Source organism: Siphateles boraxobius, unplaced genomic scaffold (genome assembly GCF_051911475.1).
Source record: "Siphateles boraxobius isolate OS27281-9 unplaced genomic scaffold, OSU_SipBor_1 7, whole genome shotgun sequence".
Taxonomy (NCBI): Eukaryota; Metazoa; Chordata; class Actinopteri; order Cypriniformes; family Leuciscidae; genus Siphateles; species Siphateles boraxobius.
This window is the reverse complement of record NW_027509197.1, coordinates 24305807-24594164: the sequence shown is the minus strand read 5'-3', so window position 1 is coordinate 24594164 and position 288358 is coordinate 24305807. Positions and strand designations below refer to the sequence as shown.

General features: G+C 38.9%; 5 protein-coding genes and 3 long non-coding RNA genes across 21 annotated transcripts; 4 read left to right on the top strand and 4 right to left on the bottom strand.

Annotated features, from left to right (window-relative positions):
* Positions 1–17442: 17442 nt before the first annotated feature.
* On the top strand, positions 17443–21046 carry gpr183a (G protein-coupled receptor 183a). The gene is made up of 2 exons (XM_077216815.1): positions 17443–17595; positions 18498–21046. Exon 2 carries the CDS (start codon positions 18515–18517, stop codon positions 19613–19615), a length of 1101 nt encoding a protein of 366 aa, XP_077072930.1. The 5' UTR covers positions 17443–17595; positions 18498–18514; the 3' UTR covers positions 19616–21046.
* Positions 21047–25079: 4033 nt separating this feature from the next.
* Positions 25080–29514, top strand: gpr18 (G protein-coupled receptor 18). Its single transcript, XM_077216817.1, has 2 exons — positions 25080–25365; positions 28069–29514. The coding sequence occupies exon 2, from the start codon at positions 28079–28081 to the stop codon at positions 29066–29068; it is 990 nt and encodes a 329-aa protein (XP_077072932.1). The 5' UTR covers positions 25080–25365; positions 28069–28078; the 3' UTR covers positions 29069–29514.
* A 28000-nt stretch (positions 29515–57514) lies between these two features.
* dachd (dachshund d) lies at positions 57515–174795 on the bottom strand. 10 transcript variants are annotated; one of them, XM_077215603.1, is made up of 13 exons: positions 174236–174795; positions 111565–111680; positions 103553–103585; positions 102666–102827; positions 88060–88232; positions 87614–87749; positions 86273–86407; positions 83769–83921; positions 68114–68259; positions 66145–66292; positions 63479–63622; positions 62170–62238; positions 57515–58386 (listed from the first exon to the last, which is right to left on the bottom strand). In XM_077215603.1, the coding sequence occupies exons 1-13, from the start codon at positions 174793–174795 to the stop codon at positions 58346–58348; spliced, it is 2016 nt and encodes a 671-aa protein (XP_077071718.1). In that variant the 3' UTR covers positions 57515–58345. The 10 variants fall into 10 exon arrangements, with proteins under 10 accessions (XP_077071718.1, XP_077071719.1, XP_077071721.1 ...); XM_077215604.1 differs by having other exon boundaries at positions 57515–58383; XM_077215606.1 differs by lacking the exon at positions 83769–83921.
* A 156-nt stretch (positions 174796–174951) lies between these two features.
* Positions 174952–181384, top strand: LOC143723339 (uncharacterized). 2 transcript variants are annotated; one of them, XR_013197086.1, is made up of 4 exons: positions 174952–175271; positions 179684–179811; positions 180552–180722; positions 181153–181384. It is a non-coding gene; the product is annotated as an uncharacterized LOC143723339 (long non-coding RNA). The 2 variants fall into 2 exon arrangements; XR_013197085.1 differs by lacking the exon at positions 174952–175271 and having other exon boundaries at positions 179212–179811.
* Positions 180229–186203, bottom strand: LOC143723341 (uncharacterized). Its single transcript, XR_013197089.1, has 2 exons — positions 186094–186203; positions 180229–180769 (listed from the first exon to the last, which is right to left on the bottom strand). It is a non-coding gene; the product is annotated as an uncharacterized LOC143723341 (long non-coding RNA).
* A 12066-nt stretch (positions 186204–198269) lies between these two features.
* LOC143723340 (uncharacterized) lies at positions 198270–208506 on the bottom strand. Its single transcript, XR_013197088.1, has 3 exons — positions 208021–208506; positions 206780–206871; positions 198270–198387 (listed from the first exon to the last, which is right to left on the bottom strand). It is a non-coding gene; the product is annotated as an uncharacterized LOC143723340 (long non-coding RNA).
* Positions 208507–213862: 5356 nt separating this feature from the next.
* Positions 213863–220335, top strand: klf5b (Kruppel like factor 5b). Of its 3 annotated transcripts, none has more exons than XM_077216309.1 (4): positions 213863–215398; positions 215625–216428; positions 216997–217056; positions 217653–220335. In XM_077216309.1, the coding sequence occupies exons 2-4, from the start codon at positions 215633–215635 to the stop codon at positions 217829–217831; spliced, it is 1035 nt and encodes a 344-aa protein (XP_077072424.1). In that variant the 5' UTR covers positions 213863–215398; positions 215625–215632; the 3' UTR covers positions 217832–220335. The 3 variants fall into 3 exon arrangements, with proteins under 3 accessions (XP_077072424.1, XP_077072423.1, XP_077072425.1); XM_077216308.1 differs by having other exon boundaries at positions 214287–214559; XM_077216310.1 differs by having other exon boundaries at positions 215273–215405; positions 215633–216428.
* Positions 220336–222522: 2187 nt separating this feature from the next.
* On the bottom strand, positions 222523–283974 carry klf12b (Kruppel like factor 12b). Of its 2 annotated transcripts, XM_077216306.1 has the most exons (7): positions 283786–283974; positions 262912–262994; positions 256540–257041; positions 248743–248878; positions 233030–233187; positions 230955–232876; positions 222523–225606 (listed from the first exon to the last, which is right to left on the bottom strand). In XM_077216306.1, the coding sequence occupies exons 2-6, from the start codon at positions 262975–262977 to the stop codon at positions 232695–232697; spliced, it is 1044 nt and encodes a 347-aa protein (XP_077072421.1). In that variant the 5' UTR covers positions 262978–262994; positions 283786–283974; the 3' UTR covers positions 222523–225606; positions 230955–232694. The 2 variants fall into 2 exon arrangements, with proteins under 2 accessions (XP_077072421.1, XP_077072422.1); XM_077216307.1 differs by lacking the exons at positions 222523–225606; positions 230955–232876; positions 233030–233187 and adding an exon at positions 236810–237236.
* Between the last annotated feature and the right edge of the window lie 4384 nt (positions 283975–288358).

Below are 288358 nucleotides of genomic sequence, written 5' to 3'. Positions count from 1 at the left end.
ATAAATAATGCCTTTGTGGAGCATTTGTAAAGAAAATTCCGGCGGCCAAGACCGCGCACTGCAAGAGTAACTTTAACATCAAAGCGGCAAAACCTGTGCAATGAAGCCTGCGACTGTCCTTGTAATTCGCTTAAACCCCGAACTTTATGAGAGCTTATTTTTCGGAAGGTTCGAGCGGTGTCGTGTGTGTGTGTGTGAGAGAGAGTGAGAGAGTGAGAGAGAGAGAGAGAGAGAGAGAGAGAGAGAGAGAGAGATTAGAAGCAAGCAGAATACGTTATTTCTAAAGCACGCGCAGCGTCATCTGTGTTTAAAAACTAAGCTCAGACTCGATTCTGAAATTCTCTGAATCGATCCAGAATTGTTGGAGAGAGAATAAATAACACTATCACATACATAAAAAATAAACTGTTCTTTCCTGTATGCCAGGCCTCAAGTTGATGCTTGGTCTGCAGAGTGCTTTTCTCTCGCGTGTCACGTGACCAGTGTAATCGCAGCTTTTGCGGTTACAAAATCGCATTTCATCATATCGCGATATTATCGCAAATGCAATTAATCGTTCAGCCCTAACGGACACACACACAGGACATGTACAGGGTTCCTGCACACTTTTTAAAGTCAAATTTAAGGCTTTTTAAGACCTTTTTAAGACTTGAAGAAATCAAAATTAAGACCGTACATTAGGGGTGTGCAATATTGACAAAAATATATCTCGATATTTTAAACGTTTTGTTGATAATAATTAGATGATATTTTACTGTTTGTGTTTTTGTGCTGGTGCAATGGCTGGTTTAGGCCTGTTGTTGACAGCAGACTCACGAAGATATTCATATTTTTCATATTCTATGCAGTGGTCAGTTCACAGCAGTGACAGAAATGATTAATTAACGTGCAATATTTGCCACCTTAAATTGATTTCCAGGGGCATTTTCACCTATATATGGACATTTTTTCTAAACTTATTTAGAGTTCTGCATCACCTTTTCTGTCAAATACTAACATTCAAATTATTCAAATTAAATTATACAGTAATTATACTTATTTATACAATAATACTTAATTACACAATAATTATACAGTACCACCGTTACCAGTCAAATTAAATCATTCAATCAAAATCCATCTTTGCAGTTCAGAGGAGACACAGAAGCAGCATCAGAAGAGGCATTAATATTTACACTCCATTTACAATTGCATAAATAAAGCTATGAGATAGTTTTAAAAAAAAATCCATATTCAATATTTAAATATGAAATGATTTCTAATTTTAACGTTTTAATTAAAGGGTACTTTAAATATGAAACTAAAACCGCCAGTAGGCGGCAGCAAGTCACTGTCTTAATACCGTAAGCGAGATGAGGAGTCATTCATTCATTCAACCGATTTGTTCAAACGGCTGATTCATTCGGGAAAGAAACAAGTGATTGTTCATTGAATCGTTAAAATGACTCGTTTAAAACGTGGATTTCAGTCAAGAAATCATCGGTGTCTGTTGTATTGAGACTCTGCTACGGTTTCATTTTGAAATTCTCGTCAGCGAAATAAAGGGAAAACAAATAATATTGTCAATATGCTGTCTAAAAAGTAACTCACAATGTTAATTTATTTTTAATTTAACTATTGTATAACAAAATATCACACTTGTGCACGGGAAAACGGCACTCTTACTGATGTGATATTCTAATATAAGAACATAATATAAATATAAGACAAAAACTAATTTGGGGACATAGGCCTACCTATAACTGCACTGACACATCACGCAGTGAAAGCACGAGAGACAAATGCGATGTCAGCTCACAGTGCCTCGTACATCGTTAAAACAATGATTACAATATCATAATAGACAATACACATTGCACACCCCTACGCACAAAGAATGAACTTACTACTGAACTGACATTTGCCAACTTTCTTCTTCTCTCCTCTCTCGCGTGCAGGAGACAGACGTTATTCTGCCGGCCGCGAATGTGATGCGAATTGTCACGTGAACAAGCAAATCCACAAAGATAGAATAATAAAAAATAATACTACGCTAATTAGATAGTTTTAATTTGGAAAACATTTAGATATGTCTAAGTCGAAGTGTCATCTAAAATTTAAGACCTTTCATAAGTAAAAATAAGACTTTATAAGACTTTTTATGGCCTTAAATTTTAAAAATCTAATTTAAGACTTTTTAAGACTTTTTAAGGATCCGCGGGAACCCTGATGTAAGATCCAATAGCAATTTATTGGGGTAATCATAATCCAAGTCAGGCAAAAGGTCAAAATCCAACAAAGGCAGTCCAGAAAACACGAAACAGTACAGGCATGGAAACATGGAAGTGCACGGACATCAAACAAGGACTCCATGACAAACACTGACACAGACAGGGTATAAAACAAAGAACTAACAATGAAATAACAGGTAACAGCTGGGTACAATGATGACGGGGAACAGCTGAGTGCAATGAACAGTGATTGGTACAGACAAGGATTGTGGGGGATGCAGTTCCAGAGTGAACGGTGACAGTATGGGGAAGAGACCTCTAGTGGACACCCGAGGAACACAAACCAGACACTGTGACATTCAAGCCCTGAAAGTCATGACCATTTTCACAATCACAATATAAATTGTGTAAGGATAATTAAACATTTATCCAAACAGAACTAAACTATAGGCTATGTCCAATTAATGAAACTAAATAATTCTGCAGGCATCCTGATTTACAAAACAAAAGAAGAAGAAAAAAAGAAAAAGACTATTAGAGACTAAATATAATAGGACAACTCGGCTTTCAGCTGATATTGCAATTAGTTGTAATAATTATTTAAATTCATTGTAAGTTTTCTGCTACTATTTTATATTTCAGTATAATTCCTGCAGAAATGCACAGAGTTTGCCATCATTCTGATTTGAATGTGCTTTTACTGTATCAGTTTTGAAAGCATTGTGTTAGCATTCGAAAATGTGCATCTGTTCATATCGGATCTAGCCTGGCTGCAGTAACCTAAATGTTACAACAAAACATCCTCTATTTTATTATTATTATAATTATCATCATTATTATTATTATTATTATGCTGATTTAGCCTGATCTAGGCTAATTTATTTTGATAATATTAATATTTCACGAAATAAAACAAACTAATTAGGCTATAATCTTCGGATGACAGTGCAAAACCCTGAATCATCAATTAGCTAAATTTTCACATTCATTAGATTTCAATTTCGTATATATTAACATAACAGATCCATTTATGAATGGATTTTGATGTGGCTGCATTGTTTCCGATTCGTGTGATTCAGACATAGAGTTATTAAGTCCAAAAGTCAAACTGTATTGAAAAAATATATTAATTTTACCAATTCACAACATGTTTTTATCTACCGACATTCAATCTTCTGATTCAATCCATATTTGTTGGCATTTAGACTTTCAAAAACAAAATTTTCACTGTGCTTTGCTTTCTCATGCTTGCTAGACAAAAAGCGAGGTAGGTCTTAGAACCTTCAGCGACGATCTTCTAAATTGTTTTAAAAGGGGAAGGTAATAATATAGCATAAAATAAACTAAGCCTAAACAACGACACTACTTAGAATGAGTTAATTTTTTCAGGACAACGGATAGCCTAATTACTGCGTAAAAACACAATGCTTGCGTAAATTGCGTGTTAACGCGTAAAATATTGTACATTAGCACCAATAACGTGTAATTACCTGTTAAAACAACAGTTTCACACGTTTTGGCCTTCCATAGATGTTTGCGTACGTGCAGACCAGTATACCATAACGACATCCTTCATGAATAAACATGACTTCTGATGTTTGTATACGTATACCAATCAGAGACATACATACCATTGCGTCACATATGCAAATATAGTCACAAATACAGCAATTTCATTGGCTACTATGCTTTTTGCCGCGTTAACGCGAACAAACAGTGCGTGTTGACCTGGTCAAATTTCACACGTTTCGTTTAAAGACTTTTGACCCCGTTCCATAGTGTAATACGTCTTATAGCGTCCAGAGGTGATCTTATCTGTGATGACGGACATTCAAATAAAGTGTAGGAATCATGAGTCAAAGAGTCAAACCTTTCTTAAGCCAGACAGCTACATGATGTGTAATTTGGAACATTTTCTGTATACAAAATGTATCTTGTACAAAATGTATCTGTATTTTTTTTAAAGAACTGTGATTTTCTGTTGAAACATTACACTGTAAGACCAAACAACTTTGATAAATAAAATGGGTTGCATATTACTCAAAAAAATAAAAAAAGTTAATTCGCCTTTAATTTTCTGTGTAATTTGAACGAAAGTGAAATTTTAAGTATACAGCACTCAAATGCTTTTTGAGGACGTGCTCCTCCTTCTTCAACTCCTCCTTCAACGGTTGCAAGTTCGCGAAGACACGCCATGTTTTTGGTGCTCGCCTGACTTGCCTCGGATGAAAATAAGTTTGCTACGCGCGAAAAACTCGCTCGTGTTTTATGAAAGAGAGGGTATATGAGATATTTCTCGATTGGTAATTTGAATTCGATCGGTGTTGTATGTGAGGAAACTGCTTTCTGAACCGGCTGCTGGTGACAAGATTTTCTTCATTGTGCCCACCATTATATTCCTCTTCTCTTTGGGCACGCTAATCTGGTAAGTTCCCCGTTTTATTTTCTGCAAATAGTTTTAGTGTTATGTATTTTAGTTAATGTAGTTAATGTATTTTATGCATTTGCAAGGCGAATAAAGATTTGAGTAATTTTATCCTTAAGGCTATGTTATGGATTTCTTGTTCAAGCAACTTAACTTGGAGATGTGCTCGAATATTCGATCTGTAATTATCATTCGAAAAAAAAATACTATACTATTGATGTTCATTGATTCGAGTAAATGTTTTGACATTTGGGTATAAAGTGTTTTAATTCTACAATATATTGTGTACAAACGTCTGAGTGCTGCCCTCTTCAGGTTGAATGGTGGCTACTGCAGTTGAATTTTCGGATGTGAAACAATACAAACACGATAATGCTGACTCCTGCATGTAGCCTACGTTCTGTACGATAAATGCACAGTCTGCTTTATTATTTTTTTCATTCTAGCTGCTTGAGCTTAAATGCCTTTGATCTTTATATTTTTTGTTTCCACATATTACACATATTGTATATATATATATATATATATATATATATATATATATAGGTGTTGTGTATATTGCCTAATGTAAGCTTATTCAGAAATATGGTGACAAAAACTTAAAAAATAATGCCTCTTTCGTTAAACGACATTTAAATAAACTAATACTGGATTATTCGATTTTTATGAACCTGAATATTCGAATACAATGTTTTTGAAAAATGCCCATCCCTTAACTGGTAGTTATTTTTTAAAATATATCAAAGTGTGACTTTTTGCACCGGTTGTGCACACATTAACAAGTTTTCGGGCAACAAATTTTAATGACCTCGAAATGGCGGGCTGTGACTCATATTTAATTGGCACGTATGCTTAGACATAAAGTAGTGGTTTTCATAGATGTTTGACAATAATTTGATGCAATTTGTTCCACGTGTTGTACATGTTTGTATGGGCATGCATTTAAAAAATGTATTAAACTAGTTTGCTCAAGCCATACCAGTAAAGCTTGTGTTATTTAGCAGAGACATTTATTTGCTTGCTTAAAACCTGCCCAACACAGAAAACTTTATGCATTTTTACATTTTCAAAATTCAAAGTTCAGTATATTTATTAAACCACTTCCCTCATGGGGACTGCTGGCTGGTGTGTGTGAGTGTGTGTGTGTGTGTGTGTGTGTGTGTGTGTGTGTGTGTGTGTGTGTGTGAGGGTGTGTGTGACACACACACAAGTCAAGTCAAGTCATCCTCATTTATATAGCGCTTTTAACAATGTAGATTGTTTCAAAGCAGCTTTACAGAGATAAACATATAATTTAAGGTAACAGAGATTGGTTTGGTTTTATAGTGGTTCTTTAAAAAAAAAAATTCCAGCTAAAGTTAGTTTTGATTGATTCACTTCCGTCTAAATGATCATTTGTTATTAAATTAGGGGCAGCTAAGACGACACCATTCTCCCTAAACAGACTTTAAACGCGAACCTGTGATAGGCGCTGATGGCGTTTACATGCGCATTAAGAATTCATTCTATAGTTATGTGCGTTTGAATATGCGCAGGTTTGTAATTCCTTACAAACCATACCTAAACAAACTACTTTGTCTTGTCTATAAATTTTGATGCAGAATTTTATTTTATCTTATCACTTTGGGTAGGTACGCGAACCGAAAAATTCCACAACGCTTTATCTGTAGAGTGGTATTGGGATCCTCCATAGGGAGAGGCTAGTTGGCACTTCAGCACTGCATTGTCATCGGGTCCAGGCGAAAGTCCTTCGTCAGATCTGGATACGGCCTGGATCCGGCAGGCTGTGGGAAAACCTCGGGATAAACAAAGACACTAAAATTAGCGTATATGCCATTCTTCTTATGATGTAACGAATACATCAGGATTTAAGGGAAGTTTTCCCAGTTCCGGCTGACCTAATCTAAGCAGCCTAATATTGAATTATAGAAGTCTATAGAGTGTTATGTGAATGCAAGGTCAAAGAGATGTGTTTTTAGTCTAGCTTTGAACTGACAGACTGTGTCTGCTTCCCGGACAATGTTAGGAAGATTGTTCCAAAGTTTTGGTGCTAAATAGGAAAAGGATCTACCGCCAGCTGTTGATTTAGATATTCTAGGTATTATCAACTGGCCGGAGTTTTGAGATCGCAATAGACGTGCAGGAACTATAATGCGTTAAGAGCTCGCTCAAGTACTGGGGAGCTAAACCATTTAGTGCTTTGTAAGTAATCAGCAATATTTTAAAATTTATACGATGTTTAATAGGGAGCCAATGCAGTGTTGACAGAACCGGGCTAATATGGTCGTACTTCCTGGTTCTGGTTAGAACTCTAGCGGCTGCATTTTGAACTAGCTGTAGTTTGTTTATTAAGCGTGCAGGGCAACCACCCAGTAGAGCATTACAAAAATCTAGCCTTGATGTCATGAACGCATGAACTAGTTGTTCCGCATTTCTCAATGAGAGCATATGACGTAATTTAGATATATTTTTAAGATGGAAAAATGCGGTTTTACAGACACTAGACACGTGACTTACAAATGAAAGATTGGTATCAAAGAGCACACCCAGGTTCCTAACTGACGATAAAGACTTAACAGAGCAGCCATCAAGTGTTAGACGGTATTCTAGGTTATTATGTGTGGAAGTTTTTTGTCCAATAATTAGAATCTCTGTTTTTTCAGAATTTAGTAGCAGGAAATTACTAGTCATCCAATTTTTGATATCAACTATGCATTCCGATAATTTTGTGAATTGGTGAGTTTCGTTAGGTTTGGAAAAAATATAGAGCTGAGTATCATCAGCATAACAGTGAAAGCTAATTCCATGATTCCTAATGATATCTCCTAAAGGTAGCATGTACAGAGTGAACAGAAGCGGTCCTAGCACTGAGCCTTGTGGTACGCCATACTGAACTTGTGATCGATAAGACATCTCTTCATTTACTGCTACAAACTGATAGCGGTCTGATAAATATGATTTAAACCATGCTAATGCAATTCCACTAATGCCACCATAGTTTTTTAGTCTATTTAAGAGAATGTTGTGGTCAATGGTGTCAAATGCAGCACTAAGATCAAGTAACACTAATAGAGAGATACAACCACGATCGGATGATAAGAGCAAATCATTTGTGACTCTAATGAGAGCTGTCTCAGTGCTATGGTGCGGTCTAAATCCTGACTGGAAATCCTCGCAGATACCATTTCTTTCAAGAAAGGAACACAGTTGTGAGGATACTGCCTTTTCTAGTATCTTTGACAGAAAAGGTAGATTTGAGATCGGCCTGTAATTGACTAATTCTGTAGGATCGAGTTGCATTTTTTTAACAAGCGTTTAATCATAGCCAGCTTAAAGGTTTTTGGTACGTATCCTAGAGACAAAGACGAATTAATGATGTTAAGAAGAGGATCTATGACTTCTGGAAGCATCTCTTTCAGTAGTTTAGTCGGTATAGGGTCTAACATACATGTTGTCGATTTAGATGAATTAACAAGTTTGCAAAATTCTTCCTCTCCTATGGCAACAAATTAATCAAATTTTACCTCAGGGAGACTATAATGCACTCCCTGATGTGATGCTGTAGAAGACGGTTGCATAGTTATAATTTTGTCCCTAATATTATCAATCTTATAAGTGAAGAAGTTCTTAAAGTCATTACTGCTGTGTTTCTTGGAAACTTCAGGGCTTGAAGCTTTCTTTTTCGTTAATGTAGCAACTTTTTCAAATAAATACCTTGGATTATGTTTATTTTCTTTTAATAGGGTTGAAAAATAAGCAGATCTAGCAGCTTTTAAAGCCTCTCTGTAAGCAATCGAGCTGTCCTTCCATGAAATCCGAAATACCTCTAGTTTTGTTTTCTTCCAGTTGCGCTCCATTTTTCTGGCTGCTCTCTCAAGGGCCCGGGTGTGCTCGTTGTACCACGGCGTTGGACTATTTTCTTTAATCTTCTTTAAGCGGAACGGAACAACTGTTTCTAAAGTGCTGGAAAGGAGAGAGTTAAAAGTTTCTGTTGCAATATCAAGTTCTTCTAATCTATCTGGGATGCTGAGACGATGAAACTGATTAGGAAGATTATTGATAAAGCAATCTTTAGTGGCAGAAGTGATAGGTCTAACATACTTGTAACACGGAGTTGGCTTTGCAGCCTTGGCTAAATGTAATTTACATGAGACTAGATCATGATCTGAGATGTCGTCGCTCTGCTGCAGAATTTCAACAGCATCAACATTGATTCCATGTGATAATATTAGATCTAGAGTATGATTACGACAATGAGTAGGTCCTGACACGTGTTGTCTAACTCCAATAGAGTTAAGAATGTCTTTAAATGCCAATCCCATTGCACCTTACACACACACACACACACACACACACACACACACACACGTCTGGTTCGCTATCTTTATGTGGACTCTCCATAGGCATAATGGTTTTTATACTGTACAAACTGTATATTCTGTCCCCTTACACTAATCCTGCCCCTAAACCTGCCCAACACAGAAAACTTTATGCATTTTTACATTTTCAAATTTCAAAGTTCAGTATGTTTATTAAACCATTTCCCTCGTGGGGACTGCTGGCTGGTCCACACAATGTAGGTGATCTCAGGTTTTATCCTTGTGGGGGCATTTGGTCCCCCGAATGTAATATAAACAAAGGCACACACACACACACACACACACACACACACACACACACACACACACACACACACACACACACACACACACACTTTCTTCCAACTTCCCTTCTCCATCACAACATCTATGTTGCCTAGTAACGAACACAATCTGGCCAAGATACGTGCTGTCTCACTGCCAATGCGTGAGACTTGAGAACCCTGCATATATTTTTCCTAGTATTTTGGCAAATATTACAACCAAACTTCTCAATCTCTCTCTTTCTAAACCATGGTGATTTGTACGGAGGCTTCGTGGATTTGCACTTGAGCCTAAACAGACAGTGGGCGTGCTAAAAGTGAAGCAGCTGGCAGTTGAGTTTGGTATGTTTATGTCCAATTATTAATTTTAATACACTTTCAATGCATACTAAAATGTGAATTCATATTATTTAGTGCACAACACAAATTGAAAATGAAAAAAAGAAATCAATAACGTGCGTTGAAGTGCAAACTTTGTGCTGCTATCTTTGATAAAAGGAGTTAATGAAGACGGCCTTTGCCCTGAGACGCAAAGAGGTCATCACTGATAACTTAACCTTTTGGTGAGATCCTGGAACGCTGGCCTGCCTTTAAAATGTAGTCACAGTTAAAAAATATTTTTCTTAGTTTTCTTGAAAATGTTTTATATTAAAAGGAATAGTTGACCCAGAACTGAACATTTGCAGTTAATTTACTCTCTCTCTCGGGCCATGCAAGATGTACTGTAGGTGACATTCTTTCTTTAGTTGAACACCAAAGATGATTTTTAGCTGAGCTCATGGTCCTTGGCGATTCATAAAATGCAGGTCAATGGGTGCCACCACTTTGCGAGTCAAAAACAAAAACAAGCAACACAATTTACCTGTGAGACAGAAATCTTGAGCTTCAGACTCTTGTTTTTCTGGTAGTAATGTTATAATCTGTTGTCTATATCTGCTTTTTGACTCACAAAGTGGTGGCACCCGTTGACTTACATTTTATAAATCACCAAGGACCACAGGTTCAGCTAAAAAAATATTTTTAGTGTTCTACTAAAGAAAGAGAGTAACCTACTACATATTGGATGGCCGAAGGGTGAGTAAACTGACGGCAACTTTATTTTTTTTTCAGTGTCAGGTTTTCACTTTATTTTTTCTACAGGATCACAAATGTACACTGTGTACGTATACCTTGGCTTAATCAATTATTAATGTGTGCAGATCTGACAAAATTGACAAACGTCAACCTGAAGAACCACTTTTATGCCGTGTTGGACCAGCATGCTCCCCGTCTTCAGAGCTTGTTCAGAAAGAAAGCTGCTTGCACAGGGAAAGTGGTCTGAAGTACTGAGTCAGCTCTTCAGGATATATGACCTCCAGGTCAGTTGGTTACAATTCTTGATGCCTGATACATTTTAAAATACTTTTAAAATAATTTACCTCAAAACTCACTTTCATGTTTGAATGCCTTCTGAAATTATCATTCTTTCTAAATGTGATGTAAATATGTCCTGTAACTACAAAATAAAAAGAAACAGCCTCGACTGAATAAGTGTGTCCTCTTTCTTTTGTGAAATAGACCTAATAGTAAACCACTTTATTTCTGTGAATAATGTGCAATTTTGACAAATTAATTCATTCTGATCAATGTATAACTCTTTAATGTAAACCTGTGGTAAAACATCGATGCTTGGGTTTTAAATATTCAAGGAAACAACAAAAATGCCAGCAAACGGTCGCTTTTATCAGGTTTGTTTTGCGATCACGCTGTTTGCAGTGATTTCTTTCAGATTAGTTTTCTGATAAAACTTCCATTTGTTGGTGAAAAGATGGGTTAGTGTGACGTTGTTCCAGAGAGGCGTGTCACAGGCGTGTTTTAGTGAAGCGCTGCAGAGCTTCTGGCCCCACAGTGGAAATGCAGAAGAGTTTGGGCCGGGAGGCTTTTAGCTTGGCACGGCCCATTTAAAGCCCTGGCTCGCACTGGCCCGACAGTGGAATCGCGGCTACTGTCTGTTTAGGCTAAAGTGCAAATCCACGAAGCCTCCGTACAAATCACCATGATAAACAGTCTTTTTATCATTAACTTATTTAATATTCAATAGGCCTACACACGAAGTTCAAAACAAGAAGGGTATAGCCTTATGGAAAAAAGAAAACATGCTAATATCGCAGTTGCTGTGGTTACTTGCATTCCTCTGCGGTTGGCTTGTCAGTAGCGTGGTACTTTAATATATAATAATATTTTATAGATCTTTTATTGAAACTGTTTTGACTTTTGCTATGATCTGTTGATTTTATTGATTAAATGTTAAAAGTAGATCCCAGCTTCATAGAATTACTCATTTAGGGTCAAAAATTACATGCTCTGTACAGATAGGTTTGTCTACTCTGTGTGAGAGGAATGTTCTTATGAAGTCTTTGACTATCCTGGATGATACATCTCACATCTTGTTTTCAGAATTTGAACTGCTCCCCTCAGGTAGGCGATATAGAGTGCCCAAATGAAGGACAGTTAAAGCTTCTAGATCTTTTGTTTCAAATGCAGTTATGAGTGTAAATACTTATCTGAAGCAAATATAAAGGTATCGTGTACTTATAATAGTAGCTAGAAGTATTGTAAATGATCAGGGTTTGTGATGTGATGTTTGTGATGCTTTATTTGTGATGTATTAAATTGTAGGTTGGGAGGTTTTTGACGCTGCTTAAATTGCCCTGCAAAGGGACAAATAAAGATTTTACTACTACTACTACTACTACAATCTTGCAGTTATCCTTACAGTCTGCCCGGAGAAGATTGTGGTTTTACTTGAGGGTAACATGGTTATACCGTAGATTTTCTCACATTGGCTGATGCACTTGTCATGTTTTTTTAACTCATAACACCTTGGAGTTGGCCAACTCATTTGATTTTATTCAGAAAGTCTTGATGGGTCTGGAGGATGGGACGCTAAGGCCCAGAGTGTTGAGTCTTAAAAATTAGCTTTTGGCAGTGGAGGCTGTTCATTGGTTGTCCCAATTGTAGCTTGTTTACTTCAAAGTTTACTTTTCAGTTCCATGGTATTACGACTTTTCTTTTTTGGTTTTCTTTCAGTGTTTGAACAAAGCTTACAATGGTACTCCTTATTTGAAATTTCATTTAAAATTACACTCCTGTCACTTTTAGTGCACACCATAGAGCAAGGAAATTAGTTTTTTGAAAACAGCTTACAGATGTGTTTTAAAGTATGATAGTTCAACGTACAGTACGACAATGCAGTACATTGCAGTTTACGCTGTAGTAATCATATCTTTGATTTCTGTATACTAATAATGTTATTATGTGCAGTGTAGTAAATCATTGAGAAAACATTTCTCAAGGGCCTTGCACTATTTTGGAGAATTTACATTTGACAAACAATTTATTGTTGATGTTTTGTGGTTACTTAATAAAAGAGTAACTTGAACTTAAATAGTCTTGTATTAACCTGTTTTTTTGTTTTGTTTTCAGAATGTGCATAATTAGCAATTTAGTTTGTAGTGAAGATAATGGGTAGACGCTCAGTCTAGGTGCTAGTTATGGGTTTATCACCAGGTTCACTCAGAACACCACTTAAGGCCAAATATTCCAGAGTATGAAATGAAGAGCTGAGAGATACTTCTTATTCTGCTTTTTTCTTCCTCATTCTTGTGTGAGTGAGTTTGAGGGTGAGTGTAATTCTGAGTGTGGTTTCTATAAAGAGAGAAACAAAATAAGTTACAAATGAATAGAGGAAACATATACACTCATTCCTCCTTAAGCACTAATATACATTACCAAACATAAAATAAACAATAGTCAGAATATGACTAACTTTTATTGTGAAAACCCCGGACCGAATAGGCTACTATGTTCCTCCGAGCTAGCAAAGACTTGATAGAGAAGCCTCGATAGCGGTCCAGACAACAATATTTAACACCACTTCTTATTTTATTCAACCACAAAGTACTGAACAATCCTAACAACAAGTAGTAAAGTTTAAACACATCTAAATATAGAGTTATATTAACTTATCCGGTTTTACGGTGTACTCGAATGCACTATAACTTAAAATCATTCATCATCTCATTGTAGAAATTTGATTGAACTTACAACAAAATGTGTCTTGGTTCTTCACTCATCTATTTTAGTGATAACTAAGTTTTCCCAACTAAGAACATGAGGTTATTTGAGTTAGCTCCAAAATGTGTAACTACTAAAATATTTTGTTGCAAACTTTTTACAGTTTTTGAAATATATTTTTTACAGAAAACAAAGACAAAAGTGAGTAAACACAAAAAAAAAAAACATCACGTCAGTGAAAAACACATCCGTCTAAAGAATTATCTGTGGTCCAACACACACTGTGCCTCTTGATGCAAGGCTATGAGGCAAGGATTTAAATTTCAAAAACACATACACACAAAATGTCAACATGCAAATCATTTATTTCCTTAAGCTGTTCAGCACGGTTTGAAATGTATTTCCTCTTTCTAACAATTCTCGAGTCCTTGACACTCTACCTCATGCGTTCACTGACCAACAAGAAAAAAAAGTCAACCTCAACTGCCAATCAGTTAACCTTTGTCACAGATATCCTGTAAGCAGACAATTTGCATCACATTTCAATATAACAAGAAATCATTGTCTGTATTATCTTTTAGAAGAATCTCACTATGAGGTGACTGTCTTTTAAAATTGAACCGATTCTGTGTCAATAAGTCTGGGCAAAACCAAAAGTGCATTGCTGACACTCAAAACATTGAGCTCTCTTTTGCTATGAGTCAAAACTGAAACTTGTTAGTGTGCTTAAGATATCAAACAAATTCAGCTGTCATTTTGCCAATCTCAGTGGTGTTTGTGGCCCAAATGATATTGTCATGACAAAAATGCAGCAAGGAGTTTATTATAAAATATTTGTATTGGCATTTTGTTTTTTTACATGACTCTAACAGGAACAAATCTGTCTCCATGATTTTAAAAGCATCGGCTCTGAGTTAAATAGTCAAGCAGACACATGTGTTTGACTCATCAAGTCACACACTGTCCTGTTCTTCTTTTCAGACACAGACTCAGATGCTGGCTCATGAAACACTAAGAAATGTATGTACACAGTGTTTTATCCAAAGTGTCTTACAGCACACTTTTGATATATTCAATCTTTAAGCAGTAATATAAAGCGAAGAGTCATGCTCAAGCGGTTCATGGACCAACCCTTGATGGGTTCAAAACTACAACCTTCCAAACTAAACAAAGCTAAAATAATAAAATATGCCAATAAAACATAGTCATAGTGTAAGTTCAACAGTTGAAGAGAGTTCTGGAGCCCTCAGCGGGTGTGAAAACCACCCTGAAAACATCATCGGGAAATAGTTAACAGCTATATATGCAGTGCCCTTGACGTGAGAAGTTATTGCTTACACATTTGAAAAAATGTGTTTTTGAGTTGTCACTTAGGGTGTGCAGAAGCGGCAGGTGCCACAGTGCTTTTGGAACAGGGGTCAACCTGTAGACAGCAGAAACGGAAGCCATTTATTTTAGGTTTCCTGTTAAGCACTGTCACAGATTTGACTATAAAACAAACATCTCACCTTAAATATATTCGTGGAAGAACTGAATTTGACCATTTTTTATCCGTTGTAATTGGACATTAAAGAAATCTCCAAAGTTAGAACCCAAACTTTAAAGATAGAGTGCAGTGATATTTGCAGTGCACACATATTTCAGAGACTTTTTGTGCAAATATATAAAATAGGACTCTGCTCATTGAGGATCGGAGTTGTTTTGTAAACGTTCTGTCTAACCAACCACAAATCTACGCAAGTAGAAGGGGACGTCACAGGAATACATTAGTCATGACTTTATATACTTTAGCTGTGCAGTCCATGTGCAAAACAGAGATAACACATTTTGATAGCACATTTAAAATGTGTTTATCAGAAAAAAAAGAAAGATTTCTCAAAAGCCACATCCTCTCAAAAGTTAGGATGGTAGCTTTGGTGACAGCAGCGACCAGTAGCCGGAAATGAAAAACACCTTTTCAATGTCTGTTTGATAAAAGTAAGCTCTGAAAGTATTTTAAACACTGTTAATTTAAAAATAATTATTTAAAAAATTTTTGTGGATGTCTTTTTCCTTTGTCATCGATGTCATATGTATTACTGAGAATATAAATCCTCAACATTAAGGAAAATACAAGACATTTAGAAAAATCAAGTCATAAACAGTTTCATTTGATATTAGAAGTTGTGTAGAACAAAATCATGGAATGCAACCTGTATTCTCAAACTTTACATCAAACGGTACTACTTGTCTCATCCAGCTACTGTAGTTAAGTACAACCACAAAGCAGGTATTAGTGTTCTTTGATTCATCAAAATTTTGTTTTAAGTGGTTGTAACGAATCCCTACAGGTGTATATAGGATGTTTCAAACTAGGGAAGTCTTTCAAAAGTTTGCAGATGTAAATTTCAACTTCTAACAATAGAACGAAGAACTGTGCACTTTCACAACTGCTGTCACACCCAATAACGCTGCAAACCGCATTATAAAATATCACATATCACAATAACACATTTTATTTAAACAAATGAAAAATGTAACATCCCAATTCACATATAAAACTATATACTAAATGAAGCCGGATTCTTTCCTGCTCATAAATACATGAATATGAATATGTTTTTTAAAAATAACAATAATATATATTCTCTATATATAACAATAATATATTCTATTATCATTCTCTTTCTTTTCTACTGATGTTGTCACAATTTAAGTAACCAAATGAAATTATTAAAGCAACCCTTAAAGGGGTCATAACGGTACATGCACTTTTACAAGTTGATTGTACTGAAATGTGTGTTGCAGTACCTGTTCACAACCATCATATAATGATAAAAATCCATCCAGTGTTTTTGTTTGAATCTCCTTATATGTTTTCCCCTGTCTCAAAGTGAGCCGTTGGATCTTGTGACGTCACTAGATCGGACGCCCCTCCCACAATTGATAATTGAAAGCAGCGTTTCTATGGTTTCAACACAGACCCGCCCTGAGCGAGCTGTCATCGTAGTCCGCCATTGTTGATACACTGGAGCAGAATGCCGTCTAAGTGATTATGGTGTTCTGTTCTTGGCTGTAGTAAGGAACACATCAGTCATTTTAATGTTCCTAAATTCGAACCGCTGAAGACGAAGTGGCTGAGTTTTATTTTTGAAGGGAATATTCCCAACGATCAATGTAAATGCTTTTATGTTTGCGCTAATCATTTCCCACCAGACTGCTTTATAAACGAGGGTCAGTGTAAATCTGGTTTTGCTAAGAAGCTGGTCCTGAAAAAAGAATCGGTACCAACTATTCGTGTTCCTGCAGCACATACAGAAGAAGTGAGTGTAACGTTTTATTAACCTTTAATATTAATGTTTGCAAATCGCTTGCACACTTGATGAATGCGGCGAATGTTTACACTCAGGGTAAAGTTTTTCAGCATCAATCTGTCAACGAACTAACATTTACATCAGTAAACACATAGCGTCTGTATCTCACTAATCTACTCTGTCAGTACAAACAAGAATAGATCAAAGTGACATTACGTTAACCAACCATTCAGTAACGTCATGTTCGAGCCTTAATTGTCGAACTTCTTCGGGGCCGTCATCTTGTTCCGGGTCCGATTTCGGTTCAAATTGGTATGGTTGCACAGATGTGTACTCTGAGACTCCCGCTGCCTTTCTTGTTCCAAAATATACCCTCAACTGTTGTCAAGGCAACACTCCATGTGTGTTGTCAAAACGCCTAAAAGAAAAGAGGGGCGGATTGAGCTAAGCTCATTATCATTTAAAGGCATATGTGCACTGAAACGGCGTGCTGTAAACAGAGCTGTTTTTCACCAGGTAAAGTGAGTGTTTTCTTACAATACTATTGATAATTTTTGATAAAAGTATATTACACAGTTTTCATTTTGACCCTAAGGATTCATATTAACTTGTACGAAAATGGCATTATATGACCCATTTAATAAGGGTTATTAAGTCCTGATGAGTTTCATTTTTCTGAAACCACAGTGGAACACGTGTAGGATGGCAATTAACATGTGACAGTGAGAGGTCCTCACTCAAATGAGAAATACTGAGAAAAAGAAAAATGGGCAGATCTTGATCAGCAATACAGGAAATTGTCAGTCGTCATGGTTACAAAAGCAGGCTGGAAACAGTATTTCATCGCTCAGTTGTGGTGTGCTAGAAAACGTGGTTAATGCCAGACCAGGAGGTGCTACGTTTGACACTGCCATGATCAGATCACTTGACAAAACAGAAGCACAAAAACTGGAGCAAAATAAAGTGTTTGTAAGTACATATGCTTTTATAATAATCTTTTTTTATTATAAAATACTTCAAATAATAATCTTTTTTTAAGTATTCAGACTTTATTTATATGTATATTTGTACATATATTCAGCTTGCATAATACAAGTAAAACTATGAATGCGAATTCAAATGGAAATATCAATTCCAGTTTGCTGTTACGCTTTAGAGCATGTGAGTACTGAGTGTACTGGCACATGGATGAAAAGATCCTACTTCTGACTTATTAACATACTGCAAATCATGATTAAATATATGAATAGCATGGTTACCACTAAACTGAAGAAAAAAATATGAATTATTGTAGCATGCTAAAACAGTACGTTCTTTTTTTTTTAAGCAAACTTGGATTTACTATTGAAATTTACTATATAAAAACTTTCTGAAAGAAGTTATTGGCTTTGCAGAAGTACACTAGCCATTACACAATCACCATTAACCCATCACAGAGAATTGTATTCCTGAGTTGTTTTTCTTGCAGTCAAGGTCTTTGTGAGGGTAATTCAGGCAGTTGTAGGACTGACAGGAAACACCTTTTGCTGCTCCAATGGAGCATGGTGCTCGTCTGGACCCCTATTCTAAGCATTTGTGCTGATGATTGACATAGAACTTCCTTGCCGTTCACAGCGGTTTCACAAACTTCCGTACATGCACGTTACAATGATTTGACTTGTTCATAAAAACATCCTTGTAATGATTTTTGGGGCAAGCAAGTGCTTTAAAACCGCAGGTGGCTTGTGGCGTTTCCTTTGCCATGTATGCCCGTTGCAAAAAAGAATGCAAAATTTTTAGACTTCCTTAGTGAAACAACACCATGAAACCTGATACAAGCATTGATTGTGGTCTCTCAGTTTTGTAGTAATGTATCTGTTTTCCCTTCTCAGATTTCATAATTGACCCCATGGAGATGGTAGCAGCTACAAACTCAACTCGCAATGACTCTGACATCTGTACCAACCTTTACGACCATCGTGGTTGGGCACAGTATTTCCTGCCTGCAATGTATTCTCTGATTTGCATTTTGGGACTGCTGGGCAACGTGTTGGCTTTGCATGTCATTTGGCCTAATTTAAAAAAAATCAACTCCACAACTTTGTATTCAGCCAACCTGGTGGTTTCAGACATCTTGTTTTCATGCGCTCTGCCCTTGCGTGTGGTTTACTATGCTATGGGATTTCACTGGCCAATGGGGGAGGGTTTATGTAAAGCCGTGGCTCTGCTGTTCTACATCAACATGTACGCTGGTGTCAATTTCATGACTTGTTTAAGCGTGGACCGTTTCATTGCAGTTGTGCTGCCCCTGCGCTTCTCCCGCTTCCGGAAGGTTGAGAAGGTGCAGTACATTTGTGTGGCCGTATGGGTCGTGGTGTTGATGCAGACACTGCCTTTGCTGTCAATGCCCATGACGAACAAAGAGCAAAGTGGTCACATAACATGTATGGAGTATCCCAACTTTGAGAAAATCAACAACCTGCCTGTCATGCTCATCGGTGCCGTGTTGCTCGGCTTCGGCATTCCTGTCATCACCATCCTGGTTTGCTATTCGGCACTGTGCTCCAAGCTCCGCATCCTGGCCAAATCTAATAAACTGACAGAGAGGTCGGGTCGCAGTCGTAAAGTCATCGGCGTGATTTGCTCCGTCATTCTTGTGTTCGTGGTGTGCTACAGTCCATACCACATCGACCTCCTGCAGTACATGATCAGAAAGCTGCGGTACAAGCCAGACTGCTCAGAACTGCACGACTTTCAGATCTCCCTCCACATCACTGTATGTCTGATGAATCTCAATTCATGCCTCGACCCCTTCATCTACTTCTTTGCCTGCAAAGGATACAAGAAGAAGGTACTCAGGCTGCTCAGAAAACAAGCCAGCATTTCCTTCTCGAGCGTGGCCAGGACCTCCCCCGAAGGCTCCTCCAAAGACGTGTTTGGGAATGACAAAATCCACATGAGCTTAAGAAGCAGCCAGAAAGAGAGGAGCAGTGTGCTATTGAGTGACTAATGGCAGCAATGTTTTTGAACTATAAACAAGAAGAAGAAATGCAGTTGAGTGACTGAATGAGACTTAACTGTTTAAGTCTCATACATTTCTTACCTCTGGGTTATTTTTGGTTCTCAGTCAGTAGATACTATTTTGTGTTGCTGTGTAAATATTATTGCACATTTGTCTTAGTTCATGATAGAACTTGTTCTGGAATTTTTCATTTGATCTTTTCAGTAATAATGAAAATAGATGAAATGACAAACACACCTGCAGTGAAATGATGAGCTACAGCACTCATAAAATACCAAGAAACAGTAAACCAGGTGACTCAATTCTGTGATTCCAAAGAATGAGATTCCAGTCAGAAAAAGATTCAGAATCAATCACTGATTCACTCAGTGATATTCCATCATTACAATCAGTCACTCTTTTTCACCAAAGTCTCATCCTTTAAAGGTATGTGATGGTTTTGTAGTTTTACCTGAGTTTAAAGAGAATATCACTAGCAAGAAGTATTATAGTGTAGGCAGTCTAAGACAGTACATAGAAGTGAACAATCCCCCGCCTAAAAAGCATGAGTGAACTATCTTATTACAAAGAGTCACTCGTGTACCTCAATGGTTCCTAACTTCCTAGCATTAGTGCCTCAGGACCATAAACTTGACAATCAAACTGACAATAAAGTGTGACATTATCCATTTAAATAGTACACATAGGTTGTCAACCTCTACCAACTAAACACATGAACTTGTCTATTTTGATTTAGGTGTGAGCGATATTCTGGTATGTATGAGTGACCGGTAGAAATTTGTCAACCGGTAGAGATTTCGCAATCATCTCGCAATGACGTTTCTGTGCTGCATGGTCACGACAGCTCATCGTTTGCATGCATTTTTAAGCATTGCAGTTTAAAAACAAGTGATTTTAAACCATTGAAGCGCAATTAGCAGCGAACGTAAACAGTTCAGAAAGAAAAAGCACGAGTATAATGGATCCGTGCAGTCGGTCTTAAAGTGACAGCATCCAAATTTACCTGCTGTCATTATTAAATACAAACAACCAAAAAGAGAAAATATTTCACTGCTCTTAACTGAATCACTTTTGTACCTGTAATAAGAATAAATGTATATTTAATTTACATAGTAAAAACTATGCATTTTTTAAATACATTTTATTATGACACATTTTATGTAGCCTAGTATTTCCTTTTATTAGTGCTTGAAGGTTTTCATATATGTCTTTTTCATTTATCACCGTTTACTTTTCTTCAGTAAGCTTGAGAGTTTTTTTTAGGCTGGTATTAGTTTTTTTTTAATGATATTGTAAATGTTGATAATAATTAATATTTCAATGGTATCAATATTTTTGATATCATAACCTTATTTAAAGCAAAAATAACTATATTGTGATGTGTATTGTTAGTGTGAAATAAAATTACTCATTGTAAGATATAAGAATTTTATTTTTATGTTACTTAATTTTGACCAAAACTGTAATTATTTGCAGACAAGCACCGTGCAGTATCTCTGTGGTCCACAAGGGGGAGGTTCCGGTAACCTCTCAACAGGACCTTGGGTTTTAGGCAGCTGGGAAACCAGACGGTTCACAGCTAAACTACTTTAACCACATAGGACCAGCAAACCAGCCTTTTTAGCAGGGCAAAATGTTTTTACTCATGTAGCCAACAGCTCAACAAGAACAACAAAAAATACAAATAAAATAATAATAATAATAGTAAAGAAAAAGAGCACAAAAAATCTGCCCATCTTTTGAAATGTATTGTAACAAATAATAATCCTGAAGATAAAGATGACCATAAAATTCACACAGAATGGTTCAATATTTTCTTGACCATGATCTTACAGCCATGTCAAATTTGAATTCAGTGGAATTACAACAAAGAGCCATAAGAGGGAGACATAAAGCAAAAAAGTTCATGAATAGCAAAACATGTCACTTCTTCCTCTTTACACAGGGAACTATATTGACATTTACATTGATACCAATGAAAACAAATGGTAATATTGCTTAAAGACACGGGGAGATTAATTTGCTTGCTGTACTAAATTGAATTAAAATTAATTAAAATTTTCACACTTTATAAAGGCACTAAAATGTACAATTGCAGTAAATGTTTACTGCAGACTTATTGTGATTGGTTAGTTGACCAATGGTTAGATTCTGGATTGAATAAAAATAATTGGTCTGAAAACTGGCCAAACAGTTCATATTCAGAAAGGATGTGAAAGACTGAATTAGTGACACCACAGACAAAAACAGGAAAAAGTTTGAAGACCAATATATGGTGTCTTGACAAAGACCCCAGAGAAGCAGAACATGCAGATGCGGGGGGAATTGTGGTTAGCTAAACTTTGCAAAAATGGACGGAAGCTGCTGTGTTGCTTCAAACCTCTTTGAACTGATCCTTTTTATAGGAAAGAGGACACAGTTTGTAAGCTTGATTTAAAAAAACTTTTATATGAAGGCCTAGAGGTTCACTGTCAGGAAAGGGGTAAAAGTCTGTCAATAATTGCATCTCAAATGCAAATAACTCATTGGCTGATAAAAGTACTTGTTTGGGGTATTATTTGGTGCATGATTAGAAGCTTAAGGTTAGCTAAAATAAGTTTATCCACAATTCCACATCATATTAAACCTTCATAGAATATCATGGTAATGTCATATTTCTTTTTTAACCTTAAAGTATGATGTGAAATTGTCAAATAGATTTATTATTATTATTATTATTTTAGGGATCACAAAAGACACATCACATTCAAGTTATATTCAATGCAGTTTCCAGATGAACTATGTTTTATATTATGTCATCTACTATTAGGTCCTGACCTGTTTAATAATTTCTGTGTTTATATTACCTGTTTCAGGGGTTTGACAATATCTCGTTCCAATTAGGCCTACCAAAAAACTATTTTAAAACGTGATACTTCTTGTCTCGCAATATTTCACCAGATTTGTAATTTAAATCATTCAAAACCCTACGCCAACACAGCGGAATATACATTAATTTTGTTTCGAAATATGCAACTTGTTGTTCATCGTGATTTCAAAATAAAAGTTTAAACCCTTGCTCTGAGTTTGCATGTTTTGATGTCCACATGTTCTTGTTCAAGAAATTCTACACAGGCTGAGAAGTGGCCAAATCTTAAGATTAAGTGGCCATTAGAATTACATGTTATTTGGCCAATGTTAAACAAGGATTTGATCATGCTGTGAAGTGCAACACTAACAACAATCACCAGGCCTTTGTCGCCCTCTGCAGGCATTTGTTATAATACATAATGTAGGCTATACAGTATAAGTTGATTATGTTTCTGTTACATTACATTATGTATTTTAACAGTGTTGTTCAATAAGACCATATGATTACTTGCTTTTGAAACAATTATTATTGCCTCATTGTTATTATATAGCTATGTATTTTAAGTTATTTTAAAGGCTATTGTTCACTCTATTTTTAGTAATTAATCGTCAAAAGAATCAACCGACTACTCCAAAGTGTCAGTGACAGCACTCGATTAGTTAACAAATTTCAAAATGCACATGCATTGTTTTGCATTTGGTGACTTTCAGTCAAATAAAAGACTGTCCTTACCCAGTCATATATTTGTCATTGAAGGGTTCTTAAAAACAGTCGCCTCGTTCTCCTGAACCCAATATTCTACATATCATCTCGTCTAGTAAGCAAAGTGTATCGTTACACCCCTACTGTATCTTAATTACGTACATACCAACTTATGCAAAAAATGGCCATACTATGTATTACATATTTATGACAGCTCAGATCAGAGTGTTTCAGTCCAAGACCATGTTTGGACAAGCATCTGGACTTAGACTGGACAATGTTCTGTTGCTGGCCTTGACTCAGTCTCAATCTTCTCAGGGGTAAGGCCTTGACCTAAACACTGCTGTCTCTATTTCAAATAGCCATACAAGTCTACAAAATGAGATTAAGTCATTATACAGTTGTCACTTCTCTAGGGCTATAATATTCACTTCTCTAGAATCTACAGTATAATACCCGGTATGACATTGGCATATGAAATCATTAAGACTAAATATAAAACCGTTTTCTCACTCATATATTCTGGAGAAAAAGTTTTTAGCTTATAAGGCCTGTTGGGAGTCTAATTTGCATTGACCAGATTTGATACATTCAAGTGTACTGCCCAAGGTTAAAGTGATACAAGAAACTGGTAATCGTTCTTTCATAACCTACCATTTTTGGATTCAAATATTAAAATGTTTACAATTACTTTAATTGCATCCTGAAATGAAGGTCAACCTATACAAAAGCTTTCTAATTCCATGTTGCTTACACTCGTCTATTATATCCAATACATTCCTTCATGATGCTAATAATCATACAGATCTGAGCACAGGCTATAACAGTCACAAAAAAAAATTATTATTGCTATAGTGCTTAGTAGGACTTGTAGGTCTTCCTTCCCTTTTTTTTGTAATATGGAGGAACCGAAAAAATCAACTATGTGCACTCAGACGTTCCTCATTACACAGGCCTTAAGTTCATTTCTCTAATCTTGCACAACAATCTTCACAAGAAATCCCAAGATTTCAACTATATGTTAACACAGATTGTTTGTGTGACAGTAATCCCCATATGGACAAGTTAAAACTAGTGACTTCCTGATGTGGGCGATTGTTGAACAGAAGAAATGTCAGACAGCGTTTTAAAGGGTGAATGAATCAGCCAATGTACAGTGTAGGTGTCACATTGGTGCGAATATTAGAGTTAACAGTCACAATGGAGAACATGGCTCCACTTGTTATGATGGAAAATATGAATGTACCACACCACACAGATTACAAGTGTTTTAGTGTTGATGTTTTTGACATGAAGACATGAAGATGAAGAACACTTCATTTGTGTGTTCTGTTTTGTTTTTGTCACAGAACAACAACAGCAGTTATTAAAGTTAAATAATTAAATAGTTCACCGACATAAAAAAAAGTTGACGTGTTCCTTAGAAGAAAGAAAGAAAGTTATGTGGGTTTGAAACTACATGAATGTGAGCAAATGATGAGAAGAAATTATTTTCTGCCTTCAAAATGCAGACCAACAATGGCAGCCATAATAATAATTTTTCTTTATGAAAAACTCTTCACACACAATACCAAAGCTGTTTTAGATAATTATGCGTGAAAAATGTGGCAGTCAACAATCATATTTGTTTTCAGGTAACCAGTTGACCTCAGCAAAAGTAACTGAGTCTAAAAGGGATCTCTTTAGTCAGGTCTAGAGCATGTTCTGTTCGTTCTGTGACTTTTAAGATGAGGTTCTGTCTCAAGCTTACATAAAGATCTCATTTCCTGTTTACACACCAACAACCTCAGCATCCTGTGTTTAATTAAAACTCTTCAACACCAGATGCCTTCTGTTGCCACCTGCTGTGTGCTGCTCCCAAGAGAGCTAATGCTGTGTGACAAACCCTATTTTCCCAATCAATAACCAGCACCCAAACCTGTCACATCTTTAAAGTACATCTCCACTGCTCTCAAACGGCATATGATATACAATTTGCTTTTGAGATGTATACTGCACCAACACACGCATTACAGGAAGTGAAGGGGCTTCACAGAAACCAAAAGAAAAATTCTAATCTAAATAAAGACATTGGCTTCATTACTTCCTCTATCTTAGATCGAAGCTCAGCAGCGATGGTACATTACAGTCATCACCCGTAACAGCCCTCAGAACAGTTACGATGCCAACAACATGGATCTCTGAGGTAGGTACCTTTGAAAGCTTTACTTTGTTATCTTTTAGAACAACAACAACAACAAAAAACGATCGGTTTTAAAAACCAGCCAATCATATCAGAAGACAATGATGTAGGTCAAATGTGTTTTTTTTAATACAAAGTTAATCTAATAACTAGACTGTTTATCAACAGTATGTGTAGCATTATATCTACTAATTTAAGGTAGAGGATGACTTGATGAAAGATGTACATTGATAATGCACAGATTTTTGAGAATTGTAGTAAAAGTAGCATTCTTCCTATTTCCTTCAACTGATGCACTAGTATATTGATTAATATTCAACATTTTGTAATTACTTTTTTGTATCATAAGTCATATTTCTTTTCTCTTTTTAAGACTTTTTGATGAATTGATTTTTTTTAACTCAAATTCAAATGAAGAAAAAGTGATAGTCTTGTCTTATAGGATAGTTCATCCAAAAATATTTTTTTTATATTTGTACATGTATATTGTTTTCTGTTTCTATTATACTGTTACTATATTAAAGGGACAATGTGTAGTTTTTTAGGTATTTATTATCTAAAATCAATATTTTTATTCATAAATATGTCCTCAATGGTGTACAAATACCATGCCAATTATCTGACTTATCCTCGTAAACGAAGAATTTATTATCTTTATATACATGTGACCGTAGGTGGCTTCCATGTAGTTCCGCCATCTTGAAAAACTATAATAGCTGACAGGGTCAAAAAGTACAAGGCCAACGCATTTCCACAACGCGTTTTCGTTCAGAGCCAGCGTCACATAACTGAAAGCAGCAGAAACGGAGGAGCAGAGCAGTGAGAGTCGCTTGTCACGGCCCCGGCAAGTTTAAAAGGCTGCATTGCACTGTTATTATTCATACTGTAACATTTGTTTGTTCGTTGTGTCAAGTTGCAGTTTGTTTGAAATAACAAACCTGTTCACCCGAAGGAAAACTCGAAGACATCCCTTCACTAGAAGACATCCTGTCATAGCTTTTTGGTACATAACAGCTACCATAGATGCAACACGCACTTGAAAAAGCAAGGCGCTGGAAAGCACATTTCGTTTGAATGCAAAATACAATTTCACCGCTAGATGAGAGAAATTCCTACACAATGTCCCTTTAAATAAAAATGTGGAATAAAAAATTAATTAGAGTAAAAAAGAGAGAATTTAAAATAATATGTAAAGACACGTAAGAAATAAAGTCGCAATTGCAAGATATTTGGTCACAAGTACAAGAAACAGAATACTATAGAATTACTAGATATAAAGCTTAAATTGTGCGATGTACAGTAAAGTTGCAATAGACCTTAGTCAGGGTAGACGCAATTTTGAATTTAGATGAAAACTATGCTGGGAGGGAAGAAACTTTCAAAATTGTTTTATGATTTTTTTTTTCTGTTTAAAAGATTTTTAGTCAGCTGAACAATCAGTATGTTATCAAAGTGCCCTTATAATGCTATTTTAAAGGCTCCTAATTTTGTTCTGTCGGAAGCTACATGCTCATTACCATAACTGAAGCTCTGTCTGGAGGCTTCCTACAGCTCAGCGATTGAACTGTAAAGATGGCGTCAGTTTTACCATATCAATCTGAGCGCGAGTCCGATGATGAAACATTAGAAGAATTAGTTATTCAACCCAAACCTCCATTGCAAGGACAACTCGAGCAGGACGTTTCTCAGTGTGATACTCTACTCAGTTTGAGGTACATTATGAGATGTTTGTTTCAACTGTAATTCTTTACCATCAGCATTAACAAGAGTATGTCCATCAACAAACTCAAGTGTATATTTCTAATTTATTGCGGTGCACATGCAGGAACTCTTAACTGTATCAATAACGGTGCATATGTTTGCCCAACACTAAGGTGAATGACTGATGTAACAAATGTTTGTAAAACAAATCTTGGTCCATCCTTTATCTTTACTCAGAGTTGTAAGAATGACAGACAATCTGCATTAATAGACACAGTTATTAATAGACACAGTCTAATAGTGGCCCACAGTTGCTTAGCAGAAGTATTTCAGTAAGACAGTAAGCTGGTTAGCCAGAAAATTACACAATATAAAACACAAAACTAAGTATTTTGAACACCAGGTGGAACACATCAATAATTATTCATACTTACAGGTTGTGATTCTGAGGAACAAGTTGGACCAAATAAACTGGGTACTGACCCATCTTTCTAGAGCAAGTGTTTTGCGAATCCCACGTTGAACTCAAGTTGTTGTAAGATAGTCAAGTTGTTCGCGGGTGGACAGCGTGCAACATAGGTACAACATTACGCAAATGTATCGTCTAGTGACGTAGAACCGCAAAGCAGTATGATTCGAATAAAAAAACGCCTCGTATTGGCGGATCAGAGTCAATTCTTTCTTTTGGGAGACAATAACTTTATTGATCGTGCACGTACGACCTTACAACTTTGCATAACATTTACATTCACAAACAGCTATATTACACACTGCATGAAAGGGAATATTCAAAAACCATAATAGGGGCACTTTAAACATCACTGCAATCCATTGAACCCACTGTACGTCTATCCATCACAGCCTTGTTTTAATTTTTGCCAAAAGGTAAGGTAAGGTCTAAGGTCTATTACCTTGTTTTTAAAATTCTAAAATAGGCTTCTAAAGTTACAAAACATGTAAAAAAAACCTGTTTTTAATTGGTTTCTTTTTTTATGGGCAAATCAGGCAAACCATCATGGATCATAACACATCTTTGCCCGTCATCATGGAGGGTCACGTCCCACAAGTGTACCGGCTGGCTAGCCTAGTGTTTTACGGCATTATCTTCACCATAGGCATAGTGGTCAATCTGACAGCTCTCTGGGTCTTTGCCTTGACCACTAAAAGACGGAACTCCATCACCGTATACATGATCAATGTTGCTTTAGTGGACTTGGTATTTATCTTACTGCTGCCCTTTCGAATTGTCTACTACAGTCAAGACTACTGGCCCTTTGGGGACGTGTTCTGCAGGATTAACGCAGCACTAACAGTGCTCTATCCCTGCCTAGCCTTGTGGCTCTTCGCTCTCATCAGCACAGATCGCTATGTGGCCATAGTGCAGCCGCGACACACCAGAGAACTCAAAAGTGTTCGCAAAGCCTTGCTGTCCTGTGCAGGAGTCTGGATCATGACCCTAGGCAGCACGGCTCCGCTCGTCTTCCTGGAAGAGGACCCGGACCGTATCTCAAACTATACCACTTGCATCAAGATGCACGACATCATCTACTTGCGCCGTGACAATCCCGTCCACTTTGCACGTATCATCTTCTTCTTCCTGGTGCCAGTGTGCATCATGTTGGGCTGTTACATGATCATCGTAGAAAACCTCATCCACGGCCGGACGTCCAAACTGAAGCCCAAAATCAAGCAAAAGTCCATCAGGATCATCATCACACTGATCGTTCAGGTGCTTGTGTGCTTTATGCCTTTCCACATCTGCTTTGTTTCCATGCTGCTGGCCAGCGGTGGGCAGGGTTACAACACCTGGGGGGCCTTCACCACATTCCTGATGAATGCGAGTACAGTGCTGGACATCATACTCTTTTACATTGTGTCGAAGCAGTTTCAGGACCGTGTGATCAGCGTGATCTTGTACAGAAACTACCTGAGGAGCGTTCGCAGGAAGAGCCGTCACACCAACAGTATTCGCTCAATCAGCAACCTGACCAGTGCCATGATCTGAACAATAACACAGCTGACAAAAACAATGTAAACATGTCGATGTTTGTAACTAAATTACAGAACAAGATTTAAATTGCAGAACAAGATGAACGATTATCAATTAATGAGTCAAACTCAGTTATGTTTTCCAAACAGAAACAAATCATACTGAAAAGTGAAATTGCTCACAGTAACAGTAACTTCTTGTCTGCAGTTAACTCACATGAGACTAATCACATGTGCACAAGTGACTTCATTGGTAGTCCCTGCAATGTATCACTGCTCATTTGCATGAAGTTAAACTTTTTTTTAGTTTTGCTGCCGGATATGCATCACCACCCATTGCTAATTCACCTGTGCTGCAGCAAGTTTTACTGTATGTGTGAACAAGGAGACAAACTGTTTCGAGCTGTTGTGTTTAATGCTCCAAGTGTGTCTGTTATTTTAAAAACGAGTTTTATATAAAAATTGGGAATGTTGTTGCATAATCATGGCAAGGTGTTTGAAACAGTTTCCTTTGTAAAACTTTCTTTGCAGTCTCAGCACAATCTGTGCAAAACATGTTAGTCTCTTGCAAAGCATGCTTTTTTATATGATCTTCAGAAACAGTGAATGTCTTTGATGAGGTTAGTTCAAAAAGAGTGCGTACTAGGATATTTGGTTCTTTCAAAAGTGTAAAACGTGATACTACCTTTCAGTGTGGGGTTTCAAGTTTCACGTTAAATTTCTCAAAAAGGGAAAAGCTAATTAAATTACATAGCAGCACTTTATTTTTAAGAATGTAGTTAATTAATAAATAACAATTAAGTACCAATTAATCAAATATATGTGATTAAAATACTAATTTAAAATATTCTGCACCATTTTTTATCAAAAGCTGATCACAATGAAACCAAACTGAAATAGGCCTTTGGTACAGCACAACATTAAACTTGACATGTTGATTCCCAACCACGTTCAATACTACACATTTTGCATGTCTCCTTAACTCATCAGCTCGTTGGAAGAGATTTTAAGACTTGAAATGGGAGTCATACAAAGGAGACGTGCAAAATGTTCAGTGTTGGGTGTACTCCATTAAACGTGGTTGACCACTGCTGTATAAGGCACCAGCAGGTGGCACTACTGACCAGGGCACATTAATGCTATAGCATCACAGTGCTTAGTCTCAATATCACCATCAGGTGGTGTCATGTAATGTAAACAAATTACTTGAAAGTGGCATTATATCTACTCAAAGTTTTGGATTGTGATGTTTTCAAATAAGATTATCTCTTTTGTGTTCTTTAACTTTCCTTAAAATATGTGACTGGTAGACTGATTTATTATTCGAGAAGCTGATAAATCCTGTGGTGACATGCTATATTCCTTCTAAAACTGTTTCTTTTCTCATTCTGTTGTAATTATTATTAATGTTTGGAGCTTTTGTGGCATATTAATTGAGAGCCTGTATTGAATATTTGCAATTTTAAAGTGCATGTCTCACTGCAGGACCATTTATAATAAAAAAGTGAAGCCCACCCCCACCCCTACTGACCACTTGTGACTAATCATGGAGCTTATACATTCATATCAATTTTAAAGTCAACTCTGGACCTGTTATGCATCATATACCAATATACCTAATGGATACACTGTACTTCACTTGATTAAGCATAATTTAAAAAATTTGATGCATGTTAATTTTGTACTGTCTACTGTTAAAGCAGAGCCGGCCCAAGCCTTTTGGCGGCCCTAAGCATAATTTGATTTGGGGGCCCCCTCCCACTACGCAAAGTCACCTGTGCTTGACGATTATTGACACAAATGTCACGCAATAATGATACATTATAAATGAATACAGTGAGGTTATGTATTAATACAAAATAAATACTAAATAAAAAATAGATGCCTACTTAAATACTAAGTTTTAAAAAAAAAAAAAATTTAAATTACTCTTTTACTAACTCTTTGAAACTTCTTAAAACAAACTGTCTCAAAACGTATAAAATAAATTATTTGCAAAAAATAATGACAAAACTGAGAAATCAGAAACATTATAAGAACAAGGGTTCAACAATGACAATTATTGTTGAAAACTGTAAAAAAATATTATTATTATTTAAATAATATTATAACACGAATTGTCTATGCACTCGCGAGGTGTCTAGATTATGCGCATGATTTAAACGCTGGCAGACACAGCAGCAGTTGTTGGCAGGTATATTGATCATGAAATCAGAATTTTGTTGTTTTGAATTATTCATTCATTCATATTCATTCATTCATTTATGTCACTTGTTTAAGTCATAAAAAAAAAAATTTAAACTCGATTGGGGGGCCCCCTGGTGGCCAGGGATCTGAGATGGTAACTTTGGGGTGGGACCTGTTTGGATGAAAATTGCAATGGAACTGCGGTACATATGTTTTTGAAACTTGTTTATAAAGCTCTTAAATCTATATAAATCTCTTACATCCAAAAACTACATCTATAGTTGCCCCAAAAAAGTATTTAGACACTGTAAGCAACAATTAAATAGTAGTACAACTTCCATTTCAAACATACTTTGATATGATGAACTGCGTGGTTATTCTATCTAGGACATGTGTGAACTTGAGGGGAACTAACTTTATACATCCACTAAAAAATGCCTTTGAGACCAGTTTGTTAAAAACAACTGAAAAAGTGAAGTTCATTCTGAGGATAGCTCTAGCATCCTTTGTTTGCAGATGCCAGCTGGATTTATATTTTTAATGTGACTTATATGTCCAAATACTTATTGGGGACACTGTATATATACAATCAGCAAAACGATTGTTTCAGTACCTGTCATGGACAGACTGATTTGCCCAAAATAACCGTATCACACTACTGTAAGTTGTTGTGCACTGCAAACACAAACACCTGATACACATCAAGTTAATGGAGACAGACACTCTCTGAGCAACTGCAGTCTTCTGTCCGGCCCATATGATGAATTATCTGGAAGCTTTCTCAGTAATTTAGAATCTTCATAACAAGTGCTTTTTCCATAGGAAAAATTAATGGAAACAAGATTGTCTTTCATTTGAGTTGATTTAGCCGCCTCGGCAGCCAGATGTCTCTCTCTGGGAATAAAACAGTCGGTGCTTAAACAAAGCCCAGCAAAAAACTACCTTTTTTCTGCCGCTCGTGTTACAAACAAATCAGCCAGCGCACAATGGCCATCTGTTTGTTATTTGATATGTGTGAATACATGTTGTAATGACTTTGTTTGTGAATCAGTCAGTGCACTGGAACACACGAGAGCTCTCCAAGTGGCGGAGTGTTTGGAGCTAATCATATAATTGGACACAATAGTCAATGACAAATGGAGTTGCATGGAGCCAGCCAGCTGGGAAGTGAATATGTAATCATTGTAAAATCATATCATTTTGCATATTTGAAGACAGCTTAATAGAGTTTGCTTGTCAGCACACTATCAAGTGATGATCAGAGTGGGCCCGCAGTATGTGTTTTTGGTGGGATATTGCTCTGCAGCGTCTCCGGTGACTTCAATGGAGTTGGTAGGGTGTTGTTTTATGCCTCAGCTGTTGCAGTTTTATATTGTGATATGGGAATTATAATGGGATTCTACTGTTTGTGAGCATTTATACCAGAGCCAACTTCACAAATCATATAAAAAACATGAGTAGAACCGTGTCTGACTGGAGACCACTCAAGGGCAATGGTATTCATGTGAATGGCTGTACAGTAAACATGTCTTAGGACATGTGTATGAACTCTAGACGTGTACAAGAGAACTCCACATTAAAAAAATATCACAGTGCTCTTAAAGAATTAAAAATAGATTTTTCATCAGACATATTGGATTTGTTTAATGATGGAAGTACTACTGTTTGACTACAACACTTTGCGACTTGAGTACTAACAGGTCTCAAAAACTATAAAATACTCAAGTAATTTGGGAGTTTGCAGGTGGTGGGGTGGGTCAGGGAGTGTCTGTCCTGGTGATAATGAAAATATTTTAAATTAAAACACTTTTATGAAAATTAATGTTGACAAAAAATATGACAGGAAAATGTGTATCAAAGTATGAAAATATGACTAGAAAAATAACAGATAATCAATAATGCATCAATGTTTTCGAAAAAGAAATATCTAAAAGGAATAGCTGCATGAGGTGAAGCTGAAGAGTAAATGAACACCAGTAAAACTGAACCCCATTTTATTTGACCAATCTTATATGAGATTAATCAGATATCCTAGATACACAACATAACCGTAACATTACAACTTGTATCTGCACAAAAGAACTCGAACTAAGTTACGTGCTAGCCAGAAAGTGTTACTACCGTTGTGGAAGCACTCTTCCCGTAACAACGCGCTGAAACTAAGCAATTAAGGCACACAAAAAAATCACAACGTTTTATAGTGTTGTCATTATAATATACATCTTGCGCTTCACTGTATTATCATCTATCTTTATCAAGTGATTGCAGACATCCTTGTGTGTTTTCGAAGCCATGACGCGAAAGGATTTTAAATCAAACATAGGCCTAGTGGCCTACTGGTGAAAAAAAGATGATGATTAAAATAACACTGCTGGATTATTCTGAATGCAAGCTTGCAGTTGATTGTAATGATTGGAGAAGACAAGCATAAGTCACCAGAGAAATCATTTTACCAGAAGGTCCAGTTATGACATTTTGAAATGTCGTTTAAAAAAAGAAATATATGCATGTATGAATCGTTAACAATAGGATCAATAAAATGTATTCAGAAAATACCTTTTCCTTTCATGCTGACTTTAAAGACTATACAATTGACACTCAATTGATAGCCTAGATACTCTGTGTGACTATAGGGTTTGAAATGAACTTTTTTTTAACCTTTTTACTGGCCAGCAACTTCTACTATCCAAAATAAAAATATAAGAACCAGATAATCAAAGTCACAGCTTTGATTTAAATATAGTAGTTATTGTTAAAAATTTAAATGACTGATTTTGAATCACTAAATTGCTTTCAGATTTACAACAGTCAGTCATTGTTTGTGGTCACCATTAAAATAAAACAAAGGCATTCCAAACAGTTAATTCTAATTACTCTATGGGCAAATGTTCCTTAAAAAAATTAACAAAGTGTGTGGCATCAATGACTTAGTTTGACTCATGCTCATACTCAGAAGACTGTGTTGGGTTTTAAATACATGGCGTTGAATGGCGCTTCTCTCAGTGTGTGACCCTCTTCATGCTTTGCTTTGCTTATATTGGAGGCTTCTCCCTTAAGCGACATTAGGACATCATTTAGTCATAACCCACTAAACGGGCTAGTGAGTAGTTATGCATTACCCATCATGGTTGATTCTCACCTGCATTCAAACCCTGACTATACAGCTGTATAGCAGGTTTCACCATTATTCAACTGAATGTACAGTTAAGTCTTAATTTCAGAAAAAAAATGTGTAATGTGTATCTCCATAAGTATGTATGCAATGTTACTCAAAAGTGCCTTGCTATATCATAAACAAACAAACTTTGTTTCCACCCCTTGGGGGGGAAAGACTTCAGCCCCATTGTCCTCCTAATTTCCAAAACAATCATAACTTTAGGTACAGCATCGACAAATAAAGATTTGACATTGCAGATTACTCTTATAAGAACTTATGCAGAGTCATCTCATTTACATTTTTCACCATGTGGTCAAGCTTTTTAGAATCTGGTATGAAAATTCCAGGCATCCCCAAACATACCCCCCCCCCCCCCCCACATCTACCCGAAACTTGCCAAGAGTGGCATGTTGGCCTAATGAATTGATGTGGATAATGGGGTTTGAAAACGATTGAATGGTGCCCTTCATTATCTCTACAGCCACAAAAATCTCAGAAAACGCCTCATGAGGTTCCCAGCAGTGCCTGTATTTACCCTCACTGGCTTATGCATTAAGATCTTGTCTGGTCAGAAGTCGGGAGAAAGACCTTGCGCTCTTTAATCTATATCATAAGGTGTGATATCCCTGAAAGAATGCGCTCAATGCAAAGAAAAGTCTCATTGACCCGTCAGTTAGTGGAGGAGAGGTGAGGAAAACATATGGCTTTGATTACAGCAGCGGCTATTTTAGCGGACAAGTCTGTTGCTGATTCACACAGAAAGAATAGCAGCACCATTAGAGGGCATAAATAATGTACAGTCCTTTTTCTACACTACTCAGCTAAGTGCCTTGAAACCTTGGTCTCCACTTGTCAGGTTTTTCAATAGATTAGGACAAGATTTATTTTAAGTCTGTAAAGTAGCATGTTCCTGACAGCGTTCAGCGGGGATCGAGCGTTGCACGCAAAAGCACATCGCCCTGGTTTAATTGTAGCATTGTGGAGCAGACAGGTCTCATGTCGGATTGGTTAAATATTTAATTCGGTCTCACTTAAACTTCCCCATTATCCATCGTATCACACTAGCAGAACTTGCAAGGCGGAATTACAACAGGGATAAGAGACATGAAAGTTGTAATTCCAAACATAGCCCTTGCTAGAGCTTACAAAGAGAGATTTGTGTTAAGAAACAGATCAGAGACTTCACCCTGTCTTTTTCTGTCCGTCTCTCTCACTCGCTGAATTCGTCTTTTTCCCACCCACTTCTCGCTATCCATTCCCTCTTTCTTCCTCGCTCAATCCATCCCCCTCTGTCTTTGTTATCCGACTGAAGTTACAACTGAGAAAACAATTAAATCCAATTTAAAATTCAACTACATGTCTGTGTCATGCCTCATTATGGGAAGGTTTTTGGTATTCAAAATAATTGAAACCTGACGCGTTAAGTGCGCGGGCAGACTCCCACTGCAGGGCCTAGGGAGCCGCAAACAGAAGAATGATTGTGAGGGAGAGAGAGGAGAGAAAAGGAGACCACTTCAGTGTGACAGCGCAGGGCAGCCTCGTGTAGGGATCTGACAGCGGGGAGGGTTCTTGTGTGTGCGTGTCACGTAGCGGCCTCCGAGAGCTCAATTACAAGATTGATACTCAGAGAGGAAACTTCATTTTGCTTTACAGATGTCGACACCGCCAGAGAAAAGCGAGGTTTTTGTTTAACATAAGACGGGTTTGTGCAATGAGAATAAGCCCATGTGAAACTAGAGATCTTCTATTTCTCTTTCATATCAGATTTAAGTTTTTTTTTAGGTTTTAGTCTCACAAAGCCAGACTTTCGACTAATAGCGTAAAGTCTAGACTTCACTGCAGCTTATTCTGGCCAGACTGTCTGACTGACATTTAAAGGTGAACTATGTTTTTTATCTTAAAATAGATTTGCTAAACCAGTTCATTGACTACTATTAGTATGCCCCCAAAATTGTGAACATTGAGCCCCCCCAGACACCATCAAAACATTACCATTCCAGCTCTACCTATAGCAAGAGTTTGGCATTCAGCTTTGGTTACAGAAGTGCAAGCCACGTCAAAAGCGAGTTGTGATGCTACACTCCACAATGGGCGATTCAATAACAGGATCAGCATGCACCCATTCAGAAAGACAAATGTACCAGTTTATATTGTTCACTTTGATGTGTCCATTGAAGAGAGTCACAAAGTGTTAGCCTACAGTTGTTTACTCATGAAACACAGCAAACAGCTAAAAAAATATTCCTAATATGTTGGACCCTTTATTGGAAGTAGTCTACTTTTACCTGTTGGAATTGACATTTTTTACAAGCACCTGTAAGAGCAAAAGAGTTGTTTGCAAGGTTGTTTGAGTATATGCTTTTTGTAACTGGGCTAGGTGCCACTAGTTTCGCAGAAACTACACGTTTCACCTTTAAAATGACTAGCCACAGCTTGTTTTGTTTTTAGGTGGCGATTAGGGGCGGCATTACCTGTATTAGATGATACAACAATAATAGACTGAAACAGAACAAAATAATTAAAATAGTGGCACAACAGCCACTGGGAATGTACAGTGTAAAATAAGGGAAAACGTGCACAGACTTTAAGATCATGGAAATGTCTGATAAAGTATTTTGATTAAAAGACATTAATATGATCACCGAGTCACATATTATTAAGTTTTGACTATTAAGTCACAAGACACAAAACTCACAATTTCGCCAAAAAATAAATAATTGATATTCAAAAAAACAAACAAACCAATAAGCAAAACTCTTTATCTGTGAAAAAGCAAATCTGAAAACACCTGCATCACTTTTACAAAACCCACATGATTTTGTTGCATGACATCTAACAAATAATAACTTAGCTTTACATTAACCATAAGCTGTCATATGCAACTTTAATATTATTGAATACAGCACCGTAAAAAAGAACAAAATTGTTGCCATTTACGTTAGAGCTGCGTTCACAGCTCAGTTATCACAGACAATTATGAGTTTGCCACTGGTAATGACATCACTCATTCACTTATGTGCATATAGCTCCTAATTTCAATATTTTCAACTCTGCATGAAGGCCACATAAGGTCTACTGAAGTCCCGTTCTGATTGTGTTCAAAGAAAAAGAAATGTTCAAAGGAAAGCAGTGCCAGACTGCATTTGCATTTGAGCATCGGCCAACACTTGATGAAGTTCTGAAAACATCTCTGTTTCGTTTCAAAAGACCAAAGGGCCTTCTCTATATTTTCATCTTAATTTGATTACAAGCCATCCTGTCTCTGTGAATGATCTGTTTTGCCTCAAGAGGATCTTTTAATCACTTTTCTCTCGTAGTGTTGTTCCTCTAAACATGCCGCAACTGTCTTGGACCATTCCCAACCACACTTGATCGAGTGGTAAAAAGACATTTGGGAGAAACTCTGTGCGTGTATGTGTACGTGTCTGAGGCTGGCATGTACGTCGTCAAAAGAACTGACAATAGTTTACAGTGTCTCTATAGAAATGCTCACCGCCTGCCTGGTGGCGGAGATGCTTTTGTCTCCTGTCCTCCATTAAGAGAGCCATAAAGGTAGTGAGAACAGATGGCTGCTGGCCTGCTCTGTCCTGCATCTCCCCGCAACTGCCACCGATCCTTTGCGTCCATTAATCTCCTAGTCCGTATTCCTGCGACACAACTATATTAAACAACTCAAGAGAGAGAAAAAGAAAAAGAAATGGGGGAGAGAGCCAAACAAGCCAACGCAGCTGTCAGGAAGCCTAGAGTGAACCATCAGTCCACAAAAACCTCTCTAAACGCTTCTGTAAAACAGTGCGAAGAAAATCATTCCGCCTTGAACCTGACCCTATAAAAGTGGTATCCATGGCCAGAGAAACAATAAATGCTCATTAAAAGGCAGCTGCCAGTGCTGTTGAAGACTTCACAGGCCTGGCTGGAAAACACAAGCACATCTGATTCCAATTGTAATTGAAGAAGACAACTGTTTCCGCCCGGGCTGAAGCTGGGGAAATTTACAGTGCTGATGGCAGGGCTTGTTAGAGGCTGGACTACACAGTAGCTGAGGCCTGTTAAACACACAAGTTTGGCCAGTGTAGCTCAGTCTTTTTTTTTTTTTTTTTTTTTTTTACTGCACCATTAAGTTGAGATTGATTCGTTTTTACAGACAGGAGGTTTTAAGATTTCAAGTCCAAGAACAAATAGTCCAATGCAACATATTCTCTATCATATTTTACATTTGTGCATTTGGCAGATGCTCTTATCTAAAAGGACACGTGCCAGAAACAAACTCCACACAAGTAAATGAACGCTACACATGATTTAGAGGGTTGTGACATTGTTCAGGCATTGTCTGCATTTTCTTCTACAGTCATAATCTTATGAGTTTTATGTTCCCTCAGTTATTTTCTTTTCTCCTTTACTATGTATGATTCAAGCCAGAGATTTAGTCTGTAGTAGGTTCTATTGGCTAGCCTGTAAAATGTAAATGTGAACCATTTAACATGGATATGAAATATATAAATAATATGCATCAAATGATTATACAAACAAAAAAATTCATTACACTGCCACTAGGAGTCAAAGTGCAGCAATTGTATTCAGTAGCCACAGTGAAAATCAGACTTGAGACATTGCTGCTCTTTTCTAGTGAAAGTGCACTTTTACCTGTTAATATAATCAAGTCCACATTAAAAACTTTATCATTCTGGCTCATGAATATAAAATGCTAGACAATGTTTACCCAGTAGTTCTAAATGATTTGTCAAAAAGCAGGAGCTAGCCGTTTTGCTTGAGATCTTAGTCCTAAAGTTATTTTAGGTGGCTGGCACTGACCGCACTGAAATTGGGTGTGAACTTAAACATTTATAAAAGTGGAGAAATCGTTGCTATTCTAAAACTATAGAGAATTATAGCAAGAAAAAAAAACACATTTAATGCAAGCAAACAGTAACTACATATTATATTTTATTATAGACAAAGGGTATGTGGGCTACAAATGTGGGACTGGCTTGCCCCACCAACACCTACCCCACCGCACTCAAGGTTTCAACACCCCTAATCTCTGTTACATTGCTGCTCAGTGCATCGCTTCTGATCAAATCAGTTAGACTATTTAAATGTGCACAAGGTTACAGCTACCTTACAAGAAAAATAAACCCAATCGTACTCGGCCAGAAAAAAGAAACCACAGGCACCAGTCCAGTGCTTTGCAGTGTGAGGGAGGTGGCCACTCTTGATGGGCTTTCTCTCCATCAGCATGCTGAGCTAAAAATCTGTTGTCTGCGGCAGTGGCGTGCAAAACACATTAATGCGTTCTAGGCCACCGTGACTTTAGGAGGGACAAATATTTCAGAACGCAGCTCTATTTGGCCCCCTCTGCAGCATGTCCAGAACAGTCAGTGGCTAAATTGAAAAATCAATTCCAATTTAAATGATTGGAATAAAGAACTCCTGGAGTCAGAGATAAAAAGACTGTCTTCTCCTAGATCCCCTTTAATTGGAAAGTCATTTCTTCAGGGTATTCTAATGGTTCAGAAAGAAGATTGCAAAGCAAAGTTGATGAGCTGGAGGAGGGTTAATAGCTTCTGTATGCGTTTCTGTGTGTCTGAATGGCTGTATGTTCAGAGGGTTTACATGTTGTCCTCATGCACCCAAGGCTTCCTTTTGACAAGTGGACAAAATGAAGAAAAATCCCTGGATCAAGACACATGATAGTGGATTCGCTCTCGTCACACAGGTGCTGTTCACAGAGCGCCAACATGCAAATGTCATTGGAACAAAATTTTCATTTGCTTTCGGTAGATCAAATAAACATGCCCCTTGAAATGATTTTAACATTAATAATATGACATTTGGTAATTATAGCTATCTAATCCGTCTAATCTATAGATAAATGTTCTTCAATTTTCACAACTCCCCTAAATATACTTTTCCACCCCATATTTCTATTTTTAAAATGCTGAACAAATTACATTCATTTACATTTATGATTTTTTAAATACTTAAACATGAGCCTACAATATTAGCATGAAGTTTGAAAATGGTAAAAGATATAAGCCGTTTCTCAATGTCAAGGATACTTCCTTGGCAGGATTGATCCTTCCAAGTCATTTCCTTCAGTGGCTAGGCGAGGCTCCACTTTAGCATTAGGAGAACATGTAAATGGAACAGGCTAGCAAGTGCACGTCATTGCGTCATTACGTCAGTGAAAAGGTCAGCTTTTGGCGCTGCAAAAATTCATAAAGTTGTGATGTAGGCTATAGTTACACTACCGTTCCAAAGTTTGGGGTCAGTACGATTTTAAATGCTTTTAAAATAATTCTCTTCTGCTAACCATGTTAAATTACTTTGCACAACTTAATTAGTTATTTATAAAAAAAAATGCCGGTGACGGCAACCAAGTTAACAATTGTTAAATGACAGGTCCGGTTCAGTTAGCCATCAATAACATAATTTTTATATATTTGTATAATTTGTAATATCAATACGGTAGTAATTTGTGCTGGAATTTAAACGTTAAACTTTACTTATATGTACTACGGTTATAACAAATGTATGGTAACGTAAATATACTTACATTTAAAAGCATATTGCCCCGTTATTGCTCCGACTCCGCAAATGTCTGACATTTTTTAATTTTTGAACAAGATAGCAAAGCTGGTGCATAGGATTGTAGGTGATTTGAGAGCGCGAAGGCTACACATATGCATCCTTTCCTGTGTATGGGAAATTTTCCGAACGAAGGACTCAGTCCTTGGTTGAAATTCTGAGGATCCTCGACATTGGAACAGTCCTTCGACGTATTTCGATGACGTAGTATCCTCTAAATAACGGCTTCCGAGGATCCTTCCTTGACACTGAGAAACACCTATAGTCTACTAAAAAGTGCTAAAGTTCTAATTTGTGTTTGCAAATTTGCAAAACAGAAAACATTTTAATTCCACACCAATGGCTATTACAAAATCCCATAAACAAAGGCCTAATTTCAAAGTGATACAGATTTGCTGGATTGAGGTAAAAAATTAAATTGCTCTTTTATGTAGCCTACTCACGCTTACTGCCTGTATTGACGTTTCAACAGTTGAAGGATGAGAAGATGGTGACTGCAACCGTCAAGTTAAAAAAAATCGCTGCATTATTATCCATAGCTCATTTTGTTTGTTAATCCATGTCTTCCAAAGTCAGTTAACGCGCTCCAAACATAAGGAGAAGGCGGCAGAGAACAAGAAACTACAAACACACTCCTCATTGTGTCCTCAGACTGTCGTCAACACGAAAGTGGACAAGATTGAACCGGATTGAACAGTAGGAAATAAGCCATTCACTGAGAAGACTTGGCTGTGTCCAAAATCATATACTCTTGAGGTACTTATTTTGAATAAAGAATTACTTCACGGCCGCTAAAAAAATTATGTTCTGTATCATGAATGTGTGTGAATTTAATCCGGTAGCCTACTACATTCCATGTTGTCATTATCACGTGACCTACCAGTAACTTGTGTTGCTTCACTGCCATTCACAAATCCTTTCCCGTGGCCTCGTTTGCACACTTCAGAATCTAGTTGGAAGAAGTAGGTCCTTCGGGTACTTTTTTGCCTACTCAATTATGAGTACTGTGAATTCGAAATACTTTGTCACATACTGTTTTTCACCTACTATGTCCACCTTATTAAGTAGGGATACCAAAGTGCAGTAAACTGTAAAACTGCTACAAATCAGCGTGTTTATAATTAAAGGGTTAGTTCACCCAAAAAGGAAAATTCTGTCAGTAGCTAATTACTCACCCGTTGTTCCACGACTTTTTTTCATCTTCAGAACACAAATTAAGATATTTTTGATTAAATCTGAGAGCTGCCTCACTCCTCCATGGGCTTCTATGTAATAGAAACTTACCGGCCCAAAATGTTTAAAATAGTCCAAGTGACTACAGTGGCTCAATCATAAGTTTATCAAGCAACAAGAATACTTTTTGTGCGCAAAAAACAAACAAAAATAACAACTTTATTCAACTATTAATTTCTTCTGTGTGGGCCTCCGAGTGAGTTCACGTAGTGTAACAGCGCAGCGCTTCTGGGTTGTATGTCAGAATGTAGGCTCACTATTGGCCAGCATCACACGCATCACACACATGACCAGCGTGGGCCAATACAACCCAGAAGCGCTGCGCTGTTACACTATATGTGAACTAGAGGTCAGCACGGGCTTTAAACTGAAGCCCAAACCCGGCCCACACCCGAAATCATGTAACCCAACCCGACCATTACGGTTATATTTTAACCCGACCCGAACCCGAGATCCTTTTCTCACAGAAAAAACTTTTTTTTGCAATAAGCTGTATTTTATGATCGCTTGCAACGTTAATTAAACATATACATGTACAAACACCATTTCACCAAGGCACAGCGCCCCACTTAGCAGTCAGCACACAAGTAAAAAAGAGAAAAAGCACGAACTTTCTAATTACGAAACTTTGATGTGGTTGAACAGGTGAAACATTCCTCTGGATCTCAAATATTAAAATTCAAAACAAAGTTTGCGCAGTTGCACAACTATTTACATAAATATATCCTTCTCAGTACGAGTTATGAAGGAGGAGAACAGCATCGACAGTTTATGGTTTCAGCACGTCCTCCTCTGATTGCGGTGTTGTAACTGAAATTTTGCACGCGGGCGCACATGCGCAAAACAGTTTTGTAAAATGATATTTGATAAAATCAAAATGATTCATATATCATTTTACAAAATGGTTTTGCGCATGTGCTCCCGTGCGCACTATTTCGGTCACAACACAGCAATCAGAGGAGGACGGTGGCGCTGAAACTGCGCACATACTTTCTCTCTTGCATGCTCATATTTGCAAGCACACGGCATTGAAACTATATGTATAGCCTATATAATTTTTCTTAGTTACAAACCCGAACCGAACCCGAGGCTATTAATTAAACATTAACCCGAACCCGACCCGAAACCCGTGAGTTTTTCGGGACCTGTCGGGCTCGGGTCGGGTAGCAGACCTCTAACATGAACTCATTCCGAGGCCCACACAGAAGAAAATGAATAGTTGAATTAAGTCGTTATTTTTTATTTTTTTTTGCGCACAAAAAGTATTCTCGTCGCTTGATAAACTTGGTTTATGGTTGAGCCACTGTAGTCACTTGGACTATTTTAACGATGTCTTTACTAACTTTCTGGGTTGGCAAGTTTCAATTAAATAGAAGCCTATGGAGGAGTGAGACAGCTCTCAGATTTAATCAAAAATAACTTAATTTGTGTTCAGAAGATGAACGAAAGTCTTATGGGGTTGGAACAACATGTGGGTAAGTAATTACTGACAGAATTTACCCTTTAAGACAATACATTAAAATAATATGGTAAGAAATAGGCCTAGCACGTTGCAATATCAAGCAGCATAACAAGTTGTTTTGTACAGCTAAAAATAACTGGAAACGAATGACACCGAAAACTAGACACATTCAAATTACAAATGGCATCGTCCGCTCTTGCTTGAAAAATAAGGTGGATAGTAGGATGCGATTCCGGATGCAGCTCTTGTTTCTTGAGTTAACTACTGAGTATACTTCGCACTCTTTGTTAAACCCAACCTTAGCAATGTGACCAATCCTACCTTTGCGACGGTTGCCGTTGGTAGTTTTCTCAAACAAGCTTATGCTCTTTTATTGATTAGCCTATAAAAGATAGGCTATAAAGTAGAAAATATATTTTTATTATATAAAAAGTCTGTGGAGGATTTGTGTCATTCATAACCTCCTGTTCATGTTTCCCCCCCCCACACAATGCTCTGTAATGCTTGCAAAAGTAACCAAGGGTGGAGTTTAGAAAAGGGCCAATTGGAAGTTGAATGTGCATATTCATAACCATTAAGAAAATAAAACATCCAGTTTATTATCCATATCTGACATCGGGCTTCAACTGTTCATTGGTTGTATCATTGTGCAATCTGTTACAGCTTGCGTTCAGTATCAGTTGGTAGAGCACAAAGTGCTAACATGAGCAGTTGTTATTAAAGAAGAAATAATGGTCATTGAAGCAGGGCTCTATAAAGTAGATTACAGAGGTAGACAGGATATTTACAGATACTGCAGAGGTCAAGAGATTGTCTATGTCTGTGCTGGAGAGTTATGTGTTGGTTGGTTGGTTGTGTGGGGGGAGGGGGTTCACAGAGGAAAAACACACAAGAACTCTGGTTGGTTTCATTTCCTGGGAAGAAAGGAAAAGTTAAAAGGTGGCCCCCGAACAAATGAAACTCAATTTCACGGCACATTATCCTTCCCTGTTCTCTTCTCCTGGCTTTCTTTTTCATTAAGACCACAGACGGGCATAAATTAATAATTACTGCCCGAATGTCTAAATGCAGGCCGCTCTCCTGTAGCCTTTCATTTTCCACTGTGGCCTTGCATGTTCATGCTTGCAAAATGTTAATTTAGATAATGTGGCCTGCCCCTTGTCAGATAATTCTGTTTGGTGGTTCCACTAATACATAATGGTCTTTCTGATTAGATGACATTAAGTCTATCTTGTGTTCAATCAAGCCTGTGCGATTTCCTTCCTCGCTGACTCAAAGATGAGCAGATGAAGAACAGTCACATGGCTGGTAAGTCTTTGATACCTTTTTACTTTTTGAACTGTGCTGAATGTCAAATGAGGGTGAGTAATTATGTCTGACCACCAAAATCTCTGACAAAACCCCCCCAGAATTATACATTTTAGTATGCGTCTGAAATAGGCATTATGCTGCATCCCAGACGTGCGAGGGAAATGATTGTTTAAAATAAAATAAAAGAATCAACAAACCTAGAGCTTATAACTTGTTTTCAGATAAAAGTGGGCAGCATGTTCAAATGCTATTAGCACTATCTTTTTTTATTACCTGAATGAAATAAAAATGATTCATGCTAGTTAGTGTATTAGTTTGTTCATTAATGCAACTTGCACATTAGGCTTCCTTTTGTCACGGTTGAGGAATTCATTGACGCTCCCTTGCGCTGTGTGTGTGTGTATTTGTGAATGAATGTATGTGTGTGTGGGCGTGGTCGCTGATTATCCTCCGGGGTTATCAGCGACAGGTGTTGTGCATTACCACTGTCTATTTATACTCACCTCGTGTGTCTTGTGTTTGTCAGATTGTTGTTTTGTGGATGTTACCTGTTGTGTTCCTGTCTCTTCGGCTCCCTGTGTTTCCTGCCCTGTCTTCGTCTGGAGGCTCGCCGTTGCAGTCCTTGTCTTCACTCTTCACCGACACTGGGTTCATTACTTCATGTCTGACCATCGGATCGAGTTGGCCACGCAATCCTGCGCTGCCCTGCCATCACCACCACTATCGGAGATTACCACCGCATTGAGAAGGATCTTGTGAACTGTAGCTGCGATTCTCCTATACCACTGAGAACTTGTCTGCTTCTCTATTGTCTGAGACTGGTGATATTTACTCAAATAAAGATCTGTTTTACTTGCTATTGTCCCCTCTATCCATTCGTTACAGAACGATCTGACCATGCAGAGGGCAGCAGGTGGATCTGAAGTCAATGATTACTTCGCACACAACACAGCCCGTATGGAGCAGCAGGAAGAGAATCTCGCTGCAACTGGAAGAGCGGTGCAGGCATTGGTAGCGCAGGTGTCTGGGCTCACCCAACAGATTCAACAACTGAGACTGGCCATTGCGCCCAACCCACTGCCGATTCCCCCCGCACCACCCACACACGTCCGTCAACATGATCCGCGTCTGCCGACGCCTGAGAGTTATCCTGGTGAGCCAAGTTATTGTAGAGCTTTCTTGACCAAGTGCTCTATGTTTTTTGCTCTCCAACCCCAGACATTTTGCACTGAAGATTCGAAGGTGGCCTTCGTGCTTACACAGCTGTCCGGACGGGCGGCGCTATGGGGGACGGCGGTGTGGGAAAATCATCGATCCTGTTGTGACTCATTCGCGGCACTCTCGGAGGAGATGAAGAGGGTGTTTGACCGGGCAGTCGCAGGTAGGGAGGCGGCCCGCCAGCTCGCAGACATCCGCCAGGGAGGAAGATCCGTCGCCGACTATTCAATCGAGTTTCGCACCCTCTCCGCAGAGTGCCGCTGGAACGAGGAGGCGCAATGGGACATCTTCCTGCATGGGCTGGCTGACCGCATCCAAAACGAGATTTATACCCTGGACCTGCCAGAAAAGCTCGACGACCTGATCGAACTGGCCTTAAGAGTGGATGCACGCCTGCATCGGTTGGAACTACGCACTCGTACGGCACCTACACAGAAGAGCTTTGGGGTTGCCCCACTCAACGTTCGTGATGCGGTCAGCCCCGTCGACGATCACAAGCCCATGCAGTTGGGTCGAGCCCGGCTCTCCCGGGAGGAGAGAGAGAGGAGGAGGTCCCGAGGATTGTGTCTCTATTGTGGCGGGGCTGGACATTTTATCCATAATTGCCCAGTAAAAGAGCGTGCCCGGCAGTGAGGAAGAGGATCCTGTCGGGCGGGGTCTCCACCCAGAAAACCTCTTCCACCCTTCTCCCGGTGAGATTGCAGTGGTCAACTCGGTCACATCACTGCCAAGCTCTTCTCGACTCCGGCGCAGAAGGTAACTTTATGGACTGGTCACTTGCACAACAGCTTCAGATACCCATCATACCACTCACTAACAAGATCTCAGTCAACGCACTCAATGGTCAACACTTGCCCACAGTATCTCACACCACCAGTCAGATAACACTCATCACATCCGGCAATCATTCAGAAGAACTGTCATTTCTCCTTATGGACTCCCCTCAGGTTCCTATTGTCCTCGGTCACCCCTGGCTGGTGCAGCATAATCTCAGGATAGACTGGGGACATAACTCTGTTTCTGCCTGGAGCACTGAGTGTTATGCGTCTTGTTTAGTGTCTGCTGGTTCGTCTCTGTCTTGTTCTGTGTTGCAGGAAGAGTCGGTGAATTTGTCAAACGTGCCCGCTGAGTACCTCGACCTGAAGGAAGTGTTCAGTAAGTCCAGAGCTGCTTCTCTTCCTCCGCATCGTCCCTATGACTGTGCTATAGATCTACTGCCAGGTACGTCTCCGCCCGAGGGCAAACTTTACTCTCTGTCTGTTCCCGAGAGGGAGGCCATAGAGAAATACATTTCTGATTCTCTGGCATCCAAATTCATCCGACCTTCCTCTTCTCCAGCGGGGGCGCGGGGTTTTTTTGTGGGAAAGAAGGACGGTTCTCTGCGACCTTGCATTGATTACCAAGGGCTGAACAACATCACGGTAAAGAATACTTATCCTTTGCCGTTGATGTCTTCAGCCTTCGAGAGATTGCAGGGAGCGTCGGTCTTCACAAAACTGGACTTACGTAATGCTTATCATTTGGTCCGCATAAGGAAAGGGGATGAATGGAAGACCGCTTTTAACACCCCCAGGGGGCACATTGAATACCTGGTTATGCCTTTCGGACTTTCCAATAGCCCAGTTGTCTTCCAGGCACTCGTCAATGATGTGCTGAGAGACATGGTCGATCAGTTCATTTATGTCTACCTGGATGACATATTGATGTTTTCTTCGTCTCTCCAGGAACACGTTCAGCACGTCAGACGAGTGCTTCAGAGGGTGCTAGAGAATGGGCTTTTTGTCAAGGCGCAGAAATGCGCTTTTCATGCACAGTCTGTCCCTTTCCTGGGTTACGTCATTTCGTCTGAGGGAGTACGTATGGATCCTGACAAGGTTAAGGCTGTGGTGGATTGGCCAAGTCCAGATTCCCGTAAGGCCATACGGAGGTTTCTGGGGTTTGCTAATTTTTGCCTTGACCTCCCCCTGAACGGCGTTCAGGTGGTCCGAAACAGCCGAAGCTGTATTGGCCAACCTGAAGAGCCGCTTCGTTTCGGCTCCCATTCTTACGACCCCTGATCTGTCACGTCACTTCGTGGTGGAGGTCGATGCGTCAGAGGTGGGGGTAGGCGCAGTGCTCTCGCAGCGCTCTTCTTCAGACGACAAGATGCATCCTTGCGTGTTTTTTTCTCATCGCCTGTCGCCTACCGAACGTAACTATGACATTGGTAACAGAGAATTGTTGACAGTCAAGTTAGCTTTGGAAGAATGGCGACATTGGTAAGAAGGGTCGGGGGTACCTTTTATCGTCTGGACTGATCACAAGAACTTAGAATACATTCAATCTGCCAAAAGACTCAACTCCAGGCAGGCTCGGTGGGCTCTTTTTTTCTGTCATTTTGATTTTACTCTTTCGTACCGCCCGGGTTCTAAAAACATCAAACCCGATTCTTTATCTCGTATCCATCCGAACGCCTGTCTACTCCCGAGTTCATTTTACCGGAGACTAGATTCATCTCCACACTCCGATGGGAGGTCGAATCGAAGGTCAAGGCGGCCTTAGAAGGGGTAACGCCTCCGTCCCGGTGCCCACCTAACCGATTGTTTGTGCCGGAGGGATTACGGGCCGACGTTATTCAATGGGATCATTGTTCCAATGTAGCCTGTCACCCAGGAGTAAACCGAACTAGATTTCTAGTTAAGCAAAGATTCTGGTGGCCATCTATGGCTTGCGACATTCGAGGTTTTTTTTTTGGCCTGCTCGATCTGTGCGATTGGTAAGACTTCCAATCGACCCCCAGATGGGCTTCTTCAACCGCTGTCTGTCCCTTCGAGACCCTGGTCCCATATAGCGCTAGATTTTGTTACCGCCCTCCCGCCCTCCCAAGGCAATACGGTTGTTTTAACCATAGTGGACCGGTTCTCGAAGGCGACTCATTTTATTCCCTTGCCCAAATTGCCTTCAGCCAAGGAAACAGTGGTGACTGTCATCGATCACGTCTTTCGGTTACATGGCCTCCCGATGGACGTGGTCTCTGACAGGGGATCCCAAGTTGTCTCCAAATTTTGGCAAGAATTTTGTAAATTACTGGGAGCCACTGTCAGTCTATCTTCGGGTTACCAACCCCAGAGCAATGGGCAGAGAGAGAGCCAACCAAGATCTGGAGAGAATGTTGCGATGTGTTGCCACCAAGAATCCTTCCTCTTGGTGTCAGCAACTCTCAATGGTGGAGTACGCGCACAACTCGTTACCTGTGTCATCCACGGGCCTATCTCCGTTTGAGGGTAGCTAATGGCTCGTTTCCACTGAGCGGTACGGTACGGTACAGTTCGGTACGGTACGCAATTATTTGCGTTTCCACTGTCAAAAGTTGTGAATGGTACCAAAAAGCCGAACCGTACCGTACCACTTTTTGGGTACCCTTCCGTTGGGGTACCTAGCACAGTGGTACGGTACTAAAGGGAGGAGCTAGACTCACTGCAGAACGCTGATTGGTTGACAGAGAATCGTCACTTGCGCGAGCTACAAGGGGAATGGCAACATAAGCGCCATTTTTTAATATTCAGTTGGAATATAATACTACGGTTATTCTTTCACGAAATCTAGTTTTAAGAGTTTTTGAGGCGAGAATGTAGTTGTTTAAAGCTCAAATCTGCGGTTTATTTATAATGATTTATGATAATTTGATCCATTCCAGGCGATCACCGGGCGCTCGGCGCTCATGTTCCACACCTGGAACAGCCTTTCCTCGGCTAACGTTAGTCGTTCTGACGTTTGCCGCTGACTCTGTAGTGGTAATTCGTGTTGTGTATATCTAACGGGTTCTCTTTGGTCTCGTGAATCGATAATTCGTTCCCTGGCCAATCGTTTTGGCTGAGGGCTAAGTGAAGTTTCATATATTTAGGCTATAACTTTTCCGTTGTAAAGTTAACTTTAGACTAGCGCTGAATTTGTATATTTGACTGAATTGTTTGCTTTATTTCTTATTGTATAGCTTCTTGTAACGTTACCTTTTACTTATACTTTTATAATGGCTATTATTGATAGACCTGAAATTTAACAAAAAGAGATAGGGTTGAGTTCTGTCATTTTTTATTACAAGATTATCAGTGTAATGTTGTTTATTGCAACATTTGTACAAATGCACATATTGCCTGGAATATGTTTAATATTTTTTTTAATTTAAACCTAAAGATGCAGGGTTGTGTTTTATATTTCGTTTTGTTATAAATAGGCTAACGTTAAAAATGTATATAATCAGGTCTATACATTGCCTGAACCACATTTGTGTGCCTAAAATGTTTAAAATTTATTTAAATGAAAACGTAAAGAGGCAGAGTGGTGTTTTATAACATATTTCGTTTTATTGTTGCCTAAAATGTACATGCAGAGCGAGCTGAGTGACGCTTTCAAGAACGCGCTGTTCCATGCTGTACTTGGTATTGAGAAATGCCTAATGTCGGCGCTTGTCTTCTTGTGACAAACATGCCGAGAAGCAAGGACAAGATCTGCTGTAGCCTATGCCATCCAATGGTGTTTACTTTGTCGCTTTCTTCTTCGCGCGAAAATGACGTTGATCGCTTCTTTCCGGCAAACACCATGCCTATCAAGTAGGGTACTGTTGGCGGTGGAAACGCTAGCTGGATCATGGTTTACCGACCCGACCCGAACCGTACTGTACCGTACCGTACTGCTCAGTGGAAAGGAGCCATTAGGGTACCAGCCACCTATTTTTCCTAGTCTGGAATCCGAAGTCGCGGTCCCCTCCGCTCACGCTTTTGTCCAGAGGTGTCACCGTACATGGACCAGAGCCCGTGAGACTCTGTTCCAAGTAAGGGCGCGCACCAAGGTTAAGGCCGATCGCCCCCGGTCAAGACCTCCCGTGTATGTCGTCGGTTCCAAAGTGTGGCTTTCTACTAAGAACATTCCACTCCGCTCCGTTTCTAATAGGCTAGCTCCCAAATTTATTGGCCCATTTCCTGTTACCAAGATCATTAGTCCGGTGACAGTTCGCCTCAAACTCCATCCTGCGTTCAGAAGAATTCATCCCGTGTTCCATGTTTCCAAATTGAAACCTGTATTTTATTCACCCATTAATCCGCCAGCCCCGGTTCCCCAACCGCCGCGACTCGTAGATGGGGAACCCACGTATTCAGTAAATCGAATTCTGGACTCGAGACGGAGGGGACGCGGATTTCAGTATCTGGTGGACTGGGAGGGTTACGATTCGGAGGAGAGAAGTCGGGTTCCTGCTAGGGACATTCTGGATCAGTCCCTTATTGATGATTACTGTCAACAGGTAGGTTCCTCTGGGAGCTCCAGGAGACGCTCCTAGGGGGAGGGGTACTGTCACGGTTGAGGAATTCATTGACGCTCCCTTGCGCTGTGTGTGTGTGTATTTGTGAATGAATGTATGTGTGTGTGGGCGTGGTCGCTGATTATCCTCCGGGGTTATCAGCGACAGGTGTTGTGCATTACCAGTGCCTATTTATACTCACCTCGTGCGTCTTGTGTTTGTCAGATCGTTGTTTTGTGGATGTTATCATCACTTCACGTCTGACCATCGGATCGAGTTGGCCACGCAATCCTGCGCTGCCTTGCCATCACCACCACCATCGGAGATTACCACCGCATTGAGAAGGATCTTGTGAACTGCAGCTGCGATTCTCCTATACCACTGAGAACTGGTCTGCTTCTCTATTGTCTGAGACTGGTGATATTTACTCAAATAAAGATCTGTTTTACTTGCTATTGTCCCCTCTATCCATTCGTTACACCTTTGTGTTTGAAGACTCAAGGCCCGGGAGGTCATTAATATTGTAGTTCTGCTTCTAGAATTTGATTGGCAAAGTAGCGTTCCAAGAGTGCTGAAAAGATGGGATTTTTTAATATTTGAATTACTCCTCTTGTCTATTAATACACCAGTAGGTTGCGTTAAGGTACAGTCAGTAATTCTCCGAAGCATTGGCTGCGTCCGAAATCACATACTCGCTTGAGTAGGTACTTATTTCGAATAAGTAGTTACTTTGCAAGCACTAAAAAAACATGTTCTATATAGTATGAATGTGTGTAGTTTTAATGTAATGCAGGTGTACTACATTTCAAATGTTGTCATTTTGCTTCACATGCCATTCACAAATCCTCTCCCAAGTGTCCATCCTATGCACACTTCAGGGTTCTTTTTATCTACTCTTTTATGAGTACTGTGAATTCGAACATACTACTTTTCTGACATAGGCCTAACTCTTTTTCACCTACTATATAGTACTCAGTGGTGCTCATTGCAGAGCCAAATGACGCCCAGCTCCCCCTCTCTGGAAGTAATGGGTGGAGCTTAACCTAGACCAGCTCCACCTCTGTGGACCTAATGGGTGGTTTTATGTTTGGCGATAGGATTATGGTCAGGGTTAGGGTGTTGTCAGAGAATGTCTAATAAGGGGAGAACTTCCACTCTCAGTAAACGGCTTCTGAACTGGTTGCAGTTCCACTCTGGTTCCATATGAGGGCGCTCACAGGACGAGTGCAGAATGAATGGAGGTCAATGGAGCTATACCCCTCAAAATCCACTTTTCTCAGGATATAATTTTTTGTCTAGTAATTTGAATGTTGTATTCGAAAGGAGATGCAAAGAAATTACACATTGCTGGGTGTTCGATTTTTTTTAGAGTCACTTATTTGCTTTAAAAAGTATTTTAAAATGTCGATGACGTCATACACATCGTACGACCGGAGATACTGCTTTACGGCAATCCTACAGTCACTTTGGTGCTTTCGCGCTCTGCACTTTCTTTTCTCTCGAAGCATCGACAACACAGCTGACACAGGTAAATACACGTGCTAGAAGAGTTTTTGTTTTGTTGTTTTAAAAGACCATGCCGAAAATACACACACACACATTCTGGTCCTGCTTCGGATGCCACGATGCCATCAAGCGGTATTTCTGGTCGTATTCAGTCCTTCACTGACCAATCAGCGTTCATTAGCAGAATGTTAGCGTGTTATAGGCAACAACAACTCAACCTGTAAGAAATCGAAAGGACATAAGTACTCGTTCATTTAACTTTCTACCTATAACCCATGTTGAACTTGCAAGACCTACAATCAAATCTGAGATTTCTCAACGGCAATCGTGTGAAAGAGACAAATTTAGCCGTCTAGCTCCATAGACTCCCATTCATTTTGTACTAATGGGTGATCGCCCCCAGTGGAACTCTCTTGGAACTACAACCAAAATTCGGTACAATAGGACTTACTAGGGAGTGGCCAGGTTCTCCGTAGACAGGCTCTGGTTGGGTTGGTGTATAGCTCCACCCATTACGTCCAGCGAGGGGGAGCCAAGCTCCAACCATTGGTTCTGCAGTAAGTAGCCTCGATTAATTTAAGAATTAAACAATTTGAATGAGTTATTCAATCATTCTCAAATAACGATTCTTTCAGAAACACTGATTTAGTCAGGAATGCCATTACTGTGTTTGTTTTACACGGAAACGCAACCGATACAATTCTGCTGTGGCTTCGTTGGAACTTGTCGTTCATGCAAAACACAAATTATGTCTATCATATCATCTACTCAATATTGTATGTAAAATGTAAGCTATATCAGCTGACAGGTCATGGTACCAGTCTTTGAAAAGTAAACAGCACTGAACATGTGGATTCATTTAAAGTTACTGTATCTGCACTAAACAAATCGACCGAAATTATCATCTTGGATATGGTGGTATTAGCAATGAAAAGACTGGGAAATAATCACCTGGAGGATGTTCTTTATATGCACACTCGACACAAGAAATGTACACACACTCCAAAGTGATGACATTGATACGGTCCATGTTTGGAATGAGCAACGCTCGTTATAAATGTGCTCGACACGGGACGCGATTACAGCAGCGTGGATATTTTGGTCTTTGTGCCTCAAAGTCATGTTCTAACTGAAATGAATTTATTACAATATGTGCAGTGATATGAAACATCTAGCTGGAGGGGTAAATCTTGCTTAAATAGCTGGGGCAGAACAAGACATCAAACAGCTCATAACTACTGTATATTTCTGTCTGAGAGAGAGGAAACAGCATATTCTCAGTCAGAGAGTCTTGATCCACTGCTGGAGCTACAATACGGATCTCTGTCTACTAAAATATAAAACAGGAAGACAAAAAAAAAAAAAAACACACAATTTGATAGACAGCACATTTGTGGCTTTTTTACTGCATCAAACCCTAACAGTTCAAATTTCACCGGTGAGCGACAGAAACCTTTTATGCTCGTGTAAGGGCCAAACTTGAATTACAGTCACCATTGATTGCCACTTTATATGTAGTTTTCCCAAGGTTGATAGAAACTTTAACCTCATTTTCAATAAAGAAGAAAAACATGAAACGTTCCAGACCTTGAATTTTTACAATGCTGTGTTGAATTATGCAGTGACCAGTCAATTATTCATTTCGAAGCCTCTCTGTTACAGCCACGCTTTCAAAAGCATGCAAAATGGACCTGTGCACGGCTGTGCTGTGTCAACACATTTCCATCAGAATTGCTTACGACAGGAAATTGTCATTCAGTGTCAATTCTGCCTAAGCTTTTATAAATTTGAAATAACACTAATTTCAATTAGCTGCATTGCATCGGAAAACAGTTTCCTGAGCCAAACAGTTAGGTGTTCTCATGGGTCATATCAGTTGTGCTCTACCTTCAGAGCTCTGCAACTTGTAGACGTAATGTTTGTGCTGCAAATAAGTATTTCTATTAAAAAAAATGCATCAAACTTCTAAAAATGTTCTGGTCAAGCTCAGGCGCTGTATTAGGCTGATTGTAACTTGATCATTTACACAATGGCAAAACAATGAAATAAACAGAATTATAAAAATAAATTTGAAAAGAATTACAAACAAACAGCCATTGCTCAGTAAGAGAATGAGAGTGACCTAACATAAGGGTGTCAACTTGAAGGTAATCTTGATTTTTTTTGATAATATATTTACTTCTATGATTTGATTTGATGTTTTAAAATATGACAAACCAGCTAATATCACAAAACAACATGATTCATCAAATCCATTGCTAATACGATGTTATAAGTATGATGTCATTAAGGAATTGGCTTTTTTCTTTGAGCTAGAAAGTGGAAAGGGGCTAGAAATTTATGAAATGCTTACCAATTAAAATGATATTACCAAGAAGACATGTTTGGTTTGAACATTTTGATTAGATTAAGTAAAAATGAATAAGCACTTTTTATTCTTTTTTTAAATCAAGAGTTTCATCTTAGAAAGAGTCAGGGACATCCATTCAACATTAAGTAGTGAAATTATTTAAAATCCACTTATTGTGATATTAAGAGAAAGCTAATATGATTTCCATCTTTACAAACTGTGATTTTATTTATTCACAACTGTATATGATGGAAGCATGAAAATGTACTTCATAACATGATTGACCCTGGTTGGCTCAGTCCTAACAGTTTATCAATAAGTAATTAAATTATACAAAAAGATGCAAGTTTCTTTTCTTGTTTCCTTCTTTCTTCATGCACATTTTGAATATGTGGCTTTTCCCAGGAATATTGTGCCCATTCAGCTGGAATGAATGAAAGGTATTATTTCTCAGTCATGTGTTGTGTAGAGCAGTGTGCTCACTGTACTAAGCACGAGTGGTTTTATACTGCTAGATATTGTCATTGCTCAGTAACACATGTTTTACAACTCAACCATGAACAATTTTGATTGCCCTTCAGATTAAAATATAAGCACACAGCTTACGTAATATCATACGTGATGTTTGTTTTGCAGCTGAAAATTCAGTCTCTTTATTACAATTGCAAATTCTTTTTGGATTGAACCATAGTAAAATCACATAGATTCAAGAGTTTAACTGCATTAAACCGTGACATTTGATGGTAAAGTCACACCACAAACAGTGAGTATTTCTCTCTGAAGTTGTTTATAATGACAAAGTGATCCATTCGCAAAAGAGCTTAGTATAATAATCATTGACTCACAAATATTTTATTATCATATATAACACCATAGAATAGAAAACAGACACACACTCATGCAACTTTGCACAGATACACTTCAGTGCATGTGTGCAGGAACACACTCGGACATACACGCGCACACACACACAAACACACACACAAGCGCGTGAGCGCGCTCACGCACACACTCTTACATACCATGTCATTACAGGAGACGAGATCAGAAAAAAGGGAAAAGCACTTTAAAAAAAGACATTCTTTCAATATTTGTTTCCTTTACTGCCATAGAAAGAAATAAGGAACAATATGTCCATAAGTCTTGCTACAATGTTTACATCACATAAAAAGAAACTAAAAGGCAAGTCCTCGTTGATGAGGTAAAAGATACTTTAACATGTAGTTTAACACAATAAACATTGGAATTGTTACAGACTGAGGACAAATGTGTGACAAAATAATGTCTATGATTATAGTATAAATAGCTGCCCCATAACATTAGATACGTCCATCTAATAAAGGATCCTTCAACGCATATTCTTTCTTGATTATCCAATAAGTGCCTCATCACCAACATCAACATCTACTTGGTACAATAAAAGCCTGTAATCTATGATTTAATATATTCAACATTACCATTAATTAGCACAGTGTAATTTTAAAGTCATCTGGCTGAATTGTTTCATTCTTTATTCAAATGTGATAGTTTGGGATTGCTATGATTACTTGATTTTAGTTTTCTGTATAATGTGTAAAGGACTCATGTGGATGTTTGCAATCTTGGCTGGCAATTGTTAAAAAATCTGTCAAATGATTTAAAAACATTTAAAAAATAAGCATTAAAATAAAAAAATAAAAACAATTAAAAACAATCGTCTATAATCGGTTAAAAAAGTATTATAATTCTGCACAAAAAAAAAATCCAAATTCAATATGCATTTTTATCAAATATGATTCACATGGGTCAATTATGAATAATTATCTTCCAGTTATCATCCTCTTTCATCTCAGATAAAAAAAAAGGCTAATATTATTTTGTCTGTAATTTTCCGATGGGAACCTGTTGCCTGTTATTGAGATTGACAAGCTTTTGACAAGAATAATACATATTTTTTTTATTATGATGCATTAAATACGGTTTAAAGGGGTCTTTCACTGAAAGTAATACACCAAAGTGAGTGTAATAATGATGGGTAACATTTGGCTATACAACTTTTCCATAAACTGAAGTTGAAATCAATCCATACAAGCTTCAGATTCATATCACTGCAAATTGAAAATGTAGCTGTGAATAAGATAGTATTGTTTATCAACTTTTACTGGATGTGAGTGAAGAAACCCTAAGTACAGTACATTTGTTCAGCACAGTTAAGTATTTATTGAATAACATGAATTCAGGACAACACATTTACATGCCTGCATGCTTCCTCACCATAGTGGCTGCGAATTGAAAGAATGATGGCTCAGAAACAAAACAAATCTATAAATTCAATATAAACGTTGGCATTGTTCTTCTAATAGATCTACTGCATACACAATACCAACTTTTAACATTATATACAAATACCAAAGTGAGTGAGTTAACCTATCTTCTGTTCTTGTATATACAATAATGATAGAAATGAAACTTGATTGTTTTTTTCTTCTAGTTTAGAAAACATTAAAAGCAAATATTAGTCTTTTCTGTTGATCAACATATATTCAAATTCACATTTTCAGAGGTTCTTCTCCAAGTTTGGATCATTAACATCTTGGCAAATAGTTATGACATTGATTTATGTTCTTTTTTTCTTTTTTTAATACAAAACAAAACCTCTGAATCAGATTTAATTTTCGAAGCTTTTTCGCTGGTTTAAATACAGTATAAAAAATCTTCAGTGCTGTGAATTTGTTGTAAATATTATCATCGAGTGTACCAAACGGTACATTTTACTGTGCTCAAATTGTCACCTTCGGCAACTCATCATATCCAATCCCACATCTGGAATAATATAACGTTTATATCATTGAGAATAAGAGTCCTAATACTACATTCGAACACAATCCGTCTTCCACATCGGGCCAAGCATAAACCCTTGATGCACCTCTACGAGCGATTGACCTGTTTCTGTAACTAAATTACCCTGCGAGGGGACTCTGGAGAATCTTCATACGATACACGCTGCCAGTCTTCAACACCATGCTGTTAGTACATCACTGTGGTTTTCAGAAAGAGTCTTCCATCTGCTATTGATAAAGGGAGAGACAAAGTAAGTATACAGAACAGAACAGAGCAGTAAAGCAAGGATAAGTAACAGTGATGCAATGCAATTGCACAAATTACACCATTGTAAACCCCAAATCAATGTATGTCACATTTAAAGAACATAATATTGCCCTCATGAAGGCACATCATAATTGACACTTTCTATGCATAAATGAAATTTAGAGAAAATAGCAGCCTTTATTTTGTATACGTATACAATCTAATGAGCTTTGTCCATTTCCAGCGAACCTTTATTGGCAAGTGCATGCCTGAATGGGTGGCAGGTCTCTTTGTCTCTTCTGGTAAAAGCATCTGTTAAGCATGGCTCAGGAGCTTGTTTGACATTTATAAGCAGAACATTTCCTCTGTGTTCGGGAATGCTGCATCACTGCATTTAAGCAGGGTTTTCTCCCTTTGACAGTGCAAATAAAATTATATTCTGATGAGCAAAAGTAGGGACTGATCGAGGTTGCTCTGTGTTGGAATTGGTTGAAACGAGATTTGGTGTGACAGATACTGTATCTGCTGCATAAGTGATGTGTGTTACCATTCCGTTTATAATCTGCCTTTTTTGGGATTGCTCAGCGATACCACATTTTGATTATGTGTTCCATTGATTTTGTGTAAAAAAAAAGAAGAGAAGTATTTTATTCTTTTACTATTAGATGTACATTCCTAAATCTATGCTTTGTGATTTAATTTAACTCTGACATATATACATATTGATTCATGTGAATCCAGTAATCTGATGAAAATTGATTAATTGCAGCCTGTGCATAGAGCTGCAACATGCCTTATTTTGTATGCATTTTGCCATTGACTCGGCTCTTACAGGTTTTAAAGGGTTAATATTGTGATCTTGATAAATATTGAATATAATCAAATATATGGCTCTAGGCTCACAGGGCATGTGAAGAGCTTCATCCACATTATCTACCCCATTATATAAATGCTATATACATATTTATTCAGATCATGATAAATGCATGTGATTTTGATTGTCTTAATTTATCAGATTGCACAATATTTGGTGCTGGAGATAGTACAGTATTTTGATATCAGAAAACAACAGCAAATATTCAATAAAGCAAATCAAAAATAAAACCAAAACTATTATCCTAAATTATTTATAAAATATACAATTAAAATATTAAAATACCACAGTCAAATTTAAACAACATGAGAAAAACGACAACAAAAACAAGCAGAAAGCTAATCTTAAATGTACAAATTAGCATATTAATTCTGGGTCAAATGGAGTGTAGCTAAACTAGCTTGTGCAAACAGTGCCAGGAATGTTTCTTGAGTGAGAAAAATCGAATGACTGCCATGTTGTTTTATGAAAGAACCCCATCATTAAAATATGTTAAAACTTTGGCATTTTTATATTCAAATCAAGATGAAAAGTTCATTAAAGAGGATAAATATTTCATTAGATACTAAATAAAACAAAGGAATTTTTGGCTTCTCTCAGCATAAAATTCCTTTGAAAGATTAATTAATACATGTAAATTATGCAAATTATGCCCATGCAAATATTTTATGAAGACAATTAAGGGAACCATTAATTACTGCCTTTTTTGCTTCAGTGACATTCATTCATTTAATTTTAATTCCACTTTAACTGTTTTGATGTTTTATCAAGCAACAAAAAACTTTATCTCCCCTCACAGGGTCTTGTAAACTTGCAGAAAACATTGAGAGGCGCGCGCTGAGCATCGGGAAGAGATACCGGGGAGATATTATGTTCGGTATCACAAGGAATTAGTGGCGAGATGTGCTCCCAGAAGCAAGGAGCCAGGAAAAACAGTCAAGCTTATTCTTGGAATGGATTCAAAACACTGGAAAAGCAATTAATAAACACAGACTGTGTTAATATAGCAGAATTACAGAGTGTGACAAAAGACAAATAGAAATAATTAGTTCTCTGAAATTATGCTCTCATTATTATTTTTTTTCCCAACCGCCAAGTGCTGAAATTATAGCACGTCTCTTTGTTTTGTTTTTTTGTATACAGATTGGAATAGAATTTTCCCCTCACATGCAAGTATAATTTATCAGCACCCTTTTTTATGTTTTTGCCATTTAAGAGTAATTATGCCACACTGGTTGTAGTCCACAGTAACCATGACATGAACACAGAGATAATTGAACGGACACACATGCTATTTTAATACACATACACAATTCCTGTGGCCAGTTTTTAAGTAAATTCTTTAAGGGCGCTGACCATAAAACCTATGAAATGATTGCATCTTGTGGAGAAATGACTACGGTCTTGTCAGTAAAAATATACATATGTTTTTCTCCAGATTATATGACCTAAATATATCAAATTTCACAATATGTCTGCTCAAAGGAACTACTTTCAAAATCAAGTAGTAATGAACAAGCTTCTCTCCCCTCCATGCTTATACTAACTTTAGCAATTAATGCTGGAAAATTATTAATCTTTAGACATAAGAACCATCATAATGCTAATGACATTATATGCTCAAAAAAATAATGATTTCCTGTTCATCAAGTCAATGTCACTTGATTTAGTTGGGCAAAATCATACTCCTTGCACTGGATCTCCATTTATTTTTACTAAAAACTTCCTTCACACACACACAAAAAAATTAACTAGGCTAATCAAACTGGGTTACGGGGCTTTTACTTGCGACGGGGTATTAAAATGCCATTTCCCATATTTCATAGCAATTTCCACACACTATTTTCAAAGGGAAATTGAGACCACTCAAGACGACGTTTTTTCTATCACATGTGCTGCTGGGTACAATTAAAATAGACATCAGAGCGATGAGCGACTTAACACTTAAGGTGTAGTTAAAAGAGTGTGACTAAAACATTTGCAAATGGGCAAGTGGTTTTCTGTGAAACAATACCAGACTAAACCGGGTCCATAAATACACATAAACCAATAAAGTGTGTGTGTATTTATTTAAGTGGGCGTGTTGTGCTCCACTGTGGGTCATCTTCAGATAATGAAACTTCTTATTATGCTCATTAAACTGGATTGGTCTCTGAGGTACACAACAGAAAGGGTCTTACTGTCAAGGGGGTCTATCTTTAAGATGATTCTATCCATATAATATTATCCTTTACCTCCATCTATTGAGCTAAATACCATATATATATATATATATATATATATATATATATATATATATATATATATATATATATATATATATATATATATATATATATATGTACTGTACAAAACAACATTGGACCCGAATTGACTTTCACTGCATGAGAAAAAAAAAATCAAAAACCTTTCAAAATATATTTTGTGTTCTACAGAAGAAAGACATTCAAAGAGGTTTGGAAGTACCTGAAGTTGAGTAAATGATTAAATAATATAAAAATCGTTGGTTGAACTATCCCTTTAATAATATTTTAATACATTCCTACTGGTAAAAAGTTCAAAACAAAAGTACAATTTTAATTGACTCAGTGGGCTTGTTTAATGTTTAATCTTCTCCTTGTTCCTTGTTTAATATCTCATCAAACTCCTTCAATTCTCCAATTCGGCAGACCATGCCACTGTCATAATTTCATATATTTTGAATATAATATATGAAAATGAATGTTCAGAAATGTTCTCTTGACAGATCCTACTGATCTTGACCTTTGTCTTGAACTGTAGGATCTGCGGCCCAGATGGCAGGCTGCATGCATGAACAGCAGCCGGAGTTAAAGCGAGGCTCATATACCGGAGCTGAGCCCAGATTTATAGTCTCTTGAAAAACACGTACCTTGTATTGTCCTCTCAGCATCTGTTCTGCCACTGCTGCGGTCAGTCTCTATCTCCTGGGTCAACGAGTCTGGCAAAATGAAAAGATAATGACGATTAAACATCCATGACATCTGCGCTTAATTAGGAAAGTTTTCTAGCCTCGTCTTTCTTGATGGGTGGATGTGCTCAGCAGATCGCTCGGGTCAGGGCAAAGTTTCGACCAATGGATGAGCAGTGTTATGAATACTGAACAGAGGATTTCGCCACGTTACCCTGATCTTATAGATCTTGCTTGGAACAGATGTAGCTAATGCAGAATATACTTGTTTCATTCAACATTTTAAACCTTTTAGAGGATGTAAAAAAATGCAGTGTTATTTCAATATTATTTATATGCTTTCTAGAGTTTAATAATATCTTGAATTAGCTTTTTTTGTTAAAATTTCATTTTAATTTAAATTTTTGTTATGTGCTTTTATAATTTAATATTAGTTTTATATCTCTATTCAGTTTTAATTTATTTTTATCTTAGTTTTAGTAATTTTAGCACTTTATATTTTATTTCAGTTAGATGACAAGGCAACATTTCTAAGGTTCAGCGGACATATTATATATATTTTTTATTTTATCAAAGCATTATTTAGTTTAACAAAAAATCTAAAACATTTAGTGGTTTTGATTTAATTTTAGTTAATAATAGCAACACTTTAACAAAACTTTGCTCAAATTACTTTGACGGCAAACACTCAGAAAGAACCAGATTTGGAAAAGAAAATGCTTTTTTTATGGAAGATATGTTTTTTATCACACACTTCATCATACTGCAAAATTCTCACATTATATAACAGATTTTTTGTCAGTCAAAAATTTGACCTCTGAACTCTGTTTACAGTACAATTTGTCCAAAACACATTTTCTAGATAAATGTGCAAAATTCAAGTCTCTTTTATGATTCCTTTTTTTCTCTTCTTCAAAAAATACATTTTTGACTATTGAATATTTCATGCCCATTTATGTTTTGTTTTTTTTGGTCAGTCGGTGTGTATTCATTGGGATCATGTATTCTATAGTCACCTGGTCATTATCCCAAAATAAACCCTTGTAATAAAGGGTTGACCCTGAAGTGAAGGTTTTGTTTTGTAGTAATCTCTAACATACTGAAGCACATTTCATCCGATTATTCTCAGCAAATGCATAAAATATATATTTACATGAAGTGACCTTTATCAACATGGCAAATTCCATATCTAGGAATCCACATGAAATGGCAAAAATACACCCTTTAACAAACTGAAGTATGTCAACATTAGACAGGTAAGTTGTCTCACCGTTGAGTGATCTGAGAGTTTCTGTGGGTGATGTCTGTTTCAGGGTTTGCTCCACCTGCTCTCGTCGTTTAGACTCATACTCCAGTGCCTCCTGCAATTTCCTCTTCGCTTTCTTCTCCTTCTTCAATCGCTTCTGAATGATCGCTGTGTGCAAAGAACACAGAAAAGCAGCAGTCAAGGACCCCAGTCATTTGCAGAGGTATAGAGCTGGTTTTCAAACTCTGTCAGTGAGGAAATATTCATAGAAAAGTTGCAGCGGAAAAAATGTTCAATGAGAAATTGACTGTGTCATTAGAGAAATAATTGAGCCAGCGATAACCTGGATTAACCTAGGTTAAAATGCCAATGAGACGAGGTTAAAGGAAACTTTCTGTAAAGAAGGAGAGGAGAGAGGCACGCTGAATATTAAACAGAAGAAAGCTGGAGGGCTGTAGGCATATTTATAAGGAACCTTCTGTGAAACTGGCTTAATAAGCTCAATTTGATTCATTATGTAGGATAAATACACAGAACATAAGACTATTAAATCACACTTAACAATATTTTTGTGCAGAAAAAAAATCTAAATCATTTATTGATGCCAAAATGTAGATTCATAATTATATGTTCATGCAATAATAAAATACAATAGAGTATGTAACTAGAGGCCATCTGTAATACACATATCACTTTTAATCTCAAAGAGAGTTGGAAATTATTAGCTAAACTATTATCAATCTGTAGTCCAATCATGGCCTTCCCTCGAGAAATATTGTGGCTCGTTAAGAAACATTTACCATATAAATTATTTATTCATATTTCCATGAGTTCAACCACATTCACTCGAATAAAAGTTTAGTACAGTATATCTTTCATTTTCATTGTCTATGCAGTTACTGTAATATACTGTATTCCCAAAAGCACTTCTGCACACATAATCAATATGTGCTCATGTATTGATCGTAATGTGAATATGTCTCATTCTGCTCGATTTATGACCTTGTCTCTATTACTTTGTTTTGTGTACTTGTAATTAACAACTGTGTTTGTAACATAGATGTTCAGGTTATTTTAATGCACTATTTGCACAAATTGTTCTATGCTTTGAAAATTGGCATTTATGAAGTTTTTTTGTTTTTTTTTGTGGTCGGTTGGCTTATAAGCCCACGACAAAAAAAGGCCACCAAAAGCCTCTGATGAAAAACTGATGCCTAGAATTACTTCAGTCAAATGATCCTTCAGAAAATATTCTAATATGCAGATCTGACGCACAAGTAGCATTTCCAAATATTATCAGTTATGACTCTGATACATTTTGTTTTTTCAGGATTCTTTGATGAATAGAAAGTTCAAAAGAACAACATTTATTTAAAGTATGTAATGTACACCATCATTTTCACAAAATTTGAATGGTCCCCAGAATACTTTTGCTGTATGAATATCTAAATATACAATGCCAAAAGAAAGAACAGACTTTCTGCTTTAAAAAAAAAAAAAATCCTGTTTTATTCTAGCTTAATGCATTCTAAATTCTTTTTTAAAGCAACATTTTGAGCAAAAAGTAGAGAAAAACATTTTTTCAAAGACAACATCCAGATTGGATTCAGAACGATGTTCAAAACATAAATGGAGTAGATCGAGTCTATAAACACCCCCAAAACTTTCCTATACCTCATCCTGGGTTGACATATCATTCAGTAACATTAGACCGTTTAGAATTATATGCTGTTTAATGTTGATCGCATTATTTTACATATGCATCTGCTTACATATGCTATCGCTTGTTTCTGCTTCTTCTTCACCTGAGTTTAGATCAGAATCCCTACTCTTTCAGAAGATGTGTCATAGCGCCCCCTACCATATAACAGTGAAAACATGGAAAGCAGGAAATTTCCGTCTATGGCGGGGATAGAGTTAAGAATTTGTTCCTATGACTTAATTAATTCACTCGTTTTAGTAAATCGTGGCCACACTGAACTAATCTGTTTGATTTAATTAAAACAAGGGAAGAAATGATTCCAGTGTGGCCACAATTTAGTAAAACTGGACAAAATATTATATTGTGCACGGTGCACACGATTTACTTAAAATGAGGGAACAAACATTTTTGACATATTAATTGTGGGAACAAATTGGCCACGATGTACATATTCATTGCAAAACTTACCCAGAGCACCGTTAGTAACTGTGTGTGTGTGTGTGTGTGTGTGTGTGTGTGTGTGTGTGTGTGTGTGTGTGTGTGTGTGTGTGTGTGTGTGTGTGTGTGTGTGTGTGTGGCCTGGTAAACCCTACCTTATGGGGACAAAATGTAATAAGGATGGCAATATCTGGAATCCTTGTTCGTGTGGGGACATTTTTTGGTCCCCATGAGGAAAACAGCTTATAAATCATACTAAGTGATGTTTTTTGAAAATGTAAAAATGCAGAAAGTTTTCTGTGATGGGTAGGTTTAGGGGTAGGGTTAGTGTAAGGGAATAGAATATACAGTTTGTACAGTATAAAAATCATTATGTCTATGGAAAGTCCCCATAAAACATGGAAACACTACGTGTGTGTGTGTGTGTGTGTGTGTGTGTGTGTGTGTGTGTGTGTGTGTGTGTGTGTGTGTGTGTGTGTGTGTGTGTGTGTGTGTGTGTGTGTGTGTGTGTGTGTGTGTGTGTGTGTGTGTGAGAGAGAGTAATACACACCTCTGTTCTTCTGCTCGACAGCCAGTTGTTTCTCCAGGGTTTCTCTGAGCTCTCGCTCTCTAAACAGCTCCATCTTTAGCTCTGTTTTCTCCAGCTGCACTTGTTTCTCCTGAGCGCGGGCGTTATCAATTGCCACCTTCAGTAAACCCTTCAGCAGCAGGAGACAAACTCACTTTATAAAAAGACCACACACATCTACTCAGGAGTCAATCAACTATATGAATGCTTTATTTTATGATAAAGCAGTGGCACTCGAAGTTCGAAAACTTTCTTTGAAGAAACTTGTTTTCAAAAGTCAATGTCAATGACGATGGTATTCAAAACAACACATGAGGGTGAACAAATGATAACAGAACTTTCATTTTTGGATGAACTGGCTTTCTTCAAATGAACAGAAACATGTCATGGACACAATATAAGATTTAATTAAACTATAACTACTGTTTGTCAGTTTGTGAAGCAGCAGATTGTATAAGAACGATCAAATCTTGAACTAAACAGCAGTTTGTCTCAAAACAACACAAGGTATTTACCGTGCAAACAGCGCGGTGACCATTTCAAAACAATTATTCCCTGTACACATGCAATTAAGCCAAATGCAATGGGCTATATCATACTAATTGTTCATTCGTATGACCCCAATTTAGACTAAGTTGCTTTATCTCAATTTTCTGCTTGGGTTCGTTTTGTTGATTTGTGTATGAATGTTCAATCAAAACATTACCCTGAAATCATGATTAAAGATGACTGACTGAACTGAGTCCTGCTAATTAACAATGGGGCCGAAAGCAGTGCGATAGATCTGATGGCCATATCACAAGAGCAATGAGCAAACCTCTCACTCCCCATACTGTACCCACATCATTAGTCTCAGAGGCGGTGTTAATCAACTACATTCATCTTTCTGACTGGGTCTCACTTGTATAACAACCACAGTGGTGATCAAGGGAATCGTGGTGAATACATGCGGTTGTGCATTTGTTTTGATGGGGAAAAACATCAGCTGGAGGAGCACCCAGAAAACTAGTATTTCAACTTTTTTTCAAACCTGCCACAGGCAACTGCACCGGGTATTAAATTAGTAAAGGCACTTCTGATTAAAAATAATTGTTTTTTAATGCATATTATTATAATATGCTGATTTAGTGTTCCGAGAAAAAAAATCTTCTTATTATCAATATTGGAAATTGTTTGTTTTTCCTCTTTTGAAAGTTGCTTTGAATTAAAGTATCTTCTAAATGATTAAATGCAAACAGCATGAATATTTCTTACTGTATGAATGTTTGACTTAACCTCAAGCATGATGCTAATATCACTGCACATCAGCCTCCTTTCACAATATTTTCCAAACATTGGCGTTAGACTGCCATAAATTGTGATAAAGGACTTGATGTGCCATCTCCTTCCATTATGTGTAATCTTCAGAATCACCGGTGTTCACTGAGTTATGACACGTGACGTTATAAGATCATGACATGTTTCAGCTGGCCAATCCACAGTGGGATAAAATAGAACATTACTATAGCAAACAGCAGATAGCCTGCTAAAATTCAAGGGACACATTTTGTTGGAATCATCATATTACCGGTACTCAATAATGACTTTTTGGTTATATAACATTTATTTCAGATGTTGTCAACAGTTTCTTTGGATGTCTTATACTTCAATAGGTAAAAAAAAAACACCTTAACACTCAATACCATTTTCAAATGTCCATTTGAGGGAAATTCAGTCTTACCCAGCCTAAACCAGGCTGAGAGCCTTTGATGGTCTTAGCTGGTTTCCCAACATAACACATTTTTGTCGTCAAGCATTTTATTAATGCTTTGTGAATAGTCTGAATTTGACCAATTCACTAATTAGTAGTTAGAAGACCATCTGAATCAACCAGGGAGAACTGGGTCAAGAAAGACCATTCATGGCGTATTTCACCTTCTGCTAAATATCTTCTGACAGAGAGGTCTCTTACCTGGATGTTAGTCAGAAGGGTCTCTATAGACGACAGCCCATCAGGGAAGAGGAATGGTGAGGGGAATCCTGGAGGTAAAGTCTGACCTGCAAACGACAGCCTCTCATAGCCGTCTCTCGCCGTCGGCGTGCACATGGGGGTTTCTTCTGGTGGCAAGCAGAGAAACATACACATTCAGCACAACAGATGACACACTTCATGTAGTACTGTGCTGTAAAATAAATCATTATTTTCCTGAATTGGTGTTTATACACCCAGATTGTTTGTGAGATGTAAAATTAACATCTATACAAGCATGCCCAATCAAGCACATATGATTGATAGCCCATTCTGTCAGTGTCAGACGGCACTCTATTATTGATGCTTCTGTATTTATAGGCGCTATAAATGCTTGAGAGATTTTACATACAGATAAAATGAGAGGCCCTTCTAAGAAAAAGGCATTTGCATTTTTGGAAATTATGTGTTTCTCGGTAGCATTGAGGGCATGGATATGTTGGGAGACAAAGCCCACCCGTTCCATATGGCACGGAAACTCTCTGATAGGAAAAAAACTGCACTCAAGCAGATGCATATGGCTAGCTGAGATTATCAAGGGCCCTGGCTTCTCAACAAAGGCCATATGGCACAAGGTGGTGAACCCTCATTGACCATGTTTCAACACTACTGCCGCCCCCTCAGCAGACTGGCAATGCCATTCTGGGCAAATGAATTAACTCCCTCAAAGGAATCGGTGCATAAAAAATCAATATGATTGGAAGAGATTCAAGAGGAACCTGGTAGAGCAAAACAGAGGAGGAAAATAAATATCATTTATTTTCTCTCAGTCGATGGTTGACACATAAATGTGCAGGTGTAAAATGTCACAGGTGGGGCTGCCGTTAAAACCCTCTGGAAATAAAAGAAAAAGGATTTTATGTCTACCAGACAAATAAAAACAGGGGCTGGCACATTAAAGAGTATATATTTTATCACCTAGTCCACTGGGACTTCCAGCTGAATGTCATAAGGAGAGAAAACGCTGGGATGAGCACTGTAAAGTGTGCAGCATGTCTTTACAAACAGCTTTCCAAGATTAATCACCATGTCAACTTATTAAACATTATGCTGGTAAATGAAAGGAATCTGAAGTACCTCGTATTAGAAAAAAAAATGTAATCCCCTTTTTAGTGTAGTATACAGTTATGTTACAATCAATATGCATTACATTTACATTTATGCATTTGGCAGACACTTCAATCCAAATCCATTTACAATACATGCAACACACTTTAATAGCATGTTTCGTGGAATTAAAACCCATGACCTTGGCGTTCCTATTGCCATGTTTGACCATGAGCTACATGGACACATGCACTGCAATAATACTAATAAAAAAATGAAAATTCTAGTGTTAGTTTTTTTTTGTATTATTATTTCAAAAGTATTGTAATTCATTATTTAATAATTCCATGCATTAAAGTTTCATTTCAAGATCTACAGTCTAATGACAATATTTCTTATCTACAGAGCTAAAGATGGAGCTGTTTAGAGAGCGAGAGCTCAGAGAAACCCTGGAGAAACAACTGGCTGTCGAGCAGAAGAACAGAGGTGTGTATTACTCTCTCTCTCACTCACACACACACACACACACACACACACACACACACACACACACACACACACACACACACACACACACACACACACACACACACACACACACACACACACACACACACACACACACACACTTTATTTATTTATTAAATAAAATATATAAATATTTTTTTCAAATCTGCCATCACTCAATTTGAGTGAACTAAATAGTACATATATTTTATTATATCTTAAAATGAATTATTATATATACATTTTAGATTCAGGGATGCATTAAAACTAAATGAACAAATGTTTCAATTCATTTGCTGTAATAATATATTGGATGATGCATCATTCAAAATTCATATTTAGATGATGCATCATTCAAAATTCATATTTAAGTATGTTTTGTTGTAAATTATTGATATAGTTGAGGTTTGAACCTGCATTATTTCAGTTACCAGCCAGATCTTTAACCACTAGGCTACAGTAAATTAAAAAAATTTACCTAAATTAAAAAAGTTTTCTAGTTAAAGTATTAAAAAAGTATCTGAGTTGCATCTGAAAGAGAATAACGTGAGTGTGGACACTGAGCAGATGTCCAGTGGGTCTGAAATGTAAAGCAGATTCCTGCTCACTTCCTGTGAGCAGCCACCAGTGCCTGTCAGTGCCCTGATGACATCATCTGCCATTCATCAGTTCCGTTAGGGCAGACCTCTGCCATCTGCTGCACGGCCAATCATAACTCTACATCTCTCTCCACACACATACGCACACAGAGGCCATCAAAACTCCACATTTATCTTAACAGCCACAGCCTTATACAGGCTATCATAGGCTTGCATCCATCACTACACACACGTAAAGGCCTCATAACCCCCCGAATCCATCTCCACACACACATGGCCAAACATGTACACACAGAATATCATAACTCACTTTAAACCACACAGCCCTGTGCTGACACTATCTTAACGCTGTCATAGCGGGCTGCCAATCACAGCAGAAGTCTCACAACATTCTGCCTGCTACAAAACGAGAAAACACACAGGCCATGTCACCAACTAACAGAACACAACACGATGATTCAGACTGTCTAAATGACAAGAACAAAAAGAATATCTCAATAATACGTTCTATTAATATAAAGCATTATGAATGAATTGATAATGCCTTTTGATATACAGTGTATTCATTTTAGGGATGCACAAATATATGTGTGTACCATTTTGAGCATGCTAATTTCCCCCATTTTTACATTATATCACATTTTTGCTGTCATCTAACACCCACTTAATGCTAATCTTCAAAACACTAATAATTTTACACTGTAAAATTTAATCTTTAGCAAATTTCAAAATGAATATCTATTTTTATACATATACTGTTAATATTGCAATGCATAAATTCACTTCCTGACTTTAGTTTTTTATTTGCAATTTAGATCGAATATTCTAAATGAGAAAATCTGTAAAAATCATTATAATGTTTTTATATACCTCAAATTTAATTAAACACTAACAAAATTCTTGTTCATTAATTCAAAGCACAAACGGTATGGGATAAGCTATACATCGTGGTTTATAAATTTATTGTAAGTGTTTGTTTAAACTAATTATGGGCAATATTTTTCTTTATTATATTATATTATATTATATTTTACAAGATAATACAACTAATTATAAGGTGTATTAAAAGGCATTACAACATTTGCTTTAAATCCTTATATACTAGTAATTAAAAAGCCTAGAAATCTATTTCTCATGCATTTCAGTTCAAGTATTAAACCCCAGAATCAGGCCCTCATACAGAATTAATACGTGTTTATATGACTCCCTAAATCATGCACAAACACGGCACGACTTGAGGAGCCCCTCTTCTGCCATCAGCATTCACTAACGCCAGCCAAGGCTTGGTAACAGCTGGTCCTACATTAATTAGTTTAAAGTATTTATTTCAACCATCTCTGCAGCAGATTGCAGCAAAACATAAGAGATTATTCCGAGCATCTGCAAATGCCCTGGAAACATTCAGCCAACCAACAGTTGAATATCAGCCGCCACTATTAAGACTTTACGATTCGAAATTCTTGGACGGAGGAAAGGCCAAGAGGAGTGCTGGGAATCCATGGAGGGTCTCCACCAATCTCTCCCCGATTTAAATAGCCTTTTACTCCAGATCATTACCAACAATGGGCGGCCGAATATTAAATGTGCATTTGCTTTTAGTCAAAAAAATAATAATTAAGAAAAACTTGTTTTAGTGCTGTTTGATGGCATTGTTTTGTGCATTCATTAACAGCTCATGTAAACAGAGTGAATTATATGAATTTAATGTAATTATTACATCCCAGAATATGCTATATACACAGTATGTTTTTGTCTCTTTGTCTCATTTATGGCTCTGATTCTTTGGATGCCAAACATGTAGCGAATCAGCAAATGAGAAACAATAGTGGAGAATTGGATGTCAGAAGCCTGTATTTGGTTTGCAGCCACTGTATTCCTGGATTTGGTGTTGGCATTAATAATACATCATTGCTAAAACCAACTTCTGCTTTAGACTCAGCAGGACCTCGCCGCAAACACAATACTGGATCACAGGGTGGCTCATATTGCTTTGTTACTAGGAAACAATCTGTCATGCATTAGAAAGCAAACAGCACATTTCATCTCAAATGACCAATTCAGCTCTCAAATAACCGAAATTTGCCATTTTTTTGGTCAGTTTCCATTTACATTTGCCACACTTGAGTGCAATTGTGTCTGTTAGCATTCTCTTGTTTCTAGCACTCCATTTTGGCCAGGGTTTAGCTGTTTATTTCCTGCCATTGGTCCAGAATCATTGACTTGGACTTAATTACAATGCCAGACGCCAGCATGATGAAGAGAGCGAAGGAGAGAGCTGTGTTTTCCAGGTGATATTTCTCCACCGGGGCTGCCCGCAGCAGCTGTGACAGGTCCGTTTGCAGCTTTCTGCCTCAAAAATGAAATCCTTATGAAATCCTTTTAGGTCAGCCATGTCACAAATAACATTTCATGCGCAACTGTTTCGCTGGATAATAGGAGCAGCAAATAAAAATGGGACGCTGTAAATACGACGCATTTGGAATGAAATGCCATAATTTAAAACAACGCACATACTCACAATCACACGTAAACATGTGCACATACACACACAAACGCGCGCATGCTGTCCCTCCCTCCTGTGGCAGCAGTGGGAGTCCTTGACAGTGTGGTAGCAATGATAAATCACCTTTCCTGTTAATTCTCTCAGTCCTCATGTGTTGTGCTGCTAAAACAGGGGCTCAGAAATCAACTTGACAAAACTATAAATGTAAAACATATTACTTGGAGGGATCTGGGCTTATCTCCAATTTACATGTTATTAGATTTGTATTGTGAACGGCTGCGTTGAGGAAAAGGGAAAAGCGAAAAGAGATGTTTGCGATAAGAGAAGATAAAATGTCTCGAACCACTTTCAAAAGCTTTTGATGTCCTTGATGGAGTCATGACAAGGAGAGTGTAAACCACTCCACTGATTTTTAATATGATACACAAGGCACTCTGCAATGAATTGAGTGCAAACCTTGGGAAATTTAGCAACATTCTCTCAATAAATAGCTTTAATTGACCTTGGGAGCTGAAAATGTGCCATATGTTGCAAGTTGCTGTGTTTGAATTGAGGTCCCAGTGGACCTTTCAGCTGATTTCTCCAATGAAGGCACTGAGCCGGAGGAGGGAGAGTGAGGGGGGAAAGCATTGCAGCATTTGGCTAGCCAGTCACTGTGATATATTGACAGGTGAAGCCTGTGTCCTTGCAAACCTGTGTTCCTCGCAGCAGGAGAATTGAATGTTTAAAACGTGGAGGATGTCAGTTTCCCTCTCCGCTACCTACAGCAGACAATTACATTTTATTTGACCTGCCAATGGGGCTGAAGAAGTTGCCTCCTTCCAGGGGAGTGGTTATGACCTTTCAGTCTCATAAATGGAGACAACAGTGCATTAATCAGAGGTGAATCTTTAAAACTGCATTGTCTGCTCTCTCTTCTGCATTCCATTAAATATTTCAACAGCAAACTGTTTTTACTGACCTAACCGAAAGTGGCCAGTTTGAAGAACCTCTTTAAAAATGTTAAAGTATCACTAACTCTGTAAAACAGAATGATGATCAAAAATAAGAGCACCAAGGATTTTTTTAGGTAAAAAGATATAGGTCAGTTAGGTCGGAGTCTGTAGTCCCATACGACCCTGTTTGCCCTCTGTCCTCTACCACGTCTTCCTGTGCACTCTTGTACTGTCCTAGAAAATAAAGGCAAGAATGCCAAAAAAAAACTTATGTATGGATAAAAAGAATGGATAAGAAAGAAGAGACTAATCACTGCTTAGTATGCAAATATTATGATGAGTGTCAAACAGGATGCAAGATAGATAGATAGATAGATAGATAGATAGATAGATAGATAGATAGATAGATAGATAGATAGATAGATAGATAGATAGATAGATAGATAGACAGACAGACAGACAGACAGACAGACAGACAGACAGACAGACAGACAGACAGACAGACAGACAGACAGACAGACAGACAGACAGACAGACAGATAGATCATTCCCTTAAGGAAATATCAGCGATTGCAAGGCAGCAAGTGAAAAATATCCCATTTTTAGCTAAGCTGCGATTTAAAGTTTTGGTTGGAAACTCTAAACCAGCTGTTTGAGGAATATCAATACATCACTGCCTTGCAAACTGCATAAAAACAAGAAAACAAAAACAAGACAAAAGCAATGAAAGGGAAAGCAATTCTACCTTTACAGCATGTGTACACATTTAGACCTCAGTTCGAAATGTGTGCTGTGATCCGTAGTGGGCAAATTCCATAAGAGTGACTTAAATGTGCATATGTTGTGCATATGGGCATGGTGAATACACACGTGTTACAGGATTGTTACAGCTATCTACCGCAGAACCGCTAAACCCGCTCACACCCACTTGGCTTTGCTCTTTTCTGCTCTTTAATTCCGAGATGAAAATTAGCCATTACCAAATTCCTGCTGAGAGGCAAAGTCAAGTGCCGGAGTCGGTCGGCCCTGGATTAACAGGTAACATCTGACTTGGAAAGCCTTATCTCTGAGAAATGCACTGTGGTGTTCCTCTGTCTTCTCTCTCTCTCTCTCCACTAATGTTCCCTACACTTAGAGATTAAATCGCTTGCTGCACAAACCCATTTGAGAGCACAAGGAAGGTGAGGGGGATAATCAGCACAGGCACTGGGCCGTGTTTCCTAAACGCGCTCCCAAACATTACTGTGCACGGGCATAAAATTAGCGTCGGGACCTTAAAACGCTGACATTTCGCATGACTTTTGGGAAAGTGACACCATCATATTTTCTTGTAGGATATCATTAAATTTCAACTGCCCTGTGGCAGAGACTTTCCATTAATAACCAATTCTGTGTGTCACTCCGTGCCCCTCTTCTGAAATAATGAGTCCTTTGGTTTGGCTTAATAAATTGAAACATATTCTCAAGGCCACGCTGAAGACAGCCGCACAGATGGGCAGGCGAAGGGGAGGAAATCTTCATAAATCCTTAACTGTCGCACACGGTCAGGGATAAAAACAAAAGCAGCCTTTATGGAGAGTAGTTCACCACCAGAGGAAAAAAATACAGGTCTTGTGTGGTTGCAACAAACTACAGCAAACTGTTAAGATTATAAGACACATGCACAGAGCATAAAATGATTGTTAGATCAAATACATTAACAGCAATAAAACTTTTAGTTATTTCCTACTTTAAAGATCTAACAATTTACAGTTTTTAACAACATCAACATCAACTATCATTGTATACTTTGAACCAACATAAGAGGTGAGTCTGATGCATGAGCATGACTTTAGCTGCATTATTTGATTTTATTATTATTATGTTCTTTACACTGTTTTTAAATATGTTTTTATTGTCATATTTTGTAACTTATGAAAAAACAAAAAAACAAATGGCAACATTTCATCCAAAATGAAAATTCTATCATCATTTACTAACTCTGTCCTTCCAAACCTATATTTGGGCTGAGTGTCTTCTGTGAAATGTGAAGAGTGCTTTGTCTAAACAAATTAATGTCAATGAGGTCCAAAGCAACATTGAACCCCATTGACTTTCATTGTGAAACATTTTTTAAATATTTCCTTTGTGTACCATATATTGATGCTTTGCGATTTCATGTGCTGTATTGTCGCAGACATCTTATTTTCTATTGGTGGGCCATACAGCAGCGGCAAGGCAAAGAGTCTCTGATGCAAACCCCAGCAGAAGAAGATATCTTGTCTTTTTATATGGCCTGTGTCATATTTATTGCATAAAGGTCAGAGTGTTCATTTGTTCAAAGTCAGCGTTTTTCCACGCTCCTCCATGTAATAAATGCAGAGGGGATGTCATTATCGGACCGCTGAGGATTAAAGGCTTGACTGCCTGTGATGACTGCATAAAAAAGCCCCTCCACTACTTTTGTTTCTTCAAGTGAGCGTCCTACAAAAAGGCCGCACTCGGCATACAATGACAACCATCGTTGCCAAAAACAGACTATCCTCAAAGGTGGATGAAGCTTTGGGGAGAGAGGGTTGCATAACCCAATTAATAAAGGTAAAGAAGGATGAGTAAATAATGTTCTCAAAGGCCTTTGAATTAATTACCTTTTGAGAAGCAAATGTATACAGGACGACTTGTATGTAGTGGAGAGTCTTGTTTAGGGTCTATGTGGGGGGTGATGATCACTAAGGTCTTGATATCAAACATGTCTTAGTTTAGGGGCTGTTTACACGACACCGTTTTCAAATAAAAATTTTAAACTTTTTACGCGTTTTGGCCCTTCATTTACTCGACAATGTTGTTTTGGGTGCCTGGAAACGCAAAGTTTTAAAAACAGGTTTCAAAGTGCATGTTTTTGAAAACGGTCTCCGTGTAAACAACAAAAACGTGAATCTCTGAAGATGATGACGTCCTGCACATGTGTATGAGGTGTTCAGTCTATAGTGATTCATTGCCATCTAATGGCTTGGAAACAGAATACAGCATTTGCAACAGGTCCATATGAATGGGGATAGTTTTGACAATGGTGTAGTCTGTACGCGGAAAACTCAAAGGAAAAACATCTCCATTTTAAGGATATCGTTGTCGTGTAAACATACCCTTAGAATCTAAAAAATTGATTTTTTTGGGGGTATTTTAATTGGGTATTATTAGCATGGATTACAGGACTAATGCGCCCAAAATGAGTCCATTTATTGATCATTGAATGCTTACTGGTGCACACCCTGAAAGCTAGATTAGCCTACTACAATCACACTCTAGAAGCCTTCTGCGCAGTCTAGTGCTAATCATCTCTAGAGATGGGTCTGTGTGGACATCTTTATTTATTTTTGTTATCTGGAATTGTCCTCAGCTCACATCTGTTTGAATTTTCTCTTCTTCTATCTTTTATAAATGCGCACATTGCTGTCCTTACAAAGAAACAAATGTGTTTCGGCGGCAATATGTAAATGCCTTCCACATTTTACACGCAATGATATTAGAAATTCAAACAAGGAGTAAAAAACCCCGACATAATCAAAACGCTTTGATAGAGCAAGCACTCGAACACTGAGAAACAGAAGATAGTCTGTGGACTGATCACAGAGGAGTGTGTTCCGTCGAAGACGGGCGGACATATTAATGTGATTCGCAGCAATCCTACAGGGAATGAGGATGTTTGGGGCGACAATCGACTCTGGCACTAATCCAGGCTCTATGTACTGAGCCGCTTTGGAGACAGAAGATGAAAGACAAAAAGAAATGTAAATGTAAACTTTTTAAAAAGCAGAGCTTAGGAGCCCCCCATCTAACGCCCTCTCTCTGTGTATCTCATGCCCTCGTGAGCAAAGGAAAATGGATGCAAATCCATTTGCGTCTGGTTCACAGCTATAAAAAAATACTTAGGATTTTTAAAAGCGGGTGATGTGTTAAACGTGTGGAAATCTGTTTTGATAACATTATTCATAACACTGGCTTTGCGCAGCTTGAATTAATAACACTCCATTTACAGATGGAAGAAAGCTGGCATGGTATTTCCAGTTAAAGAGATTAATTTTTAAACACCTAATTGACAGGCCAGGGTTAGGCGGGATAAGCAACAGCATCTCCGGGCCTGTGGCTGCAAAGTCAAGGTGACTGGAACACTTAGGCGAGCTTTCAAATGCTGGAAGAGAATTAGTCTTCCTGCAGTTTTTCTCCACCCCCTATTCTCTTTTATTAGGAACAATTTTGTTCACAGTGAAAGGATATAACAGCCCTAAGTATCCGTTGATAATTATGGAACAGTGAAATTGTAAAATTTGACACACTTTGCCCTAAACTCAGCAGCTTAATAAGAGAGCTGCATGACTGTGTAAGTGCCCCAATATGACATTAAAGGGATAGTTCATCCAAAAAAGAATTTATAACATTTACTCTCCCTTGTCTCGTTCTAAACCAGTATGTTTTTTTTTTCTTTTGCTGAATACAGGAGACGATATTTTGGAAGTCAATGAGGTCCAAACAACAAAACAGAATTTCCATTTTGGGGTGAACTGTCCCCAGCTATAATGGTGCAACGTTATAATGGATGTACAAAGTCCAATCTATGTTTTATGTCAGAAAACATCTTGTTTAGTTACGTCTGGTAAATCTGCCTGTGAACATGATGTTGACCAAAACGTGCACAGAAAACAATGATCTTTGAGGTATTTAATTTTTATGTCTGGGACGTCTGGGTTGTAGAAAGTCAGGGTCAACCTTACCTTAACACAACAGTTGTTCTTAAGATTTTTGCATCTTGAATGGCAAATTAGCATAAACAGCATTGCTAATTGTTACATTTCGTCTGTCCAAGGGCAAGCAAATGATAAATATGTTCACAGCAGTGCGCATACCGTTAAGGGCAGATGCTGAGTACAAGAGATATGTACTTAGAATTCACAAAGAGACTGTCCCTGCTGCACAATGAACCACGTTCATTCTAATTGCCCTTGTAGTGCAAAACATAAAGAAACTCACTTGCAAACTGAGTGAAAGGAAAACGGTGGAACTACCAGTGCAATCAAAAAGCGAAGCCCTAACCCTCTAGGCCAAGACCTGCATCTTTCCTTTTTATCAGAGCAGGTGTCTCTGCAGCACATTGCTCCCTTTGAAATGAAGGGTAACATAAAACGGCTCTGGCGTGTTGTGATGGACAAGGAGATTTCACCTTCTCTAGTGAATGATAATACATTATTAAATTTGCCTCTCTGCTCGTGAGATACTCTTAGCTGACCACAGCATATTTATCTCTCTATCTACGCCTGACAACTTGGCAGGAGAAAGCATTCTGTCACTTTTAAGGCATTTCAAAGATTAGAAAGAACCACTCGCTTTTCAACATTCCTAAAAGCACTGTCTTTCTTGTGGAATGTGATTAGCAGTCCATGGTATCACGTAATGGAACATTCATGAGGGAGAACAAATATCCAAATGAAGCGCCATGTCCTGGAGGGACGGCCCACGTTTGCATCATCAGCACTATTTGTTTCGCTGCTCACAAACTTGATTGATCCTCTATTGAATTATTTTTTCTTTCTTTTCGCACCCCTTCATTTCGACAGAACACACTGACAAGTTGTTTGATCATACACCGCGATTGTCTGCCAAGTCACATTTCAGATCCCCATGGCTAATGATCCAGCCTTTTGTCTTAGGAAAAGTCGGCCGAGTCAGCACAAGCCTCAGTCCGTTTCACTTTTGAAGCCAGAATCTCAAGGACACTTAAAAAGGCAATAGAAAACATGCTTGGAAAGCAAGTGTGTCTGATGAAAGGAGAGTGTGCTAGTATACCATGATCAGACATGAAGTTAAAGAACCGGAGGTGTGTTGTAAGTAACATGTTTGCTAAGCAAAAACCTATGTCTCTATAACAATGCAAGATGGTGATCATAAAACTGTTGGACCGGAAACATTTCTGAACTAAATACTCTATCACTCAATAGTCCTCGCTCAATAGTTTTGGCTTCTGGTTGATCAAAGCGAAATCAGTGTAAGACATTAAAAGAAACGCTTGATACGCAATCCAATGTTTGTTTGTTTTTTGAAGTAGGGAGTAATGAGTAACAACTTTTCATATTCAACCACAATAATTAACAGGTACTTGTATAACAATAAAAATGTAATTTTAAATATATTTCTTGTAACCGTGACTTCTTTCAAATGTGACTTCATAACTAATAATGTGACTATTTATTATCTTAAAATTTGAGCCACAAATACTTATGGGGCAGAAATAGTCTTAAATAGTTACAAGTAACTTTCTGTTCATTTTTGTATTTACAGACTACTACAGTGGAAAACATCCCACTTTCCATCATGCTATATGATACAGCATGAATCAAACATCATGATGTTTACTTTGTTCAAAAGGTCCACCAAATTTGTACAATTTCCTGCAGAACGCTAAGTGAAATTAGCCATATTATTTCTCAAGCGTTACGCTCTAAATGAAATAAAGCCTCTGTCCTTAGGGATTGTGAAGACAATTACATCAGCAAAGCAATCTAATGAGTTTTCATTCTTGCACTGCAAGAACAATATCTAATTCTGCAAGATACAAAAAAAATTCACAGTAGATTTCCCCACTCCCTTCATGTATATTACATTTAATGTCATTAAACTTGAAAATCCAAGATCTTACAATGTTAGTCCATCTGCAAGTAACAATACACAAATGCAATGTTACATGCAGTCAGACTAACCTTAAAAGTATAAAAGCATGGTTTTTGTTCACCACTTTTTTAATGATTCATATTTTTCTCTTTCATTGAGTTTTTAAAAGCAAAGAACTTTTATTTTCACATCTTTTGATGTTCTTAGGGATGAGGTATTTTATGATGAAATCATATAATGGCTAACACATGCTTTGCCATTCACTGACCAGCTGGCAAATTATCTGAGTGATACTGCGGCTGCCATGCTCCATTATTCATATGACTGCATCTCTGCGCTTGTCTGTTTGGCCAAATCAGATCCGATTATTCCACACACATTTAATGCTGAATTCAGAGGAGCGGGTGTACGCATCAATCACTCGCATAACCAAAGTCATGATGTACTGTCAATAGAGAGACTCAGTTATGGTACAGTGTTTCTTCAAAGTCACACAATATGCTTGTGATGAGGATGTGGTCATTTACGTATTTGAATACTGTGGTAACTACGAAAGGGGGAAAGGGTAATAATCATATATACACTTGTAAAATGAAATGCATCAGGGTTGTTTGTAGCAATACTCAATAAGAAGTGATGCTTTGAGTAGACTTAGAAAATAAATTATTTCATGATCAGGTGTGCTCATTTCCCTCATTTTTTCAGAACTTTTAGGACAATTTTAAGCATTATACAAAATGTGGTACAAAAATGAGTCTGGAATAAGTGTGCATTTTTACAATACGAACGTCCTTTACACAAATCAAATTTTGCATTACTAAACATGCCATGCGGCATCAATATTACATTGCCACTCATCAATGTCATCACATATGACTCATCTGTTATGATCAATAATGCAGGAATAATTTATGTGAGAGCAGCTCTCATTTGGTAAAAATAAACCTCTACCATTCCTTTGGGCAAGTGAAACTGTTTGCAGTTATTATCCCATAAATTACTCTTCTAGTGTTGTTATTGTGCGGCGCTAAGCTACAGCTCCCGCCCATATGTGGATATATTCACGAGCAGCTCCCCCAAGGAGAGGAACCATGTTAAATGTTTGATGTCCAAAATGAGTTTACTGCCAAAGGCTTTAGAGCCTTTCAAATTTCCTTGTTTGTCAACTACCTGCTGTTTCACAAGAGCAAGGCTTGTCAAAAACAATTCTGACAGATTCCCTTTGTGAAGCAATTCAATTAGTCCAGACTTTATAATAAATGTGAGCAAACTGTTCGCTTTTTTGCTTCACTTCAAGGTAAAGCGCTACTTAAAGCGGTCTAAAATTCTACTTGCACAGATATGCTGGCAAAACATGACAGAGATGAAGGACACCAAAGGGTAGCTAACAATGTATTATTTTATAGAACTTTTTTATTTATTAGAGTGATAGCACTGAGGTCTTAAATCGAGAAGTTCATTGTCTTTACAAGTGAATCATTACAACACAAAATATATTTTAAAAAACAGTAATGAAATTCAGTACAATTTAGTGTTTATATGAATGAGTCTTTGAATCATTCAGTCAACCGATTTGTTCAAAACAATCGGAACAAAACACTCTGAAACAGAACAGGTTACTGTCTGTGAGTGTATTGCTGAATCATTAACTAAACTGATTTATTCAAAATAATTTTTTTCATTCAGGAAAAAAAACAAGAGACTGTCTTTATGAGCGAGTCACTGGATCATTTACTCAAACAGATTCATTCATTCCTAATTCATTTAGGAACAAAACACTGATAGTGTGTGTTGGTCGGAAGCACACAACAATAATGCTTTGACTTTGTTGGGAACTAGTTTTGGAACAAAAATACACAAAATAACTGGCAAAATTGTAAAATTGTCTAAAATTTAAGCTACTTAAAATTAACCTATTTTTTTATTGAACTGATTACTAATTAACTCCAACAGATGCATTAATTCCTGATTCATTTAGGAAGCAGACCATTAATTTAAAAATTAACTTCTTGTTTATTGAACTGTTGTATTGAAGAAATATCACATACGTGATTGTGCGGTATGATTATCACAACAGCACTCTTGCTTGTGTGACACTGCTTAAATGTGAAGTGATATTCTAACTGCACGAGACACAAAAACCGTCCCAAACTCATCTGCTGCCTTAACCTGCTTGGATACTGGTGACGTAAACACCTCAATCGTAATACTTCGCACTGAATCGAAAGTGCACGACGTAGCATTAATTTAATGCTCTGCCAGGACCATAAAGATCAAACAAGTGGAGAAATATCATTAAACCATTGGAATGTAATCTCATTTGTCTAAACAAACTGATCCAATGAACAACCCTAATTAAAAAGCCTGCTATAAACAAAAGCAGGCCAAGCCAGACGAGCCCCTCCTCTTTAACAATGGGACACATTTATTTTATTAATCTAATGCATCATGTATCATATCATTACAGTTCAATATATCTATCATTAATTTTATTCCCTTCACTTAAGGCTTTTATTGGGATTACTTTGGTTATTAGTTGGTCTAATGTATTGGTTACCTCCAGATCCGGCGCTACGATCTCTCTCATCTCGCGGCATAAACCTGTGCGTGTTATTCAAATTGCCTCATTTATTATGATAGCTTCCTCATGTAAATTGTGCTGACTGCTCGCCCTTGCACAGTCCTCATTAGACTAATGAAAACCTTCAAACGAAAAAACTAAACAACCTGCCAAATAAAGGTCTGAGGTTATTATGAAAATTACAACTCTGGGAGCCAGGAGAAGCTCTGTTCATTAATTCATGCTCAGCAAATTGGTAACTAATTTAGTTGCACTCCTCTGCATTAATGGATTATTTTATAAAAATGTTTTCCACAGCCCGAGACCTTTGCCGCACACGTTAGAGAGCTTTGGATTCTAATCAAGAGGAGTGACATATTAAGCATGCCAAGCGTCTGAATGATAATGCAGCAGCGATGCAAATAGACAATGTGGATTTTCACTCGGTCGGAGAGAATCAGGACCAATCTAACTCAATTGATATCTTAAGGGGCTGGTGGAACCATGGCGTGCTGGCGGATTAGACAGATCCATCTCCACATCTCTATTGGGGAACGATAGAAAAAATGAATCATGCGTACTGTGATAATGTTAACATAAACAGGCCAAGATGTCAGTGGTATCGTATAGTACACAATCAGTCACTAGAAACGTGAGATCGAGAATGAACAAAACACATCGACCGCACACACCAATCCCCCTAAGACCCACACAAAAACCTCATCTTCACCCCACCATCCAATCCCCCAGCCCCCCGCCCATCACACCTAAGTTCTGACCTGTAAATTCATATAATCATGCTAATTACTTTGATTCACAGGCTTGGTTGGTCTATGGGAGAGAGCTACACAGCGCCTCCTCTCCGGGCAGATCCAGCAGGGGACGTACAGCCCAGTGATTTCCACCGTGGTTTTAATGTCATTATCACCCTCTCCAACACTTCCCCAGCCCGGCATTCCGCCTGGAGACAATTCTCAAATCTATTATATGCATCATTTTGTGTTTATGCAAAGCATATGATAGGACACTTCATTTTTTCTTTGCCAGACCAAAGTAAATATTGAAAACTGAAAATTATAGAAATTTGTCAAATGTTAAGCAGCCTCCAATTTTATACTCAAGAGCTGGAGATTTGTTTGGATTGAATATAGTAGAAAAAGGCATCTGGGAATCAGAATCAATGTTTAAATTTGTCTTCTTAAAGTTTTTTAAATGGACACTCCACCCGTGTTTATTAAATTATTTGGTAACCCTTTACTATAAGGTTCATTAGTTAATATTAGTTAACTACCTTAGTTAACATGAACTAAGAATGAACAATTCTTCTTCAGCATTTATTAATATTAGTTAATATTAATTTCAACATTTACTAATACATTATCAAAATCAAAGGTTGTATTTGTTAACATTAGTTAATGCACAGTGAACTAACATGAACAAACACTGACCAGCTGTATTTTTATTAACTAACATTAACAAAGATTAATAAATATTGTAACAAATGTATTGCTCATTGTTAGTTCATGTCAGTTAATACATTAACTAACATTAACTAATGAACCTTATTGTAAAGTGTTACCAATTATTTTAAATCAGAGTGTAAATTGATCAGGTTGGATGGATTTCAAAAAGTCTAGAATTTAAGATCCGAAAGATTTGATTGAATGATAATGAAACGGTTATTGTACTCTTAGCAAAAAAAGTACTATGGCAGTACCATGGTGCAGTGATATATAAATGGTAATGTTAAGGTACTCAGTTAGACAAAAGTTTGGGGATAGTATGATTTTTTTATGTTTTTGAAAGAAGTGTATTGTGCTTACCTAGGAAGCATTTATTTGATCAAAAATATTTTCGTAATATTCATTCATAAAAATCATTATAGTAATATTCTGAAATATTATAACAATTGAAATAAAAAACAATTTTATGTTTTAATATATTCAAAAATTTAATTTATTCCTGTGATAGCAAATCTGATATTTGATAAATGTTATGCATTCTTTTTGAATTAAAGTATTAATTTCTTTAAAAAAATATAATAAAAATCCTATTGACCCCAAACTTTTGAACAGCAGTATATATGCTATGTATATATATATATATATATATATATATATATATATATATATATATATATGCATGCTACTAGCTAAATGCATACCTATAGTGATCAACATATTTCTATACTAAGCTATTTAATTTATACTGCAAGTAACTATTACTTGCACTTACTTAAAACCCCATTACAATCCAAACAAACATTTTTGTACCAAGTTTTCTGCATAAAAAAGAGATTAAAAAAGGATTAGTTCACTTCAGAATGAAAATTTCCTGATAATATACTTGCCCCCACGTCATCCACAATGTACATGACTTTCTTTCTTCAGTCGAAAAGAAATTAAAGTTTTTGAGGAAAACATTCCAGGATTTTTCTCCATATTGTGGACTTCAATAGGGTGCAATGGTTTGAAGGGCCAAATTGCAGTTTCACTGCAGCTTCAAAGGGCTCTACACGATCCCAGCCGAGGAATAAGGGTCTTATCTAGCGAAACGATCGGCCATTTTCTAATAAAAATAAACATTTATATACTTTTTACCACAAATGTTTGCCTTGCACTAGCTGTGATACGGCACACATTACGCATTCACGTTGAAAGATCACGCTTGACGTAGGCCAAAGTACCGACTTACTATTTACAAAGTGAACGTGCAAGTCAAACGCCATTTTCAAAATAAATAAATAAAAGGTAAAACAAAGATGTCGGACGATTTTGAAGTTGGGGCAGAAAATGAGAACCGGAACACAAATGGCCTTTCAACGTTATTACGCAATATGTGGCGCATCACAGAGCTACTGCAAGACGAGCATTTGTGATTAAAAGGTTTATTTTTAGTTTTTTTTTAGAAAATGATCGTTTGCTAGATAAGACCCGTATTCCTCGGCTGGGATTGTGTAAAGCCCTTTGAAGCTGCATCGAAACTAAAATGTGGACCTTCAAACCATTGTACCCCAATCTCCACTATATGGAGAAAAATCCTGGAATATTTTCCTAAAAAACCTTAAATTATTTTTGACAGAAGAAAGAAAGACATGAACATATTGGATGATGAGGGGGTGAGTAAATAATCAGGAAATTTTAATTGTGAACTTAAAAGTGAACTAATCCTTTTACCGTGTAATATGAAAAAGTAACATGGAAACCAATAACATGATTTTTGCACAGTAGTGCCATACTTAAAAGTGTTTCACAGATATTTCCATTAAATAAAACAGAGCTATTTTGTTGGATTTAGGTACTGAACTCTGACCTTTCTCGAGGTGCATTCTTTTGGCCTCATGGCCGATGTCGTGAGTTGCCAGGTCGCCCTCTTTAGGTCCGGGTAAGATGCTGGGAGACAGACCCAAAAATGCCTGGTTCATCGACAGTCCATTCTGATGCACAGCTTTGAGAGAACACAGAGACACATTATTCCCATCTCCACATGCTCTCAATTGACAATGCAAAACACCTCGAGTGATAAATAATGATTAGTTGAAAAGAGCCCTCGTCGTCCAGTGGCTAGAGAAGGTGAATACGTCCTTGGCTTTTAACTGTTTGTGACTTGTGGTATACCTCATCTCCAAATCAATGCGCCAGTCAATCAAAATCACATTTGCCACTCTGCCTGGCGTGTGCAATTCTCAGTGCAATTCTCTATAACATCTGAGATGAGGCGACAGAACTTAAGTAAAAAAAAATTATGTATTTATGAATAAATAGGCCTTTTTACAAAAACCTGTGATTCACTAGATTCACTGCTTGAAATACATAGAATCAAACATTCAATGGCTTCCTAAAGTCTGAGACCACTAGTGAAAATGATTTAGCATTTTTATAATTTAAAAATTACAAAAATTATTTTAAGAAATAACCAATTCATTAAATAATGGGTTTTGCTTTAAAAACAAGAGAGTTGGAGCCTAATGAACTCCACGAGTTTGTGTAAAATCGGATTATGTTGATTTGAGTTCACATGATTTGTGATGATCCAAAGAGCATCTAGTGCTTTAATGGAAGCAAGAACATCTGACCATCGGTACAAAGTTGTTCACATGATCAATGTCACACATTAAATTATTTGATTTTGAATTGAGCAGTCTTATTTTATGTCTAAATGCATTATAAGTTCTATGTTCATAAATTTTTTAACCATTTTAACAAAGTATTTCCAGGTTCAAACCCCAGTTTTTCAAATAAGCTCAAATAAGTTTTTAATCAAAATAAACACTTACTCGTTAAGACACCGCCTCCAGAATAACATCATAAAACAGGGTAGCATATTTCAGAGATGACGAGAAACATATATACAGGCTATTGTTTTTATTTTATGACACGGCTAATGATGAAAACATTTAAGGTCTGTCTTTGCACAACATGAGCCAGAACCAAACTTGAAGATAGTTAATATCTCTTTGCCATCTGTTGAAAATAACAGAAAGCGGGATGGGACGCACGTGTGCTACGCTCTTAACAAGAGGCACTTTTAGCGCGGTATTTAGCAGCTCTTGAATGTATGTGCACCGACCGGTGTGCTGAGACGCTGGAAAAGACCAGGGAGAGAAATTGAGAGACAAAGAGAGTGGGAGAGAGATTTATGAGGTGAACATACGCATTCTGTCGGAGGAGCTCTCCGTGTGCGCGGGAGAGCTGGAGACGCTGCTGCTGCGCTGGGATGAGGGACGGCTCCCCGGCCTCCTGCCGTCTTCCAGAGAGGGGGCAGGGGAGGGACTGTCGGGGACCCGTTCCTGCATAGCCAACAGGAAAAACAAACACAGCCAGGGCGGCCATTACATGACACATTCTTTTCAGCAACACACCTCTATGGACACACAAGTGTCCATGCTTTTTTTCCCTCTTTTTTTTTTTTCACGCACCGTCCCCCCACCCCTTCTCTGCATCCTTTCCTTGCTTTCTTCCCAGCCTATTGTCTGACAGACTGTTCCCTGCAATGCCGTATGAAAGCATGGATCGCGCACCACCCAGCCCCCTCCACCTTCCCCCAATGGCTGATGAGAGATGTGCACGACACAATGAGAGAACGGCGCTGTGGGTTACCTTAATCACTGATGTCACCATTCGGGATGGGGCACTCTGTCCCTGTGCTGCGGCGGCCATATTGGCGATGGTGCTGAGGTGGTTCATCTGACTCATCGCCATGGTGACGGATGCGGGAGGCAGGCTGACAGGGATCAGGGGGTGGGGCATCATCATAAACGGCAGTTCCAAGCCTGAAGATGAGAGGGGAAAGTAGCTGATTAATTAATCATTTCTGGCATTAAGTTGTGTGCAAATGGAAGACGCGTGTGCGACAGAAAAGAAAGCGTACTGCTGAAGAAGAGAGGAAGATTTAAAGGAGAAACGCTATGAATTATTCACACGTGACCTATCGTGTGAGCGGCGTGGCTTACAGAGTAAATATTCATTAAATAATAATCGTCACATTAGATAGTGTATTATATTAAAGCTATTGACGACTACAAAAAAAATAATTACGGCATATTTTCAAGCCATTATGGTCATTAGAAACATAAATATTCACTTTGGTTTTTAATAATACATAATGCTGTTAATAATAACAGTCATAATAACCCAATAATTGTGAGATTTAAACTAATCTTTATTATGTTGGGAAAGGGAAGAATTATGGAAATATATCACTATTAATAGTAAATGCATTCAAAATATCTGTGGAAAAAGAAGGCAAACATGAAAGGCATTAGTTAAAATGAGCAAAAATGAGCCAATTAAAACTAAGTGTGTATCATGAGATGCCTACAAGCTAATTACGAGTATTTGTGCCAGAAACTCCATTACTTGTATAACAGAGTGCATTTATAACGTCATTTTTTCAAGTCCTTGATAGTTACACAGGACTGAAAAAATGAAGACATTCAAAGTATTTTGATGAGGAAAACCAGATCATGCAGGAGGACATGTGATTGTACTGTTAAACTCGTATATAAAACTAATGCGAACTGTGCTACATTGTTAGACAGTGATTAAATGGGTAGAAAGGAAGCTGTCCCGCTTTTCAAAGGACATATGCACACAAATAAGGTCACAGCCTGGTGTGTGTCCCTGAACTAAAGACCCACTCACTCCCACTCCTGACTTTGAACTAAAGGATCAAAAGTAACTGAGAGAAATTTCAGTCTCGGGCGGTCAAAGGCACCACTCGAGCACTTGAAAGAAAACTTGAGCGTTTGCAGTGGATCCGATCGAGCGGGCGGCCCCATGCTCCATCCCACACTTCCCCGATATCGCCTGGCTCAAGGTAACAGAAGACACAGAGGGATAATCCAGTGAGTTGTTTTTGTGTGAAATATCAGTGGCCAAGGGCTGCAAGACAGTCTACATCAGAAAAAAACAAAAACGAAAAACGTAAATAAAAAAAGGGGAGGATGGAGGGGGTCCCTAAAGTGTGAACGCTCTTCGGTGAAGCATTGTGCATTTCCATAAGAAAGATGACCAGCAGATGCACAGGGAAAACACATTCCCTGACATTAAAAAGGAGGCTGAGATTAAAAGAACGAGAGGCCAAGCAGCACCTTGTAAAGGCGTCTCTCCTCGAGTGCCGAGTCTGAATCAATTACCACTCGCAGGACCGGACTCAATTAAAACCTGCCACGGCGCCAGCGTGTGATTGCAGGATACTTACAGCGCCACGCCGAAACAAATTGAGAGAGGCATTCATGCACGTATCTACCTTTCAAAGCTTTCGAGAGCCGGATTGAGTGCCGGCGCGCCTTTGTGATTCGCTCAAGAAGATCTGACTGGATTTCAGGAAATCAACATTTACAAGAGAGGGGAGAAACGTATTAAAGTCTGATATGACTTTGCTTTTGTCATTTAAATGGGCGTCCTTTATCAGCCTGGCGGTGAATGACGTCTGTTGTGTTGACCGACTTCCACAAAGCAGAACTCCGCGTGTGAGAGCGACTACGGGCTTACAGTAGCAGACTGCTCTCGGGGGCCTAATCTCTCTCCCTCTCTCCCCCTCTCCCCCCATCCCACCTCCTTTCATGTTCCGTCATCCTTAAGTGATGTTTCAGCCATAATGGCCTATTGAAAACCATAAGAAAACATGATACAAGCTAAAAGAGGTCCACCAAGGCTTTTCAGACAGACTGAAAGGCAATGAACTATAGATGGCTGATAAAGCAGACACATTGTTCATCAACTGTTTTTTTCCCCTTCTTTTGCAGTTTTCAACAAATTTCTCTCAAAGCAAAACCCCTTTAGACACTGTCAAGGCTTTTTTATGATATTAATGAATTTTCCTGGTCAATAAAGATTTTTATTTAAAAAAGACACCTTTTTCTATTGTGTTCCAGATTATGGATTAAATTCCAAGGACAAAATCAATGGTGCTTCAAAATATAAACATGTTTTTTTAATATATATATTTAAAAGCAAATGATTTGTGTTCCGTCAAATCAAACTTTAGTCCTGAGGCTAAATTTAGAAATAAGATAAATATAAATATGTCATAATATATGACATAATAAAGTTATTAGAATATGCCTGTATTATACTTGTATGTGGGTCAATAATAAAATCTTCTTCATAATACATATTATTATATAAAATAATATTCATTATATATATAAGAAATATCAGCACTCCTGAAAGGCCTCTTAGCCAATTAGATTTGAGGACCAGAACTAACTGTTGTGTTGTCACACACATCTTTATTAGGATATTCAATAGACATAATGATTTTTATACTGTATATTCTATCTCCTAACTCTAAACCTACCCATCACAGAAAACTTATCAAAAAATATCAAAATATCAGAAACAGCAATACTTAGGAATTAGGAACTGAGATATTATTGTCAAACAGATGAACTTTGATTCCAGTGGCCCTTAAAAGAGACCGACTGAAACAGCTATTGTCTGGGTAAAGCTGGCTTTCAAAGCACTAGCAACCTGCATTATCCTGTGAGGGAGGAAGCTTTCCCTTGACAAAAATTAAACCAGCTCCTACTTGGCACTTTATTATCTCTTCAACTGAGTGATTTATTGTTTGTGGAATGAAAGCAAAAGAGGAGGAAAATTACATTTTCAGCAGAGCCAGGGCTTGTTCTGCCTCTACTCCTCTATCCTGGAAGAGCTCATGACAAACAATAATGTCAGCTGTAATTGATCTGAGGTCAACGGTTAGCCCTCCAGTAAAAGCCCACTATTTAAGCGACAATCCGCCCTGCCTGCTCCTTAGATGCTGTCTAATGAAGCTGTCCATCTCTGCTATTTACCTTCTCTTAAAATGGAAGAGAAAAGATGTACTGTATGAAGCCCAGCCAGGGAAGATTTGCTTTCCTCCCGTGAAATAGGACCTGCAGATGCTGTTGGAATGTGTAATTGGCTGCAGAGTCGGAGACGGGGGTTCCAGCGCTAATTAAATGACTTGTTTCTGGCCTATCCATCTTTGTTTGCGAGCACAACGCGACGGAGCAGTGTGCTGTAAATGCTCTTATCTAAACAGACGTTTTTTTGCTCGTCCCTTTGATTTGAGAGCCAAAATCTCACGCCTTTTGAAGTAGCTGTTGAATCAGGATAACAATTTAAATTGCTGGCGTTTCAGAATGGCAGATTGTTATTTTTGCAATACCCTAAAACTCAAGGCTTTTGCCACAGGTTTCTCATTCAAATAGCAAACCATATTACATTTTAATTGTAAAAATATAACCGGCTACTCATAAACTCATTCTGGCTATTACAAAGGACCTTCAACCATAAAAAGCAGAGCTCCATCTGAGTAGAGAAGATGTTACTGGAAATAAATGCATAGGTCCTTCATAAACAGGCATGCTGGTAAGGGTATATACGGTTTTCTTTTTCCCAGAAGGCATAGCTAGTCAAGGCTGTTAAACGCTGTAACTCATTAAGGCCCGTTAGAGGAAGGTATTTTACTTTGAAGTAGCCACCCACGGTCTTTCTGTGTCATTGAGAAAAACTTTAAAGTCTTTTCTTCCTGTTTATAATCTTAATGCTAATCATAAAAATAACATCTTGAATTTGTTAATATCACCCCCCATCCTGCCCCCCCAAAATGATAATAAAAAAGAAACAGACCTGTACACTATCACCAACAATCACAGTGCGCTAAAAACACCCCCAGATGCTTGAGAATGTGATGTGATCTTAAGCCACAAGAACAGAGAAACTGCATCCCTGTGTAAAATAGGCATTTACTATACTCACTCTGAAGTGAGAATGGTTAATAAGAAACAGAGGGTAAAGAAAAACATCTATTACACATCTATTGTGAGTGTAAAAAATAATGGCAACAAAACATCTCTGGTTTGATGAGGTAGCATAATTACGTAGACCCACAACCCCCACAACCATCAAAGCAAACATGTGGTAGGGATTACGGAGGAGACAGACAGTATTGTTTTATTATTTATTTATTTATTTATTCTTTCTTCAGGAGGATAAAGGCCCAGCAGCAGTTCTTGGCATATGCTGGAGTGCTTTTGGTCACTACCTGTTGCGCAAGCTGGCTGCTAGCAAACGTATGATATAGGTTCTGATTTTGATATAGAATTATATCATTGAAGTGTTTTTATGTATACTAAAGGGCTTAGAAATGACCAATAAATAAAAGCAAAATGATATTTATTCCACAAATTCATTCAGATATAAATAAATCAATAAATAATAATAATAATAATTAAAAAAATAATTAAAACTCAAATGACAAGTGTGCCGAACAGGATGGCCGAGGGACGTGAGAGAACGGCGCGAGGCCGGTGGTGCGATTGATAATGAGCAACACCTGTGAGCACACCGGTCTCGCATCTCTCACGGAGGAGCGGAAGCATAAAGGAGGAGCGACGACGTTGATGATCGAGAGAGGAACAGGCCTGTATTTTAGTTGAGTTTTGTTTTTTTGTATTTGTGTTTTATTTTAGCCAGCAGTCGTCCGCGAGGGGCTGCTGGCCGTTATGTTTATTTTAGGTAAGCCAGCAGTCGTCCGCGAGGGGCTGCTGGCGGTATTTTAGTTTGGTGTGTTTTATTTTAATAAAGTTTATTTGAATGTTCGCCGGTTCCCGCCTCCTTCTTCCCTGAACATTGCTACAACAAGGCTATCGGTTGGCTCTTTTGTTTGTTGGTGTGCACCACAGTTGGCACCACATATTCACTGTGATCTTGTGGTCTGGTTGACACAATTACCTGCATGGTACGAGATGCCCAGACTCAGGCTTCAGGACACATCACTGAAAGTACACCCAATTTCGATTTGAATTAGGTTCAGCTTAACTGTGTCCCCGTATCACTCTCCATAAACTACTGCTGGTTTAGGGAAAGCATAAGGAAGCGAACATTACCACCAGATGTTTCCACTGAGGGTACAATATATTCAAGTCCAATCAATAACCCCCCTCCCTGAGGGACTGTGACACCCTGGGAGAGGAGGGGTGGGGGGAATCATTTTCATCAGATACTGAGCAAAGGGTCCCGTTTAAAAAGATTGCTTTTGGTCAATGGCAAGCAGTTGTCATTTGACTTGGACTCTGAAATGAAATGTATCGAACGGTGTTATCAATCACACAGTGCAGGGGTCCATGAGACGGCTTTCCAGGGGATAAGACAGCCTCTTGCATCATCTGTTCTAATTACAAAATTAGCATCACGTTGCAGAGGCTGCATCTTTGCGTGATTCTGAAATTCATTGTGAAAGGAGATTTGTTATGTCTTTCATGCCGCTTTGGACTTATTGAATGTGCTTAAAAGGATAGTTCACCCCAAATGGAAATAATGTCATCATTTACTCATCCTTATGCATTTCAAATCTGTATGACGTTTTTTTTTCTTTTATGAAAAAAAATATTTTTATCCATACAACATAAATCATTGGGGTCCAGTGTTGTTTTGGAGCACATTGACCTCATTACAGTTGCAACATTCTTCAAAAATATCATTGTTTGTGTTTCACAAGAGACAGAAAGTTTGTCCATTTCTCCAACAATGAGAGATTACACGGAGAGAAAGTAAAATAAAATAAATTAAAATAACATGATATAATAATAAAAAATATTTAATGATATTTTTAAGCATAAATATAAAACTAAAACTGTTTTAATTTATAAATAAATAAATAAAAACAGAGTGATATATTGAGAGATCTATCCATTTAAAAATATTTTTTCATGTCTTTAGTGTTTCACAAGAGACAGAATGTTTGTCCATTTGTCCAGAAATTTGAGATTACACCGAGAGAAAATAAAATACATAAAATAAAATAAAATAAAAATGTATCCGATTTACCTCTGTATTGTGTCTATATTTGTGACTATTTCCTTTTATACTAAAGACATTTAGTGGAAACAACTGACACAAGCCAAACATAACCGAGAACTCTTTTAAGCTTAAATAAAGCAACCTTTGCACACTCAAATTTCTTCTGGGTCACTAAGAAAAGTTCAATTGCGCAGATTCTTGTATTTCGTACATGTACTACGTAGGCTAAATGCGGGCTACTTTCTGTAACTTGAGGCAGTGGGATGATTTGTTCTGGCAAGAAGCCTGACCCAGAGTAGGATCGCTAGTCTGGTTGGGTTTAATGGGGCTCCAGGCATGATTGATACCCGTGAGTGATAATGGCCGCGCCTTCATTTCTCATGTTCTAATTGCTGCAATGTTATTATCACTGCAATAATCGTGGCAATATTCCGATTACAGCGCATCCTCTCTGTCATCATAAGGCACAGCGGTTACGCATCACATGCTGGTTTGTTTCTCTCTCGTAATTGAGTGCAGTGAGATGACCTATCGGAGGAATATTCCAAGCAGTCAAAGCGCACGCATCTTTCGCATTATGGACCCCAGAAGCTTATCGTGTGTGAAAGGTTGAATGTCATTTATTACATGTATCACATTTACACCATGTGACATTGTCTTTTCAAATTGTGCAGATCTCTTCATCCCTATCTTTGCCTCCAAAGGTCACTCAATTCCACTTATAAATGCAACCTGACAGAGATTAGTAAAGAGGGACGGGCAATGCACCACGTCTCACAACTGAATCAAACGGCTCCAAATTAATTCATCCAATTAATGAAGAACGAGCTTTAATGTTGATGAGGCCACACAAGTAAGCCGGCTACTTATTTATTTCATTTACTCTGCAGACACAAATATCTGCATGAACATGTGCCACGTTTATGCCGTCTACGCTCACTGCAGTAATGTAGAGCTGTACTGCTTTTCAGAGATGATAAAGCATGATACGGATCATTACAGAAATAATGTTTAATCAATTCCCATTTTGTAATCTGTTTCTGCAGTTGTAGGCATTTGCGTACACCAGCGCTTTGCACACCCCCCTCTTCCAAAATCATGCATATTCAATTTTATGCTGATGCTTAACTGTCGATGCAAACGGAATTAAAACAAGCAATTCGACTTCATTAAAAAAGTAAGTGATTATCGAGTTATCTTTTTGAAATTCTATTAAAATGTGTGACGCTCTCCACTTATCTGTCACCTGCTTCCCAGGAGCACAACACACTAATAGAGGCACTCAGAAACGAATGCCCAGGAGAGGCTGCTTGTCTCTGTAAACTCAGCCCTGGTTCTCATCCCGGTCTCAGAGCTATTACCAATGCTTCCTGCCTTCCCCTGCTGATGTTTGAGGCGAGACACAACAGCATTCAACAATGTAAACCGACATAGGTGAGACGGTTTTGAAGAAACTTGCTATCTGAAATGCTAAATGCCTATGGTGGAACTCAGTCAGAGAGTAATAAGGAACCAATCATTGCCCTGAATTCTGCTGATGCGACTCAGATGTGGCTAGGAAGTGTATATGGTTTCACAGTTTAGCTGCGGGCTGGTTTTTCACTCAGCAGACTTCTCGGCAATATATCACATTTTCATACTATATTCGTGGTGATTTAATTTAAGCAGCATCATGAATATGATGCTGATTTTATTGCACTTTTATTTATCCAGTAAGTTTCCTGAAGAGAATGTCATTAAACTAGCTTCACATGTCTCACGAATTGCAAGAATGTTTCTGAAACAAAACTCTGATAAAGTTTAAATGAATCATCATTCATATTAGTCAAATACATAGAACATATTTTTTTTACATATCGTCTTAGTAAAAAAAAATTGAATATATGAAAAATGCAATGTGGACATTTGAATGATGACTCAAATGAGTTTCAATTGCATAATCACTCAAATGAAGTCTATTTCATCTTGTGTTCATTAAGTGATAATTATTGTCACTTTATTTTAGCATGAAAAATTTTGAATCAACTCAGCAACAAAAGCTGTTCAGCAAAAAAAGTCCCGGAAAACATTATAATAAAAAAAATCCACTTTTTAATGTAAATATAGAGAAAAATAACAGAAAATATAAAAAGAACATCATTTCATTTTTATCCATAACATAATTTATATATTTTTAAAAAAAGATTATTTATAACCATTTCACCCTGACTTAGATGGAGGCATGAGAAAAGAGAGGAAGTAAAAGTGAAAGTCAAACAGAAAGACTCGATTTAACCAAACTTTCTGCTGTTTGCCATTGCCGTTTAGCAGTGCGAGGGCGGCAGATTGAAAAACAAAGCGCAACCCTTGTTGGATTTGTCCTTCCACAGTGTGGGATTTATTATTAGAAAGGACATAAACAGACTAATTAAATCACAGCAGTCGAGGCTGAGATGACAGCTGGTGCTGTGTGTGACCAAACAGATCCCTATCAAAGAGCAGGAGGCATTGCTCACTCAATCCGTCCTCTATGGGGAACTATTTTAAGAGGCCCGGCATTGAGCACGAACGCTTTATGCTAAATGAGGGCTCGATGTACAAGCTGGCTGATTATAAAGACGTGACACGGCCCCGATGCATGATGGATGTGCATGCTGTAAAGACAATGGGTTTAGGGCCTATGTTTTTTGATAGGTGTTGAGGAAATGTGACAGCGCTCATCAGAAAGATATCGCACTGCCACCGACTTCCTCTGTGTCAGTTAAAAGCGGCGAGAGCTTGACGCAGTGATGCATTGAATTTATGACGAGATCGCTCTTGACAGTGTAACAAGTACAATAAGAGGCACGAGTCTTACAGTTATTAATGTGTTTGGAAGCTTATCCATATGGTTAAGTGCATAATAAGACTGATTCAGAGACGGTGCGTTCCCCTTTGAAGTGATTCTTCATCTCATGCATCGAAAAGGGTAATTCTGCACACAAATTTATACATTTTGAGTAATTATTACAAGATTTGAAACACCACCGGTTGATTGGTTGCACATGTGAAATCACCGATGAGAAGAAAATATGGTTTTAACAAGTCAATAATGGCAAGTGCAATGAAAACAACTTAATCAATTGCACTGCAACGTTTGCAAACAAGAGCTTGAATTATAACACCAATAATTGATTCCCCTCCTCCCCGCTTTTTTTTTCTTCCTTTCCCTCCCTCGTGATGTCATTTCCAATCGATTCCTTCCTGTGTACAATGATGAGAAGTTTCCCGAGTTTGTTTTTTCGCTCTGACTCTTTCACCCGCTCAACCAATGGAAATTTGCAAGCTGCACTAGCAGCTTAACCAAAAAGGATTAACTCCCATATCCAACCGAGAACACAGATAATGCTCTGTAATTGGTAAAAAATGAAGATGAATGGGACAGCAAGATAAGGACCAATTAGCTCCTCCACGCTTACAGCTGCGGTCTCTCTACAGATCCATCTCTTGAGTGCTGGCCTCCTCTGCCAGAAGAAGCCTGGCGGAATAAGCGGCCTGGCCTCATCGATGGTGGGAAGCCCACACATCATCTCCCCCCATCACTTTCAATTCTGTCCCTAACATAGACACCTGTCACCGACCCTGACGTGACAGGTTTGCGCTCCCCCATGTCCCCCAAAATGCTAAACGCCAGGTCTGGCCCAGGTCTGAGCACACTAACTCGCTAAATCGGAGAAACCCACACAAGCATGTGCGCACATACATGCCTGAAAGTTTGTCGCTTATTTCATTATGGCAGCATCATCTGGTTGGTGATACACACAATTCCCCCATCTAATTACGGAGAGGATTTAAGGTCCATTAACGTTGCCGTGGCAAGGAATCAGATGCAAAATGGCACCCAGTGGCCACCAAGAGAGGGATTCTTTTCACCTCCTTCCATTTCTTAACCTGAAGGCAGCAAATGCATGAGTCACAAACGGGAAAGAAAGAAATAAAAATGAATGAAAAAAAATCTAACAATTCATCATGCTGAAAAGGGCAGGTGTTGGTTTTGGTTCAGGTCTATTCAATGCGAGAGAACGGATCACTGTTTGCTTGTCTTCCAGGCACATGTTTTGCTTGGTTTGTGATCTTGAATTGTGCCGTTTCCTGTGAGTCAATAGAACAATCCACATTGTAAGAGAAGGGAACCCCCACCTCCTTGAAAAAATGCTGGGGAAGAATCAAAAGGGAAGCGAGCGCTAAGCTTAATCACGCTCACCACCTCCTCTCTCGCTTAGGCTGTTTGGCTCCAAATTGAACTGGCTGACTGTTTTTCTCTCTGTTTTTGTAATTAATAATACTGATGCAAGCCGGCGAGAGTGATTGAGCTGAATATTTAATGCAGAAGAAAGCCCGTCCAATTTGCATCAACATCAACAAGTCCGAAGAAGAGTACAATGTCCTTCACACACTTAATATCAGCCTGTCTCTACTTCAGACTAAATCTATTCTGCTCTAAACTGAGAATCTCAATCAGAATATATATCATTGGAGGAATAGAGTATTTATATATATATATAAAAAAAAAACAATCAAAGTAGAAGCAACTATCAAGCAACCATCAACAACACCATAGCAATGCTGGGAATACCCTTGAAGTGTAAACTTTTTCACCACTCAAAAATAATACAGCAAATAAACATGCACACACACACGTTGGTAAACCTATGATTATTAGGACATTCCATAGGAGTAATATTTTTATACTGTAAAACTGTATAATAAATCCCCTTACACTAACCCTACCTAAGAAAACTTTATGCATTTTTAAATTTTTAATAAAACCTTGTTTAGTATGTTTTTTAAGCCATTTTAATTACGAGAACTCAGGACATGTCCTCATAAAGTAGGTTTACGTTGTAATACCAGTGTAATACCCATGTCCTCATACAAATTGGTGTCCTCATAAATTATATTAAAAAGCACACACACAAACACACTTAATAATAATAATTTGTATGATGATTATTGTAATTGGTGGTGTTGCCCCTGTTGACATTTAGAAAAATAATTACACTTTCATGTAAGCAAGTGTCTCTAAATAAAACCTCATAGCAAGAGCAGCTGTTTTATTATAGCACCGGCTCACTTCCTGCTCATGACATTGTCCACCCAAGTCTAGAGTGTTTAACTGAGTTCCTCTGCTCTAAAGTCATCCCTATATCTGTCAAATGATTTCAGACTCTGGACTCCAGCTGCAAAAAGCAGGACATAATAGGCATTCACAGCCCAAAATCATTAGAGCCAAACACGAGGCTCAGAAAGGTAGAAGTCAGCAGAGCACCGCAGCTAAGAGTTTATTTCCACAGTTGTGTGTTTTCTCTGGCACTCTTTTAAAACACCCCGATGCGATATCACTCTCTCGGTTCTCTGGCGAAATGACCTTTCCGTTTTAATGCAGTAATGATCCGGAGCAGTGAGGGAATTCGCTGGGAGACGGGAATGGAAAACACTGTCTATTTCACTTAAAAACCTAATTTATGTTGCAATTAAAGGCTGAAAGGAGCTTGTTTCTCCCCTCTGGCTGGCTGAATAGAAGCAGCTATATTTCGCCCTCTTATCATGCGGGTGACTCCTATTGGCCACCCCGTCACAGGAGAGTGCTTGATATAAACAAGAGATTGCACTGACATCCAGTAATCAATATTAGGATGGCTTCAGTACAAAACATCATTTGTCTCGGCCTCCGTTCTTTTGACCAAACGAAGCATTAATTTAAATCATAAATCTGGGAGTGATTTAAATCCCGGAATGAGAGGCCCGCCTGCCTTTAATGATTTATTTTCTACATTTCTGCGAGCGAGAGATTTGTCCATACGCGGTGACAGGTCACCTTCAAACGCCAGAGGTAGACTGTTCATCACCATGCAGACTAGCATCTCATCGCTGCAAGTAAATATTAAAGTAAAAGAATCCAATTGATTGTGGATGGGCCGGAGAGGCGTCTCAGCCATATATTTCACTCAGAGCTTCTAATGCCTCTCTAGTTCGGCTCCTTCGCTCACCGCTGGGCCAGAAATTATTATTCTTCAGGGAGTCTGCATGCTCAAGGTTACAATTTAAATTGTAAAAAGATAAAAACAGTTTCTTATTAGCCCCATTGCCGCAGCCTCGCCTATTACGATTCGCATTTATCTTTATTTCGGTGACCTCGCGGCCCCCCGTCGCCGTTCCCTGTTAGATGACCTCAGCTCCGCGCGGCTTCCTTTCGATAAATCTGCTTAGAGCGCACCGTGTTTTGCCAAAACTCCTAGTGTCAAATGCAGCTGGGAAATCCTCGACGCAGGGTGGATATTCACAATGGAAATTACACACGCACAGTTCAGCTCTGGGATTATGGTAACTGAATCATTTGTAATGGATTTGTGGTTTAATATAACAGTGTAATTTCCACAAAAAATGTCTTTAAGTAATGTTGCAAAGAGAGAGAGGAAAAAATCTGAATGTATCTGAGAAACGATTAATTGGAGCGGGGGACATTCAAAACTAATTTTCTTCACCAAATTGAATTAGCGGCTCGCTTAATAGCTATTAGCTTTGGGATAAAGTGCTCATGGATGCATTTGATGTGTAGCTACTTTAAAAGTGCATTACCTGCTAATGATGAATTTGGAATCAGCCAAACAAACTGACTGCTCAAAACAAGATTACACAAAGCTTTCTAGTTTTCTTACAGATTTGATATGGTTTGCTGTTTGATCTGCATTTGAGTGAGCTTAAGAAAATATTTTAAGAATTTTCCATGGATAAATAGAATGAATTATGTTTAGTTTGATAACAGCAGATCAGTTTGTTCTCAAAGGCATAGTTCACTCAAAAATTTCATTCCAAAACTGTAAACCTGACATTCTTTTAGGGAACGAACAAAAAAAAACATTTCTTAGTGTCTTTTTGAAAAATGTGGACCTTTGATCTACTGACTTTTATTGTGTGGATGTAAACAGTTAAATTCTTCAAAATATCTTCTTCTGTGTTTCAAAGAAGAAAGAAAGTCATACAGGTTTGTAACAACAAGAGGGTCAGTAAATAATGACAGAATTTTCATTTTTGGGTGAACTATCCCTTTGAGTAGGGCTGCGACAATAAATCGATTCATCGCAAATCGATTCAAATATTTTCCGAATGCATCGCCATTCTCTCTCGAATCGACTCTGGGCTTAGTTTTTAACAGCTGATGGCGCTCTAGGCTAGTTTTTAACCGCACGCTCAAATACTCATGAAGAAGAGCCCTCGTGCGTTCTGCTGAGTCTGAGAATGTACTTGCACCGAAAGTTTTTATGACGCTAGATTAATGTAAACAGCCCACTGCAAACACCCTTAATACGCTTCAACCTTTTCGAACTTTATGATTAATTATTTCATAGAAGGTTCAAGTGGTGTGTCTAAGGCACTGGAAGCCAGCAGGGTTTCTAAAGCATGCAGTGCCTTCTGCTGTTAAAATCTAAGCTCAGAATCAATTCAAGAGAGAATCGCTATGCATTCGGAAAAACTCTTTTTAAACAGAATTTGTTGTCCCCGATTTATTGTCCCAGCCCTACCTTTAAGTGATGAGAATTCAGTAATTATTTACCCTAATTTCTTTCTTCTGCTGAACATAAAAGAAGATATTTTGAAGAATGTCAGTAACCAAAAAGTTGATGGGCCCCATCTTTTTTTGATACCATCGAAGTCAATTGGGCACATCAACTATTTGGTTTCCCATATTCTTCAAAATATCTTCTTTTGTGTTCAGCAGAAGAAAGACATGATTCATACAGGTTTGGAACAACTAATATTTGGGTAAACTATCCCTTTAAGTTTGAAACCCTGTTCAAACTGGCATTGAAAGCTTTGAGTGCTTCTGGTCAGTTTCTGGTCATCTGAGTGGACAGCACTAAATAAAGGTGTAAATGGGGTCCAAAACACTTTGCGAATGCTCAAACTATACGTGGAGGAAATGGAAAACATATGACCACATCGCATTCTGCCCTAATGAGTCCCACCAACTCATGTGCCAATCAAAAACGTGCCAAAACAAGGATTTTAAACTTTGTATCTACATGTGGCTTTAAAAGAAAATAACCCTCTAGTTGAAAATTTGGAAAGCACATACATATGCATGCACAGGACTTTACAGAACATCTCCGACATGTGTGATATTAACATGCAGTGACAGATCATGTTGGTTAACTTGGTTAAATAGTTAAATCAAACAAATTTCTTTTTTTTCCCCACTTTATTAATATATAGTATTAAATAAGGGACCCTCCCCTCAAAATCTGATCACAAGCAGACACATTTGAGAAGCATGTTACTTCCAGGTGTAAACAGCCCTGTGTCTTGCCGGACCACTTGTGACGGGTTGTGAGACGGCTGTTAACAGGGCCTGCATTCAGTGTGAGTCATGCTGTTGGTGGATGGTGACTCACCCACACTAGAGCTGAGGTCTCCGTTTTCTGAGTCGGCCCCATGCTGGGTGTTGCTACCATGGTAGCTGCTCATCACCTCCAGTTTGATCTTCTTCACCTTCATGGCCTCTGCAATAGCAGCGTTGGTGGCGGCCGCAGCGGCTGCAGCGGCGGCTGTGAGACCTGCAGATGGGGGACAAAAAAATGGAGTCACTGCATCATAAGGGTTCAGCTCAAATAGACCTAAATCAAAGGCATGGTCAAAAAATGCTTCTAGTAAATACATTGTGGAGGAATTTCAAGGGGGATAAGAGACAGTAACACACATGAGAACAACACGTTCCAAATTTTAAAGGGGAAAAAATCTATTTGAAATAGGATGCATTAAATTGATAAAAAGTGACAGTAAAGACATTTATAATGCAGGAAAAGATTTTGATTTCAAATAAATGCCGTTCTTTTGAACTTTCTATATCAAAGAATCCTGAAAAAAAATTCCACAAAAAATTAATCCCAACTGTTTTTAACATGTTTATTGAGCACAAAGTCAGCATATTAGAATGATTTCTGAAGGATCATGTGACACTTAAGAATGGAATAATGGCTGCCGAAAATTCAGCTGTGCCATCACGGATATAAATTACATTTATATTTACATTTATATACAAAAAAATAAAAAAGTTATTCTAAATTGTAATAATATTTCACAAAATTACTTTTTTCACTGTATTTTTCTGAATAAAAGTTGTGAAGAAAAATTGTACTGACCCCAAATATTTGGCTGTACTGTATTATAATATTGTGTCTACAAAATAAATGTAAAAATAAAATAAAATAAAAATCGATATTCATTTTGAGATTTGCTAAAGATAACATCATAAATGTATCCTATTGTGTTTAAATATTACCTTTAGTGAGCATCAAATGACCGCAAAGGTAATCTAAATGTAAAAATAGAGGAAATAAACATGCATAATTAAATATCCAATATCAATACATTATGTAATAAGGCAAAATAACAATTTTACACTCATGTTTTTGAAATACACATTACTTTGAGTAGGGCTTTACCTCAAAAAGAAGGGGGAAAAACTGCTTTTCGCTCTATAACAGTTTGACAGTCTTTTCTCCCATCACTAGCCTAACTCAGTCTAGCACTGCGTCTTAACTAGAGCAGATCATTTGCATCCCATCACCGACAGTAGCTTTGCTGTTTTTGATTACACGGCTGGCCCCATTGGACTGATGCAACATTTTCAGCTGGAAGCCACACTGTCATGTACGTCTTCTCTGATTTCCATCTCTTTTTCTCTCTAAATGCAAAGATGACGCCGTTGAGCTTTGATGGTGACAGATGGAGTCAGGAGAACATATCAGGACTGACATGTTGCCATGGTTTCTGTTTGTAAATAAACGGGTGGGGATGTACGACAAAGTGAAAACAAACAGTCTGTAACAGTGGGAAACCGAAGAAGACGCGCTCAAATATGCACTCATACACACACAAATGTCTGTAACATCTCAAACACACTAACATTAAACGGCACATCCATTTTTATTCCCCTTTGAATGAAGAGGAACGATGCAATTCAAAGTCTTTTGGTTCCAGTGGCAATAATACATTTTTTTTTTCCATTGTTTGATTTGTTTAAAAGGAGCACAGTGGAGATGGAGAGATTGGATAAAGAACTGACTCGCTGTCATTTACTCTTTTTCAATGACAAAACACCTGAAAGACTCGCAGAAAGTAAAAGGAGGATCCTTGAAAGAGACCTTGAATCCATGAATGAAGATTAATGAAACGATGTGAATGGATGAATCAAAGCTGAGCTTTTTTTCCAGCGTTGTTCAGTGAATCCTGTGAACGCAGTCTCATTTTGTACGTAGTACAGTGTATTGAAAATGGTTACAGTACAATAACCTCATTTATGAGGCAAAGTGGATTCTGGAATAGGGGCTGAGCAACGTCATGACACCACAAAATATTAAATATCGTGACTGAATGTCACAGCTGTCATAACTGAATTTTTTATCCTGTATTAATGCATCATTTAAACAGATCTGTATCCTGCATATTTAATGATTAATATCCTCTTAATTAATTTAAAATTAGTCCAATTAATTTCAAGATATGCCAATTAATTAAGAAAATAACTCCAAAATATCCTCAACATTAGGAGGAAAATAAATAAAACACTGAATAGGCAATACAAAAAGTACTTTACGTTACGAGTCAACTATTGTATGTTTTCTTTCCATATCATTACACATAGGCCCGTCATTTGTTGCTAAATTGACGGACAGTATATGTATCGCTTGTTAGCAAAGTTATTAAAAAGATGCAGTCAGTATTTAAAATGTAAAACTCCCCTTATGTACCAATCAGTGATATGCTCATAGTTTGGCTTTTGTTTTCCACCACGTGAGGGAAGCCAATTGGCAAATTCATCATCACTAAAGTGTCACTTTCACTGACATGACTCGACTGCGACCATTTGGCCACTGTCTCCTTTCCTGAGCACGACGAGAACAGGAAAAAGAAAGATACTGAACATGTGGCTTTAATACGCCACCTTGCCTCCCCAGCAGCAGACAGGCAGATGGTGTGAGCAACATTGCATGCCACCAGCTTTCTGGGCTTGTTTGCATTTTAAAGTACAACAGTACCATATTGATGTATCGTATACACTGTGTCGGAGTGGCCGCTCTCGTTTGTTGTTGTATATTCATGCCCTACAGCTGCAGCTACCCCCACCCCTCCCCCACTCATAATAAATATGGCCTCCAGTCGCACCGAAGGTCAATCTTCATTTGCGTCTAATGGGAGAGAGTCAACTGTTTTCTAAATGAGATGTATGCGTAGAAGAGACCTGAAAAAAAAAAAGTGACAAAAAAAAGAATAAAATCACCTTCCGGTTGCTTGTGTGAAAAGTCGGGCACTTGAGTTGCTTTTACCAAAATTTTTACTTCAACAATTAAGCACTTCAATAATGCATTAAACATCCGTCATATTGATTTATCAACTAAAATGGACATGTTGATACGTAATGTCCTGCAGGTATGGATGTTATCAATAAACAGCTTAACACAATTTCCTGCTTAATTAGCCTATTACAATATAGACCAGTGGCTCCCAGCTGGTGGATTGTGACCCAGAAATGGTAAAGTCAACGACAGCAAGGAAAAAAACATATGCTGCTAATAAACATTTGTTGTACATTTATGATAGCAAAATAAATATAAGTATAAAAAAAGTTTGTCAAATGCTGTAGTTAAAGGCAAAAGACCAATTAAACTTCAGAATTTAGGACAAATTGATTGCATCAGTCAAAAACTGAATAATAATAGTAATAATAAAATGAATGAAGCAATCAAATAATCTTCAAAAACAATCAACAAAACCATACAAGTAAAAATGAGATGAAACCCAAACCACATTAAATATGGGTTTACTTGCAGCGAGGATAAACATGGTTTGTGCCACCCATGTTTTGGAGATAATATATAATTAGATAATAAAATCCTAAACAACAACTGTGAAATATATTATTATGGAGATAAATAATTTTTAAACCATTCTGGTACAGCACTGAACCACTACTTGACGTAAAATGTAAAATCTGGGTCCTGAAGCAGTCAAAAACCAGTTGAGAGCCACTGCTACACCTACAAGCATTCATGAGCAATTGTATTCACGTTTATGGGTCCTCTTCTACATTATCATTCACTATTGTTCCAGAGAGATAGTTTAGTTCATTAGATCACAAATAACATCCATCATAGGCTACAAGGGGGTTTGACTGTAACATCTACATCAGAGTACCCATCCACAAACTGTTCTTCACATCAGCAACAAGTCCACTCGTAGTGCCCGTGCACGTCTGAGCATCACAACGAGCGACCCACTCCTTCTTCAATTAGCATTCATTAGTATGCCAAGCACCAATAGCAGATCGCAATGTTTCGACTTTTGAAAGTCACCTTTAGATTCAGACCCACATGTCTGTTTTTTTCACAGACACAAGGATCTCTTCAGCCACATATAAACAGCCAAACATAAAAGAGAACGAGCGGGCAGACGGGGCGTAAGATGGGGACGAGGGGAGGGGACAAATAAAGAATCACTAGGTACTGTCATACTGCGCACAAAACAGCAAATAATAGAGATGGGGTCTGATCGTAGCCCTTGGAGCAGCTGTCATATTAAATAATAATGAAGGATCTATTAATATGCAAAGGAACCAGCAGCAGCCTGGCTTAACGCTGTCATGCCTCTGAATATTGTCAGAATGTTCATTATTAATTAACATGCGGGCTGCCCCATACCTGCTCAATGTCAGAACATTCTTATAACAAATAAGAAATGTATGTGCCTCCTTCCACTAATAGTGTAATTAAATTAAGATCAGATTAACTTCACATCAGTACACAAAGAGTGACTTAGCCATGCTTATGATAAGAAAGTGCTTATCTACTGACTCAATGGTGCACGCTCCTAATAGAGATCAAGGCTAAATGTGACTATTTACTCAGTATATTTTCAAAAATGAGCTCTGTTTCAGTGACTATTGAGAACCGATCGCACACACAAAGCTGAGGTTGTGCCAATGAGGACTGGATTGTTCCGTCTGCATTAGAGCCAAATACAGCACATCAATTATAAGCTGCCGACACTCGGTTGAGGAGAGTCACATTAGAGTTGACTGATCTGTTTATGACAGTGTAATCTTGCATCTGCGTGAAGGCCTCATGTTTCATTAACCTCTTTTTGTGTCTATTCTCCCAGTCTTGCTGCATTTCTAGTTGATTGTGTCCACCTAATGACAGACTGATGGAATGATACTCTGATGCCATTACCTGAATAGCTGTAAAACACTGTTCACTGTCTTCAGTATATATATATATATATATATATCATTCTAATATAATGATTTATTTTTCAAGAACATTTCTCATTAATATCAATGTTGAAAACAGTTATGCTATATTTTTCTGAAAACTGTGATAAAAAAAAAAATCAGGATGAATATAAACTTTAAAATAACAGCATTTATTTGAAATAGAAACCTTTTGTAGCATCATAAATGTTTTACTGTCAGTTTCGATCAGTAAATTACATTCAAGTTCTTCATACAAGTTTTTTTAAATCTTACTGACCTCACCACAGACTTTTGAATGGTAGTATATGTAAATAATGTCAAATTATAAATCCATTTCATGGTTCTTATTTCTGTCAAACCCAGAGCAAATGACCTGTAAGAGTAATTTCTGGTCAATATAGTAATCTGAGACCAACAGTGAGATAAAAATGGCTCTATTCTAGCGAAGTAACTGGGGTGCTAAATGACATGCAACTGGAAGGAAAACATCTCAAGTGTTGGGTTAACACTGTTGTGCACAAAGGCCCTGAACATTTGCCAACATTACAAATACACTCTTTTATGATGATGTTACATCAACAAGTATAGAGCTGTTGTCTACATTTGCTCTCCCCATCCTGGTGCTGGTCAAGATAACTGAGATCCAAGAACCGAATGCGAGCAACTCTCATTGCATCTACTCATTGTATGCCGCTTCATCAAACAACCGAAGACCCTTACAAACTTGATTGTATAAGATGTTACTTTTCTTTAGATGTTTCAACCAAAATGTCAAGATCAGAGCCTCTCTCATGGTTTAAAGGCTTGGATATCAAAGGGTTTTTGTCATGGGTTCTAAGGACTAAATAAGAGAAGACTCTCATCCTGGGCTCTACCACTGGCCTTTAAGTTCATGTTTCTAAACAAGACACTGATAGGCTGACCTCACTCAAACATAAAGGCAGGGTTCCAACACATTTTTCATTTCAAAATTCCATACTTTTACAGAATCTCATTTTCAAACCTCTCTGTAGATATTCGGACCATAATTAACATAAATGGTTCATACAGAATTGTGTTCAGATTTATATTTGGGTTATAGTAGTCATCTGTAAATATTTTTATTTTCTCAGGGTTTCTTTCATTGATTTTCTCAAAGTGACAACATACTGAGCCACTAATATAAGAAATAAAAAAGTACAGATTTTTGCATGCACACGAGAAACTTTTTTTGTGCACTCGAGAAACTATTCACATGCGCACAGGAATTTTTTGCATTTTTACGCATTACAATTTTTGTTTTATATATACTATAACCATTTCCTTTGTGAATCAATGCCATCTCAAGGCCTAATGTCCAATTTAATGCATCCTCTGTGGTGAAACCATGACGCGAAATGGGCTGATGGCATTAGCCAAGTTCAAGGGTCTATAAAAAAGACTGGTATTGTTAAAAAAAAAAAAAGTGCTTAGAATTTGGCTTTTCATATTTCAGGGCATTATGGTCTACTTTAGGTCTGGAAATTCTGCAAATCAAATTCCATACTTTTCCAAACTGCGTAGGAACACTGTAAATGGGCAGTTGGACGCAGTTTCCCAAGCAGATTGTTTCACTAATGCTTCTGCGGCATCATTCAAAATGACCAGTTCTGTTGTCAAGCTGGAATTTCAAAAGTTTCCTCCTCAGAAATATCATATCGGATTGCAAAAAGATATAAAATACAGGAAATAAATTAGGTTTGTGCATAAACTATTTTAGATTAGTGTAACTCAAGTAACACGTTTTAATGCGTTCCCTGTAAACTGGACCCATGACTTTGGTGTTGCTAGCGCTACTGCTCTATTGTTTGAGCTACAGTATAATCTGAAAATTATAAATATATATATATATTTTTTTTTAAGTGTTGTGTTTGAGATGTCCCAAAGAGTGGTGGCCAAATTCACGACTACATTGTGACATACTGAAATGTGCTGGTAAATTCAAATTAAAATACAGACTAAATTTAATTTAAATATAATTGTTAAGAAATATATTTAAATTAAATTTAGTCTGTATTTTAATTTGAATTTACCAGCACATTTCAGTATGTCACAATGTATGAATATATCACTTTATAATAACTTTCCTTTATGTGCCTTCACGTAAAGTTGGAAATTTCATGATTACAAGCACATGAAAGTCATATTTACAAGTGGATATATATATATATAAGATATATCTATAATCTAAATATAGATCAGTGAATGAAAGAAAGTCTGTAGTGAATTATAATGAATAATTTTTGATCAATGTACGGAACATTCACAATTCAGGGTTTGGATTATGTAACAAATATTTAGTTTTGATACAATGTATAAATAAGTCATAGAAATGTAAAATGTACATATTTTTAAATTCAGTGTAGTTCAAATGTATTTATTTGGGTTTATTGTTAACAATATAATTATTATTTTATTGTTTCTGTGTTTTGTTTCTGATTTGAATTTGTGACTGAAACAGTTACTTAAACAGAGGTATGAGTTTCCCAGGTGCACTTAACTCTTTCCCCGCCAGCGTTTTTGAAAAAAGTTCCCAGCCAGCGGCAGCATTTCTTATCATTTCCACAAAAGTTTCATGGCCCCAAAAATATTTTTTTGTTATGAATATCTAAACATGCGAAACGTCAGAAGAAAGAACAGATCCTCTGCTTTTAAACAAAATCAAAAATGTTTTATTCTAGCTTAATCCATTCCTTTTTTATCAACACTTGAATGTGGGAAAGTTTAATAAAAAAGCAACATTTTGAGCAAAAAGCTGAGAAAAATGAGTTTTTGTCAAAGACTACGTCTAGATCTGATTCAGAATGATGATCAAAATATAGATGGAGTAGATTGAGTCCATTAACCCCACCAAAGCTTTCACAGTCCTATGCCACTTCCTGGGTCGTCATTTTATTCAGTAATATTAGTCAGTTTTGATTTTTATGCTGTTTAATGTTGATGATTTTACATATGGATCTGCTTACAAATTCTATAGTTTGTTTCTGCTTCTTCTTCACATGTGTTTTATTTCGGATATTCAGTACTCTTTAAGAAGATGTGTCATAGCGCTCTCTGCCGTACGGTATAACAGTGAAAACACGGAAAGACGGACATTTCTGTCAATGGTGAGGAAAGAGTTAACATTCTAACATTATATAATTCTAACCACGATTAAATAAGATGACTGGTCAGTATTAGTGCTAACAATGCCCAAATATTAAGTTATATTTCTAGGGAATACGCATACGGATAAAATGCATAGCTTAGTGGCATTCGATAAAGTAAATGCTTGTAAATGTAAAGTCATCATGAAGTCTGCTTGTCTGAAGATTTATTGTTAGCTTGTTGTGTAACAGCAAAATAATGTGCCTTATAGGACAGAAAACATCATACTTTGCAATGAAAAAATAATAATAACACAAATGGTTTGGTTTAAAAATGATGAGTATATGGCTTTGTGTTAAATAATTGCTCAAGAATCCACAAAAGAGATTTAAGTTATACTATACATTAGGAAGGAGTGAACCATAACCGAATGAGTGTGTGTTATTAAAAGATGGCAGAACAACCGAGAGCACGATATGTAAATCAGGACCCTTTCTCGTGAGTGACTTCAAAGCTGCTACAATGAAAACCAGCCATAAATAGAACAAAAGCATAAGAGTTGCTCCAGGCAAACTGAAGGCACAAACGGTTGTTGTTGATTCTTGTGGTGATAAGCTCACTTTAACATCACGACGGCCTATGTACATTTAGCAGTGAAGTGGATTTAATCGGGCTAATTAAAATCCACTCAAGGCAGAATGCAGCATCCACTATAATAATCTGGAAGAGAACAACTCTCCACTCCAATTTATTCAGGAGCTGTGGTTGCACAGGGGGGGGGCTTGCTGGGAAGGGAGGGGGGCCGACGGGAACGGTCAATGGTTCTGGCTGGTAGTTTGGATGAGGACTGTCAGATTTTGCAGTCTGCCATTTAACGGATGTGCAGCGGGTCGCTACGAGAACGGGCCGGGGCGTGGGAGGTCTGCGCGAGTTACCTGTGGGGGGAATGATTCCCGGCGACATGAGGCCTGGCACAGAGTGCGGCATGATGTGAGGGTTCTCCGGCGATGTCACACTCTGGGTCCGTTTCGGAGGCCTCCCGGGTCTTGAGCTAAAACAGAAGTGAAGTGGCGGAAAGGGGGAGGTAGAGGGAAGTGGAGAGAGAAGGGGAGGGGTGAGGGACAGAGGTTGCCGTTAACATTCGGACCAGAACGCAATTCCATTCCGAAGAGCTAACATGTACTGTAAATAAATTCATTTTCAAGGACAGTTGCTTTTTGCTGCTCGACATAATAGACTTCCATAACTAATTAGATTACACAGTGAATTCATTTCCTTTATTGAAGATCAACCACTTTTTGATGCATAATTCATGACCCGCACCTCGTTACCTGCCCTTCTGTATTAATATCCCTACACTATTTGAATTACCTCGTTTGCATATGCTAAAATCCGGCCATGCGGCTTTCAGCCTGGAAATTACATGTTAACTTGTTATAATTATTGCAGTCAGGCCACTATTGATTTATGAGACTTTTAAAAACCAAATATGTGTAGTTCTAGTAATGAATGATATTCTACGGATCTTTAGGAAATTAAAAAGAAAAAGGCTGCCTTAGGAAACGTTCTGCTTGCTTGATTTAATAGGAGTCGTAGCTGGAAGCTGATGTGACTGAGTGACTCAGACCTGTTGTGCGTTTATGATTGAAACTTTTATTACTTGAAATGAGTGACCAAGATCACACAATGATTAATGACGCAACAATTGCCAAATCCGACGGAGGAAAAAAAATAAAGATATTTTTCACACATTACAACGTTATTTTCATCAGCCCATGCATTTTTCCACTCTAATTTCGGCAACAACAAAAAAGTAGCTTGCGTAATCTCACAGAAATATTTATTTACAGAGAGCATCCCTAATAAAATTGTGGTTGTTACCAAGAGCGCTTCAGACAATGGGGTTTTTACTCAAGACTTTTTACCAAAAAAACAAAAAGTGATTCCATCCCCTGTGCTTTTTCAAAACTAACTACATACCAAAATCATTCAAAATATGATGAGTTGGTCAACTGATATATGCAAACCTATTATGTAGCATTGTTCAATCCTATTTACTGATGAACAAGACCCTCCATTCATGTTCATCATTCAATCAAAACACTGTAAGAAGCAATCAATCAATCAATCAACCAACCAACCAACCAATCAATTTTTATGTGCTACCTAATGTTAACAATTAAAAATTATAAAAAAATTATTTAAATAAATAAATAAATAAATGTCGTTGTTACCAGGGAGAAAAGCACATTTTCAGGGCATTGCCTATATTTCACAGCACTTGCGTTACAATGGCATATCACAACATGATTGAAAGAGACCTTCATTACCTCAAGGATTCGTTCTTTGCTTTTCCAGTGACTAAACAGGGTCTCATTTTCATGGCCAAAAAAAAGCAGAAGAGTTCATTATGGCTCAAGGCCAAAAAACTCACTTATTCATGTACCACCAAATTCTGTCATGTGCATCAGTTTAGTCCATTTACAGACTGAGCAAATGAGCAGCATTTCATTGCGTTTTATCATGTTCTATCCCTGACAGGCATGAAATTGAAACAGAAATTCTTTACTTCGCACAGTAAAAACAGAAGAGGCCATAAACTCCATGCTCAGAGTTTTAGCCATGAGAAAGAGCAGTACTCGATATAGTCAGGCCTGGGGCCATTCACACTGTAAGGAGTTTGAACCATATCAGCCTGTTCAGATGTGACAGAATCATTTCCACATCGCATCACATAACGGAAATAGAGACATCATCTACTTCATACCTCATATAAATGTTCCAGTAGGGATTTCACACTTATTTTAGGTTCATCTTTAGGAATCTTTCAAATTCATCTTTGCGGTGTCCCTTCTGTTCATAATTGCCATGCATCAAGTTATTTATTGCTGTTCTATTTGATGTAATTATGCTAATCTCTTAACTTGAAATTAACTTTAGTTTTTTTAGAAGAATAATTTGCAGAAAAATTATTCTGTCATTATGCTCTCACCTTCATGTAGTTTCAAACTCTTAAATTTTCGTTATTTTGGGCAGGATGTTCAAGCTGCTCTTTTTCATACAACAAAAGTGAACATAGAATGGGGCTGTCAAGCTTAAAAAAAAACATTAATTTTTCATATCAAATTCGCATATTTGTAAATAACCACTCAAATTTCCATCTTTTCCTTACATAAATCTATGACTTCAGCTTCTGAAGCTTTTTGTCATTTTACAGGCTTGACATTCTGAACATGCTAAACTTCTTGAGCATTCAACAGAAGAAAATCAGCCATGCAGGATTGGATGAACATGAGGGTGAGTAAATAATAAAACCATTTTAATTTTTGGAAGAACTATCACTTTAAATATAGCACTTTATCCGAGTTTTGTTGTTTTGCTGTCATCACTTTCAATGTACTGAGCTGAATTATTTATGAAAGACCTCAACAGACGACATGTGATGGTAAAAGCCTTCCTCCCTCCTCCCTCAACAATGCCAAAAGCAGAAAAAACTTGGACAAAAAAATGAACAAAATGTCACATCAACTTTAGCTCCAGGAAGAGCAGGGGATTGTGAACAAAGCAGACGTTTAAGCTGCGAGCTGTGGTGGGATCTGCTCACGGAGTGTTTACACCATATCTGACGAAGGTAGTATAGAGTCGAAGAGGAGAACAGTGTTTTTTTATAGGCTGTAGCAGCAATATTTTAACTTAACAATACATATTTAACAGGACAGTTCACCTTTGTTTGTTTTTTCATCATGTCGTTTCTTTTGCTGAACAAAAAAGGCGCAATAAATTGCAAAAAGCAGCATGAAAGTCTTAAAATTCACAATACTCATTTTTTTAAACCACACCATACCATTGTGTGAGGAACAGACTGCAGCATCCAATTAATGAACAAATCATTCTTTAGAGTCAGATCTTTTCACTGATCTTTTCACTGAACTGATTGAATCAAAAGCAGTCTGAATGCTTCGTTCATGAATCAGACTGATCCAGTTCTTCAGTTCAATTGAATAATTATATTTTTCCGTTCACTTACAGAACTATAGCACAAGAGTCATATAGGATACTTTTATGTTCCTTTTATGGAGCCTCTGCCTAATTTCGAATCTCCCTTTGAGCTCCAGTCCCCATTCATTACAATTGTATAAAAGTATAGGCCTATTCTTTAAAATTTCGTCTTTTTTTGTATTCCAAATCAAGCAAAATTAAATGTCATACAGGTTTGAAACAACAGGAGCTTGAGTAACAGTTTTTTGTTACACTTTGTTTGATGATCCACTTTAGACATTCTGCTTACTATAAGTAACTTTGCAACTATATGTCAACTAACACTTTAGACAGTTAGGTTAAGGTTTGGGTTGGGGTTAGTAGAATAAGTTGACAATATCAGTATGACATGACAATAACAAAATTACAATAAGTTTACTTATAGTCAGTAGTATGTCTGTTGGGGGACCATCAAAATAAAGTGTTAGCAGATATTAGGAAGACAGTCTACAATCTTTTTTTTTCTAAGAGCGTACTAACACTGTTACGATGTGGTAGAAATGAAGCGGAGAGAGAATCCAAATGCAAGCACTTTAATAAAACAAACAGGTAATCCAATGGACTCAGGACAGGAACACGGAACAGCTACAAGCAACATCAAAACAACGACCGACAAAACACAACTGAAGCACAGGGGTTTAAATACACAGGCAAACAAGATAACGAGGGGGCAGGGCTAATTAGAGACACCTGGAGAGACTAATAAACAAGAAAAACTACAAAGGACTACAAAACATGGCACAGGACAGGAAATAACAAAAGTCAACACAAGACAAGGAAAACATAAGACAGGAATCGTGACATAGCCCCCCACTTAAGGAGCGGATTCCAGACGCTCCTCATGAACAGTCCAGGAGGGAGGTGGAGCAGAGGCGGACCCGGGGGCGGGATGGAGGGCCAGGCCCATGGAGCGGAAGAGGACCTGGATACTGCGGCAGGACGGAAGGCCAGGGTGGAGCATGATGTGCAGGCGGCCAGGGTGGAGCAGGCAGTTCAGGCGGCCAGGGCGAAGCAGACGACCCATCGGGCGGCCAGGGCGAAGCAGACGACCCATCGGCGGCCAGGGCGAAGCAGACGACCCATCGGGCGGCCAGGGCGAAGCAGACGACCCATCGGGCGGCCAGGGAGGTGAAGACCCCTCGGGCGGCCAGGGCGGTGAAGACCCCTCGGGCGGCCAGGGCGGTGAAGACCCTTCGGGTGGCCATGGCGGTGAGGATCTTTCTGGTGGCCGTGGGCCCCTAAGTTGCCATGGCGAGGACCTACTACCCCCCCCCCAAAAAATTTCTTAAGGGTAGTTACGGGGTCATAGGCAGGAACAGACACCGGCTCAGGCTCAGGAACAGGAACAGACACCGGCTCAGGCTCAGGAACAGTCAGAGACGCCGGCTCAGGCTCAGGAACAGGAACAGACGCCGGCTCAGGCTCAGGAACAGGAACAGACGCCGGCTCAGGCTCAGGAACAGGAACAGACGCCGGCTCAGGCTCAGGAACAGACGCCGGCTCAGGCTCAGGAACAGACGCCGGCTCAGGCTCAGGAACAGACACCGGCTCAGGCTCAGGAACAGACACCGGCTCAGGCTCAGGAACAGACACCGGCTCAGGCTCAGGAACAGACACCGGCTCAGGCTCAGGAACAGACACCGGCTCAGGCTCAGGAACAGACACCGGCTCAGGCTCGGGAACAGACAACACACGCACGGGCTCGGGAACAGACAACACACACTGGGGCTCGGGAACAGACCACACACACACTGGCTCAGGAACAGACAACACACACACTGGCTCTGGCTCGGGAACAGACAACACACACACGGGCTCGGGAACAGACCACACACACACTGGCTCTGGCTGGGGAACAGACAACACACACACTGGCTCTGGCTGGGGAACAGACAACACACACACGGGCTCGGGAACAGACAACACACACTCGGGCTCGGGAACAGACCACACACACACTGGCTCGGGAACAGACCACACACACACTGGCTCGGGAACAGACAACACACAGAATGGCTCGGGAACAGACAACACACACACTGGCTCAGGAACAGACAACACACACACTGGCTCTGGCTCGGGAACAGACAACACACACACGGGCTCGGGAACAGACAACACACCCTCGGGCTCGGGAACAGACAACACACACACTGGCTCGGGAACAGACAACACACAGAATGGCTGGGGAACAGACACTGGCTCCGGTTCTGGAACAGACACCAGAACAGAAACGGCCACAAGGACAGACGTAAACACAGAAACAAACATAGAGCGATCAGGTTCAGGCGTGACTTGAACAGTCTCTGAATCGGCAGACGTGACTTGAACAGTCTCTGGATCGGTGGACGTGACTTGAACAGTCTCTGGATCGGCGGACGTGACTTGAACAGTCTCTGGATCGGCGGACGTGACTTGAACAGTCTCTGGATCGGCAGACGTGACTTGAACAGTCTCTGGATCGGCAGACGTGACTTGAACAGTCTCTGGATCGGCAGACGTGACTTGAACAGTCTCTGGATCGGACGGGACCAGCGGCGAGGACTCTGGGCTGACAGGAAGTACAGGGAGGACTTCCAGGCATTGCGGGACGTGGGAAGTCCTCTTCCTCTTCCATCTCCGAGAGCGAGAGGGCGCTGGGCTGGACGGAACCAGTGGTGAGGGCGCTGTGCTGGACGGGACCAGCGGTGAGGGCGCTGTGCTGGACGGGACCAGCGGTGAGGGCGCTGTGCTGGACGGGACCAGCGGTGAGGGCGCTGTGCTGGACGGGACCAGCGGTGAGGGCGCTGTGCTGGACGGGACCAGCGGTGAGGGCGCTGTGCTGGACGGGACCAGCGGTGAGGGCGCTGTGCTGGACGGGACCAGCGGTGAGGGCGCTGTGCTGGACGGGACCAGCGGTGAGGGCGCTGTGCTGGACGGGACCAGCGGTGAAGGCTCTGTGCTGGACGGGACCAGCGGTGAAGGCTCTGTGCTGGACGGGACCAGCGGTGAAGGCTCTGTGCTGGACGGGACAAGCGGTGAAGGCTCTGTGCTGGACGGGACCAGCGGTGAAGGCTCTGGCTGGAACTGGCTGACGTGAAGCTCTGGCTGGACGTGGCTGACGTGAAGCTCTGGCCGGACGTGGCTGACGTGAAGCTCTGGCCGGACGTGGCTGACGTGAAGCTCTGGCCGGACGTGGCTGACGTGAAGCTGAGGCATGTCGTGGTGAAGCTCAGGCATGTCTTGGTGAACGTGAAGAACAGGTGATGACTTGAACAGTCTCTGGATCGGCGGACGTGACTTGAACAGTCTCTGGATCGGCAGACGTGACTTGAACAGTCTCTGGATCGGCAGACGTGACTTGAACAGTCTCTGGATCGGCAGACGTGACTTGAACAGTCTCTGGATCGGCAGACGTGACTTGAACAGTCTCTGGATCGGCAGACGTGACTTGAACAGTCTCTGGATCGGCAGACGTGACTTGAACAGTCTCTGGATCGGCAGACGTGACTTGAACAGTCTCTGGATCGGCAGACGTGACTTGAACAGTCTCTGGATCGGCAGACGTGACTTGAACAGTCTCTGGATCGGCAGACGTGACTTGAACAGTCTCTGGATCGGCAGACGTGACTTGAACAGTCTCTGGATCGGCAGACGTGACTTGAACAGTCTCTGGATCAGCAGACGTGACTTGAACAGTCTCTGGATCGGACGGGACCAGCGGCGTGGACTCTGGGCTGACAGGAAGTACAGGGAGGACTTCCAGGCATTGCGGGACGCGGGAAGTCCTCTTCCGTCTCCGAGAGCGAGAGGGCGCTGGGCTTGGACGGAACCAGTGGTGAGGGCGCTGTGCTGCTGGACGGGACCAGCGGTGAGGGCGCTGTGCTGGACGGGACCAGCGGTGAGGGCGCTGTGCTGGACGGGACCAGCCGTGAGGGTGCTGTGCTGGACGGGACCAGCGGTGAGGGCGCTGTGCTGGACGGGACCAGCGGTGAGGGCGCTGTGCTGGACGGGACCAGCGGTGAGGGCGCTGTGCTGGACGGGACCAGCGGTGAGGGCGCTGTGCTGGACGGGACCAGCGGTGAAGGCTCTGTGCTGGACGGGACCAGCGGTGAAGGCTCTGTGCTGGACGGGACCAGCGGTGAAGGCTCTGTGCTGGACGGGACCAGCGGTGAAGGCTCTGTGCTGGACGGGACCAGCGGTGAAGGCTCTGGCTGGAAGTGGCTGACGTGAAGCTCTGGCTGGACGTGGCTGACGTGAAGCTCTGGCCGGACGTGGCTGACGTGAAGCTCTGGCCGGACGTGGCTGACGTGAAGCTCTGGCCGGACGTGGCTGACGTGAAGCTCTGGCCGGACGTGGCTGACGTGAAGCTCAGGCATGTCGTGGTGAAGCTCAGGCATGTCTTGGTGAACGTGAAGAACAGGTGATGACGTGGCGTGCCACGGGAGGAAGCTCTCCAGACATCTGGAGAGTGCCTTTCTCCAGTCCAGACCGGAGAGATCGGGGAGCTCCCTCGGGTCGACCTCCTTAGCCCCCAGCCGGTAACACATCTTAATCGCCTCATCACCCAGAGAGCAGGAGGCAGCGAGGGGAACAAACCCCCAGGTGTACTGGAACAGATCAAGGCTTTCCAGGGCCAAGGCCGCGATCTGTCCAGCGAACTCCCGGTCTAGCCTGTGTAGATCAGGCGGGATCCGTGCTGCTGGATTCATATTTGTGGTCGGTCGTTCTGTTACGATGTGGTCGAAATGAAGCGGAGAGAGAATCCAAATGCAAGCACTTTAATAAAACAAACAGGTAATCCAATGGACTCAGGACAGGAACACGGAACAGCTACAAGCAACATCAAAACAACGACCGACAAAACACAACTGAAGCACAGGGGTTTAAATACACAGGCAAACAAGATAACGAGGGGGCAGGGCTAATTAGAAACACCTGGAGAGACTAATAAACAAGAAAAACTACAAAGGACTACAAAACATGGCACAGGACAGGAAATAACAAAAGTCAACACAAGACAAGGAAAACATAAGACAGGAATCGTGACAAACACGTACTAAGTGTGTGTGTGTGTGTGTGTGTGTGTTTGGCCTGGTAAACCCTCCATTATGGGGAGAAAATATCCACACAAAGGTGGCAATATCTGAAATCCTTATCCTTGTGGGGAAATGTTTTGGTCCCAATGAGGAAAACAGTGTATAATTCATACTAAGTGATGTTTTTTGAAAACGTAAAAATCCAGTTTAGTGTTATGGGATAGAATATACAGTTTCCACAGTATAAAAATCATTGTGTATATGGAAAGTCCCCATAAAACACAAAGTGTGTGTGCGTGTGTGCGTGTGTGTGTGTGTGTGTGTGTGTGTTTGGTCAATTGCTTGTATTTAATTTATGGCAGCAGCTAGCATTTTGGAAAAACAAGTTGGAAACAAAACTGAATCACATCAAGTGTTTGAAACTGAAATCCCCATCATGCGACAGCGCGGAAGGTTTTCACTTAAAACAGCACGGCCTGTACTCATATGTTCAAGAGGATACTGCAGTCATTTAGCTGAGATATGCATAAGCATTCTCTGCTGTTTGTCGCTTCTGTAAACAGCGATTATGGGGCCACTGAGGACGAAGGGAGAACAAGAGCTGGACCTTCACGAAAGAACAAGTACAATTTGTCATGTGGTGGATGCTGAGTCCTTAAATAGCCCAAAAAAAGTCCTCAAAAGTAGGCTATTAGAGCACAACAATGGTTCATGAGATCCACTTGTGTCTGAGATATGCCCTGTGCACTCCACTACTGGATGTCACCACTACCAAACTTAGTTATATCCTTTTTCCTTTTCCTTTTTTTTAGGATATTTTTCCATACAATGGTAGAAGCAAGGCTATCGGTGACGTTTTGCTGAGCGCGACGCTGACAAATTCAAATAAACAAGATGTTCACCCCTAGAGGGAAAACGCAATGTTTGCTTGCATTCATTTATTAGATGAAGCTGAGTGGTTTGTATTACTCAGAAGGTAAACATTTGAAATTAGCTGCAAAATGCAATGCAGACACAGCCAACCAGTTATTAATGAAGAGGGTTACAACCAGGGTGCAAATAATGGGAAGTGGGGTATTTAGGTTTTGACCCTCTAGCCTCAAAGGAAGTGGGAATAAGAAGGTTTAAATGATCTAATAAGTACTTTGACTAAACAGTTTTAGTTTTACATATTAAGAGCGTCCGAGTATAATGTTAAGAAAAAAAAATAGTTTGCACATTTTCTCGTGGTATGAATAATCTGTATAAATACCTGTACATGGATATAGTATGTGTGTGTGTTCTGCTATACTGCATTAACTTTTCAGCACAAAACCCAAATAATCACCCAGCAATCTCTCTTTATTGCTCATACTATAGTTAATAACAGATCCTGTATCAAAACTTAGGATCTTTTATAGACAGCATTTGCCCGAGGCCAAAAAGTGGCAAATTTGTAACAAATGTTGGAATTCTCATTTTGTTTTGCATTCATGGCGAAAAGAAAATAAGAGTGAACTTTCCCTGAACCATGCTTCCTTTAATGGACTTGGTCCATGTTGACCCAGGAGTTCACACTGGAACATGATCTCCTCCGTCCCACCACACTGAGAAAGCAATCAGATTAGACCCTCAAAAAATATGGCCATCTCACTTCCACAATACAAAAGTCAGCAAATAACTGAATTCAACCTCTTATGTTGTTTCTTATTATTTGTTTATTATCTGTTTCATAAACAGTGGATCCAAAGACATTTCTTTCTTCCAAGTCATTGGCTAAATCAAAATCTTGGCTAATTTCATCTCTGTATTAAACTAGAGTTTTATGTACATAACAGGCAACATGAAAGCCAGTTATTATAATTTATTCAAAAGGAAATCAGAGACCAATATACAGTAATTTTTCCATTATTTACAGAATAGCACACATACTGTATAATTGTATAATATCTAGCTAATGATCTCTAATATCTAATGATCTCAGTTGGAATCTGTCTAGAGTCAGTTTGAATATCTTAACAGCATATTCATTTACCTAGTTAAGATTTAATAAAAGCAGTTTAACGAAAATGTTTGTAATTTATGAGACAACGCTTCCCTGCCATTGGCGGAATTTTTCTGCTTTGCGTGTTTTTACTCTTATAGGGTTGGGGGCGCTATTAGACATCTTCTGAAAGAGTAGAGAATCTCCTGATCAAAACACAGACGAAGAAGAAGCCGAAACAAGCGATAGCATAAGCAGATGCATATGTAAAATAAATACGATCATCAACATTAAAAAGCATATGAATAAAAACTGCCAGATAGCTTTTCTTAGGTTTTTGATCAAACAATTTTTTTTTTTAACTTTCCCACATTCAAGTGTTCTTTTCTTTCTTTGGGCTAATTTTGTTCAGATATTCATTCAACAAAATATTATCGGGCCATGGAAATTTTGTGAAAATGATCAAAAATGCAGGCGGTGGCTGGCAATTTTTTCAAACAACGCTGGCATGGAAAGAGTTAAACACACATTTGAGAAGCACACAGAATATATTTGGTCAGAATTTTTCAGACAGGTATGTGGACCTCTGGACCTAATGGAGACACATTTTGCTGTCAGCTGATGAAACGTTATCCAGGAGTCAATACATGTCTCGCTCAGGTTTACAGAAAGAACATTCCATTTTGATTCGCCTCAAATGGAGCAATTAACCTTTCCCGTCTTCCTTTTGTTTGTCATTGGGAAAGGTAAAGATGGAGATATTTATTCCATTTACTTGCAGTCAACCAAAACAAGCGGACAAATCACAGCATCTCTGCTTCTGTAAATACAGACTCCTCCAGTAGCCCGCCAATCAGGCCTTATAAAATATTAACCCAATGTCATTGCCCTTTTCAAATCTCTCACCTAGAATTCCCTAATTGTTCCCTTTCTTTATCTCACCGAAGCAAAGTGTAAATAAATTAGCAAAATAGCTTTTATCAGCCTGAATAACCTTTTAACTGAAGGATTATCAGTGGTTTATTTTTCATTTCTTTCTGTGCGATAGCACTACATGCCTCATTGATTACTTTGCTGAGGTGGTGGCCAGCAGAGAAAACAAGGGCCTGATAACAAACCGAGGTCTCCGCACTAACAATAACACACTACGCTCAGATTAGGCCCCCTGACTTTGCAGCTTTATTCGGCTTGATTAGATGGAATGCTGGCAGGTAAAGCTCTTCCATTTTACTATGCAATCATTGTGCAAACTGACTAAAAGATCGAAGCATATAACTCTGGCCAATTGATCAAAGTTAGAAAGACATTCAATTGAAACTACTGTACACTGAAAGGACAGACTTGAAACTGAAACATGAAACTAGGCCAATACATTAGACTGGATAATCAGAATTTATGGACTCTAAACCTAGTGGAATGATTGCAAATGGTTGTTCGAAACATTTTAAAGGGAAACATCTCCTTTTCTGTTCCACAGAAAAAACAACAGCATATGGGTATGAACAAACATGAGGGTGGGTAATTGATGAAATTTTGGGTGAACCATCCCTTTACTGCTTATCAAACTGTTTTTTAAAAGCTCAGGGCCACCATGGAAACACTATGACCGTGATCGCATTACGCATACGAAACGCTAACATTCTTGACTTTGCAAATCACTAATTATCTCTTTTATTCCCTACACAAACCGCCAGCATAAACTTCAACTTCCCTGGAAGTTTTCAACAAGGGTTGTAGGGAAGCAAAATAGTAGAATCTGCAATGATAGCAGATATATAGCAACACAAGTGGCTGTCTCAGTCACTTACACCTGCACATGAATGGAACGCTAACAGAAGAGGTCAGCCGTTCCACAGGCGCTCCTGCATTAATCAGTGCTGCCTCAGATTTTATCACTCTCTTTATTTGCATCGAACTGTTGTTGCTTTATCGCCACCAGCTCTCTCTCTCCTTCTCACACCTGTCACCCTCAGCCAGGTAGACGCCTTATCAGATCAGCATAGATGGATTATGTGTGAGCACTTCATATAAAGCATTTTATAAGCAGGAGCAGCTGCATCCGCTGGTAAACGGTGAACTTTAGTGAGGAACAATATATTAGATCAAATGCAAACAATCAAAGGGAGCAGTTACCCTCACTACAAACTACAAACAGTGGACCTCTCCTCCCCAGACGTGTTTTTCTGCCCGATCCTTCAACAGTACCGCGCCAGGCATAACATTTAGAGATACAGAGAGTGCTCAGGTTATAAAAGTGGCCTTCCTGCTGCTTTTGTACACAGCACAGTCTGATTAAAGAGCTTCTGGACAGGGCAATCAGATTGCGCCACTGCAAAGGAACTCGCAACCCAGTTATGTTCCTTCCTTGAGCTTTATTTACATGGCCGTGTAAAAGTATGCAGAACATGCTATTCAAAGGAAACTTTGCTTAAAGCTACAATATGTAAGATTTTTGTAAAAAAATATACAAAAATCACTTGCACAGTGTGATATATTCCTGCAGTTGTGTACTTACAATATCCCAAAAGTTCTCCCACTTTAAATAATGGCTCGTCCATGTTCACTTGACGCCTATCAATGACATAATATCCGCATTATCCCTGGTTTCCGCTCGTACTGCCAGAGTAGCCATAGTGACAGACGTGGACAATTGCGTTATGTCTAGCGGCACGCTCACGCTGTTGTTGTTTCGTTCAAACATTATGGACCATGGCAAGCAGACTTTGGGACAAAAGGAGAACTAAAACGAGGATCAATTTATGGATCGCTTATGTGTCATCAACCTTCGCCTTGGTTAGCGACCCCTAGCGGCGAAACAAATTACATATTGTAGCTTTAATATGTACCTCAAACAAACCATGCCTCAAACAAAAAAAGATCTTAGAAAACCGAAGACTTGGTCAACACCTCCAGTCTCATCTTATTGACTGGACCGCAGGTTATCTGACTTACGTTAGCTTTTGGAGAACACGTGTGGGATTCATATATTTTTTCCAAACCAAAATGATCTGTGTGTTGAATTTGTCTAAACATAATGTTTTTGTCTATTCTTGACTGAATTGAAGTGAACCCTGTTGTAGTTTGCAAAAACAATCACATGTCAATGCATTTTTAGAATAATAATAGAAAAAAAGCCAGATAAAAGGTTACTGACCAAAACATTGTTCATGCTATTCCAGAGTGTGTACCATTTCTACAATTTTCTCATTACTGGCTGTAGTTTTTAGGTGTTTGACGGTTGTTCTTTTCTATTGGTGCAACTTTTATGACCGGTTTATCCATAAATGCAAGCAAATCCAAAAGGGTTAATTGTGGACTGCAACTGCAAACATGACCCGTTTGAGATAACTTCATACTGGAGGGAGATTTTAGAGGGAAAAAAAGATCTGAAAGCAAGATAAAATGCTGATTATTTTAATGCATCATTAATGACAAAAAGCCGATTTCTTAATTGCATACTATAATTGTGAAGCTTAAAATTGTTTTGTATCAGTACTATTAGCACTAATAAGGAGCAGCAGGCCTGTACATCCTGGGAACTGATGTAGAATGCCTAATTGGTTGACTTTTCCGTGCCTAATGGACGATTCTCTTAATTAAAAAGACACTGCAGAAAATGTTATAGATCAGATACGGCAGAGAGAGGGGAAAAAGTAAATGCAGTTAATCAAATGTATTAAAATGAACAGTTCCAGGAAAGTTAAAATGAGATTGCTAGATATGATTTCCATCGCAATATTTATTAATTTCAGTCCCTTTGGTTAACAAAACAGTGCTGCGCTTATCTTCGGAATGGTGAGGAAATGCTCTCCGTGATCTCCCTTTACCACGCAGAACTGAGACGCATGTGAAACAAGTCTTCAAAACAAGGCTTTAAAAACTTACTAGTCAGGGTGCCTTTGAGGATATTTAATTAAAATCTAATCCTGCATTCATTAAGGCTCACATAAATTAAGCTGTCATTCATAAGATTTATGGATTCTCATTTGCATATTGCATACAATTCATCAATTACTCAAGTATGAAAGGAGCACATTTCCCTTGGAGCTGCCTGCTGCCCTGCCAGCATTTGAAATGAGAGAAAGAGCGATACTGTCAGGCATTCGAAACAAACTTTCCCCACAATGTCTGCCTCTTGATTAATCTAATTTCCAAGGCATCCTTTTACAAGATTGTACACAGTCCAGCTGCAGTTTTCAATTATATGTCCTGTCCTCACCACTAACTTTGAATGGGAGATAGATGTAGCGCAGGGCAAGTATCCAACCCCGGTCTCCTCCGCATCACATGCCTGTTTACTCCGATCTTCGTAAATTAAAAAAAAAGAGAGAGGTGTTTTAGAGGCAGATGGAGTCTGGAGGGAGGGAGAAGGGGAAAATGCTGTAATTTTATTTAGTGGGATGTCAGACGAAAGGCTCGGTTTGTAATAATAGCATATTTCCTGTCACATTTACATCAGCCGTGCTTTCTAACAGAGGGAGGTTTCATCTAAACACATTAAACGACTCCCTTTTGGAAGAGGCGCTCGGCCACTGTGGGAGAACGCCAGCATGGAGGAAGTGCTTAAACCGAGTCGAGCGTGAATACTTCTAAGATAAAAGGTCAGGCGAAAACAAACAGATGACTTGCGAGGATGAATAGAATTAATTGAGTCATTAATATGCATGGCTAATAAAGCTCGAAAAAATCTACGTGGAGAACAAAATCATTGTCGACTATTCTCTCTTAATGGCCCATATTTTCAGCTTGAAGGGATCTGGGACGTGTACATATCAATCTCGGAGAGGGGGAGGAGGGGGGAATTTGACAAACAGGTTGGGATCACCTCAGTGCCGATTGTTAAAGTCAGACAAAGCAAACAAAGCAAACTTGTTCTAGAGAGGATATTAATTCCCAATTAATCCCAAATTCTGGCAGAGGAACAGACCAATGCAGCAAGTGAAAGTCATCTTGAAGGGTACTTAATTGGTTCCCTATAGTAAAAGAGCTTGATAACAGAGATCAAGCTGCAGTTTATTAATCCTTCCCATTGTCTTATTAAATTGTCGTCAAAAGTAACTTCAGATAGAGCCAATAGTTAAGACTTTAATGTGCTTTTAATATTAACAAGAGGACGCAATTAAGACAACACAAAACAATAGCACTCTCAGACTGATGCATATTAATTCGGCAAATATGATTTCAGAATCAATACGATTAGGGCAGTGTCTATACTGACACACACACACACACACACACACACACACACACACACACACACACACACACACACACACACACACACACACACACACACACACACACACACACACACACACACACACACACACACACACCTTCAAGAGCCTTTTTTCTTTAACTGAGAACATTTGTCTCACATTAGGCCTACATGGAATTATGTTTCATAAACATCCATGTTTTGCATTACATCCATTTCAAATGGTATTTCTGGTTGTTCTTTGACGTTTCATTCAACTAGCCTACTTAATTCAGGCGGCCGCAACTAAAACAGGCAACTGACTAATTATAACCAGAGCAAATATCTGGTATTGTGCAAGACATAGGATGTGAGGTCTGTATCCTCTCAGGGACAAATAAACTTAACCCAGGACTAAACAGGAAGTCCTTAATCATTAACATTAATTGGACTGTGGAATCGGAATCCTGTGTGAAACATTAAACAAAATTTACCCACTGTTTATATTCTTTCTGCTTTCTTAATAATTAATGAAATGTAAATATTCCAGGGAGTCCAGAAGTGATCTATGGAGGGAGAGGAAGGGAGATGTTTACACAATGGCACAGCGAGTCTGCATGGCAGAGACGATCCGCCCCGTCCTCCTCCTCCTCCTCCTGCGCTTCTAAATACTGTTTATGCAGAACGAATCATCCTCTGTGACTCCCGGATGCTGATCAATTCCATTTGAACGCTGTTTACTGTGTAAACAAAACAATTGACCCCACAAAAAAACGGCTCCTGCTAACAGAATCCCTCGATTTGTCCCTGCTAAAACGAAATGAAGGCCCGGCTGCTAAACGCATGTCAGCCGCATCCGTCTGCGTCTCTTTGATCCTTCAGAACGAATCACCGACTGCGTGCGGAGAGCAAACAACCAGAACCTTTTAAGACAGTTGGAGGGAAAAGTGTCCCACCCAGTCAGGAGACAAATCGAATGTGGCACGTACAAGTTTACTTTCATCCTCGCTGTCTGATTGCCATCAACTGCCAAATGTGGCGTAATGGCAGCGAGGCAAGGCCCGTGTCGTTAAACCCACAGAATGACAATTATTTCAGACAAGCTTTATCAGGGCCCGTGACCCAGCCTCCACCACGCTAACTAAATCACTTGTTTTATTCCTGGAAGCTCGCGATTCCATTAAAAAGCTTCATGAGGAGGTAAGAAAAGTCCATTTAGGCTCAGCGTGAGGGCAAATAGTCCGACTCAGCACATCGTGCGAAGTCTTCACACCACTTGATGATGTAATTCTTAATGCATGGCCCTGGTACACATAAATCTTAAGCGAGACATCACCTGAAATTTTTTTCCTTCCCTCTCTGCTATCTCTCTCTCAGTTTTATGATGAATTGTTTGCAACATCTCTGCGACTAAAGCCTTCAACCTCTTCAAACCGCTGCCTCTAATAACTCGTCGCTACAGGAGGGGGGGTGGGTGCATGACAGAATGATGAATATCACAACAGACAGCTCCAATATGGTACAATTTTAGCAGATCAATATCGCACTGCAATATAAGAAAAAGCAGTAGATATTAGTCTACACAGTGTATTACAGATGAGAAACATCTATGCTCTCTACTCTCGTGCCAGACCCTTGCAGATATTTCGAGCACGTCTTGTACTCTGCGCCTCGCATATCGAAACTAATCACTCTGTGGGTCGAATGGGCATCTGCTTAGAATTAGCATGACGCGCCAACGTTTGAGTGACTTCCGTGGACAAGGTTGCTTAAACAGAAATAAATTTTGGCAAGGTGCTAGGGTCCAATTATTCATGAGAGAGAGCAGAAATATTTCTCACAGGCTGATAATGGGTTTAAGGAATAATGTTGCATGGATACTTCTGGATTATTAGCTAATACATAGGAGACTATGGAGGACAGAGGTGGTTTTCAAGGATGAGGGAATGTCCATGTTAACCCTCTGGGGTCGACAAACACCCCGGAGTCATGAACTGCAATTTTTTTAATAATGTTCTCTGAGGTCCACTTATATTGTTATTTTTACATCAAAAAACATCCTAATTTAGAATTAATAAACTATATTCTATACCGTTTTCTTTCGAACACTCTGTTTTGATGGGTGTACCGCATTCAAGGCTTGGAAGTAAACGCCCACTGCTATGATTGGGTAACAATTTTCCATGTTAAAATAATTTTGTGGAATTGTTCTGAAAACTTCCGATGTTGAAAAATATCTTGTTACATAGTGAAACATTTGCCAACAATGTGAAACATTTATGCATTTTACATGCTCTTTAAGTCTTGGTTGTGGCAATAAAGTTTAAGTACTTAGAGTTACTCAACCACAGTTATAATTGACAAAGGCTGACTTGCGGTGTTATGTGTAAATGGAATTCTGAATGAATGTACCAGTTGTTTGTCACACTGTCGTTTTTATAGACTATTCATAGTTCATCCTTTACGATACAGTGAAAAACGTATACATTGTCATTTGAAGAGTCATGTTTTAAATTAAATAAAATATGTAAGAAAAATGTCATTTACGGATGACAATACAGAGGATGTCACCCACTGAAGCTTTTATTCAGGATTTCAGTGAATGGCTAAGATCAAAACAATAACAAAAGCAGCGTTCTCTACGTCCTTTCTTCCGTATCCGATAATCCATTGCATAAATGCGGGAGCAAATGAAAAAAACAGAAAATCACAACTATTCACAGTTTGACTGTTGCGCTACAGAATAAATACTCAGTACACATCAAATGATCTGTATCATACAAAGCAATAGTGACACATGATAAAAACAATGTTACTCACAATTGTGTGTTTTGTGTCACAATTGTGTGGCATTACTGTCAGATCCAATGTAAATGGTACTGCATCATCTTTTATTTTTAGTCTCTCTGAAAAGCCTGTGTGAAGTGTGTCTTGTTTAAAAAACGAATTTGCAGTAAAATGAAGTAAACAAATGAACAGTGGCTTACTGACAAGATCTGACTGGAACTTAAAAATAAAGTTTATCTACGTTTTAATGTTAGGATCACTGGGATACGCAGAAACGCTGAGGCATTAGAAGAGTGCTGTTTTCGGAAAAAAAAGGGGAAAACTTTACAGATGCAATTTACATGCAATTAATTTTAGTTAATTGGATACACTGACTTCATTTATCATGCATATTTATGTCAAGCAGCTTGAAAAACGTAGGCATTGATATTCTTCACGAAAAGCAGTCTTTTGTCACCATGACGTAATAATTTGAGAAAATACAAAAAGACCCATTTTCTGAGCTTGGTTTCAATAAAAGCTGTTTTTGGACCAAGGAGGAAGTTTTGAGTTCTGAAACTTACAGAGTATTTTTTATTGTACAATGACCTCTTATATGTCAAAAGATCAAGAAAAATTTGATTTCTCAATTCATGACTGCTTTAACATCTGGCCAATTCTTCAACCAATGGACAGATCAGATGATTGTGTTAATAGACCATAGACTTTGAATGGATGCACAGCCTTTGATATGCCTATTTATTTTGCTTTTGCTATCCAAGGTTGAATGCGTTTCAGAATTGAATTGAGAATGCCGTTTATATTCCAGTTTAATTACTGAATTTTAATTGAATTCGAATTGAGTAAACATGATGCAGAATCGCAATTTGAGGAAGTAGAATTAAATGAATTGAAATTCAAAACATCTTGTGGCGAGCAGGATTACTGATGAGCGCTACGTGCGCGACGCACCTGCTCATATCTCACGGAGGAGCGTAAGCATAAAAGGAGGAGCGACGACAGTGGAGATCGAGAGAGGCCAGACCTGGATTTTATGTTGTGTTGTGTTTTGTTTGTTTTATTAAATGTGAAAGCAGTCGTCCGCGATGTGTTTTACTTTCATTTTGTATTTGTTTATTTTATTATTAAATTCTTTGAATGTTTGCCGGTTCCCGCCTCTTTCTTCCCGTAACCTCGTGACACATATATTTGACAATTTTTAAATAGAAAAAGAAAGTTTGTGAAGACACTTTTGCGTGACTTACAAATAGATAGAACCAGGAAGAACGATAGGCTGCTGTAGATAGATAGAACGATAGACAGAATAGAACGAGTTAAGGAGAGATAGAACGATAGATAGATACAGTACAGTATATTGATAGAACGATAGATAGATAGATACAGTCACTGGTGTAGTGCGGGTATACGCAGGTATACGGCGTATACCCACTTCTTTTTCAATCGGCATTGCGTAGGCTAAACCCACATCACCTCTAATGTGCATCATTTCGTAAGCTAGCTAATCCAATCTCATGTGAAAACACCCAGTCAGGGCCGTACCCACCATTGAGGTCCCCCAGGTCCGGACCTGGGTAATTTTTTTTTTAGTGTATAAAATGAAACTTGTGAAATAATTGCCTTTAACTCTAATTTGGTGCTGCAATGATTCGCCCATCGCGACGATAACTGACCTTCTCATCTGAGCTGCTTCAGTAGGCTACTCAAACACCCGCTCGTCAATGTCAAAATGTTTGAGACCAATCAAAGCAAGCGGGATTTATGTTCACAGAAGCGCAAGCCGAGCGCAAATCTCAACACGACGCTTCACGCCTCAGTTAACGATAAAGTTTCAAATGACGGACAGAAATAATCAGTTTGATCAAAAACAGTGGAAACTATAAGCTCAATTTAACAACACAATCACTCTATTAAATGTATTGGCATTATTGTTATATGTGATTGTGTATTGTCAACAATAAGCATAAACATTCTGCATTTCCATTTTGTAGTGTGGATCATTCATTGCGACATTTAAACTAATTCTCATGTTTAGAAATATCTTATAAAATACTTCATGCTACTGCCGACATGCTTTTAAAACTACTGTTGTCCATTTTTTTGGCCTTCAAAATACCTTAAAATACACATGTGGAGATCAGGAAAATCGTCTCGGTTACTGATGTAACCCTCGTTCCCTGAAGGAGGGAACGGGAGACGTGACGTCAACATGGCGACGTAATTGGATCACTTCAGGGAGCCCTATCAACTTCGACTTTGGCGTGCGTGAAAAGCGTCATGCGCCCTGCCCCGCAGCGCGGGTATAAACAGGAAGCGGGCACAAGCACTCATTGTTTTTCGAGCCGAGATTGAGGCGGCCATACAACGATGGTAAGCAACCATGGCGACGGGACGTCACGTCTCCCGTTCCCTCCTTCAGGGAATGAGGGTTACATGTAACCGAGACGTTCCCTTTCAGTCGCTCACGTTCGACGTGACGTCGACGTGGCAACGTAATGAGATCCCGTGGAAAACGCCGTGGTTGCTGCCACATCCAGCGCCCTACGGAAGACTCTCAGACCCCCATCTGGCTGGGGCGGAAGACCTGCGTAGAGGTAGTGCACTGCTGTTCCGTTATACCCCACACAGTGGAACTCTTTGGATAACACTGGGAAAGCGTGCCTTCCAGGGGAGAGGGACGCTGCGGAAGCCACATCCTGCCCAAAGGGAGGTAACATGTGGAGAATACACATATGGACTGGCCGGAGGGGCAGTGCAACATATGGAATGTCACTGGGATGGCTCCAGCCTGAGAAGGGGGAGGCAGCACCAGACAGTGACAGCAGAGCGGACTCTGCCAAGGGAAAGACACGGGCTCACTGCAGGGAGCAGATCGTGGAAGAATACGCATATGGGATCACCGCAGGGATCACCACATATGGAACCCAGCCTAGCACAAGTTACACAAGCATACGTGCACTAGGCCTGGTGTCAGACGCTCCGCAACGTCTGACTGCCGAAGGGGTGCAGAGGAACTCTACATGGTTCGCCTGAGTTGGGAACTCGACTGGAGCAAGAAGCGCACGTATACGCTCCATGTGGAGGGGAGCGGCGCAGCAAGCCGACACTAGAGCGGGTACTTCGGTGTTACCAGCTGGATGAAGCGAGCACACAGGAAGAAACCGGCTCAACACGTAAGCTATAAAACCTAGCGAACGTGTAAGGTGTTGCCCAGCCCGCAGCTCTACAGATGTCTGTCAGCAAGGCGCTGTGTGCCAGCGCCCAAGAAGAAGCGACACCCCTAGTGGAGTGGGCTCTCAACCCGGATGGGCAAGGCACGCCTTGGGCTTCGTAAGCCAAGGCGATGGCATCCACTATCCAGTGGGCCATCCTCTGCTTGGAGACAGCCTTTCCCTTCTGCTGGCCTCCGTAACAGATGAAGAGCTGATCTGGCGGGGTAGAGAAAAGCCAGGGCTGGGTCTGCCTCCTCCGAGGGCAGCGCTTGCAGGTTCACCACCTCGTCCCGGAAGGGAGTGGTGGGAACCTTGGGCACGTATCCGGGCCGGGGTCTCAGGACCACGTGAGAGTTAGCCGGGCCGAATTCTAGGCACGATTCATCGACCGAAAATGCATGCAGGTCCCCTACCCTCTTGATGGAGGCAAATGCAACCAGGAGTACTGTTTTACAGGACAGAATTTTTAGCTCTGCTGACTGCAAAGGCTCAAAGGGTGGTCTCTGAAGTGCGGAAAGGAACAGAGACAAATCCCAAGAGGGTATAGAGAGTGGGCGAGGAGGATTTAGTCTCCTCGCTCCTCTCAGGAACCTGACGATCAGGTCGTGCTTTCCAAGCGTCTTACCTTCAACTGCATCGTGATGTGCGGCGATAGCGGCAACATACACTTTAAGGGTGGATGGAGACAGCCTTCGCTCCCACCCATCTTGCAGGAAGGAAAGCACAGCCCTGATCAAGCAAGTTCGGGGATTATCCTCGTGAGAAGAACACCAGTCAACGAACAGGTTCTAATTAAACGCAAAGAGGTGCCTCGTAGAGGGAGCTCTAGCGGAAGTGATGGTGTCAACTACCGCAGAGGGTAGATCACCTAGAACCTCCTTATCCCGTCCAGGGACCAGACATGGAGTTTCCAGAGGTCTGGACGCGGGTGCCACAGGGTGCCCCGTCTCTGAGAGAGCAGGTCCTCTCTCAGAGGAATGGGCCAGGGGGGGCTGTCGCGAGGAGAACTAGTTGTGACATGCGGCGGGAGCGTAGACCACCTTGACGGTTGATGTACGCAACGGTCGCAGTGCTGTCCGTATGGACCAGTACATGCTTGCCTAGTAGCGGCGTTTTGAAGCGGCCCAGCACAAGATGTACTGCTAACAACTCGAGGCAGTTGATGTGCCAATGCAGTTGAGGCCCCGTCCACAGCATTGAAGCTGCATGCCCGTTGTACGTCGCCCCCCAGCCGATGGCAGACGCATCCGTGGTGACCACAGATTGCCTGGACACTTGTTCTAGGGGAACACCTGCCCACAGGAACGAAGGGGCCGACCACAAGCTGAGAGTTTGGTGACAGTCCGGAGTCAATTGGACCCGGCACGAGCCGCTCTGCCACGTCCATCTCGGGACTCGATCCTGGAGCCAGTGTTGGACCGGCCTCATATGAAGCAATCCAAGCGGGGTGACCAAGGCTGCAGATGCCATATGCCCCAGGAGCCTCTGAAACAGTTTCAGTGGTGCTGCTGTTCTGCGTCTGAGTGTGCTCACGCAGTTCAACACTGACTGGACGTGGGCCTCGGTGAGGCGTGCTGTCATGTTGATTGAGTCCAACTCCATACCGAGAAAAGAGATCCTCTGCCCGGGGGTGAGTTTGCTCTTTTCCCAGTTGACCCGAAGCCCTAGGTGGCTGAGCACCATGTCCCTGTGTTCGCACAACTGCTCTCTCGACTGGGAGAGAATAAGCCAGTCGTCGAGGTAGTTGAGAATACGAACACCACGCTCGCACATGGGAGCAATGGCCGCCTCCGCGACTTTCGTGAAGAAACCAGGCGACAGGGCCAGCCCGAAGAGTAAGACTTTGTACTGATATGCCCGTCCCTCGAACACAAAGCGAAGAAACGGTCTGTGTCGAGGGAGAATCGAGACATGAAAGTACGCGTCCTTCAGGTCGATCTCTGCAAACCAATCTTGGGGACGGATGCATTCGAAAATGTGTTTCGGTGTAAGAATCTTTAAACAGCAGCCGGTTCAGGACACGCAGGTCCAAGATTGGCCGTAACCCACGGCATTTCTTGGGTACAATGAAGTACGGGCTGTAGAAGCCGGTCTTCATATCGGGACCGGCTCGATCGCGTCCTTCGTCAGTAGGACTACGATCTCCGCCCTGAGCACAGGGGCACTGTCCGCCAGAACACGGGTGAACAGAATGCTCTTGAACACAGGGGGACGCCGGGCTAACTGAATCGCATAGCCGAGTCTGACAGTACGGATGAGCTAGCGAGATGGGCTGGGAAGCACTACCCAGGCTCCAAGACACCGTGCAAGCGGGACCAAGAAAACCACAGACGTACCCGGGGTGGGGCAGCGCGGCGGAACGCAGGGACCCGACTCGGATGGCATAGCGGCCCGGAGTGGGGTCTGAGTGTGTGGTGCAACACGTACCTGCTTCCGTCAAAGGGCAGAGTGAGTGTGCGGAGGCGTCAGTGCGTCCGGAAACACAGCCACTGTTGCTCGCTGGCGATGAAAGAGGGGCTTGAGGGTGACAAGACATAGTGTCGTTGACCGCAAAGCGCACCCTCTTGGGACCCAGAGGTTTAAGAAATTGCTCTTTTGCTGAAAATGTGGGTACCACTGGCAGAACAAAAAGAAAAGGAAACAAAGGATTCTCCGCCCGGCCCTCCACTGGGGGAGCGGTGCCTTCACCACCTCCTCAAGAGCAACTTGATCCACCTCTGGGTCGCCCGTCTCAGGGTCGTTTGCACCTGCGCTTGCCTCCTGGTTTGGCAGCGGCCTGGACGGGCGTGGTCGGCTTCCTGCGGCCTGCTCCACGCTGAGGCCTGGATGGTGGCTGCTGCTGCTGAGATTTAGCGGGAGCGGACGGAGGGTCTGCGGGCGGCGGACAGGTGGGAGCAGCAGCGGTCTGCCGGGGCAGGATGTGTCGGATGGCCTCCGTCTGCTTCTGGGCGGCAGAGAACTGTTGGGCGAAGCTCTCAACCGCGTCGCCGAATAGAGGGGCATCCAGGAACCGATATTTATCGGTGTTCCTAATATCCGCCATGTTGAGCCAGAGGTGGTGCTCCTAGACCACCAAGGTGGGCATCGCCTGACCGACTGAACGTGCGGTTTCCTTCGTCGCTCGGAGAGCGAGGTCGGTTGCCACACGGAACTCCCGGAAGGGGGTAACGCAGCCGAATATTCATCTCCAGAGGACTGAAACTCCCCCTCCGATGCTGTGATCGACATCTGATCGTCAGGTGGGGCCCCAAAGGACACGGCTGGTCGTTCATGAGAAGGACCAGCGCGTTCCTTTGGAAGTTTGGAACTGCGGTAGTGCTTGAGAGGCGTGAGGGGCCCGCGGAGATTGTCTCGGCGGTGAAGCCCTCACGGTGATCCTCAGATCACCCTCACCATGTGCAAAAGTAGGTTTATTCTGAGGTCCAGAATAAACACTAGATCTGGGCATTGGCGAGGGGACTGCACCTCCCTTGAGGTAAGCGAGTCTTGATCTTAGCGCTGCCATAGTCATATTCCCGCGATGAGAACATGAACTATTCACAAAAGCTGCCTCAGCGTGCTGAACGCCCAAACACGAGAGGCAACAATTGTGACCAATTGACGCCAGGGAACGACCGCACCCAGAAACACACAAGCGGAATGACATCCTGAAAAGGATGCAGGGTCACGCTTTTGTTGCTCTTTTAGTGGAAAACAAAAAAAATAGAAAAGAAGAAAATAACTCTCTCAGTGCTGAAGCACCCAGGGATAGCCGCGGTGTAATCGGGGTACACACTCAAAGAGGAATGCCCACCGAGACTGACACATACACATAGACAGACACACACAAACAATGCTGTGAAAACAGCAGTTGTGAGCTGTAATGCTCGCGTCTACCGCTGATCGCGCCTTCACACCAGCACTGGAACAGAGTATTTTCCTTTTGAAGCAGTTTTCAACGTTGCAGCAGTCTGCAGAATCTCAGAGTCGAAACGAAAGCTCGGCTCCAAAGCGAAAGACAATGAGTGCGTGTGCCCGCTTCCTGTTTATACCCGCGCTGCGTGACGCTTTTCACGCATGCCAACGTTCATTGGCTCGTTCTGTAGACACTTGAAGTTGATAGGGCTCCCTGAAGTGATCCCATTACGTCGCCACATCGACGTCACGTCGAACGTGAGCGACTGAAAGGGAAATATATTTTCTCGAGGGGGCATGCCCCCCAACCCCCCTAGCAAGTTTATTTTTGGGACCTCGGTATTTATAAAACCCTGCATACGGCCATGAATAGTCACTCAAAATTCATAATTATTTAGTATTAATAAATAATTAAAAGCTAGTATTAATTGCAAAAACTGCACTTCTTCTCTGGCTAATATTAATTTCATAATGATCCTTTATGAAATTATATGTAGATAGATAGATAGATAGATAGATAGATAGGTATATAGATAGATAGATAGATAGATAGATAGATAGATAGATAGATAGATAGATAGATAGATAGATAGATAGATAGATAGGTATATAGATAGATAGATAGATAGATAGATAGATAGATAGATAGATAGATAGATTCTCTTCTTGTCATTGCAATAGAAATTTCTGTGCGGTGTTGCCAATTTAAGTCAAATTCTAAGTAAAATCCTAATTTTGCCCAACTGATTTTAACATGAAATAATTTTGTTTTGTAATTTTGTAAATCAGTTTAAACACCAATCACTACAATTAGGCACATTTATCCAGTTTAAGACCACTCTCTTTTTCAGCAGAAAAAATAAACCAGAAAGAAAAGTAAATTCAAACTGAAGTCAATTCATACAAATCGAAATCTCATACAAATAAAACAAATGATAAAAAAACATGACAAATGTATTCCTCCCTCATTATTCATCGCAGCATCACATATGAGAATTCATAAAATTCACAACAGCATGGTTTCCGTTCTAACCAGACACCACTGACCATATTGCAACAGACTGTCTAACTCTCACTACTATCAGCAAGACAAGTAAGATGGTCTGGGGGCAAGAGGGGGATTGCAAATGTTCATAATGCATAATATCTTCTCTCACCGGGGAGCAGCAGTGGGGCCCCTGAGCTGTCACCGGCAATAGGGCCCAGCCATTGTGAGAGCTCAAGGTTCGTTAAATACTATTAATGGAACACAGTATCCGTTGTGCGGCAAAACTTGTCAGCATTTCATTAGAGACTGATAAACATATAATAGAGAAGTGTCAGGCCCAGAGTGGAGTGTGTGACAGGCCGGCGGGGGAAGGATTTGGAGGATTTTGCCGCTGCGATCATTCATTCCCATGATCCACTGCTGACTGACAGAATGATCTCGACCAGTGCGGGACATTACAGGGAGGAACGAGACCCAAACTGTCTGAATTGGGGCTCAAACCACATATAAAAGTAGTGCATCAGACAATATGTCTTGTTCTTTTTGTTTAAGCATCAGGGCTTAATCAGTAGAAATATTGAAATTTTTCATTTTGGTCTAGCTGGATTAAAGAATAACAGCAGCTTTGGGATAGTGGGGTCAAACAGAGAGAATATGCCTAATAATTTAATTTTAATGTACGAGTTCTTAAGTAATGTATTTCAATTTAAAAATGTTATAAACTTTTCTGTAGGGAATAGCTATTTTTTAAAAATATAATTAAATATTTTGATTTAATATTTAGTATTATATATATATATATATATATATATATATATATAAATAATACGATATATATATATTATCACAAATTTTTTTTTACTTAAACACAATTTGCAAGCTCATCTAATTGCTTGAAGATTGCTCTTTTACCACAAAATGAGTAGTAAAACGTGGGACCTTTGTACCTTGTGCTGATGTTTAACACAGAACAAGACACTTGAGCCTTTTACACCATCAACAATCGGTCACCAGAGCTGTTAATCAGTTAATCTATTATTTTTCCCATCTTACGAGAAATATGTAAAGAAAGATAATTAAAAACGTGTTAGGTGAAAGTCCAGCAGCCTTGCTCCGAGTGTATGTTCTCACAATGCACGCTTTGTTCGTCTTATTAACCTTCTCGCTACTCAGCGTGCCTATAAATGAAATCTTTAGCCCTTTACATGTGAAATTAAAACTGCAGTCCCCTGAGCACTTTTAATTATTCCTCTCCTGAAAAACTTCCACTTTTGTCAGCCCGCTTTATTAGCAAAGCAGCCGACTCCCACTCTCTCTCTCTCTCTCTCTCTCTCTCTCTCTCTCTCTCTCTCTAAGTCTGTCATGGTTCACTCCTTTGAATCTCTCTCCTTTTTTTCCTCTATTCTTCCAGCAGGCCTGTTAAATTCTCACCTTGCACTGCCCTTGTCATCAACCCGATGAAGCACAAAGCTAGGCAGCGAGGGAGTGTTTACTCATTTCCCCAGCACATTATCTATCACATTAATCACAGGCCCGGACCTTCTGGACACAGCGGTCTCCTGCTCTGCCCTGGACTCTCATCAAACCTGACCATCCCTCTCAGTGCAATACACACACTAAACAGCAGCGCTGCAAGCCAGTAAGAGCGGCTGTCTCTTTATACAGCAGATAATGTTAAGAAGATAGATAAGAGTCAAATGCCCATGTTTCTCTTTATCGGTTAATAATCAGTGAAAAACACAAGCTGCTTGACATAAATATGCATGATACATGAAGTCAGTGTATCCAATTAACTAAAATTAATTGTATGTAAATTGCATCTGTAAAATTTTCCCCTTTTTTTTCGAAAACAGCACTCTTTGCATATGCCTAATGTTTTTCCTCAGCATTTCTGCATACGGTTGAACATTGTTTAAAGAGACAGTTCAACTCACCCTCATGTGGAACACAAAATAATGTATTTTTATTTTAGTTATTTTTTTGTTCATACAATGAAAGTAAATGATGTCTAGTCATTCAATGAATTTATACTTTTATTGTATAGACAAAAAGTTCTTCAAAATATCATCTTTTGTCATCTAAATATCAAAATATCATCAAGAAATTCATACAGGTTTGGAACAGGGGAGTGTAAATGAGGAGAGAATTGTCATTCCTGTGTGAACTTTTCCTTTAAAGAATTAAAGTTATAATCTGCATCTGCTTCCAAAAGAACAATATCCTGTTCTTTTGGACACAGACGCGTCTGGCAGCAGCACTTTCCAAACAGATAAACAAATGTGCCCTCAAATTGAACTGCTCCGATTTGAACATTTCCTTTGAAACTGATGTGTTCCAGGCTCTTCTAATAATGGCTGCGGACACAGAGTGTGAGGCCCTGAAAGAAGAGCTCTTTAAAGCTAGGAAGAGGATGTTTTAAGAGATGGTTAGCCACAGGCAAGAAGTCGGCCAGGAACATGTTTGTGAAATACATGCCGTCACAGGTTCTAATGAGGTTATGGTCAACAGCAACATTATTATAAATGATCCAGCTCTTTCTCTCTAGTCGTTGTGCAATTAATGTTTCCAACAGGCTCGACGCCAAAGACCAAGCTACATCTGAAATTCAAATAAATGAGCAATGTAAATAGTTTAGAGAGCGAGTTTACCCATTGAACAATGGCCTGTTATGAGACACAAACGACCAGAGAAAAAAAGGGACACAGTGGTGTGAGGATGGAAACATTAGGGGGTGAGATGAGCCAACACAATGTGGCCCTTCTCCTAAAGCAACTTGTTATCAGGCAGAACGCAGAGGCTCTTTCAATCTGCATTTAAATACATTTCATTCCAGCCGCTCATTTGCATTAATTTCTCCCATTATATTTGGAAATGGCCAAATGTCTAGCTGACACAATGTGGGAGCCCATCACCACAGAGCGAAGCCCCACACCTGATGCCAATTTAGGACTCCTGGATCTTTTCAGTGCACTGGCCCGATCTGACAACTCCGGTTCTTTGCAGTCCAGACTTTTCAATTGGATTTGCTTGCGGTGACAAAACTGTTTCGCACTCATCTAAGAGGTTTTTCCCCCTTCCTCTCCCCCTCTCGCTCCTTCTCTCCGTGAGACCGGGCGTCTATTTGGGTGCCATGGGAAAACCGGTGCCGAATGATTCTCAGTGGCTTCTGATTTCCACTATTTGTTCAGCATTAGAGCCACTTATCTCTCAAAGAAAAAGCAACATGTGGAGAGAGAGAGTGACAGAGCGAAATACAGCCTCGCTAACAGGACCATTGTGCGCTAAGGATCTGCATTCAAACACGAGGGGCCCTCGCTCTCGTTCGCGCTCTCTCGGACGCTTTCACACAGACTCGGTTTTTGCTGCAGTCAATTACCAGGGCTAATCCTACCCGCAATAGGGAGTAAATATTTCATTACTTTTTCAAATAAACACTCAGTGTGCATCACTGAAGTGTCATCCACAAAGTGGAGAGAGACGTCCGCTTCTGTACTGTGGGAAAAATATTAAAAAAACGTAGCGTCTGAGTGGGCTTTTTGTTCTTAGAGCAAACAAAACAGAAGAGAAACGAGCGACACTCAACCCTAAAACATTTTAGCGAGTAAAAAAAGAGAATTGTTTTCTTTTCCTCGCTAAACTAAACAGTAAAAGGGCTCAGTCAAAAAAACCTCCACAGACACCGTGTCATTCCCTTCGGCCAATAAAGCCTGAGCTGTCTTGGAGGAATTAGCGGCCCGACTAAAAACACAAGGGGGGGAAATGACAGAGGGATCTTGGCGCTTGGTGCTCATTAATCACTGCAGCGTCTTTGACCTTTCATTTGCCAAGGGCGCTGAGGGAGGAGGAGGCGGGTGGCCAGGGCACAGGAGGGAGAGAGACTGAAAGAAAGAGACAGAAAAATAAAAAAAGGGAATAACAATAGTCCAGAAGATGCCACAACACATTTTTTATGAAGACTGAAATTAATCAGCTTCACGGGTTGCTAAAAGAATCAGACTGCCTCTAGGTAACGACATATAGGGGACAGAAGTGTCTTAGCTGCAGGAAAGATCATGGGAATCATGGAAAGATTATTTGATAGACGTTTCTAAGAATCACAGAAATGTATGAAAATCTAAGGTAAAAGTGGCACAGGGGCAGCAACAGGAATATTTTTAACTTTTAAAACTGACAGCAATGAGACGAACACAACGAGAGTAGGAGAACGCAACAGAGGCACAGGGCCCGGGACCGCTGCGCTGTCGGGCTGGGGGTGGGACGTACATGTTGATTTTAAGTGCAAGATAATGAGACACACAGGCAGACACAAGCTGCAGCTGAAATGACAGCGAGTGCATTGCTCCAGAAATAAATGTTTTCACTTAAGCTAACATGTGTTAGGATTCACTACCAAAAGCCTTTTTACCTAAGCGTGTAAAAGCCTGTGAGCACAAGCATTCCATTAGTGTCACAGTCAAAGGCCGAGCCGTCCCGCAAAAGCTCATTTATATCAAGGCTGAGGTCATTCTCTCCACATCAGAGTCAGACGGGCCATATGGTTAACTCTCAATCAGAGAAGTTACTTACTGCGGGCATGTGTTAGTGTTCATTAACACTGAAGTAAAGTATTGAAACAAAGTAGAAAGTAATGAAATTATACACAGTTATCACTTTAAAACCGAAGCAACTGCAGTAATTACAACTTCCAGAGTTTTAGGTTAGCAAACATAGATTAATGTTGTTGCTTGAGACAAATACATATACAGTATAGCTTTATTTTTAACGCTAATTGCAGTTCAAGGTTAATTTAATCCGCCTATTTCTACCTCTGAAGTGCTTGCTCCAATTTAATTGCCTATTTTTATTGCTTCAGCAAGGTTTTAATTGAAACCAATAGGGATCTAACAACAACTGTGGCATGTTGGTGTCTGGGGGAAAGCTATAAATATGTGAGAAAAAAATATGTGCATTATTAATGTGATTTCTTAATGCATTATTGCAGAGAGCTGGGCAGGATTCTTTTATTTCAGGCAAACAAATTATAATAAGTCACCACTTTAAATGCAAACTCGATAAGAAGTACAACTAAATATGGTTAAATGACATCTTGTCGCAGTGCCACACCTGATCAGCTGAACGGCAAACCTCAAGCATTATTGGCATGGGAGATTTATTGGGTTATTCTTGCATGTACTGAAGCAATCAATTGTAATGGCACTGTGTCTGAGTCTTTCTTAACAATGAAAGGCATTATGTATTCGAAAACGAATAAAGGATCGCATGGCTATTGACCCAGCAGTAAACGTCATCACAAGTCCTTGGTATCAAATTCTGCATAGCAGCTTTGGCAATTGACACTATTGATTTGGCTCATGGTAAGCATTATTGTTGGAGCTCAAGCTGTAGCGTTGTTTGGGGTGCTTCGTACTCCTGCAAAACGCAATACAGTTTTCCATAAATTAGTAATGTTTTTATTTACTCATGTCCAAAACTAACCTCAAGCGAAAGTTGATATAAAAATAAGCCTAACTGCTGAACCATGCCATTTTTAACATCCACATTCTTGTTTAAAAGATTTGTTCATTTCAGAATTTAGGTCTGCGATCCACCACACATTACGTAATCAAGTTGAAAGTACACGCGTGTTCTGGTTCAAAAAGGTAGTGTAGGGCGAAAAACGTCTCGGGTTACGACTGTAACCATAGTTCCCTGAGAAAGGAGACGAGACGATGCGTCCGAAAGGGAACGTCTCGGGTTACGACTGTAACCATAGTTCCCTGAGAAAGGGAACGAGACAATGTGTTGATGATGCTTCCCAAAGCGTCATCGACGCATCGCGAGTTCCCTCGAAAGGGAACTCCATTGTATTTTCTCCTACAACTTCAAAATCATCCGCCATCATTGTTTTGTACCTTTTGTTTTTGTAAATGGCATTTGACTAAGTCTTTGCATGTTCATTTTGTAAACAGTAGGTCGATACTTCCGCCTACGTCACGCTTGACCTTTCAACGTGATAACACAATGCGTGGCGCATCGCATCGCTAGTGCAAGAATAGCATTTGTGGTTAAAAAAAGTATATACATTTTTTTTATTATTATTACCGATCCTTTCGCTAGATAAGACACTTATTCCGCGGCTGGGATCGTATAGAACCCTTTGAAGCTGCAGTGAAACTGTAATTTGGACCTTCAAGCCGTCCAGATACAGTCCACGTACCCCATTGAAATCCACTATATGTAGAAAACCCTGGAATGATTTCCTCAAAAACCTTAATTTCTTTTCAAATGAAGAAAGAAATACATGAATATCTTGGATGATGTGGGGGTGAGTAAATTATCAGGAAATAGTAATTTTGAAGTGAACTAAGCCTTTAAGGCCCAAATATTGTATTGTGGGAAATGCGATGTGAAAGTATCTGTAAAAGGATAGTTCACCCAAAATTATCTTTCAGTCATCGCTTACTCAAACATGTTATACTGTACGTACGTATGGACAGACAGACAGACAGACAGACAGACAGACAGACAGACAGACAGACAGACAGACAGACAGACAGATAGACAGATAGATAGGCTCTGGGGCACTGTAGCTAGAGTGGAAAACACCAGCAACTCAAGCCTGACATCTGTATAAAAACAAAAATAATCTGCTGTCAGCAGAATGTTCGATTACTTCTAACACACCGCCGGTGCCGAGGAATTCTGCGAGGAACGGCTGCGAGGAACGGCTGCGAGGATCGGGCTGTTATTCTGGGTTCAGTGGATTGCAATGCATGCTAATTAGCATCAAAAATGTGTGTCACCGCACCACATCTTCACCAGGAACATGTCAAAAGGTTTCCTCAAAACCATGTTTAATAAAGTCTGTCGGAACGCGTAATGGCATGTCAACAAAAACACACACGTTTCAATACGCAGGTCATGGGAGGTTGTGTATTAATGTCACGGTTAAATTTTTACAGCGCATGTCTTAGTCAATCGAGAAAGGCTGAAAAAGCCAGATAAATATTTTACTTGCAGTACACCTCTGCATTATTGATGTAATTGTAATCACAGGCGTGAATACAGTGGGCGAGTGCAGGCTTTGACACGCCGTAGCGAACACACCTAAAACGAGGGCTTGTGTTACAGTGGAAATTCACACAGCGCATTGTCTGCGGTTGTCACTTCAATCTGGACCGTCTCAAAATCCTTCAGCGCTAAACAGAAGCAAGTCTTTCCCTTTAAATAATTGATACTTTCTGATTAAATGTGGCAGTTCATAGATAATGAATTCTTTATGGCGGTGCCTTGAGCTACTCCACTGCCCCTGCTCCTGCAGACAGCTTTATGGAACCTGCTGCCCAAATTTTGAAAGTTTAACCTATGTAGATCAATGTGCTTCCTTAAAAGAGTTTAATAAATTAAAGTGCACGGGGCCCTTTTTTTCCTCTGTGAGCAGAAAAAAGCTGATGAGACAGGTTTAGTTTAATCTCAGGCAATAGAAGTCATTAACCATTCTCCTAGGAATTAAAATATAGCTTGCCCTTTTCTTCTCTCACTTATCATTAGCATCACTTTAATCTCCCAGCGTTTCACACTGCTATTTTAATCATTACTTACTGCCTTTTGACAACTGAAGAACATGCCTCACTCTCGCTCAGGCAATATCCCCATTTTAGCTGACAAAATGTAGGACATCATGTAAAAATATCTAAATTTTGTCTCTCTTCCTTTCCAATAACATTCATAGCAGAGTCCTTGGGAAAAAAGCGCCAAGTGTGTTTGTATCAAAAACAGCAGGGTGAAAAGAAAGGAAACAAAAGTGAAATGAGAGATTCAGGCGTAATGGCGCAGGGATTAGGGGCGATGTGACAGTATTTGCATTTATCACGTTGTTTAAATAGATCATGAATTGCATGTATTCTGTTATGTGGGTCATTTGGTGAGCTGGGGCCATCCATTTCTTTTGTCCTTGACTCAATGAAATACACAGAAAAATTGCCTTTTTTTCTCGGACGAATATAAATCAAGAGTTATGTACTGTCTTTTAATGTCTTTGACAGATATAGGCCATAGACTCTAACTTTGTTTCTGCTTTTTTTATGAGACGAGGTTGTAATTTTCTGGAGGGGGGGGTTGAGTCTGACTATTATAAATACACAGACACTTCAAGAGATGAGCATTTAGACCAGAGAAGTATTAAAATAAACAGAGTGAAATATGAATTAAAACTTGGGCGTACACTGATGCATGGTTTTTGTTGTGCATTGGCATTGGTCTTTACATTGCACTTAATCTATCTGGACAGGCACTGGAAAAATGCCAGTTGTTTTCCACATTCCCACACAAAATTAAAGAAAAACTCTCCCAGGATAGAGTTTATCACTTCCATCTGACCTATTCTCCAGCATTAAGGTAAAAATAACAGCAACACCACATTAAATAGTGTGGCCTGCTGCCATTAAAAGAAATTAACTACATTAATGTAATCTGACATCATAAATGTAATAACCATATTGGCACACCAAAAGTTCACTCAAAAATGTAAATGCTGCCATCATTTACTGAAACTCGTGTCACTCCAAACCTGTATGACATTCTTTCGTCAGTGGAACAAACAAAAATATATGTTGAGAAATGTATTTTTAGTCCATACAATGAAAGTCAACAGGTTTTTATGTTGCTTGGTTAGCAACGTTCTTTACAATATCTTCTTTTGTGGTCCCCAGATGAAAGAAAGTGACAAAGGTTTAGGTGATGACAGATTTTTCATTTTTTGGGTGGACTATCCCTTTAATCTACTTCCTTAAACAACAGGAAACTAATCTGATAATCAACCTTTCTACATCTATAACTTGCTTTTAAGGGCTCTCATGTTTCTGAAACCTCCAAATCTCTTAGATTAGTGCAAAATGACTTAATCCTATAATACCATTTAAAATTAACCCAAAAAATGACTTTAAAAAAATGATTGCATTATTTCTAATGTGATTATCAATTAGTATATTTAATTTTTTGTTAAACCACTCCAGGACATTGACAAAAAACAGAAAATGAATAGTATTACAAAAAGAGTTTTTTAACCCCTGAAAATCACTGTAAAACCAAATTCACTTTTAAAGAAAAACTGAAAATTATTTCTCCTCGAGGTGCTCGACAGGAGAGACAGCAATGTGTCCTTTTAGATCACATGCATAAAGAAAAGGATCTCTCCCCCTCATCCTCTTTTAAAAACAACACCAAACTGGAAACGGTTGGAAACAGTTTAAGAACATTTCAACAATCAAATCCCTACTTTTACATCAAAAAGGAGCCAAAATCATTTCTGATCTCTATCCAAGTTCAAAGGCAAACTTAAAGTGATACTTCAAAGAAGCATGTAATCAAAGACACACAGCTGTTAAAACAATCTTTTGTTGGTTCATTGTCTTCAAACCAAACTCTTCACAGATCCATAAACGAAGGAAAATGGAATCAAATAAGTAACGCTCCATCTCTGTTAAGTGGGAAGCTTTGGTGTCTGGCTGAACAATATTTCTTACGAGAGATTTATGTCTATTTACAGCAGCGTGAAATAATACAATAAACAAAGTGCAGGCTTGCAGTTCGGCGCAAATTAAGAGGTTCAAGCTGAGGCTTTTTGACAGATAAAGCTCTCTGCGAGGGGGGCTGCACTTTCATACGTGTACCAGCCTGCAATATGAACCCATCTGATATATGATCAGATTCGTTTTGACAGCTAAAGCCCAGTGTTCTGCAGATAATTCCCCTTCACACAAGTCATATAATATTTGTATGCTTTATTCAATGAAGGATGACGTTTTCTTCTCGTCTTTTTCCTTTTAACAATACCCCTGTATATTTAGTCATTCAGTTTTCTTCAAAAGAGCATGGTAGGACCCGGTGAGAAGTTGCTATCGTCTTATAAAAATGGACTGTAGAGGAATTTTAATGCTGTCTGAGGGGGAAAATGAGCGAACAGAAAGGAAATCGACTTAATTTTTAATACACTTTAACACCTTCCTTTAATCCGACGCTAATGTCCATTGTCAAGGGTTACCGGCGAGATATCGCGAGCACCTGTCAATCAAGAGCTTGGTCAAATTAAAGCACAGTTCCATTAAGTTACGAATGAAACCTGGAGGTCCGCTGTGAATCAGTCATATCACAGCCACTGTTATGCTTATTACGGCCAAACATTAGACTGACCTTATTAGAGCTTCTGTATTTAGATAATACAGGGTGGCCTATAGTCGTACTACGCATTTAGGTGCGTTATGGCCAATGTGTTTTTATCTTTGTAATTGAAGTTGAAATGTCCTACTTTTTATTTCTACTTTGAAATTTTGTTTAGTTGTCTCTGTGGACATGAATGATTTATACATTATAGATACAAAGGCAAAATACTGAACATCACTAACCTGAGTTGGGAATGTCATCACACAGGGATGCCAAAGATGCCATGCAAGGAAGAAAGATAAAAAAAGACAGAGTTAGAGGACACATAATAAAGAAGAGTCCTGTTGAAATAAAGTCTAATCAACTCAGACTCTGTTTTCCCATACATGTTGCTGCAAGAATCCCACTGCAAAGGAACATGTAAAAGATCTCCCAAGAGGGCAGCCAGAAAACTGGAGGCATCTCTTTTTGAATGCCAATTTTGCCACCTTTCTAGGGAGTCATGTGAAAGAATAATTCACTATAGCAAAGAAGAGCTCAATAAGATGAGCATTTGGAAAAATACATTTTCAACAAAATAGGTTTACTGCACTAAGATACACAACCATTTAAAGGCTTGGGGTCAGTAATGTTTTTTTTATTCAGCAAGGATGCATTAAATTGAATTGAAGTGACAGTAAAGACTTTGTAAAGAAAATTTCTATTTCAAAATAAATGCTGTTCCTTAGAACTTTCTATTCAAAGAATCCCGAAAAAAAATGCATCATGGTTTTCTCAAAATTATAGCAAAACTGTTTTCAACATTAATAATAAGAAGAAATGTTTCACCAAATCAGTATATTAGACTGATTTCTGAAGAACACTGAAGACTGGAAAAATGGCTTGTGAAAATTCAGCTTTGCCATCATACTATAGGAATAAATCACATTTTTAGATACATTAAAATAGGAAACATTTATTTTAAATTGTAATAAATATTTCACAGTATTACTGTTTTTACAAATACATGCATGCGTGAGCATGAGACTTCTTTCAAAAACATTTTAAAAATCCTAATATTAACATTAACAGTAGTGTAACTGCGCATTGAACTGACCTCTAAGATTCAGAAAATGTGATCAGAAAAATGTGATAATCTCTTAAACAACTTTTCTGATATCATCACTTACAGTACACTGGATTGAATAATGCTATGTACTTAACCACAGTTGTAGCAAACTCGCATTCGGTCTGACTCGATTCTGCCATTTTTCCCACTGAATATCCTGTTTCGCTTGGGATTGCGTCATATTTCGGACCTAAAATGGCTAGCGAATGCCAATTCGCGTTGACTTTAACAGATGGAAATGAATTCCAAGTGTCTTTTAATAACTGACTATTTCAAATTTCCCCTTTATACGTCAGTTTCCCTTAACATTTGGGTACCATAAATTAAGTCCTGTTAAGTGCATGCCATTAAGCTGTTAAATTATTTCGCAGCAGTGCACCTTGACTGAATTTCACATTGAAGACTGTCAGCAGCACACAACGCTGCAGAAAAGCAAAGTAACTTCATTTGGAATCCAGTGTGACACTGGCCTAAGGATAAAGCGCTTCTCGTTGTGTTAAGATGTGACCACTGCTTAACGACAGAGAGATGGGGGCTTTCAGGGACAAGCTGTCCCACCTGTTAAAACAAAGTACCTGACACATTCTCACTGATATATTGTACATATTTTTGGAAGTAAGATACTGAGAAACAAGACAATCATTCACCCTTTTCCAAACGCTAAAGGTATTCCTGTGTGTGTGTGTGTGTGTGTGTGTGTGTGTGTGTGTGTGTGTGTGTGTGTGTGTGTGTGTGTGTGTGTGTGTGTGTGTGTGTGTGTGTGTGTGTGTGTGTGTGTGTGTGTGTGTGTGTGTGTGTGCGCCTCTCTTTCTGGCTTGCTCCATCTGGAAGATTCAAGCACTCGGCGGCTGTCACACAATAGGGGGACCAAAGCCTGCTGAAGGATAACAAATGACTTCATGGCAAAACAGCTATTGAAATTCTTTCAGTATGTGGCATTAAAAACAACTGAACAAATAGAGATAAGGAGGTTAGTAGGATTTGAAATGATATTTCTCTCTCTCCCTCACACACTTCCCCAGCCCTCTGTTAAAAAGCTAAACAAAACAAATGGAGCTTATTACTGCAGATTACCTTACACTGGACAGATTCACGGTGTGGGGCCAACTGTAAACAATGTCTATCTCTCTGCTTACAAAGTATGTGCCATTTATAACACTGAGAAATCATAGCCACTGTGTGGCTAGATAAATGAAAATGTATGCAGGGCCTGCCATTTGAAAACACAATCACTTAAGACTGTTACCATGTGTGTTACCATAGCAAACACTGATAAACTAATTATTCCCAGCTATACAGCTTTTATTATTGCTGTTTAAATAGTGCCCGGGGGATTGGGAGGGATTTTAGCATGTAGGCAAGTGGCGGAAGGGATTTCAAATCAGCACAAGGTCACAAATTAAAGGCATAGTTGACTCAAAAATTTAATTTGACATAATTTACTCACTCTCGTGTCTTTTCCAACGTGTATGACTGGCTTTCTTCTGTGGAACACATAATATGGGGGGTTGTCCATACAATGAAAGTCAATGGGGTTCAGAGTTGGTTTGGACCCCATTGACTTCTATTATATGGACTAAAACAGCTCTTCGGAATATCTTCTTTACAAGTTTGGAATGGCCCAATTGTGAGTAAAAGATTTTTGGGTGAACAATCTCTTTAATAAAACACAACAGTCAATATGGACAGCTAACGAACTGTGCGTTAATGGCTACACGTACATCAGCATTTCAGATACGTTCTGTGGTAAATGCGTACAACTCTTCGGTCGTTAATCACACCGCAGGGCGTTTCTGCACCTCACACCTCTCCCAATTCAATACGAAACTTTCTGGCAACTTCCAGCGGTCTGCAGCAGCAGCAGCCGGGGGAAGATAAATAGCGTCAGACATATATTCTGTTCATTTGCCACTCTCTTTCCTGTCAACAGCCAGCAAAAGCTCTCTCATGGAATCGGATTTATGATTTATATGCGGCGCCGAGGTGCAACAGGCTCTGAGCATGGGTAAAGCGGCGGTCTCTAGATTTATCATCGGCCCAGACCATCTAACAATCGGGCGTTAAACAGAACAAAAACCCATTCCAAATAAATTCCCACTGTATTTGTGTGCTGATTTGATTTACCGGCCTTTGGGGAGGCACCATTTGGTAGCGGCGAGAGCGTCGAGAGGTAGGTGGTGCCGAAGAGAGAAAAGGAGGAAGGATGGGGGGGGGGGGGGGGGGGGGGGGATGTGCATGTGCCAGAAGTGTTTATTGTGTCAGGTTGATTTATTGAGTGAGCTTCATTTCACTGAATGTTCTCAAAAATTTATTTCCCTAAAGGCCCCACAAAGATATGAACAAGCCCGCATCCACATATGTCATCATTGCCCATTTTACAGAGTCAGGGGATTTCTTTCTGAAGAAGCGGGGGGAAACACCAGGGCACCTTTTCATCTGTGTCTCGCAGATGACGCTTCTTAAAAAAGAGACTCTTTAAACAATGAAAATACATTCCCAAACTCTAAAAATACAAATAAAAAGTTCCCTTTTTCACAAGGGCACTCAAATGTCACTGAACTTCACAGTAATCTCACAGGTCAAAATACAAAACAAAATCTGCAACAAAAGAAATGACTTGGAAAAAATTCCACATCAGCCACATTGACAAAACAAGATGGCACTTAAATCCAGGAGAAGAAACAAAGATCCCGTTTTGATGGCCGGGTGGCAGAGAGAAAGTGAGAGAGAAGGGAAAACAGTGGGAAAGTAAAGCAGATGGCGCTGGCCTTTGATTTTCCAGATGGCTGTCCTGACTGGTGAGCTCAGTGACATCGAGTCGTCTCATTGACATGCTGCCTCCACTGCCTCCCCATCCGCAGGTTTCTCTCTCTCTCTCTCTCTCTCTCTCTCTCTCTCTCTCTCTCTCTCTCTCTCTCTCTCTCTCTCTCTCTCTCTCTCTCTCTCTCTCTCTCTCTCTCTCTCTCTCTCTTTCTCTCTCTCGTTTCTCAGACGCTCCACCCGGGCACCACTCACCAACCTGGCCACTCTGGTTTCAGCCTGCTGCCCCTGTTTATTCGATATCGGTAACGAGACGCAATTGTACATGGCATTTTTTATTTAAAGAAGCAAAAGCAATTACTATTGCAATGCCCGAATGCAGCCATCACTAATTAGGAGACTTAATATAATGTTAATATTAGAGGTAAAAACACCCGGTGCATAACGAAATGAGCTATTTGCTGTTTTGCATGGGAATAATTAACACTGACTGCTAGTCATTTTTTACGACTGTATACATTTAGACGTCTGTGTTTATTAGCAAGCAAATAAGTCCTGCGCTGCTGACACAGACAAACGGTCCGTCAATCTGCGGCCTACGATTAGCATCCAAAGGAAAAAAAATCATAAAATATGATCCTTCACCCTTATCTGTAAATAAATCTCCATTTTAGCACACAAGAATTGGAATATTAAACAGTTGCAGGCTAATTTAAATTGGACCAGCGAGGAGAATTAAATGTGGGTTGCCTTTTCCATGACCTCGCAAGAACCTCATATTTTTTTAGGGTCATATCATCATTACCATAGTGCAAGCTCAGAAACGACAACTCAAAATTCCCTAATTACTGTGTGTTTACTGGGGGCCACAGGCCTGCGCACAGTTAATGAAACATCACAGTGCAAGCCTTTAGGGCCCAGGGGAGACAGGCCCTCCATTGTAACACTCACCGTTCTGCTTTTCCACTCTGAACGCAATTAATTGATCCAGGAGCCATATTTTATGAGGCATTCGTGGACAATCTGAAAGCGCATCAAAATGCCTTTAGAAAATCAGGATCTTTAATACAACACAGCAATCTGAGGAAAATACAAACAGAGTGAAGTGCCCATAAGGTGTTTAAACCTACTAATGACTATGTACTGTGATAAAACACAAGCACAATTACTCCTAATTGGGGCAAATACATTTAAACAAACCTATAAACCAGCTAAGACTAGTATAAATGGTTTGCTTAGAATAGCATTAGGTCTCATTCACAAACTATGTATACCTTTGAAACTATGAACATCCCCATGCAGAACTCATGATTTATCAGTACCTTTGCACTTAAAATTATTTACACACAGTAAAATTAATATATATCACATATTGGGTTTTATGTTTTATGGGGACATTCCATAGACAATGATTTTTATACTGTGCAAACTATATATTCTATCCCCTTACCCTACCGCTAAACATAAAACCTTCTGCCATTTTACATATTCAGAAAACATTACTTAGTATGATTTATAACCTGTTTTTCTCATGGGGACCAAAAAATATCGCCACAACTGCAAGGATTTCGGATATTGCTATCTTTGTGTGGACATTTTGTCCCCATAATGTATGGTTTACCTGAACCACATTCACATTGTGAAATGCACTGTGGACATTTTAAATGAACCTTTTCTGAGTATACAAGTACATAACTTAACAATTATTAGTTAATGAGACCCATTGACATTTTGTTGCATTGTAACTTAAAGGCATGTTTTATAAGAACTAAAGTGCATATCACTCACAAAATCACTACATCACTGTTTACACATTGACTAGCCCATGAGCAGACTGCCATACCGTATCCGTCTCTGGCCTGGCGCTGTTACCCTGAACAGAGCAGAGAGCTGAAAGTGATTCCCAATTGTTGTGATGTCATGTCTGAGAGCAGACTATTGATACTATAAAAAACATGTTGCAAGGGCTAGCATGTGGCAGATTGCTTTCTCCAAGCCGGTTTTAGATCAGTATAAGTACAGACAGGGGCCATGGTCTCTTCACTTGGGACTGGAATGAGAAATAAGCTTTTCCGGCTGTATTCAGCTGGCCACCGAAACAATTTGCTGTGGGGAAAATGGGATAAATGGACTTCGCTAGCAGATAGCAGGCTAAAAAAGGGGCTAATGTTGAAATCTAAAATCTTTTACAGAATTAGGTGAGTTGAACAGCTGAATTATACCAAAGTGGAAAGCTGATTCTGACTCTTGTTTAAAAACCAGTCACAAGACAATAGCAACAGATGAAGACATGTACTCAGGACATATTGCTGTAGTATAATATTAGCTGCCAGTTAAATGTATCAAATTTCTCGTCACTATTTCAGGCATCTTAACTGCAATGCTTAACTAAGCTACCTGGACAACAGGATTGTTATCTCAAAATGTCAAGCTTCCAGAGAACTGCATGGAATGTGTGTTGACATCACATCTAGTGAAGAGGAACTCGACATGGGAGTGTTTCAGCCATAAATATCTAGAGGTTAAGATACATCATCTATATTAGAGCAGTTAAGCTAGGGAGGCGTCACATGGACACGCTTTGGTGTGCGCAGCATGAAGATATTAGAACAGGTGCAATACGCCAGCATGTATAAATCTGATGACAACTATCATTGCTAACAGGTCAGTTACTATAAAATCTCCTTCATCCTCTCCTGCAGGTGAAAGGAAAGTGGTTTAAAGGTGCACTTTGTAGTTTTTAAAAATGTGTTAAAATAAAGTATACACAAAGACAATAAAACATTTTAAAAGCTTCATTAATTAACATCATGTCAATGCAAATCTGCAACAAAATCACAAAAATGATTTTTGAAATGATCTAAAAATCTATAAATATTCTTTAAAAAAACATAAGACTAGTTAATCATGATTAACTGAGAATAAAGCACTGATAACTGAAAACTAATGTTACATTATGCTGTCACTAGGTGTCAATGCAAGACGAGAAAAACCAGCGCGACATGGGCTACTGTAAAAAAAATTAGAAAATCACTTGATTATCATTGCAATTGCCTTGTCTTAATTATGAAGCATTCTCTATTGTAAAAGTTTTCAGATCAATCTATATAAAGGGATTGCAGTGTCTTTGAGAACATCACCACTGTATATAGCGAACAAAGCAATAAGAGCCAAGCTTGATCTTGTTACGAGCTACGAGAGGCTGTTTTCTCCACTTGAGCGGAGCTGATTGGAGGTGGAGGATTCACAACGCTGGGGCTGATTTCCATAAGAAGGGGAGGACGGGTTCTTAATGGGGGTCAGTGACAGGGCCGGAGTCGGAATTGGCAGGGGTGCATCAATTAGTGCGCGGGCAAAGCTCCGGCTAACGATAAGGTGAGTGGATGGTAGAGAGGGGTAATCTTTATTAGAAGCACATGAAAAATATTACAGGCTCACAAAGAAGAGGCAAATGAGAGTGTGGCAAAGGGCACGATAGAATGATACTCGCTCTTCACAAGCTCTAGTGCGTTACTAGCGCAGTGGTTAAGGGTTTAACGTCCAAGACTTCGAAGGGACTGTTAATTAGAACATACAGTAGGCCTACAACATCATTTTCGACAAAGAAATTTTGAATCTCTCAAGATGGAAATATGATTCTATGGAGGCTTCGGTTTAAAATAGTTAAACATTAGCATGACTCACTCAGTGGAAAATCTGAGGCACGCTATGAGCTAATAATGAACATCCAGAACAATATTAACACAAGCGTTTACAGAGAAAAACATGTAACCAATTGTCTATGAGGCGTTCTGGATGATTTCTCTCCAGAATTCAACACGATTAAACAATTTCTGCTAACAAGCAGTTTTTTTCTTGTCGAAGAAACATTATCAAACGAAACCATCATCAGCTTGTTTTGATAATGCTGATAAAAGAAAAGCGCGCTGTTTACCGTGCAGACAGGTCTTTGATATTCAACGGCTCTGACTTAATAAGGCACGACATTAGTGTACACATGTAAAATGCGTTCATAAATGTGTTAGAGGAGAGGCGAGCTCAGAAGCAGAAAGGAATTTGATTACACTGTGTCCACCTATCCAAATGAGCCCCATCATGTGAACATTGTGCAACCAAGCAGACACACAGCTCCAAACAACATCCAGGCAGCTGTATACCATTTAAGTGCATATTGAGAAAAAACAAAAAAAAACAATCTGCCCTATTGAACAGTTTCATTCCCACAGGACAAACAACCATGGCACATTCTCCAGGAATTACAGTTGTCTCCTGTGTAGAGGACTAGAAAATAAAAAAAGCATTTCATGAGCCCCTAAACCTGTAAACAAAATCTTTGGAGCAGATAAATTTGAAACGCCACAATGCAAATAAAGCCCAATTCGATTTGAGCATGCACAATCCATCTGTCAAAGAGAAACTGAAGCAGAGGGGATCTGTTATTAGCGAATTCCTGCTTGCCTTTTCGAAAGTCAGATGTTCTCACAGATGCAAAATAGTACCAATCGAATTATTCGCCGAGCTAAGGTGCTATACTGCTCAAAACGCTAGCTTCGCCAAGTATGTCATCATCCCACAAAGTTCTTTGTGTAAACTTTTCCCATTAATTATTACATCTTTGGAGATTTGATTCTTCATGCTCTGGGGAATCATTGTGATGTTCTTGGTTTAGCTGAAATATAAATGTCTCCTATAATCCTATTTGTCCACTTTAGAATCGGGAAGATAAAAATCTTTATTATCTAGGGGGAGGGTTCAAGGGACACCAGCTCAGTGCTTTCAGCTTGAAATGCTATCATCTTCAAAGGTAGAAGAGGATGTCGATTTAAAATCAGAAATGTATCAGGGATCTCTACGCTCCTTAAAGTACAATACATCTCCACTGATTAAAATACATCAAAGCCTCGTCATTCGTTCCTCTGAGCAATAAGGGTGGATTTTAATTGCAAAATGTTAAACCTCACAATTAAAGGCTTTGTGCTTCTTAAAGCTAGCCCAAACAGACTACGAAAGAGCAGCATACAAATGAGCTGGTGCGAGGGAGAGAGAGAATTAAATAATAGCATTAAAAGCGCTCTGGTAAATGATAACGCTGTAGAAGACCAATCACAGCACGCACTGATAATGCTACAGTGAAATATGTCAACAGATTGCACTTTCACAAGCTATCATTTTTCTCTTAAATTAAAGCCGTCCCTTTAAAGGAAATACATGCTCAAGTGGCTAAAACAGGTGGCTGTTTGCGAGAACACTAGCATGGCTGCCAATGATAAAGAGCTCGACATGATGCGACCCTGCTATAAAAACATGTAACACTCTGCCAATGCAAATAGTTAGTCAATTTATGACGCAAAATGCAAAACCTACCAGCCAAAACTCTTATTTTGGATTTATGACAAGGTAAGTAAACTATTAACCACAAAGTTATACACCTGCTTAATTAATGCAACCAAAAAAAGTATTTTGGGGTATTTTTTATATTCTTTTTTAACATTCATTTTCAAAGATACAAATCTTTTTTTTAAGTTACATTTAAAATTAAAATTCACCTGCCTTAAAAATGTTTAATGTTTAAATGGCCTGATGGTTACTGTTTGCCCGCAAAAATGTACTTTTTGTACAACCCTCAATAAAAAAGGACAATAAGCAGTCTTTATAATAAAATAAAATATTCAAACAATGATGAACGCTATACAGAAAAGTGCCTATCTACGAATTCCCCACAAACCCATCATGCAGCATTAATTAAAAGCCTATGATAGACACGGCATGCTTCTAACAAACCTATCAACAATGAAATTAGGATTTGCTGGCAAAAGAGCATTCCAGGGTCCCTCGGAGGGACTAATGAAAAACACTTTCATGGCTAACCCATCAAAAAATGCCAGACTGGAGGGGAGCGGGGCAGCGTACAGCTTCAGCAGCAGGATGTCATGTGAGGGTCTGGAACGTGCGACCTCTCATTTCATCCTTTAATAAAGTCGCACCCAGGTGGCCTTGATGCCTTACAGTTGCCTGGGGCTCCCGAGTGCTAAACAGGAGCTTGGCTTAACATCATTACCCTCCATCCCTTGCTTCCCTGTTTTCCAGCATAAAAACCTGCATGCTTTGTTTTCCATTTCATGTCACAATTTGAAAGTCTGTTATCAAGATCAAAACGCTCCTTAATCTCAGATGGTGAAACTTGTTCCATTGCCTCACTGATTGACTTACAGAGCACTCTAACGGCAATTGTGAAATGATGAGGTGAGGAAATAACTCAACTAGGACCAAGGCTGTGGGATCGGTTTGCGGTTAAAGCATTGGGGAAGTCTAGGGTAAGATGAATTGTTTGGAATGTTGCAACTCTTAGCTGCTTAACATTGATACAAATCTTAAATCAAAATTTAACTACAACAAAAAATAAGTCCCAAAAAACGTCCGTAGTACTCAAATGCTACATACTTGCATCTGACAGACTACTGTGAAACTAGCCTAGAGGTGGTCATTTTTCAACTTGCTACGCTAATTCAAACACAAAACACTGAGAGAGGCATTGGATTTCATTGTGCAAATGATATGCGTGTAATACTTTCATAACTTCCTGTGTGAAAGGAGCCCGTTGGCCAAGCAGCCAGAAAAACATTTAGGTTATCAGAATTTCTGTAGGCCATTTCTTTAATTAGCGCTCACAATTTGCATTCAGATAATGTCAGGATTGATGAATTTAGTCTTGGAATGATGACAGAAAGTTAAATAAAGTTCTCCTCGGGCTCTGCGCCATTCCAATAGACAGAATTAATGCTTATTGACAGATTAAAAGATACCTGTCTGGTTTACTGCTCATTCAGACAGTAACTTAACACCACGCACACACCCACACATCTGTCAAATCGTGGCTTTATGCTGTAATTGCAGAATAAGGAACCTGCATTTTCAAACAACAAACGGCAAATTGCATTTATTCCGCAATGTGGATGCAGCTTCAACCGTTTCCTGTCTTTGATTTATACGTCCAGGTTTTTCATAACTTTCAAATTCACCAAAATGGCTTTCGCTTTTTCAAACACAGCACTCCTAATTAGAATTATTGTAACTCTGACAAACCCTGGACAGAGATGCCACTTAACTACCTTGTCAGACCCTGGACTCACAGCCTGAATACAGATTCTCCACCTGTCCGCCTTTCCGTATTGTTCAAACTTTTCCACCATACACCTATTTCCCCAGTGGGAAGCAGGTGGTATGTGGAGGTGTTTACGGAGAGAGTCTAACTGACAGCTGGCGGGAGGAGACTCAAACAGCTGCAGACGAGTGAAAAAAAAAAAGCGCAAGAGAGAGAAGGCAAACAGCTCTAATACCCTCAGGGTTGTCAACTCCAATCCCCCAACCCACAGTGCTTTTAACCAAGCAAACAGAGGAAAAACTGTTGCAGTCTCAAGGCATCAGAGTATTCCACAGAACTCCCTGATCTTGGAGCGATTTTGCAGGCTAGAAATGGGGCAATCAGAGGAGCTTAAAAGGGGAGAGATATAAGTTAAAACTATCTGACCAGCTTCATTAAAGTGTTCAGTTACTGTTATATAAGAAAAAGAAAAAGTATTGCATTTACAGAATGGTGAACAGGAAACACGTTTGTGTTCATTTCTCATTTCAAGGTGCTGTGGAGGGTAGCATCAAAACACACCAGATCAACTTGTTTACTGCTTTGTTTGGTTCTGCCAAGGTTATTGGAGACCCATTCCGAATATCCTTTGGCTTTTGAAAAAGTGGCTAAATTAACGAAAAATAAAGCTTCAACCCCAGTCGTTTCCAAGCAGCACAGCAGCAATGACTTTATGCACTTCTTTACTTACAAGATTGATAATATCAGGGAGAAAATTATTTCTACCAGAAAGACTCGGAAGATAAAATGATGTAACAAAAGCATATATTTATCAACAGCCCAGCAAGCAAGTATTTATAAAGTTCTTTGGCGTAGGCCATCCATACGTCCATAGCGCGCAATCCGAGGGTAGCGGAATCTGTATTTCCTGCCTGAAGACGAAGGCAGGAGTGGTATTATTGTATGCTGTCTACTCAGCATCTTGATATGCCACACCTGTGAGGTGGATGGATTATATCGACCAAGGAGAAGTGCTCACTAACACAGATTTAGACAGATTTGTGAACAATATTTGAGAAAAATAGGCCTTTTATGTACATAGAAAAAGTCTTAGATCTTTAAGTTCAGCTCATGAAAAAAGGGGGCAAAAACAAAAGTGTTGCATTTATAATTTTGTTCAGTATATATAAATAATTTTAGAAAAATTAGAACAATTATGAAGAAAATGTACTAATTGTATAAGAATGTGACTTCAGGCCTGGGTTCACACACACTTTTCTATGGACGGTTTGCACACCACATAGTAATAAATGTATTGCAAACAAATATAAATGAAATTGTTTGTGATCTACAAAAGCATATCTTGTTTGGAAACAAAAGGCTAAAAAAAAGCTAAGCAGAAAAGTATGACATAGTGAACATCAGGCGCCAATTATAGCACCATTCACAGATACCACTAGAATAAGTAACATATCACTTTTATGGGCCATGTTCCCCTGCCATTTATGGCCAGAGAAAAAGACGAGGCCATATGAGAACAACCTTGAAATGAAACGCCTGCCGTGGTTAATCATATTCGGCTGTAAATTAGCTTTAATAATACATTGACTAGTGTATTTTCCACACACACCACTTTAAATAGTTAGCATGATGCATGCATTGCAGACAAGTGCAGGGCCAAAAAGAGATGCAAACTAGTTTAATCAAATAGAGCTAAGACTGGGTCAGTACATTTCCCTTATAGATTTGGATAGAGGGTCAGAGACACTTTTAGGTGTCCGCTAGTGGATTTGCATGAATGTAAATTTACTCTACTGGGTCGCGGGATAATATAAATAGCCCAGAGTTCCTCAAGCCATCTCGATTCTAAACAGCAGTTATTCAGAACAACTGCTGCAATGGTGAAATTAAAGGGGGATTGCAGGGGGGAAGGTTCCTCTTGCCACAACAAAGGAAGGAAATCCCACTCAGATTTGTACTTCTCTCTTTCTTCTACCTTTAGCGGGTGTATCAGAGAACAAACAGTGCCTGAAGCTGGTAGCCACCTGCAATGTATTCCCCCACCCCACCCCCAGTAAAGTCCTTCACAGAAATCACAATTTAATAAATCACCCCAGAGTCTGACAGAGTTTATCTCAAGGGGTCGCTTTGACTCGGGAGGAGCCGCTAGACAGACAAAGCCTAGGCCGATAAGATGAGAAATTAAATACAGTTAGCAGTTTGAAACAAAGGACGGAATGTGTCACGAGACACTACGTATCCACCAAAAAGCTTATTGCTGTATAAATGGCAGAGACGGGGGGTGATTCCTTTCAGTTTGCACACATTTAACCTCATTTGCATGCTGACTGTCAACATATCTCACTTCCGCCGATCCGTTCAAGAGCTTTCATTAAGGCCTGAAGTTGACATCCTTTTTATTGAGGCATGGCATATAAATCATGTCCGTTGCACACCTGCACATCTTGATCGGAGATCTTGCTCTATCATGTTATGCTTCCTTTTAAACACATGACAGGTACGACACCAGTCATCGCTTAAGGTAAGAAGAGAGTTATGTGAGCACGGTTTATCTCTGTGTGTACAGATATCCTCACTCAACATGTTGAAATACAGATTATTAACTGTGACAAATACACTACATTAACAGAGACCCAGTTAAAGGTGAAGGTTTTCATTTCTGCCCAACTAGCATCACCAAACGGAATTACAAAAATACTAACTGTTTTCAAACAGGTTTTCCGAAATCTGCCATTGGCTGAACAAACCGTTAGTCCCGCCGCCAAACTCACTCGTTGCTATGTTGACTGGTCAAGACGTTCAAAACAAATAGAGCAGAGTTGTGAAAGAGCCAGAGCCACAAAGTTTACACTTTTTGGAGCAGTCAATCAAACTTTTGGAGCAACTATAAATAACTTACTCAACACAATCTATTGGCAATTCATAACCATTTTACAATTAACTGGAGAATTTATTTTCATGCTATCTGCTTACACTGCAGTGAGGGTTATATTTACCCTTACAACAAATAAGTTGATTCAAGAGTGCTATTAGTATACTTCTTTTAAACTAAAAATAAGAAAGTATACTATCAGTCTACTATTATGTACTTCTCGGAAAAATACTTATACTGACAGAAAAGTCTAAAAGACAGATTTACTAAACAGGGCAAAATTTTCATGACAATGATTTACTAAAAAAAACGTAAAAGTTTTCCTTTGTATTTTTCGCATACAAATAGCAAGGGGATCCAGGTTCACACAGATCTGTGAAAACGACTAAACGCCGTGTTATGCATGCCAGGCCAGTAGTTGGCGATGTCACTTAGTAAAGAAACATTACGCGCCTATAGAATGAACACATAATACGCATGTACACGACGTCATCATTTTCACAAATTCACATTTTTGTATTTTACACAGAGACGATAAAGGTATCATTTGCAAAAACTTGCACTTTGAAACATGTTTTCAAATGTTTGCGTTTTCAGGGCCCCAAAACTCATAAAAAGTTTTCTATTTTTATTTGAAAACGGTGTCGTGTGAAAAGTCCCTCAAATATAGAACATTGCTGCAATGAAATTTACATTTATTTAGCATGTTTACTAAAATAAATTGAAATAATTTGAAAAAATATATTTTTTTTATTAGATAATTTCCAATAGATTTTTTCTCAGTATTTGATATACCTATAAATGAATTTGACATGGCATATATGATATAACAATTATAATGGAACTATAACAGAGAATCGGATTAGAAACGGCACACCCGGGTTTAAATCTAGGATTTAAAGTTGCTCTATTGTGTTTGTCCAGTGACCGCAGAAATTTCCTTCCCGTTTTCAGTTCACATGGTTTGCATCCTTCAAATGGATCTTAACATGATCGATGTCAAGATAAAAGACTTGCACAAACTATCCAAATAGCAAAACTTACAGTTGATGTCTATAATTAATAAATAACCAAATTTCAACCTCTACTGTTTATTGGCCCTGGGGGGATATATTGGCAGACCACTAGTTATCTCAGCATCTTAAGGTGGGATAGAAGAATATTAACATAAAAAAATGGCATGATCCACCTTTACTTTACAGAGGTTAAAAATAGGAAAAAGAAAGTTCTAAAAAGACAATTGTAGGGCACATTATATGTCAACTAGTGTCCACAGCTAGAATACTAATGGAGTGTTGGTGTGCTAGCAACATACGCCTACTCTAATGAAAGAGGTGAGTTTGAGATTTTCAATGAGCACTTTGGCCCTGTCTTTTATTAATAACACTCCAGGGTCCAGGAGGGCACGTGCAAAACGGTGGGAACGGGCTGACCCGCGGGCCACGCCTAATCTGTCCCGTTTCGGTCCGCGCCACCAACGGCCTCGCTCGCTATCTGTTTCTCAAACTGATGCCTTCCTGCTGGGACGGCGTGGCTGGAGAGCTGTCAGCGTGCTGCCCTTTCTGGGGCGCTGCGCTATCTCTGTCTGCACCAGTCCGCCGTGGCCTGTTGAAAAGAGCTGTCATAGCCTTGCAAGTCTCTGACATTCCTATTGGCTTGACCCTGACCCTTTGAGAAGCGCACCTTTAATTATCCCGTCTCAAATCTCCTTCCATGGCAAAAACGAACATACATATCATAGCCGTGAGCATGTGTGCTATTCTTTTAAAGTACGCATTTGAGGGCCCTACTCAGAGCTGTGTAACTCTTGAAATAATATTAGACTATTTGGAATGTGACTGTGAGACTAGCAAAGAGACACAGCTGCCGAAGAGGTTCTTTTATCAAGGGAAAATTACATAATGCTCCAACAACTACAAACTGTTTCCAGCACAATACTTAAAGTATAAAAAAAAGCACAGAAGACATAAATATGATGCATTGTTTTAGCTGCCCTCCCCAGTATCCTCCAATTAAACAGCCCTGTCACTGATAGAAGCGTAAAGACACTTTTGATCCGTGTAATCAGATCTGTGAGTTTGCTTTTGTCTCACATTCCTTTTCTGACATTTGAAAGGTCAAGAGTGAAAGGACATTTGATAACTGCAAAATCCTCATACTCCATTTTACAACCCTTAATCTGTCTTCTCGGAATCGGTAACATAGAATTTTATCTTTGGGAAGAGGATCAGGAAACTGTGTCTGTTCACATTTTGTTCACCATAAGGTGTAGCTTTAGGAATTTGCTGCACTGAAGACAAAAGAGAAAAGAATCGGATAGCGCTCTGACCACAACAAAAGGTCAAGTCGCTACACAGAAATACATGCTTGCTAAAAGAGCTAAACTGCTGTACCATAAATAATCAGTGAGACAAACTCTCTCTCTCTCTCTCTCTCTCTCTCTCTCTCTCTCTCTCTCTCTCTCTCTCTCTCAGGTTTCAGGAAACTGCGCATTGTCAACACTGCAAATGTAGCGCAACTTGGCCCAAATATCACACAAAGAAGGGCGCGATTTGTTCTGAATGCAGATCAAGACATGACAGCGCATTGCATTGTTTTCACTGAGACACAATATTGACAGTTGCCAGTCCATTTTTGTTCTGCCAGTGAAAATAATTAAAAACAAATATAAGATTTGATCATTATAATTACGCCAGAGGTGTGTGTGTGTGTGTGTGTGTGTATATAGATGGATGGATGGATGGATGGATGGATGGATGGATGGATGGATGGATGGATGGATGGATGGATGGATGGATGGATGGATGGATGGATGGATGGATGGATGGATGGATGGATGGATGGATGGATGGATAGATAGATAGATCATAGTGATAATAATGTGAACTTACGACAAAGGAACTGAAAGTCTTTTTCTGTTGTTCGTGTTGTTGTTGTTGTTTTGTCAAAGCTTTGCTGCTCTCTGTACAGCTCACAAAACCTTAACACTGTGCTCTCAGTACTGTGTTCCCTTCTCCCTTCTCGGCAGGACAGTCTTTCCCATTAAATAAGTCCTATTCCACTTAATGGCAACCTTGGGAGATCTGTAGCGCTTGAAAGCACCGGCACTTAACACTTTGTAGTCAGAGAAAACGTTTTTTTGATCTGCTCGTGTCATTTAATCATCCGTATTCTACTGAGCTACTCAGAAACAATTTTGCAGGATATTAACTTCTGGCTAAACCCTGCTTGTGCCATTTGTGGTTCCACTCAACCAATGGTCCCGTGGGGGCAGGAGCCCTCCTCACAGCTGTAATGAGCTTTTCTGAGCTGAATAAAACAGTTAATAGAAAGGTAAAATCAAAAATGCATGAATCATGAAATATTTGCCGGATCCCAATGAAAATGGCTCTGGTTAAGTAGACATAGCTGTCTGTAGGGTGGTTGGGCGGCTTCAGTAGTGCAGGAGACAGTTTAGTAGCTTATTGAATGGTTATACCATACCTCCTCCATGTATAAAGTTACTTAAGTGTTCGCCTGCAGGGAGAACCATGTCAAATCGCATTGAAAATAACTTTGAGGAGCAAATTGAATGTATTAGCTTAAAGGGAGCTGTTGTCTATAGGGACCACTGACACTTAATACTGAATTATCCTAGACAAAATATATTGAGCAAAAGTAAAGTGATTTACTGTCACTTTTGTGATTCACTGTCACCATCCTCCCTAAAAAAAACTGTTTCTGTTGGTGAGAAAACCTACTTATTACTTGGTTGGCATCCACAGAATACACAGACAGGCAGTGGCATCCCATGAAAACCATTTTTGTTCCATTACAAAAAACTAGGTCATCCTCTCATAATTGTCAATCATGCAATAAATCTTTCTGTGCCGCAAATGAATACTGCACTGGGAATGAAACAAAGCTTATTGGCATGCGATGTCAGCTTGACTTAATTCATTCTCCTTTTCAGCTGAGCCTATTCATATGTGAAGTTTACGGATATCACACTGCCTGTTCCAGAGCGGGATAATAGATGTGGACAGACACATTATGCTGGGAATGTTGTATTAGCACAGAAAAAGCTGTCTGAATGGAGACACAGCTCACAACAGAGTTTAAAATGTGAGACCGGATCCACAACTAGAATAAATTATCCTTCTTTAAGACACTTTAGAAGAATATTCTCTCTCCCAAGCACATGAATGTAAATATGTAAATGTATGTACAGCCATGAACCTCCTCAACAATGGGTTTGAAATAAAAGCAGAACTTTCAAGGGAATCGTTTTCTCTGAATTATCTAATCATGACGTCATGTCTTGAAATAAATCCACAATCAAAACCATTAGTAACATAATCCTTTCGGATGCAGTAAGAGCATGGGATGGGCAAAACTTAAGCATTTCTTAAAATTAATAGAAGTAATGCAAAAGACAACAAAAATATCATGGGAAAGAGCTATTCAAATTCTTATTAGTTTCTAAATGAGAATAAAAGCAGAAATAGAAATGGAGATCTGGTAAAAAGAACCTATTAATCTCATAAGCATCTTCCCTAGAGTTTTAGGCAGGGAAAAACAATCAACAATATCCCAAACTGCAGTAAAAAGTAATTGATTTCAATATGAACATTTTCCATCAGATTCTTAAAAATTATGCGAGTTATGCAATTCAAATTAATTTTACAGTTACATACTAAAACATTTCTAATATATTTAATGTATGTATGTATAATATATACACTAAAATGTTTCTATAGATATATTGTTCATGTCTGTGTGGCAAGTATTCCCTGAGTTTAGTTTCATTGTTGTGACGTGCTCCAGAAAAATAGTTTACGGAACCCGAGGCGGCAGAAAGCACACCCTGTTTGTTTTCTTTATTTTATAAAAGTTTTGTTTTGATGGTGGAAACATATAAAAGTAGACCTTTCACAGTTCCAAATTATGTATTCAAAAATCCACCAAAACGTGTTTGTGAACCCCAGAGGGTTAATTAAATAAATATATTTTTATAATACATTTTTAAGATAAAAGATATATGAAAGAGCTAAAAAAGAGCCACATCTGTCAAATATATATATATATATATATATATATATATTGTATGGTTTAATCCGTCTCCAACCTGGTCTCACACACAAAAAAGTAATCATTTGTATGAGATGGTCGCACAAATCATTGTACAAAAAACAACCCCTTACCCAAACCCCAAAACTTTGAATGTAATATGAAAACATTTAAAAGTACCTTTACTACATTTTTGTAAGATCTAAGTTGATATGGCGATTTCACCATCTCGTACGAATTCCAAGTGATTATGAGAGTGTGCTTTTGAGTATGTAATTGTGTCTGGTATCTTTCCATCACACAAAGGCTTGAAGACAATATCTGTGTCTGCTACAGCTCTGGGCTCACCATTTACCTTCTCCTGCCAGGTGCCGTCAGTTTACAAATATCTGATTGGACAGACGGGAAATGCAGTGGTATGCCTCCAGCAGACGAGTTTGGTGTCATGTCTCTCTGGAGCAAACTGTCAGTCTTTAAGAAGAGAGTAATAATAGCCGGGTACCACAGCCACTTGCTATGGAAAAAAAACACATTCTTTTTTAAAGTGAATAGCTGACATTTGAGTCTGGAGAAGAAACTCAAGCGGAGCATCATAGAAAGAGTTATCAGAATGCCTGTCTCGCTGGACTTCAGACAACAGCAATGTGAGAAGCTCTGGATAGCTTTCAAAGGAACAACACCTTTGTTTGCTGATAATGAAATACAGTATAGCCCATTGAGGGTTTCGGGCGGTTTAGGGATTATTAGAAAAAAAGAAATATTTCCAGTTGTTTTAAATGGGCTGCATTGCAAGTTGGGATGTTTCTTATGTGCCATGCGTTGCTCTTTTACTTTGGCCTTCAGTTGGCATACCATGATCGAGCTACAAGGTCTCTTAACTGTTTGCTTTGTTTTCATAAAGAGGCTACAGCCGCATTTTAGAATGTTTCGTATTCAACCGTAGGAGCAAATTAAACAGTCAAGCATATTTTGAGGAATATAATCACGACTCTTGATGCTTATATCTTTACATCAATGCAATGGATGAATTAAAAGAAATAAAAGTGACTGAACAAAAAATATAAAAAGAAGAAATGCTTTCCTCAAATGGTGGTGAGAATGAGATACAAACACATCAACCACCACATCAATATGGGCAACATATGGGATCCTCAGCGGCAACGAGCACTGAAATTTGGCTTTTCTATTATGATTCAATTGTGCTAAATTGACTTGATAGGCTTCTGTGCGGTCCGTGAGGATTCCGGCTTCATAAGAGAGGCCTGGTGCCTCAGCTTTGTCAAAGGCCCATCATGCTTTGAGCTCTGATAGAGTTCCATTCTATTCTCGAGTGTCATTAGCTGTGGGCCAGGTAAAGATTAGATAACAATCAGAACTTTATGAGATACCTTTAGAGGTGTTAGGAGTCTAAAAGAGGAATGTAAATGAAAAAAAAAGTATAACTTCCTCTTTTCTTTCATTCCTTTGAATGATCTAACTGGATAGGGACTCTTCTGTTGTTTTTCGGCAGCAGAAACAATGTAAATGTATTTTTAAGGAGCAAAAAAATTCTTAACATGCCCTCTTAAGCATATTTCATGAAGTATTCATAAACTACTAAACATATAATTTATGGCGGAGTTCTGAAGCAGTTTTGTCAAAGGCAGGCCTACTTTAATAATATAATTCATTTTTGCAGGAGAGCTTGAAGTGAATTGAATTGAGAGCTCTATTTATTTTGTCCAAGGAAAAGTGTCTCCAGCACTCCAGAGCTTTTTGTTTTCCTTTAATGGAGTTATGGTGCTCTCATTGCACAGTAAAGTGGCGCTTGTTCTGACCTAAATGAAAACAGCCTCGAGACCTCAGCAGTCACCTGTCCTTCACCATAGTCCCGCCAAAACCTGCTGACGGCATCTCCGAGTTTCCCCGCATTTCATTGACGCGGTTTATGACAGCAGTTCAAACTTAAATATACAGCTTTTGCTGTCTTCTTTCAAAACCAAAGAGCTCATAAAACATCCATCATGACATTCCTCCATTTTATAACAGAGTAAATATCACTGTACAGGGTAGATTTCCCATCATTCACTTTTATCACAGTAGAGTGGGACAAGACGAGGCCATTAAGTTCAGACAATGCAGATATTTCCGTGATAACATGAAAAAGTTTATATAGGAGGACATTCATCATTTGATATGATCTTGAAGACAGGGGGAAAAAACAAGAAGAGGAAATTTCTGGAATCCCAAACGAGATTGATTCCCTGAAGTATTCTTCTTCTTCTTTTTTTTTTTCACATGTCAGCTTCAACATGAAAATGAAGCCAGGGAAAATTAACTCCTGATACGGCTACGCTGAATTAGACGAGGGGGGGTGAGACTTTTTAAGGATTCTGGCCTTGTCATTTTCAATTTTCTGCTCTTTGGACATGCTTGTATTCAGATTCGCGAACATCCACTCGGCATATCAATCCTAATTAGACAATCTGGGTTCGCGAAGGATGAGAGCCGAGTTATTTGCATAATTTAATCATAAATACTCAGCGATACATATTTCCAAATGCATTTGTACAATCATCTTTCTATCCTTAGGGCAAAAGTATTAATATGATTAGGCAATAATTCTTTAAAAAAGGAGGAAAATAGGAAACCAGAAAGTGCACTCTCTTTTTAAACTCCAGCTTTGGGCTATATGAAAAATTAATTAATTTCTGGGGAAAATCAATTTCTTTATGTGACCATATTAGACAGAGCTGAGCTAAGGCCCGGAATCGCTCTCCAATCAAGAAATCTCATCTGCTCCCTCTAACTTGTGTCAGTAGTGGTTAGCGTCCCTGCATGAGCGTCAGCGGTCTGCGAACTGCTTCCTAAATATGCTGTAATGCGTAAGGGATGGTGGCTAAAGACATGCCAGGGCTCCGAGTCAGAGAGCTCATAATGCATTGCTTTTTCCACCGGCAATCTGTCTCAGGTGTGACTGTGGTGGCTAGTGTCACGGTTCTGTCTCATTTCATACTTCTGGTGGTCAGAAAATAAGAAACCTGCAGATGATTTGACACACTTACACTTGTTTGTTTGATTTGAGCCTGATTGATGACTCACGCCATCACTCACGGTCAGCGCAACCTGGTCTAAAAATCATGAACGTCTGCTATCCGCGCAATTAATGTTGCATGTTTAACCAATACATTTTTTTAAAGGGATGGTTTTACTCATGTTTTTCCAAACCTGTATGAATTTCTTCAACAGAACACAAAAGGAGACTTTTTGAAAAATGTAAATGCCAAACAATTAAACTAAAAGGGATTCAATCAATGTTGTTTTGGACCCCATTGACTTTCATTGTATGAAAATATTCTTCAGAATATGTTCCGCAGGGGAAAAAAAAAAGATTTAGAACAATATGAGGGTGAGAAAATTTATAGATAAACTGATGACAGATTTTTGGGTGAACTATCCCTTTAATATGGAGGTCAAATGTCAAGAACAATTTTCTGTTATCGAAACTTCAAAGTGCGTGCAAATATGAGGGCTTGAATAGAGAATTGAATATTTTCCAAGAACTGTTTCAAATGAACCTCAATTGAATACAGAGGCATCAAGTTGCTTTTATCAGAGTCACGTTCATAACAACCTCTTCTGCTGTCTCGTCTCGCAATGACGACGGATGCCAAGAGCACAGTTAATTTGAACACACGTGGCTAATCCCATCAAGGAAAGCTCCAGTGACTCACGAGGATGGAAAAAATAAAAACCTGATTGTTTATCTGCTTCATTTTCAATCCATCAGCACTGATCGCGAGCGAGGAATATGGAATCAGGTGTATGATTTGTAAGAAAGTGCTACAATGAATCTGTGATTTTAACAAGCATTTTAACATGCACCCCCCCCCCCCCCCAACACACACACACACACACACACACATCCCCCCTCAACTCTTTCATCCTAATCAGCATCTGTCTCTCTGTTTTTTGAAGTTATTATCGCCTCAGCTCCCTCTTGGATGTGGTTGCTGGGTGACGGGTATCTTAGCACCCACTCTGACTGGGAATGATTTGAATTCGATCCAAAGATTTCCCATGAGTACCTGTAAACACATCCGTGCCTTGTCGAAAACAAATATATCAGAAGAGCACTGCAAAGAGAGCGAGAGAGGGAAAAAAAAGAGCGATAAAATCTGCCACTGTGTGTTAAGACGCACCCCTGAGTGCTAAACAAAATAATGACGCTCCGCTGTAAATATGCCAGTCTCTGTTGTACACAAACAAAAATATTTTGTCAAACGAGATGCTCCTGTGACTGAATTATAAAGGTAAAAATTTAACAAAAATATAATTTAAAACATAATTAAATGAACACAAACTTGAGGACATATTCTTTATTCATTTAAATTTAATTCAATAAAATATACATTCAGTAGTATCTATTTAACCTTCCATTGTTGACAACTGTCAATGAACCGCCTGGGCCAATACGCATCCTGACAAACCCTCCAACGTAACAGCTGTCTCAGCACTCACCTCCAGCCCAACCGCCCTGGTGTTTCAACAACCTTTCCTTAAGAGTTCAAATGTCGCCAGGCGGCAAGAACCGCACCGTCCCACGTGGACAAAATGGAAAGGAAAACAAGTAGCTGAAGTATTGCTTCTCACGAGGCAGACTCATAACTCCTATGAAAGCAGAGAGATTACAGCCCCGTATCTGTTCGGCGGCAGAAGGTGCTCATTAATCTGGGCCGAGGGTCCCCGGGAGAATGAGGAGGGGGGAGCCGGAGGAACACGTCCTCATGCGGAAGGGAGAACGGGGCGAGTCTGACTCCGCTTCATGGGGAATTCTTTTAACGTGAGCAGACAAAGATGTAAGGCCGCTGTTATCCCGAAGCAAAGAGGATTATTAGCACTTCTTCAGCACTCTGGAACCTGAGCGGCATGCTGGAATAGTGAGCTTGCTAGTGCTTAGGCCATTTTATTTAATTATCTCTAGTTATTTTTTTTATTTTTTTATTTGCAAGACAATTGAAATAGGATTGGAACACATTCCAGGGTGGACTCAAACCTGACCTCTTCTGCTGTCAGCATACACACAACACATTGCGCCACTCCTCTGTAAAGTTCTCCTCTACATACCAAAAAAACTTAATTCATATAGCGAAACACAACATTCTATCATAATCATCTAGACTGCTTTAGACAAACGAAATTATCCTTCTTTAAAATTCTAAATACTAGCAAGTAACAGCCCCCGAGTCACTTCCATGCAAGAGTTATGACTTAGCGTGCTGACCTTCCCCGTACACAGAATCAAAGCAGATGTAGATAGATTAAATCCACACTGTAAATAAGAGCCCGTGTGTTTGTGTTCCATCCGAGCAGATACCTTTGTCCATACAAATGATGTAATCCTCCAAATGGGAAGCAGACATGGAGGAGGTGATTGATTTCAGCATAACACCGGCAGTACCAGGTGCTTTCAGAGACAATTACAGGGCTCTCTATGCAGCAGTAATAGGCCAGCACTTTAGCGTCATTAAAGCAATGTGTAGCACTGCATTATCCTTTAACCCCATCACTGACCACTCTCTTTCCCAGCCCCGAAGTTCAAACCACACACTCCATCACCTCGGGTCCCTGGGACAGGGCCGCACGGATTGAAAACAAGCACAGGCCCAGAAGGAGCTCGTACAGACAGCATGGGAAAGACTGTGAGCAGACTGCTTCTTTAGCACCGCTGCTGGACGAACACACACCGCACTTGACATACAGCTACAGGGGAATATTTACATTGTGCATTTTTAGACAAACATATATAACTGCTTTAATTTAATTATTTACACAAATACAAAATAATGCAATGCATTTGGTGTTAATCTGCAGCTGTAATTATGACTAGCATTAAGTCCAATATATGTATGTGCATGACAAGAAAGAAAAAAATATATAATTATTATATATTATTGAATATTATAATTGTATATTTATTTTTAGCAAAATATGTGATGGTATAATAACATGCGATTTAACAAAAGAGTTTTTAAATCAGCACTCACACTGAATAAAAGTGGCACTTGTCCAAAACAGAAAATCATATTACGAGTGTGAGTGTTATATATATATATGTATATATATGTATATGTATATATATATATATATATATATATATATATATATATATTAATGTTATGTCTGTGAGAAATAATATTGTGTTAAAATAGTTTATATAAAAATCACTCTGGACATTCAGATCTAAAAAGATTGATATTAACATTATGTTCAATGTCGAACATGTGCCCGATCCACAATATATATATTTTTTATTATAAAGTGATTATCATAAAAAAAAGAAGAAGTTGTGATTTATTGTTCAGTTTTTGTAGCACTGAAATTCCTCATTAAACATTATCTGAAATTGTACAACACTTGGGCTCGATTTGCTGCATGCAAGGTGTTTTCATTTCAGATGAGCTGTCAACACCTTGACATTTTTAAATTAGCTTACTTTTTCTAGTAATTATTGGGCCCATTCACTTGATCACTAAAGGGTGACATTAAAGTTTCAGGGCGAATTATTCACCGATGTTACAAGCTGTAATTGTTTCCTGTGTGATTTTGTACCTTCAAGCACTGTATCACTCCTGCCATTAAGTATACAAGCACTTATTGACTATGATTTGATTTTTCCCCAGAGGAAGAAAAGAGTAGAAAGAAATGTCTGCCTATAAATATAACTACATGGGAGAGAGCATCTATTATAATAATTCTGACAAACATGCTCAGAAAACCAAATAATATTTTCCTCTTATGCTCAAGAGGAGCTCATTATTGCTTACAAAATGCATACATGCAGGGTGACTTTAAAACTTGAAATAAAAAAAATCACATTTGTAAGTATAAAAATATATAACAACAAGAAAAAAACTCTCATGTTCTGTACTTGTGCATGACTTCCACAAAGCATGTTTGAGCCAACTGTCATTTATGAATTATTCATTCTGGTAAATAGTTAAAGAAAAAAGAAACTGTTTTGCATGCACTGCAACACTACAATAAAATGTTTGCATTTATTTATATTACAAAAAGTTGTTTATAGTTACTTTATAGTATTCTAGAATTAGTTGCACATTTTTCTATATTTATATTATAATTATTTGAATGATATAACAACATGATGCGTTTCTTCAATGTTTTTTTTTTTTTTTGCAACACCTTCTTGAGATTAAAGTTATTGATGCCACAATGTAAGTGAACAACAGTACATAAAACTACAAAAAATAATAATACAAAGTTGTTTGTTGAACTTAAAACAATTGCAACTTTGCATCCGGCTATAAAATTATTTTAAGTTCTAATTGGAACATATTTTAAAGTGCAAAGACAAATATGTGAAAGTATTTGCAAATGTCCTGGACATGTTCCACATATTACTCTAACTGTAAGGTTCCCTTCACTTCTTGTCTAACTTGTCTATTGATTTGTAGCACTAACAGAGTCGCACTTGTTCTGACCTGGCATTAGTGCAGTCGTTGTAGAGGGTCTCGAAGTCTTTTCTGGAGATGAGTTTGCATCGGTTGACACCGGGCTGGATGGCCCCCAGTCCGCGCAGGATCCGGACCTGCTCCACGTTACACACCACCGGCGTGATCTCAAGCCGCTTGAGTTTGGTGTAGACGGTGTGCAGACCCCCGACCAGGTGTTTGAGAAACAGGTCAAACGCCTGGGGCAAGCAGATGAGCTCATGTCCGTCCACTGTGAAAGAGGCCACCTTGGCGCCCCTAAGCTCCACCATCCGACACTCATTATTTTGCGGGGTGTTTTCAACTGGGGACGGGGTCGAGTACACGGGCTTGCCGGCCAGCGAGATGCTGTTGGTGCTGAGCAGATCCGTGCGGAACAGATTCTGGGGCGCTGACTGTGAGGGAGACGCAGAAGTGGCCGAGGGCGAGGATGATGATGCTGCGGTCGCGGAGCATGATGATGATGATGCTGATGATGCTGACGAAGAAGTTGAGATCGGACACGGCTGGATCAGAGACGATTGGGGAATAAGAGCAGCCGGTACGGCCATGGTGTTTCTGCACCTATCAAATAAGTTCAGACGGGAAGGAGAGCCAGTATGCAAAAGTAGCGCAAAGAAGAAGAAATCCCACCCGAGTGCGCTCCGCCGACGCGCGAATGGATGTGGAGAGGTGCCGTGCTGAAATTAGGGCTCTGAGAAAGATTGAGAGAGAATGACAGGAAGAAAATGAGCAGAAAAGTGTGCCTCTGCTCTGTGGATGAGTTGTTGTTGTCACAAGGTACAGAGAGGGAGGAGCCACTATCAACCCTTTGAAACGGAGCACAATCTAATTCGACCCTAGTGGAACAGCGTTCGGAACGTTTCCAGCGTTTACTAACAACCGTCGTAAACTCGGATGAAACCTGCGCCTCTTCTAGGAATGTTCTCTGAAACTCAACTTTATACTCCGTGCTCCTCTGCTTCTTATGGTTCATTGTTTTACTTGAAGTTGTCATTATTTTTGAGTGAGAAAAGCAAATTTAAAGGTAAACATTATAATTACTTTCATTAATAATTTGGGAAATATTTATGGAAAATAGCCTAAAGAAAAAATAGCTTTTTATAAAATGATCTGTTAAACATTATAAATATGCGTGTTATTGATATTAATGACAGTTATTATCACTGTATGACAAATAATGAAAGAATAGATGCAGAAAGTACTGTGCATTTAACAGTATCACAACTTAAGGTGAGTTACTGGAGGGGAGAAAGGGGAGTTGTAACGCCATCAGTTTATCCAATTAGAAACGAGCTACAGGGGTGAAATTACTTCAAACATGAGCACCACCATTTAGGCTACTGTAAAGAGAAGAGAATTTACAGGACCAAAAAAAAGTATGTAAACTAAAGCATCACATCTGGATTAATTTGATATGCAGTCAGGTTAATGCATGTTACATGACAGAACTTGCAGCCCATCATCTGAAATAGCAGATTATCTTGTTATAATTTATATATGGTATGTCATCCACACAAGCCTTACATGTAAAAAACAAATTCTACAAAGATCATGTGTGAGCTAACAAGAGAGGCTGTAACACTTTCCAGGTAATTTCACTGAACCTACAAATGTGCATAAAAAGGTCAGTGTGTAGCCCACATAAAAATAACACGTTTTTTTAGATTATAGCTTGTGCTTTTCTATAGTTGTTTTCCAATTTGAATTTAAATTTTAAATATGTTTAAAAAAAAATTTAAATACATTTCCTATAGCATTTTGATATAAAATTGATATGTGTTACTGTACAAACCAGAACAGTTAATTTGTAATTTATGGGAATATTATGCGTCTTAAAATTTAATATGGGGGGGGGGGGGGGGGGGGTGTTACAGATGTTGAAACAAAAAGTGTTATAACACTCCCCTATACACTCTTGACATATTTCTAAAAATTAAAAGACCCCCAAAGTTTATAATAGCCTTCTGTTTTTTCTCACACGTCTCATTTTACAACTTCGGATAAGTATTTCTTCAAAAACCACGATTCATATAGAACTCTCCTAAACCAAGAGAAAACTATGAGGAAATTTACACTGTCAGAACCCTATCTATCCGAGTTAACTTAGAAGTTCAAGTTAGTCTGATTTGATCTGCTTTAAGATAAGCAGAATGCCATTTCAGAATTGTCATTCAGGCACAGAGGTAGCATGTAGTGTAAAAATCAATATCCGCTTAAAATTCATAGCCAGACAAAGTTGCCCTTTATGTTGCTAACCTTTGCTTAAATATGCATCATATTAAGATTTCATTAAAAACAATGAATGTCATGATAGTTTGCCAACAATTTTTCATGTTAGCATGGGGTTAACTGCAAATGATGGCCATAAAATTCTACACAAAGAACTGCTTGCAGACATTCGTTAAGAGAAGAATGATGATAAGACAAAAAGGCATCCACAAACGCCACAGGACCTCTATGATGTCTCCGATTCAGAGTCTCTTAACAAGCTGGGTGGGCCTGATGAATCAAACTCCCATTAGAACAACAGTCTTTCAATAGACAAACAGCAGGATGCACAATGCAGAGAAAGTTGTTCAATGCATTCTAACCATCAAATGTTCAATTAAGTTTTATTGGGTAAATTAACAATGTCTGCAATCTTTATGTATTGGGTAAATGCAAGCATCCCGGCAAGAATTCTCAATCTCGTGCTTTAGAAGAAGCTATGTTCAGTCTACAATCAGCCAGGACTGAGAGGAATGCTACATGATAATGTCCACCTGAGAGAAGTACAAGCCAACAATAATCAAGAGGTTACATACAACAAAGAACAGCTTGAAACAGCTGAGAACGAAATGTTAAACTGTTTAATTAACTCCACTTTAAGGTCAACAGTATAGAAATAGCATGTCCACCTCAATTAGACAGTCATACTTAATCTATTCTCTCACTTAAAACACAATAAAGTCCCATTAGTTAATGTTAGCATTAACTAAAAACGAGCAATACATTTGTTACAGTATATATATATATATATATATATATATATATATATATATATATATATATATATATATATATATATATATATATATATATATATATATACAGGTCCTTCTCAAAAAATTAGCATATTGTGATAAAGTTCATTATTTTCCATAATGTAATGATACAAATTAAACTTTCATATATTTTAGATTCATTGCACACCAACTGAAATATTTCAGGTCTTTTATTGTTTTAATACTGATGATTTTGGCATACAGCTCATGAAAACCCAAAATTCCTATCTCAAAAAATTAGCATATTTCATCCGACCAATAAAAGAAGTGTTTTTAATACAAAAAAAAAAGTCAACCTTCAAATAATTATGTTCAGTTATGCACTCAATACTTGGTCGGGAATCCTTTTGCAGAAATGACTGCTTCAATGCGGCGTGGCATGGAGGCAATCAGCCTGTGGCACTGCTGAGGTGTTATGGAGGCCCAGGATGCTTCGATAGCGGCCATAAGCTCATCCAGAGTGTTGGGTCTTGCGTCTCTCAACTTTCTCTTCACAATATCCCACAGATTCTCTATGGGGTTCAGGTCAGGAGAGTTGGCAGGCCAATTGAGCACAGTAATACCATGGTCAGTAAACCATTTACCAGTGGTTTTGGCACTGTGAGCAGGTGCCAGGTCGTGCTGAAAAATGAAATATTCATCTCCATAAAGCTTTTCAGCAGATGGAAGCATGAAGTGCTCCAAAATCTCCTGATAGCTAGCTGCATTGACCCTGCCCTTGATAAAACACAGTGGACCAACACCAGCAGTTGACATGGCACCCCAGACCATCACTGACTGTGGGTACTTGACACTGGACTTCAGGCATTTTGGCATTTCCTTCTCCCCAGTCTTCCTCCAGACTCTGGCACCTTGATTTCCGAATGACATGCAAAACTGAGCAACAGTCCAGTGCTGCTTCTCTGTAGCCCAGGTCAGGCGCTTCTGCCGCTGTTTCTGGTTCAAAAGTGGCTTGACCTGGGGAATGCGGCACCTGTAGCCCATTTCCTGCACACGCCTGTGCACTGTGGCTCTGGATGTTTCTACTCCTGACTCAGTCCACTGCTTCCGCAGGTCCCCCAAGGTCTGGAATCGGTCCTTCTCCACAATCTTCCTCAGGGTCCGGTCACCTCTTCTCGTTGTGCAGTGTTTTTTGCCACACTTTTTCCTTCCCACAGACTTCCCACTGAGGTGCCTTGATACAGCACTCTGGGAACAGCCTATTTGTTCAGAAATTTCTTTCTGTCTTACCCTCTTGCTTGAGGGTGTCAATGATGGCCTTCTGGACAGCAGTCAGGTCGGCAGTCTTACCCATGATTGCGGTTTTGAGTAATGAAACAGGCTGGGAGTTTTTAAAAGCCTCAAGAATCTTTTGTAGGTGTTTAGAGTTAATTAGTTGATTCAGATGATTAGGTTAATAGCTTGTTTAGAGACCCTTTTCATGATATGCTAATTTTTTGAGACAGGAATTTTGGGTTTTCATGAGCTGTATGCCTAAATCATCAGTATTAAAACAATAAAAGACCTGATATTTCAGTTGGTGTGCAATGAATCTAAAATGTATGAAAGTTTAATTTTTATCATTACATTATGGAAAATAATGAACTTTATCACAATATGCTAATTTTTTGAGAAGGACCTGTATATATATATATATATATTAACCTTTCTTAAGTTGATCAAAAATACAATTGTTCATTATTTGTTCATGTTAGTTCAGGTCCTTTAAATCATATTAACAGATAACAACTTTTGATTGTAATAATGTATTAGTAAATGTTGAAATTAATAAAAACTTTAGAAGCATGTAACTAATGGTAAAAAATTAAATGTTATACGTGTGTGTGTATATATATATATATATTTATTTATTTTAATTTTTTTAGGTCGTTTCATATTAAATATTAAACATATATTTATCTATTTAACCATCAAAAGCCCTTACTGATTCAAGATGTTCCTTCCATAAGGGAAAAGTGTAATTACAGAATACCAATGCGTTAACAACATTGGCATTTACACTGTTAGTGCTTGAAAAGGATCCATCAGGAAGGCGAATGGATGTCATAAATGCTACCATAAATGCTACCACAAATTAAAACAATCTGACTGTTTGATCGGATTGGATAAAATGCTCAATTATCTTCTGAAGGAGTATAAATGGTGTTCTTTGTTTCTATACTTTTTTTGAAAATGACATTTAAATGGTTTCCAAATAGAGCTTGAAGTTAGTCAACGAGATGTATGTGTTTCTTCCATGTGTTTATATGATATCAGAGGCCCATGATGACTGCTGGGGGATGACATGACATCGCTAATGAGGAAAGGCCCATCGCAAGACCACACGCACAAGGGTTTGATGGCGTTGCAGTGCTGATGACTAACTCCACTTTGTTTATGGTATTTGTTACAGGGAACACAAAGCAAACATCAGACATACATGAACCATCAAACAAGCTGACAACAGTACATCTACTTTCTTTCCTAATCCTCAGCACTCCGGCTACAAGACTAACGAATCGAGAGGCATCTGGGAATAAAGTGGGTGCACAGAGTTTCCCTCCATCTTTATGAATCACCATAAAGCTAATGTACCAGTGTTTAAAAGTAGAACTATGATATGACTTGCGTATGATCAATGGCACTGTATATTGTTTGATATAATAATTTATTCAGCCTATAAGGCTTTGATAAAACAATGTTGAAAAGCAATTTAAATTAAATTCATTTAAATGTCAATTCTCATGGTTAGGATTTTTCTATAATTGGCTATTTAATTAAAATAATTTTCACAGTCATTAATACAGCTCGCAACTTGTAGTGCTCTGACATGTTTTAATTACATGGTATTAACAAAATTGATATGCTTTAGAAAGCATGGTGAATAAGAAATAATTACACCAATCATACATCATCCCCCTTATGGACATTAAGAGTATTTCAACATAATTGATGAACTTTGAAAAGGGAGATAAATAACTTTAATTGCATAAAATGGGCGTACCTGGTACAAATGGAAACAGCCGTCATCACATTGCAACATATTGGCAGATTCCACTAAATGCAAATCTGCTCACTGACTCATCTGATGAATAAACATGACTTTAATGCAGTAAATATTTGGGTACATCTGAAAGTGTGGTACGTCTGTCTTCTGACTCACGTTCATTACTCACATTGTTCTGTTTTTGGGGGGAGGATGCAGCTTAAAATGCTGCTCAGACAAACAGAGTGCAGAGTGAGACAAATACTTATTGATTTTGAATATTTGTCTCCTCAAGGTCGCATGCCATTGACCCCATCCATCCAGAGACGCCCCCCGCCACACACACACACACCCACACACACACACACACACACACACACCATGGCAGAGGGCAGATGACAGAGTGGTCACAGTCAGCTCTACCATCAGCTAAAAGTGTCGACCCTCAACGTCACCCACCTTCTGGGTCAGTGAGAGAGATGCGGGGATTGGAGAGATTCTGCATTGATAAACCTGTAAAACAGAAATGACAAGTAAAAAAAAAAAAAAAAAAATATATATATATATATATATATATAATATATATATATTGGTCTATCTGAAATAGAAAAGCTGCCTTTCTTTAAAGAAATGACGTGTTATGTAGGTACACAAAGAACAGGGTTAACACACAGAGACGCCCAATTATAGCCCCCTCATTTAGTAGACGTCTAAAGGAAAACTTTATGACAGGCAGTTTGGGACTGTCATTAAATTAGATGTTGTGAGAATGATAGCACACTTTCTTTGCTTAATGAGAATGAGTTTCTCCCCAGACTGGAATTTACTGAGTTCACTGCCGTCAGAAGATTTCACAAAGCGAAACTATGGCCCTCTTTGTTGTGTTCACATTACAGATGAGATCGGAAAAGTAACCAGTGACCAAATGTGCTCTAATAAAACTACAGATCTTCTAGCCGGCTCATTTCCATAAAGCATTTCCTGTGCAAATCAGGTATGACCTTCAGAGACATAATCAAAGTAAATATTTTTAGTCGCTGATTGGGATGTTGCATGTCAATACAAATTGTGAAGGGACCTCGTAACGGAATGTAGATTTTATTGTTTACAGAATGTATGGAATCTGAAATGATAAAAGTCTGTATAGCTGCATCTGAATTAAGTTCCTGTAAGGAGTTTATATAAATACTCAATAAAATAGTAGTCTCAAAGTTAATGGTTAACACAGGTTATTAATTAAATAGATTTTTTATTTTTTACTTGTAAGATTCACACAGTTAATCCATTTAATTTCAAGTGAGTCTCATTTATCAGTAAAAGATGAATAAAACCCCTCTTAACAGAAATATACTTTATTAATAAAAAAGATTTAACAAATGTCAGTTGCACTCTTTGTTCTGTGGAATTTATCTATCAAAGCTTCAAATAACTTCTTTTGAACAAACATTAAAAGAAATGGACGCTTTTTAATGACAATGTGAAAACAGTTGTGTACAATGCTGCTCTTTTGGACTTTCTATGCACCAAAGAATCCTAAAAATTATGGCACACAACTGTTTTCAACATTGATAACAATAATAAATGTTTCTTGAGCAACAAATCAGCATATTAGAATGATTTCTGAAGGATTATGTGAGACTGAAGACTGGAGTAATGATGCTGAAAATTCAGCTTTGCCAACACAGGAATAAATTGCATTTTTAAATATATTCAATTCGAAATCAGTTTTTTTTTAAATTGTAAAAAAATATTACTGTTATACACACACACAAACATATATATATATATATATATATATATAGAGAGAGAGAGAGAGAGAGAGAGAGAGAGAAAGCTTCCTAGCATAAACTTGGAACGCAGCGGTTCATTATGTGCATTATAGAGATATGCTGTCATGAAATAATTATCAGATGACAAGCTGTTCTGATGCTCATATCCATTTGTGCGGTTGTTATGATGATGCCATCCATCTCTCTCTCTCTCTCTCTCTCTCTCTCTCTCTCTCTCTCTCTCTCTCTCTCTCTCTCTCTCTCTCTCTCTCTCTCTCTCTCTCTCTCTCTCTATATATATATATATATATATATATATCTGCAGATCTCAGGATTCACTTGGAAAGATGCCAGCCGAGTGTCTTGTGAGCTGAGCTGGCAAAACATCCAACCGTATGTAAAATACTGCCCCTCTGGTGATATCAGTCTTTAAAAGAGAGCTAATTTCATTTTTTCAAAAGAAGCCGCTTGATAGCCGCACAATTACTCTGCGGTGCCCCGTACCCTGTTTAAAGCCGCACAGACTTTTATATCAGGCAAGAGATTTGTGGATATCTAAATTGGAAGGTAAACCTGTATAAACAGTAGTAATTACCGTGCCATTCACAGGGCCTGTTGTGCTCGTTCGGCAACAGCCACAGTGATTAAAATGAATCTCCATCGACTTCTCCATTAAATTGCTGGCAGTGGCGATCCTTTGACCTTTCCCATTGATTGAACATAACAATCACAATTCAATTGTAATGCAAAGAGAACATTTGTTATAATGTACATGAGATGCATGAGCCATTTCCTTGAGGGTTGAGGTAATCAATGAAGTGACTTCAAAAGGAACCCGCACAAAGACTCATTCTAGTCAGAATCGGCGGTACATATCGAACCCAACGTTCAGCCATCGGTTGCATTACTCAATACATTTGCATCCTATAAAGAAACATATTGTGCATCCAAAACCCTTGGTGTCATTTTATGCTCGTTACAATAGCCCAAATACTGATCGGTATGGTCCATTTGTTTTGATCTGTTAGAATGCTAAGCCTTCCCAGCATTCACTGCATGTGGCACAGAGGTCTAAGGAAATGATTACAGCTGACATTTGCCTGAATTTTTTTCTACAATGTTCTCTGCACATCCACTGATTGGAAACATCTGTATGTGACACCGATGTGATGCGAACAACACGTCTGGTTATGAAACACTTTTAAACTTGTGATTACTTGTACGTAACTCTACTCCCTCCCTCTGACCAGGAAGGATAAACTCTGCGAAATACCCGGCTTCTAATCAGCATTTAATTCTGATTTTAAGAGCAGTGCTAGATCATGCATTTCAAAAACGAAGAGTATGTGAATAATGTCCTTAAGGGAATCTGCCGAATTGAGAGATTATAGTTTACACGCACATTAAACAGATTAAACCAGTCAGATCTCAAAAGGCAGTTTATCTAATGGAGAAAATGTAGTATGCTAATTGGGTAAAGTCTGGTGCTGAAATTACACACAAGTTCTTCTCACTGTGTGTAGATTTAAGGGTAAAGTTTGATTAAAATCGCAAGGCTAATCAGGGAAATAAGCTGCAAAACATTCCCTGAACGAAAGCGTGCTCGCCACACAAAAAAGTAATTGTCTCGAAAAAGTTCTGCGATGACAGATTCAATTCCATTTAGTAAATGTTTAATAAATGTTATACAAACACGGCCGCCTATCGCACTGTATTCAGAAAACAAAGGGAAACTTTAATTGCTTTAATCATCCCGAGCTTTGACGTTGTTATTGGCTTTAAAAATAGCAGTTAACAGTAACGGTCTTGTAAAGGAAATTGAACCACATTTGCGAAATGATCCCCAATTAAGATATGGCCATCCAGACCAGCAAAGTTGAACTGGGGTGTTGTGTCTAAGAAAAGCAGTCGATGCCATACAAAGCTATTTAATTAGCTGAAATGCCCAAAGAAAACAGCCAGCCTTATATGTATCACTTTAATCAAACTTAAAGTGATTGCATCCCTTTTGAAGATTCCAGAGCACGGATATGTTCATTAACAGATATGTGGACAGAATGAGGTAGTTGTTTCTCACAGAAATGACACTTAAACGTCACAAAGCTCACCGCACTGCAAAGCAAAACAGAAGCGTGCATTTCAGTTTCGTGTCTTAAGTGTTCACTAAAGTGTTTCAGCATAGTCGCAGTGCTAATCTGCACTAAAGGGAAATAATGCGTTTCCTGCCTTATTTACCATGCTTGCTTAACAACTGCTGTACAATTAGAATTGTTAATAGATTGAGAAAAACAAAAGGACTTTGAAGGTGGGAAAGTGCTGACATTATTTCACAGGGGAAAAGCACCCCTGAGAAAAAAAAAGGTCTGCAATAAATGTAGTTTCCTGCACTGTTCTTCAATGAAACACCGCTCCCTCTCATTAGAAATGCCATAGAAGACATAAATCAAGGACAGTAAAAATTTCACTGCCTCCGCGATAAATTACGCACTTTGCGCATCGGACAGCAACTGTGTAAACATTGTAATTTCGCTTGATTCTCGTTAAATGTATGCAGACTTTTACAATCCATAAACAGATCCGGAATAAAAGTTAATAAATGTCAAAATTTGCATTCTGGAAAAAAAAGAGCATCTTGCTGCATTTTTGCAAATATCAATCTATGAACCTTTCAACATTTTGTCAGACAAAATGCTAATTGTACCTTTAGGAATTTGGGACACAGTGACAAGAAATGAGATGCCCTGTCCTTTTAGATGTGGAAATCAACTGGGGTAGCATAGAGAAACCCTCGCCAAGGCAAAGCAAACACCGCCAGACACGTTTTCTATGTGGAATTATCAGTGCATAATGATACATCTATCTTAGATAAAAACTGCTTGATTAATTCATGAATTCACAATACTGTAGATAGTCAAACTTTGCACAACATAAGTACTGTAAACACATCAGATCTGTATTAATAGCCTACATGACCATCTTTATAAAATGATAGACTATATATAGTTTATTTCATAAATTAAGTTGTTTTGGACATTTAAGAGACTATCTGGTGAAACTGAGAACGGATTGGTTTGTTTCATCATGTCAAATTTTCAGCACGCTCAGGTTTCTTCTTCATCTGTTGTCCCATCATTCCAACACTGAGGCTAATTTAACAAGGGAGAATTAAGAGTGTAAAAAGTGCTTACACAAAGGTTTCCACGTTATTTGCTTAGAATTGATTTGAACACTTAAACAGAATCCTAACTAAGGGCTTATGTGGGCAGGCCATCTGCATTTCACCGTAAACACATGCACATACATATTGGTTTAAGGATATCTATCGGAAATGCCAGCTGAAGCTAGCAATGTGTTTCCAAACAAAGCATAATTTGTTTATTTTTACCCAACAAACATGTTCTACAGCGTCCTTATGAGCGATTAGCAATGTTGTTCTTCAAAGGTCCTTAAGAAGAGTTTAATGCAGTTCTTGCCCGTCCTCCCATTAATCCAAGCTTAGTTAAGAGTCTGCCATCTGGATGTGTGTTCCTAGCGATAAATATGATTTAGAGTTGATTCAGACATGTTCCCCACACTGTGTGTGTGTGTGTGTGTGTGTGTGTGTGTGTGTGTGTGTGTGTGTGTGTGTGTGTGTGTGTGTGTGTGTGTGTGTGTGTGTGTGTGTGTGTGTGTGTGTGTGTGTGTGTGTGTGTGTGTGTGTGTGAGTGTGGATTTCAGAATGCCACAAACAAATGTGGAGAAGAGAGCAAATTAATATCTCTCGTTTCAGAGCTTCATAACAAAGCCCCACCCTTAATTACAGCCTGTAATCATTTTGCAAAACATACATATCAAGGAATTCAATTATACCATCATAGAGCCCTTACACAAATAAACTGATCTTACAAATATAAAATATCTCCTGATGCTTGTTTAGATGATTCAAGGTGTTCATGCAGGTCATTCTGAAACAACACTAGTTGCTTACTTGTTTAAACTATACTGGGATCAAGTTATTTGAGTAATCAACATTATTTTGTGAAATTGTAACTGCATGTGTGAATATCAGATAATGCTGGATCTAATTACCTTCCTTTTGAGCTTCAAATGTTGTTCAGCTGTGCCAAGCAACAGTGACCTCTACAGGGATTGAAGATGGAAAACTCAGATACACTTTTGACTTCCTGCAGTAACCTCCTCAAAGGGAAAAACAGAGGACAGGATCATTAAAAAGCTATTAAAATACTAAAAGTTATAAAAAAAATACAAAGTAAATGTTAATCAAAAACAGTACAGTATACACAAAAAGTAAAAGACACGATGTAAAGGCTAAAACCAATAAAAATAATATTAAAAGCCTCCTCTTACCCATTTATGTGGCATACCTACAGTATAATTTAATGTATAATAATTTATTCTGTAATAATTTAAGGTAATTTCCAAAATATTCCAAGTTTATTTCTCACAATATTTTATCAAAACTCTTCTGAATGACAGTTCTGACATGCATCTAGTAAGCAATTCCATGTTATAAATAAATACTATATATAAATATATAGTAAGATTTACATTTTTAGCAGTTCTGACTTTTAACTAACTATTTGCCTCAATAGACTCCCAATTACTGCTTATTAATAGTTTTTAAAATAGGTATGGACTAAAGAATGTAGAATATAGTCATGCAGAATAAGGCATTAATATGTGCTTTATAAGTACTAATAAAAGGTCAATATCCTAGTAATATGCATGCAACCACACTGTAAAATGTTTTTTGATGACAAATAAGTTATGACAACATGTTTTTACATTGCTTTAACTTTAAAAATAAGTTTTTAATTAAAGCAGTTTTTTAACTTTTTTTAAGTTATACAAGATTTAAAAAAAATTTAAAGTCAGTTTAATGTAATTTAAGTTAATTGTAGGCTACTTCATTTTTTTTTTTTACAATTTAGTTAATAGTGAGAATTGGACCCTAAACTAAAGTGTTACCGTAGTTCCACATTATAAATAATTGTATTTGTACAATTTTCACAACATTTTATCAAAATAACATTGACAACTGTCATTCTGACTACTCATCTATTGTTTGAATAAACAAAAGGCAACTTCGGTTCAGGAGAAGATCTCCCTGAAGGCGAAGTCTGGGACACATCCAGGTGTAACGGAAGCAAAACCAAAAAGTGTTGCCAAGACATTTCTCCCTCGCTTCTAAACTTTAGCACAGGAGGACAAAGTGTCTTTCACAGAGAGAGGGGGTAGAAAAGAAAGGGTGCTAAACAACACAAGGCAGAGCCAAACGTTGTATCAAGCAGGAGGAATGACTGATGAAAAGATAAGGGACAAACCAAAGAAAGTAGACCAAACAGGAAAAGCAGGCGAGCAGCAAATGGAGGGGTGTAGCCTGGGCCGACAGAGCGTATGGTGGACGCTCACGTTGCATGTATCTGCTTTTGTTTAGTGCAGACTAGAAAGCACATCTCATAAAAACATTCCGGTAACTTTTCTCTTTGTGGTGCATATAAAAACATGAATAACATTTCTAACTAGCAGGTATCTAGCAAGGAAATCACACAAGCATAACGAAGAAGTAACCTATTTATGATTAAACCAAGAATGTGGACATAATCTGTGCTGATTTATTTTTCTCCCCGTGTACAAAAGGCACACAAGACATGTTGTTGCCGAGTTTTCTTTTATGCATTCACATTCATTTCGGCAGCATCAAATCCTCCAGAGAGCCTGCATTGTCCTCTCGCGTGTCCCCTGGGTTTCCCATCACATAGCTGCATCTCTCATGCACACAATATAACACCCAGAAGATCCAGCGGCAAGTGGGCTCTTTTTAAACGCTCGCACGCAATTTGAGGAAGATTAATTAAAATGCTATTAAAGCCACTGCTGATTGTGTTGATTCTCAAAGACTTTGCAAATTATTCCACTTTTACTGAGGCCTTAAACAAACGGACTCAATAGCCTTTCACTGATTTCTCCCTCTGAATAATAAGCATCTGTTATGTCATTATGCACAGAAATAAAAGGGACACATACTTTCCCCGGTGATGTGGAAAGAACGTTTTGCACCAATAGAAGATCTGCGACTGTAGTGTTACAAATGTATGAGCACCGTGGTTTCATATTGACATGGTTCAAGCGCTTTCAAAGGCCGGGGTTTGCTCTAGTGGACTTGAATGTGTAGTCTCTGGTGCATAAAGTGAAACATAAGGCCTAGTAATGACGCTCTGTCTAATAGGATACAAAGCCTGAGGCATTAAGAAAAAAGCCTGTTCACCATGGATATGAAAAAAGTGAGTCTTTTTCGTATATTAATATATACTACTACTGTTGGGGGAAAAAAGTATTTTCCAGTTTACAGAACCTTTTGAGTCACAAATATTAAGAACGTGTTGGACCAACAGAATTCCCCCAAATGTATTTCCCACTAATCAAAAGTTGTCTAAAACATTGAAATTGAAAAATATTGCTGAAATGTTAAGTTTCAAAACTTTCATACACAGCAGGACTAAATTATGGGATTACTGTTTCGCCATCTACTGACTTTTATTTCAACTTTTGTTGTTGTTTTGGCATTATTGTTAGTCATTTATTGTGTTGTGGTCGTGGTGTTAAGAGCTCATCGTTTTATATTTGTTGATTGTCATCATTCTTTAGATTTATTCATAAGTGTTGAGTATATATATATATATATATATATATATATACACACACACACACATACATATCGTGAATCGTTATTTTTTTTTTTATTTGTTAATTTTATACAATAATATGAACTTGAATCTATCAGACTTTCGAACACTACATGAGAGAGATTTATTTAGGATGAACTGATTCACAAGAACCATCTGACTTTCCAGTGCTATATAAGGAAAAAATAGAGGACCATTCAGCTGCATGTTTGATTAATACCTCAGTTTAGTAAGCCATTTAAAAACAATAGCTTGTTACTGGAAAAGCTACAGGACTTTGAAAACAGCTGAACGAGTGTTACATTAGCAGCATCACTTTTTATACACTTAGCCTACTTACCAACACTGTTCTAAAATCCCTTCATAAAGCATTTAGTGTGTGTTGTGCTATTAGCATACATAAAAAACTATGAATGCTGTATTAGCTTTAAATTTGGTATAACACTATTTGGATAGTTCACTTTAAAAATTCTACTAACTATAAGTAACTTTGCAACTACATGTCAACAACCAGTCATGAGAGTATTAGACGGTCTGCTTAAAATCTGCTAACACTTTATTTTGATGCTCCCCAACAGACATTCTACTGACTACAAGTAACTGTGCAACTGCGTGTCAACTTATACTATCCCTAACCTTAACACTCAACCTTAATACTCTAACGAGAGTTAGTTGTAAAGTTACTTCTAGTTAATAGAATTTCTAAAGTCTCACCTTAATTTTTTGTTTGTTTGTTTTAGAAAATTCAATAAAGACTAAAAATCGAATCTAAAATATGTACCAATAGGTGAATCCAGCTCCATTGTTTCGTTATTTGCAAGCTTGCGTATCACCTTCCAGCTGTGATGCAAATGCACTCAAAAAAGTCTGGTTACCCCTACAAAACTCTCCAAGAGGATTCGAAACTTTAAGTTCAGTCTCATTTCCCGCTCAGCAGCGGCGAGCCCTCGGCTCTCTGATCTTCTCTAGACAAAATGAGACGGAGCAGCTCGAACAGAGGGAGCCTGGCGTACGCTATTCCCTGCGCTACTTGAATAGATAATGCTTCTCTTTACTTTCTTTATTCCTTCAAAACAAAAAGCATCAGAGGCCAAATATTAATTCTTTCTGTCACCCAGCAAAGCAAAGGGAGCACGACGCACCCAGCATACCAGCTTGTGTTTTAGCATGATTAATGCACACATAAAGGCTTTTCGCAGGCTGCTTTGAACCTTGCCATTGAATTCTGTTTTTTGTGCACATATTCAAACTTATTCCCCCGCACTGCTGGAGCCTGATCCTGAAAGACAACGTTAATGAAACATATAACAGGTAAAGACAATGGGATTAGCGCTATCCTAGCACAGAGCATCTCCATCCAGGCAGGCAGGTTCAACGGAACACCCCCCTTCTCCACGCCAATGAATCTCCTTTTAAAAATATGCCAATAGTTGTGATTGCTTAAAGCTCGATCCTTCGGCTCCATAAAGATGTGCGTGGAAAGAATCACATCAAGGAATGACATTGACAGAGGAACTGCTGACTCGCATCAGTGTTTGTCTTTTGATGTGAGAGATCAAATCGATGTACACACTCTCGTCGAATGCCATGCTGGGACGGGGGAAGATGGGAATTAGCATTTCGCAGCCCCGAGTGGTGAAGGTGCCTGCTTGCCTTAAATCATTAGTGTGTACGTCGGCATGCCCGATTATACCAAGATAATCAGGTTTTACCAGAGTTTTCTTGCGGGGAGCTTGAAGGAGCGTTCTCCTGCGCGGAGTGAAAGGTCTTCTTCGCTTCTTCAATTATTAAGTGGCTACATGGGAAATAGAGAAACATTAGCAGGTGTGTAAAAATTGTAAAAGATTAAGTGCTTCAAAAGAGTCACCCAGGGGAGAAAACAGGAATGTAAAACTGCTTTGGCAGTAACCAGGCAGTGAAACAAACGCTTGAGCAGAAAATGCTTATAGGAGATACACTGCCAAGCGTTAAGTGCATTTCTGAAGTTAAAGCAATATAAATAGAGAGAAATGAGAAGGGTCCAAATGAAGAGTGGCTATAGAAGAAAACAAATTTTAAAACCTAAAATACACTTCAAATACACATTGTCCTCAAAGAATGGCCAATATCACCCACTTATTCCCAGCAGCGTGTCTCACTTATGCATTGAACGGGAGTTATGCAAGTTAGTTCTTTTTGAAAAATCAAGCAAAAATATTGGACCTAATTCTTGAGACAAAGACAGAATTTCTGAGCAAATCATTCATAAAAACTGTCACATGTAATTAAATTTGACAATTGACCTACAAAATGTTTTTATGTATGTCTGCAATACTAATACTCTAACTCATCAATATGTCATCAAATGATATGTGTATTATGTATGTGTCTGTATTGTATGTGTAAATTGGCAGATATATCACGTGTGTGTGTGTGTGTGTGTGTGTGTGTGTGTGTGTGTGTGTGTGTGTGTGATGTGTGTGTATATATATATATATATATATATATATATATATATATATATATATATATATATATGTACATACATACATACACAAACATACACGTATGCACACTCACATGTATAGACATGTAGCAAAATAACCCTCAACAATGTGATATTGTATCCTAAAAGTGTTTATATTTCAGTAATGATCATCTGACTGTATATTATCCCTTACTTTACTTTAGATGGCATTGAATTCCTTCATTGTGTAGTCATCTCTCAAAAAAGATCCCTGCCTATACAGGCGACTAATGATCGTATCAGAGTGTGTGATAGTACAAAGTTGTTAAGAGTTGTGCAGGAGTGACTTTGCGGTTCGAATGTTGTGCTTTTTCTACACTATTTGAATTCAGAGGGCTTGCTTGCAACTCTACACTAATGATCAAAGTTCAGAGGGGAAAAATCTCCTGAGTGTAAGTTATGAGGATGAGACGAGCAGAGGAAAATGCTTTGCTACCCAGCTTTGAACACTTTTACACTTTCCAATAAGCTTTGTTTTTTAATTGGCTGAAATTAATCTTAGGGATGTAGATGCCTGATTTGCATTCATTAAAACTCAACCAAAGAAGTCATGCTTAATTCCAATCAAATTTGCTTAATTATGCATGGCGAAAGAATCCCAAATGAGCTGAGGATTTTTGTTAGCTTTCCTTTTTTTTCTATAGCAAATAAAAAGCATTTTTCTTTTTGTTTCCTATGGCAAATAAAATGTAATGAAGCTGTCTCTTTGTGTTCTGCTGAATGTTGAGGAGCTGGGCCGCGGCACCTTGAGTCTTTGTTGAAAAACAATATTATGGCTAAAGTAATTATAGGAATCTGCATTTTTCATTGTTAATTATGGATGTCAGCATCATTAATTTTAATTTACAGCGGGCAATAAAATTAAGAATACTTTGTGCTGATGTTTTAAATCATGCCAGTGAAGGCGATGCATTATGCAACTTAAATTTCAAGAAGATATTGATTAGGGCAGATAGCCTTTTCTATGAATCTTAAACAGGCAGATGCGAGATAAAGCCTGAGGTATCACTTTCGCTCGCTGTCACTTTGCCGGACGAGGGAAAGGACATCCATAGTCCCTGTGATGCTACTTTGGCAGTGAAAAATAAGTGATGGGAATGAAACGTAGAATACATATGCAGGAGAAATAAAAAGAAACGCAGAGCTCATAGACTAGTATAGTCTATAAATTGTAAGCAACATCACTTGAGTGTAGATTTGAAGACTATGTATAATGTCAAAAGTACTGTTTATGCAATATGCATAGTGAACATTTTTATGCTCTTTAAGGAAGTTATTGTATTTAGTTCAACTAAATCTCTGAAATAAGTAATAAAAAGGGAAATAAGTAAGTGTGTGGTGCCACAAAAAGATGGTTTAGGAGGAAACATGTCATATCTTAACATATTTTAATCAGTGTGCATTTGTTTCAGCCAGGCACCCATCCATATGTCCAGTGATCTACGTTTCTTCAGCTACAAAATATGTGCGACTAGCAGCCTAACAAGAGCACTTTAGGCTGTCTCTATTGTGCGGGACAACACAATGTGCTTGCACCAACACCATCTGATTGATAACCTATTTTCTTCTTTGGTGTACAGGATATATCCAGCTGCAAGAGGCTTTGGAGCATTGTACTTGAAAAACAAAGGAAGAATAAAATTGATCTTTCTGGAAACAGAGATCAATGAATAGTTATTTCCCGTGTCATGCATGTTATTTAGACAGACTTACTGAGTATCCAAGGAATTCCCCTTTTTACTTCAAGAATAGCAAAGTCTTGACAGTAAGTGTACTGTAAAGGGTGGAGATTTGTTTAATGTTTTTAGCCTAAAAAATGGTGATTTGAATTGGTTATAACAAGATAAAATTGGTTGTAACAAGATAAATGTTTAAACTGGCAAAAACTTGTTGAAAGAAAGATTTTAAAGGGATGTTAACCCCCCAAAAATAGTATTATTTAAACTATTCACTCAAGTGCTCCAAACCTATATGACTTTATTTTTTCTGTGGAAAACGAAAGAACATATTTGGCTGAAGATTTCGATGAAATAATATTTCAACAAAACAACATTGGACCCCATTTAATATCAATGTAAGGACAAATAGTATTTTCATTTTTGGTTGAACTATCCCTTTAAGAAAGCAAGAACTTGTCAGGTTTTTTTCTTTTATAAAAACAAAAACATTACTGCCAAGGAATAACAAAAAAGACATCACAGCCAAGTACGGTTATAATTGCCATGTTTGTGGTCCCTGGTTAGATTTATGTCTAGAAAGATTTGCCTGTGTCTGTTCTGCGTACAGGACTATTATATCTTGGGGGTGATTGTGTTGCTATCACAAAAGCTTCTCTGCTCGATTGTTCTGTTTGGAAGTTGGAGGGCTGCCCATGGCCTTTTTTTATTACTCATGCAACTCCAACTATCAGCTCCATTTTCCTCTTCCTGCTTTTTTCCTGTCAGACACTGAGACAAGTCACTCCAATGTAACAATAAGGGTGATTTCATTTGACTTATCACACACACTAATGGCTAAACCAGCTGCCCGGACTTTGATCCAATGCACTTCCTGCAATGGATTTCCTAAAACATGCAGTAAACAGGCTGAAACTATGCTGTCATTTCTTGAGAGTAGCAAAAACATTTCAAATTGATTATTTTACCTGTTGCCTGCGTCCCACTGGACCAAGAAGAAAGCAGGCCTGCAATAATAGCACACCAGCCTCCACGTTCCCCCAATGCAAATCATGAGACAATGGGTGTTAATTCAGCCATGTGATCGTTGAATACCGCAGGGGCATTAAGACAGGAAACCATACGGATGTGTAGCGTTAGCATACTTCTGAGGGGGAAAAATAGCCCACACGGTTGGGGAAATGCTCTTTTATTCATACTACTGTCCTTCGTTCTCCCGTAGGTTAACACGTAGCCATTACTTCTATTGTATTGCGAATGAGAGAAAATAAGTCACACTGCTCTTAAGGGATTTTCCTTTCTCCATTAACCATTCTTTTTCATGAGGGGCTAAATCATTGACATCGCTTTAGGCTTTCTGGTCAACACGGTTGAATATAAAAGACTCAAGATTAATTCAGCAATCTGTGACATCATTGTGTGAATAATTCATTCTGAAGGCCAGATAAGAAATGATCTGGGTGGAAATTAATAGCGCTTATTTAATAACATTCTCCCACGGATTCTCGGAGCTACACAACGGCGCTGGAGTAGCGGAAAGCGGGTTCAAAAATCAAGGCGGATGATTCATTCGCACTCCTCTGGTAGTTGAGTTTGATGGATCATTCTTAAAAGCATCGTCGCTAATCTTCAGCTTCTCTTTTTTTAGGTTATTCACAGATCAGTGAGTTTTCCGGCTAATCCGGGTTTTGATGCTCCCCTGTCTGTGTACATGGTATTCATCATATCTTGACAAGAGGAGTCCTTCAGACAACAAATAACCTTCAGTATGGGGACGTGAGCAGTAGATGTGCAGTTATTTTGGATATGTATCACAGAGTGGTAAGAACACAGCGGGAGATGAATGGTGTCCTTGTTGGCAGTGGGAATGGACCCCTTTTTCGGTTCCTCTGAATAATCATTCTGAACCCTAGCCATGCCTTCGACAACTTAATCAGACAGCCTACTACCTGTAAAGTGGTTGGGCTGATTTGATTGCCATTTTTATTGGATCACCCGCCCATAAATCAAAGCAATGGGGACGGCTCTACAGACATGACCACTTGTCATTCGCTAGTAGCCTTGGAAACATTGTTGCGGGAGTTGTGCAACTGTCAGTGGGGTAAATCAGACTTTGGAAATGTTGCCCCTTCGCCAGAAGAATGTTATGGTTAGAGTAAATCATCTTGAAAATTGTTGTCACTTTGCCAAAGTGGTTCACCTATCCTCGATGTGGCTCTATCATCCTGTGTCAATGTCAGCACTTTCATCTTACTTTCTAAAAAGTGGCTTTTCCACATGATGGGCGACTAAGGGATCGCTAAACTGTAGAGGAGAACTTTGTCTCAAACAAACTGCTTGAGAACAACACTCAAAAAACAAATATTCTTTTATTCACCGTTCCAAACTTAAATGCTGTAAAAAATGATGGTGTAAAAAAGCTGAAATTTTTAATAAAGTTAAGAAACCTCTAAAAAAACACATCCTTCGGCCCCAATGATCTGGAGGAGCGAGTTTACCAGAGCGAGTACCAGCAGTTTGTTTGTGCGTCCACACAAATTGTACACACACACGCAAAAACAATATCTCCAAAATTATGATGAATTTAACTTTTGGGTGAACTATCCCTTTAAGAAAACAAGATATGAAACTGTCAGATTAAGCATTGGAAAATTTGTCAAAAAATTGCAGAAGAAAAATGGAATGCAAAGGGCAAGTCATGGTGACTATAAAATATTAATTTAAAAAAGTAGTTTTTTTTTTAACACTAACTCCATAAGACAAATTAAAAAGTATTAAAATATCAAGGGGCTCTATTGAGATGTCCATGCTGGTAGTGTGTCAAAAGTGAGAGCGCTAATGATATGCTAAGAATTGAAAATTACCATCTCGGATATGTCTAAACCAGTAAACTGGTAAACAAGCCTCCTGTTAGGAACAGGGATGATTTGAATCAACAAGGGTGAACAGATATGGATACTCCCTGCATTAGTGTTAATAGGAATAGATTATGGAGGGATTTGGCGATGTGACCTTCAGTGTACTAATTGAAATAGTATTCAGAGTCAGCAGTGGAGTAATCAAGTTAAACACAGAATCATAAATCATCATGAGAAGCCCTGTCACAACTAAGCCATTAGCCCCCTGTTTTTCATCCACACACCCTCATGGAAATATCTGCCATGCCGCTCCGTAGGTTAATAGGAACAGAAATGGCATTTAAAGTCTATTTGGATCAAATGTACTAGCGCCTGGAAGTAGAACTTCGCTAATTTGCAGGTAATATGAATTGATGTGGTTATGGTATGGGATACTTCAGACGACAGTGGAGTTTGACTTGGGACTGCTGGGAGTTCAGACACATACTATTCATTTAATTTCGACTTTAGCATACAGGATTCAACAGGTCATCCTGCATTAAAATAATTTAAATTAAAAAAATAATTTTGAAACTTGCAAATGATGAAATACAAATATTTGGTAGTCATTATGTATTAAATTCGTCGGATTAAATTCGGATTGTTGTGGTTTGCTATTGCTGTGATCTCATGTGAGTGACAAGTTTATTATGTGACAGTATTATGAATACAATATTCTATTAATTCCAAGAAGTTTAAATTTTGAATTCATTATGACTTTCAATAAAATATTGTAAATGTACATTCAAAAGGTTTTAAACAACTTCTTGTACACTGTAACAGGTTCTCCCAAATTGGGGTTTGTGGGGGAACTGCAGCGGGTTTTTGAGTTCATAAAAAAGCTAATAATCAATTACATAAAAATGTTCCAATTAAAATAAATACATATTTATAAAACAGTTCAATAAAACAGTAAATAAATAAATAAAAGGCAATGAAAATAAAAATATTTTTGTTTACCTGCATGACAAAGAACATGCAAATGTGTTAAAGGGTTAGTTCGCCCATTTAAGACATGAAGTTGTATGCAATCCTTACCAGCACTATAGTGTATACACACTGACCCACTCTGTTGTCACCCCCCTGGTCCGAGTTCTGACCGCTGGAAGTTTTTGAATGAAGTAATCCCGGCTACTTTCCGGGGCCACAAAACTGTGCGTTTTTACGTGAAAAAAGATTTGCGTTTCAAAGCTTGATTAATTTAACACAAAAAAAACACGCCGGGCAAAATTCATACCTCAGTTTTAATGCGGCACTATTTTCCTTCCGTTTCTGTCAATCCGCGCTGCTGTCAATGTCAACAGTGCGCACGTGACGATCAGCTCTTCCATAGTGTTTACACAATCGATCGACAACAAGGTAAAAAATATTAAATTAACAATGGTGCGAACTTGTAAATTCCCAGGCTGTGACAACAAGGATGTGCCGGGATCAAAGTTCAAATTTCATCGTTTTCCTGTATCAAATATGAATATGAGACAGCTTTGGCTGGTTGCCATCGGCTACTCAGCGGGAGCTAAATTATCTCGAATAAAGGATTTTCGTGTGTGTAGTGCTCACTTCAGCGAAGACGATTACATCTCCAACCAAGGAGGAAAAGGAAAAAACATGATTTTAAAGAGTTTTGCTGTACCAGTACCACGGGTAGCAGCTAAGCTCTATTTACTAACTTTATGATCCCATGTCTAAACTGTACGGTAAACAAGATGATGTTTAGACTCCATTATAAAACACGTGAAAAGATGTGTAAAAAAAATATATATATATATATATATTGTTACAATTTGCTGTGAAAAATATTTGATTGAACACACCATTTGTCATTCATCCTGCCTCTTGCTACAGCTGTGGTGGGCCCAGCATCAGATTGGACAACTTCTCTGTCCTCTCGCTCTCTCTCTTCCCGTTCTTTGTCCATCTGCTCAAGTTCGGCATCGGTATACTCCGGTTCATAAAGATATCCCTTTGTCGTTGAGTTAAAATTACTGTCTTCATCTGATCCGTCTGACACTGTGCTAAAATTAGTTTCATCATCTGAAGTTTCGTAGTCGGACATGTTGTCGGCGAGTCGCGCTATCAACAGCTAATCGTCACGTGCGCACTGTTGACATTGACAGCAGCGCGGATTGATAGAAACGGAAGGAAAATAGTGCCGCATTAAAACTGAGGTATGAATTTTGCCCGGCGTGTTTTTTTTGTGTTAAATTAATCAAGCTTTGAAACGCAAATCTTTTTTTCACGTAAAAACGCACAGTTTTGTGGCCCCGGAAAGTAGCCGGGATTACTTCATTCAAAAACTTCCAGCGGTCAGAACTCGGACCAGGGGGGTGACAACAGAGTGGGTCAGTGTGTATACACTATAGTGCTGGTAAGGATTGCATACAACTTCATGTCTTAAATGGGCGAACTAACCCTTTAAGTTGTTGAAATATTACCTTAAAATCTCAGGAGGTTCTTCAAATGAATAGGTCTAAGGGGTTTGGCAGACAAAACTTGTTTGGGAATCTCTGCACTATAAGAAAGCAAATCCATCGGAGAGAGGCAGGTCTGGCTGAATAAACGATGACGTTCAGCGTTTGTGGCCACTTGTGCCAAACCTGTAATGCATATAGCAGAACTCTGTGATATTGGGTGGTTTGTCAAACTTCCTAACATCTTTATCGATATCAACAAGTACTCTCCCAGCAAATAGCTTTTTAATTGTTGCAAAATGAGTGAATTAGATACTAAACAGTCGGTTAGCGTCAATGAAACGTCTTTCACAGAACAGTGACCACCAAACTTGTCAGAACTCTGATAAGAGGCTTAACTAGAATGCTTACATGGCATTAATCAAATAGCTACGTCTAATTAAACGGGTTTAAAACACAGCTTTTTCTAAATGTTGCTCAGGTATTGCAATAATTTTTGATCACCCAAGCCTGGAAGACAAATAATTAGAACTGCCACACCATTCTGATGAGTGATGTCAGCAGCTCGGAGTGACCTTCCCACTGCTAATTAATTTTCATCCCAAGAAAAAAAGACCCTGTTGTTGCACATTATTAATTGAGTTCATGAAAAGATGCGGCTGATTAATTTTTGTTGATAATACTTGTCATTCCAGGGAGCGTTGGTGATCATTTTATCGCTTTTTGTTTTAACGTTTCTCAAAGTTAGTCCGAGTGATCTGCGGTGCGATTAATATGTTCCAAAGCCAGAATCCCTAGAAAAACTGCCTTTCGAGTTCATTGAGATTGTTGCTTTGCTTTTGAAGTGTATTTACTGTGTACCAGATAAAAGCAATGAGTTCCTGTTCAATGTCTCCCAGCCAGGTCATATCAGAATCACTGACACAAAGTAAAAAATAATCACGGAAGCAGTCAAAATCAACGCAAAACTGCAACATTTGCATACCCAAGTTTACTTTTTGTGAAACTCTGAAGTATAGCAAGTCACTTTATTTAAATTAGCTGTGAGGAAAAGTTAGTGAACCTTTTTGAATTATCTGGAGTTCAGCTGAATTGGCAAGAATGTCTGAGTCCAATTACTCCCATTTCAAGCTGCCAATATCATAGATATAGCTCTACATATTTATATAAAGCTCTATCTATAATAGGGCTAGCTTTTCCTGTCATTGGTCACTATAGCAAAATGGCAAGTAAAACATTGTTCTATGATCTTGATTGTTTAAATCATGCATGGCACTACTAAGAGCAGTGGAGGAGCAGTTAGCTCCAGACATGAGCACCACAGTGAACCTGAGAATCCAGGTTCAAGTCTGGATTGATTTTTATGACCCGAACCCCACTCACCTTTTCTCTTATTCATTTCCTGTTCAGTCTAAATCAATATATGAGGCATAAAAAGCCTCCCAAAATAAACGAAAAATATTATCAACTTTAGTTATGACTCACAAAAAGATCAAGTGACACTTGAAAAGCCATTCATAGAAAAGGAGAATTCCATATGTTACAATCTTTCTTTCACGGCTGCATGGTGTCATTGTAATCGTCTCGTAATGTTGTAGGCAGTCAATGCACTCACAGAAATATTAGAGTTCTCAGGAGGCCTTTCTCGACATTAAATGAGTCCCCAGCTCAGAAGGGCTGCTATTCTTTGATAAGGTATAGCTGCAGAATGTTGTAAAGAAAACCATTATGAATTGATAATACTGAGCGCGGACTTGTTCTTAGAAAAAAAGTAATTTATCTGAAACGTCTCACAATTGTCTGTGAAATGCAAGATGTCATTGAGCTGGTGAAAATGTGTCCCTTAATGAATATTCTGACAATTTCCAAGCATCGTCTTTGACGGTATAAATTTGAATAGCATAGGTTGTCATGGTTGTAAAATTACATAAATGAACAGTAATTATACAGGAGAACTGTTATATTTCACTGCTTTGTTATTATTCTTGGCATAATAAAACAATACTTGAGGACTAATAAACAGAATTCTCTGTGTAATTTCTATAGCGACATACAGTTTACAGTTAGCAACACTGGCCTTAGTCTGAAGTCTTAAAAGTGCTCAGAATATGATGATTTAAACTGGATAAATATTCTTTAATTAAGCCTCATGTGAATTGATAACACCTCAGTTGGAGGGAAACATACTTTATGGCTTTACAATATTAATCCACTGGTTTGTGGTTTACCTTAATTGTCATTCCCAGAGAAGCTTAAAACACAACAACATGTATTCAGAATACTTGTTTAAGGAGGGGGAAACCATATTTACACTTAAATCTCAAAGTTAAATCTCAAAAACATTTTTCCTCAAAAAGTATATACAGAAGCATATAGAATCGTTTGCAAACTCAGTTCTCATCGTCAGTCAGTCATGTAAGTTTGGTAAAGAATCATGAAGAAACAATTTCTCTATAGAAAAATACAAAAAAATCAATGGGATTTTTGCTCCCAGAAACCTGCGGTTGCACAATGCATTAAAACTGAAATCATAGAATTTAAAACTACTTTAACTGCAGAACATTTTACATCAAAATACAAAAGTTGTGTTAACTATGACTTGAAAAAAAAAGATTTTTTAAATAATTTTTTTTAAAAATGTATAATTAGTGTTATATAAAATAATGGATTGTCTATAGTTCTATCCAAAAACGCACACACGGTCTCACTCTAAACAGTCAAGACTTTGAAATGCTAAAAAACTGAATAAAAGAATAAAAGTATTGGCGAGCAATCTAAGAATTTAAACAGAGGGGATATCAGGGGATTAATGACTGATTGCCATTCATCTCTTAACCTGAAGGAGATCGGATGCTTGAATCGTCCTTCTCGGGAGGTGAGCATATGGACAGCGCATCTGTTTTTGTGGCGAGTTGAGCGATTCTACGTCGAGTATAAAAGTGGGATTCTGTCCAACTCAAGAGTAAGTTGTCCCCACCTGATAAATGGTGCATACTTTCCAGATTGCATGTTTGACCATTTAAACTTAATTAATCGCTAGTGTTCAAAGATATTGCTTCAAGTTTTTGTGGGCTTGAAGTGTGGGCACATAAAAAAACACTATAGCCACAACAGCCAAAAATACTTTTCAATATTTTCAAAGGCTGCTTCCAGTTTAGGAAGCCATAGTAAACATCATTAAATGTTTGTCTTTGGAAACATGAATTAAACATTTAAATTCATTCAGAAAGAAAAAAATAATAATTTAACCATTTTCATTTGTCTCTTCTAACACAAGTCCCAGAACAAACATGAGCTTTCTCCAAAACAATATAGCTTTCAGCACCACCCACTGGTAAGAAATGTCCCATATAAATACTTTGCCCAACAGGACTGTGGAGTCCCTCTGAAATGATATTCTCACAAGACTGTGACCCCCTGTCATTTCACCTCTCACTCACCCCATCAGAGAGCATTCAATCATCTGTAATTGTGATCACACATCACCCTTACAAAACAACTGCTGCAAATGCAATCTATAACTGGACCCGAAGAGGGGAATGGAAATCCCATTCCTGGGAGCTCTAAAACAAACAATGTGTTAGTCCTATCAGTAACCTCTATCCTGAGAGGACAAGGTTAACATCGACACTCTGTGAATTGGTGCACCCAAAATAACAATCGCACCGAACAACACAATCAAAGCGTTCCTGCGTTCCCTCATTGTTTAATTTTCTGGTTTTTATCTGCGATATCTCCCAGCGTGCTCTTATCTTTGACCCTCAGCTTGTAGCTTTGTGGCGGCTTCCCTTTTAGATGGCTGATGACCTTGGGAGGGATGTCATTAAACCCTGACCCATTTGATGATCCCCTCATGTGGAATACATATGCCAAACGGGAGCTGCTTTCACGCAGCAGGGGTGACGTGAAATACTTACAAAAATATGACTTGACACACTTTATCAAATGGGGAAAGATGAAGACAAAACAGCTGCTGCTGCTGTCGTAAGCAATCTGACCGTGATTGAATAAAAGTGTCAAGAAAAGGGCCGCTTGATGGTCTTTTGTTCTTTCCCATCCAGGTTGATGTTAGTTTGAGCTGTCAGGAGGGAATCACAGCTGTGTGATTTATCAATACTCCAGTGACCTTGTAGCCGCTGGAGGATGAGAGCACAGCGCCCCCACCCCCGTTTGAAATCTTGCTGAATGCCCAGAAACGATCCACATTTTGGGCCTGCATGCCAAGTGGCACATCAGCCAAAAGAAGAAGAAAGAAGAAGCGAGTTTGCTTGCATTGTGGATTTCTGTGTTGCAAAACACTCAAGTGAAAGAAAAATAGATAAAAGAACAACAATTTTTGCACAGGATTATTTTTCTAGTTTCTTCTATAAATATACTGTCGTTCATATATTAATTTTAATTTATACAACTTAAGTGCATATAGAAGTTAGGGCAGGGAAAATGTATTTTTTATTATAAACTGAGCCAGAAATATCCACTTCAGTAGCACTTACATACACCAAACTTTCCAGTTTTATATTCTGAAGGTTTTTACAGAGTGCTTTGTTTATATATCATTAATCTGTATAATACAGCATTTAATTTAAAAAAAATATGGTGATAGCTTTAATGTTGTGTTATCAGAAAAAAGATGATCATATATACTGTATCATACAGGGGTTTTTTTAACAGCATGCCAACCCTACATACTACAGCTATTTTATTCAGAGAAACACACTATTTAATATGAGGGTCTTCGTTTTTTTTTTTTTTTTTTTTTTTAAAGGACAAGCATTGTTATGATGAACCAGATGTTATACCAGCATTGCACATTCATTACTCCCATAAACCCATCTGTGGAATAGATTTTATGCAAATTTTTTTAGGGATCTGCATAAATAAAGTTCTAATTAATACCTCTGAAGAAACCTCTATACTGTTTGATACTAAAGTGCTCTTAATTAATAAGGGAAAGGTAAGATGCCCCCCAGGTAAAACTCAACAAATGGATAGCGATCAAGAAACATGGAGAGTTTTGTACTCCGGACCTTTTGTTCTTATGTGGTGGAATAATAATTAAAACAATGCCACCTAATGTATGACCTGCTGTGATCATTTCTCATTGGATGGCTATTGGATAGATTACTGCTCGCATTATTTATATGGAACACTAACCTGCGTGTTTAAATAGCGTGTGAGATGCTTAAAATGAGGGGGAAATATTTATCTAACTTTAATATCTTTTTGTCTATGCCAGCTAAGGTTTTATTTATTTAAATATATAAGCTATACACAAATGAATTTCCTACTCGTTTGAATCAAAAAAGTATTAGAAATAATTGCAGGAATAGTGAGGCTTAAGTGTCTAAATACATACAGTGATTTCAAGAAGTGTGTCATATATATATATATATATATATATATCTTATTGCAGTCAGTTCCAAACAATTTCCCAGGGTAAACTGAGAAGTAAAGAGGTCTTTGTATCGATACTTCTCAAAAAAAACCTAATTAATTTCCCCATTTTTTCACTAGGAATGCACAACATGTTTAACCAGATGCCTTTGGAGCAGTGCATTGATTGGCAGGTCGGTTTTTCACCAGACACTGATGACTTTAATGGTGAAGGTGCCCCTTTGTTCAGATTTTATTAACTTGAGCCAGAAGAGGCTTAGCTTTATCATAGTATTCCACATCAGTTTCAGGGCTTAACCAGCACATTTCACATGACAGTAAATAATACTGTTGGTCAAATAATTCATTAGCAGAACAATAAAGAGAATAATAATAGGCAAATCTGTGCGTGTACTTGAAGCCGTACAGAGACGAGTGAAGGGAAGGGAGGGGTAGACAGAGGCTAATAGAGACAGCTTTGTCATGTGATTAGTGGTCTGTTCTGAAGGAATCTGGCCAATGACTAAACAGGAGGAGGTGTGGACAGATCAGCTAATGGCTGGGAATGTGGTGGCGGAAGAGGCTCGTAATTTTTTTATTCATAATGGCCCGGTTTCACAGACAGGGTTTAGATTAAGACAGGATTAGGGCGTAGTTCGATTAGGACCTTTAAGTAGCTTTTATAAACGTGTCTTGGGAAACAAATATTACTGGTGTGCATCTTGAGACGAAACAATGGCACTGACATAACAACAAAACAATGGCACTGACATATTTTAAGCTGTATCAATAGAAGTTACTCTCAGTTGAAACAGCTCAAACATGCATTTTAGTCTGGGACTAGGCTTGAGAATTGTCTGTGAAATCAGGCGAAAGTAATAAACCCAGAAGAGCTTCTACATTATGTAAATAAGTAGCAGTGAAAGAGGGTTGTTTAGTTTAACAATCAGAAAATCATGAATATTCTGAGTAACAGAATCATAAAAATTATAAATATAGTATATAAACCCAAAAAATGTTTTTGGACACTTAAAAAAATGAATATCACTGCATTAGAATTTAGAATTACAATGCCAAACCAAGAAGCATCTGTTTTAAGAAAAATAACCAACTTTTCCAGGAAAAAAATTACAAAAATAATGGGATGCACAATGTCAGCTGATGTTAGATTGTTTTAACATTATATTGTGAATTCTCATTTTTCTGACTTTTGCATCACCTAAAGACCACTTCAAGTATTTCTTAAAAAAACAACTAATCTCAAAATATACATTTTTTTCATACTGTACATTATAATGTTGTGATGCCTAAATTCACTTGCAGCATGATTAATGATTAATATTAACTTGCAGCAAAATGATTAATATTAGTCGTTAGTGCTTCTATTTTCAATTGTTTCAAATTTTAATAACATTCATCTTATCAGTCATAACATGAAGAGAATTATTGACTTAACTGTATCGGTGTATCCCTAAAACGTTTGTTGGGTTTTACATAATACAACAATAGATTTATGCCCAGTTTCACAGACAAGGCTTAAGCCAAGTCCCAGACTAAACTGCATGTTTGATCTGTTTTAACTGAAAGCAAATTGAACTAACATATCTTAAAATATGACAGTGCCTTTGTTTTGTCTCTCAAGATGCACACCAGTAATGTTTTTTTTATAAGACATGTTTATAAAAGCTACTTAAATCAATGTATTAATTTAACTAAGGCCTACACCTGGCTTAATCTAAGCCCTGTCTGTGAAACCAGATCATACTGTTTAAAATTGAGACTAATATACTCAACTAATAAGACTATATATATATATATATATATATATATATATATATATATATATATGGGCACCTGTGGTTCCTCTGCTAGGACACCTGTGTGAAATTGAAGGAATCTGACAGCTGGTTAAAAGTAATTGCAAAAATGTCTGAGAAAGATAGAAAATCATTTGTTTGCAGATGGCATTTGGCTGAATAAAAAATTACTTTGTAATTTAAGAGTGTCTTATTTGTCTGAATACTTTTTGGGGCCAGTGTAAGCTATTTCAACACATAACATCTGTTCTGTAGAGTATTTTTTCCTGCTCCCCTCCAATCTCACAGCTGAATAGAGGCATAATGATCTGAGCCTTCAGTGAATATTACAGCATTATAATCTTATTCGTTTGATGCAGCAATTGGACAGATGTTCTCTTTTGATTTGATGCTTTTTTGGTTACAAAAAGTCCTCCTCCATGAGGCTTACAAATATTTACCCATGTAGCAGCGTGAAACTCGTTATCCCGCGTAGATAAGCTTTGTATGTTTGTGCAAAGCATCGCTGTGGCGTTCCTTAATTGCTTCAAACATACAAACTGCTCAAAGACATAAATGCATTGTTTTGAAACAATGTGTTAGTGATAAGCGCACAAACAAAGCTCACTGTTTCAACAATTAAATTATGAAACTTTCTCAAGTGGGTATCAATGTGCAGAGTGGAATTCAATGAAGATTTAGATTACTTTAATGGAACAGATGGTGGTTTTCTCATGTTGACTTAAATGTTATGTTCTGCATTTGCTTTGTACAATGTAAAATGTATCATTGTGTGTTCATGAAAGAAAAAAACAGTGTAAACATAAACTTGTGTGGTCTTTTTTTATTTTATGTTTTTTGATCCTTTTGTTCTGCATGGGGAATAAAAGGGGCAATTTATAGTCCATTTTGCGCATTTCATAAAATTCCAGGCACAAACCTCGTAAATAATATATCTTAAAGGTACCCTGCTAATACAATCTCTGAGACCAGAATATTACTGCCAGACTACAACTTTTTAACTATCTTGTTCCTTTGAATTTGGACACACTTGAATACCCATATCATTTTGTTCATTCCAGTGTTCAACAAAAACGCAGTTTCTGAAATCTCTCTCGCTCTTTCTTTTTTTGAACAAGGAATGGGTTGTCTAGCAAGGACAACACCTGTAATAAACAGAGACGCGTACCTGATCCAACCGTCCCAACCGAGTCAATATGCAATTATTTCAACTGAAGATCCATCACTGTCCACATCAAACGCTCTACATTCCTTCGGCAGATTAGCCGAAATTATCTTTTATTATTTTGGCCTGCATGGACGAATTGAACTCTATCTGGTCCACATTGCGATGAAATTTGAGACAGCTTGAATGGCAGTGGTATGTTTGGAGTTTGGATAATACTTACCTTTTATGAAAGGGCAAACGGCAGCAGGAGATTAATAACTGAACACTGAGTGCCTTTCACTGATACCATCCCTCTGGTCGTCTTGTAAAATCCTGTTGAGAGGTTAAATTAAATTGCTGTAATAAATGTTTGCAACGCTGCAACGCTGTATCATTGAAAATCAAACAAACACCGACAGGCTTCTGTGCGATGAGGATCAGTGAGGGAAAATGAATAGATGAGGAGTGGAGGGGCATGTAGGGAAGGATTATGTACATTTGAAACAGACTTGTCTTCACTTAAACATTAATTAAATTGGAGCTAGAGAAACAATTATATTGATGAATGTTTTTGGAGCTACTGTAATTAAATTAATCCATTTAATTAACAAATTATATTGAACTTTTCCTCAGAGAGCAACATTAGTCTTGTGTTCTCTCTTACAAACAAGGAAAAATAATGTCGTGGAAATGTTTGCAAAGAACAGAAGGAAATGAAACTGTCAGATAAAATGCAGAGACAAAGACAAACCGATGAAGTGTGTATTGTCTTCTGTTGTAACACAATCACGGATGATTGTGACGCACGGGGGAAAACATAATTGGATGAAAACTTTTTCATACCTTAATGGGTTACTCTGGAGAGATCTGGTTCCCTTATTTGCAAATTAAATTTGATAGCATTGTGACAGCATACTGCAGCCCTATAAATGTATTTAAATCACTAAATTATTACAACAGCTAACATTATGCTCAAAGAAGCGGTTCAAATGCCTTAGAAGGCTCACAATTAGATTCATTGTTGCATACTGTATCAAGGAAATGAATTATAACACTCTATATTTTAGTACTATTGTAATACTACAATGGCTCACACAGCATCTACATAGTTGTTATTGTTACTATTATTCATAATATTAATAATACAAATACATAACAGAATACAATTTATCAGAATAGAATATGATCATATTAATAACAGAGAGTGTTTTTATCCATGAGATAGATCTCTGATGATTGTGTGTCTGACGACTAAACAACGCCATCTAGAGGCAGCAGGCTGACACTACAGTGAGATTGACCCACTCGGACAAAACACCATGGCCTAGATTAATGTTCACGATTTCATGTCACCAAGAAAAAACAATGGCAGACAAAAGCCATAAATTAATGTGCACATTTCTGCACTAAATAATCCCTGAAGTGGCAAAGCAAACATCGTAAAGACAGAGAAAACTTTTCAATAACATAGCATTAACTCACCCTGCGTGAAATTTTCTCATTTTAAGCTGAAGAGAGAGTCTCTTTGGATGTTGATTCTCCTCAATCAATTGGGTGTCCGTCTGTCGGACCTGTTTAAAACAACAGGAGAGTTGCACCCTGTTTACCACATATGGTATGAAGGGAAATAGTAGCTATGTCCGTAATAATCTCTCTAATTATTAGAGTCTAATACTAGCCTTAGATTAGAGTAGAATCCCGTAACGCGACGGGAATCAAAGAAAAGGCTGTTCTGTGAAAGAAAGATCAATGGAGTACTAATACGTCTGTTCGCTGAATAAACTGTTTTAAAGTGCGCCATTTTTGGTGTTTACTATGATTTTTTTTTTTTGTAACTTAATATTTTATATTTCTCAGACAATTTTGGGTCAGGTGAGTTCACGTCAGGGCCGTGATTGGCTTGGCGTACGTTGCTTTTTTCAATGATATGCAAACGTCATCTCTTCCTTTAGTATGATAAACTTTTAGTGATTTAGTTGACAGTGACAGTAGAGTCATTCCTATGAATTTCCTTATGCAGTAAAATTTATGGTAGGCCTATATGTCTCCAATGAAATGTCTTGGTTTGAATAGCCTTGATTGCACCGACTGCTTAAAAATAGTAGGCTACTAAAACAGTGCATCTTTGTTCTCTATCTCTACCATCTCTACCCCCAAAACAAACAAAAAAACAATTTCTATAGGCCTATCTTCAATCTTGTAGTGTTTTGTTATGCTCCTTTAATATAAAAATATATTATTTTAGAAAAGATGTATTAGCATTAGCATTAGCATTCATCTCATGTAAATTGTTTGCTTGTATTTTTGCTCACTCAGTTCTTGGCTTGCAGGTAGTTGTGGTATCCACCAGCAGGGGCTAGCCTAACTAGCCAAACCTTCACCCCTTGACAAATGCCAGTTGCTTATGATATTATCCTCCAGGAAGTGATATCATTTTGATGTCCTAAAAGCAACAACAATGGGGTAAAAAAAAAAAAGTCTAAGCAATATGGTTTTTATGATGTTTGTGAAGTTTTGTGGTGGTTTGTGTCACTCTAAAACTTTATCCTGTTTGATAAAAATACAGAAATAGGTAGGTCCTATAATATCCACATTTTAAAAGCTGGCCAAAAAAATATAAAAATTTACTTCAACTTGTAAGATCCTGTAAGCAGTCTCTCACTGACCAACACCAATTTCTTATTGTTTCTTGTACTAATTAATCAAGGTACAATTAATAAAGTTTAAGTTTATTGTTTAAGTTATGTAAAGTTTAAGTTCACACACACACACAGTAGGCCTAAATACCATTTTTACACAGGTAAAATGGTCCAGTCAAACTGCAAAGGAAAATAGTAATTTATCCTCAATTTTAATTTTAAAACACAATTGCTTATACAGCCACATAAGATTTAAACTGCATTGAACAAACATATTCATATGTGCCATTAAAAAAAAACATTTTGGGTGCAAACCCACATATTCAAATGTGCAATTAAAAAAGTCAATTTTGGAGCACCATAGATTAGTGAACTGATGTCAGTGGTGTGTGTGTGTGTGTGTGTGTGTGTGTGTGTGTGTGTGTGTGTGTGTGTGTGTGTGTGTGTGTGTGTGTGTGTGTGTGTGTGTGTGTGTGTGTGTGTGTGTGTGTGTGTGTGTGTGTGTGTGACACAGATGATGGCCCATTTTAGCTGAAACCATGTGGCCCATTTTACCTCAGTGGGTTTGGGTAAATTGGGCCGCCAAGAAAAACATCACTTTTTCAAAAAATATGTTCATATACCAAACTAACAACATTGTTTCTGATTGATGCCATCAAGACAGATATTATGCATAGTTTTTTTATGTGCATATTTGTTTTTTTATAGATTTATCATCCTTATAATAGTTAAGTTAGATTTGGTATGCCAGACTTACCATGCAGCTTTCTGGTGTAGTCTTTCTGCGCACCATATCAACCATAAACTAATCAAATCACCTGTTACTTGTCAAGCACAGTTATGACAACAGTTTGAAATCCTTTGCAGTCATTGGCTCTAAATTCCAGAGGAGCTGGGACCCCCAAACCTTAAATGGCCCATTTTACCTGATGCCCCATTTTACCTGATATCACCCCATATAAGTCATACTAAGTGATGTTTTTTTTTAATGTAAAAATGCAGAAAGTTTTTTTTATGGGAAGGTTTGGGGGCAGAGTTAGTGTTAGGGGATAGAATATACAGTTTGTACAGTAATTTCATGTCCTCTTTTATGTCCAATCTTATTCCCTCTGTTTTTATAGTAAAGAAAATAAAACCTATATAAAATTTTCGCTAAATCATTATAGAACTTCATATAATTATAAACAGTCTAATACAAAACAATTGGACTTGTTTAAACATTTGTCTGTTTTCGGTTCTCAGCTAAAATGTTTTATGAATATTTGTGGGGAAATCCAAAAATAATTTTCACATGTTTTTCTTATTACTTTCAAATCATCATACTTTTGCTTAAACAGCTACCTAATTAATGTTTTCATAGAGCTGCTTGGTGTATTTGAAAGATCAAAGAGATCCACAAAATTATGACAGCAACACGTTACAGAAATTAGGCTGAACTTACAGTAGTACAATATTTCAGTGTGCCTGTTCCTTACGGTTTTAAAGAGGAAATAAAATAGATGCATTCTTTTTCTCTTTTTTACCAAAAGAGTCTAAACAGTACCTTTATTGATAGTTATCACATAATACGTTTGTGTAATTCACAAATGTAGTTCATGCAACCAAATTGAGAAGTGAGTCTAACATGTTAGTCTGTGCTCCACAGAAAGATCTAACAAGTCAGGTTGACAGAGTTTAGCATACAAATCTTCTTTTCAAAAGCCTAAGATTGACTCTCATTCTGTTTACAGCTTTTGCGCTAAACTGCACTCAGAGCACATGCTGAATTTCTGATGACGGCAAAAGGCTCTTTGATACTTCTGCTATAAGCCAACATCTTGATTTGTTTTTTTGCTATTCCACTTGTGTCATTTTTACAGTGTAAAAATAAACTTATTTTTCTACAGTCTTTTCTTATACATATCTTGATTGCATTTAAACCAATTTGTCCCATTTTTTTCCCATCATACTTAAAATTCAACACAAGTACAGAACAAACTACAATCATGTCTAGATGTCTCAGTGGTGCTCTGCACATTTCTTCTAACAGTTTGTACTTGTTTAATCTACATTCCCCTTTTTGAGAAATCCTAAACGCCCACGTGCATGGACAAAGCCAAAGGTAATTCACACATATCACTCTCTATCTTTTTTTCTGTCTGTGTGCTAGTTCACATGCAATATAAACACATATATATTCACATGGATTAAGTTCTATTCAGTGCCATCAAGCATTAAATATTATCTTAAATACTGTAGCTCTTTCAGTAAGCCACTCGTAATCCCACTCACAATGTGAGTTTCCTGACACACCACACCCTCTAAAACTAAACTACAACTTTACACTTGGATTTCATTTTTAAAAATATCACAGAATATGAATACAATTGCTGATCAATACAATCGTTTTGAGAAAACCTGATGAGGAATAAATATATTCAATTTGAATTTCACGATCCAATATCAGTTCTTGTGCATCATGACAATATTTATTGTAGAGCTTGACAGTATAACACTGTATAACTATGTTATGAATGTGGGGTTAGAATAGAATTAATTTTCATTATACATGGCTAATGTTTTTTATATGATTTTATCCTGGAAATGAAAAACAATAAGAATTCACAAGCTTAGATTCTCATATCATTCCTATCCGTGGTAAACAATTTTTAGTCATGTGAATTTCACCGTATAGTCCATGTACAGCTCACTTCAGATGCTTTGCATTTTCTAAAGTCTGGCATCTAATTGTCTGAATATTCTGAGTTATAAATGATGTGCAACATGAATTACTTGCATTCATATGCGGATGTCCATGTGCCAACATCAACAGATGCTCCCTGGCTGCTATGATCCTTAAATTCTCTAATGAGCAACAGAAAATACTTGCCTTTGATGCAAATTCACTGCATAACTAGAATCAGCGAATCTTGATTTAACATTTGGCAATGAGGCATATTGGCAAAACAAAATGTGTTTACACATATGACACTATATATGAGACTCCATGACAAGTACATCAATGAGATGTATGAAATATCAGTTTTATGCATATTTGTAAATACTTCTCAATATCATAATCAATAATTTATTATTTATTTATTTATTTATCCTTATTTTACCAGGAAAGTCCCATTGAGATAAACAAAAGGGGGAAAAAAATCTCTTCTTCCATTGGGTTCTGGCCAATATGGCGGTACCAAAGTTTCACATTATACACAAAACACATTATAAAAAACATAAACAATAAGTAATAACCATACATCAGAAAAGTGTATCTCATCACTCTTAGCATATGTCAGAATCTACTATGTCCTCTGCATCAAAACTGTAGTCACATCTACTTATTTTATTCCTTATTCATTTTCAGGAAAGTCTGCACAATGCAGTATATGCCAAGGAAAGTTTTTTGGCCCATACAATGAAAGTCAATGGGGTCTAAAAGAACTTTGGATTCCATTGACTTTCATTATAAAAAACAACGAAAACGTGAGTCAAACTTTTACAGGAAACCAGGAAAGTAACATCACAGGTCCATCACATTGTTCCAATTTCAGTGGTTTGTCCGGCCCCAGAATGATCTCGAAACCTGTCTAACGTGTCTTTGTTTTTCTAATGTACATGTGTTTTGTTTTCAAATGTTTCTGAGAAGCGGGACAATACAGGTTCACATATCAATAATGGGAACGGCCTTTATTTCGACATTACAATTGACTTGTAATGCTAACACATACTGTATGTTTTACTTGTTGTAACATTGATTTCCTTTCATAATAAAATGAAACAGAAATTCAGGCACTAATTTTCACTAATCAGCAACATTTTGATGAATAGGAGCTATATGTAGAACCATTCTGCTACAATAATTCAGCCAGGCAGGCAAACATGCCTGGTCGGCTTCTTGCAACTGTAAATTTTGATTTTGACATGTTTACAGCATACCAGTTATTATGAATAATTTTCAACTAGATTTTCCTTGAGTGACATCAAATTTGTCCACAAATACCTTTTTGAATACTACCAAGGCATTCCTTGTGATCGTTTATGATCGTGTGCTATTTTAATCAAAACATTCCTGATATTTTTCCCTGGCAGCAACTTTGCCTACTTCAACACTTCTCCTAGCATGTTGGCATTGAACACGCAATCCACACAGGCAGCTGCAGTGCAGTCAAGCAGTTTTGCATACCAGCACATATGGCCAGAGAGAGAGAGAGAGAGAGAGAGAGAGAGAGAGAGAGAGAGAGAGAGAGAGAGAGAGAGAGAGAGAGAGAGAGAGAGAGAGAGAGAGAGAGAGAGAGAGAGAGAGAGAGAGAGTTGTGGCTTATCTGGTCGGATTATCTTAAAAATGTTGTTGGGGAAACAGTGTCATATGAATATTCCCTATTCCCTGTGCAGATCATTACATTTGCCTGGATTTTGATTTAAAAAGTTAAATTTCTTCTTATATTCTGTTATCAGCTGTGTGCATTGTTTATGTAGCAGTTTGTGTTTTGGTTAATGTTTACTCCATTATTTAAGCGTCAAGTGTGTTATGATGATGTTTGTTTTTCTGTCTGTCTGTTTGTGTGTGCGTGCGTGCGTGCGTGCGTGCGTGCGTGCATGTGTGTGTGTGTGTGTGTGTGTGTGTGTGTGAGAGAGAGAGAGAGAGAGAGAGAGAGAGAGAGAGAGAGAGAGAGAGAGAGAGAGAGAGAGAGAGAGAGAGAGAGAGAGAGAGAGAGAGAGAGACTGTGCTATGTCTTGATTGGTCACAGTTACTGGAGAGGCCAAATTTTATGAACTTTTGATCTAGCTTTGTGATTGTTTTTTTTGTTTTTTACATTTTAATAGCTCAAATAGGTTGGTATATTAACGCTATGATTTAATGGCATACATTAAGTCACCAAAGTGTCTGTATTTGTATGGTAAAGTTCTGGCAACTACAGCAACCAGTTGTATTAATATAATAATAATAATAATAATAACAACAACAACAACAATAATTACAGTAACAATTATTATTGTTGTGTTTTTTTTTTTTTTTTTACAGTGCATTACCATGTTTGTTTTTCTTTACTAGACTATTACAGATCCTGAAAACCTGTTTGGATGAATTCCTAAATGTATGATGACAAAGCCCCGCCCCGTTTTGAGGCATTGAAACGAGGAGGTTGCGTAATTTGTCTTGTCAAACGCGTAAAGCGCTTGACATCTCTGGCTGTCTGTCGTGTCGTTTTCATTTGCGGCACATTGAATGACGTTATCTCCAGTTTATATCAGCGGAGGACATGCGTTATGGGCAACGCAACGCTTTGTTGAGTAGGATCCACGGCTAGAATAAAACACCTCTAAGAACTGAGCGCGGAATTGAGAAAGGACGATTACAGTGGATTTAATAACAGTCCATCAAAGCATCACATTCTGGTAGAGTGAATCTATAATCGCATGTTACATTGGTAAACAGTGCTGGGTGCCATGCTTTCCGAAATGCCAGTGTTATTTATGCTTTTGATCTAAAGCTTAACATGATCGCTGCTTACATTTTACATTTTATAGTAATGTTTTCTCATGGTGTTCTCCAGTAGCCTACGTTATAGCCTATATATTAAGCATGCTGGATGAATTGTGCTGAACTCTGCTCTGACCTTAATCTTAAAACTCCATAACAGCAGAGCAGCTGTAGGCTCTAAATTCAGATGGAGTATTTCTTAGTTTATGGATGGCAGATAGAGAGAGGAGCTTGCATGGGGGTTCCTTCTTCGGTGTAAGGTGGCAACAAGCCTATTTAGACATGCACACAAGCAGACGTGTTGACATAAAAATGACAGGAATACTACGTTTGTGTTGATCTTTCAGTTTGAGTGTGGATCTACTGTACAGGTAAACATAATAGAAAAAATAACAGTCAGGCTGAAGATTCATTCACTGAACTTGTAATTCTCAGGAATTTCTGCCTCGTTTACTTGAAAGCTTAAAGGATTGTGCCAAAGTGGATTAAAATATATAATAAGTGGAGAAAGCTGTCAATTAGGTTTCCCGTGTCAATGGCAGTTGTTTGGCTGGAAATATGCTGTGTTTTGAGCCAATCAGCTGAGTCGTAAATACCATGTGACTAATGTCTGTACTGTGTCATGAATGTTGATGGGAACATAAGAACTCACACAGTCCCAAAACCTTCACTGAGTGACTTTCCTGAACTTTGATGTGAAAAGACGACAGATGTTTTGTGCTTTTAAAAGTCATCAAAAAAGACTCGGACATTGGTAAAAACTATAATATACTGATATATTTGCAATTTTGGTAGAGTACAACTAGGTTACAGTTACAATATCCACCAGCTATGGCCATGCTAAACTGATAAATTTAATTTATTAATACAATTCCAAGGATTATTGTTGGATATGGCTGAACAAAGTTGTCTCTTTTCATGTATTTTATGTTTTTGTGCAATTTGTGGTGAATGAAAACCTATTTTTTTCTGACCCTCAGATCAAAACATGGATGGATACCTGCCGCCTCAGTTTCATGTTTTGTCAGACCATAAGAAGTTTTGTCAAGACAATTCCCTGACGATGGACCAAGGCGCGCCGTACAGCATAAACATGAATGTTTTTTTACCTGACGTCACCTACCTACGGACCGGCATGTGTAGACCCGTTCGGTCCGCAGCGACACAGATAAAGACGGAACCGCTGCATTCGTCTTTCAACTACTCCAGTTGCCACGGCTCCGTTGCGCCCGCCATGACGCACACAGAGTACATGAACCTCTACAGCCCAGCTGCGGAAACGGGTAACAATGTTTACGTCAAGCACGAGACCCCCTCCCTCGAATTCCCAGAAGTCCCTCTGTTTCAGCTGTTGAATTCAGAGCTTGAGCCCAATGTGCCTGTAGGCCACTCTTGCACAGATTCCCACAATGCCGCATGCTCTCCGATGTCAACGTACAATGGAATTAACCCACCGCCCAGTCATGTTTCAGAAAGATCTCTTTGTGATATGGGCAGCAGTGGATATTCTCTACCTGCCCAGTTTGGTCAGCATCCTCAGAAGAGGGCGGCCTATCTACCACCATCCCCTCCTAACTCGGAACCGGGCAGCCCAGACAGGAGGAAAGAGCTCGTACAGAACTTATCGCCACCTCCGTCATATGCTGCCAGCATGGCATCTAAAATGTCGTGTCTTACTCCCGGACCAGCACTTTCTGGCCAAACACAAGCAGTACCTGCCCAATACAACCGCAGGAACAATCCCGATCTAGACAAAAGGAGGATACATCACTGCGATGTACCAGGTAAGATTGAATTCAGCATCTAGACACTTTAGTATGTGAGTATAGTATACACTTTATTTGACATGATATTCAAGGTCTTAGAAGGAAGCCACGTTTTTTTTTCCAAATCAATGACACAGCGCAGGCTTAAATGGCTATTCAGGTGATTTAACGTTGTTGAATAGATGTTGTGGACTGACGTGACTAATCATCTGGCAATTACCGGTCTATTAGTTGGACTAAGAGGCTTAGGACATGATGGCATAACCTTTTGACATTGTATATGAAGCTGCTGGACAAGTCAGAGCTGGCCAGACTGTTAAAGCGATAGTTGACCCATTGTTTACTCACCCTCGTGTCATTCCAGACCTGAATGACTTTATTTTTTTTCTGTGGAACACAAAGGAAGATATTTTGAAGAAATTCTTTGACTTTTTGTTATGGAGAAAAAAACACTTGGGACAAATGTTCCACAGAAGAAAGTCATACTGGTTTTGGATAAACTATCTATTTAATGTTCATATAATGTAAATAAGGTTTAATGGTAAAGGTTATGATGCATACTAACATTTATTGTATTATTTGTCAGGATGTAAGAAGGTATATACCAAGTCCTCACATTTGAAGGCCCATTTACGTACTCACACAGGTAAGACTTTTAATAAGCACCAATATCACACAGACTCTGTTCACATAATTTTCAGTGTGATATTGCTGTCATACAATAGTTATTAAATAAAGTTGACTAAACAGAATTACACATTTATTGATTTGATTCTAATTCTCAAACTCTCTATTTTGAGTCATTCAGGCATGTTATAATGTCCCTGGTATGGCATGGTATAATGGTATTACTTGACATGACAAAAACATTAGTTAAAAAAAACATTAGTTAAAATCAACCTGCACAAATTATTCAGTTCAATTGCTATTTATTTAACAGATATACTAATCAATACAACAACAAAAAAACGTTTTTTACCAATTTATTCTGTAAAACATTGTAATATTTTATAAAATGTTTGTTTTTTCCATGTAAAAATGTCCAATTTCCAATTTAATGATAATGTGGTGTAATTGGTGTAATTTGTTTGTGAATCAGATAATAATAGTTGCGCTGTATGTTATTGTATACAGCCCATTAGGATGACTCAATGGAAAGACCTTTTTCTTGCCAACGTTTTATCCTATGAAATTCTGATGGTGCTCTCCCCTCAAACTGTATTGGTCTGTGTTTTTTTGCAGGCGAAAAGCCATACAAGTGCTCATGGGAGGGTTGCGACTGGCGCTTCGCCCGCTCTGACGAGCTAACGCGCCACTACAGGAAGCACACGGGGGCCAAACCTTTCCAGTGCGCCGTATGTAGCCGTTGCTTCTCCCGATCAGACCACCTGGCCCTCCACATGAAAAGGCACCAGAACTAGAGCTGCCCGCTCTCGTTGTTCTGACGGTGCCGCGGGAGGGCTATCAGGACCTCTGCTGATGATACTAATTAGGATTTGGGTGTGTTGGTTAATCTTGGGTTTTGGCAGTTCATCAGGTACAACAGGACCAAACCCTGCCGTCGGTAAGGCTCCTGTGGTCACAAAACCAGCTAATTGATGAGAACTTGGCTCATTTGCCAGATGGGACATTCTTTTGACATGTTTTTTTTTGTTTCTTCATTTGTCTGCATACTTTGAGGTCATTATTTATGACATAACTACTTTTAATGTGCCTTTTTTACCTTATAGAATTGAGGTGCCACGTAAAATGTACAATGTGCAAGATCATGTGGGCAGTTTTACAGTTATATTCTGGGTTTAGTAAGAAGTTAAGCTTAATTGACATCATTTGTGGTGTAATGTTGATTAACACAAAAATAGTTTTAAAAAAAATCCCTACAACGTCCCTCGTTTTCTTTAAAAAAAAAACTATATAGAAATTCAAGTTTACAGTGGAAGTGAATGGGGCCAATTTGAAATGTGAAGCTTATAATTTTATATAAGCACTTGCATTAATTCTTCTGTTAAATCTTGTGAATTATTTGAGCTGTAAAATTCTTCTCATATTTTTATCGTCGTTTTAGGGTTTAAGATGTTGCTTTGACATGGTAACAAAGTTTTCACACTGAAATCATATTAAAACATTCTTTACGTCTCCAGTGGCTATACAATCGAAACATTGAGAATTTTAACGTTTACAAATTGGCCCATTTGAAATTGAGTTTTGTGGTACCACAGGTTCTCTCAGCTGAGCTTAACTTGTATTGAAACCATAATATTCCTGTAAGCGACTTCTCCTACTTGTATCACAAGGTAAATAATATCAAGACAGAGCTGTAGTCTTGGTTGTAGAACCAAACCGCAGGACAGTCATGAGTATGTGAGCCACGAACGCTGAGTCACAATGAATTAAGGACTCTTAAAAGCAGCACTTGATAAGAAACAGTGCTTCAGAAATCTGTGTGGGAGTCGCCGGGTAATTAGAAAATGAAATGTAGCTTCAGAACACCAAAGAGTTGGATTCAGTCCAAACTATGATATGTGTCCAAGAGGATTCGCTTTACGTCGGCAAAATATTTGAAAGAGCACAATCTGAATATTGATTGAACTCCTTTATGTGTGTTTTACTGAAATGCAATAAGTGGTACAAATACTGTATTTTTCCTGGCAAGAGGACAGTTAGGATATCGATTACTTCCATAGTTGTTTACTTTTCCTTACTATGCATTTGTTTGGGATAAATGATAGCTTTAAATGTACATACGACGTGTATTTATTTTGCACAGATTGTTTTTTGTTTTGTTTTTCATTTATATTTTATAAAATGTAACTCAACGATCACATGAAATGTGCACCGGGTTACTGGGAAGTGGTTTTAAAAATCTTTGTTCAAACTAATAGTGCTCTAAATGGCTGCATTATGCAGAACAATGTGGCAGATGATTGTTTACATTAGTTAGTTTGGCTTTTGGTGTGTTACATCTGTATGTGTGGCCTCATAAAACCTCTTATTTTCCATTACAGTGATAAAAAATGTTTTCCACCTTATTTTTCAGAGATTACAAGTGCATAACAAAAGGGACTCATTACAGATGACAAGAAGATGTTGTTATTGAGATGGAAGTAAAATAGACAGAGGACTTATTTTTTTATTTATCTGAGGTAATGTAATACGAGGATCCAGTGTTAAAGAGTATATGTGTTTAAGAGAGAGGAAGAACATATTTGTAACTAGAAATTCTTCATTTTGTGACCAAAACCCAAAGAGAAAAACTCTTAATTACAGTAATTAAAGGTTCAGACTGCTTAAGATTAAACACACCCTCTAATCGCTCTAATTTGCAGTACTTAGAAAAGTACAGTAATGTAAAATATGTACATCATTATTGTTATTATAGGGGCAGATCTTTAAAGTCTCAGTATGTCGGGTTAAACTGGAGTGTTCCGTCATCCTGGCTCACATGTGATTAGGTGAATAAATGGAGGTGTGGTTACAGTTGCTAATACGGTCTGTCAGATTTTAAGTCACTGAATTAAAAGTTTGATAGCGTTGAGTGGTAACACCCAATTAAATTGATACTATAATTATCTTGACTGTATACAAATCCCTGAGGAACAGCAGAAAGGCCTCAATCATGGAAATAACCTGCCGTTTTCACAATGCATTCTTGGGTGTATATTATTGAATCAGTTCTTACATAAGCAACAGATTCTGAACATGAGTCATTTACAGATTTTCCCCTATATTAGTAATAGATACTGATGCTATCATCCAGAAATGAATAACAGTCAGGCCTACACCGGAACAAATACACCAAAATATGTCATTTGAATGGACATGTTGGTGTAGGCCTATTGTAACTTCAGATGTGTGGTCATAAGTCCTAAGATGGAAGCATGTATATTTATTTAGTATTTATCAAATAAACAATACAATTTCCAAATAGAGTGAAAGACAATCACCACTCTTGTGGTAGGTATTGTCCATCTTATAGTACGAGTTTTATATTGTGCGGCCTCTTTTAACATTTTAGCAGAGGTTATCATGCTAGCTGCATGCTAAGTCAGCACATTCACGTGTTGTCACTTCAATGTAAAACCTCACTGCTCAAACAGAGTGTGATATTATTTGAGTATTAGTGATTGCTGGCTAATAACTTTAAAAATCTTTGTTATATAATATACTTGTTAAACTTGACTGGAATCCGTCCAAAAGCTTTGTCTCTGAGGAAGATTGTTATCATGAAGCCAATGCCTTCATGTTTCTTTGAAAAGACTTGTGTAAATGGGGAACTCGTTTACTTTCTTTCATGGAAAGGAACAATAGTTTAATTCACTATTTGACCTGGCATTTAGATGATCTTTGCAGATCTGAGTATGGATCAAACAGTAGCTCAGCTGTGATCCTCTTTAGTGAATGCCATTTACTGAAAGCACTTATAGGATCACTGTGATGTTGCTCAGGGAAAACCATTTAATTTTCCCACAAAATCATATTGTAATGAAAGCAATATCAATTGAAATGTTTCACGTGACACAAAAATCATCATCTGACTTCTGTGTTTATAGTCTTATAAAGGCCATGATCTCAGATAAGTACACTACCATTCAAAAGTTTGGAGTCGGTGAGAATAAAAAAAAAAAATGTAAGTCTCTTATGCTCACCTGCAGTGTTGGGGTAACGGGTTACAAGTAACGCATGTTACAAAATCAATTAACTTTTTTCAAGTAACTAGTAAAGTAATACATTACTTTTACATTTACACCAAAATATCTGATTTACTTTTTCAAATAATGCAAGATACTTTGTGATGCCATTTATTGACATACCTCTCCTGTCCCCATGTTGAGAGAAATCAGGAGTAAGTGCAGAGGCGTTATGTGTGTTGTGTATAATATGAGGGTTATTGTAGTTCTAGACTGAATGTGAGCAGACATTTACTCATCTCACTGGCACTAAAACAGATTCAATATTCCTCAAAATGAATTAAAAAAGAAAAACGGTGAAATGTAAACTCAGAATATTATGCAAATATATACAATAACAAATATATACTTTATGTTTAATCTCACTTTATTAACCAGTGTCTTTGCTGCTGACCTTCGATGATCCAATTCAACTATACAAATAAGCAAAAATGACTTTTATATATAAACATCATATTTGTTTCATTTTTTAATTTATTTCTGAAGATAGTTTTTTTTGTTATTAAAAAACAAACAAGCAGGCCCAACCAGGTGATAAAGTAACGCAAAAGTAATGCAATGCATTACTTTCTGTAAAAAGTAACTAAGTAATTTCTTTGTTTCTTTTTTAGGGAGTAACAGTTATTTAATGCATTAGTTTTAAAAGTAATTTTCACCAATACTGCATTTATTTGATCAAAAATACAGTAATATTGTGAAATATTACATTTCTATTTTAAAATGTAATTATTCCTGTGATGGTGAAACTGAATTTTCAGCATCATTTCACTTCAGAAATCCTTCCAATATGCTGATTTGGTGTTCAAGAAACATTTATCAATGTACAATATCAATTGTACAGCTTGAAAATTTGGTGGAAACCATGATAATGTTTTTTCAGGATTCTTTAATAGAAATTCCAAAAGAACATCATGTAAAATAGAATGTGCCTTATGTTCCATTTATAATTTTCCTTTAATGGAGCATTATAAATTGCTTCACTGTCACTTTTGATCAATTTAACCCATCTTTGCTGAATAAACGTATTAATTACTACCCCCCCCCCCCCCCCCCCCAAAAAAAATTATGACACCAAACTTTTGAACGTTAGTGTTCATTTTCTGTTCTAGAGCTGTTCAGTCATGATGTCGGGTTTTTTGTGCAACCTGTAAAACTAATTTTCCATTAGCATCCCTAGGAATTTTAATGTTTTTTTTTTTAACCTTTTTTTTTTTTTAATATGGTAGCTTTAGTACAGTAAACATTGCTTACTGTTACATTACTCTAATTCAAATGCTATACAAATACATTAAAAAATTCTCATGGGAATCCATGAGACAAAAATGCACATTTTTCAGGTTTTAGGACTGAACATCTTTATTCTATTAACAGTTTTGAAATGTTAACGTGAAGTAAATGTAAATACATGACTTTATGCCAATATGTTCCATACAAAATGCAAGTTTATTAACTTCCATGCCTCCAAGATTATCAAACAAGTATAATGTATAACCTCAATTCACAGCTCAATCTTCAGGAAAAGAAAGAAAATACAGAGAATAGCAAAAAGCACAGAATATTTAGACAACTTCTGGAGAAGCAAAATAAAGCCGAAAACACTTTTAACCTCTGAAACGATCGGGACGTGACATCCTCCAATGGGAAGAGAATCCCTTTGAGGATTAGCAGGGGAAAATATCACAACTTTACAATAAATCAAACAAAAAAAAGCTCTGAATATATTTACAAATACACACACTATACATAAATACAAGAAAGATAATTACAGAATATCAGCAAAACAAGAAACAAAGGCCATTGAGTAAATACTTGATTCCAAAGAAACTAAAGCAAATACATAAACAAAGGTATTATTTTACAGAGACTGAAGGGGGGAAATGCTGCTCATGGAGGAATTATTACGCCGTACCACCAGTGTCTTAACATTCAGAATATTTCCTGTGACTGCTCGATTTCCATAACTGGGGACGTATGAGAAGTCCACACGACTTTATTAAGTCAGAGGTAAACCGGAGTCCTGTTACTTAAGCAAATGTGTCCTTCCGTAGGTGAGTATTACCATATAAATCTTATGCAGCTTCCATAGGAGACACATAAAGAATGTTCAACAAACGCCAACCTGGATATTTACAGCTTCAAAATGGTTCATAAGGCTCAGTGCATTTTAAAAGAACAGATCTTTGTGTCATGTCTGGGTGATTAAACCAGGGAAACCGTGACTTCCTGTACGCGAGGATCTTAATAACACTAGGCACTCGTCATTATTGCATAACTTTGACCCTGTTTGCCTTTGCAAAATTATGCTACAAAAAACATAAGAATGTCAAAGGAGAGGGAAAGTAATGCAGAATTGAGTAAAACAACCCGTTTTTTTTTCTGAAATCTTTCCAGTAGAATATTGATCACTATATTTGTTGCTCATGACTCTTGCATACTGTGCTGGATACACTGTTTTCATTGGGTTGCTTTTACTTTATTCACATTTTAAGAGTCAGTATAAAAACATTGAAATAGTTGCTAAAAATGAGGCAGCACCGCCTGAATACTGTAATGAACATTTAATTCGATTTTTTTTTTTTTTAATAAAAACTACATGCAACTGCAACCGGTTTCACTCGGCCCGCTCAGAGCAGGGCTCGGACCGGTCCTACATGTGCGTTTACACGGATAGTTCACCCAAATATGAAAATTCTGACATAATTTACTCACCCACGTCATTTCAAACTTGTATGAATGTCTTTCTTATAGCCTATATATTGATGCATTTTTTTTGTCGAAACAGTGAAAGTATAACATGTAAAAAATAAAAAAAAACTCCAAAAATTCTTACTGTCATACTGGTTTCGGTCAACATGAGGGTGGCTAAATGATGACAGAATTTTCAGTTTTGGCTGATCTATCTCTTTAAGATGACTAGCTTTTATTGTTCTCACACATACTGTAGAACAGTTGAACACTTTTTTTTATTATATTAGCTAAATGAATGTCTCTGAAAAATCTGCATATTACGTATAAAGATAATCCCTTGTATTTTAAAAAAGCCCTATTTTGATAGGTATTTACAGCCTGTAAAACGGAGCAATATCTTTTCACTTTCACATATATTACAACATCTTTAAAAGTATTTTTTTTTGTACAGAAAATAGTCATATGCTGATGAAGTGCCTCACATTACAGACACGCTTCAAAATACAGAATATGATAAGATACATTGGTGATTAATGTCACATCTACCTTAAAATAATTACCTCCTTCATAAAAACAAGGTGCCCATGTTATGTTCAAGCCCATAAACAACAGAATACACACGTGTGTACACAAATACATAGTGAGGAACATAAAACATGGTGGATCATAATACATAATACTTATCCATGGTGGATAATAAAAAGGAACAAACAAACAAAAAAATGCTAGAAATTGATTGGTCGTCTCTAACTGACAAACGGTTACTAAAGAATGTTTCTTGACATGTTTCCCTTCACAGCACTTCAGTTTCTTTTGTTGGTGACGAAAAGTCCCTACATGCACCAGCAACTGTGTCATTGATTGTAGATTTAGTCAGTGTGTTTGATCACTTGTGCATGCAGTCAAGTGGCCTTTCTCAATATAAATTCTAGTAATATCTAATCATTTGAGAAGCGATCATATTGCTTTCTGTAGCCACTTGAAAGTGCATATGGATCAAAGGGACAGAAGTCGTTGTCAGCTTATTACAGATGTCCTTTCAGAAACAGAATTTAGACGGTACAGTGAAAAACGGATACCTTTACATGAACTCGACCATGGGGAACGTACAGTGAATTTATCTGGGTAGAGTATATGTTAAATTAAATTACTTGTATTCATACAAGTGTGGCATATTGCTTATTTTGAGTATCTTGGTTATTGTAGTGTGTGTGTCGATATATATTAATAAGTTAAGAAATCCCTTTAGATAGATAGATAGATAGATAGATAGATAGATAGATAGATAGATAGATAGATAGATAGATAGATAGATAGATAGATAGATAGATAGATAGATAGATGGATAGATGGATAGATGGATAGATAATTTTTTTAAACAGCATTGCAGAGAAATTTAGCTCACTGGTCGACCTCTACTGGTCACTTTGGGGATTGTTCAAATGGTGTGATGGGGAAAAAAATTGTAAAAAAAACATTGGTAACATTTTATAATAAGGTTCAATTCATTAATATTAGTTAATACATAAGGTATTATGAACTAACCATGAAAAAAAATTGAATAGCACTTATTAATCTGGGTTAATGGTAATTTTTACATACACTAATAGCTTAAATTTGAACATTTCAAGTTGTTTAAACTAACAATACTCTATTGACAAACATGAATTGTATAATATATCATGAACAGAACAATTGTATAGTTATAATTTACCATTTACCTAGATTTATAAATGCTTAAAATACTTTTACTGCACACTTCCATTCAAAAGTTTGGGTTTTATCTCGGATTCCAGGAAAAAATATATTAAGCAGCACAACTGTTTTCAACATTAATAATAATAAAAAATGTTCCCTTTCAAGGGAACTTCGAGCTGCGTCAAACGCTGCGGGAACGCCCCTGCGTCGTGCGTCATGAAGCACGTATGGAATCAGCCCAATGGAGAGATGAAACGTCATAGGCGGGTGACGTCATCGACCAGGAAACTATAAAGCACCCCAAAAACACAAGCGCATTAGCTTCTGTGCTTTCAGTCGCGCTACATGTGAATCTGTCCCAGTGTGATATTGTCTGTCTTACATACCCTGCACCACACAAACAATTTATCCCTATATATATATATATTGAGAGATTATGGCGGACGAACAGCAGTTTAGAAAGTGTGTTCCTCCCTGCTCGCGTTATTTAACGAGCGGGGATACACATGATTTTTGTGTTGTTTGTTTGGAGTTCAGCATGCCCAGTTTGCTCTCGAGGGAGCAGACTGTGAGCATTGCGAGCGTTTGCCGTTAAGGACGCTCCGCTCCCGCCGATCGCTCTTTGAGGAGAGCGGTTCGGTGCGCGCTCCCCGCGGTTCGGGTCCCGCTTCTGCCGAGGCAGAGCGGCGGCGCTTATCGTGGGGATCGCAGATGGATCTCACAGCGGGGTTTGAGACGGGCTCTGCCTTATCTCTCCCTTCACCTGTGAGATCCAGTGCCTCAGTCCCGGGTTCGGAAGCACGCGCTGCGGTTTCTTCCGCTCGGGCTGAGGCACCAATGCTGCAGCTATCCAGTTCTGAGGAACTTGATGTTGTTAGTGTTGAGGGAGATGTGGAGGATTCGCCACCCCACACTCCTGAGAGTGATGAGCTTATGGAGGTGTTAACAAGAGCTGTTGAAAAACTTAATATTGAATGGCCAGTGACTAGACAGGAGTCTGTTTCTAAATCAAAGTTGGATGAGAGATTTTTGCCGTCACGTGTGCAGCCTCCACGCCGGTGCCTGCCGTTTTTCCATGATCTCCACACCGAGGTGTCGAAATCATGGAGAAAACCGGTGTCATATAGAGTGTTTAGTCCCCAGACTTCAACATACGCTAATATTATGGGAGCCAAGGCTAATGGTTATGGTGCTTTGCCTCGTGTGGAAGAGACGCTTGCGAGCCATCTCTCCCCCGAAGCAGCATCATCTTTTAAGGCACCGGCATTACCCACCAAGCCTTTAAGAAACACTTCGGCTTTGGTGGGTAAAGCATATTCGGCAGCAGGTCAGGCTGCGTCATGTCTGCATACTATGTCAATCTTGCAGGCATACCAGGCTGATCTGCTAAGGGACATGAGTGAGAGTGAGGAGGTCAGTACTGACGTAGTTCGCGAACTGCGTCAGGCTGCTGATTTATCCCTGCGTGCCACCAGAGAATCGGCCAAATTAATGGGTCGTTCTATGGCAGCTCTGGTGGCCGCAGAAAGACATTTGTGGTTAAATCAGACTAATATTAAAGAGAGAGAAAAAGCTTTTCTTTTAGATGCTCCTCTTTCTCCCATGGGGTTGTTTGGTGATGCTGTGAATTCAGTTATCGATAAATTCCAAGAAGAAAAGAAACAAACTGCAGCTTTTAAAAAGTTTCTTCCCCTTAAAGTTCATGTCCCTGGGGCTGCTGGGCGGGAGCAGCCCCGGCCGTCTTCGAGCTCATCACATAGAGCGCAGCAGAGGCAGAGTGTCGCGTCTCGTGCTCTCCCTGCTGGACAGTGGGCTCAGCCGCGACACTCTCAGCTGAAGCCTTCTCCCAGTAGAACTGATCTGAGGACAGTTATATTGGCTAAGAAGGCTTCGGCTAAGAAGAAGTCCTGACGCCAAGCCGTTCAGGATGCTGAGGGTGGTCCCCACCGAGGCGGAAAGGTGTTCACCTCTTTTTACGGTGCCCATTCCTCCTCGGTGCCCTCAGGGCCTCGTTCTGCCAACCCCGCCTTTATGCCGGGGCACAGACGATCCCAGCGAGCGCTTTCCCGAGGGACGCTCGCTCCCTCTGAGGAGGGTCTCAGAGCGGTCAGACCAGTTGTTCCCTGCCGGTGCGCCGTTACAGGGCGCTGCGTCTGCTGCTCAAGTGACACCAGAGGCCAGTCTCGAGAGGCTGGTACCCTTAGTAGAATTTCTGGCAGAGTGGAAAAGCCTTCCAAAAATATCTCATTGGGTCCTGCAGACAGTAGAAAAGGGTTATGCTATCCAGTTCAGGTGTCGTCCACCAAAATTCAGAGGGGTTCTGCACACAGTGGTGGGCCCCGAGGAGGCTCTGGTATTGGAACAAGAGGTGAAAACGCTCCTTCAAAAAGAGGCTATAGAACGGGTTCCTCCTCCCAGTTTGGAGTCAGGTTATTACAGCCGATATTTCATCGTTCCAAAGAAGGATGGGGGGTTGCGTCCAATTTTAGACCTGCGCATATTGAATCGCTCGGTAGGGAAGCTAAAATTCAAGATGCTCACTATCAAGCAGATCGTGTCTCAAATCAGGTCCGAGGACTGGTTTGTCACGATAGATCTGAAGGACGCATACTTCCATGTGTCCATCCTTCCACAACACAGGAAGTTCCTGAGGTTCGCCTTCGGGGGCGAGGCGTACCAGTACAGGGTTCTTCCGTTTGGCCTAGCTTTATCTCCCCGCACTTTCACGAAATGCATGGATGCAGCACTAGTGCCTCTGAGGCTTCAGGGCATTCGTATTCTCAATTACATCGACGATTGGTTGATTTTAGCTCAGACCCAGCAGATGGCGGTTCGGCATCGAGATGTCGTCCTCGCTCATATCAGAAAGTTGGGGTTGAGGCTGAACGCAAAGAAAAGTGTATTATCTCCTTCCCAGAAGACCACTTTTCTGGGTGTCGTTTGGGATTCGGTATCGATGCGGGCGCGACTCTCTCCGACCCGCATCGCTTCGATTCTCTCAGCTGTGAAACAAGTGAAGCTAGGCCAGCTACTCACTGTCAAGCAGTTTCAGAGACTGTTGGGTCTGATGGCAGCAGCGTCCAACGTTATACCTTGCGGCCTGTTGTACATGAGACCGCTACAGTGGTGGCTCAGGACCAAGGGATTCTCCCCGAGGGGAAATCCGCTCCGCACGTTCAAAGTCACGCGGCGCTGCCTTCGTGCTCTGGTCATGTGGAGAGAAACTTGGTTCCTATCCAAAGGTCCTGTGCTGGGGGCTCTTTGTCGTCGCATAACGCTAACGACGGATGCTTCCCTCACAGGGTGGGGGGCGGTCATGAGTGGTCGCCCAGCCCAAGGTCTGTGGCAGGATCATCATCTTTCGTGGCACATAAATTGTCTAGAGATGTTGGCTGTTTTTCAGGCTCTGAAACACTTCCTAACAGACCTGAGAGGCCATCATGTGTTAGTTCAATCAGACAACACGTCGGTGGTCTCTTATATAAATCATCAGGGGGGCCTGCGGTCTCGCCGGCTTTACAAGTTGGCCCGTCAGATCCTCCTGTGGTCCCAAGGGAAGCTACTATCTCTGAGAGCAATGTATCTCCCTGGGTATTTGAATGTGGTAGCAGACTCCCTGTCGAGGCAGGGGCCGAGGCCAGGGGAATGGAGACTCCACCCCGAGGTGGTGGAGCTCCTTTGGTTGAGTTTCGGTCGCGCCGAGGTGGACCTATTCGCTTCCAAGGAGACCACTCATTGTCATTGGTGGTTCTCCATCACTCTTCCAGCCCCCCTGGGGTTGGATGCTATGGTGCAGCCGTGGCCGAGGTCACGTCTGTACGCCTTTCCCCCGATTGCTCTGTTACCAGGAGTTCTGGGGAGGGTCCGCCGGGACGGGGTCAGTCTACTACTAGTAGCCCCGTTCTGGCCGGCCCGAGTATGGTTTGCGGACCTGATTTCTCTCCTGGACGGTTCTCCTTTGGAGCTCCCGGTCAGGAGGGATCTACTCTCCCAGGCGGGGGGCACGATACTTCACCCCCGCCCAGAATTGTGGAAACTGTGGGCTTGGCCTCTGAGGGGGCCCAGCTCATAGACTCCGGTCTCTCAACCGAGGTTGTTGAGACCATTCTTAACTCCAGAGCTCCATCCACGAGGAAGCTTTATGCCTTGAAGTGGAAACTTTTCACTTCTTGGTGTGGAGAACACCTGCAGGACCCAGTTAACTGCCCAGTGGGTGCAGTGCTGGAATTCCTGCAGGAGCGCTTCTCCACAGGGTTATCCCCCTCCACACTAAAGGTGTATGTGGCGGCACTAGCTGCTTACCACGTCCCTTTCAGTGGAGTTTCTCTTGGGAGACACCCGCTTATAACTCGTTTCCTCCGTGGCACTTTGAGGCTGAGGCCAGCAGTTCGTACGAGGGTGCCGACTTGGGATCTGGCCATTGTATTAGAAGGTCTTTCCCTAGCTCCTTTTGAACCTATCGAAGAAGTTCCCGAGAAGTTTCTCACTTTTAAGACTATCTTTTTGCTTGCTATCTCTTCACTAAAAAGAATCGGAGATTTGCAGGCTCTGTCGGTTTCACCCTCGTGCCTGGAATTTGCACCTGGCATGGTTAAAGCTTTTCTGCATCCTAGACCAGGTTACGTTCCTAAGGTTCCTACTAATATTGTTAGACCTACGGTTCTGCAGGCTTTCTGTCCTCCTCCATTTATGTCATCGGACCAGGAGAAACTTAATTCACTCTGCCCTGTTAGGGCATTAGACGCTTATGTCCACAGAGCTGCCCTGTGGAGGAAATCAGAACAACTTTTTGTATGTTTCGGGCCACCCAGGAAAGGGTGTCCGGCGTCTAAACAGAGAATGAGCAAGTGGGTGGTTGAGGCTATCTCACTTGCTTATGAGTCGGCTGGCCAGCCTTCACCTTTGGTTGTCCGAGCTCACTCTACCAGGAGTATGGCTGCTTCTAAAGCTCTTTTGTCGGGGGTTTCCCTGAGTGATGTTTGTGATGCGGCTGGATGGTCTTCACCGCATACTTTTATTAAGTTCTATGACCTAGACTTAAGCTCTACCCCTGGGGCACAGGTGCTCTCGTCCTCTGTGCGCTAGTCTCACATGACGGTCATTTGGTCCTATGGCGACGTGGGTATTCGCGTTCCCGCAGCGTTTGACGCAGCTCGAAGTTCCCTTGAAAGGGAACGTCTCGGTTACGTATGTAACCCTAGTTCCCTGATAGGGAACGAGACGCTGCGTCGCTCCGCCATACTCCCGGCACTCCCGTTAGCGCTTCCTTCAAGCCTATCAGAAGCTAATGCGCTTGTGTTTTTGGGGTGCTTTATAGTTTCCTGGTCGATGACGTCACCCGCCTATGACGTTTCATCTCTCCATTGGGCTGATTCCATACGTGCTTCATGACGCACAACGCAGGGGCGTTCCCGCAGCGTTTGACGCAGCGTCTCGTTCCCTATCAGGGAACTAGGGTTACATACGTAACCGAGACGTTTCTTGGGCAGCAAGCATATTCAAATGATTTCTGAAGGATCATGTGACCCTATAGATTAGAGTAATGATGCTGAAAATTCAGCGTTGCCACCACAGGAATAAATAAAATGTTATATTATATATAAATAAATGATATATTAAAATAAAAAAACAGTTATTTCAATTTGTAATATTAATTCTCATTATTGTTTTACTATATATTTGATAAATTAACTGCAGCCATGGTGAACTTAAGAGACTTCTTTCAAAAACAAAAAAATCTTATAGACAGCAAACTTTTGAAAAGCAGTGTACATTGTTAGTTCAATGTTACTCAATGCATTAACTACTTGAAGTGTTTTTAAAATAATTAGCAAATGGATCCACTGATGTTTGCAAAGACTTTAACTGAAGCATTAACACAGTACTTACAGTACTTCAGTAAATATAAAGTAAAGGACAAAGCCTATCAATGCTGCTGTACTGACCATAAATTACATCTACAGTAGGCTTCATAATCCAAAAGCAATCTCACAAAAGGAAAAGAAAACAGAGGTTTCCTCTGCATATTCTACAAAGCGACTTCACCTCCAAAATGTGGCCGCTAGAAATCCACTATAAATACAAGAGGTATAGGAATTATAGAAAACAAAGCGGCACTGGTAGAAATCCAAAGTTTTGTCCGGGTTTCAAAGCCACCTGATGTAAGTACGTACTGTACATACTGATAGATAGATAGATAGATAGATAGATAGATAGATAGATAGATAGATAGATAGATAGATAGATAGATAGATAGATAGATAGATAGATAGATAGATAGATAGATAGATAGATAGATAGATAGATAGATAGATAGACAGATAGATAGATAGATAGATAGATACGTACTGTATAGGTGTAAGAGCCAGACCAGCTCACCCATCTGGTGCTCAGAATGAGTATATTGCTCTTCTACCTCGAGTTACCTGTCTGAGTAGACCCTCATTATCCAGATTTACTCTAATTAGTGAGTTAGTGTGATGAAACTAAGACAAATGTGGATGGTAGACTGCAGAAGCCCAAGTATGTTTTGTCTGTTTATCAAATTGAATCAATTTCAGTTTAAAATCAACAGTTGTGGGGAACAGAAGATATAATGACCCAAAACATAGGTTGTTTTTGTTGCGTAATCTCATTCGCTGGTATGTTAACCTGTAAATGGCAACCTCTGAAACCTCCAGAATCACTGGCCCAAAGCCTCCGTCATCAGAAGAACTGCATGATCCTTCACAGATGTGTCTGGCTCTTGATGTTCCACAAAAATGTAAATGTAAAAAATTGTGGAAGCATACAATTCCCGGTCAAGCTCCCCTTTGCATCTGCCAGAAACACACATAAAGCCCTTCAACTCTGCGTTTCTTCACATTGTAGTTGCCCACTGAGAAGCAGCCATGTTTAAACAGAACACAAGGATGATTCAGAATGGAAAAATCAGAAAACGAACCGTTTGTCCGAGTGAAATATTCCTTTGAACACACATGAGACAATCAACATCCTGGACTCCAAATGTTTCAGGCCTGTAGATGAGCCTCCTCCCTCCCTGAATGGGCCCTGTTTAGCTCTGCAAATGTGAGGAAAGCATTGTACTCCTCCTTCACTTGTTCTTTTATCCTCTCTATCTCTCTTTCTCAGGGGCAGGGATGGCCATTTTTGTATCCAGCCCAGCTGAACACTATTGGGGGAGATCCAGCTCTCCCGCGTGTGTGTGGATTCAGACCAGCATGTGTCTGCGACGATGCAGGGCCAGATGGTCTGAGCGGGAAAAGCTTCGGTCGCAGTCCCCACACTTAAAGGGTTTGACCCCTGTGTGTTTACGGTAATGCCGTGTCAGCTCGTCCGAGCGGGCGAACTTCCATGTGCAGCCGTCCCAGGTGCACTTGTATGGCTTCTCACCTGGGGGAGATAATGGATCACTTAAGCAAAAAGAAACCCAGATGAAATTCGTAAAATCTGAACCAAATCAAGACTGGTTAACTAGAATCCCCCAAAATCAAATAATTTGGTAGTGAAACTATGTGTATGGACAGCATTTGTGTGCTCACTTACCTGTGTGTGTCCTCCGGTGTGCCTTTAAATGGGAGCTCTTAGTATAAACTTTATTACAGCCTGCAAAGTCACACCTGTGGATGCGTCTTTTCTTGGAGTCTGGAGATTCAGGAGGCTGTGGCCGTCGAATGCTCTCAATACTGAATGGTGACATGGAACTGAGGCACAGAAAAAGACATTTTAATCAGGAAACTTGTTCAGCATCCTAAACAAAATACTTAACACAGAAGCATGTATACAAGATAATTGCTTCCACCATGTGGTAACATGATTTTAAAGCAGTAGTACTTAGACATGGATCAAGTTTGCATGTGTCAGTATTACATGTCATATTTATTATGACAAAGTGTTCCAAGCACTTATTTTCAGCAGCAGCGCTCGCAGTGTGGTGAATCTATGCGTTAAAGCAAATTAAATCATATTTCACCTCAGCTGTGAATGTTAGTTTGCCATCTCAATGTAATGCAATAAGTAAAAAATGGCAAGAAACATATTTCTCCTGACTTTTCCCTCACAAGCTAGGATCACTAATAATGTTTTATGCTTTTGAAAGAAGTCTCTTATGCTTGCCAAGGCTACATTTATTTGATCAATAATATTGTGAACTAATATACAATTTAAAATCCCTTTCTCCTTTAATGTATATAAAAGTATAATTTATTAATATGATGGAAAAGCCAATACTCCAGTCTTCAGTCAGGTTATTCTTCAGAAATAATTTGCTGGTCAAGAAACATTATCATTATACATGTGGAAGCAGAATGTTCATTTGAAACTGTCATAAAATGTATTTGAATTATAAATGTATTTACTGTCACTATTTCTTATATATATACACAGGTCCTTCTCAAAAAATTAGCATATTGTGATAAAGTTCATTATTTTCCATAATGTAATGATAAAAATTAAACTTTCATACATTTTAGATTCATTGCACACCAACTGAAATATTTCAGGTCTTTTATTGTTTTAATACTGATGATTTTGGCATACAGCTCATGAAAACCCAAAATTCCTATCTCAAAAAATTAGCATATCATGAAAAGGGTCTCTAAACGAGCTATTAACCAAATCATCTGAATCAACTAATTAACTCTAAACACCTGCAAAAGATTCCTGAGGGTTTTAAAAACTCCCAGCCTGTTTCATTACTCAAAACCGCAATCATGGGTAAGACTGCCGACCTGACTGCTGTCCAGAAGGCCATCATTGACACCCTCAAGCAAGAGGGTAAGACAGAAAGAAATTTCTGAACAAATAGGCTGTTCCCAGAGTGCTGTATCAAGGCACCTCAGTGGGAAGTCTGTGGGAAGGAAAAAAGTGGGGCAAAAATGCTGCACAATGAGAAGAGGTGACCGGTCCCTGAGGAAGATTGTGGAGAAGGACCGATTCCAGACCTTGGGGGACCTGCGGAAGCAGTGGACTGAGTCTGGAGTAGAAACATCCAGAGCCACCGTGCACACGCGTGTGCAGGAAATGGGCTACAGGTGCCGCATTCCCCAGGTCAAGCCACTTTTGAACCAGAAACAGCGGCAGAAGCGCCTGACCTGGGCTACAGAGAAGCAGCACTGGACTGTTGCTCAGTGGTCCGAAGTACTTTTTTCGGATGAAAGCAAATTTTGCATGTCATTCGGGAAATCAAGGTGCCAGAGTCTGGAGGAAGACTGGGGAGAAGGAAATGCCAAAATGCCTGAAGTCCAGTGTCAAGTACCCACAGTCAGTGATGGTCTGGGGTGCCATGTCAGCTGCTGGTGTTGGTCCACTGTGTTTTATCAAGGCCAGGGTCAATGCAGCTAGCTATCAGGAGATTTTGGAGCACTTCATGCTTCCATCTGCTGAAAAGCTTTATGGAGATGAAGATTTCATTTTTCAGCACGACCTGGCACCTGCTCACAGTGCCAAAACCACTGGTAAATGGTTTACTGACCATGGTATTACTGTGCTCAATTGGCCTGCCAACTCTCCTGACCTGAACCCCATAGAGAATCTGTGGGATATTGTGAAGAGAAAGTGGAGAGACGCAAGACCCAACACTCTGGATGAGCTTAAGGCCGCTATCGAAGCATCCTGGGCCTCCATAACACCTCAGCAGTGCCACAGGCTGATTGCCTCCATGCCACGCCGCATTGAAGCAGTCATTTCTGCAAAAGGATTCCCGACCAAGTATTGAGTGAATAACTGAGCATAATTATTTGAAGGTTGACTTTTTTTGTATTAAAAATACTTATTTTATTGGTCGGATGAAATATGCAAATTTTTTGAGAATTTTGGGTTTTCATGAGCTGTATGCCAAAATCATCAGTATTAAAACAATAAAAGACCTGAAATATTTCAGTTGGTGTGCAATGATTCTAAAATATATGAAAGTTAAATTTTTATCATTACATTATGGAAAATAATGAACTTTATCACAATATGCTAATTTTTTGAGAAGGACCTGGGCCTGTATATATATATATGTACATACACACACTCACTGGTCACTTTATTAGGTACACCTTGCTAGTACCGGTTTGGACCCCTTTTGCCTTCAAATTAGCTTTATTTTTTCATGGCATAGATTCAAAAAGGTACTAAAAAAGGTTCAAAAAGGTACTAGAAACATTGCACAGAGATATTGGTTCATATTGACATGATAGCATCACAAAGTTGCTGCAGATTTGTTGGCAGCACTTCCATGATGTGAATCTCCTGTTCCAGCCCAATCCAAAGGTTCTCTATTTAGTGAACTCGTTGTCATGTTCAAGAAACCAGTTTGAGATGATCTGAACTGTGACATGCTGCGTTATACTACTGGAAGTAGCCATCAGAACATGTTTACACTGTGGTCATAAAGGGATGGACATGGTCAGCAACAACACTCAGGTAGACTGCGGTGTTTAAATGATGCTCAGTTGGTACTAAAGCCCCCAAAGTGTGCCAATAAAATACCCTCCGCACCATTACACCACCAGCAGCAGCCTGAACCGTTGATACAAGGCAGGATGGAGCCATGCTTTTATGTTGTTTACTCCAAATACTGACCCAACCATCTGAATGTCGCAGCAGAAATCAAGACTCCTCAGACCAGGCAACGTTTTTCCAATCTTCTATTGTCCAATTTCGGTGAGCCTGTGTGAATTGTAGCCTCAGTCTCCTGTTCTTCTTTCCTGACCTCTGGTATCAACAAGGCATTTTTGCCCACAGAACTGGCACTCACTGAAAATGTTCTTCTTTTTAAGATCATTCTCTGTAATCCCTAGAGATGGTTGTGTGAGAAAACCCCAGTAGATCAGCAGTATATGAAATACTCAGACCAGCCTGCCTGCCACCGACAACCATTCCACTTTCTTCCACATTCTGATGCTGTTTGAACATCAGCAGATTGTCTTGATCATGTCTACATGCCTAAATAAATAACCGGTGACTGCGTATATATATATATATATATATGTATATATATATATATATATATATATATATGAAAAAAAATTGATTCTCTAAGCAATATTTTACTGATTTTTATCTGATTTATTGTTTTTTTGTTACTTATTGCTAATGTTATACTTAAAATGTATCACTAGGTGGCGGTGTAAGCCAGCTGCATTTGGTACATGATGGTACAAAGCAACTGATTAGAGGCCAAAAAACATGCCTTTTTTTTCTTACAAAACAAGCCATAATTCTTATAGATATTTGACATTTGTTGCTTGTTAGTTTGCTGTTACTAAAATCCAAGAGAATGTTTTAACATACTTATTCCAAATCACAATATTATAGGATCAGATGTGCAGTTGGGAAAATGAATTATTGCCATTCCAGACGGTGGGCCCGATTTCAGACTGTAAAGCTGGCTCTCATTGACAGGATTTGTACATGATATCAACCAATGAGTTCACTGGACTGTTGGAGAAGAGCAGAGAGCCACGTAAGTGTGAGGACACGCTGTGTTTTAAAGCGAGAGATCGCACTAGTCGTTTTGTTCCATTTCTCCCATAGGTAGAGACAGAGAGGAGCGCCTAATTACATTACATTGTCCTCGCTCGCCTTCCCTTCTAAGGTAATAAGAGCTGTATGTCCCCTGCTTTGCTGATTGGCATGGGCCGGGCCTGGGGGGCGGAGCCAGACAACCCCTCCAGTGAACTGTCTCCACCACACGCAGCCCACTTCCTGTTTCTCCCCTGCTCCTGGGTCACCTGTTGGTGTTGGTGCGCTGCCAAGCGAAGGCCTAGCGGAAATGAGCCAATGTGTGAGAAATGAGGTTGAACTCTCTCTCGCTGCCTCGAGCAAAAGCACACAGAGTGAAAGAGAGAGAGAGAAAGAGACCCAGGAGGGGAGAAGTGAAATTGAGAAGAGGAGACAAAGAGAAGCCGAGAAAGAGGCAATGAGCCAAACAGGTTGTTTTCTCTCTCTCTCTCTCTCTCTCTCTCTCTCTCTCTCAGAGAAATTACAAGAGATCGAAAGAGAGTCACAGAGAGTTTCTGTGAGAATGAAAGTTGGTGGCAAGATAAAAATGGAGGGGGGTTGATGTTGGAAGGAGAGCTTGGAGGGAGTGAGGGAGCATGAAGGGAGTGACAGGATTTACAGTGGAAAGAACTCTCACAGGATGTTTACAGTCTGATATATTTCAGAGGGGACGCCACTGACATAAATAGTGATACAGTATTCTGAATCGTGGAAAATGACTTGAAAATACATATTCACCTAACAGGTACTGTACAGATTCCTATTCCCTTTATTGTCCTTCTCAAATCAGGTGCATTGTCAATAGAAATCGACCAATATATTATTTTATTCAATCAGCCAAAGCTATACATCTAAATATATATAAATATATATATATATATATATATATTTGCTTTATAATTACAGCTCAAAACACGCGAGGGAAACTAAATATAAAATGAATATAAACACACACTACCGTTCAAAATTTTCAGGCCGTTAAGATTTTTAAATGTTTTTGAAACAAGTCTCTTAAGCTACGTTCACACCGCCAGAGACTTTGTCGCTGTATGTCGCTAGGCTCTGTACTGTGAAGTCGCTTGTGGGCGTTCGTAGTGCTGTCGCTCTAATGTTATTGGTAGACTGCACGTCTGGCCATATCTATACAAAATACCATCACAAGTGATATATACAACTATACAATTTTAATTTGACTAGGAATTAGGCTCAAAAGAAACAGTATATGCTGTTGGGGGAGTGTTTTTATATTACCACAGCAGTGTTCAGTGGATTAAATAATTTACTAGATTAACGATCGATCAATCAACAAATTAAACTCACTCATACTGTCATAAATTACTAAAACGTCATTCGAATTTGACAAATAATCAATTTTCTTGTCCCTAATAGTCAACACAATGCAGGGGAAACTGTAAAATGAACTGCAGGAGTACTAAACTTGCATCATAAAATTACACCACTCGAACTATAAATGTATGAATTAAACTCACTGAGACTGTCGACAGTTTCTTTTCCATGCATCATTTTATTATATCCATATGTGGTTACAGTCAAATCATATAAAACCGTGAAATCATCCTCGAACTCTTCTGTCTTCCCTGCACTCGATACGGTGACTTAAGCTCCACTGAAAAGGCTTCTTTCCTATTGGTTGTCGCTCGCGAAAATCGCTTCTCATTTGCATAAAGTTGAAATTTCTCAACTTTTGTCGCTTGTCTCTTGTCACGCCCACATTCTGTCGCCAACGGTCATTGTCGCTCGTGTCGCCGGAAGTCGCCAGCGCTCCATTGAAATGAATGGTATCATGTCGCTTTGTCGCTGCGTGTCGCTGGCGGTGTGAACGGGGCTTTATGCTGACCATGGCTGCATTTTTTTCTTGTTCAAAAATAGGCTACAATAAAATGTTGTGAAATATTATTACAATTTTAAAAAGCTGTTTTCTATTTTAATACATTTTAAAATGAAATTTAAATCCTGTCAAGGTAAAGCTGAATTTTCATCAGCCTATCCAGCATTTATTTGAAATAGAAAACTTTTGTAATATTATACATTTCTGTTATGCGATTTCTATTAACAATTGACCTATGGCTAAGCCACGCCCCCAAACGCGATGAGCCAATCACAGTGTGCATAGCTATCCCATACACTCGGACATTCTCTGCTTCCTCGTCCATTGAAATGCATTGCAGTTAGTCAGGTTTCAGTCGTTTTTATATGTTTTTTCTTGTCCTTTTAAGTTTAAAATGGTCAAACGGTGTGCATGGAGTACATGCAACTCCGACACTAGGTATCCCGAGAGGCTGGGCGACGGTGTGTATTTTTTACCCTTTCCCAAGCCACATCTCAACCGAGATAATTGTCTGGATTAAGTTATGGTAGACCACAACACCAACTAAACGTGGATAAATTAAACAAGGATGTCTACATCTGTTCTAAGATAAGTCAACAACTTATTTGAACGTTATCTTTTACATCTCTAACGTAACGTTAGCCTAACATTAGAAAACGTTAACGTTAGCTTCTAGCTGCGTTGTACATCATGTCACTTAGCTTCATTAACGTATCTGTAAATAACCGAGATAACAAATTGTCATGGACTCATCCAGAGTTCTTCAAAATAACACATGGAGGACGTTGAATGCCATCTTTATATTTATTTACATTCTCCCAATCCAGTAAAGTGCAAGGTGCTCACAGGTGCCACAGCATGAAAAATTAACAAAAGAAAAAAAAACCAACTTCAATATACCAAAAACAATAACCTTGCATCAGGTCTAATACTTCAATCAGAGTACTCCGTTGATACAGCATTCACTACCACCAGTCTTAGCTCTCTTGATCACTTCATTATGTGAGAATCTATACACCTGGGTACAACCATTTCTCAGCAATAATCACATGGGGAAGTAATAAAGACCATGAACATGTAATAAATATCAAGTAAAAATATTATGTGATCAAGTAACTCCATTTCCTTCACCACACAAATTTCAATAACAGTACAAACTTCAATAAGTAAACTTCAGCAATAATTAGAGAAAATACACATTAACATCAACCAATTCCCCTTCCTTTCCCACCATACTTGGTATCTCCCACTTCCCATGATGCAACACAACACAGGTATAAAAATCATGAGGAAAGTCCATTCCAGTCTTTTACCCAAATCAAGATGGCCACCACCATGTATGCTGATCCAGGTGACAATCAACAGTCTGCAGCAAACTTTAAATGTCCTCTGGGCTAGTGCTCAGATGGCCAGTCTGAGACACAACAGCATAGTTGTAGATAGATTTGTGTGGCTAATCCATCTCTCATGTCGCTGGTACACTAAGGTAAATAAAGAGTCTTTTAACAACCAAGTATGTGTTCATGTGTTTTGTGGAAGGGCTACCAAGGGGTCACAAAGAACTGAGGGTAGCTCTGTGACACTTCTCCCTCCTTCTGCAGACGACCCCTGTCGTCCCAAGTGTCAAAGTTCTGCCCCTCCAAGAACCCGGGTCGAAGAACCCACTTTAGCATTTACCTCCTCTGGGATTCGAGACAAAAAGTCAGCCACCTTGTTCCTAGCTCCCGGACAGTATTTCACAGTGAACTGGTAGGGCTGGAGAGAAAGAGACCATCTCGTAATCCGGGCATTAGAGTCTTTCATGCGCTCCAACCATTGCAGAGCTCGATGGTCGGTTTCTAACACAAAGGGTCTCCCCAACAGGTAGTACCGAAGTGAATCCGTGGCCCATTTAATGGCCAAGCACTCCTGTTCCACTGTCGAATAGCGTGTTTCTCGAGGGAAAAGTTTTCGACTCAAGAATGCCACTGGCCTGCGATCTCCATCCACTTCCTGCAGTAACACCGCCCCCTGCCCGACTCCAGAGGCATCCGTCTGCAGGATGAATGGTTTCTGGAAATCTGGGCTAAGGAGAACAGAGTCTCCACATACTGCTTCTCGTAAGTCCCGAAAAGCTCGCTCACCCTGCTCCGTCCAGACCACCTTGTTGGGCGCCGTGGATCTAGTGAGATCTGTAAGCACAGAGGCCCTGGCAGAAAAGTTAGGTATAAACCTGCGATACCATCCCAACAAGCCCAGGAAAGATCTCACCTGTTTCTTAGTTGTGGGGGGTTGGTACCTTCGGATAGCCTCTATCTTCTCCTGCTGCGGCCGAATGACTCCTCCTCCAATCACAAAACCCAAGTAACTGATCTCTCTCTTGGCTATTATACACTTCTTAGGGTTAATGGTAAGCCCGGCTGCCTTAATCCTCCCCAGGACTTGCCGCAGATGTTGACAGTGTTCTTCCCAGGTTTCACTGAAGATGACCACATCATCCAGATAGGCTGCAGCAAACTCCCTGGTACCTTGCAGGATCTGGTCCATTAAACGTTGGAAAGTCGCTGGTGCCCCCTGCAGGCCAAATGGCATAACCCTGAAATGGAATAACCCAAATGGGGTTTTAAAAGCTGTCAGTTCCTTGGCTCTGGCAGTTAAAGGGACCTGCCAGTACCCCTTGCATAAGTCCACAGTGGATAGGTATTTGGCTTTGCCCAGTCTTTCCACCAACTCATCAATTCTTGGCATTGGATAAGGGTCTACCTTGGACAGGCTGTTCAACTGTCTGAAGTCAATGCAAAATCTAAGGGTTCCATCCTTTTTGGGGACTAGAACAATGGGGCTACACCACTCACTAAGGGATGGTTCAATCACACCCATGGAGAGCATAATATCTAGCTCATCCTTAAGCACTGTCACCAGGCGTTCAGGGATCCGATAACTCTTCTGACGGGCGGGAGTTGCCTCCTTAAGGATGACATCATGTAGTACCAGGTTAGTACACCCAGGCTTCTCCTGAAACAGCCTGGGATCCACCAACTGCTTTACCTGGTCTCTTTGAGGTTGCTCTAGATGGGCTATATCCACAGCTTGTTGGGTGGAGCTGGTTGGAAAGTACTGCTCTGTTGGTTCCTCTTCCTCCCCAACCACACGAACGAAAAGTTGCACAGCCCCGGTCTCCTTCCTGTGGTGGAATTCTTTCAACAAATTAATATGGAAATTTTGCTTTTTCTTACCCCGCTCTGGCATTGAGATCTCGTAGGTGACTCTACCCGTTTTCCGCAAAACCTCGTAGGGTCCATGCCACTTAGCTAGCAACTTGTTCTCACTGGTGGGTAGCAGCAGCAGCACTTTTTGGCCAGGCTCAAACGATCTCTCTCTTGCCCTCTTATCATACCAAACTTTCTGAGTTTGCTGAGCTCTTCTTATGTTCTCCTGGGCCAATGATGTAATTTCTTCCAGACGCTCCCTCATTTGGACCACGTACTGGACCACACTGCACATACCATCCTTGGGTCCCTCCCACTGCTCTTTGAGCAGGTCCAACAGTCCTCTCACCTGTCGGCCGTATAACAGTTCAAATGGGGAGAAACCCGTGGACGCTTGCGGCACCTCTCTGTAAGCAAACAACAGATAAGGTAACCATTGGTCCCAGTCCGACCCTGACTTGGAAACAAACTTGCGCAGCATGCTTTTGAGGGTTTGGTTGAACCGTTCAACCAAGCCGTCAGTCTGGGGGTGGTATGGTGTGGTCTTAATGGCCCTTATTCCCAACAGTTGATACACCTGTTTCAACAGCAAGGACATAAAATTAGTACCCTGATCTGTTAAGATTTCGCAAGGAATCCCCACTCTGGAAAACAGCTGCACAAGACAGTTCGCTACTTGTCTAGCTTTGATGTTTCTAAGGGGAAAAGCTTCTGGGTATTTGGTGGAATAATCACAGATTACCAGAATATACCGATTTCCATTCTTACTTCTTTCCAGGGGCCCCACTATATCCATTCCCAGACGACTAAAGGGTGTGTAAATGACCGGCAATGGTAACAAATGTGCAGGTGCAACTCTCCTTCCTGATGTCATTTGACACTCTGTACAAGTACGAATAAACTCTGTTATCTCCGTATACATTTTGGGCCAACTGAACCGACTTGAAACCCTTGCTAACGTTTTCTGCTTGCCTAAGTGTCCAGACCACGGAACAGAGTGCCCCAAAGACATAACCGTCTGACGCATTGATTCCGGAACTACCAACGCTTCAACCTCCCCTTTCACCTGATAGAGTATACCTTTTTTCACAATGTACTCTTCATCCACCAAACACGATCCAACCTTTTTCCTAACACCCTCTACTACAGACACCTTCTGGAACCAGTCTTGTAAAGTAGGATAATTTTTCTGTACTTCAGCTATGTCCTCAGGGATTGTCATATCAAGAGGGCATTCTGGCACAGGTAGCTCCTCAACCTGCTCTTTCACACTACCCTCAAACTTCCGTTTCCGCCTTTCCTTTTTAGATGTACGTCTTTTCTCCACGGCTACCTCAAAGTCAACACCAGCAAAAGGCATCTCCTTGAAGTCGGCTATAGCACTCTGGGCTCGAGTTACCGCATAACAAGGCTGAACTTTGGGCACCAAATCACAAAGAATGGGAAGATCTCGCCCTAGTACTACTTCATGCGGTAACTGGGACGCAACGGCCACCTGCAACAAGAAAGTCTGTCCCTGCACTGTTAGGTAAATCTCTGCAATCGGATACTCCCTAACTTCTCCATGCACACAGCAAACTTTAATGGATTCTTGGGTAAGGTATTCATCTTCAGAAACCAAGCTGTCATGCACTAATGTCTGAGTGCTACCCGTATCCACTAAGGCCTTAGCCGACTGACCATTCACAAGTACCGGCGTCAATATGTCTGTGGGGCGTGTCTGTCCAGACTCATGGGCTGAAGTTTGGGGCAGGTAGGGGCGGGGATCATAACAGAAAGCAGAATGCTTAACCTTCCTGGATGGACAACAAGGCTTTGTATGTCCTACCTCCCCACAATAGTAACATCTAACTTCCTGCTTGTTAGTATTATCCCCTTGTTTTCTAACAAAACCCACTTTACCCTGGCCATGACCACCCTCACCCCCAGACTTACTTGGCCATCTTTGACTTCGACCTCCAAAGCTGTGCTGGGCCTCCTGGCGTGTGGCCAGGTACGTCTCTGCAAGTTTTGCTGCTTCTTCGGCTGTGGCTGGATCATGCTCCTTAATCCACACTGCCATGTCAGAGCTTATCATTCGCATAAATTGCTCCAAGATAATAAGTTCGGACAACTGCTGAATAGTACACATCTCTGGCTTCACCCATTTTGAGAAGAGATCTTTCAATCGCACATAAAGCTCACGGGAGTTCTCGTCTGGCAGAATCTCTGATGAGCGAAACCTTTGCCGGTAGATCTCTGCATTAATCTGATATTTCATAAGTATCGCCTCCTTAACCTTATCATAGACCTCAGCATCATTCCCATCCATGGCTAGATAGGCACCCCGTGCCTTTCCCGTTAACAGAGGAACCAGTCTGATTGCCCAATTGGCCTGAGGCCATCTGCACGCAGTGGCCATCCTTTCAAAGGTTGTCAAGAACTGCTCGATGTCATCATCTCTTGTCAAGGGATGTAATCTTGGCTCGATGCTTCCTGATGACGTACTTTCTCCGGTTGGCACTGGGCTTGCAGCTGTAAACGCGGCCTGACTTCCTCTGTGGTCCCCTCCAGCCTGGATCTGGATCACCTGATGCTGTATTTGCTGGAATTGGTGCTGCATATTTCGCCAACGCTGGTCTTGCTTCACCATTACTTGCTCCATCCGATCATCCCGGGCGGCTTGGGACTGCAGGAGAACTTTAACCAGGCTGGCCAGTTCTGATACACTTCCCTCTGTCGGGCCCGCTGCTTCTTGCAACTCCGTAGAGCTGGGCGGCTCTTGATCCATTCCCAACTGCTCATCTGCGCCCGCACCTCGGTCTTGTCTGGTCTTGGGTGGCATAACGATCTCACTTCTGACACCACATGTCATGGACTCATCCAGAGTTCTTCAAAATAACACATGGAGGACGTTGAATGCCATCTTTATATTTATTTACACAAATATTAGCAATGTTGTGCTGAATGATTCATGTAAATACTGTAGCACCAAACTAACGGAGAGGTAGACTACTCTTGGTAAAGATGGTAAAAAGGCTTCCTGGAAACGTATGCAACTTAGACCTGTACATATTTAATTTGATCATGAACCATTAATTACATATTGCAGCACAATATATATTTTAGACAAATTTTTACCAAAATATATAACTATATAATCTTTCTGTCTCCAAAAATCATCAATTGCCTCATGTGAAATGTCTCCTGCTGTGACAGCTGCCATAGCGCCTGTCACCGAATGTTAACTGTTTGTCCGAGTGAGTGGAGGGGGCGTGGCTTAGCCACAGGTCAATTGAATGTGTCCATGACACTTGCTTAATAAAAGTATTAATGTCTTTCAAAAAACAATCCCAAATGATTGAATGGTACTTTATATGTATATAATTGTATTTATTGATTGGTTTGTTTTTACTGGCTTTTATTGGGATTTTTGGTTGAAAAAAATAAAACATTGAAACTTTGAGTAATTAATCTAAAAATTGGCTCAGCTTAGATATTGATATCAGCTAAATAGATAGAAATAGATTCAGTAGACCTTTAATTTCAATCTATAATGTAATAAACATCTAGCCAACAGGACTGACATCCAGTCTCACACATCTGCTGTCCGCCCTGCAGGCACCAGGTGTCCTCTAGATTCAGGTATGGTGCAACAACACCAGGCGGGTACTAGGATGATCTCCTGGTTGTATGGACCCCTATTTTACCCAGCCCAACCCTCACATCCCCCAGCACGATGAGGACCAAGCTACACCCCACTTTTTTCTTCGCTTTTATACACAATTTTAGTTAAATCAAAGCATTTGCCCATGTCCAGCCACTGATCCATCCATGTCCAACATATGCTAGTGCCGTCCCTTACTGTAGAACATAGAAGAGCTTTGCAGCCCAGATGATGCCTAGACCTTTGAAACAGCTCTTGTCTAAACCCTGCATAACCCTGTCATCCTGGTTTTGTGCTTTTGTCTGTGTGTTTGGGGGTGGGGTGTATAAATTGTTTGGTTCTGAAATGTTTCAAATCAGACTGAATTGAGCTCTTGCTCCTTTTGTCTCAGCTCTCCCTTCAGAGTGACCAGCGAAGTGAGCTTTCTGCTGGGGGCTCCGGGTGTTCTCTGATACGCTCCCCTAAACATTTGTCACAACAAGACCTGCATCTCATCCAGCAATCCCACAAAGAGAAAGCAGGCTATAGAAAGGAATTACAGAGAAGAACCAGGGAGAGAGGGAGAGATTGGGTTAGACTACTGTATGTCTACTCTAGAGTCTAGACATAAAATAATATAGTAGATGATTTATTATAAACATTTTATTAATACTAATTGAGCTATCCTTTTAAGTCAGCACTAGTTGATGGCCAAAGTATCCAATATAAGTTAATAAATATCTAATATAGGCCACAGCAGTAAATAATAATTAATATAATCATGCATCCTTAGTACTGAAGTTTGATAATGCCTAAAAGTTCTAAATGAACTGGAAGTGTGTAGTTGTGTGTGTCTCTGTGTGTGTAGCCACACTCCCAACCTGTCTGACCGAATGACCCTTTGGGACTCGAGGGACCCAAATGAACCTGCCACGGCCACTTTAACGATATTATAGTCCCTTTCCCATAGGGATTCATAGACATAGCAGAGGCTATTTTGAACACACACAAAAATAAAGCAACCCACATACTGTTTATGCATTCGTCACTCAGAGATGTGAAAGTTGGTCACAGGCTTTTCATCTGTTCTTCTGAAACTGATATCAGTAAGTTAAAGCCAGATATCAGCACATAACATCTGGCCTCTCGCTCAGAGTGCCTCGATGTAATAGACGGCTTCTTTAGCTGCATGGATATTTAAATTAAGTGCAGAGCTAGCAGATCTCTCTCTCCTAAATTGGCTCGTCTGGTGTTGAGGACAGTCTTATAGTGGAGACTGAGTCATTTTGGGTCGGCTGTGACTGGCCTCTGACAGGTCCGTGAGCCCGGTTATTTTAGTCCCGCGGGCTTCACGGTGCTAGCCAACCTATGCGTCCACAAACTCACCCCTCAAAGGGAAGACATCACTCCTACCATTAGACACTCTGGTCTCAGTTTAGACTACATTTTATTGCCCAGCATTTCAAATTTTCTGCTTCGATTACTGCGCAAAAACACTGACCCAATTAAATGACAATATTCTTCATCAAACACTTCCTTGATGTGATAAATGCTTATTTGTTCATGTCCATTGAGTCCGTCATGCTATTAGTGTATTTTTGTTGTGACGCTGCCCACAATGTTATCTTATTTCACATGCTAGAATGAACACAGCTGCACACATGACCTCTTTCTCTTTCTCCATCTCTCTCTCTCTCTCTCTTTCTCTCTCTCTCTCTCTCTCTCTCTCTCTCTCTCTCTCTCTCTCTCTCTCTCTCTCTCTCTCTCTCTCTCTCTCTCTCTCTCTCTCTCTCTCTCTCTCTCTCTCTCTCTCTCTGTAAACAGCCAAAAGTAGCAGCTCTCCCAATAACACCATTCTTGCAAACCTGGTTAAACTGTGTTTTGCCATTCAGCTGCACTGGGGGGCAAAGTCCTAGTACCGTTAGTTCGCAACACATTCGGAGCAAAGGGAAACATTTGCACGGTATCAGTGCATGAGCTCTGACATACAGAGGAATCCAGGAATACTTTCCAAACCATTTGCCTAAATAACAGGCAGACGACAGGGTGCTGGTAGGGGGGCTGGCTCATGGAAAACTCTTTGAGAGAAGTCCTAGACTGTTTTTTACAGCCTGCAGGCTTGAGAGTCTTCTGGTTTTGATCATGTCACTGTCTTTAATGGGACGACTACCTCATCTGAGTAAAGACACATGGAGTTGTGCAGACAAGAATGGGAGATGACAGCTAATGTTACCAAAGAGCTGGTATTTCAAAGAAGGAAACGCTTCCCATTTCGCACAAGTCTTTTGATAGGTGTTCATTTCCAACTCTTACTCATTAAATGGATAGTTCATCAAAAAATTACCATTCTGTAATCATTAATTTACGCTCTTGTCATTCCAAACCTGCAAGACTTTTTGTTCTCTTGGGACCAAAGAAGAAGATTTTCAACTGTGTGTTTCAACTGTTTCTCCATACAGTGAAAGTCAAAGAGGTTTAAAACAACATTGATTGGACCCCACTGACATTCATTGTGCGGACAAATCATTTTTGGGTGAACAACCTCTTTAAAGCTGTGGTTCTTAACTAGGGGGTCCCAATAAGTATTCAAATTATTTAACCCCCGGTTTCACAGACAAGACTTAAGCCGAGTCCCAGACTAAAATGCATGTTTGAACTGTTTTAACTGAAAGCAACTTGCAATGACATACCTTAAAATATGTCCGTGCCTTTGTTTTATTTCAAGATGCACATCAGTATTGTTTTTTTTTTCTAAGGCATATTTATAAAAAAACGTAAATGTCGTAATTGAACAAAGGCTTACTCCTATTTTAGTATAAATCCTTTCTGTGAAACTGGGCCTCAGTTTTATTAACATAATCCTAGTTAAAATTCTAAAACAATACACTAAAAACTATCATCATATTTTTGAGTTTATTTATTTTTTATTACAACAAGTGCATTTCAGTAGATGGGAGGGCCTTTGAATATTGTCTTGGACTAAGGAGGCCTTGGATCCACTGCTTTAAAGTCAAACTACAAAGCAGAATCTCCAAATAGACCGTTAGCAGTGATTTCCAGTGCATGCTGGTGTGTTTGTGAGAGTGTGTCTTTGGAGGATACTCACTCCTGCACTGCACGTGCTATAGACAGCGCTGTAGATCCTGTTTCATTAACACTGTCCAAGGTCACGTTTGGCAGGTCGTCATCATCACTGTCACTTTTGATTTGTCTTGGCGACAGGCCATTGGGGTCTGTTTGTGCTGCCGCAGGGGGAGAACAACAGAGGAGGAGGTTAGTTACATGACTGTAATATGCGTTCTGCCCGAGGCCATTCTCAGGCCCATTCAGAAGCCCACAATATGCCACATGACGCTGCACAGAAATTAGCACAGCATTTCAGGGTGTTTCTTCAACTTTTGGCATTTTAATGTCCCAGGGGTTGATTTTTATTAAAATGAACAGATTTCAACTTCTTTTCTGTTTACTGAATTAAGGTCACATTAACTGTCTTGGAAACATTATCGTGCCTTCATTATTCATATTTGCAATTTTTCAAATGCCCAAAAATGTTATAAATATAATTTCCACCACAGACTGATATGAAACACCCTTCAATCTATCTTACAGCACCTAAAAACTTGTATATTAAAACATATTGGTAACCATCCACAATACAACAGCATTTCCAGCGACACAGTCATTTTCTTTTCTCAAGTGAATGCTGCGGGAAGCATTGTTATTTTAGAATGATTTCATTTAGTATTATAGTGCTTACTATTTACTATTATACTGCCCTACAAAGGCAAAGTGCAGTAACTACGCAAACAAAGAAACGGAGAAAAAGGCCTTTAATGTTTTTTTATACCAGCCAGTCAAACATGTTATGGGTAGATTACTGGTAATGCATCTCCGAAACGGGACATAATATAACCCAGATATTTAACCCAGATAAGAAGTCTTAACTCATTTTGACCAAATGTGTAGTCACTGCACTTTGCCATTGTAGGGCAGTATAGTATTTATCAATTTTCTTTTTATTTGTAGCAATATTATTATAATATGCTTTTTGTTATTTTTATTTAAATCGTTTTAAGTCATTTATTACTTATACTTATTTATTTCAGTTAGGTGCCATAGCAACATTTATTTTTGCTTTGTAAGTTTTTCTTCATTTCAATTATTGTAAAGGATTCTTAATAGTTTCAGTTAACAATAACAATAATGGTATGAAGTGACAGAATCCCAGACAATCAGAACATACAGTTATTAGCATTTTTTTTTAAAGTAAACCTTGAATAGAAGCATCTGCTAAATGCATAAATGGATATGGAAAAATATTTTTGTGAGTTTGTCATCAATTACAGGTTTTTAATTCCGACACACCTGCATATGTCTTGCTGTATTTAGACTGGCGGTCACAGAACACCCGTCTCTGATTAATGTATCTCATTCCCCACAGATTGAGAGCAGCAATCTCCCTGACTCAAAGCTTTGTAAATATTATGTGGGTTAGCCCAGGCTGCAGGGCTACGCTTCTAATTCGCTGCTCTCTCAGCAGTCTGTCAGACCTGATCCCGGATCAGAGGTGTCCGTGCTGTCTCCCAATCAGCCTAGGGCGGTGTGTCCTGCGGGCATGTCACTAGCACAGGCGATCAGAAGCCCGGAGAGCGTCTAAAGACAACAGCTCTGTGCTGCCACTCACCCTTTGTTTCTTGGGTGTTGGACATAGTTATGCTGCCAATTCATGAATTTCTGTATGAATGATGAAAACACTTAAAGATGTCAGTTATTTGATATCCTAAAAATTTTTGAGGGCCATGTTTTTGAGCTGTCACTGCAGACAATGCACCTCAGCAAACCACACTCAAACTACACGCTGATAATGTTAAAAAAAATCCCAAAAGTTTGTTGTTAATTATTTCATTCACAAAGAATGCATTAAATAGGTCAAAAAAAACATTAAAAACTTTAACATGGTTACAGAAAGTTATATTTCAAAATGCTGTTCTTTTGAAATTTCTATTCTATTCAACATTGATACAAATAATAAATGTTTCTTGAGCAGCAAATCAGGATATAAGAATGATTTCTGAAGGATCATGTGACACTGGAGAACTGGAGTAAGTAATTTTGGGACTTTTTCTCTATTTTGGGACCGATTCTCTTCTCCCTTTACTTGCTTCCTTTAGGATCCATCTTAAAGAAATTTTTCTCTATTTTGGGACCGATTCTCTTCTCCCTTTACTTGCTTCCTTTAGGATCCATCTTAAAGAAGCATAATATTAGTTTCCATCTGTACGCAGATGATCTACAAATCTATCTGCCTATAAAAAGTAACGGTGAGGATTCGATAAAAAGGCTGTTAGATTGTTTTTATGACATTAAAGCATGGATGGCTTTAAACGCTTTACATTTTAATGAAAGTAAAACTGAAATTATGATTTTTAGACCTAGCAGTTCTACTAGCACCTCCAAATTAGACCTGGGACCCCTGACGCCCTACGTCAAGTCTATGGTAACGAACCTTGGTGTAAAGTTGGATAGTGATCTACACCTAGAGAAACAGATAAACTCTGTTGTTAAGGCTAGTTTCTTTCAACTTAGGCTACTTACAAAATTGAAGCCATTTTTATCTTTCAAAAATTTGGAGAGGGTTATACATGCGTTTATCACCACTCGCCTGGATTATTGTAATGCTTTATATATAGGAGTAAACCAGGCCTCTCTCTCTAGATTGCAAATAGTTCAGAATGCTGCCGCTCGACTCCTTACAGGAACCCGTAAACGAGAGCACATTATGCCTGTTCTTGCCTCTCTTCATTGGCTACCAGTTTGTTTCAGAATACAGTTTAAGATTTTATTGTTTGTTTTTAAATCTCTTCATGGTCAAGCACCAGCTTACATAAATGATCTACTGAAGATGCATGCTCCTTTGAGGTCATTGAGGTCCGCTGACCAACTACTCTTATCTGTTCCTAGAACACGACTTAAAAATAGGGGAGATCGAGCATTTTCAGTCGTGGCACCGAGACTTTGGAATGATCTGCCTATGCGTATCAGAGTAGCTCCCAGCCTTGACATTTTTAAATCACAACTTAAAACTCACTATTATTCATTGGCTTTTAAACCAGCCTGAGAGTTAATTAATGCATTTTATATATTCTTTAGTTTGTCACTTGTTTAACTGTGCTTTGTGCTCATGTTATGTGTTTATAATTTGTCTGAAATTATGTTCAGCACTTTGGCTAACCTCGGTTGTTTTAAATGTGCTTTACAAATAAAATTGTATTGTATTGTATTGTATTGTAATGATTCTGAAAATTCTGCTTTGCCAACACAGGATTACATAAAATTTTAAAATATATTAACAGATATTTTCAATTATAATAATATTTTGCAATACTTTTGCTGTATTTTTGATCAAGTAGATGCAGCCTTGGCGAGCATAAGAGACTTTTCAAAAATATTTAAACAATCTTTTTGAGTCACAACTTTTGAACAGTATACATAAAATCCTGTGAGAACAGACCAGCACTCCATATTTTATATAAAATATAATTTAACGTGCAACTTACTAGTAAAGAACCATTAAGTTAAACATCACATCCACTGGTCTAGCTTTACACCTATTGCTTTTTACCGTTAGCCATAAGCTGTCTCTATGCCTTTTGCAATGGTAGCTTAAACATCCACTTTAGCCACAAACGCTCAGCAAAAACTAACGGAGGATTTCAATGAAAGATTAATTGGACACATTACAAGAGCCTGGAGCTTTTCTCTCTCCTTCTCCATTGTGTATACAGGCTAGACACAAATCAGTTATAGCATATGATTGCAAATTATAAACATCTGTATAATGCAAAACAATTCAAAACTATATATTCTACATTACATTACTATTATACAAGATCAATGTTCAAAACAGATCCCGAATCATATTTGTATACTGTTGATTTACCTGGTTATTTTTAATGCACTAAAATATTTTATAACTTCTCATTTGCATTATATTTTTAAAATTGTATTTTTTTATTTATTTAATTTGTCTTTTTAGTTTGTGCTGCACTTATTAATGTACTATATACCTAAACTAAAAGATGCAAGACTAAATCATGAGGAAAACCATCTTTAAAAAAGGTATTTAAAAAAAAAGCTAATCATTTTGAATTTACTCTATAGTACAGACAGATATTATTCACAAATAAAATGGCCTGTCTCTGTACTGCCTCTGTTGACTGTTTCCACCATAATCCATTCAATCTACCTACAGTTCATAGCTTGCCTGGATATTCCTAAAAAACGACCATATAAAGGCAATGACAAAAGCGAGAGTTCATAAGAGGTGGTGAAGCAAACCCCATGATTTCTTTCTCCTGTTGTTTCCAGCCATAGCCTGTTTCCATGGTAACTCAGAGCTGTGGAGAAGGGCACACCCCCTCCCACCTCCCCCTGGCAACCTGTACACGAGAATGCGTGAGCATGTAAAAGTGTGCGCTGTCCATTGTGTTTCCAGCTGTCACTGGCCATGATGAAATAATTTATGCTGATCGGTGCACACTGGTGTCTCAATATAGTGGTTAAATGTAACTGTCTCACTATCATGTAAGCATATCACCGTCTGCTACCCTATTGACCCCGCCCAGGTCTGACCCCATTTCCTCTGTGCTGTTTCGGAGCTCTCTAGGTGGAGTCCATGTTGCTATGTGCCTGACTGCTCGCGGTGCCACCCATCTTCAATGTCCGCCCCACCCCATTATGCAAACCTTGTTTTTCCTTTCTTTCCTCATCTGAAGCTGAGCAAGACACCCAGTATTTAAATCCTCCTTCGAGCAGGATGCCCAGCCCTGCCCAACCATTTGGGACAGACACCCTTCCCAGATAAACAAGAGGTTGAGCAACAAACAGTTCCCTTGTGCCCTCCGCTCGGGCCGAACACCATTTGACAGCAACACCCAGAACATCATGGCTTACTGCCAGAGTATTAAAACTCGCCCTACAGGAAACCAACCCTAAACAGCAGTCCGGTGAGGTCTCGAGAGTTTGGGAACGCACCAAGCAAGATGTGTGCTTCTGATTAGGGCATGTGGGACCTTTCTGCATGACCTTGGACTTGAGACAACGACACAGATCCTACATTTGAAGAAACCACATTCATCCCAGGATGATTAGTGTCTTAAGATACTGCATAACTGAGGGCCTTACAGTAGCTGTAGGGTGGGGAGTTTTATTTATTCAATATAAACATATACAACTCCCTATATATGGATGTTTCTTAAACTGTGGGCACTTTTGGCCCTGTTGACTTTTAGAAAACTTGGAGTTTTGGACTTTTCACACTCTTAACACTTCATACTTTCACACTAGTAAATTTGTCTACTAACTATGTCCAACAGAGGCCAGACATGCATTCCAGGACAATTTTTGTAATTTTTGTTCTGAACATTTTACAATTTTGTGGTGGAAAGGACATTTTGAGCTTCTTTTTTTTTTAAATAAAAAGACACCTTAATCTTGCTATGGCTATTTTCACAGCTAACACATTATGTATCCTAAATACACATAATTTAATTGAAATTACTATAATAAAATTAATGGTATATACCATTTTCTTTTGTTTTGTTTTTTCTACACATCATGTCTCATGTTGCATTCCTCACTGAACACGGTTGTGTCCTTGGTAAACAAGTACACAAACTTATATATAAAATTGTTGTTTGAGGTAAAAAAAAAAAAAAAAAAATACACCGCAACTGTGGGCTAGACGTATAATAAAAACTGGGATATAAAAGTGCCTAAAGTTGAAGAAACACCCATATGTGAACTTGAACAAATGTAAAAAGCACATCTCTACACTGTAGCTGTAATCTCAATTGTGTTTTCAGATTTGAGTCCTCTTGAAAAGAACGAAATTCGGACCTTTCATGTTAATAAAAACACAAAAAGAAATTTTTCAACAAAATGAAAAAGAAATTAGTTCTCTTAGTGTTTTCATTTTTCCTTGTATCTCATTTTTGGTCCATATGTTAAAGACAATTAGTTCACTTTGAATTTACGCTGTATACCGCAATTCGAGATGAAATGAAGCAAGTGTGAAAATACCTTGCGTGTGTTTGAACAAAGCAGCAAAGTGCTAGGAATATGTTGAATAATGTATCTAGGGATATAATCCACCTTGTCAGCTTTTCAAATGACTTCCAAATCTAATATTACTTTAACAAATATAGTTTTCTTTAAAGCTGCAGTCCGTAGCTTTTCCTCTTTGTCGCCATCTCTGTTCGAAATCTGTAATTGCAGTTTTTCGCGGAATTATAAACTTTACGTGAGTTGTACATCGGCATGAAACAGTGCGGATGAACACAATGTTTTGAGGAGACTGCGCGTCTGTCAGTCGCCGCGCCGGTGTGGATAGGCCTATTGCCTTTCAGAATCACAAATTCTACTTTTTGGAAGTACAGTATGACCAACATAATAATTTTCACCGGAAAATGTCATCTGAACAAGTAAGTAACATCCACTTTTTTTCTGATCAACAAAGGGGGAAAAAAGCATATCATCTTACGACAGGAAAATTTTCACTTTACCGATCTGATTCAGATCTAATGCTTGACAACGGAGAAGAAGGCGGGTTTCTTGGAGTATTGGAGTAGAGGTGAATTGCTCCCTCTCATAGCTAGCACAAAATAATTAATATTTATCATAATAGCAAATATAAAAAAGCCACAACAAAGGAAACTCGGTAACTGTGTGAATTAAGCGAACAAGTGTGCAACAAGTGTACACGATTGAACTATTGAAAAATCTTAACGTTACCTGTCCAACAGAAAAAAGCCGTCTCTGCGTCCGTTTTGAACCCCTTCAAATCACGGAGTTCACACCACGCTTTCAAAAGCCCTGCCTATGTTTATCCTTGTTTTCGCGTGGGCCGGTTGCTGTCTCTTTTTACCACTCCGAAGTCCGAATTCTTTTTGGTTTTACAACTGGTGTATATCCATTTGTCACTGGTGATTGTCGTTTGAACCTTTCTGGATTCGCCATATGTTTAATTATTTAAAGTGCTGTGAGAAAAGGCTAAACATTTCCACCTCCAACATCCTCACGCAATATAGCCTACTAGCCGAAACACCTTCTTTATGTGTACAGATGTGACATAATGACGCAAAGACATGCTCGAATTTCCCGCGGAAATCCACCAGTACCACTGGAATTAAAATCATTATTACAAGCTAACCGTTTTGAATCGAGCTAAGGCAAGAAGATATTTTTGAACACTGGCTGGTTATGTTTTTATTATTATTATTATTTTGGATAATTTTTAACCCAAACGGGATTTACGGATTGCAGCTTTAAAAAGAAACAGTATTTTTCGTCAAATGGCAATCTGAGATGGCTTGCAGGTCGACCACCATATCAGCTGGTACATAAATTGAAATTACCAGCTACTCTCCAGTACTAGCATTGGGCTGGTGGAAGGAATTAATTCCCCACCCTGCTTACTTGATTCGAAATTAGGCTTTTAGTTTATATGCCCTCCACTTCAGAAGCAGTGCGTATGCAAGGCCTGACACACATCACATACTCCCTAACAGCAGGAAGTACACAGGCAGCTGAGGACAATCAACCCATATCTGCATGTCATTATGAGTATGGTGCTTTTCTGCAAAGAAAGAACAGAGAGATTCTGCTGTCTGAGGCTAGTCCTTTAAAAACAAATACGAACAGATTCTTTTAATCAGCTTTCATTTTTTCCCCATTCCAGCTGATTTCTTTTCCCCTGTGATCAAAATTTCATTCGGTTTCAGCACTCCCCTTGGGGCAGGTTGATGTTAAGTGCTTCACTCAAATCAAGGAATCAACTTACTGTATAACTCTATGAAAAATGAATCAACTGGAATTATTGAACAATCCAAAATGAGGTCCTTACCTCTGCCCTGGCACTTGGCCTCGTCCAGGAGAGGTAACATGATGGTGGAGTTGAGGGTGGAAGGAGAGCGTACGGCTGTGGTGTACATGAGGGGCAGCGACTGCACCACCACAGGGATACGGTGCACCTGACTGGGCAGTTTACTGGGACTCGAAGGGGGAACAGGGTGGATGATGTGCAAAAATTGCTGGCCTCTAACTCCATGAGAAGAGCCCACCAACGGCCCGGGAGTCAAAACGGAGGGCATTCCGGCGGAGATGGAGGCGATGACAGAAGGTGAGGACGACGATGATGAAGAGGAGGATGGAGAGAAGGCTGAGGTAATGGGTGAGGTGTTGGATGAAGGAGATGAAGTCCGTGTTTTGTTGATTGACAGGTCCACGGGCTCCGTCTGGGTCTGGAACTGCTCGGATGAGAGCAGGTCTTCTGGAGGTTCTGCCTTCACTTTGCTGAGCAGGATTGGCACCGCCTCCATATCAGGATAGCCGTGCACTTTGGGTGACTGTAAGGAAGACATATATAAAAGCCATGTAAATCTCTTCAATCAAATTTCTGACACAAATGTTCATTGATGAGTTCTTTTTTTTTATCATGACTGTAATTCAGTATTTTTTTTAAATATACATTTTCAAAAATAATTATATTGTATGTTAATTTTTATATTTTTAAATTGTATTTAAATATGAACTCTTTCCCTGCCAGCATTTTTTTTTTTTAATTTTTTTTACAAAACTTTCATGGCCCCCAAATATTTTGTTAATGTTTTTGTTGTTTAAAAGCAAAGGCTCTGTTCTTTTCTTTTTCTTTTTTTTTTTTTTTTTAGAAAAAACATTTAATTCTACCTTCATGCATTTGTTTTTATCAACACAAAAAAAGAGCAACATTCTGGAAAAAAATTCTAATTTTTGTCAAAGACTACCACCTGTTCAGATTCAGAGCGGTGATCAAAACATAGATGGAGTCCATCAACACCCCCAAAGCTTGCACAGTCGTGTATCTCGTCCTGGGTCGACATTTTATTCGTTAACATTAGGCAGTTTTGATTTATATGCTGTTTAATGTTTGTTGATCGAGTTAGCTTACATGTGCATCAGCCATGCATCGCGTTAGCTTACATGTGCATCAGCCATGCTTCTTTCGTTTAGAATAGGGAAAGAGTTAAAATATACAGTTATTCAAAAATATGAAGAAAAGCTTTTCATAATATAATCTATAACAACAATTCCCGGCACATTCAAATTGTGGTCCGCAACATGGACAAAACATAGCTACCCCTTTTTTTTTTGCTTTCTCAACTATCAGAACTACATCTTGGAGACAAGATCTGTCAACTCTACACATTTGTCTTCTCAAAAACACGTAAAGTGCTAGCAGACAAAGCGCTAACCTCTGCAGTAAGCGCATACAGTGAAATGATCACTCCTGAGCAGGCAGCTAATCATGATGGAGCAGCTCATTAAACCGAGGGGAAAAGTTCTGGAATTGCGACTGCAGATGTGATAAACGGTCTGCCGCAGAATCACGGCTTGACTTTGTTTATAGACTCACTTTTCTTTATGCAGACTGAGTGGGCCTGTAGCAAATTACAATTCCCCCCCCAGAGCTCATACTATTTTTACTCCGGACACGTGGAGTCACTCTGAGCGTTTCCGACCCATGAATCAGCAGTATGTGGTACAATAAAACTGCATTTGAATCCAAAAACAAACAAATGTCAGGCAATTAAATATGCTGACATGCAATTACCCGTAAAAACTCAGGTGGAGTCATTCAGGGTTCAGAGGGCATTGTCAAAGGTCAGGACACATGACCTTAAGGTCAGGGTTACAATACTGATATGACTGGGCAGGGAAAGGAGCAGTAGATTCAGAACAAAGAAACCCCTTTCTGCAAAGTGTGACAGCGCTGACAACAATGGTTCATTGGCGATTTAGTCTCTTTTAGAAGTTTTTGGGCTAAAGAAAAAGCACAATGAAACTTTTTCACAGCTCTACTCAATTGACTGGTGGGGCTATTAAGGGATTAAAAGGTCTCTTGCAGGCCAAACAAGTTTAGATTTTGCACTTTAAAAAAAAAAAACTTTAACATCTGTAAGTAACTGATTTTTTTTTACATCAACCCTACATACTGATTCCCATATTGATAAAAAAAAAATTACTTAATTAATTATTAAAATGTTCTAAACCAGCAACCAAATTGGCAAGACATTATTAAGCAAACACATGAAAACATTGGCTAACAATTGAAAAAAGGTAACAGACATTCTAGGTGAAAGTTTTGAGTAAATAGGCCTATATCAAATTAAACAAGAGAATGTCCTGATTCATATTAAACACATCCATTAACCTGATCGCAAATCAAATAACACATTTATATAAATGCATGTTATTTTTACATCATCTAGTTTCTTGCTGCAATAAATACTGAACATGGTCAGATTTTTATTCAATTTTTGTATTTTATTCTTTCAAAATGCTGCACAGCTGCACAGCTGCACAGACAGGGTAGTAATCAAACCCAGTGAGTGAATTTCTATTATCATAGCATGCAATCAGCACCCTGCTAATGAGGGTTGTATGCAAGAGAAGGGAGGTGCCTCTAATGACCAATCAGCATCATGCTTAACAGACTCTGTAATCTTTTGTGTTCCAAGCAAAAGACAAACCCTTTTTAATCAGTTCCTTGCGCAGCAATGCAACCTCCATTGTTTTTCTGCTGAAAAGATCACTCAGAACAATGTTTGTCTGTAGTGAACTCTCACTCTTGGTCTATTGACTTCTTTGATGTACCCTTCAGGGTGTGCTTAAGAAGCTTTATACTGCATATGTTTTTTTTCTGTTTGTGTGTATATTTAGGATATTGTAAGGAGCTGTGCCTATAGCTGCTGTAGCCTTCGGCCTTTGCGGCCCCTCTAAGACAAAATCCCTTTCCAAATAGACCTCATCTCCACTCTTCATACTGTATAAAATTGAAATAAAAAATAAAATAAAATAAAAAATATATAACTTTTTCTGCAGCAGTTTATTTCTGCTACAAAAAAGTGATATCGCCATCTACAGGGCATTGAAGGTACTATATCTTGTGCGTTTTGCCCTTACTCACCCAAACTTATCTACATGAATACTTAACGCGAGTGCATTAGAAGGCAGTCGCTGAATCGCTGGCGTTTCACATATGAGATGAGAACATGCAGCCGATGATGAGGCAGAAACCCGCATGTCTAGCGCATGTAGGCTTTACATTAAGAACTTTTACTCTAGTCGTATTGAAATTGGTGACTTCTAACTTAAAATGGAGTCTTTTTCGCTTTAAGGTATCTGTACTTTTAATTAAATATGGTTTTCAGGTACCCTACACCTGATCCACAACATACAGCGTTTCGAGATTAAATGTGAATAGGAAAGAAAACCAGATGAAACTGTAAACCATAGCAGACTGAAAGTGTAAACTAATGTACTGTGGCACACATGACCTCCTTTCGTATGGAATAAAATGTAAATTAAAGGCTTAGAGGTGATAAAAAGTTGTTTCTGTAGAAAGGTTTTCAAACCTCAACCGTACTTTCCACCTTGACTCTTTACTGATGACTTTTACTTTATTTGAGGATCCTACATGAGATCTCGGTCTAGTAGGTGAGGGCATTAACTGGGGCAAACCGTTCTCAGCAAGGTCTTGGCAAGTGGCCACCGGAATGACGACCATGTTTGAGCAATGAGATGCACTTCAAAGAGTCATTGTGTAGGTTGCACACTTCCTGGCGCTTGACAGCATTTTTTGATGCATATGGATAAATACGTCTACCAGCTTTTCGCAGGAAGGAAACAAGGTGTTGCAATGCTGGCTTGTGAAGTAGAACATAATGAGGGTACGTTGTTGGCTCTGAGGCACAACTATTAACAGGTTTTCTCTTTAAGAAAGTGGTTCGTCTATCCATTATCTGCTTTTGTGCTTTTCATTAACTGAGAAATTCATGTGGAGTTCACTGAATAGAATCAAATTTATGCACTGAGCTATGCTGAGTCAAAAGCTTATTATAATGTGACAGGTTAGTTATATAGTTCAGGGCTTTTAAAACTTCCAAGAAACACAGAATATGCCAATCCCTATTTTGAAACAAATTAATATTCACATTTTTTCACGATGCACAACTGTTTGTATGGTAAGATTTTTTTTTTTTAAATGTCTTTAAAAGAAAAATACTCACCAAGACTATATTTATTTGATCAAAAACACAGCAAAAACAGTAATATTGTGAAATATTATTACAATTTCAAACAACTGCTTTCTATTTGAATATATTTTAAAATGCACTTAATTCCTGTGATTTCCTTCAGAAATCATTTGAATATGCGTATGGGGTGCTTAAGAAACATTTCTTATTATTATCAATGTTGAATATAGTTTTTTCAGGATTCTTTGATGAATAGACTGTTTAAATAAAAACATATTTTTATTTATGAAAACATTTATAATATTTTTTTCCAACAAAATATCTTTGCCACTTTTGATCAACTGAATACATCCTTGCTGAGGAAAAGTATTAAATCTTACTGACCACAAACTTTAAATATGACCCCATATATAGTGTTTAATATATAAATATGTTTTTATTTCTTTCCGTAAGAAGCTATGGCTGTTAATATAAATCATAATTAATTAATCAATTCCAAACAGAACTGAAAATTAAAAAGTAATAATGTCAAAGTCAGTAAATGTGTTAAAGAAATTAAATAAAACGAATTAAATATAAAAACTTGCTAAATTTCTTCTTTTAATTAAAAACAATATGTTAAACATATGTTAACATTAACTTTGACAGCCCAAAAATACACATTATGTAAAATACTTTTTCTCACTGAAATGCTCCGCAGACCCCCAAGCACCCTCTTGCTTGTTGTGCCTGGACGATCATGTAGAGTACATGTGCACTTAGGTAAGTAGCATATTAAAGGAGAACTCCGGGCAATTTTTAAGTTAATCTTGATCGTTAGACCTTTGTGAGTACTGACTATAGAAAAAAAAACGAACCGGATTGGTGCTTGCTACGCGGAGCTGCGACCACGAATGCCCAGAGCTCCCACCCAGCTAAAACGGCAGTTATGGGGGCATCGACATAAAGAGCGTTTTTGAGCCTCTTAACAGACACAAAATGCAATTAAAATGTCTGTCCAACACGAACAGGGACCCTACATGTGAACAAGATGCGTTTAGCAACTTAGCCATTGTTTCAACTCACCTAAATAGTATTTTAGACGGCAAGCTGTAGTCTCGCGCTGCAGTCCCGTGCTGTAGCCGGAAAAGGTAAACAATGTCCAGGTGGGAGGAGCGTTGATCATGTGCGACGAGTCTTCGTACATGGAATGGCATTTTTCTTCAAACGGCCCCGCTGTGTTGAGTGTGTGTAGTCATCCTTGTCAAAGTGTTCACTGCAAATGCGGTAATCTTTAGCGCGTAGTACTTCTACGGGAGTTTGCACATCAAGTTGAAATACAACTAGCCACAAACTGCAGAATCTTGAGGTCATGGAAAGGAAGACGATGAAAATATAAGCTCTTATATTTTCGCATTCTGTTGTCACAATTCGGAAAGGCTCAAACACGAACCATTTCTTCTTCACTTGTAAGCAACTCTGATCATAACTCGTCGCACATGATCAACGCTCCTCCCACCTGGACATTGTTTACCTTTTCCGGCTACAGCACGGGACTGCAGCGCGAGACTACAGCTTGCCGTCTAAAAGACTATTTAGGTGAGTTGAAACAATGGCTAAGTTGCTAAACGCATCTTGTTCACATGTAGGGTCCCTGTTCATGTTGGACAGACATTTTAATTGCATTTTGTGTCTGTTAAGAGGTTCAAAAACGCTCTTTATGTCCATGCCCCCATAGCTGCCGTTTTAGCTGGGTGGGAGCTCTGGGCATTCGCGGTCGCAGCTCCGCGTAGCAAGCACCAATCCGGTTCGTTTTTTTTTCTATAGTCAGTACTCACAAAGGTCTAACGATCAAGATTAACTTAAAAATTGCCCGGAGTTCTCCTTTAAGAAACAATGACACAAAAGAGAAAACGACTCTCAACAGCAGTGTATTTGCATCTATGCTTGTGCCCTGCCAAAATGGCTGTCCTGTCTGCAAGCCCTGGGAGCATTCCTGTTTCAGCTGTGGCTCTCCACATCCGGGTTGCTCCACACACACACACACACACACACACACACACACACACACACACACACACATACGCCTGGGAGTAATTAAGGGGTATCACAGTGAGATGGTGAAAGCATGGTGGGCATGTGAGGGGTGAAAGAAGTGGAGGGTGGTACAAGAGAATGGATAAGAGGTCAGGAAATTGTATGAAAAACAACTGTTCTCTTACCCCTCTCTCAGATTCCAGAGGTTCTGCTTTGACTCGGACTGCAGGCATTCCGTCTAGCATTAACATCCTGTTATTGATGGCGTCTGCTAGCCGAGAGAGGGAGAAAAAGAGAAAGGCATTAGAAAGCTGCGTGTGACTCCTCTCACCTTTTCAGTGATTGAGTCATACCTAGCATGTTTCGAAACAATAGTGAAGGCTACAATGCAACAGGCAATGATGTCATGACGGTATGCAGTCAGTAAGCAGTTCAGGTTTATGTCCGAGGGTAAACAAACGCATCTGGCCTGTATTTTGGCTGGTATCTTACACCTAAAGGGCTGTGAATAGTAAGCGACACGGAATGTGGCGCAGTAAGAAATCTGACAGAAAGCTGAGTGAATACAGGATAAATAAAGTATCAAGTAAGCTTTTTTTGTGAATAAACACCAACTTAGAGAGGAAAAATACAGATTTGCCCTCAAGTTTTTTGTTCAACTTTATAGAGATCCAAAATCTCACTGCAGAATCCTATCCCCCTTGGATCCCAAAGCTACTCCATCAACTGGAAGAATATGTTTTATGAGTACTCTATTTGGTGCCTAATCAAAATTAGACATCAATTAACATTTTTCATGTTTTTTATTTATTTAGTTATTTATCACATATTGTATTATTAAAGCAAAAATGGTCCAATTAAACATTTATCTTTTTGTGTTATTAGTTAGCCTTCAAGCTAATAGCTTAGTTTAGTATGTTTATAGCTTAGCATAGCTCTAAATATAGGCTAACTCTCTTTGAAAAGACAAAATGAGTCTAATTCATAAATAATCAGATATTGCTGAGCAAATCACAAGACCACAGTATCTGTTGTTCTTTTTTAACATTGTGAAACCACTGCTCGAACAACTTATTTGCGAAGTAGCATCGTTACATTTACTTATAAGTAGCCTAATGTGTATTTTATTTATTTATTTATTTATGAAGGAGAAAGAGAGAAAAACAATACAGGTAAAAAGCATATACAGCTCAGTTAATCATATTCGAATTTCAGTGATCTAAAAATGCATTAATGCCGGGTGTAAAGGGGACCTGTACACAGGAAAGAACATTCGGCGTCACCTAGGCGACCTGCTGCATGTCTGTAGGGTAGAACTATGGGCAAACACACACACACACACACACACACACACAAACACAACACACACACACACACACACACACACACGTAGTGTTTCCATAGACTTTCCATAGACATAATGATTTTTATACAGTACAAACTGTATATTCTATTCCCTTGCACTAACCCTACCCCTAAACCTACCCATCACAGAAAACTTTCTGCTTTTTTACATTTTCAAAAAACATCACTTAGTATGATTTATAAGCAGTTTTCCTCATGGGGACCAAAAAATGTCCCCACACGAACAAGGATTCCAGATATTGCCATCCTTATGGGGACATTTTGTCCCCATAATGTAGGGTTTACCAGGCCACACACACACACACACACACACACACACACACACACATACATATAGCTACATACAGTGCATTCACACATTCAAGGCTGCCTCTGCTATCAGAGTCTCCTGACATTTCTCTTCTTGTATATCCACACAAATGACAAGACTTTCTAACAGAATCCACGTCTTTGTGCAAACTCCCCTCAGGCGTCTGAGTCCCGGAACAAAGACTACAGGCTTGTTACAGCTCTGTGCTTTACAGTGGGCATTGCCCTACCAGACTCTTTCACAAATAAAAAACAGTGGCCTCCTCCCTCAACATCCAAGGGATGCACGAGGAGACAGCCTTAATGAACTGGTGGAATCTGATTACACGTTAATATAGCTCTAAGAGCACTGCATGATGGGGAGATGAGACGCTCCAGAACTCCCGCAGAGACAGTTTTTCTCCCCCGTCTACTCAATTTACCATGTTTAACACCATAAAGGCACAGTAATCGACACATGGGCATCTTGGGATATGTAATATTCATGTGTCCTCATGTTTGTTTGGGTTTCGCCTTTTGGAAGGGATGAGTTTGCACACAAACAAACAGACAGGTGACTTGTCTTGAGGATAGAAAGGAGTGAACATAAATCTCTTCCTGTCAAAATGACTTACTTTGATGTGTGCGACTCGTAGGAACATCTGTCACTAGTGTTGTAAATACGGTCAGTGAAGCTTTTGGAGTTGTTACGACTCTTAGCAAAGGGGAACCTCAGGAAAAAGCCAATCACAACAATGCGATTGTGTCTCAGAGGGAGTTGTCCTGAAGCAACCTGTGCACTTATTATTCTAGCAGAAGCACATGATGGAATGCAAGCAAAGCAGATATGCTTTAAAAATCTCTATTACACTTCAGTCGTGGCATGGGCAGCAGGAAATGAGGCCCAGATCTCGACTCAGCACTTGGGCTGAACCCATTCTGGTGAAGATGAGACAACACTACAGTCCACTGGATGAATCTACATTGTTATGCATAAATAGCCAGTGTACATTTTCACACAGCTATTGTGTTTTGACAGACAATTTGTTAACATTTTGTCATGTCATATTCAAGCATTTTAGTCTTTACTAATTTTAGTCATTAAAAATACAATTTAAACAATTAGGCAAAAATATAACTATAATTGACCAAACTATAACCAAATTTTTTTTTAATTAAATTTTAATTCAAAAGTTCGAGGTCAGTAAGATTTTTCCCATTTTTTTGTTGCTAGAAATACCGTCAATACTTTTATTCAGCAAGGATTCATTAAGTTGTTTAAAAGTGATAGTAAAGACATTTTGAATGTTGCATATAACGTTGAATGTTACAACTTCTATTTCAAATAAATGCTCCTTTGAACTTTTTATTCACTAAAATATCCTGAAAAAAATGTATCACTGTTTCCACTATAATATTACGCAGCTGTAAGCGATTTCTGTAAGCGATATCTGTAAGCGATTTTTGAAAAACGCTGTTGAAAACTGTATCAGACCGAGCACCAAAACACACTCATGATGGGGGCGGAGAGAGAGCTCAGTTCACAAGACGGACATTAGCAGAACGACTATAGAGAGAGAGAGATGGTAGACAAAAGAGGAATATGTCAATATAACTTTAAAAGAAGGGTTACGATCAGTAAGCTAAATAACAATAGACATTCGACCTGAATTATTATAGTAACACAAATTGCTTTTGTTTATTGATGACATCATACCCTTGAGCGGCAGGCACAGCAGATTCCGCCATGGTCGTTGCCTGTGCTTAATGTGCACGTGAATGTGGGGGCATCAAGATAGGGGTGTGATCCATTTGGGTATAGGTGCATGTTTGTTTTGGAGATTTCAAATGTTAACAGCGTTTACCAGAAATTGCTTACTGCACCTTTAAGAAACATTTCTTATTACTATCAAAGCAGAATATTAGAATGATTTCTGAAGGATCATGTGACATTACCGAGGAATCGCTGCTAAATATTATCTTTGATATCACAGGAATAATTTAAAATATACAGAATTAAAGTTATTTTAAATTGTAATAATATTTTACAATATAACTATTTTTACTGCAATTTGGTTCAAATAAATGCAGCCTTGGTGATTATAAGAGACTTCCTATAAAACATTTTCAAAATTCTTGCCAATACTTAAATGATTTATAATATACAGTAGGGTGCAATTCAATATACTGGTATGAAAGGTCTTTCAACTCAAGCAGGATAATTCTAATCTAAACACACATAATGGCTGGATAGTTTGCACAAGTTTTTCAGCATTTCTCCTAAAAAACGTTTTCATGCTTTTTTTTTATATCTTGCAGTGTATTCTTTAATATATTGTCTTGTCATTATATAGCTAAATAAATCAAATAAAAACATCAATTAACAGTAATTTCATTTCGGACATCAGCACTGGCATGCATGTTAGCCTTTAGCAATAGCACAGATTAACTGTATTTAAAACGCTTTCTAGCTTTAAAAAACAAAGGTTTTAGTCATATGCAGTTAGAGCATATGGCAAAATATAATTTCTGTGTGAATTGTAACTGAGCTTGCTTCCAAGTTAATCTGTGTGCATTGGATTGATATTGTGATCAGGATGTCCAATGGCTCCAGGTAGTGGTGGGATGAGATAATGTTGCCATGGCAACTCTTGTTGGAGCTCAGAGGGTTATTGTCCTACTGGATTGACATGCGAGATTTCACAGTTGACCAGGGCACTCGCTGTTCGACAGCCAGCTATTTTTTGTGCGTGTGTGTCCAAGGAGCTGTCATCACACTCTTGTGTATTGTGTAAGCATATCACTCTGAGACATTGATCATTAGATCAGATAAATGAGCCAACCTCTTGCCTAACTAACCTTGTCCCTTAAGAGAGCTCCAAATGGGAAATCAATACAAAGAGCAAGGTCTCAGTTGTTTCATTAACCATCAAATGAACAGATTATTAGCATAATTGAGTACAGCACCATGAGGTTAACATTTAGGCACAATTTGTCTATCTTAGCTCCAATTGATTAACACTTAATCAAGAGGTTGTGATGGAGGATGGTGTTTCGCCAACTGTATTTAACAGTGGCAATGTAATACTAGAGGCAAGAGTAATGATGACTAATTCAAGATCCATCTTCCTCCTCCTTCTCCAAATAGCATAAATGCTCTTCGTCAGATCGTGCGATTTGTCTAATCTAGTATACTGTCAGTATATTACCCTAGCAGACCCTAACAAAGGAATTTTCACATTAGGACTTGTATGTTATGATATTTTTTATGGATAATTAATCACCGTGTGCATGTAAAGTTTAGTTTTAATTCCAAAACAGACCCATGGGTGTGTGTTTGTTTGCCTTGACCTGCATTCAATGTGATCAAGCACACAGAGCATGAGTCCTATTTGCATTTCTTTCTTCTGCGCAACACAAAAGAAGACAGTTTGAAGAAGGTTTCAACTCTTTTTAATCATACAATAAAAGTCAATGGGATCCAAAACAACGGTGGACCCCGTTAAATGTTATTCTATGTATAAATAAAATAGACGTTTCTAAAAAATATCTTTTGTGTTCCGTTTGTCAGGTTTGGAACAACATGAGGAAGTGTGTGACAGAAAACACTTTACAATAAATTTAACAAACTAGCAATGAAAATACTTCTAAAGCATTTATTAATCTTAGTTCAAGTTAATTTCAACAGCAACTAATACATTATTAAAATCAAAAGTTTCATGCTAATATTATTTGATGGACATGAACTAACAATAATCAGTTGTATTTTTATTAAGTAATGTTAACAAAGATGAATGAATACGATAACAAATCTATTGCTCTTTGTAAGTTAATGCATTAACTAACTAATAAAACCTTATTGTAATGTGTTTCCGAATTTACATTTTTGGGTGAACTATCCCTTTAAAAAACTGGAGAAATGGAAAGAGAGCAATCGAGCGAGCGAGCGAGATTAAGATCACCTTTTCATTTCACCGGGACGCCGAAATGAAATGGTGATCCCAGGTGTGAGCGTTATGAGCATGGAAGGTGCAGTAACTGAGTGCTCAGGCATCTCATTGCCATGCACGGCTGGAGCCGTCCCCCGAGAGGCTCTCTGAGAAGAATGAGGGCAATTCAACTGGAAACGGGGCAACAGGGAGGGGGCCCGTCTGGGATTTGATTCCGGCTGAGGATGGGGGAGCCAGGGGAGGGGATTGGCTGGCACTCCCATACCCAGCCGTAGCGCCAGAACTCCACGATGGACGTGGGTGCAGACGGAGCACCGGCGAGCAGACCCCAACGAATGACGAGCGGATCAATATGAGGTGACAGGCCTGGGTGGAAAAGCCTGACCTTCCTGGACCCCACGCTGACCTTGCTACACAATGATTTAAAGAGTATTCAACTTGCCCCCTGGAGTCGGTTGCTTACCTCATTGTATAACTTTCTGCCTCGCCAAGCCTGGTGTGGCATTGATGTGAGGGGCATTACAGTGTATAGTGGGAACCTTTATTTAAGTGGTTTGGAGGTATTTATAAAGTAATAGCCTATACATTTGTCAAGGGGTATAAAATAGGGAAGCACTGACATTTAAATTTTGGCCGATACCGATAATTTGTAATCATTTTTTGTGTTATGGCAGATATTTAAATTGTCTACTTTTTTGTCTAAAAAAATGTTGAAAATAAAATACAAAGCAACTGAAGCTAATAGTGCCAAATGAATTTAGGCATCAGTACATTCTAATATAAAGTGGGTATTCATCTTAAGATTTGCTAAGGATTAAATTTAACTAAATTAGTACTGTTTTTAAAGATTAACTAAGTTACATTAGACCAGTGGTCTTCACTATTTTTTTCATGAGAGCCGCACTGATAGGACAAAGTCAGTAGGAGAGCCATTTTTACAGGAAAGTATAAAAAGTTACATCCAGTCATAAATACCATGTCTGTTAATTAATATGTCACCCCTGAACATTCAATTTCAAACAAACAATTTTTTTTTAATGATTTATCAGTCAAATTTGTAACTGAGACAAGATGATTTCCCTTAATGACAAAAAAAGCAGGATTTCCAGAATAGATTCATCCCAAAATGACATTAAGTTATTTTTTTCTACATTAGCCCCTCATGTATCTAATCAGCCAAGAGCACATGCGGCGTTAAGAGCTGGAAATACCGCCATAACTGGCAACTTGTTAGACAAGATATGTTTACATGCACAACTTTTGTTTCAATCGGTCTGAATTCATTGTGATAGATTAATCTGAATGTATTGTAGTTTACATGAATGCTTAACATCGTGATATGATGCATGATCGGGTGATGTGCACGTTTATAAGTCAAAAGATTCAAATTGGGAATAGGTTTTTTGACATTCGCACACTACACAAATATACAAAGTTTCCCGCTGTTGTCGCGTAATAACCATTTTCCTACATTGGTTCTTTATTTGTTTTAAACAGCAGACTTAATATCAAATTCTGGTCATAATTTGGGACTATGAACCGTTATGCCGTGCTGTTTGTATTGATCACGCAGTAAAAATGCCCAAAATCAGTCGTCTGTGGATGAGAATCTGAAACAAGGACTGGTGAGCCGTTGTCCTGCTTCACTTCACAGATACTGAGTGAAAGGAGAATTATAGAATGACGTGACACTCGTTTATACGACACTTTATTCATCAGAAGAACAGCGCGTTCAGTGCGACGGACGGCGTCCTTTCAGTTTCGGTTTTCAATCGATCAAGTGAACATGTTCTCTCGATAAACCACCCCTTTCAATACGATCAAAATTATTTGAAAATAGAGCTGACACTTTGAGTTTTTAATGGGTTATGTTATAGTCCTACTTCTTTATAAATTTTCTTATGAAATATCTGTAGTGACTGCTTGATCATATCACTGTATTATTTACCGCCATGCGAGCCACAAATGAAAGCTTGGCGAGCCGCGCAATGAGTAACACTGCATTAGACAAAGCAGGGCTCAACGCTAAGGATTTTTTTACAATTTCACAATTCTTGATTCTCGATACCACAGCAAAAACTACTAGCCTAACTAATACAAAGTACTAGTTATTACTGAAGACAAGTGAAAATTCAGTAATAAATATGAACAAATAAACAAATTAAAAGCAACAGCACAAATTAATGCAATAGAACAAAGATGAAATAACGGTGCAAAATTAAAAATAACATAGAAAAAGTTTTTCAGGTAGGTCTAACAGTAGTATTTATGTACAGAAATTAAAGGATCAGTAAAATAACACTGCATTCTTCGGTGTATAAATTAAATGTAGATTAAGCTATAAAGGTATTCAGTCAAGAGCAGTGAGTGATTTTCTCTTCTTCGCAGCCTCTCTTAAATACCGAATTGTGTTCTTTTTCACATCTTCTTGTGCTTGATAGTCAAAAAAATTCTTGAATGTTTAAATATACTAGACTTAAAAACACATGCATATGATAAACCTTTGTGACGATTCTGACGAAGCACCATTGGCCTTTCATGCTGCCATCGGGTAGTCCTTTACTAATTTATAAAAGTTTTTTTTATTTCTATATATTGATAGTTCTATTTATTTATTTCAGTTTATTTCAGTAATCTTAGTACTTCATCTTAAATTTAATTCAGATTTCATTTTTCATTTTTCGTTCAGCTTTATTTTAATTACCAAATAGTATGTTTAATACTTTTTAGTTTTAGATAACAATGACAACACACAATTAAATAATTAATATACAGTAAGCCGATATGTATTAAACATCCATGAAAAAATCTCCAATAGCAGCCATTAACCGATATGGCAGCAATATATGCAAGTATAAAATATTCCAAAACACCAAGAAATTACAGAATAAATAACGTGCCAAAATTTGGAACATGAGCAGAAATGAAAGAGGAGCAGGATGATCATGCTACTGCAACTGGAGGCGTTTCATATCTGAATTCATGTCTGCACTGGAGGAGTAGCACACTAACAGACGGGTTCCCTTGGTCCTGCCAATGCTTTGTTCCCATGTCGAGAGCCCAGAGCAACTACAGTCATCTGTGGCACAGAGGCTGGTCCTGCTGCCATGGGCCGAAGGGGGAAATGCGGATGGGGATGAGAGGAGGAGGAGGTGGTTGAGGAGGGAGGTAGAGATTTAAGCACTGGAGCCAAGCCAAAAAACAGACAAGAACACTGAACTCAAACATACCAAGAGAGCCTGATTTGCAAAAAAATAACACTCTGGAAATATTAAAGGTGAAGTGTGCCATTTCTGAACCACTAGTGCTAGATTGTAAAAAAAAAAAAAAGTGACTGTCTGTAAAGAGATAGTTCCAGCCCAAACTCAAAACTTTTTTACATCCACATTTATGCATTTTATGAAATAAAGTTCCTGCTGATCTACCGCATAAAAATCCTGTAAACACAAAAGTAAAAAATGCAAGTTCACATGATGCAATGAGAATCAGGCTTCCTCTCGCCACTGCCAGACAATGTCTGCAAGACAGAGCTCGGCTCAAGCTCACTTCCCACTTTGGAGCCCCAGTAAACAGCAAATATGACGAGTCAGCACTCTGCCATTACCAGCAGAAAACATGCAGGCTAAATACCGCCTTTCCATTTACTGTCATACTGGACACAGTAACTCAACCTCGGGGGGCAGTGGGAGATGGGATGGTATTTAGTGGAAAGCTCGGTTTGTTTCAGTATCATGAATTTTTTGCACATGGTATCAGTCATGAGATTTTTTTGTGTATTAACCAACATCTGCTGTTATAAACTGATAATAAATACATAAGTAACTGTTTTGCAAATAAGTACCATAGCACTACCATCTGACACTTCACTACCAAATAAAAAAAATAAAAAAAGTTTTTCACTGGTGCAACATCAAGGTCATCTCAGGTACTGTCAGAGTATGTACTGTATTTAAAGAGGAATTTACTTCTTGACTTCTGCCCTTAACAAACTGAACAGCAAATTAATTTCAGGAAACATAATACAATTACACCCACATCCATATCTCTTCCTGGTAAATTTCGTGGATTCTAACCCCAATGCTCCCCATACTTTGGAGTGGACTATATTTCTTTGGTTAATCTTTTCTGGCATACTGTGAATGACTTCAGACTTTCCATTTCATAAGGCGCATTTTCCTTGGCAGGGAAGTCTGTGCCCTAAGACTTTGGCCGCTATTGGGACCTTTTTTGAATCGAGCTCTAGAGAGATGTGCTGCTTCAGTACCAGCTGAGTTTGTGGATAAGTAATCTGAGTGCGTGTTCTCCTCCCTGCGCATCCAGACGGTAGCGCTTCACCTCAGGGAGCCCACTTTGCCATTTTCTTCTGGCTAAAAACAGCCACACAACAATGCCTGTCATTCACTCGGGCCCCCAACCAAGCAGATTTGCTGTCTTGTAGCTCTCTTTATTTTTCTGAGTGTGACAAATGTACTCTGACTCAGAGACGAACAGAAAGAGTGCTGAAAGATATGACCAGATAAACTCCTCTGAACAAAAAATGAGGTCACAAGGGAATGCGCTACTCTCGAATGCCAGTTTTAGAGCCATGTCAAAGCAATCAAGATGAAAGTTCACTCAGAAGAGGGAAAAACATGCAAGCCCTAAACACCATCAGCAGAGTCAAATGTTGGGACCTGTCCAAGATGGCAGCTGTAAAAAGACTCCTGTACTGTACATCAATTTTATCCTACTACCCCCATCACTAGGCCTCACACACCTGATAGGAAGTAAGAGACCTTTAATAGAACGCTGAGGCTCTTGTAAACACTAGGCCAACTTTCCAAAACACAGGCTGACGGAAGCACCCGTAGTCCAGCAAAATGCCCTTGGGCTCTGGCTATTTCTGCACAGGGAGATCCTGTGTCAGTGATTCAATGAGGATAAGACAGCTTAGTCCATGAGATACGGCCCTAGTCCGCACTACTCGCATATAAAAAGCTGCATGTTGTACGTTTCTAATGGAGCAAGAAAAATCATGCCTAATTAAGCCATTCATTTCCTCTGAAATTTAGAAAAGATATGAAATCTGGTATAAAAACTTCCGGTATGATTTAAAACACATGCATAAAACTATTATTCTCAAATCATTTCCTATAATATTACGAGATAAATTATGAGCCAGGTTTATTTTACTGATTGGTGAGTGCTATGGGGCCGAGAGGTCACGAGTTGTGTAAAAGGGAGTAAAGGAGAAAAGAGGGGTTAGAGTCCATTCTTCACTCGTACTTTTTTCTAAAAACATCTCAAATTAATGTTTAGTGGAATCCATACAGCAGAATGTAATGCTAAGAAAATAATACTAATACTAATATTTTAAAATTAAAGTTTTTTGTTTTTTTAAATGCATCACCTACACAGTTACTTACACAGAACGATATCTGACGATATCTTAATATTCAACAATATTATTGATCTGCCTACATTAACACCATTAAATGAGAACTGAACTGAGCTGGACGATGACATCACTGTTTTTCTTCAGAGTGGCTTTTTTCTTCTTCTATCTTTTTACAGCAAAAATGAACCATCACTGAATTTACTTAAGCTGGACTATGATGCTATTTTCTTCTAGATCTGCTGTACAGCAGAAACAAACTTTGTTGCATTGTTTTCCTGTTATCACTGTAAAGCTGCTTTGAAACAATATGTATTGTAAAAAGTGCTATATAAATAAAGGTGACTTGACTTGCATCCTGATCAGCATTTTCAGCTGAAAAATCTGTCAAAGTTTATGAAAACAGAATTAAAGGGATTGGTTAAACGCACCCATGACACATTTAGTCACAGCTTAGCTATTTAGTTTGAAGTATCAGGATGCAGAGTGATGGGCTTTCAACTCAACAATGGGGCGTCTTTACAGCTAAAGCAAAGGCATTGTTTTTTTTTGGGGGGGGGGGGGGGGGGGGTTCATTCACGTGGTTTTGCAGGTTCTCGTAAATCTGTCTGGCTTCCTGAGCTGTGGTTCCTCAGCCAAATCGTTCTATGACCTCTGAAATATTTCTCATGAATTTCCAATTCACCCTAGTTCTCACACATAATGTGTACCGTTGTCTCTACTGTATATCCATCTCACTGCAGTGTCATACTGTTTTAACAGTAGCGTAGAGTAGAAATAGGTCTGGGCGATATATTGAATATTTACAATATGTTTGCAATGATTTTGCTGGCGACATAAAATTATGAGTTTTAAAATAATATAAATAAAAAGATTTCAAGATTTGTAGTAAAAAATTTTTTTTAAATAAAACACAATTCGTGGAAATGTGGATGTGGAAAACGTGCATATGATTACTTTAACAAGATTTTCTTACAATATATTAAACATTTTAAATAATGAGAATATCTTTCTTTTTTGTTTGCTATATTGCCCAGACCTGACATTAAATACAAAGAAATCTGCTGTTATATACACAAGAGAGGGGCGACCCTGGCCACTGCTAGCACACCTCTTCCCTTCCCCCTTTAGTTAAAGTGCTGTGTTCTCAGTGGTCCATGCTTTAAAATAGACCCGACACAAAAACCTCAATTGCTCCGAGAGGTATGGAATGGGCGGAGTGGTCACCGCAGAGGGATTTTGCTGGACTTAAATGCTGATGATGATCTGTGCTGGATCAATAAGGAATGTGCATGTGCTGATATGCTGCTCCTACTCCATATTTTCTCCCTCCAAGCCCTCAGTTTGCACAGGAACTGGAAGCCCAACCTCATCTCCAATTCAGAAAAGAAAGCTAATGAACTGCCTCTGACCAGCAATGCCTCACAGCTCCCGCTTTCTTTCTCTCCTTCTCAGGATGTGTCACGTCAGAAGTCTGCAGTTGGTGTACTGTAAAGTGAACAGATTTCTGAAATGAAAACCGGGGGCCTTTCTAGTTTAGTAGTAGAGGTTTTGTTGACTAAAACAAAAACTGTTAAAAATAATTTTTAGTAACTGAAATAATAGAGGAATAAGCTTCAAGAAGCCGTATTTTTCAGTGATTTTAGAGCAGCTAAGGGCCGTTGTTAGGCATAAAGCGGAGCAATGATCTAAAACCATTGTAACCCATGGATTCACAGGGATTTTTTATTTTTATCAAATGGTTACTATATACAGCCGGCAAGATTTCATAAAATAAACACACAGCAACAAAACTTAATCCTTGTGTCAAGTAATGTAGTACACAAAATTGTTTTATACGAGTTGAAGCACTAAAATGACTAAAACTGAAATAAAAATTAAATCTAAATAGAAACATAAAAAAAATTAAAATCTAATTTAGTTTAAACTAATAAAAGAATAACTAATAAACTAAATAATAAACTAAAAACTAATACTAAAACTTAAAAAAAAAAACTTTAACGGAAAATATAAAAATAACAAGCTCATTAAAAATATTTATAAATACTGAAATAGCATATAATTATTACTAAAATTATTAATACTAAAACGCCATCAACGTACACTTGCTACACCTGTAAAGACTATTCTTCTGCAGCACATTTGCATGCTTCAAACTAATGCTTGTGGACAATGATGTCAGCACACAACCAAAATAATGCATTACAGGGAGTTAGTTCCAATACTGAATTGCAATGTATGCATAGCAGTTTGACAGACAGTTAACAGCCTTAAATAAATATGAGTTATAAAGGTAAAGATTTTATTCTGTTCTAGTCTAAAATGTCCTATTATTTTTTTAAAAAAAATAACAAATGAAATTTCACACTGTATGTTATGGTAATGGACAATATCTCAGTAAAACAATTTCTGAAGAAATTTTTGAGGACAGCTAAAGCCGGGACAGGCTATCAAAAACAGGGTCTTTCCACAGAAAACGAGCACTGCCTGTGTTACAGCATGCTGCACTGTAATCGAACCTCTGTGTTTTTCTTTCGACAAGTCATTATGACTAACGAGTAGTCATGTAGTGGTAATGTCACATTGATTCACATGCCATTAATCCACTTTTAATGAACCCAGCCCATTGTAATCAGTCTTGCCACTGACATGTGACCAATACATTGACAGTCTTGACCGTCAGCAATGTCACTGCTGTAAAAAAAACAACTTTTTGACCGTTGCAATTCTAAGTTCTAGTACAACAGTCATATTTGGGAAAGCCAGGTAATTCTCTGGCTATTACTTAAATGCATAAATTGAAAAAGAAAAACTCTCCCCGTTAAAAAACACACATCCCTTTGTCATCCAACCACAATTGCTTGTGATGTGATTGACAGTTAAGAAGAATGCCCCTCCTCTCAAATCCTACGCCTGCTAAGAAGACGCTCACAGCTGTCCTGGGCATTCAAGTAAATCCATTTAAAGGTGTCCAAAGCTAACTTTTAAGGGTCATATGTGTTCGTACCAGCAGTTGACTGCAGGGTGGCTCTGTTTGCTGGAAAGGTAGAAGTTCCATCCAAAGAAAACATCACACACAGATGAGTAAACAACAATACTGTTTAACACTCGAGCTGTGCACTGTCAGACGCTTGGGGCAAATATTCACCTTTATACTTACAGCAGGAGAGTGTGACTTACTCATGTTTAATGCATGCTTATAAAATGTACATTCAAATGATATACACTACTGTTCAAAAGTTTGTTAGTTCGTTAGTGTAAAATTTTTTAACGTTTTTGAAAAAAGTCTCTTATGCTCACCAAGGCTGCAGCATTTATTTGACCAAAAATACAGTAATATACTATTACAATGTAAAATAACTGTTTTTTGTTTTGTTTTTAAATATATTTTAAAAAGTTATTTATTCCAGTCATGGCAAAGCTTAATTTTCAGCATCATTATTCCAGTCTTCAGTGTCACATGATCCTTCAGAAATCATTCTAATATGCTGATTTGCTGCTCACTAACATTTCTTACTATTATCAATGTTGAAAACAGTTGTGCTGCAATATTTTGTGGAAATCGTGATACATTTTTCAGGATACTTTGATGATTGGAAAGTTCAAAAGAACAGCATTTATTTGAAATCGAAATCTTGTGTAACATAAATATCTTTACTGTCCCTTCTGAACAATTTAATGCATCCTTGCTGCAAAAATCTTACTTTGAACGGTAGTGTATTTATTGATGATAATAATACTAACAACGACAATAATAATAATAATAATAGGAAAGTGGTGTGTTTGACCAGCCAACATCAATTATGTAACTAAATGAATATAACAATTAGCGGTACAAGTATTGCTTACATTAAGGGTTGGTTCTGAACCTAGTAAGCAAATACCCAAAACATCCAAGGAACCGAATAGCAATGAGCCAAAAAACACACAGCAACTGTATAGCAATGCCCTGGCAACACCTTAGCATCATAGTCGTTAGCTTAGCACAGGTTAGCAGCACTCGCATGCTCTTCAGAAAATAAGGTCTAGTTATACCACATGCTTTTGTATCAGGACTGGTGATTTTCTGTAAATAATAGCAATTGAAATGCGCACTTGAATGCAGCTTGCAGTTACACAACTGCCATCAATGCTATATAGGGAGATCAGCTGGCCTTTCATTCATAGCATGTCTTTCTACTGTTCACCATACATCATGTGGAAATAAGAGCAGTCGTACTATGTATAGCAGTGCAGGTTATACAACGTATTGAGTCTGTTAAGTGTTTGCGGAGGTAGATGGGAGGGTGGTTGGAGGTCTGTGGGTGGAGGTAGTGGAGTGTATTATCGTCAGTCCAATAACCCACTCCTCATGTCTCGGGGGGCTGGCTGCATCCTCCAGCCTTAATGGTGAAGAGGTTCTTTAAGACACCTCTCTGTAGCTTTTCAATGCCTTGTATACTGACCCCCTCCCCCTACACAAATAAATACATACATTTGAGATAAACAAGACCAGGTATCAATGGACAAACGCAAACTTACCTGCTACTAGTTTGTTAACTAAACTCCAGCAGAATTTGGGTAGGTTAAATGTGAACAGGATGGGGCCTACACTATAAATGGGAACAGGATGGACCTACATAATAATCTCCCAGATTCACAATTTCAGATTCACCCATATTCACAGTTTCAGAACATGCATATTTACACAGCTCACATCCTCTTGTAGAACCTCCTACACACTCTCTCTGATTGAGCAATGGCATTTGTGCCAAACAAGAAAACACACTATCACAACACGCACGGAGCACAGCAAACAGTCGCTTGCACTCTCGATTTTTCTCTGCAAATCTATAACCGGCACTCTTGCCACATTAAGTAAAATAACAACTACAGAGCAAAAATTCAGAGTTCAACTCACTCGAACATTAAATAAAACAGGAAGTCCTCATGAGGGTGTTTTTGTACTGAAATTCAACCCATTCAGGCACCCATAGCCTCATTTAATACAATAAGCAGCTGGGTTTATATTCATGCTTAACATGTAGTTTCTGCTTTTCAGTTTACTTTTCCATGTTTACTGCTAATATCCACATTTAGGTCCCAGTCTGGGCATAAACATAAATAAAAAAATAAATAAAAAATTGTGACATATAAATAAATAAATATAAGTATCTGTATATAATAAAAATAGAAATAAATAAATATGTATGATTGTAATAATCTCAGGTTGTAACCTAACATATCAAATGGAAAATGTCCTGAAGCTGTTCATGGCATTAATACATAAAAAAATTATGATTGTGATAATCTCAGATTGTAATTTTTTTAGAGCATATATCAAATGAAAAATGGCCAGAAATTTATCTTGAAATAAATAAACTAATTAATAAAAAACCAAACAAAATAAATACTCAGGATAATCTTTCAACCTTTTCAACCTTTTGTTACGAGTATAAAATAAAATAAATAAAAAACAATAAAAAATAATAGAATGAAGACCCATTCTGGCACCCTATAGCCTCACTTAATAGAATAAGCAGCTGGAATTCTATTTACGCTTCATGCAGCGTCTGCTTTTCAGTTTACTTTTCCACGTTTTCTGCTTATATCCAACATTATGTGCCAGGTACGAGTCTGAGCTAGTCGCCCGAGGGAAGTTATACTATATGACATAGACTAACGTTCAAGTCTCTCAAAGCTGAGCCATGCGTGCTGTGCTTTGCCTTTGGATCGTAATTGACTCCATATGTTGTTTGCATAATTTCTCAACCCCCCGATCGCTAGACCTAAAACTGCTAACAAAGTTCATGCATATCTCAGAATGTCCAACTGATGGTTTCTGAGTCCCCTGACTAAGCAATTGAAAAATCTCAACAAATCCTGGATGTATTGTTACGCTTTGAGGGTTTATATTGATTCTATTTTTTTCCATTAAGTTCCCAAAAGTCATCTCAGGTTAAGGGACGGCAGATAGGTGCGCTAACGGTGTTGTCATGACGACAGGCAGAGAACAGCACATAGATAGTGTACAGCGCTGGTTTAGTCGTCTTTGATTTCTCTTACTGTCATGAAGAGCCATGCCATGTCTAATAACTGAAAGGAGGCATATGTAAACATCAGTACAGATATTCATGGCATAAAGACCACTCTGAATACTTGACATAAATAAAGAGTGTAGGGTACATCCAGAGTTACTGATACTAAATAGTGACATGTGTCATTGATAATATGTGTACTTGAAGTAGATGTAGAATTCCACGTCTTGCTTTCTGTGCCAGAGTGTTCAACAATCATCCCTCCCCCCTCACCACACACAGCTTCAGTAAACAAACCAGGGCTGGACAAGAGGGTCAAGGGTTGAACACACCAGAGGACACACTAGAAAATTTTGTCAGCTTAGCGAAATGTTGAAATGAGGAGGAAGAGAGCGATCATAAGACCCACGTAGTTACCCACAATTCCTTCTTTCACCTACTCTTCTCTTAGTTAGTTTTAGTATGGGCACTAAACGCAGACGTTGAAAAATGATCATGATAATCTCAGATCGTCCTCTTATCAAATGAAATTGTTAAAATAAATAAAAACCTCAGGCCATCCCTTTTTTCAGAAACATATCACATAGAAAACGGCCTGAAATTGTTAATGAAATAGATATAATATGAAAATAATAAAATTGGAAAAGTCAGAGATTATACCGATTAGTGGCATCCCCATCCCTCTTGTATTGCCAAACAATCATGACATTACTTTCTGAGTTGACAAACATTTATGAGTAATTACTCTATTAAAGGACACACTCTGTTTCTGTCACATGCTTCAGTTTACTCACAGACATGCATGAAGCCAGCCTTAGCGGAGACACATATTGTATGTCATGATCCAATAAGGAATGACAAACTATTTTTCATACTATTTCGTAGTATGCACCACAGAATCGCTCAGTTTAGTCTGGCTACACAAAACACACCTGGATTCATCAGTGCAGTGAAGGGTATCATTAAACCGACACGCTCTCTGTGTCATTGGACAGGCCCAGTGACAAACCCAACATTAACTCAACATATCCGCCCTGAATGTGCTGTGCTCTTTAGCTGTTTGTCACTAAAGCGGGATTGGGGGCAAAGCTGAACATTTGATCAGCTGGAACCGACAGCTATGTAGACCACAGGGGCATTCCTGAGTCCCCTGGGCTGAGCCTGGTACAGATGGGGCCGGTATGGGTTTCAATCCCTGCCCAATTCCTCTGGGGTGGGGTGTTCTGGGGGTGTCTTTTAAGGATTTCCCATATAATCCCTTCAGCAAGGTGTCCAGTCTCAGGCAAGTTCCATCAATAATTCACTATCCCGAGCCCACCTGTGTGAAGCTCCTTCGAGCAGAAGGGTGCTAACCTTTTAATTCCCGATCCACAAGGCTATCAGGGCCCACTTGTGTGGCTGGAGAGACCGTTTTAATGGAATCCTCCAGCGCAACGTAATGCTGAGGTGATAAGCAGATACGCTGTCCTGTGATTATTGGGTCCCATTATTGAGCCCTCTATCTGGCTGATTGCGATCTCGAAGCCACCGATAAAATCCTCCAATACACTTTTGACAGGGGCCATAGAGTCAAACAATTATACTTGAATCAAATAAATCAAATTAAAGGTTGGATTTTTTTATCACAGAGTCTCCAACATGCCTTACACATAAAGCGTGCACAGAAAGCCGCGTCTCAGACAGCACGCAAATATTGAGTTCCTTTCGAGTCTTGTGCTTGAACGGACAAATTCACACAAAAATTGTCAACATGCTCGTCTTGGTAAGTATCCTAGCAAACATAGTAGGTTATGTCTGTGAGCATGACATATGAGTGTTGTAAACACAGTTGGTGAACGTAAACAGTCGAGAAAGCCAACGCATGTGTTCAGTATCAGTGTACTGGATCCATAAATTATGTATTGAAGTGACAGCAGCCTAATATTCCTGCTGTCTGTGGTTTTAATGTTAATCAAACAACAAAAGACAAAAAAAATATTCACTGCTCTTGACTGAATAGCTTGAATAACTTTGAATAACTTTGACTGAATAGAATAATTTTAATAATGATTCAGCTTTATTTAATTCATACAGTGAAGATTATATGCAATTTTGTTTTACTTTTGATTACTTATTCAATTTCTATACCTAGAAACTACTATTAGATACCTGCAAAACCTGAAAAGCACTGTTTATTCTATTTGCATCTTTGCTCTAATGTATTTGTTGTTCTTTATTTTTATTTGACAGTAGACCTTTTTTCCCTGAACATAGCACATACCGAACCGTACCGAAACTGTGATCTAAAAAGTGATTTTATATACAGTGTATATATATATATATATATATATATATATATATATATATATATATATATATTGTTATAGAATACATTTGAAACATGAACAGTTGCAATGCCAAAATAAATGTAGATTTGAACAACATAGACATGCTAAAATAAAAAACTGATCCATTTGATTCTCTAAAGAATGTAAGAGCTCCCTGTCTGTGCAAAACTGACTGCCACAATGCTAGGGTATTCTGGGTGGTTGCCAGGGCTTTAGTTGCGGTTGCTAAGGATGTTCTGAGTGGTTTGTAGTATGTTGCTATGCAGTTGCTAAGGTGTTCTGTGTGGTTGCTAGGTGGTTACTTACTGACCCAAGACATGAGAGGCCACCTCAAAGAAACGCTCCTTCAAAGATCCCTCTTTCAACGTAAATCTAAAAGATTTTTCCCCCACCCGTTATATGGCCTGCCAGGTGAAAACCGTAAATTTGATCACTTAGTACTCTCCTGAGCAAGTCACAATTTGAGGCGTTATTCAAACCTTTAACCAAAAAAATTAGCAATATATACAATAATAACAACAATAAAGGTTGGTTATTAAGTGCCATTAAATATCATTTTTGGTCAGCATGACCTAGTATCAGCAGCAATAGTATAGTTTACTAGTGTTTTAGGGCAATACACACACATACACTCAGTGTGTCCTGAATCAAGGGTCTTACCCAGAAAAGCATTAAATAACCTCATCTCTCTGGCAGAATAGCCTTAAGCAGCAGTGGCTGCCTCACAGTTTAAGGCTGAGTGACCAACATTAGCACTGTGAAGAGTCACACAGATCAGGGCACAGTACCAAAGTACACACACACATAAGGAATCCAACCTCCACACACAATTACACACACACAAATGCACATCGACCTCCACACCACTCTCTCCGTGAACAAATGCCTTCGCTGTCAGTAGCGGCCAGGTCTGGCGTAATTGAAAAGAACAGCCACGGGCCAGCCCACAGACCAGGAGCCCGTCACTGACAGCCAGCCATCAATACCAATGACTGTTCCGTGAGGAGCAGATGACATCCACGACACCACCCATGCAACACCCCGGCACACACACAAACGCTTGCCTCCCGCCCCCCTCGCTGTCCTTCCTCCACCACTTGAGTCTCTGATTCCTACCCCACTTTGTCACCACGGTAACTCCACTCACCGGGAAGCCTGTCATCGCTTCAGAGATACACGTGCCATCAGCAAACACACTCATACACGCTCACACTCACTTACGCTCATGCATACATGCCAAACAGGGGGGATGAAACTTTTTTGAGAGTGGAACAGTGGCTGCTCAGAAACCTTCGGCTCACTTTCCTCGCATACACTACTCTAACAGTGTGTCAATATTTAACCCAGAAAACCACTTTGTCTTTTTTTTTTAACTAAACCTTCTCCAAAACACAAACACACCTAACAAACCAGAGAAATAATACTACTCTAGTGAGACACTTCAAACCACTTTACAGTACATTTATATTGTGCATTGCACTACATATTTCGAGCTCGGTGGACAACACAGGGGGAAAAAATGACATCATGCTTTTTTTAATCATGTTTTTAACCACCTGCATTGTAAGATTATTTTAGAAGGCTGGACAGCATCAGACTTGTCATTTGACGTAACAACACAGTGACAGCTGAACAAGATGCACGGAGCACAGACAAACAAGCAAAACATAAGTATTCAAAGAAGAAAAGAAAAAAAGAACAGAGAGAAAAAGCGAAAGAGAGTAAAACATACACAGACCTGACCAGGAGCTGCAGAGCGACAGAAACTGTCTTCCTTATACAGTCCTCTCTCTCTCTCTCTCTCTCTCTCTCTCTCTCTCTCTCTCTCTCTCTCTCTCTCTCTCTCTCTCTCTGTATGTGACTCCCTCCCCTCTCTGCTCCTCTCAGCTGCTCAGGGCAGTTCTCAGGAAATGAATGGGAGCTCACAGAGAACTGTTGTACTTGCAAATGACTTACCACGGTCACATGATCCGCTAAATGTAGGGTGGGCCGGTGGGTGGAGGCTTCATAAGCAAGAGAAGACAATACTCTAAGCTTTAACAGCATGCATCGAATTACACGGGGCCCCTCGTGGGAGGTTTCCGACATGTCTCTGAGCACAGGCAGCGGAGAAACACTAGAGTACCTCCCCGTTTAAAGGGGAAGAGAGAGACAGAGAGAGAGAGAGAGAGAGAGAGAGAGAGAGAGAGAGAGAGAGAGAGAGAGATGGGGTATATTTTCTCACAAAAAGTAGGCTACCCTACTTTATATAAATTCTAAAAACTATTTTTAAAATGTAATTAAATTAACAATAAAAATAAAAGTAAATAACAATAATCGGTTAAATTATTAAATAAATATGATGTAATAATAATAATTATTATTAAGTTAGTATAAGTAGTAATGGTAGTATTGAGTCTTACATATTTAGCATATTCACCTGCAGTTTTCTTTTTGGCAATTATGTGGAAAATCAGATTTTGACCTACTGTAATATTTATTACATTTATCCCAATATTTGAACATATTTATTAACAATATTAAGCTACTTTTCTGTATGCATTTAACGTATAAAGCAGTACAATTTATGGTATTACAAGATGTTTTAGTAAGAAACCGTCTGCCACACACAGCTCTTAATTGTCTCCATTTCAATTAGTCACCAGACATTGTTCTCCGTTAGATTATGAACGCATCTCTGTACTAAAATTCAATCTTAAAAGCCATTTATTTCTGTTTATGAAAGCATGCACAAGGGAATGTTGCAAAGGCTCGGCGATGGAAGAGGCAACTACGGTTTTCAAGATGCAGATTCGCTCTTCTGGGAATCCTAATTAATGTATAGGAAAAAGAGCTAATTTGCATCTCTGATAGACTTTATGTTCCACGCACACACAAGCTGATGGGGTTGATAGTGCTTTGAAGAATACTCTGCCCATGTTAGCTTTTACCTAATCTCTTTCAGAAAAAAATCTCTTAATGGCTTATATATGCTGCATTATTTTTTCATGTTGCATTATCTATGTTGAAATTCATCATGCAGTATGTGATGGAAACTTGAATTTGGGAATTTGACAGTTAAAAGCTGTACAGTGGCATCCCTAAATTCATTACCTAAATAGATTAATTTTAAACACCAAGGTGTATCACATACATTTTTGCACTTGAGACATGCAGATGAAATTTCTCAGATCTAAAAAGAATGATGATTGATTCCCGCAAATGACAACCCATTATCGTCATAAGAACTACAATATACGTATCAGACATATCGATACAAGATCATCCTGGTGAATTACACGAGAAAAAACAAAGACCTTTATCCTTGTGTCTGACTAAAATGGGCATTGAAATACCGCTCTGCTCACGCTTTTAATGCTGATTAGCCCTGATGCTTCTTTACGAAAAGCTATGCCACCCAGCTGCAGCCTCTGACAAGAGTGGCAATTTACCCAGCAATAATGACATCGAGGAAGTAGTCCCGCTCTGCCCGCACACCCAGCCCAGCCTGACACACAAAGGGTCCTGGCATGTCTTGTAAAGGGCTGAACTGGAATCAGGCGTTCCAGTGGGAGGGTGAGCCGTGTATGGAACTCTGCCAGGGAACATGGTCCCATCTTAGCTCCCCTGCAAAGTGGAGGGAGAGAAAGAAAGACAGATAGAAAAAGAGTGAACACCCTTGATTACAGCTGTGGCACAGAGAGGACCCAAGGCGATTAGGTGGGCTACAATGTCCGTGTTTACCACGGTTAACTGCACAGCAGGCAAACAGTTGTTGTAAGGTGATAAGATTAACCAAGCCCATGTAGGCCAATATATACACATTTACACATCAACCATAAATTACATGCTAACAAAGATTTCCGTTCCACCAGCACAGTTCAAAGTAAAAACGTGACTGTCATCCCTCCAATAATCCTAATCTATTTTACCAGTAGAAAAGACATGTCTACAAGGTCCATTTCAGGGATAGTATGTCAAGTTATTCTCTCTCATGCTGTTCAAACTTGTATGACTTTCTCTTTTGGATGTAACACAAAAGGTGATGTTTAGCAGACTATCCAAGCTGCTTAATTCTATACAATGAAAGCGAATGGTGACCATAACTGTCTCTGGTCCAAATGCTAAACATCTCCTTTTGTCTTCTGCACAATAGAAAAAATGTTTAAAAATTGCATGGGAGATTTTTTTTTTTTGGTATTCTAGAGCAAACAACCTTTTAATGTTTAGATAGCTGTGACAGCAGAAATACTCAATGAGGTGACTTCAAAATGTCCCAGTGTGAAGAACTAGCTTTTGATGAGGGCAATGGTGGGCCATCAATAAACAAAGTACTTAGCGATCTACGGCAGAGTGCAGAAGCTGGGAAATGCGTTGATGGCGCATTAGCCACACAGATTTCCCGGCTGCATGAGAGACCCGTCGCGGTGCAATAAATGCATCTCCTACTGGGTAACTTGCCGCCGTCTGTGAGCCTGCCCTATACGTTCTGCACAGAACAAGAAAAGGAATTACTTCACACCATTTCACAGTCAAATTTGACTGGAATATAAACATCATGACATTATGTACACATCCTTTACTGCTGTAAATGAGAACTGTCACTACAATAATATATTTTTGTTTTTGCATACTGACTAAGAGTCTATTGTTCAATTCGAAATGAAATCATTCGCAAAGAGATGCAAAGTGAATAGTGAAATTCAGCTTGATTAGAAATTAGATTACACAGAGGTAGGTTTTAAATTGAGATTTATACATCATCTGAAAGCTGAATAGATAAACTATCCACTGATGTATTGTTTGTTATGATAGGACAATATTTTGCCGAGATACAACTATTTGAAAATCTGGAATCTGAGGGTGCAAAAAGCAAAAAAAATTAAACATTGAGAAAATCACCTTTAAAGTTGTCCATTTATGTACGCGATTGTGCTGCATTCCCTCACAAAAATAAATGTTTTATATATTTACGGTGTTTGTTTTTATATATTTACAAAATATCTTCATGGAACATGATCTTTAGTTAATATCCTAATGATTTTTGCTATAAAAGAAAAATCAATAATTTTGTCCCATACAATGTATTGTTAGCTATTGCCACAAATATACCCATGCGACTCGTGACTGGTTTTATGATCCAGGGTCACATATTCTTTGAATTTTAATAAAATCAAACACCAATGATGTACGTACTGTATGACAAACCTCATTCTCAGTTTTAAAGTTTTAGATTCTGAATCCAGTAGCATGGTAGCATCATTATGCTTTTTGTAACATGGTTATACTATAGTAGTGCATGTAAATAAATGGCATATGATAAAAATGCTAATTTTACAGTACCATGTTATTGCCATCTGACACAATCACAGTATGGTATCACCATATTATTTATTTATTTTTTACATAAGGATCTAATTCATAAAAATAAATTAATTCCTAAATGAATCGTGAGAACTAACTGGCAAAATTATATTTTTAATGTAAGGTCCATTATCTGTTAAATGAGAAGCTGTAATTAATTCAGAATAAGTTGTTTCTGTTAAACACAATTGAATGAATTTGACCTGCTTCAGTTATTAAAACAATATGGGAACTTTTGTGGATGAGGTCATGCTCAGAGGTTCACAGCTCAAATCAAGCCAGAAGATCTGAGAAAGGTTTTTTTATAACAGGGTGTTCCTCCATGCTGTCTGGTCACTTCACTTGTATGGGCTCTGATCTCATAAGTGTGATGAACAGCATGCTACGGTTCTAGGCAGAAAGCTCATGTTTCCTCACTGGCATGCTAATTCAACACAAGATTAGTCTCAAATCTTTAAATACTTTAAATACTTTAAATATTTTGAAATATTTATTAATATTAACTTGTTATTTACTTTCATTGTTCATATTTTGGGTTATGGACTTTACGGCAAAAAACATGAGCAAGAAAGTTGTATGATTTAATATAAATGTATAGAAACTTTAAACAAGCTTTTAAAATGTAATCAAATGAAAATATAACTGTCATGAATTAGAACAACACAAACAGGTAAAGTTTGAAATGACGTTTATTTTGCACTCAGGAACAGACACGGCAGGTAAGTTGAAGAGTTGGTGGAATAATTGAATGAATGAAGGAGTGAGAGGATTAATGTAAGGTTTGAGCAGAGAGACATGGAATGAAGGTGAGATGCGGTAGTGTGGGGGTAGTGATAACCGGTATGTGACTTCGTTGATCTGCCTTTGTATAGCGAACCGACCGATGTACCTGGGACTCAGCTTGCGGCAGGGCTGTCGGAGACGGATGTCCCTGGTTGAGAGCCAGACCTTTTGCCCAGGTTGGTATA

Coding starts and splice junctions, on each gene's coding strand:
- gpr183a (XM_077216815.1), top strand. CDS start 18,515: ATGGAGATGGTAGCAGCTACAAACTCAACTCGCAATGACTCTGACATC.
- gpr18 (XM_077216817.1), top strand. CDS start 28,079: ATGGATCATAACACATCTTTGCCCGTCATCATGGAGGGTCACGTCCCA.
- dachd (XM_077215603.1), bottom strand. CDS start 174,795: ATGGCCGTACCGGCTGCTCTTATTCCCCAATCGTCTCTGATCCAGCCG. Junction 103,586..111,564: donor GGGAATCATTCCCCCCACAG/GTAACTCGCGCA, acceptor TTTTACATTTAG/ATTACCTTTGCGGTCATTTG. Junction 87,750..88,059: donor TGGTGACATCAGTGATTAAG/GTAACCCACAGC, acceptor TTGGCTATGCAG/GAACGGGTCCCCGACAGTCC.
- klf5b (XM_077216309.1), top strand. CDS start 215,633: ATGGATGGATACCTGCCGCCTCAGTTTCATGTTTTGTCAGACCATAAG. Junction 216,429..216,996: donor ACATCACTGCGATGTACCAG/GTAAGATTGAAT, acceptor ATTATTTGTCAG/GATGTAAGAAGGTATATACC. Junction 217,057..217,652: donor CCATTTACGTACTCACACAG/GTAAGACTTTTA, acceptor GTTTTTTTGCAG/GCGAAAAGCCATACAAGTGC.
- klf12b (XM_077216306.1), bottom strand. CDS start 262,977: ATGTTAATGCTAGACGGAATGCCTGCAGTCCGAGTCAAAGCAGAACCT. Junction 233,188..248,742: donor ATAGCACGTGCAGTGCAGGA/GTGAGTATCCTC, acceptor TCTGTGCCTCAG/TTCCATGTCACCATTCAGTA. Junction 232,877..233,029: donor ACACCGGAGGACACACACAG/GTAAGTGAGCAC, acceptor TATCTCCCCCAG/GTGAGAAGCCATACAAGTGC.